Source organism: Callorhinchus milii, unplaced genomic scaffold (genome assembly GCF_018977255.1).
Source record: "Callorhinchus milii isolate IMCB2004 unplaced genomic scaffold, IMCB_Cmil_1.0 Scaffold5, whole genome shotgun sequence".
Lineage (NCBI taxonomy): Eukaryota > Metazoa > Chordata > Chondrichthyes > Chimaeriformes > Callorhinchidae > Callorhinchus > Callorhinchus milii.
The window spans coordinates 39,739,923-39,982,547 of record NW_024704746.1 but is presented as its reverse complement, the minus strand read 5'-3'; the positions used below and the strand labels follow the sequence as shown (position 1 = coordinate 39,982,547).

At 38.9% G+C, this 242,625-nt stretch overlaps 7 protein-coding genes across 16 annotated transcripts; 4 read left to right on the top strand and 3 right to left on the bottom strand.

The window, feature by feature from the left end:
* Positions 1–2,463: 2,463 nt before the first annotated feature.
* On the bottom strand, positions 2,464–31,998 carry tspan12 (tetraspanin 12). 5 transcript variants are annotated; one of them, XM_042335637.1, is made up of 9 exons: positions 31,813–31,998; positions 30,946–30,991; positions 30,396–30,532; positions 29,212–29,294; positions 26,550–26,685; positions 20,977–21,051; positions 15,706–15,813; positions 15,254–15,397; positions 2,464–4,337 (listed from the first exon to the last, which is right to left on the bottom strand). In XM_042335637.1, the coding sequence occupies exons 3-9, from the start codon at positions 30,459–30,461 to the stop codon at positions 4,032–4,034; spliced, it is 918 nt and encodes a 305-aa protein (XP_042191571.1). In that variant the 5' UTR covers positions 30,462–30,532; positions 30,946–30,991; positions 31,813–31,998; the 3' UTR covers positions 2,464–4,031. The 5 variants fall into 5 exon arrangements, with proteins under 5 accessions (XP_042191571.1, XP_042191570.1, XP_007903171.2 ...); XM_042335636.1 differs by having other exon boundaries at positions 30,951–30,991; XM_007904980.2 differs by lacking the exon at positions 31,813–31,998 and adding an exon at positions 31,529–31,602 and having other exon boundaries at positions 30,951–30,991.
* Positions 31,999–37,008: 5,010 nt separating this feature from the next.
* On the top strand, positions 37,009–48,875 carry ing3 (inhibitor of growth family, member 3). 2 transcript variants are annotated; one of them, XM_007904976.2, is made up of 12 exons: positions 37,009–37,215; positions 37,459–37,530; positions 38,835–38,935; positions 39,516–39,581; positions 39,875–39,971; positions 42,675–42,746; positions 43,707–43,823; positions 43,955–44,118; positions 45,058–45,245; positions 47,156–47,336; positions 48,052–48,090; positions 48,255–48,875. In XM_007904976.2, the coding sequence occupies exons 1-12, from the start codon at positions 37,188–37,190 to the stop codon at positions 48,369–48,371; spliced, it is 1,242 nt and encodes a 413-aa protein (XP_007903167.1). In that variant the 5' UTR covers positions 37,009–37,187; the 3' UTR covers positions 48,372–48,875. The 2 variants fall into 2 exon arrangements, with proteins under 2 accessions (XP_007903167.1, XP_007903168.1); XM_007904977.2 differs by lacking the exon at positions 37,459–37,530.
* An 8,859-nt stretch (positions 48,876–57,734) lies between these two features.
* On the top strand, positions 57,735–178,365 carry cped1 (cadherin-like and PC-esterase domain containing 1). Of its 2 annotated transcripts, XM_007904974.2 has the most exons (22): positions 57,735–58,010; positions 66,437–66,623; positions 74,598–74,707; positions 77,792–77,876; positions 81,528–81,684; positions 82,644–82,815; positions 85,731–85,873; positions 91,436–91,508; positions 93,623–93,790; positions 95,224–95,325; positions 96,291–96,460; positions 98,038–98,120; positions 98,664–98,693; positions 102,183–102,369; positions 106,354–106,522; positions 146,704–146,821; positions 154,218–154,354; positions 158,682–158,902; positions 159,811–159,912; positions 166,768–166,855; positions 176,277–176,423; positions 177,217–178,365. In XM_007904974.2, exons 1-22 carry the CDS (start codon positions 57,765–57,767, stop codon positions 177,442–177,444), a joined length of 3,123 nt encoding a protein of 1,040 aa, XP_007903165.1. In that variant the 5' UTR covers positions 57,735–57,764; the 3' UTR covers positions 177,445–178,365. The 2 variants fall into 2 exon arrangements, 1 of the variants encoding a protein (XP_007903165.1); XR_488707.2 differs by lacking the exons at positions 166,768–166,855; positions 176,277–176,423; positions 177,217–178,365 and adding exons at positions 162,224–162,393; positions 163,321–164,075.
* A 12,191-nt stretch (positions 178,366–190,556) lies between these two features.
* wnt16 (wingless-type MMTV integration site family, member 16) lies at positions 190,557–197,147 on the top strand. The gene is made up of 4 exons (XM_007904973.2): positions 190,557–190,671; positions 190,772–190,998; positions 193,493–193,782; positions 195,285–197,147. The coding sequence occupies exons 1-4, from the start codon at positions 190,577–190,579 to the stop codon at positions 195,747–195,749; spliced, it is 1,077 nt and encodes a 358-aa protein (XP_007903164.1). The 5' UTR covers positions 190,557–190,576; the 3' UTR covers positions 195,750–197,147.
* Positions 197,148–200,002: 2,855 nt separating this feature from the next.
* Positions 200,003–211,143, top strand: irak4 (interleukin-1 receptor-associated kinase 4). 4 transcript variants are annotated; one of them, XM_007904970.2, is made up of 12 exons: positions 200,003–200,071; positions 202,673–202,840; positions 204,116–204,261; positions 204,916–205,131; positions 205,897–206,057; positions 207,407–207,471; positions 207,573–207,687; positions 208,114–208,223; positions 208,753–208,936; positions 209,431–209,493; positions 210,182–210,337; positions 210,433–211,143. In XM_007904970.2, the coding sequence occupies exons 2-12, from the start codon at positions 202,680–202,682 to the stop codon at positions 210,469–210,471; spliced, it is 1,416 nt and encodes a 471-aa protein (XP_007903161.1). In that variant the 5' UTR covers positions 200,003–200,071; positions 202,673–202,679; the 3' UTR covers positions 210,472–211,143. The 4 variants fall into 4 exon arrangements, with proteins under 4 accessions (XP_007903161.1, XP_007903160.1, XP_007903163.1 ...); XM_007904969.2 differs by having other exon boundaries at positions 202,668–202,840; XM_007904972.2 differs by lacking the exon at positions 200,003–200,071 and adding an exon at positions 201,738–201,802.
* Positions 211,144–211,717: 574 nt separating this feature from the next.
* Positions 211,718–228,227, bottom strand: LOC103186121 (twinfilin-1-like). Its single transcript, XM_007904968.2, has 9 exons — positions 228,020–228,227; positions 220,144–220,221; positions 218,201–218,379; positions 217,356–217,451; positions 216,539–216,643; positions 216,105–216,230; positions 215,552–215,702; positions 215,008–215,129; positions 211,718–214,675 (listed from the first exon to the last, which is right to left on the bottom strand). Exons 1-9 carry the CDS (start codon positions 228,042–228,044, stop codon positions 214,505–214,507), a joined length of 1,053 nt encoding a protein of 350 aa, XP_007903159.1. The 5' UTR covers positions 228,045–228,227; the 3' UTR covers positions 211,718–214,504.
* A 4,048-nt stretch (positions 228,228–232,275) lies between these two features.
* On the bottom strand, positions 232,276–241,628 carry slc35e3 (solute carrier family 35 member E3). Its single transcript, XM_007904967.2, has 5 exons — positions 241,069–241,628; positions 237,531–237,641; positions 235,917–236,075; positions 234,071–234,153; positions 232,276–233,067 (listed from the first exon to the last, which is right to left on the bottom strand). Exons 1-5 carry the CDS (start codon positions 241,462–241,464, stop codon positions 232,881–232,883), a joined length of 936 nt encoding a protein of 311 aa, XP_007903158.2. The 5' UTR covers positions 241,465–241,628; the 3' UTR covers positions 232,276–232,880.
* Positions 241,629–242,625: the final 997 nt, after the last annotated feature.

Sequence of the window (242,625 nt, the reverse complement as noted above, 5' to 3'; positions counted from 1 at the left end):
CCCTTTGAAATCAAGAATAGCAAAAGGGAATATGTATTAATTGGAGATGGTTTAGCAGGGATAGATGAGTAAATAGATGTAGCTGTCCAAGTCCATAAATCATTCAAATCTAGTTTTAGTAAGTAATCTATAAGGCTAATATGATGATGGGTTTTATAGGAAGGGGTTTGCAATATAAAATCAAAGAATTGCTCCTCCAGTTACATAGGGAGCTAATCAAACCTCATTTGGATTATTATGTTCACTTTGATAATTCAATATTAGGAAGGATATATTAGATTTGGACAGCATCCAGCAGCTACTCATCAGATTAATATCTGAGATGAAGGGTTTTAGCTATGTTGAGAAGTTGGGTAAACTTGGGTTATATTCCTTAGAGCTGGGGAGGTTAAAGGGTGATTTCATTGAGATGTGTAAAGTAATGAAGTGCATTGACAAGCCTGAGCTCAGATGACTCATTTCGCTGGTAGAGGGGACCAAAATAAGGGCTGGGATGTTTAGAAGTGAGAAAACATTTCTTCATACAGATGTGAAAATATGGAATACACTCCTCCAGAAGGCTGTCAAGGTCAAATCAATTGGGATGTCCAAAAGGGAATAAAATAGATGCTTCAAAATTAAGGATATTAAATGGTATGGAAAAAAAGACTGGGAAATGGAATTCAAAAATCTGCCATAAAGCAGTAAACTGATGGAATAGGGTCAATGGTTTAAATAGCCACGTCCTGTTTTTACGGATGTTAATAAGAGTCATCTTAATAAGAGAACTTGATAAAGTATACACCTGGACTGAGCATTGGCACATTAAGTTCAATACAAATCAATGTAAGATACTGCAAACTGGAAGTAATAAAAGTAATAAGATCAGTGTACTTTTCAAACACTGCAGTACTAAGTACTTGCGGTAGAACCGGCATTTAATGAGTTTGAGTCGATTTGGAGTCACTGCAACCATCTTTCTCAGCAGGAGACTTTGACAGATAAACCATTGTAATCATTTAGTGTGAAAATCTGTTCAGTTGTCTCAGTGTGGCGCACAGCAAGCTTCACATTTCAGGAATCTCAGCTTATGTGCTCATTAAGAACACATTTATTCTTCACACTGACCATTTTTAACACTGTGAACCTGGCAATGGGGTTTTAATGCCCTATGACTGTTGATGTGTGGCTTTTCTACCTTGGATGTGCTTTCTTTCAAGTCTGACTCACAAATATGAAGTTTTCCAACTAATTGTAGAGTACTGCATGTTATTTTCTGGTAACCATTACACATGTTTTAATATCTGTTGAGCAATATTTTATGCTGTGAGCTGTCACACAAACCAAGATCTTTTGCCTATAAAATACAGTCACTACATTTTAAGGTGAAGAGTTTCAAGGCGTCCTCCCAACGTGAAAGATGTTTTATCCTGTACTATATCTCGTATCATTAATGAAATCATTGAGCTTGGAGTCCCAGAAATCCTTTTTGTTGTAATGATTAACAGGACACAAATTCTGATACATGTCCTATTTGGTGGGTTTTCAAGCTAGACCTTCACATGAGGAAGAGGAGAATAGAGGGGTATGGAAGGGAGTAAAGGAATGGGTGGAGACTCATATGGAGTATAAACACTAGCACAGACTGGTTGGGCTAAGTGACCTGTTTCCGTGCTGTACAATCTTTGTGAATCTTTATAAGCCAGAGGCGATTGGACAGTGTTTCCAAATCAATGTGCTGTTCAATGCTTTACATTTTTTGTTCTTTAATAGATTGTGTCATTGCAGATCAATTAATTATTTTAACAAGATAGTTGGAACACTGCTGTTGATACTTGTGCAGTTGTATAAATCAGCTTATTTTCTTCCATATTCAAGGTGGGGTTTTTTTTCTCCCTTCACATATTCTTCAAACGATCAGCTCCAATTCCTACGCCCGTGCTACTGCTGATCCTTGTTCAATCTTCTTCTCCACCTGTATGCTTGATCTTCTCTGACCCCACTCTTCTGCTTGACCCCTCTGCTCGACCCCTCCTTGCTGCACATCAATGCCCCTTTCTGTGCCAGAATCAGAGAATGATTCTACACCTCAAGTCGCTGGAGCTTCCTCCCTCTACCCCTCCATCTCATGCCTCTCTATTTGTCTTTACATCTTGCATAAAACCCTACCTCTTCAACCAATGCCCAGAGTCTTCACCCTCCCCTCCCCTGCCTCCTTTTCCCTAGTTCAGCATCCAACCCTGTCTTTCTGATGCTCTCTTGAGACATTATCCTTCATGAAGGGCACAACATAAATGCAACCTGTTGTTGTCACATGAAAGCCTCACAGTATGACTCGATTACTGAGGTTTCCTCTCTCCTTCTATGTGGAACACCTAGCCTCTAGGATCTAGCTGATATTAGGGAATCATGAGTGTAAAATGTGCCAATCACTCCGTCACATACACTATTCTGTTCAGAAATGAAAATCCAAAGATTTGAAGATTGGTTTGAATTACGTTTATTGAAACTGATATATTTTTATTTTGTTTGTAAGAGACATGTAATATACAGGACGTACAAACTACCAAGCATTAGTTCGTGCTCCGCCACTGTCAAGCGCTCTGGGACGCTACACTGCTTGAGGGGGCACTATATAAATGCAAGTTGTTGTAGCTCACATTGCCTCACACAGGCACATGTGAGCCAAATGTAACCAGGAAAATTCAAGAATGGAGATTACTTTAACATTCATAGTAGCTTTTTGAAAATGATGACTTTACTGTGAGTCTTAAGCTGCTTTCAATCCTTTGTGGCATAGTCAGAATTGTTTCAGACCATCCATGAAGTATTTGTAAACGAAAACTTTGGTTTCTTTGTATTTTTAAACTCTTCAAGAAGTTAAAATGATGACTTGAAAATAGTTTCTGGTATTTCCCCCTATGATTTATGAGCTGGTACTTCTGCTACTGTTTGTACCTGGAAGGACCAGCCTATTTCAATATATCTATCAAACAAGACAGTATTTCAATAATAGAGCTTTGCATAATCAGAAACAATTGTTAATAATAATCCCTACGTTTGATATAGTGCCTTTCATGTTGGGTGGACATCTCAAAGAACTTTTGATTCTGTGTTTTGTGGATGAACATGGCAGCCAATTTGTACAAAGCAATGTCCCATAATCACCCATGAAGTGAATAACCAATTTTATTGGAGGGGGAGTTGACTTGGACAAACTCCCTTCTCTTTTCAAACAATGTCATTTACATCCACCTGATGCAGTCAGGCCCTTGACATCTCATCCAATTGATGGCACTTCCAACAATGAAGCACACCCCCAGCACCACACTGGATTGTTAGCCTCGACTATGAGTCTCAAGACCTGACATGAGGCTTGAACCCATAAATGTGAGAGGCGAAAGTGCTACCAACTGAGCCAGGCTGATTAAACATTGTTTGAGCACGGTTCATAATGCAGTTCCTGAAAATCAGTCCTCTATAACCTTTCCTCTAAATTTGATCAATAAGGAGGTATTTTAAACCACAAGACGAATGGATCATGCATGCATTTCATCATTATTATTATCAAGCCATAAAGATTAGAAGATTCACTTCCAATTATCATGAATCAAAAACTAATTCCTGTAGAAATGCAAGATTTAATCAATTACATCAATACTTTTAAAGTAAAATGTAAATGTGCTAATTGTGTTAACTGCTTTGGTGGAACCTATGTATCTCTTGACTTGTTTTAAAACACAATCAGTCTTCCTCCTCCAGCGTGGATTAATTCAAAAACAAATCTCAATCTCATGGCTTGTTTTAGTACCTTTCATATTCTGTACCGTTAAAAGAATCTACAAATGTGATGAATACATTTACTTGCACAAAGTGAATCTTTCTTCACCACCGTCTCTTATCTCTTTACAGATGGTGGCCCGCAATTAGAAGATTTAACACATCCATTTCTCCTTGCAAATGTTACCACTGGCATTCGTTTAAAAGGGTAAACCATTAGGGGAAACTGTGTGCAATAATTTGAGAATCTAGCTGGCTCGATCAGCTTGCAGCTAGAGTTCTGCCATTTCAAAGTGCGAGTAGAAGCTGCTTGCTGGGCCCGTCTGCCTGAGTTCACAAACCCTTGAACCGTGCTTTAACAATTCCATTGAATGCCTTGAGTGGTGTTGAATGACGACTTTGTTTGGAGCCACCACTTGAGACCCTAGGTCTTTTTTGTCAAAGTATAGAGCCCAGAGTAAGGTAATGGTGAGAATCATGGCCAGCAGCTGTGTTACACCAATCGAAATCCCAAGAAACCTCAACACCTGCAATTGTTTTGTGCCACGCAGGAAACTGTACATTTTCTGACCACAACCCTGTTTTAAAAAAAAGCCAGACATTGCATTAATAATACAAAGAAAATGCTGACATATCCCTTCTACAGGCATATGAACACATGTCCGCACACACACATAGATACATACACACACACACACATGCATTCTATTTAATGTTCCGAGACATTATACTATGTGAAGAGTGCTATATACAGTAAATGTAAGTTGCTGTTGTTTGTTTGGTTTAATTGCACTGAGTTTTGAGAAATGCTCTTGTATAATGTTAAGGAACACTTTGAATCAAAATTATAACACAAGCAACCAACTCTTACCCACGGATATACTGCCCATGCTATAGCCTTCTCGTTTTCTATATCAGTTTTATCTATCAGTCTAAAAATACCATATTAAAGGTTAGTAATTCATTTTTAGGACAGAATATTGGAAATAACAATAATCATTGTTTTTGATATAATGCCTCAAAGCCCCTCATGAATTTTACTGTGAAGTGTAGTGACTGTGTAGAGTCAAATCTATTTTGAGCAAACGCTTAGGGGACTGGACCAAATTGTATTATTTAAGGGTGACTTCCGAGTAAGGCTTCGTTGACTGGGCACAATTTTTTTTTAAAATGTCTGTAAGCCTGCATGCAGATTCCTAGTGCATTTACCAAGGACGGAAGCTGTGGGTATCACATGGGCTGTTCAGCGCCATGTTGGTAAATGCGCTAGGAGTCCAGCGAGTCTATGAGCGAGCCTGCTGAAATTGGTAATGTATCACCACCATATACACTTAATTTCACTTAGAACTGGCTGCTGAAAAGGGTGTCAGTACACCAACAAGGCTAAACAAGTGTGGCTACTGGTTGTGTTAGACAGGTGTTTGCTGAATAGAGGTGATTTATACTGAAAAATCAGTCGGGACTGTTTTAGAAGGGTTGTTGGCAGCAGGTGGTTGCTGAATAGAGGTAGTTGCTTTAACAGGTTTGACCATATTTTGAAGACAAAGGTGGCAGCCAATGTATGCCCAAAGGTGTCACACAAACAGCTATGAAGTGAATGACCATTTTTATTTTGGGGATTGTTAGGCAGCACACCAGGAGAAAATGTTCTTTTTTCAAATAGTACCACGGGATGATCTTTAGCATTCACGTGAAGAATAAGATGGGAACTCGGTTTAATATCTCATCTGAAGGATGGCACCTCCGACAATCTACCACACCCACAGCACTGCAATGGAGTGTCAGTCTGAACTCTGTGAGTTCAAAGTCCCAATTGTACATTTAGTGGCACCGAACTGGAATCAACCCTGGCAGAATGGTTTCACTCATCTTCGTATTTAGCCTTTCATACACCACCACTATTATCTTAAGTGATTAATCCTTGGAATATCACCTTGCGAAAACCAATTTATTTTCTTTGACAGATTTCAAGTGCCAGAATTTGATGAAAAGTAAATTCATGGAGCACGAGTCAGAGTCTCTGCTGTGTTCGTGTCCACAGTAAACAGCATTAGCCTTCTGACTGCTGGTAATGATATCATTTGTTTCATCGGTGTTCAGTTCTGTGCATGCCGGCAAGATATCTTGAAGCTGCTTTCATTTATACAATGTCGTAAAAATTCTATCAAAATCTGACAAGATCACGCAAATGAGTCTTAAAATCAGGGATTCTTTTAAGTAATGTAATTCTAAGCTTTGAAAGAATCTAAGTGCACAGGAGGAGAAAAGGCCACTCAGCTCATTAAAGACTTTCTCGATACAAATCCCATGTGATTTACATCTCCCCATTACCTCCTGGGTCAAAGGTTCTGTATAACTATTCCCTAATCCCCACATTTCCTATTCAAGCTGTATTCCTTCCTTCAACGGATTACCTCCCTGTACTCAGAAACCATTGTGTTCTACTAAGTGTGAGATGTTAAACCGAGGTCCTGTCTGTCTGTACAAATGGATGTTAAAGATTCCATGGCAGTGTTCGAAAAGAGAAGGGAGTTTTTCCTAGTGTCCTGACCAAAAATACCCCCAGATAAAATTGGTCATTCATTTCATGGTTGTTTGTGGGACATTGCTGCGTGCAAATTGGGAGTCAGGTTCACCTTCAAAATACAGAGTCACTAACTACGCTTTACAATATATCCTGTGAAATGCTTTGAGTTGTCCTCCCAACTTGAAATGTTCTTAAGCAAATGTAAGGATTATTATTTGTTCATCTGAATCTCCCACGTCGTATTCATTTATTTCTATCTACCCTATAACCTCCGCCCAATATCCTCCAATTAACTCCATTATTCTGTTACTTTCTTGAAGGTTTTAATCAAAGCCACGCAAGTAAAATTTATAAGAACCTATTTTATTCCTGGGTGTATTTCAACAATAAAAAAATCCTCACATCTGCACAGCACTATTACTGTATCAATTGATTTCCCCCATCACAATCTGGTAACTTTGGAGATACGATATTAACTATTATAATTCAAGTATTAAAAACCATAGATACTTGCATTTTAAATTAACTGTTCTGTATCAGACCAATGTTTAAAAACCTTTAAAGAGGAAACTAGTTGTTATGACAACTAAAATGATACCTCGCTTTACACTGCTCCATTTACAATTTGAATTCTATTCTTCAGTGAAAATGTACCTCCGTGATAAATGTTAATGCATTGTACACAGAAGATACTGAACAAAGTTATACATTCTATCAATCCAGTGTGTGTTAACTCTCCTGGGATGGGAAATTTCACAATTTGTGCTCCAAGCACTGGCCAACAGTGGAGGAAAAGAAAAATCTCAGGAAAGGAAAGGTAAAAGCTTAATTCATGATTTCCTGGCAGAGGTTTTTTCTCTGCCAACTGTGAGATGCCTGAGCTGTTTCCTCTGGCACCATCATTCAGGGGAATTCTGCTTCTACCATTTCTTCAGTTTGAAGTGCTGGTCGATTTCTTCTTTTCAGTGAATAAAAAGTGTGACTGTCATAAGATCTGTTCACAATGATGCACGGTACACCACTAGCACAGTATTGGGAGGAATTGTAATGCGTACTTCTGCAAAAATCAATCAACTTCGGGCTGTCGAGTTGCAGCTCATCTAATCTCTTTACAACTCTGTACTTGTAGCTTTTAAGTCTTAGAGCTCCTTGATACAAGTCGTTCCTACAAGCTAAATTGGTATCTTTTGAAGGTGGGATGGTAGTTGATATACTAGTTGAAGCAAAACTGCCAATTTGAGCTGAGATAAAATAAGGGTAGAAATTAGGCGCCTTTCATCATTCTCAGCAACAAGCACATCCTCATCTTCAAAAGCCTCCACCACCTAGACCCACCTCCAGTACTACTGTGATATTTTGCGATGGTGCTCCTCCTCTCTACTAGCCTCCACTCCACCAACTTGGATTCCTTCACGCTTCCCCCATCCATTAGGCCCCACCATCAACAGGCAAGCTTTAGAGAATTTGCCCCCTCTCTCTGGAACTCTCTTCTGAAGTCCCTCCACCTCATCAGCTGCATGTTCAGCTAACTTCCTTCTTTCCTCCCAGCTTGGGCTCCCACTGAATTTTTTTTTGAGACATTCTCCTGTATGAAAGGTGTCTTACAAGTGCAAATGGTTGTTGCTGTTCACTAAAACGGAGTGGCATCCATAATAATGCTTGCATTTGATATAGCGTTTTTCACGTCTTCTAGACGTCTCAAAGTGCTTCTCAGAATATACTGTAAAGGGAATTGACTGTATAATTATGGGCAAAGCACAGCAGCTATTTGCACACAGCAGTGTCACACAAACAGTAATGGATTAAGTGACAAAAAAATGTTTTGAAGCATTATTATCCCTGGATAAACAAAAAAACAATTCACCATTTGACCAACAACAACTTGAACTTATATAGTGCCCTCCACACAGGGTAGCGTGTCAGAGAGCTTGAACAACGGGGTTCCTACTTCCTGCTAGGTAAACATAGGTGTGTGGAGTAAAGAAACTTGCTGAACATTTCGCCATGCGAGGCGAGTGCTCTAACTACTGAGCTACAGGACTCCACCTGGTACTCATGCTCACCAGATCATTCCTGTCTCTGTGACCTTGACAATAAAAGCCAATGAATTTAAGTCACTGGCTTGAATGAGCACAATTGAATTTTGTATTCTATCCAGTTTACTGTTCTGTCACCAATATTGCTGTTGTGAGCTAAACTAGGCAGTACATGTGTTGCTAGTTCACATTAGCACAACATCCTTGAGGTGAAATCTATTGCTATTGACCGTATGTTCTCTACTGGCCGTCAAGCTAACAAAGCTTCTGGCTTTGGCTTGTACCTCTGGATGTGTTAAAGTGCTAAGATTTGTATCTTGACATTTAGCATTTTTCTACTTTATTTTGACAATTACAATTTTTATCTGGGTATTCAGCCTTGTGTTTTATCAATTTGAAATGATTTGCAAATCGTTAAAGCCACAAATTGGATAATCGATAAGAAATGTAATCTTGCCTGTAATGCCCATTAAATGCATAAGCCTTAGATTTAAGGAAAAAAATTGTATTGCGTTTCTTGTGTCCTTGCTGCCTTTCATCATAGAAACAACAATGTATAGTAGTGAAATCCCCCAAATCAAATGACACTGAAACCCGAATGTGGGAACTATCTTGAGAAGATAGTTGGGCAGCAAATTGCTGTGTTAATCCTGCAGCTGCAAATCTCTATTTAGGCTATACTATAAAACTGTCATTAAAATTGTAAAACCACACTAATGTGGTCTAATGGAAGCTTCAAATGGAATTTTTTTAAATGTAATTAAAGAGACGGTCATGTAACCTTTTTTCTTTAAATATTGCTGGGTGATCAAATGGACTGTTATTGATGTGCAAACAACTCTTTAATAATATTAACTACACACCCACCCCCCCACCACCCTTCCCATCTCAGTTATACACTTGCACTTTTTTTTGCACTTACAGCATCTTTCACCTTTGATGGAGCGTTTCACTCACAAAATACAGTCAAACCATTTTACAGTATATCCTGTGAAGCACTTTGAGATGTCTAGATGACATGGTAAGACCCTATATCAAATGCAAGGATTATCATTATCACATTATGATATTATTATTGTCTGAAAGCGCTTTACAATACTTGACCAGGAGCCTGAGCTGGGAGGGAGATAAAAGATGGCTGAAGGCGCAGACTATGTGATGGCATTTGAAGGTGAGTGCAAAGATTTTAATGTTGATCCACAGAACATCGCTATTCTGTGCTGGCTCTGTGAGTTTGGAGTGAGCAATTAGGGAGATTGATACAGTCAGAACCTGAGGGGAGAGGTGCTGGTGGGAGCTGAGCAGTTTGTCGTACATATGCAGAAGTCTGCTCAGTCGCTAGTTAATGCAATGAGAAAAGTGTAACTCAAGGTTTATGCCCACATTCTTTTACTACTGTAGTTGATATCACTTTGGATTCATCGATATAAATAAGGCATAAACCTTGAGTACATGACTAACGCCATCTTCTGTTTCTGCAGAGGAATATCAACCTCTTTTTGTATTGAATGTTTCTTATTACAGAATGACATTTCTGAGAAAAACAAATATATTTTCCTTCACACTTAACCTTCTTTAGATAATCCGTAAGAATACGGGAGAAAAGAGAAAGGGAAAGTAATGGAAAGCAGTTCTATCTGAATCACAATCTGATTAAAATTGCAACACTTGGAGTTGAGGCAAAAGTGAATAAAAAAAACTGTGGTTAATATGTTCTGCAACATAAAATATCAATAAAAATAAGGGAGACAGCAAAGATAGTGGAACGCAGCATCTGATTAAAATTGGAACACTTTTATGGTTTGAGGACAGCAATGAATAAAATCCTGCTGTTAAAAATTAATGGACTGTTAGCATCAATTATTGTTCAGCAAGTAATACTTAAAGCACGAATACTTAGTTGTTTTTTAAGCTAAGCAGAGAGTAGCTGGAGTTCTTTTTTCTGAAATTAATATAAAAATGAAAATGTTTTTGGTTATGTACAAATCCTTCAAATGTTTGGAGTGAAGTGGGCTAAAAGATATAAAGCAGGTGTCTAGGAAACATAATGACTGTGGGCAGGTGTCAAATTACTTTTGCAATGAAGTGTGAAGCGGTTTGCCAGAATGCAGCACCTTATGAGTCCTTTTATGACACTGTAAAGAAACAAAATCCTCTTTGATCCAAAACTGATATTCTGAGGTTTGCAAATGCAAATCATTCTTTGCAAGGTCTAGGGCACAAAGTCATAGTATGGTGAGGTCACGGGCTAACATTTCATCACCAATTCTGGCTTATTATTTTCTGCAACTTTGTTAACAGACAGACAGTGCTGATCAGTCACTTTGCATGCACAGCCCTTCAAAGTCCAGGGCTATTTGTAGGTCTGCTTCTGCCTCAGCACTAACAATGCTGGCAGCTACCGGGAGTGAAGCAACAGTAGTGACAAGTAATAGTAGCACTCAATATCTCAAAGACAAACCAGACTGGGACTGTGTCCCTTGCACACTAGGGCTTGTGGCTTCCCAATTAATCTGTCTACAAATCATCTGAAAGGTGACCTTGTAAGTTTCAGGAACATACATGTGGAGGTGGGGGAGGTCTTCAGCAGTGAGGTAGAAAGCCCCTGATCTGTTAACCAGATGGAAGGTTGTTGTAGCTGACAAGGACATAAAGGTAACAGAATGAAACCAGACGAAGAATGGCCTTTTGTACAACTCGAGTGACAAGAAATATCCAAGCATCGTTAATCTAATTGCACTATAAATCTTCCAAACGCTTCACAATTTATGTCTTTTCAATGATGCAGAAACAAACACCTGCTTCCTATATTTTCAAATGAAAAATATTCACCTGATGAACAGAAAAGGCCTAAAAAGGAGGCATTTGATGTACAAAGTCTTCTCTTCCTCCTAATCTACTTTCACTAATTTCTTTGCACATAAAACATGCTTTTCCCACCCGAACCCCAGCTTGAGTCAGGCTCCGCCACCGTTAAGCGCTCCAATACACTACCATGAGTAAAGGCTCTATATAACCGCAACTTCTTGTTTCTATCTACTGTATTTGGAGATATCTTTTAACATGTTCAGCTTTGTGGATACCATTTGGGTTTTAGTACTTCACAAGAGGTCCAATATCTCCCCCAGTCTGCTTGCTAAAGAGGTAATTTCCCTTATAAATCCAATAGTTTTCTTTGGAGGATGTTTGTTGCTGGCAATTTGGGAGTGAAATAGCTGCTGTGCAATTGCACTGTAAAAACTGTTGTGATGTTCTCTCTTGAAACCCACATGGATTCTTCCTCTACCACCCTACTTGGCAGGTCATTCCATATCCCAACAACTCATCCCAACAACGCNAAAAAAATTCTAAGTTCTCCTTTCACTCTTGTGACTATCTTATAACTAAGTTCCAGTGGAAATAGCTTCTCCCTATTTACCCTGTTAGTAAACCTCATAATTTTGCACACCCCTATCGGGTCCCCTCTCAATCTTCTCTGCTGCAATCAGAATGGACCCACCTTCTTCAAGCTCTCAAAACTGTAACCCCTCTTCCTTGGGATCATTCTTCTAAATCTCCTCTGCATTCCCTCCATCTTAACATCTTTCCTGAGGTGTTTTAAATTATGCTTAAGTGAGCTGTGTCTGAGGAGCAAGATATCCTGAATAGCATAACACATGTGAGTTCCCCCCACCGCACCCTCCCCCCCCCATCAAAGTATCAAAATGCAAGGATTATTATTTATCTATCTTTTAAATCTTAGCAAATAAACACTATAAGAAAGATCTTTTATTATTAAGGACTTAAATTGATGATTGGAGTTTCAGATAATGAAGTTTTTGATTGAACATTATATATTTGAATACATCTTTTTATCCTACATGAGCTCCATTAGCCAAAAAACAAAAGGGATTGACTACCATTGATCCTATTTATGGACTGCCTGATTGTAAGAGGCATTTATAGCTTAGTAGAAATGAGAAGATCATGTGTAGTGGCCATTCACTAATACATATGTCAGTAATTACACAGATGAGTTCCCCCTGTAATAATTTAAATTGTGTTATCCCCAAAAGAGGGATTTAAAATTATATACCGATGACACACGGAGATTTACCACATATCTACATTTGTAATTACTGATATTTTACCGGGCTGTTATTTCCCAATCTATATATGAATGCAGTAATGCTATAAAATGTGCAAAGAAAAAAAACTCTCTATTGCTCTCTTGTGATTGATCATGTGCTTTTTAAATCTTGTGCTAACTATAATTCCCCTCCCACTTCCACCCAATGTATAAAAAATACATTAGTAAAGTGCCTAGTATGGATTGTCTTGGTGTGAATTCCTGACCCGAGTCGTCAGTAGGGTATGACAGGGCAATGACTGCTGGTGCTGTTTTTCTTTCGTCAACACTCAATCTACACAATGAGTTTTTTTTTAAAAAAGACTTTAATTTCCAGGTTGTATGTAATATCACCTCTGACTTCTAATTAAACTTACGATCCTCTTAACAGCTGCCTTGTTCGCGACAGTACGCAGACAGCCTTTTCATACTGTTTTTAACAATATTTAATCAGGCTGCAGCTGCTGACTCTATTCCTGACCTGAGAGCAAATGGTTTCAGACAACCGTACATTACTGTTTGTTTTTACTTTAAAGATTAGTTGCTTAAAATAACTGTTTGAATTCAGGAAACCTTTTCCCCTTCATTATTAATCTTGTGCGGAAGCAGCAATTGTGCTGAATGCTTCATTTTTTAATCTGAATGAATAGAGCACACAAATAATATACTTGCTCCCCATACCTGTCGTTTATATGATATTCTGCAAAATATCACCTACAAAATACAGTTGCTACACTTTATTGTAAATCCTGTGAAGTGTTTTGAGACATCCTCCCGACATGAAAGGCGCTATATCAATTGCAAGGATTATTATTAATATTATGATGGGTATTTCTGATTAGCAACTTTTTAAAATTTTATTTCCGCTGAGCATTTTTTTAAAAAATGCGAGGAGAGGAAAAAGAGCAGAGATAATAACTGTACGTGTGAAAATCCAGTCAACAAGCGCTAAATGGGTTCCCCCAAGGCCAGTGGGTGAAGCGTTGAACCACACGAGAAGACTAAAAGGTGTTGCTCTGATTTACGGTCTCTGCTGAGTTTAGCTGATCTCAGCCAGTTCACTACAATTGCTATGAAAGGGAAAACTCAGCCTGGGGTTTCTGCTTATAATCCCTGTCCAGTGCACCAGTTTGGACAGCTCATGAGAGCCAGATCAGTCGTCATCTACCTTTCAGTGCAAGAGTCTGCCAACACTAAGTGTCACGTGATGAATGATCGCTTGGGGCAAAATGAGAATGTAAGCCCTGTCAGAGAAAAGGTTGTTGGAAAGCACAGGTTTCAATATTGCAGCAACATGCTGCAGCACCCTTGGGAGAGGAGGATGGTAGAAAAGGATAGAAAAACAAGAAGCACAACTTCCAGCGCCCTTTTTGATCACCTGAGTATATGTCCGGCAAGCACACTCAGAGAGGAAGCTTTACATTACAGCAGAATTGGCTCCTGTCTGTCAATGTGGTGAAGCTAGCAGGTATTTGCAATTTGTACATGTGGATGGTGGGAGGAAGAGAGAGGGAGGTGTGGAGTCCATCATCAATATAAACCTCGCAGTCAGATTTCATAGGTAAAAAAGCAGGACTAGAAATGAGGCAGTATCTCATGGTGGGAGATGGGGAAGAATAAATTCCTATTCCAGTTAACGCAAATCACCGAAGATCCAAGTGAACATCAGCAATGCTGAAACATTACACTAGTTGATGTAACATTGTCAGTTACTATAGCACAAACTACAGCAATTAGTTACCTTTCAGCCACTCCCCCTGGGAGAGTAAGTCATAGCATTAGAAGTGAAAATTGACAATCAATTCATTACTTTTATTTGTATTGGCACTGATATTGACCCCAAAAGCAGACCAAGTCGACCTTAGTTGCACTCCTTTCTTTTCCGCCATCTCTTTGCTATGACAGCTACTCGCTTTGGATTCAAGTCCGTTCCAGGCTAATAGGATCAGAAACCACTGCTCCCGGTTGACTGCAGGTATATTGAGTGCAATGAGTTTCGCTAGTCCCCAAACAGTCTCAAGTCAACATGGCACAAACCTGTCCATAATTTTAACATTAATTCTATTTGAAATGTTCATAAGTAGGGCTAATGTAGGGAAAGAAAACTGCATTATGGTGCTGCTCTTCTGCGCTTGGTTTTGTAAAGTTGCTTTGATGTTTCACAGCTTCAGACTCACTTTTTCACAGTAGTAATCATGCAGGTACACAGAGGAACCATCAAGTGGCAGGTTAATAGTGTTAATAGTGTTGGCGACCTTCTGTGATTCTCCTCTGCCCCATCCGCTCCCACACCCCCACCCAACACCTCAATAATACTAATGATGGAAAAAAAATCACCTGCATGTTTTCAAAGCCACAAGGAGCCATGTTTTCCCTTGGTGTTATGTTGGTGAGAGACAGACAGACATACATACATGGAACTTTCAATTCTGGTTTGGATATTTTTAAACATAATGATGGATTTCTGCATTTTTCAGGCATCGTAACAGTACCCTTCACGTAGGAAAAAGTCTTAATGATTTACAGTGACAGAGCAGAGGAGAAGAGTTGACTAGCTAATTACAAAGTTCTCTCATCTTCTAAGAGGCAGGTTTTGAGTCACGACTTGAAAACAGCTGGAGAGGGCACGAGATGGAAGAGGAGGTACAGGGAGGAAGTTCCAGAGATTAAGGGAGTAGAATCTGAAAACCCAGCCACCACTGGTGGTGCAGATAGGGTAGGGGACATCAACAATAAGAACTAACATCTCGGCCCTCTGGGATGGGCAGCATTACTAGTTATTTCATACACATAAAAGAGAGAGAGGGAAAAAGGTTGCCTTACTTCTTGATAAAGGTCAGTCAGGTCACTATGCTGGGCTTGTCTGGAACATCCTGGGAATTCTCGAATGCAGCAAGAGTCAGGAGGCCACTCCATTTCTGTCATTTCTAACCAATCTGTGAAGTACACGACTCCGCAGCACTTGAACTGGATAAGAACAAGCAAAACCAAACAGGTGAGACAGACACTCAGGCAAACAGTAACATCCTAATGGCTGGAAGTGACGTAACATTGCTTCCAGTATTAGAATGCTTGAGATCGGGAAGATTGGGGAGATCCACAAGGTTGAGGAGAATTCTCCAGACAGGCCCAGAGCTCCACTTACAGTATTTTTTTAAAAAATGCTGTCATTGCTTAGTTCTCTTCGGTTGCTAAAGCAATGCTGGATAAGGGCAATTGATGGCATTAGTGACAGCAAAGTCTTGCACAAAAAGATTTTTCAGGGAATTACTTGCCTCTCGCTGAAAGAAATTCCAGGCATGGGTTAACCATTGGTACCTGCCCATACCATACTTAAGCATTTTGGTTTTCAATCCAAGCATGTCAGACCTTTCCAGGGAGACCTGGAAGAAAGAAAGAGGCTCTCAGTGACATCATTACAATTAAACTGTGCTGTTTAGGCCCAGTGTGACAAAGTGTAAAGTATCGACCACATGCCACATGCACATTCAATAACAAGAGCGTATTATCATCATCTATGCACCAGACTATATACACACACACACACAACCACTGTGTTCAAGCAATATTACAAGTGCTATACAAGGTTCTTGTACTGCACTGGATTTAAAAGTGGGTATCATATTACTTTAGCTCATTACAAAGTCTAAAATACAGCAATATACTATATAGATCCTAGGTTACAATTCAACTAATACTTAGCCTTTGTGGTCCTATTAAAAAAAAAATCAAATGACCAGCAAGTTATAAAAATATAAGCAAAAACACCAAAGTCAGCATACCTGCAAATCTTCATCAAATATTATTTGTATATTATCTTATATTTTTACCATTTGTGCTGAACTTTCAAATAATAATAATCCTTGCATTGGATATTGTGCTTATCAGATCGTCGAGACATCTCAGAGTGCTACAGGATATATTGTAAAGTGATGTGAGTGACAGTGTGTATTTTGTGGGCAAACACAATATCCCACAAACTGCCATGGAATGAGTGACCAATTTTGTTTAGGAGATTTTGGGCCAGGACACCGGAAAAAACTCCTTTTTCCAATAGTACCATGGGATCTTTGACATCCAACTAGATAAGCAGACAGGTCGTTTAATATCTCATCTGAAGGATGGCACTTCCGACAATGCAGTTCATCCCCAGCAGTGCTTTGGACTGTCTGCAAGTCCAACTCCCAACTTGTAGCCTGAACTGAGCCAAGCTGACACGCAATGTTATTAGAGGAAATGGTCAATAGAAATAATTGTTACCTGTTTTATGACCTTTTTCGGGACCATAAATTTAAGCCATGTGTTATAACAGGTCTGTGGAATAAAATAACCACAGCTCCCAGTTCTGAGTTATGAGGTTGCCATAAGCGGCACCTCCAGTTTCCGATGCAGACTGGCCAGATTCTTGACATTCTGAGCAGGGATCAGGCCAGACAGAATTGGGGTATAGATGACGATAAAGACATGCACTTCCCTGATCAGAGTGGGGAATAAATTCGGAGAAACAAAGAGAGGCCCAAGACTGTTTACAGTGCTATATGCCTCGGGAAATCGATTGTTTGAATTTTAATTTGTTTGGTGCAGCTCCAATGAAGAATTAGACCCAGTGCCAAAAAACAATTTGATGTTGAAGCATTTCCATGCTGCAAAAATCCACCCCAGTGATACATGGAGAGTGTTTGAAATGTAACCCTAAATTAGCACAGCAGTAAAAAGCATGACTGTTTGCAGATTGTCCCACTGTTAACGTTTAGCTCATTGGTAAGTATTCCTGCTCTACACCAGTTGACATCTGCAGCACGTATTCTCCTGGAATAACAGGATGAAAGTCAGTGTCTGAAGTTCACCCCTACCTGTTGCACAGATGAGATGAAATTCCTGTAGGCATTATGAAATAGCACCTTTGGCAATGTCAGACACTATTGATTGCCAAGAAAATACACAGCAGCTATACTTTACAGTATATCCTGTAAAGCGCTTTGAGACGTCATTCTGATGTGAAAGGCATTATTTTAAATGCATGCACTATTTATTATTGTAATTATAATGTGATCTGCCTGTTACAATTGTGCATCGAGCAAATGCCAGAGGTGCTACGTGTAACACCAACCAGAATTTCGGCCCAAAAAATCCTTGATTGCTGTTGTGCATATCTACAGAGTGTTCGCATTTCTTTTCATGTGATGATCAAACTATGAACCATTTCATTTTACAAAAACTTGTCTTGTCCCATTTTTATTTCCAAGCCGTGAATTTGACTTGCACAAGCATCACTTGAAAAAAAATCACTTTGAAGTTAAGCCGGAATGTTCAACAAAGTTTTCTTTTCACCAAAAGCATAGGTTAATGCCAAATATCAAGGGCTCCATTCTGAAATCCATCTGCATCCTTTATGTATTCAAGTTGCTCGGTCAAAATCATTTTCATTGATTAGACCCATTGCCAAACTCTCTAAACTGTCTGTCCCTTTTCTTGATCTAACTTTGCCGTTAGAAAAATGGACAAATCTCTTTAATAATGAGAAAATAATGGATTTGACATAAGTTTGATGACCATTACAAAAAGTCATTAGGTCAAGGAGTCAAAAACCAACATAAAATAACGGGAGTGCTTTGTTTTATTGATAGGCTTTGCCACTTAGTTTGTGGATTTGCAGCTGTGATTCCCTTTTCCTATGTGGGAGAGATAACAGATAGCAGTTATCTGACAGATTAGTCAACTCATTCTGGTGCATCTCACTGCAGCTCACAGTGACGACAACAAGATTGTGCCCTTCAGGCAGGGTAGCATCTCAGAGTCCTGAACAGTGGTGGAATTAGACTCTCCGAGCAAGGGAGAGGGGAAGGGACAAAGATCTAAGGAGAAAGTTGCCTGCCTACTTTCCTGACAACACAATGGTGCACAGAGAACTGAATAAAAAAAATAAAAGATACAGGAGAGAAAAAGGGAAGAAAAGCAGCAGAATAATTAACATTTTAGAGACACTGGAGAAACATATACCTGTGTCTCAGAGCAAAGCATGTTGGAGCCCAGTTATATGAAAAGTCTGTTGTCATTACAAATATGATAATACTGTTTCAATATTCCGCTCTTCTGCCATTGATCTCACAGTTCTTGAATTGAATGCCTGCAAACTAGTATCTTGCATGTATATTAAAATGAAAACCTTGTACAAAAAAAATCAATAAAAAGCTGCTGTGTCCTCTGAACATTTAGAAACATTCCACAGAGGTTATCAAAATAATTTGTTTGTCAGAGGTGAATGAAGCAATAGGTAACTGTGCTGACAAAAATATGGAGGCATTTAATCAAAAGCAAGAAAGCTCTTTACCAGCAACAAGACTTAAGGCAAGTACTCAGTATTAGGCAACAATTTAGCGATGAAAGACAACACTGTATAGCACATGAAAAAAGTTTGCTATTAGTTACTATATATTTCCAGTCTGTAGGCAGCAGAGGAAGTGAAGCAGTGTTTTGTGCCAGTGTGGCAGGATGTAGGTTTGTGAATATAACTCCAGACATGCTAACTTGGTGGTCACTTATTATTATTTTTATTATTATTATTATTTCATAGCTGTTTATGGGACATTGCTCTGCACATATTGGCTGATGCCTTTGCCTATTACATAGTCAATGCACCTCACAGTAAAATCCTGTGAAACGCTATGAAATGTCTCGGCAACACGAAAAGTGCTATAAAATGCAAATATTATAATTATTAATATTATTAATAATAATTAATAATCTCAAGGAGAACACACTGAACAAAAAGCATATTCCAATGGGAATGGAACAAAATAGAGGAGTAAGTGAGTTTATGGTAGTCTCTGACACCTTCGAAAAATAGTCTCTGAGCTCTTCTAAAACAGAAAGAAATTAATCAGCTCTAATTGGATAGAAGTATTAAAAAGTCAAATGGAATGTTTATATTGAAAGGGAATTGCAGAGATCGATCAGTTGCCATTTTCCCATGTGCACATTCAAAAAAAATTGGATGCATGGTTGAGGGAGAATAAAATTGAGGGATATAGGGAAAAGGCCAAAATATGTGACGAGGGATATGATGGACACTTGTGGAGTATAATCACCAGCCAGGGACGAATGACCTGTTTCTGAGCTATACTTTCTATCAATCTATAAAGACGCTATACAAGTCCAAGTTGTTCAATTAGACTATTTCTGCTAAAAGATCTTCCCTGATCTCTGGCCTACATCTGATGAAGATTCTGCGAGCTTCTTTCTTGTACTCATGATCACAAAACAATAAATAGCTTGTCATCCAATAGGTGATCCTCTCTCACCTCCGGCCGCCAATCTCTTTTTCTATTACACTTTCTTCTATTTTATTTATTTTCAGTACCCCATAATTCTGAAAGTTTAATGCATCCATCTGCATTTTAATGCGCTATTTATAGTTCCTTAAACTTTTATAATAACCTCTTTGACTGCCATCACTTTATGCAACAACGAAAACAACTTGCATTTATATTGTGCCCTTCATGCAAAAAAAAATTTGGTCACTCAATCCACGACTGTTTGTGAGACATTGATGTGTGCAATTGGTTGCCAAGTTTCGCCCAAAAGTACAATCAATTCACTTTACAGTATATTCTGTGAAGTGCTTTGAGACATCTCGAAGATGTGATAAGGCACTATATCAAATCTAAGGATTATTATTATCTCAGCGCACTATTGCAAGGGTGTCTTTGTAGAGATGCTGCAGGGTTTCTTTGCAATAATTGATTGTAATTTGGCTGTAAGGTGAGCAAACTTAACTTCTAAAAGCAACTGTACCTGCTATTAATTTAATATGCATCTCTAACCATTTGCAGTACTGAAACAATGGGTGTGAAATTCTTGTCACTAACACTAACTGTATAAAACAGCCACAAGAATGTAGCAACTTTGAAGGCAGTGTGAACACCCTTAAAGCTTCTTAAGGCGAAGGGAAATTTCATCCTCTGTTTCTGAACTGTTTACTTTTATCAATTAACAGCTCTCAAGGTGAGCATATGATGATATTACAGCAGAATGTGTTAGAAAAATCAACAAGTAATATTTCATTAAAAAATACTATATAATTATATTTTAAAAAAGCTAATTATTTTGTCAGCTATATCCTATGTAGTGTTTTGGGCATCTTTCCAATCTGAAAGGCGCAATCTAAAATGTGAGTAATATTATTATTATTATAATAACATTATAACTCTTCTACTGCATTCTTCAAAGGTTCAATTTAAAATTATAGATGGTTTTAGATGCTGACAACAGACCTGTTGGTCTTCTGCAGCTCTGCTAGTATTCTTCAAGCGCTCTGAGACACTACCCTGTGTGTGGAGGGCGCTATATAAGTGCAAGTTGTTGTTGTTGTTGTTATGCTGCATAACAAAACAATAATACGAGTGACAAAAACAAAATGTAAAAAAACTATTTGCTCTTTTATATCAATTTATTATGAGGCAAGGAATAACTGCCCTATTAAAAGTTTAGGATTTTATACAAATTTACATTTGCAATGTCAAGTACTGTAAATAATATGGACTCACCAAGTTATCCTGATCATAGCTCCAAACTCCACAGGCCAATTCCACACAGAAAATTACGAGCAGGATACCAAAATACTGCAAAACAACGCCAAACTATGTGAACATTTTTGCAGCAAATATAGCGGGATAATTACTTGCTAAATAATTCACATATCATTAAAATATTGAGTAATTACTTCCTTCCATATTAAACAAATTCCCAAATTTATTCATTAGACATTGCTATGGATCACTTTAACTTTACAGCCCATATCAATATCCAGTGAAATGAATCAAGGCTTCTTCTATATTATATTGTACTGCTCAGCTTAAAATGGCAACATTATTTTACCTCATTTGTCACTTAAACTTGTGTTATTTAGCAAGCTGTGAAAAGAAACACTCCTGCAGAAACAATCAAGGAAGGAGACTGTCAAAGTAAAACATAGCAAATGAGAACAGAGATTGCCAAAGTAAAACAAAAAACAGCAGAAAATACTTTAAAAACAGAATTACTGTAATTGAGGAGACAACAAACAAAATGAAGTTTGTTCAAATGCTGCAAAACAGACATGCATAGCTTAAAACTGCATTCCAACACAATTTTCCTTCAAAATCACAATTCATGTTATTTTGGGTTTCAATTACTAAAGCAGTTCAATTTCCCATGTTTTGCACTCAAACAGTCAACATTATAGATACAACTGGAGATAAATTCCACTTGGATGCTGATTTATTCTTCCTGCATAACATTTTAGAGCAGGGATGTCAAACTCATCTGGCCACAAGGGCAATTTAAGATAACACTGGTCATTTGGTGGTCCGCAATTTAAAGAAAGCTATACATAATACTGTACCTGAAAATCTCTATGATTGTGTGTACATTTGCTCAAATATATCAATGTGCATGAAACATTACCCTGCACAATTCCTAGTCATCAAAAAAATGCAGGCTAATGCTAAGCCTTAAAAGATAATGCTAAGCTTCAATATTTAACTTAAATTCTCTAATATGTTTTTAACATCATTGAAAAAAATACTGGCAAGCTGTGAAATGCCATTTAGTACCCCATCAATCCAATTTTAGAAACTAATGGGCGGACCGCCAAATATCACCCCATGTTTAGCCATATGTTTGACACTCCTGTTTTAGAGCATTCAGAATTTGGTAAACTCATCAATACAGCCTTAATTTTGAAGCCATGTTTCTGCAAGTATTAAAAAGAACAAATTTCCAAATTAAGACTGATTTGAAGAAGACAAAATAGTCTTGCAGGCTAAGACTGCAAGAAACCTTAGACCCTAGAATTTTACAATTAATCAACTGGAAGGGAATGGAAGTTAACTCAATTTCTTGGAATATAAACAAGGTAATTTAATTCATAAGATTAGTAACAGGATAATTTACTGTTCATCAATTGTGTTATATATCTAACATTAGGGTAACTGAAGCTGGATAAACTGGGTTCACCACAAGAGGTTATGACATGAAGTGGACTGATGTGATTCAAAACAGGATAATTCAAATATACATGAGTAGAAACATTGTGTAACATCTTGGAATGCAGCAGTAAATTGATTATTATGTAAAATGGTAAGTATTAGTCCGAAGCAAACATTGCTGATACTTATTGGACAGATTAATAGGACTGTCCAAGCCCTGGATAAAGTAAGCAAACCTGGAACAATGCTTTCAGATCTACCAAAGACCCAGGTTTAGCATTGTGAAGGGCAAAGTTAGGACAGATATCAAGAAATAATTCTTCACAAAGAAGGTCAGCAACAGATAAAACAGATTACCATGAAGGGTCATTGAGTCTGTGGCACTGGATCAATTTAGGGAACAGCAAACTGCTGACGATAGAGACAGTGTTCTGAAAGGGTGAGATCAAATAAGCTGAAAGGCCTTCTTCATACATTTCTTGTGATCCTTTGAGTTAAGAATGTTTCTGCTAAAGCATGAAATTGTGCAACATTTATTGGACATCCATGTGACTGCAATTTTAAAAATAACCAGATGCATTTATTTCTAACTTATTAATCCTCAAAGTGCCATAGATGAATTAACCGGTTGTGGCACAGTCGATAAATAAATTCAGCATTCCTCTTGTGCACTGATATTTCTAAAGTGTTAAAGATTGACCTAGTCACATTCCTGATGATCCACATAAGTCAAACTATAGCAATCAGTTAATGCCTTTTAATTGGTATATTTAAATAATATTGTCATTCTTATTGGCTGCATGCCCTTCCAAGCTGAATTCTCCTCGTGGTGATTGCTCCATTAAAATTTACCTTCAAACAATACTTCACAGGAACACAAGATTGATTCAGATGAAGAAGGCCCTTCAGCCTATTTGATCTCACTCTTTCAGGAAAAAACTCCATACCATCTTCCCATCACAGGACCACTTCCTAGTAGCCTATTCCAGTCATTAATTGAGTAAAGAAATACTTCCTGATATCTGTCCTGAAGTTACGCTTTGCAACTATAAATCTGTGCCCCCTTGTGTCCTACTGTTCTGGGTTTACTTTCTCAATCTCATTTAAAATGTTATACATCTCTATAAGTTCCCTCTGAGAGGTCTTGTTTCAAGACTGACGAGCTCTAGCTTGTCCAAATATTGCTCATAACTCAAACATTTAAAATATAAAAGCCTTAGTTTCAAGAAGTAAATATTTATGCAAAATAGGATCAGCTGCTCCGTTGATATTGCCATTTTATATCATAAAGAAATGCAGTATTTACATTAATATGGATAATTACATGCTAAGGTGAAGCAACAAATAATTCTGTTGGCTGTTTGAGCATTGAGAAGAGCTCCCTATTATTGAGGAGATGAACTATTTGCAATCCTTTCTCATCTTACAATGATAGAATATAGGCATGCTACTATGCGCACAAGAACATAAGAAATGCTAGACACAAAATGACCAAGGTCTAGATCTAGATCGCCTTCCAACTTCCTAGCCGTCACATGCAATTGTAGAAACTTAAATATTAATAACAGTGATAAATAGAACATGTGCATTCCCAGTCATCGATATGCCATGTGTCCTTTGCCACCATTGAGATAAGTCAATTCAGGATGAACAAGCACTGTATTTATTGTCCTCTAATACATTCACCACAGCATTGTTCCTATTCCTTTCATGTATATTGGCATGCAATCGTTTTGTGAGAAGCTCTATTTCATACAGGTCTGTGCCCTTTGAAGTGGCAGATGCTGTCAGGCTTTACACCGTGATTATATTTTCTAAGAACAAACCAGGTTTGTGCAACCAATCCTGCACTAACAAGACAATAGTTTTACTAGTTCAGTGAAACCGTGTGTTTGGTCCACGTTCAAAGTACAGTGACATTTGTAGGAATTTGGCAATGGTTATGTGCCCTTTTTTTTTAAATCTGCCTTGTTTGAAATATTAGTCTTGTTGAATTTGTAGATTTCCTTCCACCCATAATTATTGATCATCAAAAGGACTAAATGTGCTTTGAAATAAATTTTCTGTTTTGAACTGCAAATGTCTTCAGGTTTTGAAAGAAATTCCTTATCAATGAGAAACAGCACGACAAGGCATTACAGTATTTACCTGTTCTGTGTNAAAAAACAACTTGCATTTATATAGGCCCTTCACACTGGATGGAGTCTCAGAGCGCTCAGAGTGTGGAAGGAAATCTACAAATTCAACAATGCAAATTTAATAGAAATAAGACAATAGATGTCAATTCCTGTACTTTTCTTTCGATATAGCACAAAAAATTGAAATGAGAATGTATACATTGCTTCCCAGGAGTGCAGTATTACCTCAGTTATTGCTCTTTTATATTGTACATATGTGCTGGTGAATGTTGGCCAAAATCATGGTCATTCATTGAAATTGTATATTATAAATGCTGCATTAGATAACCCAAATGTAATCAAGTGGCCATAACATTTAAATCCTACATTCTCCTGCACTTACCATTTTGCACATCGTGGTCTATAATCGTTTGAAGTGCTTTAAGACGTTGCAATAACATAAGGCATTATATCAAATGCAATGATTATTATTTACAATGCATAAACCTATATGAATATATATATGTAAATATATATATATAAGTACAGGTGATTTGCTGGAGAACATGTTACAACATTGATTCCCTTTAGGCCCATTTGATCTCATACTACCAGAATACCCATCCTACCAACTTCCCATCACAGCATCAAATAATACATAATGGAATCTATTTTCACTGGAGGAAACCTTTAAAAAGTAACCACTCAAATAGCATATATTGATGTCTAAAATAATAAATAATAATCCTTGCATTTGATATAGCACCTTTTCACATTGTTGAGACATCTCAAAGTGCTTCACAAAATATACTGTAAAGTGTAGTGACTGTATATTTTGTGTGCGAAGGATTCCATTTAGGGAGGGAGTGAGTGTTATTTAAACAGGATTTAAATTAGCCAAATTTTGTTTGTTCTGTCTCTGTCTAATTCTTGTTTTCAAACAAATTCTCCCATAAGGAATAGTTTCTAGATTAGTGCAATGGCTTGGAGTTAATACTTATATGATAAGTGCTGAACACCATGCTGAACACAGAGACCAACATATTCCCTTACGTACAAAACAACCGCTCATTCGAACAAAATTACTTCACCTAATGGTCAAAGAACTGCTCCTGTATGGTATTTGTTTCTGAAAACTACCAAGACAATATGTTACAGTTTTCCTTCTTATTTCATTTATTACACACGTGGATTCTCAGGTCATACACACAAGAGTTTTAAATACAAAACCTTTCAGCCACTCTGCTGAATGAGGCAATAAGCTAAAGCAAAACATAATGATTTTCTACTCTGCATTTAGCAAACTTCACAATATCCCAGGAGTCCCATCAGGAAATAACATGGATCCCAGTGGTAAAACAGTATTGATGAATTCAAAGTGTTCAAATTTCTTTGATTTCTCCAAATATACAATTGTCCTGAAACATCAATGGGAAGAACAATCACAATTTAAGTGTTTGTGATTGTTTAGCACACGTGTACACTCTGTTCCACCTTCCATCCTCGCATTGTTCATTAGCCACAAAATCAATGCACTGCCTGACTTTATCTCCAACATTAGCCAAAGTAATCGCTGTAGTGACCTTGTGAATAAGGTTTGCTTTCAGATTAGTTTTTTTAATCTGAGTTTTTTTTTAAAAAAGTCCCTATTCGTATTTTTTTAATTCTCTAACCTTTGATAATACATTCATTAAAGACATTATCGACCGATTCATGTAGTCAGCAGTAGATCAGCAAAGTACCACTTAAATACCAATGAGTCAGGGTGTGTGTCACCTCTGTGGTGATATCATATGGCATTCTAGAACTGACTGGAACTTTGCATGATAAGTGTCATTATTAAATTATTAAAAATTGCTAACTACTGCCAATAATGAACTTCAATTTGAAAAACATACATTTATACCTATACTGTCATTGAAAAAACATTCTTTATTCAATACAATGTATGAGAAATATTGAATCTGAAGATAATTGTGTCTAGCATTCACCTAACCAGGTAACGGAGATATATTTTAAAGAAAGTATACATACCCAAGCAAGGAGCAGCGGATTGCCTTTCACTGTTCCACAGCAGCCTAACATCCCAACTATTATTAAAAAACAGCACACCGCAATCATTATAGGGTGGATCACTGGTAAATATGTCAGAATGAATGCCTCTTCAAGCCTGTAGAGGGACAGCAAATTCCTAAGTAATCCGCGTTAATGGTATCCAGAAGACAATGCATTCATAAATTTCAGTATTCATGGAAACCGTTTCTGGACTGATGCTTTTATACAGTTGCTCTGGTGGTTTCTGACTCTAATGAACAATTATGGAATAAGCTATAAAAGACTCTAATTAACAGACAAGGGTCCTTGTTAACAAAGGGTTTGTGATGGTGAAAGGTCCTCCTTGAAATGTTGGATTAAAGTTTTCAAAGTACGCCAACAGAGAAATGTGGAACTTCAAGCTTCAAGGCTCTTGCAGAACACAAACAATGAAATCCAGTTGACCAGAAGTGTTTCCTCTTGAAGCTTCTTTGAAAACTAATTTCATTTTAATTTAGGTAATTGTGGTAGTAATTAATTTATATATTTGACTTTAACTCTGGTCACACATTTCTAATATCAGCTGTACAGTGTCACCACAGGGAATGGGAGACAAATTGGAAGCAAGTCATCTTGGCTCACTGACTAGGGATTATTAACAGGAGTGGGATTAGCTAATTAACAAACATTTTCCCATATTCTGGGGTCCTGCATGTTAAAAGGAGAACTAAAAGAGTCTAAGATTAAACGTTTAAAAACAACAAATTACATTTGTATAGAATTTGTAAACATTTAAAAAACAGGAAAAAGATCATTTCTCATATTCCTGCCTTTTCAGATATTTATATGTAAGATGTGTATACACACATACATACATAGACACACACGTACACACAAACTGTGTGTTAACCTGATTCAGTTGGCAGCACTCTTGCATTGGTGTGGGAAGGTTGTGGGTAAAAGCCTCACATCGGGACTTGGAACTCCAATACAGAACCCGGATTGTACTATCAGAGGTGCTGTTTTTCAGATGAGACATTAAACCGAGGTATTGTTGGCCTGATCAGGTAGATCTTAAAAATTGTATGGCACTACTACAGGAAAAAAAGAGAATTTCTCCCGGTATCCTGGCCAACAAATCCCCAAGTAAAATTGGCCACTCACTTTGTTATAATAATAATAATAATCCTTGCATTTGATATAGCGCTTTTCACGTCGGGAGGACGTCCCAAAGCGCTTCACAGAACACACTGTAAAGTGAATTGACTGTATATTTGTGGGCGAACGCGGCAGCCAATTGCGCACAGCAATGTCCCACAAACAGTCGTAGATTGAAAATGACCAATTTATTATTGTTTTGGGTTTTGGAGGGATTATTATTAGGCTCTGTGTGGAGTAAGGAAACTTGCCCAAGGTTTCGCCCTCTGCCTGGAATTGAACTCAGGTCTCTCACTTGCAAAGCGAGTGCTCTAACCACTGAGCTACAGGACTCCACGTGTTACTGTTTGTTGGACATTACTGTGCAGTGGAAAGTTTGTAAGTGTTTGCAATGGCAAGCTGTGCAATTTTAGCTGGTCCAACGGTATGCAATACACATTCGGGGTACCTAAGCCTTGGCTCTTGCTAACTTGCATCTAAACTCTCTTGGATTGGGAAAAAAGTGTGCACTCCATACCAGATAAATAAAAAACAGAAATATGTGGAACTCTCAGGAATAAGGAGTTAAGCATAGTACCTGGTTTCCAATTGTGGATGCCTGATTAACACTTCACCCCCCAAAAAATCACTTGTTGCACTTAGAAATCGGAATACACTGTGCAATGCAAGAAGACCACAAGCAGAATTTACATAAAAATCAGGCCAAGCCAGGTACCAAGCTTTATCTTACATACGATTTGATGGTCGTTTTCTTGAAATGTCAATCATAGCATTTTGGATTCTCATTTTTGGGGGAACAAATGTTGGAATCAAGTTAAATTTGAGTGTAGTATGCAACCCTGAGACATTGAGTGTTGTAAGTTACCAGAGAGTCAAGGAGTTAGTGGTGACAAAGACCATTTTCAATCCTCACCTTAAAAAATATAAAGAATGAAGCATTTGCCTTATCTAAACGTGATAGTAATATAACTCTCTGGTACAAAAAACAATCTGATGCTCAACTGATGGTTAAAAAAAGCAATTCAACTAGAAAGAAGTAATTCCACTCGGGTCTCAATTTACTCTATTTTCTTAGCATTTCAGCGATTCAGAATTTGGCAGATTCTTAAACACAATCTTAATTTTGGAGCCCGTTTTTTGCAAATTTCCTTCAAGAACGACAAAAAAAAGGTTCAAAGTTATGATTCAATTCAACAATTTGCCAAATTCTGAATGTTCTGAAACGCTACGAAAATAAGGTAAGTCTAGACCCAGGTGGAATTTTTCCCATTACATCTGAAATCAAAGTATTCAAGGTGAAAACAAACTGTTCAAAGTTTGATTTTAATCACAGGTGAATAATGAATGGTGCTAGTCTCCGGTGAATTAAGTGAAAACTATTTTAAAGAATAGATGTGAAAGCAGGATTTAATTTTGTATGGACTTTATCACATTACAAATGTGCATTTATTCCGAATGTTTGACAGACTAGTGGAATTTTATCCCATAGTTAATTGATACATACCTGGTTTCTGTTGTTAATACTAGTACATTATTCAGGTAATCCCTCATCCATGCAGACACACCCAGAACACAGGCTGACATCAGCTGTAAAAAATGCATGGCTATTATTTACTGTTCCATATTCAAACATTCAAGGCTTCACAGCAATTTCCTTTATTTACAAATTGTCCCTCATCACAAACGTTCATTAGTTTTCAGCCACCACAACAACATCAACAACTTGGCTTTATATAGCTTCCACTGGTTGGAGAACTTTTACTTGCTGAAAGATAAATGCAAATACTAGTTAAGGTGTCAGCTTAGCTCACTCTGTACTCTTGCCTCTGGGGCATCAAGTTCTGGGTTCAAGCCCCACATCAAGACTTGCACTCATAAATCTCAGCTGACACTCCACTGGGGTCTTAGGGAAGCAAGGCATTGCCAGAAGTATTGCCTTTTGTTGAGATGTTTAGCTGAGGCCCATCTGCTTCTTTTGGAAAAAATAGACATCCCATGACACTCTCCCATTGTCCTGGCCAATTATCTTCCAAACTAATTGCTTTCCTTTAATTCCACACACAATTATGAATTCTACCTGCTTGGTAAAGATAAGTTTTAACTGATATCCATCCTTATTGAAAATAAAAATAAGAATATATTAGCAGGAAACATTATTTTGGGCGGTGAACGATCATATTTATTATGCATTTATAAAATATGTTTTTAAAGGGGAAAACTATCTCCTGGGTAGCTTGTTCCTGCAACTGGAGTTACATTACACCCTATCGTGCACTTTTGCGATTATTTTCTTTGCCTATTTCGAATTGCATTGGCATCCCATCGGGTTTCAACCGACGATGATATCAGCCTCCTTCAAAAAAAAATTAACCTTAAACAAATAACAACAGGGGCATTCTGTGTGAGGGCTCTGAATGGTTATCTTTCAACCACTTGCTGGAAGAATTGAGGCGGTGTGTCAGCAAAACCCAAAGTTCAAGTGGAAATCGATTAGTTCAACACACCGCCCAGAAAAGATTGTGAAAACACAGCAGAGTGGCAAATCAGGGCCACGAGTTAGTTGACCTGGTTTTGGAGAGAGGAACTTTATATGATCAACGTGGTCCGCAGAGGAACATATTGGTGACTGTAACATGCAATGTTTAGCAGCAAAATCGCATCTCGAGGTTTGTTGCAAACCCGACTCACCCAGAAGAGGAAATTCAGAGCATAGAGTGAGCAGCGGAGACACTTGACGGAGTCCTCTCTGGCCATTCTGAATCAAGATGAATAACGACTGACTCCATCCTTGGTGCTTCAGGGACAGAGCATTTTTTCACAACCACCTGCACACGAAAGAAAATAAGATTAAAATATCCCTTAAAACGAGAGCCACTTGGCTAGTATGGCATTCAGCATGTTGGGTGGCAAGCTAAAGGTGTGTGTATGTGTGTGTGTTGGATTTATTTGTTTGGTTATTTATTTACAAAACTCCCATCGTGTTGACTTTCTTGATAGCATTTCGATGAGCTTTTTTTCAAAAAAAAATATACTTTGAAACGAAATACCCCTTCTGTGTCAAGACTGGTGTGCACTAGAGGGTCTGCTTTTGCCCCGACCACACGATCTGTCATCCTACTTTGCCAAACTCTTTCTAAAATTGTCACCCAAGCAGATCTGGTGGTGTGGCATTTATATATATATATATATATATATGATATACATATGGCTTAGGTATATATATATGGCTTAAGCGCACCTTACCTGCCTGTCTGAGGTCCATTTCGATTTCAATTTTGTTTTCACTGTCAAATAGCAAAAAAAATAGTTAAAAGTATATATAAATATACACACACACACATATACACATATACACACACACACACAATCCTCAACCCATGCACTGAGACGTCTCCCCAATGCAAACTTGCGCCCTACCTCAGACCAGGTGTGTGTGTGTGTGTGTTCAGTCGCGAAGTACTTCCACGTTAATCCGAATTGTAAAGGTGGGAGAAGAAGAAGAAGAAGAAGAAGAAGAAGAAGAAGAAAAAGAAGAAGAAGAAAGCCCTGGGTGTGTTGGCACTTTTTCCCCCCTCAACTGCACTTAAATCTCAGCAGCGTGAAGTGGGCACAACACGGGGCAGCCCCGGTGCTGAATAATGAATAACCCGCGTGAGCGGTTCCTCCTCTCCGGCTTCGTTACTCATCCACCGGGGTCTCGGTGGCTCGTAAAACCCGACCGTCGATCCCCGCAGCAGCTCACACTGAAATGCTTCCTATGTGGAGGGGCTTTCTTTTTGTCGTTCTCTCTCTCTCTCCTCCCCCACTCCCCCACTCCACACCTTTTTGCTTTTGTTGCATTGGGTGACGACCCTCTACTTATGCATCAGTGAGTGAGTGAGTAAGTGAGTGAGTGACACGCAATTGATCACTCGCACAATTACTGGAGTCGCCTCATGAAGAGGAAGGGGCGGGTGCAGTGCAGTGCATTGCAATCCCACAGCCTCCGAAATTTATGTCCACAAACACCACCCCCCCCCACCTCTCCCCCTCCGCCACCCACCCACCCACACACACACACACAAAAAAAACACTTTGCAAAGCAAAGCAAACTTTTCCAACTCACTTTAGATTGGGGAGGAGAGGAGATGGGAAGAGAAGGAGGAGCGGCGTCACGGCCACTCCGGATGCTCCTGCGGTTTCCGATCCTTTGCACTTTCCTTTCGTCGGAGGAATAAGTGCCGGAGTCAGAGCCCAACCGTGGGAACCCCCCCATTCCCTCACACAGGCAGCAGCGCCCTCCCTCACCCCCGCCCCTGCCCTGCTCTGCCCCACCAGCAGGTTAACCAACCCTCCCTCCCCTCCCCCCGCGGGTCATGAACCCCACAATTCCCATCTGCCAATACAACAACAAAATATAATAGTAATAATAATAATAATAATAATAATCCTTGCATTTGAAACAGCGCTCTTCACGTCGGGAGGGACGTCCCAAAGCGCTTCACGGAACACACTGTAAAGCGAATTGACTGTATATTTGTGGGCGAACGCGGCAGCCAATTGCGCACAGCGGTGTCCCACAAACAGTCATGGATTGAAAATGACCAATTTTATTATTGTTTTTTGGTTTAGGAGGGATTATTATTAGGGCTCTGTGTGGAGTAAGGAAACTTGCCCAAGGTTTCGCCCTCTGCCTGGAATTGAACTCAGGTCTCTCGCTTGCAAAGCGAGTGCTCTAACCACTGAGCTACAGGACTCCAAATAATACTACTAATAATAATAATACGTTTTCCCAATCTGCCTGTTCAAGTGGACGTTAAATAATAATAATAATAATAATAATCCTTGCATTTGCAATAGTGCCTGATCGCTCCTTCGACTGTATAACGTAATATGACGATCCCATTTGGGCTACTCGGAAAAGAGAAGGGAGTTTCTCCCCCTTCCCGAACTCCTGATAGCAATCCCCCCCCACCCCCACCCACAGGTAAAACTGGTCATTTCATTCACTTCATGGCTGCTTGCAGGATACTGCTGTGCGCAAATTGGTTGATGCATCCGACTACAAAATACACGGACACTGCAGTTTATAGTAAATCCTGTGAAGTGCTTTGAGACGTCCTGCCGATGTGAAAGTAGCTGTATATTAAATAGAAGGATTATTATATTATTATTGATATAAGCAAAAATACAGAAGTCTGCAGCAAAACAATTCTCAATTCATTCACTGGTATGTATAAGGTCATATGTATTTTTATATTTTTTTGTATTTTTGTTTCCTTGTCTCTCCTATCTAAAGACTGTCCCGGATTTAGATCAAGTTTGCCATCCCCTGCTGTTCCATGTATTTTGGGGGAAAAGCAGGAGCACTGATACAATGTCAGATAGACCCAATATTCATAGGGTGTCATGTTGACTGAGTTGATAGCACTCGCGCCTCTGAGTTGGCCCCACGTTGGGACCTTGAGCTTACTCTGACTACAAAATGCATAAAAAGAACAATTTACAATGTATCCTGTAAATTGCTTTAGACATCTTCCTGATTTGAAAAGTGCTACATATAATGCAAGGATTATTTTATTTAGGGACAGCGGTGCTATGAGCCATAAAGTGTCAAGGTCTGCAATTCTGTGTAAATTGTATTAAATGTTATAAACGTAAAAACATGTTTAATTTCTGATTTCTCATTTTGACGGAAAGAAGAACCTCTGGCTAATAGATTAATTTATCAATCAGCAACTAAGAAACAGGCAGTTGTTACACAACTCAAGCAGTGAGGCAGCTGAAAGAGTCTATGGTGTGTGTTTGGATTGTTCTCACAAGATATAAACATAATGAATGGGGTCCAATCTGCTGTTTATTTTGCCCACAGCAACCAGTCGTTTCCTCAGTTACATAAAGCAATTAAATCATAAACCAGATACATGATCATACACTTATCAGATACAGAATTCAAAAGGTCTAAGTAACATTTCACACTACTGATAAGGCAATAGTTTAAAATTGATGATCTAAGATTAAAAAGGCAAACCCCGAATGACCTGGGAACAAAGGATTTTCTCCCAATGTCCTGACCAACAATCCCCCAAATAAAATTGTTCACTCATCCATGGTTGTTTGTGGGACTTTGCTGTACGTAACTGGCTGCACATTTCGGTCAATCCACTTTCCAGTATATGCAGTGAACCGCTTTGAGATGTCTCAACAATGTAATAAGGTGCTACATCAAATGTATGGATTACTTTTTATTATTATTTAGTTATGATCACAATTTATGGTAGCATGATAAACTTGTAGAAATCATAATGACAAACCCAATTTTGGGATGCAAGTTTTGTGCTAAGGTTATTTGGATCAGTGGAAATCTGCAAAAAAAATCTCATTTATTTTTGGTGGCGTCTGCAGAAATCTTGATGGGTTATTACTAAACCTTAAGGGGCAAATTTTTCACTACCTACATTTTCTGATCATTTTTTAACACATGTTCCCAATGCAAACAGTATACGGAAGTCATTAAAACAACCATGACTTACTAGGTTACACTTTTTCTTGTAGTGATCTGTACTACATTTCAGTATTATAATAATCATTGCACCGTCAACAGGTTGCAGGAGTATCTTGAGCAGAGTTTAGTGCATTGCCACAAGTAAAAGGGGGAAATTGAAGGATATGTTAGCCCAAGTTTCATTTACTTGCCAATTCAAGACGAGAACCCTTGGGCTGAAATAAGCAAAGGCTGGAAGAAAAAATCTTTGCACACAAAGCAATCTTTGAGAACTCTGAGATTGAATGCTCAAGATCGATAAGCCAGAAATAAATAGAATTATGTCATTTTGTAAACAGTGGTAGATATTGTATTTTGTGCATTGCTCTGTGCCTTTCAAAAGTTAGTTACCAAAAGAAATCTATTTTAACTGGCATCAATCAGTAGCTGCGAAATCAAAATGGCTGTTTACATTGATTTTAAGTAATGACAGAACATTATCTTGCCGGCAAATTAATAACTGTTAGGTGGTTAATTTAAATATAATAATAATTATCCTTGCATTTGATACAGTGCCTTATCACGTCTTCACAGGATATACTGAAAAAGTGAATTGACTGTATATTTTTGGGGCAAAACATGACAGCCAATTGCGCACACAAGGCAATGTGTATGTGAGCCAATGCAGGATGAACATCAAAGTCTGATATTAATGTAATTTATGTTTTAAGCCTATCTTTGTTTTATTTTATGGTAAATCCCGTGAAGCTCTTTGAGACATCCTTCTGATGTGAAATAATCTTTGTAAATGTTAGGATCAGTATTATTTCAACAGATTTGGAAGAAATGTTGAAAATACGTAGACGAGAATTCATTTTCATACTCATATCTGGAGATTCACTTTACAGTGCATTCTGTGAAGCACATTGAGATGTCCCGAAGACACAATAAAACTTGCTATATCAAATGTGAAGACTATTATTATTATTATTCAATAATATCCTGCTTTAAATTTGTTCGTACTCTTGGGAAGTCAACCAGCTTTATATTCCTGATAGAAGCTGGAGTGAAATAACATTATCTAGTTGTGAAATGAATTGTTTCTCACAGAATAAATAAAGAACTAGAGGTACAAACAATGTGGATGTTTGCTTTGTTCTAGCTTGCTCTTCCTACTTCATATTTGAATATTAAAAGCAGGGGAAATAGGGGAAGATCCCTTCTCATGAAGATCCCCTGTGCAGCGCCTTGGGACGTCCTCCTGACGTGAAAGGCGCTCTATAAATGGAATCTTGTTGTTGTTGTTGTTGTTGTTGAATCACAAGGGTGAATTTAGATTAGGGAGTCATACTGACCATGACATATTTCCTTGGCAAATATCAGCCTGGCTCAGTTGGTTGTACTCTCGCTTCTGAGTCAGAAGGTTATGGGTTCAAGTCCCATGTCTGGACTTTGAACTCACATAGGCTGGCGCTCCAATGCAGTGCTGGGGTGTGTTGAGTTGTTGAGTTAAATTGCAATGTAGTATTTAATAATCCTTGTTACACATTGACCCATGCTTTGTATTTAAGGTAGGTTAAATGGACATTTTAATCACTTCAATTGGCAACAATGCTTTACATTTTAGAAATATCCCAAACAACATACTGAGTTTGAGGCAGAGCGATAAATAATTAAATTGATTATTGCAAAATGCTTACAATATATTTCTAAGAGCATGTTTTCCCAAATCGCTTGTAAGCTTGTAATGCCCAAATGAAGCATAGCATTTTCTAAGTAGTTCCTGAAGACTTCTTTTGTCCTCTATTTCCCTCAAATTAGCATAAAATCTGTATTGATCTACTGGGAGTTCACCAGAGTAGGTACAATTACACCAAATTCTAAAGTATAAAAATAAGGGGCTCAAACTTCCTACTGGATCTTGACATGTTAAGACCCATTTTATCCTAAACTTTAAGTATATGCATAATTATGGAAGATGCTGACTTAAAACAAGTAATTCATTCACCTCGACTGCTCACGTTGGAAGTACGTCACAAAGCGCCTAAACAGGATTTACTTTTTAAAAAAGTGTAGTGACTGCGCATTGTGTCAACACATTTGGTTTTAAGAAAAATCACAAATCAAAATTGAAATTTAAGAAATTGTCCCACAACTGCTGCGCAATATTAAAATATTAAGCCCGAACGGTTGCAGGAGCTAAGACAAGGTGAAATTTTCAGCCCCAAAGGGGTGCAGGCTCTCTTGGAAGAGGGCAACATTTCTGGATGCCAAACAAGGCAGCAGGAAATTAATACATAATAATAATAATCTTTGCATTCGACATAACGCCTCATCAAGTCTGTGAGACGTCTCGAAGCACTTTACAGAAAATATCTGTGAAGTGGAGTGACTGCGGACTTTGCGGGTGCAACTTAATATTAGATGAAATATAACCATTTAGGTCATTAAAATCAAAATGGGACATGTTTCGTTACGAAAATGCACAGAAACCCACAGAACGCGCCAACAACGTTGCCTTTTCCGAACATTCCGAAAGCCATCGCGTGGGGCTGCGCGCGCCGGAGCTCCTGCGAGGCGTCGAAGACGAGAGCAGCCGTGGGGAACTGCATCTCCCGGGATGCCCGGCGATGGCAGAGAGCGGGTGGCTACAAGCAACTACACCTCCCGACAGACCCCGGGGGAGGGGGAGGGATCGCGATGGTTGGCAGTGAGAGAGTGTTGGGAGTGGGGGGGGGGGGGGGGGGGAGGGAAGAGAGACCTGTTGTCGTCATCATCAGCAGCGTCACAAAAGACGAGAGCGGGGTGGGGGAGCGCTGCCCAATCGGAAGAGGCGGTCGCCGTCACGTGGCGGCCGCGCGTTCCGGAGCCGGACGGTTGAAGAAAACAAATTTTTTTTAAAAAAAATACTCGATGTTCGAAACGAGCGGCGCTGGGCTCGGGACGCCATCTTGAAACCCTTCGCAAACAAGGCGCTTAAAGGAAGGAAAGCCGCCGCCGCTCGTCCGACCGCAAGCATGTTGTACTTGGAGGATTACTTGGAGAGTGAGTATCGAGAGCCGGGCAGATATTTGGCAAAATAAGGCGCCGTTTGTTTTTTTTCCTCTCCATATATATAAGGAAGAAAAGATGCGGCGGTTGGGGGGCGGGATTTAAATTTTTTTCTCTCTCTCTCTCTCTGCTCGTTTCCGCCATTGCCCGAATTTGACTGACGCTCGTCGTGTGTTTCCGCCTCTTGGGTAGTTTTTTTTTCTCTCTCTCATCTTTTCTCTCTTCTCGCCACACCAGTGATCGAGCAGCTTCCCATGGATCTCCGCGATAGGTTCACGGAAATGAGGGAGATGGACCTGCAAGTGCAGAGTAGGTGGTGGCGTCGTTGTTGTTGTTGTTGTTGTTTGACGTGCGCGCGCGCGCGCGCAGCACCGCCCGAGACTGCGCCGACAGCGGACGCTTTTTAATCATTTTATTAATTATGGTCATCATCATCATCTTATTGTGTTTTTTTTCCCCACCCCCCGTACTTTCTCTCTTTATTCCCGACCCCACTGCAAGTTATACACTCAGCCGCGAAATGCTCGGTCTTTCTTCGTTCGCTGTTAACTTTTATTTTTGGGCGGTTGTTGCCGTCAAAAAGAAACGTTTGACTCGCTGGATTTGCACTTTTTTTTGAAAAAAAACCCCCAAAAAATTTTATTTGCAGCCGTTCGGGGCTTTTTTTTTTGAAAAAAATAATATGTTTTGAGAGAGGAGAGAGGAGAGGGGTTTGTTCTTGTTGTGTGTGTGTGTGTGTGTGTGCGTTGTCCTGAATTGGTGTGGACACGTCCCGGCACCAAAAGCGTCTTAGCAACGGGTCATAGCAACAGGTCGATTGCACCCACCGAACACCGTGTTGGCTGCTGCTTTTTTTTTTCTTTTTAATCTTCTTTTCTCTCTCTTTGAGAAAGTACTCCGAATGGCTGCAAATAACATTTTGGGTGTTTTTTTTTAATAAAAAAAGTGCGATTGAGCGAGTCGAAAACGTTTCTCTTGAGGGCAGCAACAAAAAGAAAGTACGTTTCTCAAAAAGAGAAGGGAGTTTCTACCCTTGTCCCTGATCGACAGCCCAGATCAAACCGTTCAATCAATCACTTTATGTTTTCTGACATTGCTGCGCGCAACGTTAGCTGCTGTGTCCTCCTACAAATGCGGTGCCAGGAAGAAAGCCACGCGGTGGACCTGCTTGGATGACTTGACAATGTGGGAAGTCACAACAAAATGGATAGTTGCATTTAAAATATGTATAGTAATTCTAAATTCATTGGACTCCAATTGCAGTACTGTACTTAAATGGCAATTGCGCATCTCTGCATATTTTGGATTAAGACTGGGCATGGGTGTCTGTCCTGTGTCATCAGCATGATGGTGATGCAGTTTAAACTTTTCAATAAGTTTCAAAAAGCATATGCCTGTAGCTTTGATATTACATAGCAATTCAAACCTCAGTGAGCTAAATCCGCGTAACTCAATTACTTTGGTGTTCATAAGGTTTGACGTTAATTAGTCTAATCTGTCTGTTTCCAACATCAATGATAGATCTGTAAACAAATCAAACGAATGCAATATTTTTTGAACATGCAGTGCAACAAACATTTAAACATGTTTAAAAACGTTTTTTTCCCACACAGATGCAATGGACCAGTTAGAACAAAGGGTGAATGAGTTTTTTGTGAATGCAAAAAAGAATAAGCCAGAATGGAGAGATGAACAAATGGAAGCAATTAAAAAGGTGTTTTTATCATGGAACTAAGACCTTGTTGAAAGTTTAATTTATAAACTTGGATTTATTTAATTTTCCAAGATAATGTTGGAAAAACCTGTTTGTTTAATCTGAATAAAATTGTTAGTTTTGCATAGATACAAATTACTTCTGTATAACATTTACAATGTCAATCTAGCTTAATTGAAGGAATGTTAGACTGTTTCCAGCTATCCATATCTCAGAAATTATACATGAGGAGCAAAACAGATTTTCTCCTATATTTGTTTGTATTTATTTAAATTGTAGATAGTGGTTGAAAAATTGAATCTTTATTGCATTATTGAAGTTAAACAGTTGGGCAACATGAAACCTTAGATCATCTAAATGTTTACTTTTGGTAAATTGTGTTTAAGAATAACTTAACAATAAACAAAATAGCCATTGGAAAACTATTTGTTGGTAATTACAGACCAAGTAGTTTGTCTATACTATGTAACATTTCAAAGGAAAAGCAGTGATCTTGCCTTTACTTTGATTGTACTGTATGTTTGTTTATTTTGTTTCCATATTAAATCATTTCATAACTTTCATATAAATCTTTTTATAGGATTATTATAAAGCTTTGGAAGATGCGGATGAAAAAGTCCAGTTAGCCAACCAAATTTATGATTTGGTAAGTAGGTGTAAATGAAATAGAATTAAAGAAAGTAATTAAAATAAAAAAAAATTTTCATTCAGTTTTAATTTGAATTTGTCTTTGGTAAAAATTTTACATGATGATTTTTGGATTCTGTTCTCTCCTGTTTTTTTTTAAAAAATGCCTCTTCTCCTGAAAGTAGTTCCTCATGTTGTGGTGAAGTTCCACAGGTACACATCTAGAAACCAAGTGCATTTAATGTGATTTTCATTTTGTTTACCCTACTTTGCACTTGGGTTCTATACAGTGTTTTGTGCTTGCATTAACAGGTGGATAGACATTTACGAAAGTTGGACCAAGAGCTTGCCAAATTTAAAATGGAGCTTGAAGCAGATAATGCTGGAATTACAGAAATACTGGAAAGAAGTAAGTATATTCATTGAATTGCATAGAATATGCAGCACAGAAACAGGCGGCTCAGCCCAACTGGTTTATGCCGGTGTTTATGCTCCACATGAGCCTCCTCCTACCCTTCCTCAACTAAGCCCATCAGTGTAACCTTCTATTTCTTTCTCCCTCATGTACTTATCTAGCTTCCCCTTAAATGTATCTATGCTATTTGCCTCAACTACTTGTAGCAGGTTCCACATTCCCACCACTCTCTGGGTAAAGAAGTTTCTTCTGACTTCCCTATTTGATTTATTGATGACTATTTTATATTTATGACTATTTTATATTCATGTTTTGCACTTCTATTAATTTTAACAATACAAATTCACATGTAAAAGAGGCAAATTATTTTATACATTTTATATTGCTACTGAATTGCTGGGTTACGTAAATTAATTCTAGAAATAAATGGTTCAGTATTTTCTTTTGAACATTGCATGTAGGTCATGTCAGGGGTATGACCTGTAATATTCTACATTACCAGTAGTTGTCACTAAAAGCCAATGTTAAACTCAGCTATGTTTATATAACTATGGATGACAAAGTTAAGGTAATATTTCAATAGTGAAAGCTTCTTCAATGGAGCTTAGTTTTTAAAACTACTGCATGCAAAATTATATTTTTGCAACTTTATATTGAATAATATTTTTAAACTAAAATTGATTGCCATTTTATGGCTTGCATTTTGCACAGACTAATACTGTAGTCTGATTTTACTGGCTGATAAAACTCGTGACTACATTGGGGCCCGAAGTATTCATCCAAGTGATTGATTCAGGAGCATAGTTAACAAGAAACCTAAGTTCAACTACCTGTTTACCCTCCATTGTAGAAAATGACGTGGAAGCTAAAGTGAGAAATTATAGAATTTAAAAAATAATTAATTAGCATTTTGAATATGGAATAAATGAATAAATGAGTATACATTAGTATACAACAATGCTTGTCAATAATTATGGAAGTACAACAACAATAACAAATTACACTTGTATACACAAATTACACTTGTATACACTTGTATTACACTTGTATAGCGCCCTTCACGTCGGAAATTGCATAGAATATGCAGCACAGAAACAGGCGGGCTGGACAATCGGGTTTTGGACCATCTTAAGCTTTAGTTATAATCATGAGTAAAAAAGTTCATTCTGTTCCCTTTGAGGGCGACTTTTTTTTCATATATGTTTATTGTCAATTCTGTGCAAAGCAAGATCTTGTGACAGTGGAGTATTTTGCCTCAGTTGTGCAAAAATATAAATATTTCCTTTGTCTGTCAGTAGATTAAGAACAAGCATAGACTGTCATGTTCAGTGTTGCAGTTACAGTTAATTGGCTGGAGTGAGTCGCATACACCAAATTGTGATTTAGTTTCATGGGCCATGGTTACACTAGATATATACTGGGTACTTATTTTCTCTGAACCTAGCAATAGCTCTCCTTACATACGCATAGGTGTAGATCATGCATGTGCACTGCCAGAAAAACAAATTACAAAGGAAGGTTCAGCTCTTGTTTTCAGTGAGTGTGCTTATTAATAATCCAGGGACTTTAACGATAATTCAGATGAGAGGTTTCTTATGACAACCTGAAGGTTGTAAAGGTTTTAAATAACAGAAAAATTACAGAACCATATATTGGCTTCTATAAAAGATTTCTTGAATGATTCATCTGATTAGAGGCATAATTAGTTGTTTTTGTCCTATTTTCTCATTTGGGAGTTGTTGCAAAGAACAAATGTTGGTAATTTCGGAGCCATGGTTATAATCAAACTGTTAGGAGATGAGAAGAAAGAAGTAATAACTCATTAGAGAACGATTAGTAACCATACAAATAATGGTAATTTTCTAGCTTTTAATTTTATTAAAGACAATTTAACAACCTCAAATCACCTCTAATTATTCAAATGAGGGTTTATCTAGAAACTGCAAAGAATCAGAATTTACTATGGACCATTCATTATATTTAACTTAAGATGTAAAAATGTAAATGCATAATATGTTTAAGTAGTGTCTGTGAACAGTGAAAACGTTATCCACTGGACACTCCATTATAATTCTAGATTTTTGAGTGGGAATGAGTGTATCATGGACCAAGAAATTTACCTGAGAAAATGCAAGACAAAAATTAATCACTTACTGGATGTGGTAGTGCATGGTTTTCAAAAGATGTATCCAAGTGTTTTGCTTGTGAGAAGAAACAATCTATTGCTACTGCATCTATTCCTCTCATGAGTTAGTCTTTAATAATAATAATACTTGTTGCAACAAATTATACCTATTAAGATAACTTTAAAAAAAAACTACAAGTGGAGATAACATGTGACCCTTTAAAACTTGAATTATTGCCCCAGAAATACATTCTTAGTAATAATATTTTTATTTTTTTAATATATATTTCAATACAGAAAGTGTACTGTTTTGTTCCCTGTATCCTGCATTATTACTTGTCTTGCAAATATTACTTGTATTTCTCTAATAGTTAGCTATGATTTATCTCATTTTCCTCCTTTCTCATGCTCAGTCTTGAAAGTTATAGCTACTAAATGTTTTTGGATCAGAAAAAAAATAAGTTAGTTTTAAGTTAAGTCCAATTATCTGTTGTTGTAAATTGATTTATTCTTGGTTTGAAAACAGAGTATTTAAGACCTAATTTGACTGGTTGCCTGCTCCCTTCATTCAGGGTCTTTGGAGTTGGACAACCCACCTCAGCCAGTTAATAATCATCATGCTCACTCGCATACTCCATTAGAAAGTAAGTGCTTGGAAGTTTATTTTTCACCCTGTCGTGGTATACTTCATGTTGTGTTTTTTTTCTTTGTTGTGGTGGTATACTTCATGTTCAAGTGTGTGGTTAGAATAATAATAATAATCCTTACATTTGTTATAGCGCCTTATCACATCTTCGAGGTGCCTCAAAGCTCTGTTACTGTTTTGCTTAGACGCTCAAATCAAGTTTAATTATTAAGTTACTTTAGCTGAGAGTTCTGTACTGATACTGAGTACCAGAAATTGAAACTTATTGCATTACCTTGCAGTGACATTGTCATGTTAATAAGCACAAAGAAATATCAATTTAAAATTATCATATTTAAACATTCAAATTTGTTCATAGAACCAAGGCTAAATGGCACAAGTTCCTTGACTATAACTCATTTTGGTATTGCAATTACTTTTGAAGATTAAAGATAAATAAAATTGGTTGGATTTTTCTGACAAGCATATACAAGGAAAACTATTTAGTCAAAATACATAGTCAATCCACTTTACATTATCCTGTGAGCACTTTGAGATGTCTCAGCAACATGATAAGGTGCTATATCAAATGTAAGTATTATTTGGATGGCAGCAGTTTGCCCACAAAACACACAGTCACTGCAGTTTACAGTATATCCTGCAAAGCACGTCCCAACCTGAAAGGTATTTGCCAATTGTAAGAATTATTTATGAAAACTTTGTTGATATGGACTATTCTATGATTTTATATATATATATATAGATGAATTATGATACTGAATTTGATGCACTTCAATCTTCCTTGTTATTTATACACTGTCTATTGTATATTGTTCATGGATTAATTTGTTGTATGTTAATTTCAAGCATTCTTTGTTGCTTTATATTACATTCAATTTTATTCAGCCTAGTCGAGAGCTTTTTCATCAGCAATTGTTTCTTCTGCTACTATTCATTTGTTTTTGCAATCCTTTTACAGAACGGAAGTATAACCCATCCTCTCACCATGCCTCAGACCATGTACCTGAGAAGAAATTCAAATCAGAAGCTCTTTTATCTACACTTACATCAGATGCTTCAAAAGAAAATACACCCGGTATTCAGAATTCTGTCTTAAATAAGATTTGTTACAGTATTTGCTAAAGTGCAAACAAATTATGTTATGACGTATAATTAGGCAGATGATGAGATCTGTTAACACTTGCTCATTATCTTTTTCTCTTTCAGGGTGTCGTAACAACAATGTAACGTCTGCTTCGAACAATGTCTACAATGCAAATTCATCACAGCCACTCAGCTCATACAATCTGACCTCGTTATCTCCAGGAGCTGGACCGGGAGCTGTCGCTATAACAATGGCAGCAGCTCAGGCTGTTCAAGCAACTGCACAGGTAGTTTAAATGCTCAAAAACATTCAAAATGTGTTCCTATCCTGCACAAGTTGGAATATATTTTGTCAGATTTGAAAGTTAATATTTGTAACCTTGATTGTCGTGTGGCTCTTCAAGTAGTGAGACATAAAATGTTATTGGACTGTCCTTAACAATTCAGACCTTATCATTTGAGACTAGCATAACTTTCGGGCTTTGGTCCCTGTGAAATTATTATAAAAGCTGGCTCCTATATATTTGGGGTAAACGAGGGGTGTCAATCTATCAATGTGATACCGTGCATTACAGATTAGTAGGACGAGCTAAAGATTCTCCACTTCATGGTTTACTGGCTTCAATTGTGGAAGATTTGAGAAGTGTCCACGTTGGAAGATATGGGTACAATTATAAACGTTCCACTCAAGTGCAATGTTTTCCATCTCCTACCCCCTCCCAACAGTCCCCATTTGTGAGATTGTGAGTACACAAAACTACTTCTAACTGGCAAACTAGTGCCAAGTATAGTCAACCCAATCCTCACCTTTAGGTTTGATTTATTCCAACACCAAACTCACCTCCTACACAATCTGCAGACCATCCACAATTTTGTAGCCCATGTATCTATCCCACACCAGACTCTGTAAACCTATCATCCCATTCTCGCTCAACTCCACTGGCTCCCCTTCCCAGTGGAACAAATCCAAGATTCTAGACGTTACTTTCAAATGCCTGTATGGCCTTGACCCATACGTACCTTTATGATCCTACTATACTGTCTACTCCATGACTCTTGTATCTCAAATGCTTTGAATTGAGTCCCAGAGACTGATTTTTAGGTCTTTGGTATTTTCCAATAGCTTTATACTGCATGTACAAACAAGTTGCATGTAAAAGTTGTCTGAAATTCATCTTTTTACCAACTAATGGTTTTGTGCAAAATGTTTACCTTTTCTTCCAAAGATGAAGGAAGGGCGGAGAACATCTACTATAAAGGCCACTTACGAAGCATTCAAGAATAATGACTTCCAGCTTGCACGCGAATTCTCTATCTCTAGAGAATCGACAGGATATTCATCAACATTAGCCTCTACGCTGACACAGACGTTGTCAACATCAACCACAGATTCACGTAGTGGACGAAAAAACAAGTATGTTTTTTTTTCAATTAAATTGCTCTCTTACAAGGCTGTGTGCTTTATTCAATATTTTAAAATTGAGCATGGTAGAATTTTTTTTTTTGCAATTTGTCTTGTCGATGGTCATCAAGTTATGATGGTTTCTTGCCAAAACCTAGTGTGGCCTAATACAACATCCATTCTTAATTTTGTCTATTGCTATAGTAACATGTCTGTTCTTGTAGTACTACCCTGCTCTCTGTTTCAGAAGTCTGAAACGTATTAAAACAACAGCAGCTCAATAATTGGCTTGCTGTTACCTTGATGTGGCAGCTTTGTATATATCAGAAATTTGTTGTGGTGAGAATGGCAAGATGTGATTGTATTATATGTGATTACAGGAGTGGAGTCCTGTAGCTCAGTGGTTAGAGCACTCGCTTTGCAAGTGAGAGACCTGAGTTCAATTCCAGGCAGGGCGAAACCTTGGGCAAGTTTCCTTACTCCACACAGAGCCTAATAATAATCCCTCCAAAAAACCAAAAACAATAATTAAATTGGTCATTTTTCAATCTACGACTGTTTGTGGGACATTGCTGTGCGCAATTGGCTGCCGCGTTCGCCCACAAATATCCACAGTCAATTCACTTTACAGTGTGTTCTGTGAAGCGCTTTGGGACGTCCTCCCGACGTGAAAAGCGCTATATCAAATGCAAGGATTATTATTATTATTATTATTAGATGTGTATACATGGACTTCACTTTTCCAATTTGTCAATGAAGAAGAAAAGTAATCCTATTTTGATCTTCATTGGTGAAGGGTAATATGGCTACCTCTGGATTTACATATGCCTCTAATTATTTCTTAATCTAATTTCAGAAGGGATTACATAGAAATTCTGTATTGCAGTTAATAAATGTATTTGATCAAATACATATTTTGTCTGGCAATTTATACTTAGATTTCAAATGTATAGTATTTAAAAATCCTTTCAGATTCCAGGTTAAAGTGAGGTAGGGCAGATTATCCATAAAGACTTTTATGGATATAATAATAATAATAATCCTTGCATTTGATATAGCGCTTTTCACGTCTTCTAGACGTCCCAAAGCGCTTCACAGAATATGCTGTAACGTGAATTGACTGTGGGCGAACGCGGCAGCCAATTGCGCACAGCAATGTCCCACAAACAGTCGTAGATTGAAAATGACCAATTTATTATTTTGTTTTTTTGGAGGGATTATAATTAGGCGTGTGGAGTAAGGAAACTTGCCCAAGGTTTCGCCCTCTGCCTGGAATTGAACTTAGGTCTCTCACTTGCAAAACGAGTGCTCTAACCACTGAGCTACAGGACTCCACTGTGTCATGTGGAAGGCAAGACAGAAACTTCCATTTGGAGAGTAGTGGCACCAGTTCGTAAGTCACTATAGTTAGTTAGAATTTTCTCGGCTGTTCTGTTTATTAGAAGTAAATTATGTTAAGAAAATTACTTTGGGGATTGTGTATGCAAAACTTTGACTTAATTTGTTTTATTTAGAACATTTACTTTGACAAATGCATAACTTCCAAACTTTATGGGAGTTACATCCACCTAGTTAAGGTCACAACTGTACTTGACCACAGAAAGTTGAAGACTTCCCTCCTGGTACACTAGCAGTCACCATTAACAGCTTCATCTAGATCATGGATCATTAACACAATGTAGCACTCTGCAGTATAGTGATCCATGTGGCAGTATATTGAAGAGCTGCCAAAACTCAGCTAATGAAAATAGCAGATCAAATGTCAATCAAGGTTGAGATTTGAAACTGAAATCCTGTTAGGAAATGTAGTGCTATGTTACTGAAATTGTCTTACTGCAATGAAGTTTTCATTTATATTTCTAACCTTTAGGTAAAATTGTGTACAATGTCTATGATCTGTACTCTTTCTATATTTTTTGCAGAAGCAACAAGTCTTCAAATCATCAGTCTTCATCATCATCCTCATCATCATCTTCCTCTTCGTCATCGGCAGTAACACAAGAGATTCCTCAGCAGACCCCAGCTCTACCAGAGTCTGATTCTAACAGTCAAGTGGATTGGACGTATGACCCAAATGAACCTCGCTATTGTATCTGCAATCAGGTATGTTTGGGAATAACGAAACCAATGTGAAAAGATTCTGAATAATCAAATGTGTGTAACGAATGTTAAACGGTACATTTAATATTCTAGGTGTTTCATAGAATACAAATTCATGTTGTGGGTTAAAAGGCATTAGCTATAAACTCTCAGAAGGCGGGTAATATAATGGATTGATTTCTAATTTAAAACAGTTCAGCTTTTATTTTGGGATGTATGCATTGTAAAATGTTTGTAGAGATGGTTGCACAGTTTTAGTACGGGACAGAAATAAAAGTATGACATTTATAAATTTGGGGGACTGTGTGGCAAATATAAGACTTATAGAAATGACCAAAAAAATAAGACGGGCTGCCCTGTTGCAGTTATCATACTATTTTAATGGAATGCTGCACAAAACTATTTGTAAGTGAGTAGCTTATATTATGAAACAATTGTATTCTTTGGAAAAGCTTCATCTTCTATGTGATTTAAGGTAGGCATTCCAGCAGTAATTTACATATTTCTTTACAACTAGTGGATTTTGATTTGGAAACTGTTTAATTTAGTTGCTCACAGGATTTGTACTATTGGTGCTCATGGTGCAGGGGCTATTTTCAGGCTGTCACCCTTTTTAAAGTTGTTAACTTGAACTCTGCCACCAATTAAAAGGTATGGTGCTATTTTTCCATTTGTTTGAAAATACACTTAATTTATTTTATTTCCCCATTTCTTTTAGGTATCCTATGGTGAAATGGTCGGTTGTGATAATCAAGATGTAAGTATTCTAGATTTTCTTTGATGTTGCAAACAAATTTGAAGCATGCGAACAAGCTGGAAACAATGTGTGTGAAGCACAATGATACAAAGGATGATAATAGATAATGCACAAAATTTGTTGTGTTGTTCTGGGTGAAATGACCTGACAATTTTCTTCCACAGTGCCCCATTGAGTGGTTCCACTATGGGTGTGTTGGACTAACAGAAGCCCCGAAAGGAAAATGGTACTGCCCACAATGCACAGCAGCAATGAAGAGACGAGGGAGTCGCCACAAATGAAATGAGAAGCAGAGGACTTGATTTGACTGGTGCTTTATCAGAACTTCAAACTAGAATCTAAATATAACATTGAATGAGAGCAACAAACAACTGCAGTACCTGATATCTTTGCAGTATTCTTGTAGATGTTCCTAATTCAGAATGTAAAGCTTGTTGATACAGAAGTTCATTTAATCTTTTTTGTGTAAAACATCAGGTGGCTAACATTACTCCTTTAAACAATTGTAACGAGCNAAAAAAGTCCCAAACTATAGTCTGTTTTAAATATGTGTTACTTTTCCATTTAATTATTACTTCTGTGAAACGTTTCAGCTGGCTGAAGTAAAATGCAATATGGGCAATAAAATCTTGTAGAGCTGGTGTAAACTGGCACATGGTAGTGGTCTGATATATGAGTAAACATTACTATATCATATGAATGCCAGTTTGTGCCATTAGTGTTAAATGTTTATTTGTCTGTTCTGAACCTTTGGTACAGCACATTTGATATAAAGGATGTAAAAATAAAATGATCGGAATGTTTTTGATACTAAATTGGTTCAAAAATATTATGACTTGTATATGTGGAAATATTTTTTTCACTGTTGTATTAGATATTGCATTAGTGTTTAACCAGTAAAAACATAATGATCAGTGCAGTGTGTCCATTTATTTTTAATGCATAATGATGTTGGTAACATTATTTTCACTTACAATACATCCAATACTCTGAGTGTGAGTAGGTAAGCTGTGGAACACCGCCACATGTAGTTATTTGGAATATTCCTTGCATGATGTAACTGTTTGCATAAATGTCCTCCTGCATGTTGATGAACATAATTAAATAGTCCAGACAGATATCATTTTCTCAATAATCTTTTATATGAAGCTCATTTAACTAAAATATGAACAGGCAAATAAATAGACCACTTTGCAATGCCTCTGTATGATGGAAGATATTCAGCTAAACCTTTGTTTTTTTTTAGTAATAGAAGCCAACAATGATTGCCCAATATTGTTCTAAATAGCCTTGGTACTGGAATGTGATATACAGTGTATAGGATACTGGATAAGTGAAACTATCTTGACCTTTACCTTGTGATGAATGCTTTCTCAGTGTTTGCAACTTGATGGAAAACCATAATGAATGTTTTTTGCTGTCAATCTTGCCAATGAATGGAGAAAATATTTGTTTTATATTTGCACAAGTGTGCTTATCCACAATAATGCTATAATCACTGATAATAAACCAGATGTTTCCTTGCTATTGCTATGCAGTGCACACTTAAAAATTAAAAATAAAATTGATTTATTTTTGCAGTAGGTCAAAGTCCAATAATTTGTTTGCTAACAAGCTGCATTATTTTAACCATTAAGCCTTGAAAGAGTCAGCACGGTCTCACATTTATTTCATAATGTGTTCCTTGGCCAAAAGAATAGAAAAAGTATGTAAGTTCTTGCTGGGAAACTGAGGAACTTTCTTTGTAGGCAGTAGTCTGTCTAAAGGGCTCACTCATTATCAAGCGTTCAGTTACCAAACAAGAAACGGCAACCTCCGTTGTTCCTCCTAAACTCGAACTTAAGCCCCTAAAGTTTTTCACTCAATAATAATCCTTGCATTTGATATAGTACTTTTCGCATCTTCTAGATGTCTCAAAGCGCTACACAGAATAAACTAATGTGCATTGACTGTATGTGGGCAAAACGTGGCAGCCAATTGCGCACAGCAGTGTCCCACAAACAGTCGCAGATCGAAGTGACCAATTCTTTTTCTTGAGGGATTATTAGGTGTCTGGAGTATGGAAACTTGCCCAAGGTTTGGCCCTGCGGAGAATTGAACCCAGATCTCTCGCTTGGGAGGTGAGTTAAGTCATTTTCAATGATGTTCAGAAGCAACACATCAACTAGTGGTAACGCAGCCGGAGGGTTTGGCTTGTTTGCCTTCCATTCAATTCCTGCCCGGCTCGCGGCTTGTGCTTGCCAAGGTCCCGGTATCTGGTTGGGTTAGTTACAGGTGATGGTAGCCAACAAGGAGCCAGAAAAGCCAGTGACATTCAAGGGCAGCGTGTCTTTCCCTTTTGCAAGCTGCACGGCATGTCCTCTTGAGAGGTGCCAGGGTTTGACTGGTGGCTGGACCTGGGGCTCCACTCCAAACTGTTTCCAACCCGAATTCAGGGCGGCCCGACCTTCACGGACTTTGTTCGTTGTGCCATCTGACAACCACACAGATCCGAACCTAATAAAACACGATTGCGGCCCAAAACAGACGAACCACCAACAGCAGGTACACCCGGGGCAGAGGCTGTCAATGGGCATCTCTTGACATCTGATATACATGGGGGGTGGTGCTGAGCAGAACAGGAACCCAGGGATTGATTCCAATCTGATGGTGATCATTGGTGAACAGCTGCACAGACAGTAGACAAGAAGCTGCGTGTGACACAGGATGGTGCTTAGGTCGGAGCTGCTGTGGCCGGTAGCAGCAGCAGGCTGTCCAACATACTTCTCAGCAGTTCACTCAGCGCCAGGTTCACAGCGATCGCCTCCGATTACACCGCCCACCAAACCAGCCACCACCGAGCAGCACAGCACCAAGCAGATGATCACCACGGACAGCGGATGGAAGGTGACATAAACCTTGCCTAAATGACCCATGTTGTTCATCTTCCTTTAACAAGTGGGTCCCAGTTAGTGGTGGTCAGCTTCTGGCTGCTGCTGATGATGATGATAATAATACTAATAATAATCCTTGCATTTGATGGGAAGCCGTGGGGAATGGTGTTGAGGTGTGCAAATCTGTCCCAAATGATTTGCAAAATTAGGGGGTTGTTGGACCCGTTTGTATCGTTGCAGATGGAAGAACAATTCTGAGTGTATGTGAGGGAACAGGTGTGGCGAGCATTCACCTGGCTGGGAGCAGTCTCCGGGGTCTTTTCATTCCCAGCTGATGCTCAGCTCCTGATTAGCTCCTGACTGACTCCAATGGTCGCAGGACTGACCCAGGCTCCTGGGGTTAGGGTTTGTCAGGGGCAATTTTTCACTCAAACCCTGGTAGCTTTCCACATTCAGATCCTACAAACTCTGCTTCTCTCCCCCACCCACCCCCCCCCCAAAAAAAATAAAAACAAAGCTAGGCTTAATGTCTAGTACTTTTTTTCTGGTAATCTTTCTGCTTTGAATAATACACATTCATATATATACAATTCATATAATTACCCTTGGATTTTGTATAGCCCCTTTCACTTTGGAGGACGTCAAGGAGCCTCTCAGTATTTTACTTGTATAGTGACTGTATTTAAGTTGAGTATAGGCATAACAAGCAATTTGCTCCAGATTTACAACAGATTTTTTTTAAAAAAAAGTGTGTTGGGTTACTGTACTGCTATAAAATTTCAGTGCTGTGGTTGATACCACTCTCTGTGGAAACAGTTTAAGTTCCAACACTAAATATGTAGTAACCCAATATTAAAGGTTAACGTACTTAATATTTTCTCTAACCTGTCTTACCAAGCTACTAGTGTGAAATATTGATTAAAATGGTTCTTTAGCAAACTTTTTTGTTCTTAACCATTTGATATATGATAATAAAAATATTTTTGTTATTTTTCTGGGCAGCCAGATTTCTGACACATGCGGAAACCAATCACCATGCCGAAGAGTATTCAAATAAATTGATTTTCACAGATGTATGCCAGCTACACATGGAAATTTTCCTGTGCCTGGAATGGAATGTACACTCTCCCTGGAGGGACACAACCTGCTTATTAGTTGCAGGTTAGCTAATTCTGGAGCGTATTAGATACACAAGAGTCAAGACTTGGGGACTCCAGAATAAGTGTTGGTATACCGACGGAGTCTAATCAACCAAAACTGTACACACAGCTTACCATTGAGAGTAATGCCTTGCAAGCTTGCTGCTGCTTGTCCACATTGGACCAATTAGGGTTTTGGTTAACAGGAGCAAATACCAAAAATCGTATTTGATATCGTGCCTATAACATCAATCACTTCACAGGAAGCTAATTTCAAGTTGAAGCTGTGCATTTGTAGGCAAATGCAGCAGCTAATTGCACACTCAACAATGACTCACAAGTAGCCATGAAGCAAATGATGTGATAAGTGATATTAATCCTTGTATTTGATAGAGTGCCTTATCATGTCAAAAGGTCTCAAAGCACTTCACAGTGTTTTTTTTATATAGTGTAGTGATGTGTTTGCAGGTGAGTGATCAATTTATTAGAGGATTATTGGCCTAACATGCAAGGCACAGGGCACTGGTCATAAATCTCCTTTTCATTTTGAATAGTACCATGAGATTAATGTCCATCTGAACAGGCAAACATGATCTTAGTTTAACATCTCATTTGAAAGTATAGTACCTCTGACAATGTAGAGCTCTGCCTAGCACTGGACTGACTATGAGCTCAAGTCCTGCTTCTACCAAATAAGCCAGGCCAGTTCATGTTTGCCAGGTGCCTGGCAATATCTTATGCAGTTTAATGGGGATTGGCCACGCTTCCGTTTGCTAAAGTAGCCATTTTTCATAATTTAGTTTGAATGGTAAATGTTGGCAAGCAATCAATGTATCACCTGATGTGCACAGCTTCCAGTGGGAGTGACTGGACTGTAATCATGAAGCGAGGCTGATATCCCCCCCAACATCCCTTCCCCTGCCTATATCCTCTTTAGCCCAATGGCACCAAAGTCAATTGTAGAGCCCCTAATGCTGCTTCATTTATGTCAGCACAGATGAAGGAGGATTGAAACTGGGACCTTCCAGATTTTTATTACTCAGTTTGGCTTTAGGAAATGGCTTTGCAACCAGACTATTCAGGGGACTAACTCTGCTGCAAGATCACTAGCAGAAAGTTTATTTTTGATTTTCAATTTTACTTTCCACAATTGTGTAGCAGCTGAGCTGAGTATAGCATGAATGTATGTGAAACATTAAAAGTAATAGTGACATGTCAAGTTTTCAAGAAAAATGGATAACTGGAAGTGTTTACAAGACAGTAGTCTAGTTAAGTGGTTCAGATAACAAACTATGACACCAAAGATGAAGCGATTTATAAACTTCACTTTAAAGCCAAAATGAGATTACAGTTTTGAAATCACTCCAGGATTTATTTTTTTCCCACTGATCTCTATTTTAAAGCTTCTGGAATGGTTAGATTGAGTGTGTCATTTCTTTAAGGGTATAGCTGTGTCATGGAAGACATTAATTGTCCATCCCCATCAGAATATTGACTTGTAATGATGTCTGCAGAGAAAGATTTATGATTGTAGATTTAACAACCTGTGTAGTTGGAAGATGTAGAAACTGGTGAATTATATTCTCTGAGTATAGAGTCATCTTTTTGTTTCCTTGTGTTTTTAATTAACAGTAGAATCACAGAAATTTACAGAGCAGGGGAGATCATTTGGCCTATCCAATCTGCACTGCGTTTCTCAAGTTGTAAAAATAATAATAATAATAATTCTTGGATTCAACATAGCACCTTATCATGTCATTGAGATGTCTCAAAATGCTTCACAGAATGTACTGTAAAGTAAATTGACTGTATTTTGTGGGTGAAATGCGTCAACCAATTGCGGACAGCAGTGTCCCACAAACCGTCATGGATTGAGTGACCATATTATTATTATTTTTTGAATATCTGCCAATCTATTGACAACTGGGTTCCTATTTACTATTAGGTAAACAGAGGCAGGTGGAGTAAGGAAACTTGCCTAAGGTTCCACCTTGCCCTGGAATCAAACCTGGATCCTCTCGCTTGCGAGGAGAGTGCTCTAACCAATACGCCATAGGTCTCCAATCCCCTGAAAGTTGTACTTTCAATCCCACTACCCTGTCCTATTCCCATGTCCCTTCAAGCCTCATAGGTATGTTAAGGAAGAACATGCTACTTGGGTTTCCTCCTATATCATTTACCTGCCAATTGCTCTATCTGTGTCTTTCAGACTTAGAAGTTATGTATGTAAAGACATAAGTGAGAAAGAAGGGAATAGAGAGAGATAAATTATAAACTGGTTGTGTTGAATGTTTTATTTCAGGCCACAGAATTTTATGTTATTTACTACGTTAATTTTGCTGCTAAATATTCCTTAATCATTTCCAAGAAGGTACACCCTCTTATTTTATGTGAAGAGTGAGTTTGATGTCACCCTAACCAACCTCCTTTGGCAAAACACACTTAAGGGTGAAGGAGACGGAAGGAGAGATGATTATTTTCACCCTGATGATAATCTGGTCATATTCCAGGAAGAATTGCATATCCCAGTGATATTCAGATTATAGAATTGTTTTAGCATAGAAACAGGACATGCACTCCAACCCCAATCTGGGTTGTTCTTTTTTTCCCACATGTGGCACCTAGTCTCATTCCCACTCTCCTGTTCACTTTACCTTTTAATATTGTTCCCTTCCACGCATCTATCCAATTCCCTTTTAAAACAAGTTACGAGCTTTGCTTCATAGTCAATGGTTTATGGTAGAGAATTGCATTTAGAAAACAAAAAGGCCATACTTTATATTCAACCCTGCCAACTAGAATATTGGAACAAGATTCAAAAGGGAGAGAGCAAAGTCTTGATGAACAACAACAACATTACATTTGAATAGAGCCTTTAACGTCGGGAGAACGTCCCAAGGCACTGGATAGTCAGTGTTTCAGACCCGAGCTGGGGGTTGGGTTTGGGGAGGGTGAAGGGCAAGAGGTGAAGCAGGGTGATCAAAAGCACAGTCGAAAAGGAAGGTCTTAGGATGGGTCCTGAAGGAAGCAAGGGAAGGGGCGAGCTGGTGGGACTGTGGGATGGAGTTCCGGAGGGTGCAAGCAGAGTGGCAGAAGGCCCGCCCGCCAATGGTAGGGTGGGCGAGGTGGCGGGGGTGGGGGGGGGGGGGGCGTGAAATATGCCGGAGCCCACTGAGCGGAGGGAGTTCACAGAAGTAGAAGGGATCAAGGCCATGGAGGGCTTTGAAGGTGAGGACCAGGATCTTGAATCTTAAAAGAAAGTGCAGTCTTCTTTTTAGTGCATAACGTCCACAGATTATTACATAACTAGTTATGTAATCTGCCCTGCACTGTCTGCCAGGTCTGATGGTATAAATAGTTCTGACCTTGAGTTACTGAAAGAAGAATCCTGGAATGCTGTAGCTTATTCTAATGAAGACTTGAGGAAGACATCGAACTTTGTCACATGACTTAAGGTAATTATTTCTAGTGTGGAAGCTAAAATACTTCTAAACTCACATTTACCAAGACTGATTCATAAGTTAAGTGAAATATTATATTTTTGTTGTTGAAACCTATCTTTTAACTAAGCATTCCAAATGCAATGTGGTTTACAATTGCACATTCTCATTAACGTGTGGGAAGTGTCATTCGTATCCCTGGCATGTTGTTTTATGGTCGGATTCCTGTTATGATTATAAATGCTGAACTGCGTGGCCCTTTAAATGTGAGTGTATCACTGTCAGTGCAACTCTGCTTTCACTGCACCGAGACAGTGAACTTCCTGACTTGAACCGAGACAGCAGAGAAATCCCAGACCTGGACTTGAGGATGTTGATTTTTGTGAGTGACGTTCCAGTAAAGCAACTTAAAACATAATACATATAGTAAGTGCACTGCAAACTATTTCCAGCTTACCTAGTTGAGTGAACCTCGCGTCACGGGGAGAAGCAGTGTGTATTTTTATTTGGAGGTTAGAGGGGAAACCTTGGGCTGGAAAACTTTAGCAAGTGATGGTGGTGGGGGGGGGGGGGGGAGGCTGGTTGCATTATCCCAATCTGTCAAAGGACAGCAAGTTTCGCTGTGTGTGTGTGTGTGTTTAAACTCTTTGCATTCGTTCCTCAACGGTTTAAAGAGGTCGCCAGTGGCTGTCGCTGTCCCAATTTGGAAGGAAGAGTGGTTAAGCCACACAGTCAGGCGATCGCTCAGCTCCGATTGCTTTTAATCACTGAATCAGGAGTTGTGCACCACGTAGCCAAAAGAAACGCAGTGAGCCTCGCTCCCTGGGTGCACGACTGCTCCATGATGCAAACTAAATCTGTTCATTTCAAGAACTGAGGTCTAACTTCAATGAGAGGGGAGGGGTGTGTGGTGGGTGGGGGGGGGGGGGTTTGTCCAACAGAACAAAGTTTGCAATTTGTTGGGAGGGGGAGAAAGCATAAGCATCCTGAAAGAATTCAACTAAATCTGTTCATTTTAAGAACTGAAGTCTAACTTCAATGAGAGGGGAGGGGTGTGGGGGTGGGGGGGTTGTCCAACAGAACAAAGTTTGCAATTTGTTGGGGGGGGGGTGGGGGGTGTGGGGGGGAAAGCATAAGCATCCTCAAAGAATTCGGAATGTGTCAAGCCAAAAACCCACCGCTAGTTTTCCTTGATAAAAGTTACTGGGAAGATTTTAGTACATGTGTGACGAAAGTATATAAACCTATGGGGTGTGTGTGTGTGTGGGGGGGGGGGGGGGGTAGGGGGTGAGGGAGGGGATGGGTTTAGAAATGCATTGGAAAGAAGGTTAGTACTTGGCTGCCGATGCAAATTGAATTTGATCCTCATTTTTTTTTGCCCTTGAAAGTCCTGCCTCGCAGCTGATTTTGGATGGGGATGGGGTTGGGGGGGAAGGAGGGGGTGGGGGGGGGGGGGGGTCGGTTTAGGAGGAGCGATGGGCTTTGCTACATTTTGAAGGCTACACCCCCGTCCAGCATCACTGGCCAACTGAGCCAGTCCCTGTTGGGGAGAGAGAGAGAGAGAAAGAGGTGGGGGTGGGGGGCAGTGATGATAGTGATCTAACACTGAACTGGTGTTCCTCTCTCTCTCTCTCTCTTCTCTCTCCTCTCTCTCTCCTCTCCAGAGTTTATTCCAGGAGCATTGAGAGGCGAAGTGCGCTCAGAAAAGTTTCAGCAGCAACACACACAAAAAAACGCTGACATCTCTGTGTGTGTGTGTGTGTGTGTGTCTCTGTGTGTGTGTGTGTCTGTGTTTGTGTGTCTCTCTGTGTGTGTGTGTGTGTGTGTGTCTCTGTGTGTGTGTCTGTGTGTTTGTGTGTCTGTGTGTTTGTGTGTCTGTGTTTGTGTGTCTCTGTGTGTGTGTGTCTGTGTTTGTGTGTCTCTGTGTGTGTGTGTGTCTGTGTTTGTGTGTCTCTCTGTGTGTGTGTGTCTGTGTGTGTCTCTCTGTGTGTGTGTGTCTGTCTGTCTGTGTGTGTGTGTGTGTGGCGTCGGACAAATGGGATCCACATGGACAAGTTGCAGAGGCACCGGATGGAGAAGCGCTTAATGTCGCCTCTCATTCAGCTCCCGATCTAAACCTCCTGCGCCCTAATGAAGCGCCGCTGCTTTACCCCGAGGTAGGACAGCGGTGGGTGGGTGGGTGTTGGTGGTGGGGAGGGGTGGTGGGGGGGGGTTCAGGTGACATGTGTGTCCGCCAGGTGCTGGGCTGCCGCCGTCGCTTGAGGTGTCTTCGCCCTTCGGTGTGGGCGGTGGCGATCGCCGTGTGTTTGGTCTACGCGTTACTCGCAGCCCTGCGCCTCCCGGGGGGGAGAGCCGGAGCTTTCGGAGAGGACCGGGGACCCGGGAATGCATCCGAGCAACACCGTCCCGACGCGGCCGCACCGGTCGGCGGATCTGCCGGAGGAGACGTCCTCGGAGAGCTCACACAGGTGGGGGAGACCGCCGACACACTCTCAATCCCCCCTTTAAAGCTTCGGTCCGGACTCCTCTCGCACTCCTTCCTCTCTTGTAATGCAATGCAATGTAATGCAATGTAATTCAGTGTCATGCAATGCAATGCAATTCAGTGTAATGCAATGCAATTCAGTGTAATGCAATGTAATGCAATGCAATTCAGTGTAATGCAATGCAATGCTTTTTTTTGGAGGGTGGAGGGGAGGAAACAGTACAGGAAAAAAATGGGAACGGGAGGGGAGGTGATGTTTGCTGATGGAATCTGATGGCGTTTCGGTGCATCGGTAGACTTAACCGAGAGCTTTCTCTCCCCTCCCTCTCCCTCCCTCCCCCCTCCCTGGTCGGTGGGACCTTTGGCACATTTGCTCATCGGCGCAAGTTGTTGAGAGACGCAACGGCTTAGCGGTGGTGTCGGTGATGCGTTCGGCCGAGAGCTCGGCAACTGCAGCTGATTCGAGGGATGGGGTTTGATTTATTTCTGCACACGGAGTCAGACATACCCCCCCCCCTCAAGTGTTGTCGGCCCCGCAAGGGGACGGGTCCCTTCCACTCGGTTCGAGGGTTCGCGAACGAGAAGCATTTGCAACTTTCTAGAAAGGTACATCCAATCCGTTTGCAATTGGATTCGAGCTGCAAAACGAAAGGAGGCACAGACTCGGTTCTCCCCCCACGGAACTGTTTTAAGCAAAACGTTGAGCTTGTGGGGGGTGGGGGGGTGGGGGGGTGAGGAAGAGGATTCAATCGATGCAATGCCCAACTCATGTATTTAGGAAAGTCGTGTCACGATTGCAATAGGGACAGACCTACATGGCTGTGTGTGTGTGTGTGTGTGTGTGTACTCGGTGGGTTTGCTCGTTAAAAAGTGAAGTGCAACCCCATTGCAAATGAATTCGATTCGGAAAACGTCCACGTTTGCAATGCAAACGTAAAGACGAAAATAATACAGGACCGACTGACCACCATGTGGAATGCATTAAAAAAGAGAGAGAGAGAGAGAGCAGATTCACAGTCACTTCCGAGGAAAAGCCTAGTTTTTTTAAAAAAATGTGGATGATTTCAAGGTTTTAGTGAACGGGCACTTTTGTTTCATTTCCTTTTTGTGGAGACTGACATCTGATAGTGATGGTCTGGCCGAGGTGCAATGCAAAGTTCATCACAAGGAATCCGAGTTAGGCGAAAAGCAAACGTGTGCTGTCGATTTGAGAGCCTCCTGTTCGATTGCATACAATTAATCAGTACCACTGTCAAGCACTCCGGGGTGCTATATAAATGCAAGTTGTTGTTGTGGTTAATCTTTCAGGACAGGTCCCTTTGTCTTCTTTTCTGTTCCCTGTTTGGCTGTTTGCACATCCTTTATGTTGATATATGATTTGGTCGTTTTCGCTTTCAACTAAACAAAATGTAATTAGAAATTATTTGCGTTTCGTCTTGTAGCAAACATACGAATGAATTGCTCGGCAAAAGAAGACCAAGGGTTCATCCAGTTTGCCTTCCACCATCCTAGCAGTCGCATGCACATGTCATGTCCCAAACTATATACTGTATCCCGAGATATTATTTCTTAACAGAAATTTATCTAATTTGTTCTGGAAAGAATCAACGCTTTCTACTTCCATCGTCTCCCTCAGGAGCCTGTTCTATACGTTTACTACTCGCTCACCGAAGTAGTGGTTTCTCAGATTTGTTCTGAATTTACCCCCCTTCAATCACAGGCCGTGTCCTTTGGTTCTACTGTTCAGTACGAGATAAAACAACTTATCATGGTCTACATTATCCAGTGATTGGACAATGCTTAGAAAAAAAAGGAAATCCATATTTTGGAACATTAAAAAAAAGCACAAGTTATTCACTGGTGTTCAAAACAAAAACATCTTGCACTTATACAGTGCCCTTCATGAGGGGCAGCGTCTTGGAAGGCTTAAAACTCGAACATAGTTAAGGTTATTTATTGCACAAAGTCTGCCAAACATTGGTAAGCTCTTGCAATGTAACTGAAAGTTTGATAAACATTTTCCCTATAAAAGCAGAATAAATGTAAAGCAGCAAACCAATTGTAGTATTATTTGATGTGCTAAGGTTTTGAATTAAATATCACTCATAATTAGCATTTATTCTAATTCTGTACTGCATTGTAAATGAGTGCAGCATTTTTTGGCATAACCTTTCCTTCGAAAGCTTTATTATCTAATCAGCGGCCTGATAATTTTCATGGTCTTAGCATGAAGATTATTGTCGTATAATTTAAGGTTTAGCAGAATTTTTGAAAATTCTCAAATTCAAACTTGATTTGGAAGTTGGCTTTGTGAGAACTTAAGATTAAGATCATGAAGAATTTTGTGCCTCTGACATTTAAAGTATAATTTAAATACGTTGCTCCCTTTCCCAATATAGTAACATTATTACTCTACTTTAAACACACCAATGTAAATATTTATTATTATTTTACAATGAATTGTTAAATCAACATGAAGAGCACAATTTGTTCATTGGTTGGTTACATGTAATCACACTCGCTCTTCTTCACCCACTGTCTTTATTGATTAAAATTCCTTCAATAATAATAACAATAATAATAATAATAATGTGGTCACCCGATCCATGACTGTTTGTGGGATACTACTGTGTCCAATCCGATGCTGCTTTTTGGCTATAAAATACACAGTCACTACTCTTTACAGTTTATTCTGTGAAGTGCTTTGAGGCTCCTTGAAGATGTGATAAGGTGCTATATCAAATGCAAGGATTATTATTATAAATTATTGGCTGTATACAATTTAACAAGTAAAGTAATACATTTGCAACAACAAAAGGCCCACCAGCCAACAAATTGTCATCACCATACTCCTGAGAAAGAGAGATATGTCTCAGAACATGAGTCAGGAACTGAACCGATATAGGCAACAAAATTATAGAACTTAATTTATTTTCATTGAAGAAATTGGATTAAATGAGACATTACACTAGTCTAAGTGCTGAGAGGGATTTAGAAGCAGGCTATTTTATTTGAACTACTGTGGCAACAAAAATGTAGATATAAAATCAGATTGCCTCAAGCAGGACTTGTGCCTTAGCTATACTGTGGTTTTCTTGTAATTTCAAGTGAAAATAGCACTAAATGGATGCTTAGAAACAAAGAGTAAATGGAAGCAAGTTGCAGAGGAGAATTTTGCCAGGAAAGCAAATTGCATCACTACTATAAATGTAACAGAAATCGATTTTTGAGTTCTGCTTCAAAATAAGCACTTTAAAGTTCTCTGAATGTCTATAACCTTAAAATATTATCAAATAGTCCGTCGAGTAACCTACTCTTTATTAACATTAAAAAAAACTAAATGGCATTCAGTGCCGATCACCAGAACTCTGCCCATACACTCGGTTGTTTGCCTGTGTGCCGACCTCTTCTGAGCCTCTGGCGAAAGCAATTTTGCAGTGGGAAATATCAATGCTGTTTCCTGGTCCTAATCAATTTCCTGCTGGAAGCAATTTCAAATTACTTCCAGGAGTATAAGGGGGGTACGTAGTTTAGAAAAGGACTCGTTTCCCTATAGAGAGAACGAGAGAGCAGATGCACGAGGAACAGGGCCTCAGCAAAAATGATGGACTAGTTCATTATTTTTTTTTTAGAAAGCAGGATAAATGTTTTAAGCCTGGAATTGAAGGTTATGAGGACATGTTTAGATAGAGGAGATCACATACTGTACTGGACACAAAGGTTCCTAAACTGCTGGGCCATAAAACGGTACTATGGAAAGGTATTGGTCAAAATAAGGTTAAATTGTTACATAGATATTCTATATTTCACTTGCATTGCCTTTGGGTGGCAAGCTACTACCTTGCAGACTCTTTCCTCCATAGATTAAAAAAAGGCAATTAAAAAAAATCAGGTGAATTCCATGATTGGCCAAATTTTAAGCAGCCCATGACAGGAATGGATGTGACAGGTCAAATTAATTTTCTTCAGTTCGTGCTAACTCACATTCTGACTTTTTCATAAGCAACCAGAAACTAGAAAAGAACAGGAACATCTGTACTTGTGCTTAACACCAATGAGTTCAAGCGTTACATATAGTAACTTGTCCCCAATAACTCCTACTGAGCTTTCTGTGAAACTGGTATCACACAGCAAATGGATTCAATAAAAAAATCAAAGTGACTGTTAACGCTCAATATCCAAATCCATGAGCATCCTATCTCTCTCAGTGAGAACTAATCCTGAATGTTTCTAATAAATTCACAGTACACACTTACTGCTGAAAATAATTATAACACAGAGATCTTTATTGTTTTGCCGTTCAATAAATCGCTGAAAATGAAACAATGCACTATCTCTCAATAAAGGGACAATCTTTGTACATGGCATTGTATTCCACCTATACTTAATTGTTGATGACATCATGTCAGGATTATCGTGTGGAGAAAATACCATAATATTACAGAATTACCACCAAAGGTATAAAACCAGAAATGGGGGCAATCAGTAATTGGTCAAATATTTTGAGAATCATTGAAAAATGCTTCCAAACTTGAAGGAAAACTTTCTTGAAGAAATCCCTCCATGAAACTCCACACCAAGTTTTCAAATGGGAGGTCAAGTGGAATGAACATGAGGTCAGCATTTATCAAGAACAGATGCTGCTGACATTTTGATAAGAGAGGTTAGAAAAACTGCAGTTGTCAAAGTCTTCCACAAGGTACATCTGTCTTCTTTTCTGTAAAGCCATGTTTCAAAATGCTGTTTCTAATTGAGATTTTGAAAGTTTTTTTTATAGTCATTCACTTTTTAAATCAATTACTTGAAATACTAAACATGATGTTTTTTAATGTATGTAAATTTTCATTGTCATTCATATATATATACTTTCCCACAGTTAGTTATACCTAGTAATTAGTTGCAACACATCTTAAATGTGTACATTAATTCTGTTTTAGTTCATTGAAGTGCTTGGAATAATTTTTGCCTGATACCTAAATGAAAATTCTGTTTTTTAAAAAAAATTATCTTCCTTCACCATCATTGGGTTCAAATGCATTTTAAAGAATGTATGAGTAGCTTTCCTGGTGACTCTGAGTTTAACTGGCGATTAGTTCTGATGTATAGACCATACTTATACTATATTCAATCCCTGGAACCTGTTTCAATCTATGGCCTGTACTCACCTCAGGAGATGCTGCAATTGGCTTTCGCATTCCAGGTTTGGAAAGGGAAAATCCCCAACATTCTTGCTTGCGGTCACTAACGGTGACACCTACAAGAGACCTGCATACCATGACTATCAGATGAGGATAAAACTGGGGTTGATAGTGATATCCTGAACACAGCTCCCATCCTAACATTGGGTCAAACTCATACATAAAAGACTTGGAACAATGTGCTAGAGTATGATCAGTAAAGCAACCGTAATCCAGTAGGAGAGGAAAGAGAAGGAAGAAAATAGTTATGCGGAAGTGTTGCTCTGCTCATATACTCTTGACAAAGTTTATCAAACAGTCAGGCAATGCTGTCAAGTTAACGACTAACAACTGGAGATATAAACATTGATTGAATAAATCTGAGAGAAAATTGGGTCTTTATTTATTGAAGAAATTGAGAGGATGGGCTTGTAAATGTGTGTGTATGAGAGAGAATAGTGTGTGGCATTTGATTTACTTTGGAGCAAGCCAGATGGCCTGCAGTGGTCTTTTCCGGTCTTGTACATTCCTATGTAACTATGTAAGTAAAGACTGGAGAGAAAATTGTGTTACCATTTCTAGAGTAATCCAGAAGATGTTGTTTCTCTTATTCATTTCCCAAATCAAATGTTTACGTTTTGGGGGTCTTTCCTTTGATCCTTTTTAGTTATTTTTAGAACTACACAAAGAATCTTAAACTCCTCAGTTACTATTTTGATTTCAAGCAGCTGACCCAGTAAACTCTCAGTGTATGGCAACATGTACATAAAAACCCAGACCCTACATGGCAGAGTGAGGTAGTGCTCATGCACACACACACTCCTCATACACGAAGATTGTATGATTGATTTAAGTTGCATAAGGTCTCAATTTGATGCTAGTTGTTTCAGGTTTGTTGTATGAGTGCCCTTGCATTTCTGGCCTCTGCTATTACTAAATGTGACCTGTTGCCTCATTTTCTGTGATCCATTTTTTAAAAAAATAGGTGTGGTACTTTCTGACTGAACAGGGCAGTAGGAAATTACCATTTGGTAAATAAAGGAGTGTCAGCATTGGCGGAAAAAGAGTTTTATCCATAACTGTGTTGACAATTACTAAGAGGGTTAAAGGGCAAATTGGAACCAGGAAATGAGAGAATTCAGTTCATTCATTACACCAGAGAATTTTCATTTTTGAACCAGATTACATTCCCCCAAAGAAAACTAGTCCTTGTAATCACAGAATGAAACTTGCTACTTGAAAGGGGGTTTGGAAACTTGCTTACTCTTAATAAAGCAGAACTTGTTCCTCTGATCTTATTTAAAATCAAATATAGCTAAAATAAATGCCCAGTAAATGAACATTCATTCCCTTTTGAATTTTTGTTGTTGTGTTTAAATGCTTTATGTATTTACTTAGATTCTGTTGGACATTATATCATATTGAACAACTAAATAATTTTATTACTGTTATTGATAAGGCATAGATCTGCTACTGGGCTGCATAACGTGAATAGTTTGTTGGGTTTCATTTTATATCATCAATTACAATATACACATTGTTTACTTAAAATTTAAAAGCCAAGAGTACATTAGTGTCTTATAATGACCCTGGATATACAAAATGTGATACGTTATGAATATAACAGCATCTCTCTAGGTCTGTCATCATTTAGTTTCTAATATTTTATGTTAAATTATAGAATAGTTATTTGGGTGATTTGAGTGTTTCAGACAATGAAAGGCTGTTTGTTTTCCCTCCCTGCACTGAAACATTTTATGTTTAATTTTCCTAACTAACCTGCCTGAAGTTGAGCTGTTTAGCCTGCTGGGATTTTGCACACTGGGTGGTTAGTGTGTGAAGTTAGAATTTGTTAGTTTTGGAACATAAACTTCATACTTTGACATCATCTGTGAGGCACGTCTAAGGGTAATTTTGGGATTGTACAATCTTTTTCGTTCATGAGGCAGATCTTTGAACTTTTGAACCAAAGTTTTTTTTCCCACAAAAGGATTCTCACAATAAATTCTCAGTTCTACTTCAACAACTAGGCTTTCGGCACTGCAGAATCCAGAGGGAAAGGCACAATCATAATTTTAATCATAAAAAATTCATGCTTCTACAACAAAATATAGAAAATCTATTTTGTTTTGCCCACAAAATACACAGTCACTCCACTTTACAGAATATTCTGTGAAGCGCTTTGAGACGTCTCGACGACATGATAAAGCGCTATATCAAATACAAGTATTATTATTATATTGCCAAATTTCCTGCAGTCTGTTGAATTCCAGCAGGTTTACTGCTCCAAGCGCTTTCCCAAAATAATTTCAGTGGCAGTTACAGCAGCCCTGAGCAGGACCTGATCTGGTATTTCCTGTTTAGAGCTAAATTTGCAGCAGCAGTCACTGTTAATGAAACCATATATGTGGTGGGGAGTTAGTCTAGGGCTGGTTTCTGTAGCTGAATCACGAGGCTTTGTTCTTCCAATAGAATTTATGGATGAGCAAATTAATGCATGATGAAAGTTGATGCACTATTTAGTTTTAATTTACTGTTACTAGAGTTACTTTCAAAATGCTCCTAAACACACGCAAAATCTACAGCATCCAACCAGGATATTGGGCCCAACTAGTCCATGCTGTTGTCTATACTCCACATCAGCCTCCACCCAACCTAAACCCCCACCTCCTGAAGCCTCTTCGATACCCCACTTGATTCCTTTCTCTCTCACGTATACAAGTGATTTAATTTTATTCTCCCAAAATCAGGGTACATATTTGGAGATCAAACTTTTATTGAATTGTCTCATCTGCCAGGGAACCTTGTTGGTCTTTTATTAGTTATTAAAGTAATTGCGCTCAGAACTTCCAAGTGGTCATAATTGTATATTTTTATCGATACAAAAAAGATTCAGTCTATTCAAAGTTGATTGGAAAACCTGAGAGTTTTGAACAGACAGAGAGGAGCGAGCCCAGTGTGATTGGGATCTGTCGGATTTAAAGTGCTTTTAGTGTCAATTGCATGAATCCAGAAACAAACACTCCACCTGGTGATTTTGCCCCAGTAATTCACAGTTCATACTGCACTCTCTCCTGAGGAACAAACCCAAACATAGCTTTTTTGCCAAACATGGAGTAAAAAAAAGAGACATTAAAATGCTACACAAACACTGGGCTCTGTGTACATTTTCAGTTCATATTTATCTTGATGCAAAAAGAAATGCTTAACAATAATAATTTGTCGTTGGCAGGTTGAATCCATACTACGCAATGCCTTGGACAACCATAAAAAAACTGTGGTGCTTCGAGGATATCATTCCATTAGTGAATCTGATCTACGGCTGTACCAGCAGATATTTGCACAATATGGTTATGGGATTGTACTGTCTCCAGAATCTAATAGAGATTCAGGCTACAAGGAAGGATACAAAGATGAAGGTAAGAAAAAAAATATTTGTCGCAGCTGTTCTTTGTGTGATTTTATTAGTGGACGACGGTATCTGTTTTGAAATAGCTGACTTGTCTGAAGTGTACATTTGTTTTCTATTTTTATCTTACCTTCACGAAGGCCTTCTGTTATTTTTGATCCTTGAACTAGGAGGTCAGTTGAATAGGTTATGAACTGTGCTGCCCCACAGCTGCTAGGAGTAATACCACTTCATACTCGGTAAGCTCAGGGGCAGTGCGAGCAGTCTGCATTTATATCCTTCCCATCCTGATTCCATAAATCATCTCAACTGGAGTAGGTTGTCTGGACCTGCTGACCCAACTGATACATTCCTGGTTGTTTTACATTCTTCTTCTGCTGTCCTCGACCAGTGTTTCAGGACCTGTTCGATGTCCCGTTTAGTTTAAATACAGGCATGAGAGCTAACTGTAGGTTATAGAAGAGGGCAGATACTTTTAAACTGAAAAAGTTACTTTCTGTTTTTAACAAGACTCAAGGGAATCAAGGTCCAGGTGCTACAGGAGGCAAATTTATTGATGTTGATTAAATACTATTCTGTTCTACGTTTAGCAATTTGTCCCAGTGCAGTTGTAATGCAAATAACTTCAGAATTAAATTATAAATAATATTGTAATATATATATTATATATCTAACTATATATGCATTATAGATACTTATCGGAATAAATCACAGAACTAAACAAATGGGGCAGAAAAGCGATTTTATTAAGGTTGTAAACCTCAGAGGTTCAGTGCTCCAAGATGCTATTGTGCACGAAGGGCTCTATATAAATGCAAGTTGACATTGTTGTAAAGACAACAACAATGATTTTACATTCTTACACCGCCTTTCAGGTCAGGAGGACGTCTCAAAGCATTTTTGGAAGTATTGGCTGGGAGACAGTCAGGACACACTACCTCTAACCAAACCAAAGAGCGCAGTCTAATGACTGTTAGTGTCTGCACAACCCTCTACTCCTCACTCTCACTCATGATTCCCACCTCACTAACCTACATGGTCACGGCCCCTTCTCTGCAACAGCTTGAGCCTGCCTTGTGCTTAAACCTGTTGTAGCAGTGAGTTTTCCGCACGCAATAGTGAGACAGTCTAATATTTTAAGTTGCCTGTAAATGTGCTGCTACATTTCAGGATTTCATGTTTGTGAACCTTGTTTCCGTGACCCTCCAAACTAAAGATTTACATTGGCAGAACATAATTTTTTTTCCACACGAATATGTTTATCTTGCATTCTGTGTCCCAGTCATTCCAACTCCAAAAGAACACGTGTTTCCCTCAGCCCATTCAGGAAGTTTCTCAGAAATAAATATTTGCTGGCAGTGGGCCAGCTTCTATAGCCACAATGCTCACCCAAGATGAAGGCAGATACCGTTTGTTCTGCTTCAGAGTAACCACGTCATTCTTTGTTAAATGCCGCAGCCCAAGATATAAGGAAATTGAGGAAAAGAAACAGACATTCTGACTGCAGAGAGCTAGCATAATTAGAAGATTATAACTGTGATATTTTAGGTTATTTTGATCGCCTGCCACATGAGGTCAAGTGATGTTGGTAATAATCTCTCTGATTGTCTCGTCAATTAACTTGTTTGAAAAGTTAGAATTTCTTTTTAAACAAAAAAACTGGATCAAACTTAACCTCCATGTTGTCTATCCAGTAATGCACGTTTACATAATACAATACAAATTTACAGTTATACAGTCCCTTTCATGTTGGGAGGAAGTCCCAAGGCACTTAACAATCCTGGCTTGCCTGAGGTAGGAGCTGACAGTGATAGGGAGAGGAAAGATACCATTATGAAAGATAATGGGGGGTGTGGAGGGGGAGTCTGACCATTTTTATCAAAAAAAATGTTAATTGGAGACAAAAACGGGATGAGAGTATATTGTGCAAATTGATGTTGAGGTGTCCTGCTGATGGTGAAGTTACCCTCCCCGCCAATAAAATCATAAAAGCAAATTTTTACTTAATTTATGGGAAGTGTTAATTATTTACTGTTTGAAATGAGTATACAAATATACCTGAAAACAGAAATACATAGAATTTGCCAATATCCAAGTATTTCCTTCCCAGGTCCTTCTATACTTACTTTCTCTCTGAAATCAAGATTTCTTGTTTTACAGTTTCAGTTGTTGTAATTGTTCACATTCTTAAATCTGTTCCCCTTTGTTTTTCGGCTTTTTTTGTCTTCATGTAATTTGGAAGTTTGCCCTGCTCCGTTTTATGCTACAATTAGGAGAAATTACTTCAATCTAGATATCCAGTTGGACTGTGAGCTAATGGAAATTTATTTCAGAACATCTGCAATGCATGTGGGTCATGTTTGTTTTGAAACTCGTTTGGTGATTTATTGCTCACTGGATAAAAGAGTAAGATAGCAGTTCAGTTCTGGATTGTGAAGAAACATAAAACAACAGCATGACAATGAGGCCCAGTTGGTTATTTTTTGAATGCTATCTGATTGTCACAAATGGGCACAATTGGTCATGTATTACACAGATATGGTGAGGGGTACAACTCTATGGATTCCATGATAATAATGCAGGGGATATAGGTATAAGATGAGAATTTAATTGATCTTGTTCTGTGAGTCTGTGCAGACTCGATGGGCCAAATAATCTCCTTCTACGCTGTATATTTCTATGCATAGTTTTCTAACATGAGAAAACTGTCAAAACTGCATATCAGGCATGTTCTTAGCATCTGTGTAGCATTGTCAGATTAGTGCTAAATTATACACAGTTGTGTGTGATGGATTTGTTTACTAAGAATTAAACCAGAGGCCTGAAATTATACCCAATTGTTAACCCATATAAGACTATTTTACCTTACAATTTAAGATTGGGAAGAATTATGCAAACATATGCAAAGTTTTCGTACTGAAAAATCGGGGACTTTTCTTTTCAGGATAGGACTTGACAAACTTTAAGATTACTTTAAGATGATGCACGGATTCTAGCCAAGAGTCTGGGAAGGTAGTGTGCTCTTAATGAATGCCAGTGGTTGTCTGTGATCAGCCATCAGTGCATTTCTGCCTCTGACCTAATCTTGTGATCTTGTAAGGCCTTAGCTGGTTAAATTCCACCAGCACCCCAATGCACACTCTGGGATCCTCAAGTTTTGACTCTTGGCTTAACTTACGCCAAAAAAAAATTGGTCAGTCAATCTACGACTGTTTGTGGGACACTGCTGTGCGCAATTGGCTGCCACATTTCGCCCACAAAGTATACAATGAATTCACTTTACAGTATATTCTGTGAAGTGCTTTGAGACGTCTCGAAGACATGATAAGGCGCTATATCAAATGCAAGGATTATTATTATTTAATACTATCCAGAATTAGGTAAGCAGGTTGCTGCCCTCCAGGGAGAGAGTGCGAAATCAATTTCAGACACAGGAAAATTTCCACGTGTAATTGGCATACATACGCGGAACTCTCCATCTGGGTTTGATATTTGTAAGTGTGGTGATGGCATACTGCATATGTCAGGCACTGGGCCGACCAAAAAAAAGAGGACTGCAGTAGGATTTAAGGCTCTTGCTCTATTTTGTTCTGGTGTATTCTTCAACGATTATTCTCTAGTCTGATTGCTTACAGTCACAGTTGTGACGAGATCATACACCAGTGCATTCGGTCCACATGGTGGACTTCTAAACAATCTTTTTTTTCTCTCTCTCTCCTACCAACCCCTTTCTCCTTCCAAGTTCACTTTTTCTTCTTCTTGACCCTCACCTCGTGATCATTGACCCATTGCTAAATAAGTTACTCTGAGGTTAGTAGAATTAATGGAATTATTTTCCTTTCACTGTGTCCATTTCTTTAGGTCCATTACTGTTAAAATGTTATTTGTACACTATTAGTCTTAGAATCCTATAGCTCAGTGGTTAGAGCACTCTCCTCGCAAGCGAGAGACCTGGGTTCGATTCCCGGCAAGGTGAAATGTTAGGCAAGTTTCCTTACTCCACACGCCAATGTTTACCTAGCAGTAAGTAGGAACCTGGTTGTTAGTCAATTGGCGGATCACTTTTCTGGGGGTAATGATTCCTTCAGAAACATAATAATAATAAATTGGTCACTTCAATCCACAACTGTTTGTGGGACACTGCTGTGCGCAATTGGCTTTGCGTGTCGCCCACAAAATATCCAGTCAATTCACTTTACAGTATATTCTGTGAAGCGCTTTGAGGCGTCTTGAAGACGTGATAAGGCGCTATATCAGATACAAGGATTATTATTATACAATTCAATGTATAATTGAATACTCATACATTTGTCTCTTTGGAAATTTAGGTTAACAGAATATATTCAAAATGTAGGTGCCCTTTTGATTTATATTTTTATACTTTGTGTATCAATGTTTTTATACAAGTAGCGCTCAGTAATCTAAACTGGTAATGATTTGTGTCAGTTTGCTCATAACGTTTAATAGGTCGTGTCTACTGGAATTTCTTCAATGTAGTGAGTGACTGCTGCATGGCTAAGAGGAGCACGCTGTGGCAGTGAACGACTGACTTACATCTATTTTGTTGTAAAATATTTATTCAACATGTAGTTCAGAGTTTAAACCAAATAAGGACAGTGTCACTGAAATTTTTTTCCCCATGGAGGCAGCAGGATTAGTCATGAAGCCTGGAAGGCAATCACAAAATTATTTTTTTGCGATGCAAACCTTTGCTTTGCTTCTTGCCTGATACCCTCACGTGAACTCTATTTGAATATTTACATTTTCTTTACCTTAACTGGACTGTGCTCCATTTGAAACATACTTAGATAATTTTTTTTAATATAATTTTTGAGATCGCTCTGGTCATTTTTAGTAAAGAATTTCCTTTGAGCCTTAAATGGTCTCAGCAGAAACAGTGGTGTCTGGTTTTTGTTCCAGTTAAATCTGGCTGTTTCCCAAACTGGACCACTGCTCGTGCTGTTTGTAAAATGACAACCAGATGTTCTACCCTATACACTGATTGTCGTGTCTGTATATTCTAGGGCTTTAGGGTTTTATACATGCATCCTTAGTCAAAGCATTTGGCACTTTTTCATTGATTTAGCATGATTGATTGTGCAGTAAACTTTGTTAATGTCTGGTTGTTTAAAAAAAAGTTTATGGTGCAACTGTTTGAGCACTAAATGGTCATAAACTCTCAATTCCCGTATTATTAAACCTAGAAGCATTTAGTTTCCATACAAGTCTGTGCATACTGCTTTAAGGTCCCATTAGAAAAAACAATGATGCATTGGAGAATTTATAAGAAAATCTACTTCCACTTGTCAGATTACAGTTTATGCTTGAACAGCCAACAGGTCCTCTGAATATCTGCATTGTATGCAACATGTTATAAAACCAGCGCACAGTGTGCCAGCAAAAGCTTATCTTAAAGTGCAGTACTGTTAGTATAATGGTTAGTATAATAGTCATAATGGAAGAGTTAATTGGATGCATTTGTGTCTTCCCTTCATGCCCTCGCACCTCCCTACCTATCCGATTTGCTTACCCCCCCACCCCACTACCCCACCCGCTCGGCTGGCTCCGGCCTCTTGTTTGGTCCTCGTCCCCTCCACTCCACCATCACTGACCGTGCCTTCAGCCACTACACCCAAAACTCTAGAACTGTCTTCCTCAATCCCTCCATCTTGTCATCTCCCTCCCCACCTTCAAATCCTGCCTAAAGACCTTCCTTTTTGATCGTGCTTACGGTCACCTCCCCCCTCCCTCTCCTCCTGGCTCGGGGTCAGACTCCTCCATTGTCAAATGCTCTGAGACACTACACCCGGAAAAGGGCGCTATATAAATCAAAGTTGTTGTGTCACTTTTTTGGGCATCTAATCGTTACCTTACACAATGGTAAATAATTTGTGTCGTAGAGGCATTGCAGCCACCATCTCAATTGAATGTTGATGGTATGAAATAAGGCATCTTGCTTATTTCAGTAAAACTTGCAGATTGAATTAATTTTCTTCACAATTTATTGTTCTGTTACCTTTAAAGGTGCATACTGCGAATATAATTGACATAACACATCTCACTCACTCCTGCCTTGTCGATGGTAACTCAAGATGGGATTTGCTTCCACGAATTCTGGCTGCACTCCAGCATCTCATTCAAGTTGTTGTCATATCAGCCTGGACAATGAATATCAATGGGTTACTTGACAAAGAGGAGGACGCTCCTCTCTCTTCCCTCCCCAATCAAGTAAAGTTCATGAGAACAAATAAAGGATATAAAGGGTTGTTTAAAGATGAATTACTTGTAGGAGGAGAAATCCGAGAAGGAAAATGTATTGCTTAAGCAATTCTACTCTACTTTTAGTCAGTTTTATTGCACAATTCCATTTATTCTCACACATTTCCAATTTCTAATACCACTTACCCATTTCTAATGTTGCTTTTTTATGAGTTTGTTTTGTTGCCTTTTTATTCGAATTGTGCATAGCTGCAGACTTCACGTACTTTCCATTCCCTCTCCCGTTCCCCGCAAATAGATTTATTTGAATCGGCAATCAAATTCACATATCAAAATCAAATTCCGCAGAAAATTACAATATCTATCGCTGCAAACAGATGTCGTATTCTATAATAAAATAACTGACGCTTCTCAGAGAAAAAAGCAATTTCATACTGAGAGCTAAGCCTGCTATTTTCTATGGGTAGTTTTTGATTTACAAAGTAAAAGTGACATTGCAGGAATATTTTAACAAACTAGTAAGTATAAAATGTCACCTGCAAATAGAATAAAAAGGTGTGCAATGTGAAAATTGTGTGATATTTGTGTCTGAATACCGGTAACATGTGTCAGCCTGGCGCAGTGGTAGCTCTTGCCAACTTACAACAAATAATCTCTAGAATTAGATAAACTGGGTGAATCCACCCAGGGAGAGAATGTGAATTCCATTCCAAACACAAGGAAATTTCTATACTTGGGTGGCATAAATATGTGGATCTCAGTCTGATTTGAATACTCTTAAATATGATGATGGATTTCCGCATGCTAACTGACCAAAAAAAAATGAATAGCTTTGTCTATATCCAGATTCACAGTTAATAATAATAATAATAATAATCCTTGCATTTGATTTGTGCCTTTTACGTCTTTCAGACATCTCAAAGCGTTTCACAGAATATACTATAAAGTGGATTGACTGTATATTTTGTGGGCTTATCCTATCCAGTTCTCGGGTTATTTTTATTCCAGTTACATCCATTCAAATCTATATCCATTTCTACATTGAGGGTGAAATAGATATGGCTGCCAGCCTGCAAAACCAGATCTGTAGTTCTCTGATTCTCATTTCTGAATCTAAATCCGAACCAAGAAAATTCTGCAAATTGAGAAGTGTATTAGAAAAGATTCCTGTGGGTCACACAAACAAAATTATATTTTTGTTTTCTGGGATTTAAGTAGCTAGACATACTTTTGGTGACTCTGACCTTTATTTCCATTATGAAGCGTGTTAAATTTACCAGTTACAGTTCAACTCATCTGACATGGGAGAAACGGCCACCAACTGGTTTTGATTAAACAGAGGCCCATCAAGAGTTATTGTGGGTCATGCTTAAGCTCTTTTGTTTTACAATGCACTTTTACCATTTCTCCCTCTCTGGCTTTGAATAAGTCTCTACCAAAAGCAATTAGGCCATTGAGTGGTCCGATTACACAAGATGTCAGTTAGATTCTGTCAGTTTGGGAATGGTCGGTTGTCCTCCTCCATCCTTATGTTGCTTCCAATCCAGTGACCTTGCAAATAACTAATGAAATTCAAAAGACTTTAGTTGCTGGTGTTGGGTGATACACAGCCCTGGGCTTTGAACCTTTAACCTCTACATCTAGGATTGAGGCCTTCTACGTTACATTAACCAGATAAATGTTACCTTGACACTAAGAACACTTCAGTGCAATGCATATATTTAATTTTGAAGGATTAACATCAGTTCAATCTTCCTGTTTTTAGGAATGCGTACAGCTGAAGAGTGGGATATGCTGATTTGTTTCACGGCGAAGGAGGATAATAATGGGTGCCTTTCAAAGGAAGGATTTAATCAACTGCAGCTTCATCAGAAGGTAAGCAAAATCAGTCTAGTTGCAAAGCATCTAGTCTTGTTTAAAATATGCAACGTAACTGGAATAAAAGAACCTGAGAACTGGATAGGATATTGTTATATATATTTATGTGTCAAAGGCATGACTTGTGGAGTCCTGTAGTTTAGTGATTAGAGCACTCGCAAGTGAGAGGACCTGGGTTTGATTCTGGGGCAGGGCGAAACGTTGGGCACATTTCCTTCTTCCACACGCTTCTGTTTACCTAGCAGTAAGTAAGAACCTGGTTGGTTGTTAGTCGATTGGCAAATCACTTTTCCGGAGGTAATAATCCCTTCAAAAACAAATAATTTGGTCAATTAATCCACTGTTTGTGGGACACTGCTGTGTGCAATTGGCTGCTGTGCTTCGCCTACAAAACATACGGTATATTCTGCAAAGTGCTTTAAGACATCTAAAAGATGTGATGAGATGCTACATCAAATGCAAGGATTATTATTAGTTTATTTCAAAACGATGCATGCGAAGTGAGAAAGCAGCTGAGATCACCTCTGCTCTAGTACAGAAGTCTGGATGGAATGCTCAAACCTGCAGTTTTCCTTCATTGATAGAAACCGGTTGAAATCAGTACCTCTGTTTAAAAATAGGTGAGACTTCACAGGCTGCCCCTTTAGACGATACATTTTCAGTACCTACTCCAAACATGAAATGTGGATCTAAAGTTGTCATTCTTCATCATTTTTAACAGATGAATGTATCTTCTTTTACCCGCACACTTCGAGCTATCAATCTCAGTTGTTTTAAAATTAATTGTCTTCTCTGGCTTTTATATGCTGGCCATACTGTGTCATAAAATATAAATCTGTTCAGATCTAAGCCTAAGGTAGTCACGTTTTACAATGTGGTAGTTTCTCTGTCAAGCAACTTTCCTCAAAGCCTGAAGATTAATTCCCTTGAGTTCACAGAAAGGGTCCTGAGCTTGTGAAAGCAAGTCGATTTCACTCTTGGATGAATTTGTCATTTTAGTCATTATTGCACCACAGTGTGATTTTTTTTTTCTGTTGCCAGTGATTATTTCCCAACTCGATTCCCATTTTTAAACAAATGTTTTGTTGTTCAATAAGAAAGTTTAAAGATTGATATTAATTAAGCACAGATAACTTTTTATCAGCATAGTTGCCAAGACTCCTTGCACGAGATGAAGTGTTTAAATACAATGGAGTGGAATGCCATTATAGCCCTTTGGTATAGTGCTGCCTTGCTGATAGCACTGATGTTCTGTGGCCCAGCACTAACTGGAAACAAGGTACTCTAGACTTCTGATGCTGACAAGCTGACTTCCACACTTTTTTTAAAAAAAAGTCTGATATCTAAGTTGGCAGGTTGCTGTTACATCACTTCCTGAGAGTGAGGTGTCATTGAAGTCACTTACTGCGCACAAGAAACCCAGTGGCAGTTTGTGCCCAAAGGGCAAAGAAAGTGATGTTTAGAGCTTTGTGTATAATGCGGCCACAGAGCTATTGAATGTAACCAACCTCCACACTATATAACAATACTCCCCTGCACTTAGCCATATTGAGATGATAGCCCAAGTTCTATGTTGAAGAAAACATCTTTCAAAGCTATAAATTGTTGTTTGTCAAAGGTATTGTAGAAATTCAATCACTGTGCAGGTCTCATCCCTACAGAACGTATCTGCTGGTTAGGTTTGCGTAGTCAGGGAAAGAAGAGAGTGTCTCCTGTTGTCCTGGACAACAATTTCGCAACTAAAATGAATCACTTACGTCATGAGTGTTTGTGGGACATTGCTGTTCATTCTTCTAAAAATACACAGTGACTCCTCCTTGCAGTAAAATCCTGTGAAACACTTTGAGGCATTCAAGTGATGTGTTTCAGCACTATGTTAAATGCAAGGATTATTATTGTTTATGCTCACAATTTTCATTCTTTAAACTTTATATAATTAATTGATCCTCATCTAAAGGTTAAACATTGACTGTCCTGTAATTATCTTGATCTGGAATCGGGCTTGCGGTGTGTGGGGGGAGGGGGGTTGTGGAGTAAGCCAGTGATTAAGCCTTCAATCAGAATGTCATCACTTGAAACAATTATAATAGTATGTCAACGAGTGATATATAGATTGTAAATTGGTCTTGAGGTTCTGGAAGTGAGACCCTCATCATTCACATTTGATCTCTTTATGACTTAAAACACAAATTACCTGATTATGTCATCGAAACGACAACATCACTCCGAAACATCGCCAGACTACAGCACTACCTCACCCCTCATGCTGCTGAAACTCTGGTCCATGCCTTTATCACCTCAAGGCTGGACTATGGGAACTCTCTCCTCGCCGGCCTTCCCGGCACCTCCCTCCACAAGCTGCAGGTCATTCAGAACTCTGCAGCTCGTGTACTGTCCCGCACCAGGCTTCGCGACCACATCACTCCCACCCTCGCTCGCCTCCGCTGGCTTCCCATCCCCCAGAGGGTCGAATTCAAGATCCTCATCCTCACCTACAAGGCCATTCACGGCCCTGCTCCCTCCTACCTCTCTGACCTACTATCCCCCTATCTATCTGGCCGTACCCTCCGTTCCTCTGGCTCCGGTCTGCTCCACATCCCCCGCCCCAACCGCCCTACCATCGGTGGCCGGGCCTTCAGCCTCTCAGCCCCTAGGTTCTGGAACTCTATCCCCCAGTGCCTTCGCCTTGCTTCCTCCTTTTCCTCCTTCAAAGTCGGTCTCAAGACCTTTCTCTTTGACCGTGCCTTCATCTCCCCTCTCAACTCTCTAACCCCTCCTCGCCCCCTCCCTTCCCTCCCCTCACCCTGACGATTTCCCCCCTGCTCGGGTCCTGGCCCAACTGTCCAGCGCTTTGGGAAGTCCTCCCGACGTGAAAGGCCCTCTATAAATGGAATCTTGTTGTTATTTTACCTTCTTTTAAAGCGAAGTGTCTGGAATTTCAAACCACCCAAAGCAGCTCAGTGAAATATTTTACCTGAGATTTGAATGTTATGTCATTAAGTTTCGACTACAGGATTTTCATACAGGTTCTTGAGTTGGTTATAAATAACATTATCTCTTGGTTTGTTGATTTTTTTTTAGGTAAATAGAATACCAGCGTTAGAGCAGACATTATGCAGCAAAAACAGATTTTGTCACATCATGAATGTTGCTCAAAGATTACCAGGTAACAAGCGAGTAATTTTCTATTTTCTATCTTAATTTGCCTAACACAACAAACTCTTTTAATTGTGTTTCATGAAGTCTTCTGTGAAAGGAGATTATTCTTAATTATAATCGTAATAATAATAATCATTGCATTTGATATAGTGCTTTGTCAGTTAATGTAGCCAGAAAACAACTGTTTTCCACTCTTGACAGTTGTTTTTGGGCTGGCCAAAAAGATGTCTGCCCCCATCCACGCTCCAAATCTCCCACAACTGCTTGAGAAAACAAAATTGCACCTAGATGATGCATGTCCAGTGAGCAGGAAATTATGTTAGTGGTGACCTGATGACCCGGAGGTCGTCCATTTTACTTTCTTGCACACCGTCTGGCAATTTTGATTGAACCAGTATTGGATTTTTTTACCATTTTGGTCAGTGCAATACTGGTTCTATCAAGTGAATGTGTACATCGATACATATTCATACGTATACCAATACTTTACTGCACTTAACAGTAATCCTGTGAAGCACTTTGAGACCTTTTGACCATGTGATGGGTGATATAAAGAAGATTATTATTAATATATAATGCAATGATTATTATCAGAATTATAATGAGGTGCTGTATAGTGGGGTTCTACTGTGGTCTCGTGGGATCTTTCTCACATTCACATGAAAACACACAAACTTGTTTTGTTGTTTTCTTCATGAGTTTTACGTTTAATTGGAAGATATGTGAAAAATAAGTTCGGACTTTTCTGACAGTAAAACATCTCTGCAAAAACAAGAAAATCTACATAGAGTATTTTCCTGTGAGGGATTGACCTGTTAAGAATATGCCTGGGAAAGTGAACGTGGTTTGAAAACTGACAGTGCAAAAGCTGGAAGTCATTCCTGCAGCATATTGGCTGTGATGCATTTACTGCTCCAGTTTTAAATTCAGTTGGTAAAAAGCTTAAACGGATCTGTCATCTCATTGATTAATTGAGTAATTAAATGTTGAAAGGAGAATATTTTCAGCATTCAAATTGCTCTTGCCATTTCACTGATGTTTTAAATGTGCCCTGTTGTCTTAAATCTCTTGGCGAGGATGAATTTCCTGTATGGGAAAACTGAGGCTGAATAATGGTTGTTTTTGGGAAACTACTGAGTTTATCCGGATACTGAACAGAGGGCATAAGTGGAATCTATTTGACTTTAGTTATTTCTAGACAAGAGACCACCACAACCACTGTAATTGGCTGTAGGAACTGGTTGGATAATCTCAGTCAGAGGTTTAAATTGGTCATTTGCAATTTTGTTATCAATCATTTGAATGAAAATTAACCATTCACTTTCTTGACAAAAGTTTAAGTCGATCTACGAATGTAATGTGAAGTTTATATACCTGTATTTTGTAGTGATGTTGATAGTGTATCAATAAAACACATCATACGATGACGACTTATGGCCTCCACATTGTATATAACATGCATTTAAGTGATCTGAGACCTTATCAAATAGGAGTTTGCACTCAAGGGGCTAAGACAATCGCAATTTGCATTTATGTAGTTTCCTTCATGAAGGATAACATCTCAGAGAGCTTCACAGGGTCGGAATTAGAAGCTGAGCGAGGGAGGAGGGGCGTAGACTGTTGACACTGTTGGAAAGATAGGCGTTTAGTTCGAATTTAAACACAGATAGAAGGGGCAAGATGGAGGAGTAGAGGGAGAGAGTTTCAAAGAGTTGGGGTGGATTGCTGAAGGCTCGGCCTCTGATTTTAGGCATGAAGGATTCATAGTAGGTTTGTCGTCTTGAATGGACGAGCAGAAGAGTTGGCTAGGAAAGATTACAGAGATAGAGAGGTGTGAGGGCATGAAGGGATTTATAGGTGAAGTTGAGGACCTTGAAATTGATCCTTAGGGAGCCAGTGAAGCCTGGCGAGGACTGGGGTGCTGGGCATGCGGGATTTAATGAGGGTGAGATTGCATGAAGCAGAGTTTTGTCCGAACTTGAGAGGAAAGTTATGAAGAATGTTGTAGATTATGACAATTATTTGCAAGATTGAGTGGGAGCTACAATGAGATCTGTAATAAATTTGACCTCAGCAAATACAAAAGAACGTTTTAAAGTTTACTGCAGGGCAAAGATGGCTGAGGCTGACAACATTTCAGAGAGAATGGCTTGTGGGTTGGAAGATCGTTTCATATTGGTAAATGTGTGATATACGTGCACCTTTGTCTCAAACGCTGAAATTTGAAGTCATTTGACGAGAACCTTACACTGACATATCGAGGTTGTGTGAAGGTGGCAGGAGCTCAGATCCTCTGCTACTTAAATATACTTTATTCTAGCTCTTGTATTCTAAGAAAACATTTCTTTACAAAAGTTGAATTTTCAATCTGCATACTGCAATCTGAGTGACGCCCTGTGCTATATAAATACAAGTTGCTGTTTTTAAGCTCTCCAATACGCTACCCCGTGTGAAGGGCGCTATGTAAATGCAAGTTGTCATCACTGTTGTAACTATTTATTGCTTTTGACTGGATTTTCGTTCAATGTGAAAATGATCACCTGTGATATCACATGCTGTATTTTGTTCCCTAAATGTGTCTGTGTGTCTGCTTTCTTATATCTATTACAGCTAAATGGTAGTATTGCTACTCAGTGCTTCTCGCTTTAAATCATGTATTTTTCTTTTGTATATATTGCAGACCAGCTGCTTGTTTGCTGATATTTTCCCTGTGGAGGATCTTGTTATGGTTGAAGGAGGCCTTTGAAGTTGTATCTGTGCCGTTTTTTTTAAGCATAGAGTCTGGCCGGAATTAGAAAGTGAACCGAGGTTAGGGAAGCTCGTCAGCATTTTGCAAACACATCCTTTCACAGTCTCATACTTGGCAGTACAGAGAAGGTTCTAATCTAAGTCATTTATGTGTCAACTAGGCCCAGATGGTAGCGCTGTCACCCCAGGTCAGAAGGCTCTGGATTGAATACCCTTCCGCCCCCCACCCCTACTCCATCATTATGAATTGAGCTGGTAGACTCGGCTAATTTTCCTCTTTAATACTCGAGTAGCACTTTATCAGAGGTGCCGTCTTTCAGATGAGATGTTATAGCGCGATCTGTCTACTTGTTCTTGTGGATGTTAAAGATCCCATGACATCATTAGAAAAGTGTAGGGAGTTTCTCCTGATATCCTGGCCAACAATCCTCCAATTAAAACTCATCACTCACTTCATAAATGATCGTGGGATCTTGCTGGAGCAAATAGCTGTCTTACTTTCCTTACCATAATGTCACTCCACTTAACTGTAATTGCTGTGAAGCATCTTCTGACATGTCAAGGCACTATCTAGAAGTTCTTTCTTCTTTCCAATTGATGAGCATGTTATTATTTCCTTGCTTTCTGCCCCATCAAAACGACTGAAATATTTATATTTATTATTATAAAAAAAGGAGTATTCTGCAAAGAGCTTTGAGACGTCTCGAAGATGTGATAAGGCGCTATATCAAATGCAAGGATTATTATTTAATTCATGAATTTCTGTGCGTGGATCAGGTGAATTGTCACTTTGTACATCACATTCTTTCTAGAAATGTCAGGATATTTGTAATATTGTCGATGCTTCCAATAATGGAATGGTTTTTGAGAACAGTATCTAACAGCTGTACTTTCTGGCACTGTCTTGCAGTGCTTCAACCCTTGGTGATTTCACCTTTGTGCTTGGACTATTATGCTGATCTGGAGCCTGCCAACAACAGTGTCAAGGCTGGTAACACCCTGTCTCTGGAGGAAAGTGATTTATTTCTGAAGCTTCAAAACTGGAATGATGAGAGCGGAACAAAGCAGTAAGAGAAGCATTTCCAAAAACATAGTCAACTTTCAGTTGATTGAATATTAAAAAAATACTTTAAAATTTATCATTCGTTTGTACAGGACATTATTTAAGCTGCAATGAATTGAATGCTGTGCAGTTGTCAGTTTTAACACGTTGAGCTGACTGCTGTGAGTTGCACGAGTATCTCTGGATAATTTCTTGATGGGAGTTGGAACTTGGCATCTTGAATGCCCTAGAGTAATATTCTGACAACCCAATTGCAACTTGTAGCACCACACAGACTGCTCCAAGGGACACCCAGTGGAAATGTCTTAGTAGGGAATTAAATAGTTTTCCAGTTTTAAGATCAAGGACCCCTAGTTATACAAAGGCAAATGCAGAAGTTTTGAAGGTAATGTTTTAAATGAAAACAAACTACATTGGGGCTAATAAGAGGTCCCATTTGAGAAAGGTGCATGAGGAGAGTAGAGCCCATTACTGCATAAGTGGCCTGGGGTACTTACAACAACAGCAATAACAACAACTTGCACTTATATAGCGCCCTCCATGCAGGGCAGTGTGTCAGAGCACTTGATGCAGATGTGGCTTGCCAAAAGAGCAGAAATGCTCTGTTCCCATTAACTACTCTAACCTTGGTCAACACCAATGTTTGTGATAACATAATGCTGGCACAAGTACTTTTCCAACTGATTATCTAATCCGCCGGTCACCGTGCAGAATATCATGGAAGTTTGCAGGGCAAAAGGAGCCATTTGGCTCATCAAGTCTACTATCTGAGATATATTTTGGAATGGTTCTTTGTTGACTGAAGCAATGCTCAGGAATGTTGGTAATTTATGGCTTGTTGGTCTCATTTCCAATTACAACGTTTTAACTTTTGTTCTGCTAGTTTGTAATCATTTGAGTTAAAAGCAGCTTAATAAGCAGGACAGATCCAGTTACATAAATTAATCAGTTCTTCTTTTCCAGGTATGACACATATTCAGAAGACTCTGGGAAGCCACAGACTGTTCCAATAGACGGCCTTTCTACAATTGTTAAAGTATATGTTTTGGTGACATCATTATCTCCGCTACGGGCATTCATCCACTCAACAGGACTCGTCCAAAGTGAACTCAATAAGAAGTTCTTTGTTACTAAGGTACATTGTTTGACTGCAAAGAGTTGTGTGTATCTGCACTTCAGAGAATTTAACTATGCTAATGTTGAGGAGGAACAGGCTCCAGACATTATAAGGAATAAGGAGAAAAGAGGTAGAGGAATGGGTTAAGTACCTGTCGTGATCTAATAAAAATGCAGAGCAGACACAATGGCCAAATGGCTTTCTTTTGTTCTTCTGTCCAAATAGGTTGGCGACCGAGGTACATTCTCTTATGTGCTCCACAGTGTGAACTTTGCAATGCATTTTTATTGCCAATTGTTTTATGCAATTGCTTTCCTTTAAATTCAAGCACAGAATAATGAAGTGATTTGCACATCATTTGTGCATTCCTTTGGATAGAAAATTACACATTATTTTCAAGCCCCTTTGGGGCCAGATGGTGGGGGAGGGGGGATCAAACTATACAAACTGTCATTTGATTAGTTCTACTTATTAACAAAACAACAAAATTACATTTGTAAAGCACCTTTCACGTCGGGAGGACATCCCAAGGCGCTGGACAGACAGAGTTATGGACCCGAGCTGATGGGTCGGGGTGGGGGAGGGTGGAGGACAGGGGAGAAAGCAGGGAGACCGAAAGCACGGTCGAAGAGGAAGGTCTTGATGTGGGTCTTGAAGGCGGCGAGGGAGGGGGCGAGATGGAGGGACTGCAGGATGGCGTTCCAGAGGATGGGTGCAAGAAAGTTGGCTTTCATCCAGGACTTGATGTCTGACAGACATTCTGTCAACCCAGCAGTGGTCCTGGAGTCAAGAGTGGAGGCAGAAAGGTAGAGTTGGGTGTCATCCGAATACATGTGGAAGTTGACCCCATGTCTGCAGATGATGTCACTAAGAGGGAGAATATAGATGTTGAAGAGGAGGGGACCAAGGACAGAACCCTGAGGGACGCTGCATGAGACGGTCCGGGCTAGAGGAGATGCCGTATTAAACTGTGTTTCATCTAGTTATAGGATAGAAATTTAATGCTAAGCACTTCATTTTTGTTTAGTCAGGATTAGTATCTCCAGCAAAAGTTCTAATCCAATATTTTAGCTTCATTTAATAGAGAGGAAGGTATGATATCTGAATTAAAATCAGAAACCACAGCAGCTCAACCATCACCTGGAAGAGTGATAGGTTAATGGTTTGGTTTAGGCCATTTATTAAATCTGTAATGTTCAATCTCACCTTTCCTGAAGATTCTTCCTTCAATCCTTGCATTAAATCAACAAGCTGTTTCTTGAATGAGTTTTTTAACCCCGTAGCTGTGCTTGGCTAAACTGCAGTAACATTTGCTTGTACCATTATAATGACTGTGCTAAGTTATCACAAAATGATGACCTGCATTATTCTGCTGTTGGATGTAAGACTTTTGAGCAAACACAAATCTTTACACGGTTCCTTCGCTTCGCTTCCTCCCTTGCCTCCTTCAAGGTCGGTCTCAAGACCTTTCTCTTCGACCATGCCTTTGGTCTCCCTCCCACCTCTTTGCCTTTCCTCACCCCTACATCACCCCCCCCTCCCCCATGCTCGGGCCCCGACACTTGACTGTTCAGTGCTTTGGGACGTCCTCCCGACGTGAAAGGCGCTTTATAAATGTAATTTTGTTGTTGTAGTTGTGACATTTAGCACCTCAGGGAATGTATTTAATCCACCAATCCAATGGATGCAGGTTTGAAAGTCCTCTCATAACTATAGTTAATTTATTATCTATTTTTATCATTTCTTGTTCCTAGATGAAAATGCCGGAAAAAAATGCCCTTAGAAGTGTGAATTGTGTTGCCAAAGCCACTATTAATACTGCAATAAACTAATTAACATGAAATTTCTTATTGCATTCCTACTTAATATATAAAAATATCAGTCACTTTCAAGAATGAAAAACATCAAAGTAGAACACTAATATTTTTCTCTTTGCTTGTTCCCTCTTTTTGTGTCCTTTACTCTATTTACTTTATTCATTATCTATCTTGTGCCATCTAATTTTATTTTCATTTGCTGCTTTTCTAAGAAGCTCGGGTGTGATTTTTTTTACACAATATTTTCACAAGGTTTGCATGGCACACTGGAGCCTGCCTCTGTCTGTCTGTGGTAACCATTGACATCTGGGAAGGTTTAGGCAGGACTATCGAGAGCATGCTTGAGAAATCTGCGAGTTGACTGATGGCAAAATAATAATAATACTCCTTGCATTTGATGTGGCACCTTTCATGTCGGGAGGACATCTCAGAGCGCTTCACAGGATTTATGCAAAGTGTAGTGATCGTGTATTTTGTAGGCAAATGATTCTGCTCTGGTTGGCATAAATATGCATCAGCACACTATAAAATGTGAGTTACAAAATGTAATATATTTTCTGAAGATTCATCAGTTGTAAATAAATGAAAATCCTCCATTTCACGTTTTTTGTGATTTTGTTTTTGTGAATATGAAAATAAAGTTTATATCATTACTAGAGAAAAGAATACTTTTTGCTACTAGTAAAGAGAAGAGAGTTCCTCTCGGTGTCCTGGCTAATAATCCTGCAGATAAAATTGATTATTCACTTCATGGCTTTTTGCAGAACATTGCTCCATGCAAATTGGCTGCTGCATTTTCCTGCAAATACACAAGACAATCCTGTGAAACACTTTGAGATATCTCGACAGTATGATAAGGCGTTATATCAAATGCAAGGATTATTATTATGAAGGTCTGAATTTGAACAGGTTCCCAAGACTGAAGATTGTACTTTGGTGTCCTCCTGTGGTTGCCATGTGCATGGCATGCTACAAAAATGTACGTTATAAAATACAGGAGTAATATATTTGCTGAAGATTCATCAGTTGCAAATAAATTAGCAGAGTTGACATTGCACAAATGTGTGAATTCTCAATTTCTGGTTACTGCTTACTAAAGTACATAATCTTTGACAGCTTCTGGCATATTTTGAGAAATACTTTGGGATGGACGCCTCTGCACAAGCCTTTGAGAACATGAAGGAGCTAATTACACAACTTTTATTAATAACTGAAGCAAACATTGAATTATCCACTACAAGCCAAGGAATGTCACTAAGGTGAGGCATTTAACAGCTGATTAGAGCATCAATAATTGTACAATAATTTTTACGACCGAATTTAAAATTCATGCTATGCTGATTATTTATGTTTACAAAATCTGTGGGCCTTAAACTTTTGATAACCATTTTGTACTGAGGGAAAAACTATTTTATTTATATATTGAATAGTGTGCAAGTTATTGTTTCCTGCTGTGTAGTTATGTGCTCTCTTACCCCAAATTTATCAATACTACGAGTGTTACACTCGCAAACCTTTGTCGCTTCTAATGTATACATGTGGAGTTTGTAGAAGCACTGTTATTCTCTCTCTCCCTCTCTCACACACTATCTCTTTCACTCCCTCTTTCACACACACACATTCTCTCCTCACACACTCTCTTACTCCCTCTCTCCCTCTCTCTCTTCCCCTCTTTCTCTCAGTCAGCCGTGTGGCTCACTAACTGCAGCGGCAGGAGCTGGCAGTTGCTAAGGATGCGGTGGATAAGGAAACGCACTTGCCTTCCTGATGCAGTGCAGCAACAGCCGGCATTATTTCCACTTCCCGTGCTGTTTGCACCTGACCGCCTGCTCCTGCCGCTGCCATGAGAGAATGGTTTGCCTGGGAAGGAGGGAGGGAGAGAGCAGGCAGCCCACAAGTTGTAAATGGTCTAGGGCCGGATGAAATTATCTGCCGGGCTGGCTGCAGTCTGTGGGCCTCCCGTTGGACCTGGCTTAGACTATGTGATCAGTGCAGTCCCAACTGAAAGCTGATAAGTGGAACACTCTGGCTGCAAACAATTGTGTACAACAGAGCTCCCCCTTGTTTAAACCGAGAATGATGCAGAGGTGGCAGTATAACTCTTTGCTTCCAGCTTGCACAGTCTACCTCAGTTATTTGCCTAAAACCACTCCTCGCAGTTTAACTTGGCCATTAATTGTTACAGTATTGCTGAGATTCACATTAACACAGAAGAATCATGACCGACCTCAATGAGTCCAAGATAATTATGATTAAGTCCAGAATGATGAGTGATGTGTTCAACATTTTTGCTCCAGGAGGCACAAATTCCTCCCGAGCGACGAGAATTATTTCTATTTAATTGTCTTGCCTAATTACTGACACTTTGGTCTCCAGGGATAAAATGAACAAATATTGCAGTGTTAAACCCTACTTATCAAGTCTTATAATTTCCAAACTTCTTCACAGAATTTCCACAGTAACAGCTACTGAGAAGAGACTGACTGTCACCAGTAGTTATATAAGATCCATGTCTTATTTCTCATGACTGCAGTAACAGTCTAGTGGATTATTTATAAGATTGATGTTATAACGTGTCATTGAAATTACTGCCACTGTAACTTAAGTCATGGGTTACAATGTAAGTCTTTTTTTCTTTTTTTGGGAGCACATTTCTCGTACACATTTATACGAGAATTCCATCTAAGTTGCAAAACCGAAGTATGAACATCTCGATAAGAATTTCTTCTTTTCTTCTTGCTTCTATCTTTCCTCTCCCATCCTTGAAGGCTCAAGTAGGAGCTTGCTTTCACAGATACCTACAGCCCTCCAGTACTTTTCCCCAGTGGCATGTGTAAGTTCTAATAATAATAACAATAATCCTTGCATTTGGTAGGATTATCACATCGTCAAGATGTCTCAAAGCGCTTCAGAGGATATTATTGTAAAGTGATTGTACTGTGCATTTTGCGGGTGAAAAACTAAGCTGGGATACATTGAGTGTCAGCAGACTATTTGATCATGGGAGTATTGCTGCCTAGCTTGATCCTGTACTCGCCTGATGTTCACATGAAAATCACATAAGACCGTAAGACGTAGGAGCAGGAGTAGGCCATTCGACCCTCGAGCCTGCCTCGCCATTTAATAAGATCATGGCTGATCTTCTAACCTAATTCCATTTATCCGCCCTATCCCCATATCCACTAATCCCTCTATCCTTTAGAAATCTATCAACCTCTGTCTTGAATATGTTCAAGCACTGAGCATCCACAGGACTTCTGGGGTAGAGAATTCCACAAATTCACTATCCTTTGGTGTACAAGGACACCCAAATCCCTCTGAACACTAACACTATCTAGTCTCTCCCCTCTAGAAAATAATCAGTTTTTCTATTTTTATTACCTAGGTAAATAACTTCACACTTCCCCACGTTATACTCCATCTGCCACCTTCATGCCCCTCACCTAGCCTGTCAATTTCCCTTTGCATTCTTCGTGTGTCATCCTCACAGCTTACTCTCCCAGCTATCTTAGTATCGTCCACAAATTTAGATATGTTAAGTTCTATTTCCTCATCTAAATCATTGATGTAGACTGTAAATAATTGAGGCCCAAGCACTGATCATTGTGGCACTCCACTAGTCACATCCTGCCAAGCTGAGAAGGACCTGTTTATACCTACTCTCTGTTTTCTTCCTGTTAGCCACTCTCCAATAGCTTCTGGAAATCCAAATACAACACGTCTACTGGTTCCCCCCTATCTAACCTGCTAGTTACATCCTCAAAAAACTCTATAAGATTTGTTAAACATGATTTCCCTTTCGTGAAGCCATGTTGGCTCTGCCTAATTATGTTATGATTTTCTAAGTACCGCACGACGACGTCCCTAATTAAGGACTCTAGAATTTTCCCTACCACCGATGCCAAACTAACTGGTCTATAGTTCCCCATTTTTTGTCTCAATATCGGCGTTATGTTTGCAACCTTCCAATCACTGGAAACCATTCCAGAGTCCAGGGAATTTTGGAAGATCAAAAACAAAGCATCCACTATCTCTGCAGCCACCTCTTTTAAAACCCTAGGATGCAGGCCATCAGGTCCACGGGATTTATCAATTTTTAATCCTATCAATTTCTCTAGTACTATTACTTTACTGATGTTCATTTCTTTAAGTTCCTCACTAACATTAGCCTCCAGGTTCCCCTCTATTTTTGGTAAGTTTTCAGTGTCCTCGAACGTGAAGACAGAAGCAAAACATTTGTTTAATGACTGCCATTTCTTTATTCCCCATTATAATTTCTCCTGTCTCTGCCTGAAATGGACCCACATTCACTTTTGATAGTCTCTTTCTCTTTATGTACTTGTAAAAACTCTTACAATCTGTCTTTATGTTCCTAGCTAGTTTAGCCTCGTATTCCATGTTCTCCCTCTTAATCAGTTTCTTGGTATTCCTTTGCTGTTCTCTAAAGCCCTCCCACTCCCCAGGTTTACTGCTCTTTTTGACAGTATTATAGGCCTCTTCTTTCAATTTTATACTTTCCCTAACTTCTCTAGTTAGCCAAGGTTGAACCACGTTTCCCGTGGTATTTTTATTTTTCAAGGAATATGTGATCGCTGGAATTATGTATTGTATGTTTAAACGTTTGCCATTGCTGGTCTATCGTCAATTTTTAAATCTAATTTCCCAGTCTATTTTAGCCAAATCTTCTCTCATACCTGCAAAGTTGGCTTTATTTAGATTTAAGATCCTTGCTTCAGATTCAACTATATCACTCTCTAACTTAATGTTAAATTCCATCATGTTATGGTCACTCTCCTAGAGGAGCCTTAACTTCCAGATTGCTGATTAGCCCTATTTGATTACACAAAACAAGATCGAGGATAGCCTGTTCTCTGGTTGGTTCCTCAGCAACTGTTCTAGAAAACTATCTCTAATGCATTCTATAAACTCATCTTCTAATTTACTTTTGCCAATTTGGTTTTCCCAGTCTATATGAAGATTGAAATCACCCACTATTAGTGTATTCCTTTACCTACACGCTCCTCTAATTTCCTGATTAATACCCTGCCCAATACTGCCTTGCCCCACTATCTCTGCAACCTCCTAACTCCCTACCAACCCGCCCGTTCCCTCCGCTCAGCTGGCTCTGGCCTGCTCCATGTCCTCCGACCACAGCAACAACAAGATTGCATTTATAGAGCGCCTTTCACGTCAGGAGGACGTCCCAAGGCGCTGGACAGTTGGGTCGGGATCCGAGCAGGGGGGAAATGGTCAGGGTGAGGTAAGGGGAGGGAAGGGAGGGAGCGAGGAGGGGGTAGAGAGACGAGAGGGAAGCTGAAGGGACGGTTGAAGAAAACCCACCCTCCCCACCATTGGCGGGAGAGCCTTCAGCCACTCTGCCCCCAACCTCTGGAATTCCAACCCCCAGTCACTCCGCCTCACACCCTCCTTAGCCTCCGTCAAGTCCCGCCTCAAGACCCCCTCTTTGACCATGCCGTCGGCCACCCCCCCTCCCTCCTTTCTCTGCCCCTGACCCCAGCTCAGGTCTGAAATGCTGTACTCTGTCCAGCACCTTTGGACATCCTCCCGATGTGAAAGGTGCTATACAAATGTAATTTTATTGTTATTGTTGTTTTGGGGGTCTATAAACTACTCCCACTAGGTTTTCTGCCCCATGTTATTTCTTACCTCCACCCATATTGACTCTACATCCTGATTTTCTGATTTAAAATCCTTCCTCTCTACTGTTTTTATCTCATCTTTTATTAGCAGGGCTAAGACCACCCCCGCCACCTCATTTTCCACATTGCTTTTCTTTCCTGTACTTGAATATCCCAGAATGTTTAGCTCCCACCCTTGGTCTCCCTGTAACCACGTCTCAGTAGTAGCCATTGGATCGTACCCATCTATGTCTATTTGTGCACTTCATTTGTCTATCTTGTTACGAAAGCTTTGTGCATTTAGATATAGTGTATTTAGTTTTGACTTCTTACTACTTCCCCTACTTATTAATGCCCTATTTCCTTTGTTGAGGTTTTTGACCCTACTTGACACACTTGACATGATTTTCAGCAGGACTCACTGTGCAGTGATCAAGACCTGGAGCCCTTCTACAGGTCTTCTCGTCCTTTTTCCAGCACAGTCAACTGTAACACATCCTCATCCAAAGTTTCTTCAAGGTTGAAGTGATGAATTGCATCACAGGTGATTCCAGCTATGTGACTGTCACTCATTGGCTATGTTTATGAACGATCAAATGATTTAGGCAACTAGCAACTTGTAATTTGCTGTTATTTTTTGTGTCTTTTAATGTGTTTTTGTCCGGTGAATTGTCATTATTCCCAAATAAGATGTGCACAGAGTAAAGCTCTCTCTGGACCTCACTGTGCTAGTCTTACTGCACCACTCTGTGGACATCTCCGTTAAGAATGGGTCAGTACTTCCCAGATATATTGTATGTAGAACCATAAAAACTAGTTGAACGAGCTTCTTACTACTAGTTTTTATGTTCCTTGATTCCTTACCTTGATTTCATCAATCTCAGTTGGACTTGAAATATCTTTTCACAAACTCAGGTTCTTCAGCTATTTACAAATCATAATGGTTGTTCTGCAGACACAAACTTTGTTTCTATGGTTACTAAAAGCTTTTTCTTTGCGAGGTGTGTGCTGCACAAAACACTATTAACTAGCGTTTTAAACAACCAATGTTCTGAAGGAAATTTTCAGTACAGGAAAGGCTTGTGGTGCTCAGCTAGTCTTCTATAAGATTGATTTACTTCTATTGCTGGCCTGAACTCTTAAGCAGATCAAATCATGATTAATACATTCCATTTTTTTCAGATGTTGTTCATGTTTTCAGCTGTTGGCCTTTGACCTTAGCTTTGGCATGTCCATCCATCCTGTGGTTATTGAGGTAAACACATGCTTGTTACATTTTTTTCAAAAATAATAAATCAGCAATAATTGAAATGTATTGATCTTTCCCCCTTTGTAATCATGAAAAAATCTGCTGTTTTATGTTCTTGCGCACTTCAGCATGAAAAGCATTAGTACTTATATAAAAATGTGAGTCTGCAGGAATACCCAGTCCTGAACAGTGCTGTGCCGGTCATGGCCCCAGACTGCACTTTCTACAATGTTTTTACATTATTCTTTTTGTTGGCAATGGACTACTAGAGGTCCACAGTAATCCACTAGAGGTCAGTACAGTATAATTTTTTTTTACGCTGTCCTTACTGTTAAATATTCAACTATAGAAGTAACCGCATTTCCCCTTCTTTGTTGAAATAAAAAAAGCACTTCTAGGAAGAATCAGTAGCAGAACCCCTTCACTCAGAGCTCCTGTGGGGTGATATTTTGTTTTTAAGTCTCATAGTAGCCTAGACATGAAATGGCAGCTACCCTTAACTCTTAAGACTGTTTTGTTTTAAACTTTAAGATGGTTTAGAATTGGAGAATATTTCAAATTCAGATTGAGGAAATGTGCTTTCAAATTAAGACTGAACCAAAGAAATTCAGAGCCATCTTACATTTTCAGAAGATCACAGGATTGGTTTGGATGAAGAAGGCCCTTTGTCCCATTTTAACTCATGCTTCCAGAGCACCCACCCTACCTTGCTCCCATCCCGGCATCAAGCTGTTTTGTAGATCAATCCAGTGCTAGGCCTCAACCACCCTTTTTAGCAATGTGTTCTTGTCGTTAATTACCCTCTAGGTAAAGAAAAACGTCTCGGTATCTGTCCTGAAACTGACCTTTGCAACTGTAAACCTGAGTCCACTTGTTCCACTATCTTTGTGCATATTAAAATATTGTTCTGGGCTTACTTTGTTAATCCCATTTAAAACTTTATGCAGTTCTACAAGGTCACTTTAAGACAAATTCATCTTGAAGACGAGCGCTAGGTGGAATGTCAAGCCTATTTCAAGCCTGTTATTACCAGTAGTACCCGCTGCCAAGGTACAGTCTCCACAGTCTCCTCCCATTGAATGTGTTCTACCACCAACAATACTAGCCTGCATAATGACACTACACTCTGCATTAGCACAGTGCAGCCAGTCTCGATCACATTCACCTTGTGCCTCTGGAGGGCAAGGATACTGTACAAAATTGAAGGTCTGCTGCTGCTCTGTGGACCTGCTGTGTTTACGTTTCAGTTCCAGTTCCTTGTTGGTCCCAGCAACGATCACACGTACGTGCACACAAGAAGTCCAAGTGAGTGGACCTAAGTGGTCTGTGGAGGGATCCTTGTGAAGAGAGATGCTGAGGTTAAAAATGAACCCAGAAAACATATCTCCACACAAAATGTTCTTGAATAAGGAACACTAGCCTGACCTAGAAAATCATAAGAAAAAATGATCAATTGAGGTGGTTCAGGGGCACTTGGAAAGTAAAGATATTTGGGGAAATGGGAAAACAGCAGGGAAACGAGATTAGAAATATAAAGAATTGCCATGATCTAAAAGCCAACAAAGGAAATTTGAAGGTGGAGTGACCTAATGCTCTGTCCCTATGTAACCAACAACCTGCAGCAGGGAGAATGGTATGATTGTTGGTGTCTGTGCTTTTATACTGCTCTTTTTGCCTCAGTAAACACAGGCATCGGGATTTTATTTCCTCTCGGGAGTCTGGGGTTTCATAATCGTTGAAGCAACAATGATGCTTTTGAAAAACTTTTGGAATAATTAATGATTATTATTATTGATTATCATTAAACAAAAATCACTGAAATGCATTGTGCAACTGTATCAAAGCTTCGCCATGACCATGTCTAGGAGCCTTCCATAGGAGTATCACATTGTAAGTGAGTTTGGGATCAGTTTGCTTAAGTATTTAAACGGATTGATTATAGAGCTTACGATGCAGTACATCTCAAGAACCTGGTATTTTGTGAAGGAATAGTCTTTACATGAGTAAATGAGCAAGGAATTCAAGCAGGTTCACTTATACCGCTGCAGGTCTGTTGTGCTGTGAAAGTTTATTTTATAAAGATTAGTAAAATAAGAGTCACGATTAACATTTTTGCTCAGGTGCACCAGCAGCCTGTCTTTGAAGCAGATGACAGCATAGCTTTTGCAGATCGCATCACTAAGGAATTCATACTGGAAGATACCTTTCAGCTACTGTTATCTGGAACCACTGAAGTGAGTGAAGTCTATGAAGCTTTAGAAAATACTCATCGACCTGTAGGATTGAAGGTAGGAGTTTGGAACTGTGCTGAGTATCTAACTCTTACCATACTGTTTATTTTATCTGCCACAGCATCCTTTAGTTTTTTTTTCTAGAGGAGTAATTGGAAGAAATTCCACCTGGTGGGTCTAGATTTACTCTATTTAGATTGCATTTCAGAGTTTTGCCAAATCCATAAATACAGCCTTAATTTTGAAGCTAGTTTTCTTTAAGTTCTTTAATATTAAACTTATTCAAGGATACAAGTGAATTTCCACATTTTTTTAAATTCTGGATGATCCAAAATGCTACATAAGTAAATGAAATCGAGACCCAGGTGGAATTTGTGGAGTCCTGTAGCTCAGTGGTTAGAGCACTCTATTTGCAAGCGAGAGACCTGAGTTCAATTCCAGGCAGGGTGAAACCTTGGGCAAGTTTCCTTACTCCACACGTCTGATAATAATCCCTCCAAAACCAATAATCCCTCCAAAACCAAAAAAAATAATAAATTGTTCATTTTCAATCCACGACTGTTTGTGGGACATTGCTGTGCGCAACTGGCTGCCGCGTTCGCCCACAAATATACAGTCAATTCACTTTACAGTGTGTTCTGTGAAGCGCTTTGGGACGTCCTCCCGACGTGAAAAGCGCTATATCAAATGCAAGGATTATTATTATTTCTTCTAAATAATTGTAGCGAAAACTCCGGCAACTCATTCAAAACTCTGCCGCCCGCATTCTCACCAGCACTAAACTCCGCACCCCAATTACCCCAGTCCTTGCCAAACTCCACAGAGCGGATCGACTTCAAGATCCTCACTCTAGTGTTTAAATCCCTCCACGCCTTGGCACCTCCCTATCTCTCCAACCTCCTCTCTCCTCACAGCACTATCCGCTGCTTCCACTCTACTGCCTCCGGCCTCCTCCTTGCGCCTCGAATCCTCCTCTCCACCATCGGCGGCCGTGCCTTCAACCACTACACCCTGAAGCTATGGAACTCCCTCCCTCAATTCCTCTGCCTTGCCCCCCTCTTTCCCCATTTTAAGGTTGCACTTGAAGACCTTCCTCTTCAACTGTGGCTCTGGCTACCTTCCGCCACCCCCTGGCTCAGCATCGGGCTCCACCATTGTTAAGCGCTCTGGGACGCCGCCTGGCGTGGAGAGCGCTATATAAATGCAAGTTGTTGTTGTGAATAGTTTAATGTACTTGAAATGATTGCAGTAATACCTATATCAACTTTACAAGTGCGTTTTGCAGACTGTTCTAGCATTTATTTTCTGAGCACCATCTGCAGTTCACTCAAAGGTACTTAATTATTGATTTTTTCAGATTTAAAATTATTGAAATAACAAACACTGTGCCTTATTACTCATAGTAATTGTTGATGTTGGCATGGGGCATTGATTTATGCTAAGCTATCTTCTGTATTGCTACTTAGGTCTTGATATATTTTATGTAACAGATTCATCAGTGCCTCCAGCAATATCTTTGTCTGACTTCAAGAGACCTTGCTCGTATTACATCTTTTCACAAGGAAATCAAAAACCAAGGAAGATTTGAACTGGTGCGTACAACATATAGCCAAGGTCAATCTAAAATGATGTATTGGGCCAGTTGATCTTGTGTGTGCTTTTACTTCTTTTTTTTTAAAAAAGGAATTCAGTTTAAAAATTCCTATAAGTATAGAAATGCTCTTTCTGAATAGTTCTGAATAGCTATGTGATTCAATTTTTGATTCAATATTTTGAAGCCAAGCTCTTCCAGGTTGATCTTAGAATATTAGTTTTGTTCTCTCTTTTCAACTGCATTTTCATTCATTCATTCAGTCATGATCATTTGTATTTTTTAATTTAAAAATTAAATTTGCACAACTGGAAGAATGACAAGAAAAAAGTGCAGATGCTGGAAGTGCAAAACAATAACATGAACGCAGTCAATCAGTCCTTAGGATAAGACGATAAAAAGCTGCCCAGTTAAATGTTGGCCAATTACTTCATGGCTGTTTGTGGGGCAATGCTGTGGGCAAATTGGTGGATGCTACAAAAGACACAGTCCACTGAACACTTCATAGTAAATCCAGTGAAGCCCTTTGAAACGTCTTGATGATTGATATCACAAATGCAAGGATAAATACAACTGTGTTTGATAGAGGAAGATTGCTTAATGTTTTAGTTCTGATGGGCTAATAATGAAGGAAAGATTAATCTTTCTATTTCATCTGATGATCATCCACGAGTAATATTCTTGATGCCCATTTTCCCCTACAAATGCACAGTCACTCCACTTCATATTAAATCCTGTGGCACCTTGGGTCGTACTCCCGAAATGAAAGGCATTGTAACCAAATGCAAGGGTTATAATAACATTTGGGAATGGCAACAACAAAAATTGGAATAGAAAGGGATATGAAGTGGTAAAATTGACCCTTTCACTTTCCTGCAGTTTTTTTTAACTTCCCAATTGTCAAAGATAATGATTTTTTTTCCTAACAAATAAAATAATGTAAATATAAATGCCTTCATTCTGCAGCTTTATCCATCCAGTAATCCAGAGTACCAAAGACTGCTGCATTTCCTTTATCGCAGTTCTGATCCCACAGCCAAAGCAACATCTCTTCTGGAGATGCACTTGCTATTTTCAGAGCTCCACAAACAGTTCCAAGCACAGAATTTACAGAGAGAATTGGATTACACTGTGTGGTAAGTGAATTTAAAAAAATATATATTTGCTCTGACCACTCAACCTGCAATGAAAATATTTTGAAATGAAAACTATTGGCTTGAATGTTATTGTTCTGGTACCAATGCTAACAGGTTGCACAATAAATAAGCATTTGTCCTCAGCTCAGGAATAAATAAAGGAACTTTGTTCATAACAATGGATTGTCAGTGTTTTCCATAGCTGCCATATCCAGCATTAACAACAACAACTTGGATTTATATAGCGCCCTCCACGCCGGATGGAGTCTCAGAGCACTTTAGCTAACGTATGTCAAATCACTTTAATGTGATCTAATTTTAAAGATGCATAATAATTCATATCATTGAGTACATGTTTAGACAAATCAGATCAAAAGATAAGTCAGGACTACATCACTTGTATTCCTTTCAAACGTTTTGTTTAACAAAAAGGCAATACTGCTGTGGAAAGGGGGAAATGAAGGAAATAACTGGCTGGGCAGAAATATGCCTTGTTCATTCCCCAGCAACCCAGCAGGAATTTGTTTTTTTTATTGTTTGCCTGCATTGCCTTCAAAAGGTGACATTCAGGTCAAGAGAGTAGATATGTTATTGCTCTGAGAATACAGTAGCTGGCTGAAATGCTATTCATGTTTGAGAGCCTCAGCTATTTTTTTTTAGTCACTGTGTTCCTTTTCTCTTCGTCCATGATCATAGCCATGATCAGTCCTATGTGACTTTACTCCCTCACCGATCTCTTCTACAAGTCCCTTATAAGACAAAGTCCCATATGTGACGCAACTGCGGAAGTCGAATTGTAAGTGGCCTCCTTTGGCATAAGGTTCTTGCGAGGTTTTGGGTAATTAAGCTTTGCAAACCATTAAGTAATGATGCTGAACCTGGAAGAAATGGGATGCTTTCCAAGTCTGTGAAAGGAGGCAGACAAGCCAGAGGAGCAGAAAGAATCTCCAAAATGACTGAGTAACCAGCAGATTTTAATTTGTTGTGAGTGATTTATCACAGTTCCTGGGACAGCAGGGTCACAGTGGGTTTACAGACAAGGTGAACTCCTGCATGTGTGAGATGTAGCCCACAGACGACGCACATATTTCTTGTAACTCCACATCCATTCACCAATGGGAAAACTATACATGGGTAAATGTGCATCAAAATATGTATTGCAATGCCCTGAAATCCTTACAGAACATTGTACAAGATGGTTCCACCTCAGGAGCTTTATTTTATCATCATTCTCAGGTGGGTGTAATGGGTTCTTTCAGCTATTCTACCACAAGTCCCTCTGACTTGTCGCCTCGCTCCCTCCCCACCTCATCTGCCACATTTAAAGCCCATTTAAAGACTTTTCTTTTCAATTGCACTTTTGGTCACCTTTCCCCATCCTCGCACAACCCGCAATCTTCTCAGGCTCCTTCACCATGGCTCCCAATCAGCTCTACGAGGCGCTTTGAAACATCATTCCAAAGTGAAAGGTACTGTATAAATGTAAAATTGTTGCTTCTGTTCCTGTATTATTGTTGTATTTTTTAGTAAAAATAACAACAAACAGTTGATGTCAAACATGGCTATTTTTCTTTTAGGGATCCTTCTTTAGTAATTCCAGGTTCCATTCAAAAAGTACCTTCCAGCATATTTGAAAAGGTCAACACCAATAGCAAGCCAGGTAAGGCATGAACGTGTGTTCAATACGACTTTACTGCTGGAAAGTATTTTTTTTGTAAAATATGATCAATAAAGAAATAGAGGTTAAAAGATGATGAACCAACAACCTCATTGATTTATCTGAGAAAAAACAAAGGTAGCAATTTTTCAGACTTTGTTCCTTTTGTTGGGTTTCCTCGTTTGTTTTCATACCGTTATTGTCGATATTTCACATTAGTGAACATCCTTTCAAAAATAAATTTCCATCATGCAAAAATATTACTGAGCAGGATTACAAGAATACACAGTGCTATGAGATTATAGGAAACGTTTAGAAACTCGGGACATTCAATGTTTGTTGTGAAAAAAATATGAAGTTAAAATTTTGAAATCTTTCTTTCGGATGAAACTGATAGGATTTTTTTATTAGGAATTCTAGTTTTGAAATTGAATTGATGATTATTTAAAACTATTCTACTTGTAATGCCTTTCCAACTTCATGGAAACTGTAGAAAACTGAATATTGTATTTTATCAATTATTATAGATCTTTTATTCTGTTGCAGGTCAATATGGACGTTCATACTGTAGTACTGGTAAGATTGTTTTTGTCCTATTAACACATTTAGTTCAGTGAGTCAGGAACAACGTAAATTCATTATTTACAATACCTTTGATCATGTTGTACTACTGTACACATTATGTGATATTTATTTTCTATTGTCAGGAAATTGGGCAATGACAGTGAGCAGGAATATAGTGCTTTCAATTCAGGAAACTAGGTTAAAAAACACTTCAATCTGATGGGATAAAACTCCTGTTTGTGATGGCTGTAAGAGTCTTAAGTGTTGACGCAGTTCCTAATGGGACCACATCCACAGATGAAATCAGGCATAACTTTGCACTGAATTGTTAATTGCATTCATGGGACACTTATACTATAGGTGATGGTTTGATACAAGAGCAATAAGGAATGACAAATTGGCATACACAGAGCTCCACATTATATTCTCTCCTTGAATTACTCTGAAAGCTAGCTGGCAAACAACTGTTTATTTTTAGCACCGGAATCTAATTTACACTGAATGCTAATTGTAACTTCTGTTTATTAGTAGAAGAAGCTGTGCAAAATGCGGAAAAAGGCTGGAAATCCAACTGCCTTGATCTCTGGCCTTTTTTTTCCATGGCTTTTGAAATTTTTAATTAGCTGTTTTACAAATATTCTAAATTTTGACGTTTTTCAATGTTGCCGAACTGAAGTTGTCATTGGCACTTTAAATACCATTTGTGAATATGGCAAATTATATTCCATTGTCATTTCATCTGGTAATTGTACTGACTCTTCTATAGTGTTGAAGACCTTAGCATCCATGAACTTTTTAAACGTTATTTATTTTTCTAACTGTCCAGCGCCTTGGGACGTCCTCCCGACGTGAAAGGCTCTATACAAATGTAATTTGTTGTTGTTGTTACTTGGAGCACATTGGTGTTCAAAGAAAAATAAACTAAGATGCAGCTGCAACCCTATCATGAACTGGAACGTATAATAACAGATTATAACGTCATTACAAGACAATAATATCCTCTTGGCACTCAACCAATGGTTACTAACCACTTGTTTGTCTGGACTAGGATCTAATCTAATCTAACCTGAGTTCAATTCCAGGCAGGGCGAAACCTTGGGCAAGTTTCCTTACTCCACACGCCTAATAATAATCCCTCCAAAACAAAACAATAATAAATTGGTCATTTTCAATCTACGACTGTTTGTGGGACATTGCTGTGCGCAATTGGCTGCCGCGTTCGCCCACAAATATACAGTCAATTCACTTTACAGTGTGTTCTGTGAAGCTCTTTGGGACGTCCTCCCGACGTGAAAAGCGCTATATCAAATGCAAGGATTATTATTATTATAATTGTTAGATTATATCTTCCTTTTTAGTAATAAGTTGATCTTCACTAATAAATCAGCGAAAGGTCATGCCTCTGAGCAGTAACCCTACAACACATCACATCTTTCCTGCTTTTTTAAAAAAACACACACGCACACTGACCCCCATTCATGTAGCAATAGATTTTCTATGGGTAACATCAGTAATAAACCTCAATTACGCTGCTTTATGGTGAACACCCAGTGAGATCTTCAGGTTGACCTAAATCAGTCAAACATAACTGATTTTCCACTGATCCTTCCCAGTTGTTTTTGTAGTGAGATTATTGTTGCATTGTTTTGCTACCATTCTGAGGAAACATTGAAGCAGAATCCATAATGGGTATGCAAAAGGAATATATATTTGAAAAGGAAAAATCTAAAAGTGTATGGGACTAAACGATCAGGTCCTACAAAAATCCTTGCTTTTGATACAGCACCTTTCATATAAGGAGGACAAAGCACTTCATAATATTCACTGTAAAGTGTAGTGATTGTGTATTTTGTAAACAAACACAGCAACCAATTTGCTCACCGCAATCTCCCACAAACAGCCATGAAGTGAATTACCTTTTTGTTTCCTGAGAGATTGTTGGCCAGGACACAGATAATAACAACAATCATAATCCTTGCATTTGATATAGAACCTTATCATGTCTTCGAGACATCTCAAAGCGCTTCAAGAGAAACTCCCTGTCCTCTTACAGGAATGAACACCCTCCCTTCTATGCTGGAAATTCTATGATTGCATAATTCAAGGAGGAACTGAGGAATTGCTCACGTGTATCAATAATTTATCTTCTGTGCAACTGGTACTTTTGGTGCCTTTTGCACTTTTATGCCTGATGTGCACCTGAAATGAACTGGTGCTGCAGGTCACACACATACGCCCTCCTAACCATAGCCCTGATCTACATTGCTGCACACAAAACAACTCCAGCCTTTAATAGACTATTCCTTATGGTGTAGTTACAAAGTTATAAAAAAATAAGAGTGCTCAAAGAATAACTTTCTTTTTATCTGATACACTTAATGGGAACGTAGTTTCCCATTAGAATGCCTGCTTCTTAAGATTAACCTGGTCACTTACCCATCATGTACAGTACCTGATTATTGGCCATTCAGAAGATTTATTTGAAGAGTTTCTTCAAAAAACACTTTCATCTCAGGAACCATCTCTGAATTCAACCCAGACTGATGGGATGAAAGACAATGCTGACTGTTATAGATCCATGTGATATAAGTTATAAGTTAGGGCAGTCTGAACCCTCTCTGAATGTTCTCAACAGACATTGTCTTTCAGCTGAGAAAATGCCCTTTACTTCTATACTAAATTGGAACACTGTGCCGAGGACCTGGCGTGGGAAATGAAAACTGTCACAATCGCCTTGATGAGCACAGAATTTATCATAACCCTCTCCCCCATACTCAAAATACTCAATTATACTGTGGCTTCATCTAGTCCATTTAATTGACAGGGTGATCTATTCCACTTGCTGCTGTTTGCCTACAAATATATAGTTATGACACTTTACAGTAATTCCTGCAAAGCATTTTGAGATGTTTCAACGACGTGGTAAGCTCCTAAATCAATTGCAAGGATTATTTAAATTTATTTATAAGTGGTGTTGTGCACTTAGGCGCAGGAAGACAATGTCTCCACACTTAATGGCACGTGGAATATTGCTGCATAACACACATTTTCTTAGCTGCATAAGAAAATGCAGCTTTTTCACACAAGGTGGACTCAGCATCAGTTCCAAAATTGGCAAATGCAGAATTCTCCTTTACAAGGAGAACTTGTATTTTTTTTCGTTGGATGAGAAGACTCGCATTTCATTTGGCATGTCACATGCCTGCAGTCTATGTTTTGTAGTGTGTCCAATCAGCAGGAACTTCAAGGATAATGGAATAATTGAAATGCAATCCTAAAAGGTGGAGAGCATTGTTCAGGTCTTGGAATGAATAAACCAATGCAATCACTAAAGAGAATCAAGTATTTTTTGATCACTGCAAGGTTAAACCATTTTTTTCTTTCAAGTATGCCAGTGAAATTTCCTCGAAGCTAATTGCAGGTGACGAGCCACAAAACTGTACTTTTTACGTGAGTTTTAATTTTCTTTTTTATTTTAATGTTTCTTTCTGTTTTAAACAGCGAAGAATACCCTTGCCTACATTACTCGCATCTCCACTAGCCCACGGTTGAACTTGAATCCTGCCTTTATGCCAAAGATCAAAGTGTATTATTCTGAAGTGCCTTTTGATGTGGTGATAGTGAAGATCAGAGCAGATGCAGCCAATTGCCACTGCCAGGTGCACCTGGATGAGAGAAAAGGACCCAGGTAAAAGCACTAGTGATTATTAGCAGGAAGTGTTCAAGTGCAAAATAATCTGATCTTTCATAATTCTATTCAATGGAGATTATAAGATTAAATAATAGTTGCAATAATTTTATTGATCAGACCCCCTCTTTTTCTCTTTCTCTCCACCCCTCCATGTAAACACACACAGACATACACAAACATGCACACAGAGGTTTGACGAACTAAACTTAAACCAACTTTAAGATAATGCAGAAATTTAATTGCACAGCAAAATTTATTATTTTAACAAACCACATGAGGTTGTTTACATGAAAGTGTTAGATATCGAGAAGTTTAATATTAACAAATTTGGCAGCCAGTTTCAATGTTTTAAATAACATAAGATGTGTTTGTATAGACATAGTGAGGGACATTACTCACCGGTTTACTGAAAGAATTCAAAAAACTTCTTCTGAAGTTCACTTGACTAAAGCATCTCACATTCTTGGTTTAAGACTTCATGAATATACAAGAATGCAAACAGAAAGTTCACTTTGTGGTCACTAAATGGTCACTAAATTAGTTTTGTCAACACATTTGGTTGCCTACTTGTGTGGAATGCTACACTAAACATGTTTCTTAATGTAATGTTCAAATATCTGTTTCCCTCAGTTTGGAATTAATATTCATTGACTTCTTATATAATTTTTTTTATAAAGTGCATGGTTCTCTCAATTCCTGTAAAAAAAAGTTTTAAGCTTTTTAAAAAGATTTCTGTTCAGTACAATAATTTACAATCTGATAACCCCGTCTCTAAATTAGACGTATTTTGTATTAACAATGACTTGTTTCGCTGATGTGGAATTTGACAAACTGAAATGTCTGTGTACAGGTCAATGGAAATGGAGGGTTTTATATAACATCACTATTTTAATGCTTCAGCTGAGCTGGGTTAATATAGTTAATGTTTAAACATTGAAACAAATGACCAATCTAGAAGCGGATGTGTACAGCCGTAACTGTTGACTCCTTAGCTGCTGGTGTTGAGTGTGTTCATTTCACAAGGCAACAAGCAACTTGGGTTTTAACAGTGGTTTGGGGGCATCTATTTGCAAATATGCAAGGAACAAATAGTTGAATCTGGGCACGTTAGGGGTATTGGATATCTTATTTGGCTGTAGCGCAAGAAACCTTTCAAAAAGAGTAAAGTCCTACCCTGAGAGTGCTGTAGAGCAACTACCTTCATTGAAACCAGAGGCTACACTGTACAGAAGAGCCACATCACCCTGATGTTTCTTTCACTGTTCCTGAGGATATTTTGCATGCTTGTCTATTTTTAATAGAACTGTGTTTCTTAAAACTACGTGAATATTTATCTAAATTTAGTCGATGATGGGGCCAGATAACAAGGGAGTTATTATGGCCTTAATTAAAATCACATTTGGAGATATCAGATCCATGTGGTGAGCATTACTGCTGATTTGGGGAGACTTGGCAATGAAGCATTTCCAATGAGTCTGATATATTTTAAAGGATTTACTTTGCAAAAATGAATCCAAGATTGAATTTCAAAAACTGATATGGTCTGTAATAGCTTAGAGATTTCCAGAAATTACACTGCAATAAAATGTGTTGAATTGATTGCTGACATGTAATAATGCTGTGATATTCCTCATTGTACATGGAGTTTTTTTTATTAATGGTTACATCACATACTTTAATCTCAAAGTCTAGGCTGACACTCTAATGCAGAGTTGGGGTATGTTTCATTGTTGAGCATGCCATCCTTCATATGAAACTTTAAACTGCGGTCCCGTCTGCCTATTCAGGCGGAGGTTATAGATCCCATGGCACTATTCAATAAAAGAGAAGGGAGTTTCTCCTAGTATTCTAGCCAACAATCCTCCAGATAAAATTGGCCCTTTTATGTTATTGGTGGTTTGCGGAACATTGCTGTGCACAAAGTGATTGCCAAGTTCACCTATAAAAATACACAGTCGCTACACTTCACAGGAAGTTCTTTGACACGTTTTGATGATTTGATAAGGGATAATACAAAATGCAAGGATTAGTATTGTCAGACAGGTCTGTATTCAAGAAAGATCAGAATCAAAGAAATTTAAAGCGCAATAAGAAGGTTTTTCGTTCTATCAAATCTTCATTGGCTGTCAAAGCAGGCTGACAATTCAATCTCCTTCCGTCTCAAAGTCCCTAAGGAAGAAGCAAATGGGAAAAGGAACTGAGAAGAGAGGAAAACAACAAAAGGTTAAGCAATAGCAAGAGATCGAAGTAGGGAGGAACAGAATTGTGTGTGTGTGCTTAGAGGCAAAATAACTGAATATAGCCTGATCCTGAGCTTTGGCATTCAGTCTGACACTTGTGATAAATCTGAAAAATTAGTCAATATATAGTGGTTCCTGCCAACTTGCAACAATAGCAAGGAAAATGTAGCCCCTTTTTTGGCAAACCATTTAAAAAAAATGAAAAATAATAACTTGGAATTGTTTTGAAGAATGGAGCCAACAGACCCTTTAACTTTTCTGAGTGCAAGTATTTAGTGATAATAACACAAATCAAACACCGTAAATTGTATATAGAATTCAACATTAGTTTCCTGAGTTAACCTTAGTTGACTGAAAAATCTGAAATTTTAAACAACTAGCAACTGAATGAAACTGAAGAGATTGATGTCAAATGGAGAAAATCCACATGGTGCATCTTTCCATGGTGTTATATGAGTCTGTTTACTATCAATTGCCCTGTTTTGCACACAGCAAACCTGCAATTGATATTTGAGGTGCCATAAATTTGTTTTAGAATCTGTTTCACTTTATTGCCGGATATAAAAAAAACTCAAGAAAATCGTTTCAGAAACAGCAACGCATTTACGACTGGATAAGGGACAGCATAAGCTTGTTAAACAGATGCTATTACCATGACATCAGGTACCAAACAACCTTTGTGAAAATAATCTACACCACACATTATGCTACTTTTTTCCATTGATGGTCGACTGCATTTGCCTACAAATACACAGTCATTCCACTTCACAGTAAATCCTGTGAAATGTCCTCTGGAGAAAGGCACTATGCCAAGTGCTATTATTATTAATACTTAATTATTAAAACGCAATAATTATTATGTATTAATAATAATTATTAGTAATACTTAATTATTAATATGAGCAAGTATTATAATTACTTATTCACAAATATCAGTTTAAAAATGCTTGCGTTTGATGCAGCACCTTACCACATCGTTGAGATGTCTCAAAGTGTTTCATAGGATTTCACTATAAAGTACAGTAAATTCCTGATGACTCGACCCTAGCTTAATTTATCACTACAACTTAAGTAATCATGTTGTCAATATCCCTGCTGTATTTATTTATGTATTTATACATATGCCTAACTCGTCTTTCCAGATAACTCTTTACTGAGCCCTTTTCCCTTGGAGTGCCAGGTTTCAGCGCTCTGGGACCCTACACTGTGTGAAGGACGCTATATAAATGCAAGTTGTTGTTATCAGGAGTCTACTGTATAATGAGGGTCTATTTGCAGGCAGCCAACTTGTGGACAGCAATGTCCTATACACAGCCATGAAGTGAATGAGCAATTTTTATCTGGGGGCTTTTTGACCAGGACACTGGGAGAACCTTCCTTCTCTTTTTTGAATAATGCAATGGGATCTTTAACGTCCACCTGAACAGGCAGTCAGGACCTTGCTTTAATGTCTTATCTGAAGGATGGCGTCTCCAACAATGCAACACACCCCAGCATTGCATTGGAGGGGCAGCCTAGTTTTCAAAGTTAATCGAAAAATAAGAGTTTGACTGCAGATATTTTCATGCAGATCTATCAAATTCTGTGTAAATTCCAATCTGCAGCACCTCTACTGCATGAGGATTATTGGTGGAGTTGATAATGAATGAACCTCTAAATATTTTCAAGCCCAAATCATGAAGCTCTCATATGATATTTTTTTAAGAAAAAGCAAATTTTTACATCTTATTCCCCACCTTAGGATCGCTAACTATCCTCTTGGCTTGGGAAACAACAGAATCAATATTCTGGTAATTGATGAGTCTCGATCAGAACCTGTTGTTACAACGACTTACACCATCAACGTTTACCGCCACAGCCGGCCCAGTCTACCAGTGTTTGATGGGAGTGTGATATGCAGTTTTGTGCAGGTAACTATCTGACGTGTTCTTATTAAGGCAGTTCCTTTGTACCAACTAACAATGGGTAGAAGTCAATATTTGAACAGTATTCAGAAATTCTTCACAAAAGTTGTGAAATCACTGATTTTTTTTATAATATTTATTCTGCAACATTTTAGAGCTTCTAGAGTTTAGCAAATTGTTGAATACAGTTTTAACTTTGAAGTTGGGTTTCAAATAGCTCTTGAAAGAAAAACGGCTTCAAAATTAAGGCTGTATTTAAGAATTTGCTAATTCTGGGCCCTTTAAAATGTTACATAGATGAGTAAATTTAGATCCAAGTGAAATGTTCCCCTCTTGTGTTTAATTTATGAACGTTCTGAATGTGTCAAATCATAACCAGTAGGGGTATAGATTCCATCACTTGTCTTTGACTGCAAACATGCTTTCAATTTTCAATTGTAGGGATCCATAATCTGGAATTTTTTTGTAATTCTCCTATTATAACAGTTTTGTTTTACAAATAATCAGGTCTGTAATGAAAATGTTACTGTTTAGCAATTACAGTTTACTGTGTGACACTTTTTATATTTCCCTATATATTTTTTGGGGGCTCTAATTATTGTTGATTTTGGTCATTTTTTTTAAGGGATGATTTCAGGTCATAAATACAAGCACAAAAATGTCCTGCAATGTTTCCCTAGTATCCTGAGTAGACTTTGTCATGGTGATGTAAATTCGCTGGTAACTTCATTAGGGAATGCATATATTCCAGCACTCTATACAATTATAATGACCCTTCTATACAAAATTGATTATACTAAGCATTTAAAGCTTCAGTGATTTCATGTGGAAATATTTATGTTTGATTTGGGGAGGAGTACAGTTTTTTTTATTGATTTGTTAATTTAATAACTTTTGTGAACAAAACTTTGTGCAATGTCTGGGGAAGCAGCCTTGGGCTGGAAAAAGCATGTTACTTTTTTTAATATATATATATACATTCTTAGTCACTAATGGGTAGGCAGTGATGAAAGCTTCCCCTGATGGAGTGTCTCAGCACTTGAGATGTTATTTTGCTTGTCCCTGGATCTCAGCCACTCGTTCCCCATGGAGAAAACTACATAGACCGGCAGGATTGGTTAGTCCATGATCAACAGGTTCAGCACTTGTCCTCTCAGTAACCAAACACCTGTTTCAGTAGCAAAAGGATAAATACAGCGTGAATTGACAGAGGCTTCATTAGACACTTGACTAAGCACAACTGGCATCACGCACATGAGGAAAAGGTCAAAGACAGCAGTGTGGCCTTTTCTCACAGTTCGGAATCAGTTAAAGTTCTAATCCAGGGGCTTTCTTCCCAGCCTTCTTTTATGTTTAATCCCATTTGGGTATTCGGGTTTCAGTGCAAGATGATACCACGCTGAAGGTTACAAAGACAGAACTAAGGGATGCTGTTTCCCTTCTTCTAACAATTCTGGTTCATTTCAGTAATCCTGGACTAAGTTCAAGGCCAATCAGCTAAAAAGTGTGCAGTTCATAGCACCATAGCCTGTAAGAGTAACAAGTTATTCTTGCTCTGTTTTTTTCCATGTATAGGTTTGTTTCTTCCCGTCTTGAAATCCTTTGTAAACCAAATTAGCGATGAACACAGTAGAAGCTTGTTACCAAGAATTCTGCTAATGGGTAGTTAGTTTAAAGAGAATGTTTGTCAGGTACCAATTCATTCTGCACACAGTGTTTGACAAATAGGAATGTTTGAATAAAAGTAGCAAGGTTTTTTTTTAAAAACACAAGAATGTTCCCATTGACAGGCTTCAGATACGTCATGAATCCAAATGGGTAAAAAGAACGGAATGCTTAGAATTACTGAAAACGTGTTCTGCCATGTGACTCGAAAGCTAAATGAAGAATCTATTTAATTCATCCAATAGAACTGAAGCAGCATGAAAATAGATGTCTGATTGTCACAGTGACACAGCAGTTAGATTAATTCCTTTGTGTTTCTTGGATTGTTGTTTATTTACTTAACATGTCAAGTCAGTGTGAGGCAGTAATAAATAGGATGCTGGGCTATATTGCCAAACAAGTTGAGTTCAGATCCGCAAAAATTAGATCACGCTGCACCTGCAGTAGAACTGTTTCCAGCTTCATTTGCCAGGACGTTAGATGGGTGCATATGTCTAGACACTAGAGGCACTGCAAAAGAGCTCAGTGGTCAATGATCCCTAGTGTAACAGGAATGAGCAATCAGACACAATTAGATAAGGCAACTCCTATTTCCGAGATAGCCATACAAAGAATTTAATAAAAAATAATAATAATAAAAATTTGTTCACCCAATCCACGCCTGTTTGTGGGACACTGCTGTGCGCAATTGGCTGTCACGTTTTGCCCACAAAATATAGTCAGTTCACTTTACAGTATATTCTGTGAAGTGCTTTGAAAGGTCTTAAAGATGTGATAAGGCACTATATCAAATGCAAGTATTATTATTAAAGGTTTATATCAGATTTTAAATTGGATTGAGAAAGTAAACCAAGAACAACATTTTCAGATACGCCAAGGTGAAAGAGCGCAGAGTTGTGACAGGGAATGTTCAGGCACACATCCTAAAGTATTTTGTACAGAGGTTATTTAATGACCAAAAGGGTTGCTAGATTGGAGAGCCCAGGATTCTGGACTTGTTTAAGAAACAGCTTGATGCAATCATTGAAAGCTGGTAGATTAAGGTTCGGGAAGAATAGGATCAGATGTTCTGAAGGGCTTTCTTCACCTGAACCTCTTGTGCTCCTGTGTGATATAAAGCCACACAATACCACAAGTTAGTATCAGTGGGTGATCAAATATGTTTTTAAATTAGATGACTGTTTTGTTTTTGTCAGTGATGCACAGTTTGAGGTGCCTAGTTTGCAAAAATACTGGGCATTTACGACCTACAGTGTTTTACTTTCATCCTATAATAGTTGGTAGATATTTAACTACTGAAGGCTCCAGCAAATTGCTTTAATGTTAATGTACATGTGGTCAGCTGTTTTCGGCTGTTATCTCTGGGCTGAGGCTGTCGGAGCTGTCGGAGCGAGGCTCCCTCCGCTTTTATTGTATCGGTGGAATCCCAAGCACAGGCACCAGCAGGGAAACAGCTGTGCCTGCAACAAACGTGGATATGCACAGTTGTTTCCAATTCTTGACTTTGATTTTCTGGCCATTGATCTTTCCCGATCTCCAGGGATGATCTTCATTGTATTTTTGGGGGGTCAGCCGGGTGTCTGCCACATGCAGAAACCCATCACTATGCTTAAGCGTATCCAGACCAAACTGAGAATTCCATATATCCCGCACATAGAAATTCCAAAGATAGATTGTTGGAATGGAATTCGCACTCTTTCCCTGGAGGGACACATCCTACTTACCCAATTCCAGAAAGTATTAGGTGCAGGTTGGCAAGAGCCAAGGCTTGGGGACCCCAGTGTGTGCATTGGGGTGCTGATGGACACTAACTAACTAAATCTGCATCGCTTGCCATTGATATCACTGACTGGCAAGCTTCCCCACTGCTTGTCCAGCTAGGACCACCCTACCAGTTAGGCTTTGGCTTGCAGGGTTAATAGGAGCTGAGTGTGAGAATTCTCTGCCCCCAGTGACTGCTCTGCCTTTCTAGGTCCTGCCGATGAGCCAGGGTGGCTGTGCTGTCATCAGCAGTGCCCTGGAATACTGTGGACCAATCTGGATCAGGAAACGGACTACCGAGACTGCCACAGAGGGCTGGCCTGATTCTGGCATTTCTGTTGCCAAGCATGTCACCTTGGAGCCAGTTCAGCTCCAAGTGGACCCTGCCTACCTACCCCTCCCCCCCCCCACAATTTTCCAGAGCTCCCCTACAATCCAGTCTCCCCTACAATCCTCATCCAGGTTGGATTGTTTATCCTGTGGTCCCAAGTTCTATTGCCTCCAGTGGAGAGATGAAGACATGACAATCACCTGGGTGGGAGGGGGGAAAAAGTCAGAGTCCCCGAACAAGCGCAGTAAGCTCCAATACAAAAAAGTACTGTGGTTTGGTGGAAGAATTCTGATCAGCCAACAATACCAACTTGCATTAATGTAGCGCCCAGGGTAACACAGGGTAGAAGCCCAGCATGCTTGATAGCCGTGACTTTGTCAAGAAAAACTAGAACTTTTACTACAAATAACTGCACAAACACCATTGAATCACCATTGCTGGCGACAACAGTCTGCTAACTGCCCCTAACATCAGGCAATCCACAGCCTTCCGACGATGAGGTCAAAGTGCTATTCACTGAACCAAGCTGATATGAAATTGAAATGGTCATGGGGCTGACGATAAGCTGATAATGTTGGTGAAGGCTTTCATTACTGACCTGCTTGGTTACTTGCGTTGTTACACAGTATGTAAAAAAAAACAGTATTCCTTAACTTTTTTACTCACAATCAAGATGAGAGGCTAAGCGCAAGTACAATAAGAGCATAAGCAAGATGGAATGAGAAGAGATGAACTAGACAATCTAAGCTTATGGACTTCACTCCATATGCTTTCATCTTCCAAGGAGATTCTAAGTATATTTTCAGAGCTAGTTCTCCAATGGTAATTCCAATATTGCAAGTTAAATTGAGGTTAAATATCACAAGATCAATTAAACAAACTCTACAGTATTCAGCCAGTGCTACATTTCCACTTTTCAAACCTGGCTTCTCTTCCTTCACAGATAATATTTAATCAACAACCTACATATATATATAATATATCATTTATATATCATTCATATCCTGCCCTTCACATAATCTAACATGTCTCAGCAATTCACAGAGCTAGGGTCGGAGTAGAGGAGGCCAGTGAAGATCAACAGAAATTTTGTTGAAGACAAGGTGGAATAAAGACTGATGGGGGGGGGGGGAGAAGAATGGAGAAGGAGAGAGTTCCAGAGGTTAAGGGACCCCACAACCCTGCAACACAGAAACTAATGTGTCCCATAAAGTAGTCTGGACCTATTCTCATATCCTCATATTCTATTAAATGATACAACATGAACTGCGTTTATTGGGCGTTTGTTCCAACTAATCCATTACTCTTCGTGCCCCAAATAGCTGCCTTATGTCTAAATCATTTGAGTCTTTCATCATTTCTAATTTAAAATCCTAAACCCTGATATGCTGCTGAGGTTTAACGCAACAATAAATTAGATGAGTGGAGAAGAGTGGATTGGATGTTGAAGTGGACGTCATTAGCAAAACATACATCAGAACACTTTCATCCTTTTATTGTGTTCATCTGAATCCTTCAAATATAATGTTGCCTTGCATTTTCTCCAAGGTATCCATTATTCTCAAGAGAATTTATTGAAATTCCTGTTTGAACAGCGAGTATATTGTATATTCGTACCCATATAAAAATTGTAAGGGCCTTATGTGCACTTGATTGACAGAATGTTGCATGGGTATTAAATTATCTCTGACCAGCTCTGTTTTCCTATAAATATTTATGGTTTCTTACAATCTAAGATGATTCTCCCTTGACATTGTTAAGTAATTAATACCTTGCATTTGAAATGTGCACATTTTTCAAATCACAGTTCACCCCCACCCTAAATCCCATCGAAGACACATACTTTATTTCAAACAAATTCCAAGAAATATATATGAACCAAATTCTATATTATCAACAATAAAATGTTACTTTTGTGGATGATCCTAATTGATTAGAATCATCCACAAAATGATTAGAAATGGTCAGTTGGGCTGGTACATGCACCATTGGAAGTTTGAATCTAAAACACAGTTGCCTACATCCTTGCCTGCACAAAATGTCACATGTGCATCACCTCTGTCTTCACCAGGTTCCCCTGGCTCCCAGAAGATTGATTTCAGGATCTTCGTTCTCACCTACAAATCTCTTCATATCCTCGCACCTCCCTACCTCTGTGATCTTCTCTAGCCTTGCTCATCAGACACAAGCTCAGGTGGATGTTAAAGATCCCATGGCACTATTTGAAAAGAGAAGGGAGTTACTCCCAGTCTCCTAGCCACGAATCCCCAAATAAATTTGGTCATTTCACTTGGTTGGTTGTGGGATGCAGTATGCAAATTGGCTGCTGTGTTTGCCTAGAAATTCAATCGCAGTAAATACCTATAAAACGTTTTGAGATATCTTGAATACATGAAAGGGTGTTGAATCAAATGTTGTTGTTAGTTATTAACATCTCTTTCAGCACTAATGGGTTTAAAGCTAACAGTACAGACAACAAAGTTTAAGGCTTTTTTGCATACCTTCAATGATAACACAACTTTAGTCTCTAACTCCCTGAAGCCTTAAAAGTCAGGGTCTCCTGTAACAATGCTCTAGGTCATTTGCATGTTCCTGGATGTCATATGGAGGAATTCCCAGTACCAATATCTGAAATTCTAGGGGAATCAATGGATTAGACTGAAGTGGATTTCTCTGGCCGATTGAGCTCTTGGTGCTTTACACATTGAACATTCTTAGGACTTGGAGTAGCATGTGCTGCATTTTGTTAAAAGTTAAACATAGATATTGCATGTTGGTGGCCATTCACCACACTTTTCACAGTGATTTCCACTGCCAAATGTATGGTACAAATAGGATTCGGGCAGTACCACTTGCGCTGGAATCAGCCTGGGGAAAGTGGCTTCANGGGGGAGCAATCTGGTCAGAAAGGTGAGGAATACATTGGGCTTTTCCTCCAACCACCCTACCCCAAATTTCACCCACACAATATACATATTCTGTATGTATGTATATTCTGTGAAGCACTTTGAGACGTCTCGAAGACATGATAAGGCGCAACATCAAATCCAAGGATTATTATATATTATACGTTTCTGAGAAATTGCTTAGACAGCTCAAAATTTTTATTGAAAGATATTAAAGAGATGATCGCCTTTTTTTGTAAACCTGCCTGATTCAAGTGATGTGGAATGGAAATTGCTTCATACTGCTACTTCACACTCCAGAGATTGCTATAAAGCTGCTTTGCTCCGGGCATCATAATAATGTAGAGGATTAAGGAAGAAAGCAATCTCAAATTATGTCAACCAATGCGTTTGAAATAATTTAAAAACTTCACCCTCCAATTTTTCAAATCAAGATGAGTAAGTGATGACCCTGAAGGAGATATTGAAGGATAAATATTTCTTGAATGACATAGTCTTAATAACTCCAGTAATGTTATTTCTCTCAGCTGGAGTCCAGCAGAAACTACTACCGTGATATTTATAGTTCATACATGGATCAAGGGCTATTAAGGTGGAATTTTTGCTGCTAAATTTTGTTTGACATTCAGATGGACCATAAAAAAAGATACTGCTGGTGTTAACCAGCAGGTGCTAATGCAAATATCTGCCATAAGGAATTTATGAGTGAATGTGGCGCTGCGAGATTTGTCCCAGGCCTGGTACTACAAGAATACAATAAAGACATTTATAAGAGTGTTGCAATTTTGACAGTGGCAATCTATTTAATTTATTGTATTGAAGGTTAATTCAATTTTAACACTGGACAAAGATGTCAATGTTTGCAATGCAAAATTAGTAACTTACTCCGCCCGGGTGGTTAAGCTTAACCAGTTACCAAGTGATTTTGATGTTATATGAGTGTTTCTGAAACACTCAACATCAGCATGAATTGAAGCTAATACAATTACCTGGAATGCAGTTCTTTTCATAACTCATTAATCCTTGGGTCATCATCGATGGGATAACTCGTTTTGGCGATACCACATGCTTGGGCTGTTGTTGAATTATTTTGTTGGAATATTTGTATTAATTTAAAATAAAAGATTAAATAGAAGCATCGATCAGTCTAAAATGAAAGTAAGAGTATAGAAGAGAACAGAGAAGGAAAGAATGTTTGTTTTTTTCATTTAGAAAGCTATTTCGAAGATCTCAACAACATTTTTATTGTAATTTTGCATTTGGGGCAGATAATTGCAGTTCACTTATTCATGGGGTCTTATTAATGTCATAAATTCCACTGAGATTGCTACTGATTCCAATCATTTGACATTCAGATCAGTCAATCCATAAATCAGTCAATCTGTAAATCTAAGTCATTTTATGTAATGTGTGGAGTAGACAGAGAAAATGACAATAATCTGAATTTATAAGACATGGCTGTAAAGTGGAGTGAAATATGTTTGAGGCACTTATAGGATGCACCAAAATGTTGCGAGTGACCTAAGAAGGTTTTGAAAGCAGGGAGAGTGAAAGCAAAATATTTTTAAAAAAGAGTTCCTGAGTTCACAAGTGTGATGGTTGGAAGTTTGGTTGCCGATGGGATAGAGAATGAGAAATGAACAAGCCCATGAGTTTATTGGAATTGACTAATAGAGTATCAGAGTGCACGGGTTACACCTGCACCTGTTCACCTGCACAGGTTCACCTGCATCTGTTTGCATTTGTGGTGAGAAGGTTCATCTGCATCTGTTTGCTCTCTCTCTGTACCAAATTGGAGTCTCTGAAGTTTGGCAAATCATTGAATTCAGCTAGAACTTTGAACTTAAAAGAACTTAAAGAAAACAGACTTCAAAATCAAGGTTGGATTTTAGAATTTGTCACTTTAGGATGCTCTGAAATGTTACATGGAGTTAAATCTCGAGCCAATGTCTCCCCATGTGAGGGAGCTACTTAGACCTAAGCAACAATGGAGGAACCCCCATTTTAGTATAAGGAAGAGTTAATGTTGTATTGAAATTCTGGCCAGACATTTTCTGTATTTTACTTGACAAAATGTGAAGAAGCTCATCTGCTTAAGAAAGTAATAAACTTAGTGGCATTCTTTGGAAACCAGATTTTCTTTCTGGTCACATAAAGAATGTGCTTTATGAACCAGCAGTTAGGAATGTAGGAATAGAAGACTCATACAATTAAGAAGAATAAGTATTATGTGATCAGTCATTTGCTAATAGACTGGTTATAGTACAATTTGGGGTCAAATCAAACACATAAAGGCTCAAATTTACCATGTACTGAAACTTATATTTAATGCACTTATTGCAACTTCCAATTCGGGAAAGTAGATTTTCAGTTGCAATTTTCATAAAATGGTTATTTGGTAATTTTGAAACTCAACAAAGAAAGAGAAAAAAGCCAAGGCCAAAATACCAGCACGAGCAATAGAGATGTACAGTATTGAGTAATGCGATTTGTGCCCAGGTAAATCTGACAACTTGATGAACGAGCAACACAGTCCCAATTTAAGCCCCAATTCCAGAAAAGACCCCTGCCCCAATCTAATTTTCTCTCGACAATCCCTAATAACTTAGAAATTTACTTTGTGATCTTTGTTCCTGATATAAAACACTCTCGTTGCGCCTATTGTATTTCCAGTTTCAATGCTGTGTGAAGCATGTTTCTACCCAGGTTTGTGAGGCTACAGAGAATTTTTTTGTTGCTCCTGCATTCAGTATAATGTAGAACCATGTAGACTAGAGATTCAGACAAGGATGCCAAAATTCACTATAGTCATTTAGTCCTCTAGAAGATCAAGCATGACTGGAACATCACTACAAGAGTTGCTGGTGCTTAAGCCAGACCTCAATATTTGTGCCAAGAACACAAGCGCTGCTGGATCTGGAGCTTAACTCTTGGCATCGGTCCAAAGAGTACACACAGTCATCAACAGCTAGGATTCACACACCAGTTCTCCCTGTGGATTTCTCTCCCAGATAAATTTATGATCTAGACCTTTGTATGCCACACCTTAATGGAGTATGGACCATCATTTGCTTATGCAAAGTTTTGGTGCAATGATCAGGCTTTCAGAAATGGTTAAGACTTTGTCTAAACAAACACTTCAAAGTCTTCCTGTGCTCAAAATCAGAAGTGGGTCAAATTCATCAAATATCTGTTCTACTGTCGTTGCTTCCTGCTGCTATGTTATTTCTTGCATTTTTAACAAAAACACATTAGTTGATTGGAGATGCACTCTGAGAGGCTTCAGATCAACCTGATTGAGGTTGTTGCTACGACACCCTGTGGAAATGCCTAGGTTTGGCCAAGCTACTCAGAGGAACATAAATGCACAAAGTTGCTTTATTGCAGTTGTGTTGCGTACTATGGCAAAGAATCCCAATGCAATTATTTCATAGAAAATGAGCTGCTTTTCCGTAAATCTTAATGTAACTTCAATTTCAAGACTGAAGAATTTTTAAAAAGTTGCATGCTCTGAAATGTTAAGAAAATAATCTAAGTCTAGACCTAAGTGGAATTTCTGGACCCAGTTATTCATAGTGGTCTGGCTTGTCTGTAAATAAGAAGTATACATTTCCCTTGCTTCTAATCCAGCCACCTGGGAACTCATCTCCCTGAGATTACGCAAGTTGAATTTTTTTTATATAGTCACGTGGAAGAATTCATGTATGATAGTCGAACATTTCCTCCAACAAAGTATACAAGATGCCCTTACAATTTTTGATAACTACAGCACATAAGATCTTCTGAACTATCTGCTAAGTAATGGAAATGTCAGCATGCTTACTTCCTCATTAGTTCTGGGAGAGTCCTCACAGTCTGAAAAATAATTCTCTATAAATTTAGCGCAGTTTTGGAGGTTTGGTTACTTTTTGGCAAATGTGGGTCACCTTTAAGTGAGGTGAGTGAGAAAGGGGAGCAGGAATTTATCATTAGCCCAACGACTGCTTGCAGTAAAAGACTTATCACAAAACAGCACTTAAAAGTTGCCCAAGCAAATTACTGCCTCAGAATGGTTCAACTTATTGCTGGATATCAGAAACATAGCATTAGATGAAATGCAAATTGTTAGGTAATGTGAAGCTCTTTTGTTAAATTTGAGGCCCCTCATACGTTGGTGATGTTGGGAAAGGAGAATAAATCTATTTTGAAATTCAACCTCTGTTTACCAGTATAAATGAATTGAACTGTCTTGTTTTGTATTGCCACTGGAGTCAAATAAGATGCATTTCAGAGATAGGATTCACTTCAGAAATAGGTCTCACTTCAGGGTCAATACAGATGTGCTCCATTTGAAATTGGATTCACAACCTGAATATCAACTCTCAGATCTGATAGTCTAAGCCTCTGTGCACTGTTTCCTCTCTAGCAAAAGAAGGCTGGGGCAATCTGTCGTAGATTTTTTTTGCAAGACTCTCAATATGAATACAGAGTTGGAATGTTGTGATCCTGAAGTGTGAATGCACTAGGCTTTACTTGTTTTATATTTACTTGCAATAATATTGGCGTAACATTTTCGTCCATCGTTTATAATAAAAAAATTACTTTCAGATGCAAGAAAAATAGCTCTTTGCTCAAAAGATTAAATTGTAGTAAATACAATACAGAGGCAATCAGTCCAGATATACTGATGACCATACCTTTTTCTTCAGGTATATGCTATGTTTAAACTATCACAAAATATCTGCACACTTTTTAGAAACATTACTCAAATCTATGAAGACTGGTGTGTTTAGGTTAGGGCTTTGTACAGAAGTGGGAGTTTGACACATAACTTGCACACTGATAAGTCAAGCGCAGCTCAAAAAATGCTATGGTCATATTACTCATCAGATATAGAGCATGCATACATTGGAAAAAAAGGAGTGAAATGCTTGAATGGTATAACCGAGATTGTTTATATTAGCAACATTTCGGATATGCAGTCACTGTTTCTTTGTTACTTGCATAATTTTCAAATCCACCCAAACTATTCTGATATCTGGATTCATCTATAGCAGACATTCACTCTCGATTGTATCCTAGATGGCAAGTTACCACATTTGGCTTGGATGTTCAAGGTAGGATGTCTTGGCAAAGAATGAGAGAGAAGATTGCCAAAGTTTCTATCTTCGTTCATATTTCAGCTCCGGCTACTAGTTGGCTGAAGACCAGCAGAGGTAGAAGTAGAGACATCAATCTAGTTCTTTCAGGCTTTTAATGGAGCACTGTGCAAGTCATAGCAGCAGTGCTGATTATCCAAACCTCACAATATAACTGTATAATGTAAGGTGCATTTCACTTTCAAGCCTGGTTCAATGGTAGCGCTCTTGCCTCTGAATCAGAAGATTATGGGGTTTAAACCATACGTTGAGACTGAGAACTAATGTGGTCCAGGCTGTTACTTGAATACAATGTTGGGGAGTGCTGTACTTTTAGAGGTGAGATATTAAACTGGGGTCCTGTCTGATTGCCTGTCAGGTTAAAGATGCCATGTGGAGCATAAACATTGGCACAGACTTGTTGGACTAAAACAGATTTGATGCTTTGATTCCTTGTGCTTCTATGTAATTATATATATATTGTATGCATAATTCTTGAATAGCAGATGCATCTGTCTATTCATCTTTATAGCTGTTTGTCACAGCAAAATAACTGAAGAAGGGCTTCACAGATTTTCACCAAATATTTCAATAAACTAGCTGTAAAGGGGAGCAAGAGTAGGTAATTGGTGGTGTAGCTGCTTTGATTCATCTTAATATTATTGCGATAATAATAATCTTTGCATTTGATATAGCGCTTTTCACATCTTCTGGACATCTCAAAGCGCTTCACAGAATATACTGTAAAGTGAATTGACCGTATATTTGTGGACAAAACGCGGCAACCAATTGCACACAGCAGGGTCCCACAAACAGTCGTGGATTGGAAATGACCAATTTATTATTGTTTTTGTTTTGGAGGGATTATTATTAGGCGTATGGAGTAAGGAAACTTGCCCAAGGTTTCGCCCTGCCTGGAATTGAACTCAGGTCTCTCACTTGCAAAGCGAGTGCTCTAACCACTGAGCTTCACTGATAGAGAAGCTGATGAAACAGTGTTAAATGCCTGAACCGGAAAATACTCCAGAGTAGCGTAATAATAATCCTTGGATTTGATACAGCGCCTTATCGTGTCGTCAAAATGTCTTAAAGCTTTTCAGAGGATTTTACTGTGAAGTGCAATTACTATGTATTTGTAGGCGAACGCGGCAGCCAATTTACACTCAGCAATATCCCACAAACAGCCAAAAAGTGAATGACCAATTTTATCTGGAAGTTTGTTGGCTAGAATGCCAGGAGAAACTCCCTTTTTTTTTTGAATGATGTCATGGGATCTTTATCCATCAGCAGCAGTCAGGACCTCAGTTTAATGTCTCATCTGAACGACAGCGCTTTCAACAATTCAGCACTCCCAAGCACTGCAGTAGAGACCTAGAAACAATGAACTCAAAGGCCAACTTGGGGCTTGACCATACAAGCTTCCGAATCAGAAAGAAGAGTGCTATCAAATGAGCCGAGCTGACAGATAAGCACAAAAGCACTACATCAAATGCAAGGAATATTATTGTTATTGTTCTACAGTGTCAAGAATTTGCTAAGTTGTTGAATTCAGTGTTAATTTTGAAGCGGTTTTATATAGTTCTTAACTTGTAAAATGAATGGATTAAGAAATTCTGGATGCTATGAAATTTTAAGGAGGATAAAGATCCAGGTAGAATTTCTACCCGTAAATTGTTTGAAACTCAAAATATAGGACAGAGTAAAGTGATTTTTTGGACAGTCTGAAATCTATAAAATTGAACCTCAACTCGAGGTAAACGTTTGTTATTTTTTTTCATTTCTTTTACACTTTGATGTTCTGCTTCCAAAAGACTAGCTACTTTTTAAAAAATAATAAGTTTCTTTCATGTCCCTGGAGGTTTTGTTGTGGATTAATTCTGCGACCACTTTTATATTGTTAAACAAAAATCAAAGAGTGCAGATGAACGTCGTTTTTCCAATAATTTATAAATTAAATCCTACGATAATCATCCCTTTCCTCATCAATGATCATTTTTTAAAAGTTCACCACAGAGTGTAGCCTTCCTTTTAAATTGCAGACGATAGTAGAAGTAATTGAATGAAGAGTCCTGAACATACACAGAATAATAAAAACAATAATGCCTTTCGTGGAAGAAGAGTATTCTGTGTCATTTTCCCAAGAGGATGTACTATAGATGTGTAAGAAGATCCTCCCTTTCTCCTAGCCCCTAACTATTAACAGATTTAAAAATTGGCAGCAAGTGCTCAGTTGAATATCATCATCAACAACCATTGGACACATTATGTCACCGTGATGGGAAGAGAACTTTTGGTCTTTGAGATGTGTCTGCAGTTGCCTTTCATGTCTGTCAGGCCTCTGCACTGCACATTGTGGCAGCAGAAAGCCTCTGCAGCTGCTATTGCTGATCAGTCAGTACGTCCCAGCCCTTGGGGAGGCAGGCAACGGCAGATACTGAGACACACACAAACCTTGCTGATTGGGAGTGAAAGCTGGTAAAATTACTCTGCAGTCCTGTCTGCCCATCAGCCCCAAAAATGTAATTTAGATGATTATCAATCTGCCCATTAAACCTTGTGACCCGTCGCAAGCCGTTTGAAGTTTGCCTGCTTAGACTTGCTAATAGGAAGAATAGGAGGATTAACTTGGAGGTCATGAAATCAGAGAGCAGCACAGAAGCCGGCAGGGGGAAAAAAAAGAGTTTGTTAGCAGGATCAAACTTATAATAATATAGAAAGATAACTGATGTCATCAATGTTAAAAAGTCTGGTTGATTCCGCACTGACTTTTTGTCACTTTACAAGAAAAACTCCCTATAGAACAGAAGATGCCTTATTTTTGATGTGAGCTGTAACTTGAAGCATCTCTCAAAGGACTTCAGATTTACTTTTTGGGGGGATAGTGAACTGTAAGAATTGAAATAAGCCTTTGGTATCCTTCACACATGCGCGGACACAAAAACTTAAAGATGTTTCCCCCCACCCCCATCCCCGCTGACGTGATGTTGCAGCAGCTTCAAATTCTCAGATATTCTTTTAGCAACCTGTATGTAACCTTAACAGAGAAAAACACATCAATGGAGTACCTTCTGTAAGTTATTCCTTGCAAATTATTCCAAGATATTGGAGTTTCTTTAAAATACAGTGCTACATATTGTTGCCTTTATGAATGAAATATTGTTAGCAAGTCAAAGCACTAAGTTGTATAAACCATAATTAAGTGAAGCAAGAGTTCCTGCTGTCACATTGCACTGATAGGAAGCAACGGTCAGTCAGCATTGCATGTTAGAATGTTGTACTACTAGATGAAGGACATCAGTGAAATATCAAGTTTCAGACTTTCTTTAATCGTTGCCCTATTATTCAGTCCATAACTTCTCCTGTTGTAATATCTTTTTGTGTTTAAAAAGAATTGCCAATATTTTACTGCTAGACAATAGAATTCTTCAAATATGAGGTGAAACCAGAATTTATTTCTTTTCTATTGTTATGTAATACTCATAGTTTCTGTACATCTGTAAGATGTTAAGAGAAGGGAGACCCTGCCAACAATCCCGCAAATAAGATTGGTCAATCACTTCATGGCTGTTTGTGGGACATTGCCGTATGCAAAATAGCGTTCACCTACAAATGTAAGATCTACACATTTTACGGTGTATCCTGTGAAGCGCTTTGAGACATCCTCCTGACGTGAACTGCCCTCCACCAAATGCAAGGATTACTATTATATTTACATCTCCATAACTTTGGTAATAGAGCAATGTAACTCATTGCAATATTACCATTTGAACAGGATTGTAATATACTTCCCCTAAGGGCGGAATTAATTATGAAGAGAACATTGAAATCTGGTGCAAGTACACAAAGGGGGTATGCTCAATATTAATAATCCTTGCAATTTTGATATAGCACCTTACCGTGTCATTGAGACGTCTCGAATCTCTTTGCAGAATATATTATAAAGTGAATTGACTGTATATTTTGTGGGTGAAACGTGGCAGCCAGTTGTACACAAGAGTGTTCCGCAAACAGTCGTGGATTGAGTGACCTTTTTTGGGATGGATTATTACCCCTGGAAAGTGATTTGCCAATCGACAACCAGGTTCCTACTTCCTCCTATGTAAACAGAGGCATGTGGAATAAGGAAACTTGGAATCAAACCAGTGTCTTCTCACTTGCGAAGCGAGCATGCTAACCACTATGCAACAGGACAATGGGGTCGAAATTATGCACTAAACATTATTGATGTCAATTGAGATACCTGGTATATTTTGAAGTATGAAGGCAAATAACTGCACTTCAGTTTATATGGAAAATTCCTGTAAGGTAATGGCGCCATTTCCTTGTATGCAGCCCATGGAAAGATCCTGAGATATCTATGTTTTTCAAACGTTTTTCCTGCTCAGTGTCGAACTCCATGTTTGTGAAGCGCTCCGAGAGGTGCGATATAAATGCAAGTTGTTGTAATCAATTCATAGACAGTGGCGGACGTAATAGGGTGGCATTGGGGGACTGCAATGAATATATGTAAGGTGTAAATATAGCACTTTTTCAAAGATACTATAAAAGGAGAGACAACGCAGAGAGCGATTGGAAGAATGCTGGAGCGAAAAGTATGATTTAGTGCAGAGAGCAACGGGAAGTTGCTCAAAATTTTTTTGAAGGAGTTAGTAACCCCAGAAAATAGATCTGCCAATCAACGAACAACCAGGTTCCAATTTACTGCTAGGTAAACAGAGGCTTGTGGAATAAGAAAACTTGCCAATGTTTCGCCATGCTGCTTTTTATACCATAATGCAACATTGGAGAGGCACACAAAAATGACCTTGTCATTAGAGCTTCTTATAAATTGAGTGCTTTTAGATGGATCCTTTATTAGTGAAAGAGATTATATGTCAGAGAGCCAGTCCAGGTGACTTGCCATGACTATCAATTGGATCTCACAGCTCTAGGAGATGATTTATTTTGAAGGATTCTTTGAATCAAAATGTATTGCAGCTTTGTGGGTGGCTATCTAGTTATAAGGTTTCATCCTGTTGACAGGGGCTGGGGCTCATCATGTTGCTTTCAAGTAATATTTCTTTGCAGACAGAGCATGCCAAAATCAAGCACATCTATCTCGGAGACAATTGCACAATATTTAAGAGTCTCCCAGGGATGTTGAAGATGGAACATGTGGGAGATGTATTTCGGTTTGCTCTTGGTGATACGGCATTACCTTAGATCAGCCAGATTATACAAGTAAACCAAAGGTAAAATATTGCAGATGCTGGAAATCTGAAACAAAAACAGAAGTTGCTGGGAACACTCGGCAGGTCAGGCAGCATTTATGGAGAGAGGGAAGTGAGTTGGCGTTTCAGGTCAATGACCTTTGGTCAGACACTGGTATAGATTATATATCAGGGAACCTCCTTGCTTTGTGTGCTTTAAGTGCAATATAATTTGTGCAGCGTTTTAAATTCAAGATGAGCTTCACTGAAACAAACCTAACCTACAAAATGTTTTCTCTTTTTTTTAATGATAATGTCTTCTACAAAGTCTTTGGACTACGTACCATTTGAATCAAATTGCTCACATGTCTCAGATTACTACAGATTAATAGGAAACTATCAATCTAACATGAGTTCTGTTCTTATTTATTGCTCAAATTTCCTCAGTTAGAGCATCACAGGAAGCCCTCCATTTCCACAAACAATATCTTACTTTTTTAATTGTGAACTATATGAGAATTGTAATTTTACTATTTTTACACAACATGGCTTAAAAGGAGCAAAATAGTTTGAATTTCTTCAAACCATATCAGACGCTGTGGAAAGTGGTGTAACCTCCATCCATGTTTTAAATGTTTTTTTATATAAAGATCTGTTTTGAATCCTGCTGGTGTTGAAAGGATTTGTTGGTGTGTTTTTGAAATAAAACATGTGGTGCGATATGTGAAGGATCCAGATCCTAGACTCAACATGTGTCTCATGAGGTAGATTATTCTTAACCAAAAAAATGATTCTCCACATGTTAGGTCACTGGTTTGGGTACCTGCCCTGCCTTGTGCCACTGCTACTTTTACAAAGTTTGCTTGAAACACTATACAGCTGTTTTATCCCTACCTTGAAGATAGAAAGTACTGAAGTTACCCCCAGAATATTTCATTTGCATGTAGTTTTTTAAAAAGAATAACTACATGTAAATGAATTCACAGATTAAAACAACTGGATTCCTAATGCACTATTCAACAGAGAAAGAAAATTCTTCAAGTGTCCTAGACAAGAATCCTCTATGTAAATTGATCATTCACTTCATGGATATTTGTGGGACCTTGCTGTGTAACCAGGGCTTGACCAAAATATCCTGTAATGATGCATATCACAGTGTGTATAAATGCTGCTATTCATAATGTATGTTAACCTACCATTTTAAATTAACATAACTCTGTGTTGCTCCTATGTTGAGACCAACTCTTCTAGTCGAAGATATGTAAATATTTACTGGCCAGGTTAGATTAACTGCACTCTGGAGTTGTCCTTGCTTCTTCTGATTTTTGGCCATCACATACAGTAAGTGTAGAACATGGCATGTTGTATAACCATGGCAAATGTGTGCATGTACACGGCCAATGGTTAATTGCCTGCATTTTAGAGAAATGGAAACTCAACAAGGGCATATTATATGTTGCATTATGATGGGTTAGATTTAACAATGGCATTAATGTAGTTGGTTTTATTATCTTATTTACCTTCACAGCATTAATTCTAACCTTGTGTAATCCACAGCATGTAATATATCATACAGCCAAAACAGGAAATTACTCCAGACAACCAGAAAGCATACAGATTTGTGTGTAGCAGATGTGTAATCATCAAAAGATGCTAGGAAATCAGCAAAATAGAACCAAACAATCCACGACCCCCAAAAAGAGAACAGTACAGGAGGTTAATCTTTTTGGTGGCATTATTATTTGTTAGCACACAGCCCTGGGAACAATATGGACAAAACTAGGTGACAAACAAATCAACACTTCCAGTCCACATTAAAACAATCTATGAAAAGTTAAAACAACTACAGTAAGGAATCCTTTAGCTTTAATCCACATAAAGTTTACTTAAAAATGAGCCAGAAATAAAACCCCCAAACTCCACTTGGCAAAGCAGAACGAAATGTACTGAAATTAAGTTAGAATGCTGAAGAAAAGTATAGGATAATAGCAGCACTTTATGGTTTACTGAGAATAATATGTGAAAGACTGAAATGGAAAAGCTCACTCGGTGGTTTATATTTGGCAAAGCATTGCGTTCCATCATGTATCTGATTTATGCTGCAAACTTAGAGACCCAGCTCTTCAGTGAAATTATTACGTTGTATTTGGTGAGGTCAGCATCTATGTGGCATGACTGGTGTGAAGATCAAGGAAAAGTAGATAATGTAGGAGACAGCATTTTCATCAGATTTTTTAGTTTCAGACTAATCATTTTCAAACAGATCAGAAATTTAATGTTTCTAACCCAGAAAACATTGGCTTTGTTTACATTAGGAGCAGAGAAGATTTGCCATTATTTGAGTTGGCATTTATGCTTGCATACATGATGCATTGCAAGTGCTTGGCAATTTAAAGTAGTGGTTGAAAAAGTAACTGCAAATAAATTATTTTCAGTTCACATTGTGATAAACACCAAATAGCAGCAGTCTTTCTTCAATGCATCTGGAATTGGCGAATTGTACTCATGGAAAAAAACATAAGTCGTTCCTTGGGTAAAATTCAAGAAAATCCCTGAAATATGTTATCTGCTTTGCTCTGAAATTTTATTTGTAGATTGGGATTAAAAATACATTGGAAACACCATATTAAAAATCACACTAGGGAATTTATTCAGGTGTCAGTTTGGCTTGGTTGATGGCACTCACCACTTGGTCAAAAAACAAGCATTCAATCTATGCTTTAGGACATGAGTTCACCATTCAGTAATGGGGAAAAAGCTGCATTGTCAACGGTGCTTTCTTTTGGGTTGAAATATTAAACTGTGGTGCTATGTTAATCCAAGCACCTCCACCCAAAATTGTGAGAATGAAAATAAATTCTGTTCAAATGTCCAAAATGAACCCCAACCTCAGTCATCAACAGGAAGACCAGTTCTTCCTCCTCATCAGTAAGGAATTGATGCTTTGTAGCACTAATACAACCTGCTTCTGATGCTGACTAGCTTGCTCAATTACTGTGCTAAAATTGTCTGATTTCTAGCTCATCAGTATTGCACATGCACAGCAACTGCTGTTAGCGTCATATAATAATCCTTGTATTTGATAAAGCACCTTATCATGTATTTGAGACGTCTCAAAGCGCTTCACAGAATATATTTTAAAGTGAATTAAACGTATATTTTTGGGCGAAACGCGGCAGCCAATTGCGCACAGCAGTGTCCCACAAACAGTCATGGACTCGAGTCATTTATTATTTTTATTATGTTTTTGGAAGGAGTTATTATCCCCAGGAAAAATGATCTGCCGATCGACTAACAACTGGGTTCCTACTTACTGCCAGATAAACAGAGACGTGTGGAGTAAGGAAACTTGCCCAATGTTTCGCCCTCCCTGGGAATCAAACGAGGTCTCTCGCTTGCGATGCGAGTGCTCTAACCACTGAGCCACAGGACTCCAAGGAAGTAACATTGGCAGGAAGTGACATTGGCAGTGCTTTCCGGCCATAGCTTTGAGCTGTCCTCCCAGCGTGATAATGTACCAAATGTAAAGTTTATTTATTATAGCACGTGTGTGCAGCACGCATTGCCATGACATTCCTGAAGTTGTCCATTTTAAGTGCCTCATTAATAATACGGCTGCTGAAACACTGGACCTAGCCTACTACATTATAATGAGGTTTCCTTGTACTAAGATTATTTTTATTAAACTATAGAGGAAAGGTTCTCCAGCTGGATATGTTAAGTAAATCCCTGGTAAGCACCTCAGTGCCTGCAGCTGTTAAATAGCTTTCAGAATTTATTCTTATCGAATTGGCTGCCAGGCAGAGGTAATGTGGTAAAACATCTGTTTGAGAACATGCATGGGAATGTGCATTTGTACAATTTCTGCTTTGGTATCAGCTGTGCAGCATATATTTTCGATGCGGTGTTCATTCAAGACGTGCATCACTTAATCATTCTTTGAGGAACACATTTGATAACTTTGAAGTTGAAAAATCATAGGAAGAACTTGATTCCACATCGTCTACATTTAAACCAATTGTACGGTAGCAAAATCCAACCAAAGTTTTAAACAGTTAACCAAATGTCAAAGAGGGTTGATTTCTTTGGAGTTCATTGTGATAACAACAACTTGCATTTATATAGAGCCCTTCAAGCGGGGTAGCGCTCCGAGACGCTGTTCAGCATGAAACTCGCTATATAAATGCAAGTTGTTGTTGTTGTTGCTGTTACTTCCTGCAGAACTAAATTGGTGTTTGTTAACTGCTATATGTCTGAAACAATGAATAACATCTGAAATCCAGCAATTGTAGCATGTTAAGTGATCAAGTGCTTGTGGGAAACAAACTTCTATTCTTAAGGCCAAAAAGAATGGTACTTCTACAACATGACTAAACGATTCACGTAAACACTGACATTTCATAATACCACTTCGCTTTGAAATTAAATATTTAAACTGCCCTAACGAGACAAATTAATGACTATTATTCGTCTGAATCAAAAAGGTTTAAACATTAATGAAATTCTCGGTAATGGGCGAAAAGCTCTAATGGGATGTAAATTGAAAGACGGGAGATAAAACACAAGATGAAAAGGAATGATAGTGGAAAAGGAGGATTATCTGAAAGTTAAGGCACCAGTGCTGAACACTAAGCGATGTAATTACACTTCATGCCTAATCAAATGAGGTGTGCAGTCGTTTATAGACGCAGCACATCATCTGTGTAGGTAGNAAAAAAATTTTATTGTTAAAAATGTGATGGGTAACCATAAAATAAATGTGTATATTGGCAAAAGAAATAGATGTTTCACAGCCACAAAATGATTTGAGATGGTTTAGTTTTCTGTAACTGCTGCGCAACTGAATAATACTTGAATGCAAGACAGCTAATCCAATTTGAGACTGCACAGTAATTTTACCCTAAGATATAACCAGTAATGAAATGCAATTTAATGTAGGTTTTATCAAGGGATCCAAACTTATTTTCAGTTCTTTAAAATTGGTCATTCACTTTATGTGTGGGACATTGCTATGTGCAAAATTGGCTGCCGAATTCATCCACAAAACACCCAGTAACTCCACTTACCAGTAAATCATGTAAAGCGCTTCGGGACTTCCTCTCGATGTGAAAGGTACTATGTGAAATGTAAGGATTATTATTATTTTATTTCTTTATATAATGACACTTTAAAAATTGTGAAGTGAAGCAATACTTTGTGAGCCCTTCTAATTACACTTATGTTGAATAACCGTGTTGAATTAAGTAAGAAAAAGTAGAATTGAGAATCGGATAATTAATTTCTGCTAAATGCATTATTGCCTTTACAACCAATGATTTCCAGTGCATTTGTGACTCAGTTCCAATCTGCACGTACCTTCTTGAGTCTATGTATTGATCATTGCATTGAAATGAATTGTTTCAAGGACAAAATAGACCAAGGCTGAGAAATGACAAACTTGAGTTTTGCTTTGAAATTATGGCTTTGAACTATAAATTAATCGGTTCTGTGACCTTCTGATCTCTCTGGCTTTGTAAATAAACCATAAGGTGCCTTTATTGATTTCGCCATCTCAAGAATTCTGACTAGTTGTCATCAATAAAAAATAGGTGAAGAAACCACTCCTGTATTACGTAAAACATATGTTTCTGAAAGATACAACAAAAATAGAGTAAGTGAAATTTTAATTAAGAACTTTTGCTCCACAATTTATCATAGATTTTTAAATAATTAAAAGTTTGAAACTGTATTTTTTTGTTATTAGCTCCAACAGGTTTCCTCTCTCATTCTACCCAAAGTTCAAATATGCTAACATACGTAACATATATATTTCGCCCACAAAGTAAACAGTCACTACAGTTTGTAGTATATTCTGTGAAGCGCTTTGAGATGTCTTGAAGACGTGATAAGGCATTATATCAAATGCAAGGATTATTATTATATACAAACACTCCTTCCTTATTCCCATGCGTTGTTTCCTGTAAGCATTATTTTCCAAGACCTCAAAACTTGCAGAACACTTTGCCTCACTCAGTCCTTCCCCTCTTTGTTCCAGGCTTTTAAAAGCTGAGATTGGTATCACTGAAGCACTATTTCTTGACCTGTTTTGTTCAGCTACAGTGTTGAGCCTTGAAGTTACATTACACTATTGTTCTGAGCCTCTCACCTAGGTTCAGTATTTCTTTGAAAAGTCTGCCATCCCCAAATAAGTACTTTCATCAGGTATTCAGAGTTAAAGCTACAGAAATTGCGGTATTGGCAACCATCAGAAAGCAACAAATATTTACATTTTTGAAGTACTCCAGAAATTCTAGTTTGACATCCAAGATTTGACAAGATTTAACATGCACCTTAAGTAGCTTACTGGCAAGGGGGGAAATTCTCAACCTTTTGTTTGTATTGAAATGGCCCTGTTCTTGTGTATCAAGGTGCCGATTCAACCACAACTCCCTACAATAGATATGGGGGAGAGTGGGGTGGGGGAGGTGGGCAACCTCCACTACATGAACATAGCTGCTATTGAGGAATCTGGATGGTGGTGGTCCAAATATTTTAATGCTTAGACATGCATATCAATTCATAATGCAACTCAATGATAATGCATATCAATGTGCTGCAACAACAATTTCTAGGATCGCTCTATATCTGTTATCCCCCCCCAAACATTTGTTGTACTCAGGTGTGCGTGCCTGTGTATGTGTGAGTGTGTATGCATTTGAAGAAGATGATCATTTATATGACTTACTGCTAAAATATCATTCAGCTTGAGAGGATTACACTGTAGTAATATTTGAGATCAGCATCAATTGTAATACAGAGCCGATTAGCCACAATAAGTGGTACCAGCCCCGTATTGCAGTTATGCAAATAGTGCAGATATTTGAACTTCATGCAAGATATAAATTGGCTGCACGCTAACTTAAAAATTGTTCCTTCCCAAGTTATATTTCCATTGTACAACCATACTATGCTCTTCACTCTCTGCCACTTTTTCTAACTCTTTGCCAAGTTCACTCTCTCTTTCTCTCTCTTTCTCACCTTAACTCTACACTGTATAAGACTGTGTACTAGTTAGCTTACGAAATTTACCTTCACACTATTGGGAAAAATCTTGTTCTGCACATGGGCGAAGTTGCACACGATTGCTCACAAAGTTACTCAGACCATCTAGACTGCATCGTTGACAGCTATGCATGCATGCATAAATACAATTTTGCCTATGCACTTCAGAGGACCATGTGAATAAAAGGACATGTGGATAAGTGGCATGCCGATAAACTGTATGTTTTTGATTTGATATTGTGTTGCAGAAATGTTCTTTTCAGTGTAAATAAGTATGTAGTTGACATTTGGAAACGTTTGAAAGGCTAATGAATGTTAAGTACATTTCCTGTTCTAAGAAGTTATTTTGATGTTGTGCAAAGTTGTTTTGATGTTGGGCCCCTTTGGTCTAATCTGCCAAGTGACTCTTTGATGTTATTAGAGAAATCGTTAATAATCTGTTTGTGTGATAATTGCTTTTGGGCAGCAATTGTTCTGTAACTGAAAGTAGAACTCTTTAGTGTAAATTACATCTTTCACCTGTATTGATTCATAATAGTTAACTCCCATTATCTTGTCTGCAAATATGAGGGACCATGTGCCATTCAATGCAAAGTCTACATTCCTTCAGCTCATTTGGTAGCCCAGTCGGTTGTGGGTTCAAACCCTACGTCAGGACTTTGAATTCACATAGTCTAGACTCTTGGCAGTGCAGTGCTGAGGGTGTGCTACATTGTCAAAAATACTCCCTGTGCCTAGGCCAAAAAAGGCCTGAATATTCACTCATTCATTCACTCCATGGATGTTTATGGGAAATTGCTGTGTGCCACTTTGTGTGGTTAATTAACTGGCATGTCCATTTAGAAAAATACATAGTTATTACTCTTTGCAGTACATCCTGTGAAGTGCTTTGAGGCTCCTCCTGACGTGAGAGATGCTATATCAAATGTAACAATGATGATTTATGTCTAATTTACACTGCTGGAGGTGAAGCAATGTCACTTCCTGTAGCAATATAAAAATGCATCTGAAAATTGCACTTAATCACATGAAAATGTCTCATAACACTTCATACAATTGGTTAATTTGAAATATGGCGACTGCTTTTATAATAAAGAAGCACCAGCAGCTAGCCTGAACCTGGAGTGTCTCATCAGCATTGAAGCAATAAATAACCAATTCATTTTTGTTTGTAAATTTTGGATAAGGGAGGAATATTAAACAGGACCTTAGAAGTACTCCCTATTCTTCAGGTTAGTGCTATAGGATATTTACCATCTACCAGAACAGGTAGATGGGGCCTCGGTTTAATGTTTCATCTGAAGGACAGTTCTGCCATCAAGGCAGTGCTCCCTCAGGTCTGTATGGGAGTGTCATTTTTGATTATGAACTCAAGACCTGGTGTGGAGCTTGAACTCACAACCTTCTGACCCAGAGGCGAGAGTGCCACCAACTGAGCACAACTAACACAGTAAAGCGATTAGAAGTTGGGAATGCTGATTATATTTCTCGCCTAATCCCATTGGTCAGGGCTGAAGAGAGTTCAGCACACGTGCAACTGAACGCATGCATAGAGCTTCATTACTGGTGTATTTTTTAAAACATATATGATTAAACGGCCAGTGAGCCAATTGAGCACACCAGGTCCTTAAAGAACATGAAAAGTGAGTCCCTTAAAAGTTCCTGGGAGGTCCATTGAATGATTGCAAGGTCATTGGACCACCCAGGAACGTATATGGATCCACTTCTGGACAGAGTCTAAATCTATTTGAACACATGTACTGTATTTATACGACAAAGTTGCAAATCCCATATACTTCAAAACCAATGTGCTCCAGGTAGATCCACCATGATTTGCTTTCAGATCAAGCTGCTCTACTCTGATTTAGTATTGAAGTATTTTTTAATGGTATTCTTTTATGTTTTTTTTTAGTACTGCATGCATTCAAGTATTAAGTCATTATTAGACTTGTCAAAATGAATTGCTTCTTGTTTAATATGCTTCAAATTAATCTAATTGCAGCCTATCTGGAATATTTGTGTTTCATAAAGCATCTTAACTGGGCAAACATTTGTCAACCAATTATTAAATTAGCCACAAAAACCTAAATATTGCTGTAATTTTGGCTCTCTTTGACTTGGATTGCAAAGTGCTGACTGTGTAAATAATGCAACAAGTTTTTCTGCTACAATTGTCATACAATCATGTTTTTTTCTGATTCAAATATGAATAAGTCTTATTAAAATTGTATATGATCAGAAAGAGCAATCTTTTCAACTATAGGGTAGAAAACATTTTCTGAAAAGTTAAGAGATGCAAATTATCATAGTTCTCTGTCTAAAGGACATGTGATGCTGTGCTGTATTTTACAGTGGATATGCTTGGGATTTAGCTTTGCTTCCTTTGAAGTTTTTTTTGTTCCACAGCAGTTAAGGGTGTGAAGAAATGCCTGATTTTCTCAGCAAGGAGTTTCAATCTCTAGGGTTTTCCCTGGAACAACAACCCTTTAGAAGTAGTATACAGTTTGTGAATCCATGAAATCCCCTAATTATGGTTTGTTGGAAAGAAGCCTTCGGCATAGCCTGTTGGTATTCTAGGCTTAACATACCCTCTTTACAGCTCCCTAAACAAACTGCATAGATTGCATTCCTCTGTTCAGTCATCTCTTTTTCAGATTCATCTGTACTTAGACTACTCCCTGCTGACCACATGCAGTCCTTAACATCAGTATAAGTGAATTTATGAAACTTCATGCAATTACCCTTATTGACTGTGAGTGTAAGTAATATTGCCAAGTTATAAGTCAGTTGTGGCCAGAGATATCTGGTAAGCATAAAATGATTCCCCATTTGGCAGGAAAGAACATGACATATTTTCTAAAATCGTTGCAAGCCAGAAGCACTCTCTTTACCAGACATTTACAACAAAAGGACACAAAATAAACTGAAAGTGTCACAAAGAATTGAAATGTCCTTTTAACATAAAGAGGAATGCTAAGGAGAACTTCATTGGAAGCCAGGTGGAAACAATTTAATTAAACCAATAAAACTTAAGATTCACAAAAACTCATAACAACTTGTTTCATTAACTTCAAATGAACGATAGGACATAAGCACTGAGTAAAGATATATATTGACAACATTGTGTCTGGGCTTCACTCATTTCCACTTGGTTTGCATTAATAGAATATGTTCAATTTTATGGATTATATTATATGTATATATCTATAGGATTTAGTTGCCAAGCATCCTGCTGAGTGAGAATCTTGTTTCTAGTCCCTTAAGATACAATGTTTCCTGATTCAAGCATTCTAGGGTAGAGAAATGTGATGTGGCTATATTTTCCGTTTGAACAGACATTCCTATATATTGTAATTTTATGTGGTATTCCAATAGTGGGACACGATGATTACATTTTAACTAAGCTGGAAGGTAACAATTTTTGAGCATAGTTTGGTTTATGCCATGTTCATTGTGATGTGTTTCTTTCTTCAGAGACTGAACCCTTTTTTATTGGTAAAAGTCATGAATATCTTATGTTTGTGTTTCAATATGTTACGATATCTTGCAATTTTATTTCCTATTTTTTCTTCCACCTTCTCCTAAGTGCACTGCCCCGTGCTGAGGGTTGGATCCAGTGGTTCCAGCAGCCTTTCTCACTATTCCAAGTGTGAACCTAGGCAATGAGTGTCACTATTATGTCCTTTGGAGTGCGATTGTTTGAGGGGTGGGAAAGCAGGGTGTCAGAGGATTACTATAATCAAACCTTACTTGTCGACTAGACATGCATACCTTTTATCTGGGTTCACCTTATAGTTTTTACCATTACGGCATATGTTTGGTAAATTAATCCTGCAACCTTGCCTTATCCAGCATTCCAGCTGTTGATTATCCTCTGAGGAAAGAAATATGCCAAAGTATCACTTCTAAAATTGCCTTCAACAACCCTGAATCTGTGCTTTCTGGTTGCTGCCTTAATATTTTTGAAAGTCCTCTGGTTTGTCGTCTCCATGCCACTAAACATATATTGTGTTCCCTCTGAAATGCTTATTTCATTTCAAAGATGAAGAGCTCCAGCTTATCTAGTCACCACTCATGGCTCTTCATTGTACAGACTATCCTACTTGGGGGGAGGTAAGCAGGGTCTCCTTTGAGCTGAACTGGCTCCAAGGTGACATGCTTGGCAATGGAATGTCGGATTCGAGACAGCCCTCTGTGGTGATCTCAGTAGTCCGGTGCACTGCTGATGACAGCACAGCCGGCCTGGCTCATTGACAGGACCTGTAAGGGCAGACCAGTCATTGGGGGCGGGGAATCGTCCCATCCAGCTCCTGTTAACCCTGCAAGGCAAAGCCCTAATGGGTATGGTGGTCCTAGCTGGACAAGCAGCGGGAAAGTTTGCCGGACAGCAATATCAATGCCAAAGTATGCGGTTTTAACTGGTTACACTCCAGCAGTACCCCAATGCACACTCTGGGGTCCCCAAGCCTTGGCTTTTGCCAAGCTGTATCTAATCATTTCCGGAATTAGGTAAACAGGATACATCCCTCCAAGGGTAGAGTATGTATTCCATTCCAACAATCTATCTCTGGGATTTCCATGTGTAGATGGGATGTATGGAAATCTCAGTTTGGTTTGGATACTCTTAAGCATTGTGATGGATTTCTGCATGTGTGCGACCCCCGGCTTATCAAAAAAAACTCTAAAACTCTAAAGCAACTCCTTATGGCCTCTGGACCTGAGCACCAGAACTGTTTGTATGACTTCTGGGAATCTGAACTCAAACTAGTTTCCCCCCTTATCTTGGTATTATCTATAAATGTAGTTATTTACTGAGTGCAATCTAGGACATGTGTACATACTAGCAACTGGTGGGGATTACTTCTAGGACCTGAGCAGTGATGTTCATCACCCACTCAATGCAGCCCACCACATCCTCATTTTGACCCAGCTCCCCTCTGCTTCATTCCCTTTGGGCAAACAACATCTTATCCTTGATACTCAGCAACATCAATTTATAAAGTAGTCCTAGTTTGTCAAAGGCATTCTGGAAGTCTAGGTACATTAACTCTTAGATTTACAATTCCATTTTCTGAAAAAATCTATGAAGTAGATCAAACAAGATCGCACTGCTCCAACAAGATCCACCCCTTCCGAAGCTTGCTCTAATGGCACTCATCATGCTTGAAATAGTGGTGCCAGATTTCAAGGTATATCGTCAAGCTTCAAACCCCGTTGTTGTTCCGACATGTTTTCAAGCAAAGCAACAGGTTGATTTCAAGCTCGATTTGAAATGCGGCAATGAATTTGGATGGCACAGTGTTGAGGTTTGGGATTATCATGGTAAGAAAATATCAAGATCCACAATCCAATTATGTTCTAAGAGAACCTGTGTTACAATGCAGTGCATTATAATAGCCTCAACTCTCATAACACAAATTAATGTTTAATAACACAAAAAACACTTTAACCCTCAGTAATTTGCTTAAAGTTCAATTTTTTTTATATCAAAAGCCAAACTGTTTAAAACGTGAACGTTGAGAACAAAAGGAAAACAAGATCTGCTGAGCTGACAGCTGATATCCTCTTATTCAAAACCTGTTGGGTCCCTTATTAATGTTTGAAACATGAAGCGGGCATTATGAACATAAATACAGCTTTAGAGGTTTTGGTGATTAGTTCATAAATCATCAAAGCTGAAGAATTTATCCAAAATATGCACAACAAAATAATTAAACCCTTTGTTGATTGTATTGTAGACGTATGATGCTTGAGTACTTGGGTTTAACAAGAGTTGGTGGCTGCTGTGTGTGGTTTGCTGTGTACTAGCTTTAGTCTACTTTGCTGGCAGACTTTGTACAATCTGTTGCAGTCTTTAAGGCTAAATGCAGCCTGATTTAGTCCACGGTGCTGCCTGTGGTACAAAGACCATTTTTTGGCTTGTGTCAGCTGTGAAGTAAACCTTTAACCAAAGCCATTTTCAGGTAAATCCTGATTAAACATGGGAAACTACTGTAACTCTTGGTAATTTGCTTAAAATGCAATTTTATTATATTAAAGATAAAACTGTCCAAAATAGGAATGTTGAGTGTATAAGTAAAACAAGACCTGCCAATTGTATTGCGCGATTTCAGAGAATTGATTTAGAAAGGTCTTCCTTGCCTCTTACCTAAATATTATTGCACACAAATTCTCAAGGGAATAATTCTTTAACACATAATATGACCGACAGTAGGAGCCCACAGCAGACGCAACACGATCCTTTTGTGTTGTGAATGTGAGATTTGTTAGCTGATGATAAGGGAACCGCATTCAAGCAACCTGGGCTCAGAGGTGCAATTTGTTCAAATTAAGGAAGGATTATTTTCAAGACTGTAAGGGGAGATTTTAGTGGAAATAAAACATCTGAGGAAAGCGAAATCTCCATACTACTTTGTGGCCAAGGATTTTTGTAACTTGTAATCTTAATGATATTTAACAAAATCACTAAAATCTCAACTAAGAGGCGTAAGAGTAATCCACACAAATGAGATCATTGAGACCCTCAAATTGACCACCTGTGTGAGTTCCTTCTTTTTGACCTTTCAAGCCGTTCTTCTCACCATAAACTAAAGTTGACACATGTATTGCATCCAAAGGAAATGTCATTTATTGAAAATTTACTCAAGATGCAGTTGGTTGCAAGCGAGAGAACCTGGGTTCGATTTCCGTACCGGGTGAAACATTAGACAAGTTTCCTTCCTCCACAATTCTCTGTTTACCTACCAGTAAGTAGGAATCCAGTTGTTCGTCGTTTGGCGGATCGCTTTGCTGGGATAATAATCCCTTCAAATTTTTTTAAAATAATAATAATCTGGTCACTCAATCCACAACTATTTGTGGGACACTGCTGTGCACAATTTGCTGCCGTGTTTCACCCACAAAATATACAGTCAATTCACTTTACAGTATATTCTGTGAAGTGTCTTTGAGACATCTCAAAGACATGAAAGCCTCTATTGTGGATTATTATTTTTATTATATTATTAGGATCATTATTTTTGATTTAATTTCATTTTGTGTTCAGCTCCTTTGTTCTAGTTTTCAGTTGTAAATGAAAGTTAGTCCATATGCTTGTGTCATCTTGGTTGTTCTAAAATGATTTCTCTGTTTTCATGTAATCGTGTCTGGTGATGAGACTAGTGTTAGGAGAGCCTGTTTGTCAAAGCTGTGGAGAAAACACTGCGGAAAAATGTAGGACAAAGTTTCCAATTAATTCCCATTGATCTGAAGGGGCTTTTTGAGATTGCTTCTTTCTCAACTTCCATCATTCACTTTACAGTGTATTCTGTGAAGTGCTTTGAGACATCTCGAAGACGTGATGCTATATCAAATGCAAGGATTATTATTTATTATCATTTCTTACATTTTCTAATCCTCTCTACTTATAAAAAGATGGCTGCTGCTGGAAAAGGCATTGATTTAGGCACTGAACCTTTATTTAGCTACTATTGTAAGTGATGTTTCCAATGATTAGCATTACTGAAAGGATAATTATACAATATAATATAGGGCTTTTCGCATTGGGAGGATGTCTCAAAGCACTTCAATTAATTCTAGATCAAGCAGGCCATCTTTGAAACCATCCCTGTGGCAAAATAACCTGATTCGTGAGGGGTCAGATAATCTCTGATATATAAAAAACAATCACACCCACTTTGAAATTGCCTGATTGTAAAAAAATACAAAAATTCAATTGTGCTTTAATGTGTTTTTGTTGGACTTTCTCTCTTATCGTTTGCCCAGAGTGTTCTGTATCAATACAGAGCTGCACCTCCACAGCAAAGAGTTTCTCAAAACATTGCACAGTAAATCAAGGCAAAACCAACCCTTGGCTGGAATGAGTGGCCTTCATCTGGGACACAAGAACAGATATGGGACCGCTCACTAGCTCAGATAGTGTTAGAAAGTCATAGAAACTGAGAATGATGCGCAGTCCATCTTTCATTCAGGACTTTGTACAGGATTCCTGCATAGATCTATCTATTGCAAACATTTGAGGATTGTAATCAGCAACAGGTGGCTACAACATGTATTGCTGGTATTCGGCCCTGGTAAAACATCCAGGAGTTCGAAAACGTTGCCCATTAAAAAAGCTGATTCATAAACCGGAAAGTCACTTCAGTGATGGCTTGAACGAAAAATATTATATATTGTATCAAGATATTTCCAAATATAGTATTTGAGTGATGGATATGTTATAAACTGTGCTGGTCATTTGCACATAGACTATTGCAAATGAATGACATTTATTCAATGTGCAGAATTAATTCATTGTATTGCTCGTTTTGCAGAGGGTGATAATTACAGTTATGTAGAAAAGACGCTTCATTTCATAATATGACATATTATACACCAATTTACACATTTTGAGGAACAAGAGCTGGAAAATAGTCTTACTAAAAAAAACCTCAAATTATAGAGGAGAAACAGAAAATAAAAATATTTTTTGTGTCAGCAATTTTTTCAGTTTGTTTTTATTTACAGTTGTTTTTGTGGTATTAGTTATTATTACAATAAACGCTCTGAGACATTACCCCACGTGAAGGGTGCTGAACTATGCAAGTTGTTGTTACAATAATAATCCTTGCATTTGATATAGCACTTGATCACTTCTTTGAGATGTCTCAAAGCGCCTCTCAAAATACACTGTAAAGTGAATTAACTGTGTATTTTGTGGGCAAAACATGGCAGTCAATTGCGCACAGCAGTGCCCCACAAACAGTCATGGATTGAGTGACCAAATTATTATTATTTTTCAAGGAATTATTATCCCCGGAAAAGCGATCCGCCAATCAACTAACAACCAGGTTCCTACTTACTGCTAGGTAAACAGAGGTGTGTGGAATATGGAAATTTGTCTAAAGTTAGCCCCTGTCGGGAATCAAACCCAGGTCCTCTCGCTTGCGATACAAGTGCTCTAACTACTAAGCTACAGGACTCCAATAATATTGTTCAATAGTTTTATTACTGTACTGTTTTCACATTCTCACTCTCTCCTTCCTTCACGTCACAAGACTCTCCTTTTCGACTCTGCCTTCGACTACCCTCCCTACTTCTACCCTCCCTTATCCCAACACCCTCGCCCCCCACCACCAAGGTGAAAGGTGCTATACAAGTGTCATTTTGTATTGTATTCTTTCCCTAGGCAACTGTGTAACATGACTTTTGGCATTCTGCCATAGTGCCGTTTGTGTAAAGAGAAATAAAATATCCCACTCAAATGGATGTAGGTATCATCATTATCATTAAATCTAACAGCAATACTGTCAATTGGTAACATATGCGGCTGTAAATTACATTAATCTTGTAATCCAGCATTGAGATACTTTGTGTGAAGGTCATGTGTGCGTAGTTTGCTGGCAACTTTGTAAAAATTGATTCTACTTATGGTGACATCCATGGTCCAATAAAAGTATTCTATACATTCCTTGGGATGTGCTGTAAAATATTTGGCGTTTCCAGATATGTGCAGCTCTTTTGTTCTATCCAGCCCTGAAGAAGTTTACTGCTGTGTGCTGGATGTATAATATTTACGTGAATTGTACAGCACGGAAACAGGCCATTCGACCCCATTGGTCTTGCTCCATCAGACCCCGCTAGACATATGATGCTCCAGCTGCAGTACACTGTATCTGTATTGGGATCTCTGCTGGTTGATTACCTCAATTTAAGATTTTACAGGCTCAGGTTTTAAGGAAATAAATTCCTTGAATGTCAATTTTTTTCCAGGCAGAGGAAGGAGGGTGGGGTAGAAGATATTCAATTGTTATTCTATTTTTTTTAGATTTGTAATAATAACAGATTAACAATGAACCCATTTATGTTAATAAATTTAATTGTTTATTTATTTGTTTGTTTGTTTATTTATTGTGGGTTTATGTTAATTGCTTATTAACAATAAATTGTTTATTTATGTTAATTGTTTATGTGCATTGTTATGCTTTCAAAAGGAAGTGCTTGTTAAATGAAATTAGTTTGTTTAAGTTGTTACAGTGAGCTTGATATATCTGAAATTCTCAGGACCAGAGGTATTTTCGATATCTCATTGTTCATAATGTAAATGTAAAAGACCGAAAGAGGAACACAAAAAAAATCATTCTTTCCTGTTTATTTGATAATGAGCAATTTAAGCAAATCTCGTGGCTACTGATGGACAAACAACTGACATGTATTTGAGGAAAATTCAATTACAAGCCGGACTGAATTGCTCTTTGAGTCAGAAGGTTGTGGGTTTAAGCCCTACGTCAGAGCTTTGAACTCATAATAAAGTTATACATGCTGCGAATCCAATGGAGTCATGGGGGCGTGCAGTCATTGTTGAAGGTGCCTTCCTTCGAATGAGATGTTAAATCAAGGTCCCATCAGCCTGTTCAGGTGGGCAGTAAAGATCCCTTGGCAATATTTGAGAGGAAAAGGTAGTTGCTTCAAATGTCCTGACCAACAATTCCCCAAATAAAAATTGGTCATTCACTTCATGGCTGTTCGTGTCATTACTGAGTGCAAATTGGCTATGTTGTTTGCCTACACTATACACAGTCACTACAATTCATACTTCATGGCTGTGTGCGGGGCTGCTGTGTTTTTACCACAAAATACACAGTCAATCCAGAATATTCTGTGAAGCCCTTTGAGATGCTGTCCGGCTATATAAATCCAAGTTAGTGTTGTTGTTGAAAGGTCTCGACGGCATAAGGTAGAATGCAAGGATTATTAAATCCTGTGAAGCGCTATGAGACATCTTACAGACTTGAAAGGCTACATATTAAATGTAACAATGATTATTATTTTTATTTTTGTATAGCATGATTTTATATGATTCTTAATTTTACATTTTGTTTCTTAAAAGAGAAATGAAAAGGGATCTTCAGTTAATATTTTTATTAACATTTCTTATGGAAATGGAGTTAGCGTTGTGGTTAGGATAGGTTGGTATGCAGGGGGTACTACAGTTGTGTAATGCATAACCTCATGTTTCTCTACCTGAACCTTGAAGTTTGATTAAACATAATTGAGTTTATTGGGTTACCGCTTGTGTGATACCTCAGTGCTACCTCTATTTTTTGAGGCCACCGTTGTAGAAAATATTTCTGAGTGAAGTTGAAAATGAAAGATTGCATGCTTTGGTTTCAATTTTTTTACCTCCTGTGAACGTCTTTGTTGCATTCAAATGTAGTAGCACAAATTTGGTTATTCACTTCATAGCTGCTTGTGAGACATTGGCTGTTGCATTCGCCTACCAAATACACAGTGACTACACTTTACCGTAAATTCTGGGAAGCGCTTTGAGATATTCCCTCCACACCACACACACACACCCCCACCGCCCCACGGAGTGAAAGATGCTATATCAAATGTAAAACACAATATGTTCTGAGGACCTGAAAAAAAAATCAAGGTTTTCAGTGTTATCCTGCAACAGAAACATAAGCTTTAAAACAAGTACTGTAAGCTGTTGAGTAATTGACAACATGTTATCCTGTTATATTTATACATATATATTGTATGGATCCCTTTTCTGTGAAAGCCTTAGTATTCCAGATTAATTTGGGATAATTTTTCCAATGTTAACAAAAGAGTGTTTCATGCATTCTGCAATTATTTTATTTTGTGAGTTAAGACTTGTGCAAACTTATGAAATATACAATATAAAAAGTATGATTTCACTTCATGGCTGTTTGTGGGACATTGCTGTGCGCAAATAGGCTGCTGTTTGTCTACACATAACACAGTGACTACACTTAACAGTATATCGTGTGAAGTGCTTTGAGACGTCCCCCTAACGTGAAAGGTGCAATAGCAAATGTAAGGGTTATTGTTGTGTAGGAGAACGGCAATGATTAGGGCATCGTACTGTACACTGCTGGCAATAAAAGTGCAAAATGGAGATCACAAAGACACAGAGGCTACATTTCTCGGGGCCAGAATCGTTACTTTCTGTATATGTTTATTTAAAGATCGATAAATTCACCAACACCCAAATGAAGGTTCAGCCCATCGGCACTAATAGCAAAAAAGCTAATGTAGCAAAAGTCTATCAAACACCACAGGATTGCCAGGGAAAAAATAAATGATTGTATCATTCAGATGCATGGGCATCAAAGAAGATTCTAATTTGACCAGAGGACAAGATCACAAAGATCTTCAAAATGGTTCCCGAGGGCAAGAGGGAGTTCCAGATGTTTGCTCCTTTCTTGCATTCTCCCAGTACAAGTAAAACTAGTTTCAGATGCATTAGATGCAGTAGATCCTAAAATGGCAAGAAAGTACTTTGAATCTAATTTATGAGGAAAGTCTTATAATCTGTAATTGCATTTCAATTGCATGTACAAGTCTCTGCCCAAGAAGTGGCTACTGCTATCCTTCTCAAGTTCCAGGTCACTAATCTCATGAGTAATTGTTCGGTTAATTTCCTTCTCTCCATAAATGAGTAGTTATGTTCTTTCAGCTTTACCCCATTTATCGTAGTGACAATAACCAGGCTGCAGTTTCCCAGTGACTGTAACAAAATAAGTCAAATTCACTATTTATTACACAGAATTCTGAAGTTTGCAACAATATTTTGGGGAAGCAAATTTCTCCTTCTGATGGTACTTTCTCTGTTCCTGCTCATCCTACCCACGGTGGTTCTGTCTGTATGTCTGTTTTGCTTTTCACCACTCGTGGAAAGCAGTGTTAAACATCGGAAGGACTGCAGTGCCAGGTTAAAGAAACAAACATTTTTGTGTTCAATTTTAACTGTTTTTTAAAAAAAGTCGAGAGTTGACCAGTGGAAACAATAGTGCCCAAAGAGTGGGGGGGGGGGGGTAGAGAAGCGGAGCCGAGAGGCATGGAGGAGAGGTGAGAAGAGAAGAGCCGAGGGCTGAGCAATCAGGAGTAGAGCAGCATGAGCACAACATAGGATCGAAGAGAATTGTTACAATTTTAATATTTGTTATGTTTTAAATAATTGGCATCGGGCTATATCAGCAGTGAACATGTGGCATTCATAGCATTTATTCATCTTACCTGGAAATCAGATAACAGATGATGTAAGGATTTAAGTTTTAGAATTTGTGTTTTAAGTACGTAGACTCTGTTTTTAACTTTTTTTTAAAAAAAATGAACCACACAAATGTCAACACGAATTACAATGCAGGAAATTTATTTTAAAGTTGGTGTATTTGTGAACACTTGGGGTTTAAAATAAATATTAATGTACTGTAATTTGTGTTTTTTTTAAACTACTTAAAAACATAGTCTACAAACTGTACTTAAAATACAAACGTTAAATCTTAAAATCCTTACATTATCTGTTATCTCATTTCCAGGTAAGACAAGTAATGCTAGCAAAATGGTAATATTAGGTTTCCTACATGCAATCTCACATTTAACCGAAGAGCCAATCAGTTTAAAAGACAGAAAGGTTGAAACATTTTTAAAACATTTTTCTTTGCAAGGAACTGAGGAAATTAAAATGAATGCCACAAACTGAAATGGAGTCAGAAGCACATCATTTTTGTAAAAGCAATAAATCATTAAAAAGCAAACGTCTTTCCTTGGGAAATGGGCTGCACTTAAACAGGATCATTCTTCACCCCATAATTATTAAACATTAGATCGCTGGCAAAATGACTAGAATTTTCGTGATCTTTAAATCAAACAGGATCTTTGCCAATATAAATATTGATTGAAATGTATCAATTTTCTGACTTCTTTAACTGCTGAGACTCAAAGATGATATGAAACATGTAGCTGGCCAGACTTCAGTAGCAGGTTTGAATTTATCCCTGGCACAATGTCTCTTCTGTTTAGTGATATGTAGATAGGTCAGACAAATATAACAAGATGAATCACACTGTGAATCAATTGTGTCAGATTGCAATGTCCATTTGGGAGTCTGGAGGACGGAGCTTGATGCATTTATTTGAAGGAATTACTCAAAGCTAACACTAACATCAGAAAGTTCCTGCTTTGCAGCCCAACAATTTGCACTGGGCTTCACAAGGCAGCATGAAATTCCTGAATATTCTGCGATTGCTGTCAACAAAGTGCAACAAGACAACTTAACAGGGATTTTCTTGTTCATACTTGTGCACTGCATAGTCTATGTGTCCAACACCAAGTCACCCTCAGCCTCATATTAGTCTATTCAAGGATTAATAAGAAATAATAAGAAATGAGACTTAATGGGTCAGATGGCCTCCTGTACCAAAAAATATTATGTTTCCATCTTAAATAAAAACTTAATTTTTTAAAAAAAACCTAAACGGAACACTTTTCAGGACTTTGAGATTGTAATGCCTTCTGTGATCCTTCTAAAATAATACCCATTTGTAATAAATTCACAAAAGAAAAATGCAGATTCAGAAATGGACAAGAAAAATATTTTTATATGAGAATGCAAACTATACAACATGTTTTTTTGGTCATCTGAATGCATTCTGTTTTCACACCATATTAATCTCTTCTGATCAAAGAGGTTCCTAATGTACATAGATAAATATAAAAGAGGAACAGTTATTGCTGGGGGTCAGGATGGACACATTAACCATCCCACTAAGACTTACATTATTGGTTTTGTTAACAGCTTGTGGATTTGTCATGTCATCAACAGGTACTGAAATGCCATGACATCCCTGTTGCCTTTGCACAGAGATGAAACGTCTAGCTGTCTTCCATATGTTTGCAAACTATCATTCACACTGAAGATGAGAAGTGAACAAACAAATCAATGTGACCATCTTCCTCTTCACAGTGACTATTTCTATTCACTTCATTTTTGAAAGTAGGGTAAAAATAGGCTGTAGGCGTTTGCGTTGCGATGAAAAGGGAATATCTACAAAATCGATTATGGAATAACAGAGGCATAAGCACAGATATACACTGTTGAGTTTATTTTAAGATGATGTTATTGGATTTAATCATGAAATACATTTCTTCGGGGATTTTACTGTAAATCAGAACCGAGCCTTTTAAGGTTTATTCTAATTAAACAAGTCATGGCTTTCGAGAGTATAAATCATATTACTTCAAATTGCAGAGTTCAGACATGAGAGATTTCAACACTTACCAAACTTTGTCATTTTAAACAATGTTGTGATATCACCAAAAGTAAATCACCCAAAGTAATTGTTGGCCAGGACAGTGGGGAGAAACTTCTGTCTCTTTTCTCAAATACACAGCCACTGCACTTTACAATAACTCCTGTGAAGCGCTTTGAGACATCCTCCCAACATGAAAGGTGCTATATCAAATGTAAGGATTATTAATATTATTGTTTTATTTAAGAATTCAAACTTTTTAAGCTTTTGGACTGCATCAGTACACTTTTGTGAAGTACTTTGAGACATTTCAATGCGCTGAAGTTTTCTTCTTAAAAAAAATGCTGGTTCTTTCTCTGTAGCCTACCATCTTTATTTATATAGGGATATGAGGTGGAGTCCTGTAGCTCAATGGTTAGAGCACTCGCCTTGCAAGCGAGACACCTGGGTTCAATTCCAGGCAGGGTGAAACCTTGGGCAAGTTTCCTTACTCCACACGCCTAATAATAATCCCTCCAAAAACAAAAACAATAATAAATTGGTCATTTTCAACCATGACTGTGGGACACTGCTGTGCTCAATTGGCTGCCGCATTTCACCCACAAATATACAGTCAATTCACTTTACAGTATATTCTGTGAAGCGCTTTGAGACGTCTAAAAGATGTGAAAAGCGCTATATCAGATGCAAGGATTTTTATTATAGATCAGATATTCTGTAGTTCTGCCTTACTGCCTTTGGAGAGTGTGCCCCGTGAAAGAAATAGGTTTGTAGAACTAAATGATTTCTCAATCCGTGCTTTCTGTACATCTTTAATAGTACCCTGAAAAAGGCAGGTAAATGGAGCATTGTTTGCAGAATAGAACTGCATCTTTCTAGAAAAAGAAACGGTTCCTGTCCAAGATGAAGTGCACTGCTGATGTCCAGTGTTCTGTCCAGCAGCTCAACTGCACTAAGATGAAATCCATCCACTGAGAGTGGACACGTTAGACAGATATTCATGGTTCACATTAAAACTTGAACCCTCCAGTTGGGAGTGAACATTACTTCACATTGCTAGAACTATTGAGTCGATTACTTACATTTTTTTTGTATTGCATAAAAATGACATGCCAATCATTTTCTCCTCCATACAGGACTGTGGATTGATAATCCAGCCTGACGAGTCTTGTGGCCTGCAGCCAGTGTTGAGCAGTTACTTCTCAGCAGTTACTCAGACGCAGCTTCCAGTCTGTAAGACGGGGGATGCCAAAGGTTGGTGATCATCACTATGTGGTCGAGACTGTTTTCATAAAAATGGAGTCAGCAGGAAATCCCTGTAGAGTGTTGTAAAGCGCAGATAAAATGTATGATTATATATCATTTAAACTGTTCCCTCAGTGTCTTTCTTCTCTGCAGGAGTATGTATATCATACACAAAGAAGTTGACAGTAGACTCTGCCTTTATATCCTGTTAAAGGAAGATCCAAATGAAATAAGTATTAACAGACCCAAGTTGAAATGTATATAAAAGATGAAGGGAAGTTCTTGACAGCACTAAACACCAGATTGAAATTGCCAGAATTTGATTCCCATTTCAATGTTCGGTGAAAGAAGGGGCTTTATTTTCATTCCTTGGACTGGATTTGAACTCTGCTCTATGAAAGTACGGAACGACATTACAAGTATAGGGACACAATTTGCGTTGTTCCTTAATGCGTTCCTTGTGATTAATGGATTATCGAGTTAAGAAATATTGCAAGTTTGTTACTAATTCTTTAATTCATTCCACCCATAAGCCCTTACCTTCACTTACCTTACTGCTGCAGCTTCCAATTTCTCCGAGACAGCTGGCTGGCCACTTGCAAGTTTATAAGAAAAAGGAAACTGACTTTTATGGCAGTTTCCTGGTATAGATCCAGGAACATGGTTTTGAATCCATATTTTTACCTTGGGGAGATCCATGTTGAAAGATACCTCCAGGTAACAGTTGACTTGTTGCTTACTGTGTCCAAACAGAGTTAGGCAACAATCAACAAAATTAACAGGATGTGGCCCACATTGCCACATTAGTTTATTCAATTATATTCCCACAAGGCAATATAACTAGGTCTCTTCATTTCTGTGACAAGATGTTTCAGCAGAGTAGGACAAACCTGAGATCTTTAATCCAATAAATTAAACTTTTCAGACACACTCCAGCACAGGTTCACAGGTTTCAAGGGCAGGTTTAGGACAGTTGCCCATTGATATGAATTTGCAAAGGAATGTCTTAAATAATACTTTATTCATGACGTTTTGGGAAATTTACTTTCACTTTGCCATTTGGCTTTCCATTCTCAAATTGGGATCCCATCTCCTCAAAACAAATTGTCATTCCATCCTGGCCCACCCAAGTCAGGCAGCCACTCAGTAGACAGAACTTATGACAGACACACTAACATGTCTCAACTTTTTCCTATAAGGAACACAGCCAATGTACCAAGATTATTTCTGTTCAACCAAATCCTAAGAAAGTTTAAATTGAAGACTGCGACCAAATCCCATAAGAAGGAAAATCAAGGCTGAGAACTTGCTCTGTCATTAATAAAACGAAAAATATATATTCACGCATTTGCAAAATAATATTTTAAATTGACTGAGTCTTTCTTTATTTTTTTCAGTTGGCTCAGCATGATTGAGAGGGGGAAATTGTTTCCTATGTTTCAATTGGCAAATATGTTAATCAGCAAATTTGTTATGTTTAAGTGGAAATAAGTAGCCTTCTTTGTTTAATTGGCAATTGTGCTGATTTGGCCTCCAACTCTCGAAAGAAGCTGAAGATAAATGATACAGGGTGCATCCGTGCGGTGCAGTACAGTGGAAGGTCACACAATGTGCTCTTAAAGTGAAAGGCATGCTAATAACTTTCCTAGTGGGCTGTAGTGTATTCAAGTGATTGCACATGGTATGTGGAGGAGAGCTTCATATGAAAAATGAGAGCTGCTCCTATACCTTTGGATTTTGTCTATTGTGTAACCTTAATACATTTTAGTTAACTTTGATGTTGCCTGCACAAATCTCTTGAGACTCCTTAAAAATTACTTTAAATGTGCCATTACAACACAGTTTATGTTTGCTGTTGACAAACCAATTAGTGATTGATTATAACTTTTTTTATAATAAGAGATACTATACAATATTTATAATACAATTTTTACAATAAGAGATAATAATAGATTACAGCCGAGATACAAATGTATTGTTCTTTCTTTGTGCATCTATTTTGGCTTGCATAGGACGCCAAGAGGCAAACTCTTTATGGCACAAAAGAAGTCTGTGGCAGAAACACCATCTGTTCTAAATATACAGATTAGGTCAAAGTATGTTTTTATTCCAAAAATGGGTTTGCACCAGAAAATCTACCATCCATGGCTGTTCACCCTCCCAACGATCAGATCAATTGTAGAAAACACACTTTGAAATTCCACGATGGATTAAAACAGTATCATTAGTATATCGCAGAGGTACTTCTCCATTTGTCTGGACCATCCAAGGTGTAGATAACAAACAGAATTACTGCTTAATTCCTCCATTCTTTGCTTACTTTTTTCATAACTCCACTCAGTGTAATAAGAAGCAATTTCCTTAACCGTATTTCATTATTTGGTTTTTTTTCTCTTAAGTATTAAAGAAAGGCTTGATTTTTATTCAGTTATCAAAATTTACTATGCATGTTGCTACATTGAGTATAAATCCCCTTTGTTTTTCAATCAACATCTTGTTTTCCTCTCACTGCATTCCAAAATACTCACTACAAATTACAGATTTTAAAAGCAAATACATTAACTGTATGGAAAACCTGTTTCCAGGTCTTCAGCAATTCTAGGAATTGCCAGACAAAAAAAGACCAAGGTCCATCTTGTTTGCCTTCTACCATCCTGGTAGTCGTGTGCTACAATAATGGAGTTGTTGATAGCAATTAATTCTGCATGGATTAGTCTACAACAGAGTGGAAAGCTTTGGGAACCTTAGATCCAAAGTTGTCTGGTTCTTCCAAACATACTGCACTTACTATATGTCCTGTCTCAAATTACTCATATACTGTAACCTGTTTGGGAGCCACTCCGCTGCAGTGTGCTGGTAATGACAAACACTCTGATTAATAGCCCCCTCCCCCAACCCCTCTCAGTCCTCAGTCATAGGGGAAAACATAATAAAGTACACTTTCAGCCCCCCTCCCCCACCCCCCCTCAGTCCTCAGTCATAGGGGAAAGCATAATAAAGTACATAGATTGCTGAGCTGAGTTGCATTTCACAGGTGCCCTGATTTCAGTCGTGGTGGCTAGCACAGTAGCATGGAAAACTTTCGGTTTTAATTAGAACAAGGTAACACATTTGCAATTCACGGTTCAAACAAATCCTACAATAACAGCTCGAGTCTAGATTTTAGTCCCACAGCAATTGCCTGAAGGCAAGAGGGCTAATCACTGAATCACACTGGGAATTATGTCTGAAGAGTTCACAGTTTTCGGGACACCACCTCACACAGAGTGGTTCTTTGTTGTTTGAGATCAAAGAAGTGTTAGGTTGTTTTACTCTTTAAAATTTTTGATGATTTATGAATTGAATAGCCATTAAAACACTGAACGGGTAGTCTGGGTTAAGTATAGTTAACACGGCCTCGCTAATTATGTGAAGGATCTAAGCAGTTTATGTAGCTTAATATGTTATTATTCAAGCAAAAAAATGTCTGCTGCAAAATTCCCAAGGGTCAAAAATCTCACACACAAAAAAATAATGTTCCAACTTCAAAGACAAACCTTTTTAAAACTCTCTTTTGTGCTGTTTGTACCTATTCTAGTGTATAGAAGACAATAGTTTAGTGTAAAGATGAAGGTAGAAGGAAGAATCGTTCCTTACTATTTCTCAGAGAAGCAGAGGCTCATCATCCAAAGTCAATTAGTGAGCACAAGATCATGCAAGTAGCAATTCTATGTCTGTTGACTGAAAGATATAAACTCTGAGAACAAAAAAAGGGGAGAGGCAAACTAAAAATACTTTTGGTGTGTCTTAAAGCTCTTTAAAATAAAGTCTGCTGCTGTGTTAACAATACCAAAATGACTTTTTTTTTGGTTAGCCGGGTGTCTGACACACGTGGAAAGCTATCTTAATGCTTAAAAGTATCCAAACCTGACTGTGAATTCCACATGTATGCCACTTACACAAGGAAAATTCCCTGTAACTTCAATGGAATGCACACTCTCTTCTGGGAGGCATGTACCCTGCTTACCTAATTCAAAGTATTAGGCATAGGTTGGCAAGGCTTGGGCACCTCAGAGTGTGTGTTGGAGTACTGTTAGAATTTAAATCTAAATTCTAGAATTTAAAACAACATAGTTTGCCATTGAAAGCACTGTCTGCCAATCTTTCCACTACTTGTTCAGCTAGGACCATCCTACCAGTTAGGGGTTTGGCTTGCAAAAAATAAGGACTGAACTGTTCGGTAATTTATTTTGATATTGTAATAATAATCCTTGAATTTGACACAGCATCTTATGACCTAGTTAAAATGTCTCAAAGAGGTTCACCGAATTTACTATATTGTTGACTGTGTAGGTAAAAGGAGCAGCCAATTTGCACACAGCAATGTCCCACAAACAACCTTAAAGTGAATTGCCAATTTTATCTGGGGGATTGTTGGCCAAGGATAAATATCTCTTCTGAAGGACAGGATCTCTGACAATATAAGCCTCCAGCAGCATTGCACTTGAGTGTCAGCCTAGACTATGAGCTCAAAGTTCTGATTTGGGGCTTGAATCCACAATCTCCTGGTGAGAGTGCTGCATAGATTGAGCCAGAGTGTGTTGTGTAGAGATTACAGACTGAAGGAGCCCAAATTCTGCACTAAATGGACCCACTGTGTTATGAAAACAATATGAATAATTTGTGTGTGTGTCTTTTGTCTCTCTCATTCTCTCTCACTGACTGTCTCTATGCATTTTTATGTATATACCTGTCTTTCTATCTGTGTGTGTGTGTGTGCCTCTCTCTCTTTCTCTCTGTTTCTCTCTATAATCTTGTACTTGAACTGGATTGGATTTCATCACCTCAGGCTGTCAGTTCACAGTGCAGCTCCATAAAGTTGTGATCTGGATACCTTGCTCATACATACACATAACTATCAAATCCCCACTTTGGAGGCCAGCCTGATTTTTGCATCCAACCCCATTGCAGAAATCAAGCTGGACTTCATTGTTGGGAATGTGTTTCTGATGCACGTTTTGTCGCAAATCCTAGCATGAATCACTCTTTGGCAGTATCCTTCTTCACAATTTTAGGAAGTTAAAGCTTAAAGCCTGAAAAATAATCAGTTTAATGTGTGCACAATGTGTGCCCCATCTGTCCCTTACTTATTTCTCCACAAGAAGCATCTGTAACCAGGTTGCGTGTAGTGTCTACCAATATCAAATAGACTGCTTAGTCGCGATACTTGCTACCCTGCTGTCTTGACTTTATTTTCATTGAGTTGAATAGGAAAGTATAACAAGGTAACGATTTACAGTAGAGGTTTTGCAAGCTCACAGCAAATACCTTTTAAAGTGGAAGTGGTAAACTTCTTTGTATAAGAAAAAGTCAGCTACAAAAAAACCTTCACCTGTAGCTGCTGTCTTCAGCCATTGTTATTGAGTGGTCAAACAAGTCATTGTGGAGACCACAAAGATTTTTATTCTTACAAACTTAGTCCATCAAATGCAAGGATTATTATTATTATCATTTTTCTTGCAGACTGGTTGTGACAGCTGTATAGACTGTACTCGGCTGGGTTACAACTGTAAAAACTAGCGACCTTTCAGTGAGGATTTCACCTTTAGGCTGAATTTTGATCTTATGAAAGTCATTAGGTCATCACCAGAAGGCTGCAGTAACACTTCAAGTCAGTAAACATTTGAAAGCACAACGGATGTTGCAACGGCATTGTCAGCTGTTTACATTTATTGATGTTTTCCCATTGGCTCTGTGACAAAGTAACCTGCTGTTGAACAGTTGGAATGGAGCTGAGCCCCTTGAAATCTAACTGCATTGTCTTCAGCAGCCTGAACCATGTGGTCAGTGCTGTCATTTATAGCCAAAGATTGACAGGGAGCCACAATAGATTATTTATAGACTTTCAAGGTCCATCAGTTTCTTCCTATTCCACCTCCCCAGTCACATCAGGAAAACACATTATTCCTAGAAAACAAACATAGCTTATTTTACTACTTTCACGCATTCCTTTATGAAGCACAAAACCATCATACTGGGCCACTGTATCTCTTTCAGAGGAATAAGTCCACGTAAGGTCAGATTCACTGGATGAAGCAACAGCAATTCTGTTTAGTTACCAACAGAAAGGAAGAGTAGATTTGTGAGCCAGCATCTCTATTTTTTAAATATATCCTGACTTTTACTTATTGTCTTTGAGTTCTTCATATGAACATTAGTAGCATTCTACTGAATGCTCTCGAACGTTTTTCCTCGACTAATATTTGGCTTACAAGTCCATAGTTCATGGGAGGTTGGTTTGAAGAACAGCCTTCTGGTCCATTTGTTCTCATTCTTACAGATTACCAATCCTACCACAATACAGCATCAAGCTGTTTCTTAAATGAGTTCAGCAAGTTAAGCATAGATTCATGCCATACTGTTTTTTTTAAACAGTGGCCTAAAATGTTCTGCCCGCAAGCATGTGTATTTATGGAACGCTTGCACAGATGTTAGCCCTATTCCTGCCATGTTCTCTCTGATTTCCTCGAGTATTATGGAGATATATAAATTGGTCCCTATGTGCCCTGAATTATTGATTGACATCATAATAATAATCCTTGCATTGACATAGGACCTTATCACGACATTGAAATATTTTTAAAAAAGGCAAAGGATTTACTGTAGAGTGTAGTAACTGTGTATTTTGCATTTTGTTATGTAATTAAAGAAAGTGTTAAGTATTTAAAGAGAGAAAATTCAGGTACATTTTCCCTCTGATATGAATATAGAATAATTGTCTTTTGAAGTTTACTAACATAGATCTATGTGTGTGTGTGTTGGGGTGGGGGGTGCAGGAGAGTTGGAATAAATTAGCTGATCTGGAATACATTTCAGTAATTTGATCCTTGTTGTATTAGGGGTTTAAAAAAGAGAACTGAAACTAGAGAATGTACAGTGGTAGTGCTTTGAACACAATGGCACCTCCCCGTACTGAACACATTCGAGGAGTGTCAATAATCCAGGGAATGGTCAGAAAACATAGAAAGTTGCTTGGTAAATTTCAGGAAATTGGTTGAGTGTGTACTGTATTTATGGACCAATACCAGCCTACGTCAGGACTTTGAAGTCACAGTCTCAGCTAGCACTCTAATGCAGTGCTGGGGGGATTCTGCATTGTCAGAGGTACCGTCCTTTGGATGAGATGTTAAACCATGGTCCCATCTATTAGTTCAAATGGATGCTTCTCCTGGTGTCCTGGTCAGCAACCCAGATAGAATTGGTCATTCACTTCATTTTGTAGGACATTGCTGTGGGCAAATTAGCTGTTGTGAAATGAAACATTTCAATTGTGTTTCTGAAATGCTTCACTGATTATTCCAATGCTATCAACATATATTCCAAAATTGTTTGAATCTTGATTACTGAGTCTCTTCTGTTGTTTTAGGACAGTGGGTTGTCCCTTGTTTGAGCTGTTTTGACAACCAGACTTGTGACTGGCAGAAAGCAAGGTGGCAACCACACAACTGTCATCACCTAGCACTGACTAGGTCACAACTACAGCAGTGCATGAAAGGAAAAAGGGTAAGGATTTGGCTTCCTTGTAGCTTTAGCTGCTTGGCACTTGAGAGTTTATTACCCAATAGCGAATGATACTCAATAGTAATATACCGCAGGCTATACTGTCTGCCAACATATATTGTGTGCCAAAGCTACCAGCAACATTTTGTTGTACACAGTGAATATGAACTGAAACCTCCTAAAAGAAAATTATACGTTTAAAAGCTTAATGGCACATCTTGTTGCTATAATAACAGCCTCCACGGCATAATGGTAAGAGGTAGATTTGTATCTGTGTTTCTGATTGCAATCTGTTCAAGATCTCTGTCAAGATATTCACAGGAGGCAATGGCATTCAATGAAGACTACCTCACCACAGGAAGAAATGGAAAGTAGAATGTAAAATCTCCTGTTGTGTTATTCATACAGCAAGATTATTGTCAATTAAGAAAACGTTGCTGGACAAAAATGTCCCATTTTCTGAGCTAAAGAAGGCTAAATGGCTGAGCGCAGCTTATGAAGGGAGATAAATCAAGCTCAAAATTAGAAGCAAGGGTTTAATAAATACTCACACAGGAATGTATCAACCCAATATGATTGTTGGATTGATTTCAAGATCCTCTCACTCGTTTTCAAATCTCTTCTTGACCTTGCACCTCCCTACCTATTCAATCTGCTTACCCCTCATTCCACCACCCGCTGCCTCCAGCATCCTGTTTGTCCCTCATCTCCTCCGCTCTACCATCGATGGTTGCACTTTCAACCCCTATGCCCTGAAACTCTGGAGCTCTCTCCCTGAAACCTTCCACTTTGCCCCCTCCCTTCCCAATTCCAAATCCCACCTAAAGACCTTTTTGATTGTGCTTTCGGCTCACCTCCCCCCTCCCTCTCCCCCACGTTCGATGTCAGACTCTGGCACTGTCAAGTGCTCTAGGACACTACCCCATGTGAAGGACTCTATATAAATGCAAGTTGTTGCTTACAACTGAAATATTTTACGAATTATTCTTATTGCATTTTTTGTACCTAATCTATGTGGAGAAGGTTATACTATGACACAAATTCGCAAAAGTAGTTCAAAAGAAAAAAATAAAATCAACAATTAAGAAATTTAAGTGATTACAAAAGTAGAAACTTAACTCTTTAGATTTCTTAAGTCGCAGCACATTTTCAAATTTACAAAGCTAACCATGCTAAAGTGGGTTGTTATTTTATTTGCAGTGTAAGCAAGGGAGAAAGAAATAATAACGGGTAGGAAATATAACTGCAGAAAAAAGCAATAACTAAAATTCTACTCAAAGAATAACTGAAATGTAAAACCGAATATGAAACAATTTCATGGAAATCTGATGAGATGATATTCACTTAACCTCAGAAGAAACGTGGAGAGCGATTAAGTCAATTTAAGTTTATAAGAAAAAATATTATATTGGTTTGGCAACCACATAATAATTGGCATTCATAGTGCAGTGTTCTGCTGCTTTTACATTTAATACACTCTGTTAGTCATGTTTTCCTCTTTCATTGCTTTGACATGCGTTCTTAAGGGGCATATAAGATAGTAGTTCTACTTTATGCTGACTGAAGACCGCATGAGGACAATAGAATGCAGTTCCATTTGATTGTCACCTGGTAATGGACATAAAACTAATTTTGTGAATTGTTTGGTGATAATAATAATAATTTTTGCATTTGATGTACACACATATATATACACACACACACATACTCACATACACATATACACACGCACATTTGGCTGACATTGTTACCTTCAGGAAACATGCTACCTTAATTTGTTGCCAAAAGTGAAATGAACTTAACAGTTGATTAGTCTAAACGTTGCCTGTTCTTAGCTCATGCCACATAATAATGTTTGGCAGGAATTTATACCAATGCAATATAAACATCCGAGAGATTTTTTCCAATATGGAAAAATAAAAAAAATCTGCTGAAACGACCCCAAATAAATGCAAAATATAAAGTGCTAGGAAATGTTCCAGATCTCTTCTATTTTTTGAGGGTCAGCTGGTGTCTAACACATTTCAGAAACCCATCCCCATGCTTAAAAATATTCAAAGCAAACTACACAATTACAAGTGAGGTTTGGATGAAGAAAGCCTATTTGAACTCGTCCTTCCAGAATACCTATCCGACCATCTTCTCATGACAGCACCAAGCATTTCTTTTTAAAAATGGGTCCAGCAGTCTGGCCTCAACCATCTTCCATGTAATCTGTTGCAGCCATTAATTACCTTGATTATTAGGACAAGGAAACCTGGTTTTGATCATGAAATTGTTCTTTGTGAACCTAAATTTACATCCTCTTGTTCTGTTGTCTTGGTGCATTCAAAAGTAGTGTTCTGAGTTTTATTTTCTCAATCCCATTCGTCTGGAATGGATGTGCACTGTTTCCCCAGAGGGGCACGTCTTGCTTACCTAATCCGGAAAGTATGAGGCACAGAGTAGCAAGACTCATGATTTGGGCACCCCAGAGTTTGCATATGCTGGATCTTAACCCACTAAAATTGCATAGCTTTCCACTGCAAACACTATCTGGCAAGTTCTCCACTGCTTGTCTAACTCGGGTCATCTTACCCTCAAGGGCTTTGGCTTGAAAGATGAACAGGAGCCGAGTGGGTCGAATCCCTTTCCCAGTGACTGGTCTATCCATCCAAGTCCAATGCATGGTTTCTAAGGCGTCTGTTTATTCTGAACATTGGCTGTGGGGTTTCTTTTTTTACACACACACACAGCTTTATTAGGACAAGGAATGTCATACTTAAACCAGTGATTAAAGCACAACCACAGCAGCTTTCAAAAGAGAACTTTATATAAAATAGAAAAGGGTGTGTCTAAATGTATGGAGCTTACAAAGTACCCAACACAGCCATGATGGGCCGAATGGCCTTCTATGGTTACAATTCTATGAATTGTACCTGACAATCGAAGCCTAATGTAATTGGGCATTAATAATGAGTGTTTTAAATACAAAGTGGATTGTTTGGGAGGTACAATACAGTCCTGGCACAAACCTATCACTACATTTTTGAGTCTCCATCACTTTATAAACAGCTTGAAACAAGCATTTGGCTTTTCTCAAAAAATTAATCAATACGTTTTGAGAAAAAATAGTTTGAATGGAATTACTACCACTTGGGCATTCCATATTTGTTGTGAATATTGAGTATGATAATGCAGTGAAATGTTAATAATGCAGTGAATTCTTGGGTGTCGTGGCATTTTAATGCTTTGGTGTTCGAGATGTATTTCCCACAGAATAGTAAAACACAGCCTTATGCCACATGCTGAGTTAGCTCCCAGGGTTGTGAAGGCATCTCAACCTCTTGATGTTCTCAGTCAGTAACACAATCCAGGCTTTGTGTTATCCTATACCTAAAGGTTTGCAAGCCGAACTATACACTTGTGATACCAAAGCTTAGCAACACATGGGTTATTTGACCATTTGTTTTTTGTTAGCTAAATTGTTTTTCATTAAACAACTGAACCATAACCTCTTTAACCATAACCCGGTTTATTCAGTAAAGGATTTGCTTTCCAGATTGCAAATTTAATTATTAAGAAAACACATTGCAAATTCATATATCTTAGCTTGTTAAATGAATATTTTAAGCATGGATCAATAAATTCAGTTCGCTTTCGCAATTCATTTAATTCTGCTGCATAATAAGTGTTAGAAATGTTTGTAAAGTACTTGTTGAAGCTGTCATTTCATACACGATGTAAACATTCATACATCGTCAGGGTATAGAGGGATATTCAGCTTTCTGAGGTAAGATGATTGCATGGTTGTTAAAGCGTCAATAGGAATCTCAGCAATGTCATTTCTGAGGATACAAATAAAGATCCTGGTCCTCAGCTTCAACACCATTCCATGGCCTTGCTCACCCCTACCTCTGCGACCTCCTAACCCCTTACCAACCTGCCCACTCCCTCCACTCAGAGTGCTCCGGCCTGCTTCACATCCCCGCCTCGCCCGCCCCACCACTGGCGGGTGGGCCTTCAGCCACTCTGTACCCCCTTTGGAACTCCATCCCCCAGTCCCTCCGCCTCAACCCATCCCTTGTCTCCTTCAAGACCCATCTCAAGTCCCTCCTCTGCGACCGTGCTTTTGGTCACCCTCCTTTCCCCCCTGACCTCCATCCTCCCCAATCCCGACCCCCAGTTCGAGTCCGAAACACTGATTGTCCAGCATCTTAGGACATCCTCCCGACTTGAAAGGCTCTATACACTATAATTTTGTTGTTACTGTTGTTCTACATCCCCGTTGTTTCTGTGGTTTCCCAGTTTATGTATCGATTATTCTCACACCTTTTGTTTCCTCCAATAGGCTCTTTTTATTGGAGATTCAACCAATAGGGGAATGATGTATTACCTTATGGAGAAAGTCAATGAAACTCTTCTGGAATGGGACAAGGCCCATGACATGAAATTCTATTACAATCTAAATGGAGGAAAAACGTTTGCTAGCTATGTTTATTATCCCCAGTTCTGGCTCAGTTTAGATCGTAGACCTACATTTGAAAAAGCCTTGGAGCACCTTATAGACAGGTAACGTGTCTCATAAGTGAACTCTTTATTTTAAGATGAATTCAGTCTCTGTCAACATATCTTAAGGTTCTGAAAACGCTGGTTTTCTATTTGACTGTTTTACTGGTGCAAAACTAATGTTGCATTATGTTGCCATTTTGTTATCAAACATAGGCGTTGAGCCATCCAAATCACTCTCACCACCCTTTGTGTGAAGAAGATCCTCCTAAACTCAATTTTACATCTTTTACTAGTTATCTTATATTTGTGCCCCTTCTTTTTGGACTCACCAGCAAGTGGAAACAGTCTATTGGCATCCACCTTACCAAATCCTATTATAAATTGAAACACTTCTATCAGGATGAGTTAGAATAGGAGACAACATGATGAGCTTTAAATTTAACAGAGTGTGGATGCAGGGAGCTGGATGGGCACTTGAGACAGCAAAGTTGAAGTTTGGGTGAAAGCAGAAGGAACATGTGGAGAAGCTGTGATCGTAACATATAGAGAAACTTTGTTTGAGACTTGAATGGGGCAGTCAAATTCTGCAGTTGTTAGCTGAGCAGCTGATTTGATAGTCATAATTCTGCTCTTTTACCTGTTTTCCTTGCTCCTCTGATGGTAGAAATCCTTGCTGGAGTTCATTGATTTGTACTCAGCTTTAGGTTCTGCAGCTGATGCTATGGTCAAAGCATTGAACTTGAGAATATTCTTATTTGTATGGCTCCATGCTATACCATACAATGCATACACTGTGCCAGTGGTTACAGAGGTAATAAATACAAAGGCAGATGAGAATATCTGTCTGTATTTATTATATCTCAGTACCTAATGCTGAGAACCATCCCTAAAAAATAAATATTACATGCAATTTTAATGTACATTGTTAAGATTACTTTGCTGAAAGTATTGTTTTTTACGCGTTTCAGGTCACGTCCTTTGGAAAACAATTACCAAACAGTCCTGGTCATAGGAGGCGTTCAATGGTTAAATACACATCACTTGCCCATCATTCAAAACATTTTACAAAGGTAAGACAGAACATATAATTCATGAGCAACTAAGTTTGGAGCAAGCTACAGTTGATCATACAATTGGGAGGAAAAAATCACATTCCATGTGTTTTCATAATGCATTCTGTTTGTGTTCCATGTTTAAAATTAGTCATTTTCGTTTATATTTTGGTTCCAGTGCAGCTAGAGGCCATGCAAGTGTTTATTGGGATAGTGTGTGCAAATTATTTGGAATAATTTTGCTTTCAATATTATTTTTGAAGGGAACACAGTAACAGTAGCAAAAAAACAAAATGTCATTCATCTACATGAATATTGAAATCACTTTTATGGAAATATATCATTGTATATGGTGTGTGTAAAAAAAAGTGTTGCTCTAAATCCTGAAGCCTTTGTTCTATCAAAACCTATTCTGGTAATTATTACAGTGAGTTTTAATTTTCTCATTTATATGTTTGGGTGAAATTGTTTGCTTTTTGAATGAAGGTTACCGTTGGAATGGAACACTTTTCCACTTCTGGTATTAAGTATCAGAATCAAGTATTTTCAAATCTAACACAACAAAAGACAGGTTCATGGTGAAGATCTCTACTCCTTCACAATAACAACATGCCTTATCCTCACCTTCAGAAGAGCACCGCCTACTCCACTCATTTGATTGATCTTCTATTTTCCAAAGCCATACAATCTAGTGATGTGTCTGAGGAAGATCTTCCAATGCAGTTCACTAATTGGTGAAGAGTTGTAAGTAGGTTTTGTTCCCAAACGATAAGAAGTTTGGAATTTGTCAAACCAATTCATCACAGACAGTGATCGGTCTAGATTGAATTCAAGGTTGCAGAGGTGTAAGAATAGTTTTATATATCAACATAAATAAAGTTTTATATATTACATATCAAATGATAGGTGTCTGGAAATGGGTTACAAGGATGTACCACCAACTCAAGCAAAATCAGAAGTAATAGAGATGCTCATGATAATTGCCAACTTAACTGTGAGATGAATTCCAGCCTTTAGTTTATTTGAGGGTATTTATTGTTTGATGCAGCACACATCAAAACCTCTTATAATTCCTTAATCCAAACAGCTGCTGTTGGGTACAGTCATACAGAACTCAAACTGGCTTCTCGAGTGTTTTTTATGTAATTTACAAAATGCAGGCCAACAAAGAAAAACCCAAGTAAATTCTGGGAATAACATGTTATAATTATAATTATTATTATATTATTATATTTAAGAATAACATGTTCTCCATCGGGATTACAAATATAAAATTAAACAACAATAATTACAACAACAACTTGTATTTATATGGCACTTTCACACAGAGTTTCGGAGTGCTTGAAACAACTTTTCCCTTTATTTCAAAGCATTAATCTGTCTATCATTTAGAAACTGGTTACCCCGCAGTGCAATTCCAGAATGTTTTGTTTTTTTATCACATTTTTAGTAATCTTTTCACCTCGTGCAGAAGTTTGGTGAATAAGTGAACATCATCACATGTAGTGCATGTTTGCACTAAACTAACAATTAATTTACCGTACACAAATAAACCTTGCAGGATACTCCAACATTGCGTAAAATTGATTCCAACGTTATTCTATTCAATACAGGATCATTTTGTTCAGTAAACATCCTAAGAATGTTCACTAGTTTGCAAACAAGAAAAATTGAACTTTTTAAATGATCTTTTCCAGAAAAACAGGCCAAACTTTTCACATTTTTTCAGTTTGTACTAAAATGTTTGCTTGCTAAGCATTAAATGGAGTATCTATAAACAATTCGCTTGTGTCTTTTGACAAACTATACTTATAAATATGTGCTATATGCCTTTTTTCCCCTAAAAGTTTCTCTGTCTCGTGTGTACGTTTACTCAAGTACTTGTCTCTGTAATGAGCTCAATAGTGAGAAAGAAGTATGTGACAATTGGGTCCAAAACAGATGTTTTTCTTTTGTGTGCCTGTTTTCAGTTAGCTGTTTGTCTTTCTTTTATACAAGGACTGAAGTTTATTGCTGTTTTCACCATAGGGTTTCATTCCCCAAACTGAACTTTGTTGATTGCCTTTGAGATTTGTATTTGTGTACGTAAGGTGATTTCACTAAAAGGTCGAACTTATAACAGATAAAAAGATTTTGTGAACGATCATGCAACTTCATTGTAGGTTGTTTAATGCTCCCAGCTGCCAAAAGTATACCGAGAAGCAACAGTATTAATAAACCATTAATTTAATTCCCACATTACAAAAGGTCCCTTTTCTTACAGTGCCAAGTTGTAAGTTAAAGAACCATAAATTCTGGATGGTTTCAGAAGAATTTATTTTCATTTCAGCTGAGGTAGATTTACTCTTTGCACCTATATGAAGAATGTCTGGTAGCTTGGTCCAGGGTGGCAGGTGGTGGACCATAGACCTGAAACCACTCACATCCTGGAAGAGGAACTAGTGACATTGTTTAGAAGATGCAGGGGATGTGAAGCTTGAAGGAGGAGTAACATTAGCGGTACGTAACAATAACAATTCTTGCATTTGATATAGTGCCTTTTCACATTGTCAAATCTTCTCAAAGCACTTATAGTAAAACCATGACAGATGGTCATTGATTTCTTTAACCGTGGCAGCTAGTTTGCACACAGCGCAAGAAATCAATGACCAACAGCGCAATGCAATACCCAAAGGGAGGGTTGCTGTTCAGGACACTGGGAGAAACTCCTTTCTTTTTTTTATATAGGATCTTTAACATCCGCCTAAATAGGCAACTTAGTTTGACATTTCATCTGAAGGATGGCATCTTTGACAGTGCAGCACTGCCCCAGTTTTGCACTGGCTATGATTGGGGCCCAGAGTATGAGCTCAACAAGCTGACAGAGAGCTTGAAAGCACAATCTTCTATCTCAGAGGCAAGAGTGCTACCAACTCAGTTAGTCTGACACTTAAGGGAAAATCTTATCCTAACTTTAATGGTACCAATTACATTTTGTATGGTACATGGATGGTCAAGCTTCTTTTAAAATTCAATACAATTTACACTTGTATAGCTCTTTTCATGTCGGGAGCATGTCCCAAAGTGCTTTCTGCACCATTCCCAGAGAGCCCCCAAAATTTACTGATGTGAACAAGTTCAATACATGCCAAACACATGCATTTGCTGGTGGGGGGCCGGAGGACATTTCTGGCAATGGTGAAAATGTGTAAGCAAAGTTAAAGATTCTTGGTACAAAACTTCAGGGCCTAGTGTTGCTGAGTTTATTTTGCAATCTGAGCCACTTTACTGTAAAGCAACAGGTGATTATTTAACATGAGGATATGAGGCACTTGTACATGTAATGCCAATATGGCAATTGTGACACAGCAGAATAACCAAATGGAGATATGTGCACTCGTTTGCACTGGTGATGTTACGATAATGTACTGTCTGCTCTCTTCACAGGACAAAGAAAAGCCAGGGGATCACATACCAAATAGAAACATCACAAACCAAAGCATCAACCATTGCCACTTCTAGTTGCCATTCCGTTGCTTCTCCTACTCAATAATATAGGTCATTGTACTTTACAGTAGTTGGATGGATGTAGTACTTAGAGTTTTTGCTAGTTCTGGAACATTAGAAGTTGATGGAGAGCGGTATATGCAATGCAGTCTTAAACATAAAGAATAAGACCTGCTGTCTGAGTGGCCATTGAGTTCACAGCAACAACAATGGAACCTACAGTGAAGATCTCTGTTACGTAGTGCTTAAAGAGAGAAAGCACATGGCTTATAAATGCCTGGACTGCTGCTCTGTGGGTGTTACTAAGGCTCAAAGTTCCAATATATGATCTTGCTTGGAAAAGAGAAGCAACCGTAATTGGGAGACATTTCAAAAGCCTCACAGATGCATAATATTGAAGGTTCATAGGCATCTTCAGGATCCAGCTTCCTCCAGTATGGAAGATCACACTGCAACCAGTTGCTTCCCTCCCATCAAATAACTGAACAAAACAATCAGTACCTCCTTGTGGAGCACTGAGACCACAGACATTTGGTGATCATGCAGGTTCATCAGGATTAGTCACAGATACAGCTAGTGGAACTTCTGCCCTGGATACCTCATATTAGACTGTGCAGATGTCCACCAGCTGGGATTGCATTTGATAGGACATATTCACATTTCACATCTACCAAGAAGAAGCTGACAATAGACAAGGAGCAAATGTGGGAGCACACAATAATGAATGTATGCACTAGTAACTCAATAAAATGATTTATTTAAAATGTTAATGTGGCTTCCAGTGCATCATTCTTTAACTGTGTGAAACATAAATGCAAAAGGATTGCAAAAGGATTTAGATTAGTTATGCAACGGGCATACATATATCAAATGAAATGAAATGTAATACTGATAAATGTACAAGTGCTGCGCTCAGGTAGAAAAATGTGGGAAATAAGGAATGGAATGATATGAATGCAGGAAGACTGATTCACTGTTTCTATTGTTTGAAGTGAAGGGAAATTGCTTCCCGCAGCAATGTGACCTGGAGCAAGAACCCAGATTTGTTCTTTCTAATCCTAATTGCAAGGACTGGAACTGAGCACGTGCAGTACTCCAATATCAGTTGTTATTTTATAATTATATATTATTGGTAATGTGACCAACTCTTTAATAGCATCAAAAGTGGACCCTTAAAGGTTCTTAAAACATTCGTTGGAAAGTCCAAGATCTTTGAAGCGGGTTATTTCTGTTTGGAGTTTTAATGAACTGATGCCCATTTTGTTTATACTGCAGCAGTGGAATTGATATGATGTCGAAAATGAGTCCTCAAGGTGGAGTCAGCCCCAGGGTCCAGCATAGTTCACTTTCAGGTTGCACCCCTCCCATTTTTGCGGGATCTTTGCAACTCCTGACGAATCACAAATAAAACTGGGGATGAGATGTAATAATGAACACGTCACTTTCAGCGTCTAGACATTAAGATGAACTAATTAAAAAGGCTATAAAATTCATATATATATATATACACACACACACATATGGTCTCAGAAGAGCATAGTACTTTATAAGGTTAAGGAAGTTATTGCGGTTATTGCGAAGGCATTATAATGAATGGGTGGGGCCACATCTATTATACTGTGTTTACTTTGAGCAATATGTCACCAAAAAGTATACTTGTATTGAAAAAAAGGTTTAGAGAATAGCAACAAAAATGATTCTGGAACTTAGACAATGTTATGAGGAGAGACTCCCAGAGCTGTGTTTGATCTTATTGGAAGAAAGATTGTAAGGGACATGATCTAGGACTTTCAAATAATGAGAGGAATGGATAAGTTAGGTATAAGCAGGTTGTTTGACTAAGACTACAAGATCAGACCTATAGGGCATTTGTTTAAAAGTTAAAAGCCTCAAGAGAAAATCAAGATTAAAAAAAAATCCCTGCAGAGTGATGGATATGTGCAACAAATTCCCAAACATAAACCCTGTTTTTTTATTGATAACACTTACAATGGATACAGTATTGCTGAACTCTTTTTAAGAAAAAAAGGTGATAAAATCTGCTTGGAAAGGTATCGGAGGGATAGGTATGGACTGAGAAGAACAAATACTTCACGGGATACAAAGATTGATGTGTTACTGGGGTCAGGGGTTAGTGGTAGGAATGTATGTGTAGCAAAGGAGGCCAGGTTTGATTTGTGGCGATGTGAGCATTGAATATGGTGGAAGGTTTTTCTTGATTAACTTTGGGGTTTGAGTTGTCGCTGTGAGACAATTCCCCCCCAAAAATAGAGTGGACAGAATAAAGTCCTTGATGGGGTCAGCTTTGCATGGACTGTGCAAAGGAGTGGGCTTGATGACCCAATTGTCCTTTATTTGTTCAATAGGGACTTTGATTTTTAATACTGCTCCTGTAACATAACAGGGCGAGCTAAGAAGAAATACTGAAGACATTTCCAGAATTAAACCATCTGGAAATAAGGCAATTAAGGGGGGGGATTTCTAAATAAAGTATGTAAGATATTAATGGCACACAACAGGTAACCCCATTCTATGGGGATAATGCTCTGTGTGGCGTTACATTTAGCAAAGTTTGTTAATGTACTCTTACAATAGAAAAATCCATTATTACCGTAACTATGAACAGAAGAAGTGTGTTCCACTGTTTTATTAGATCATGGCAAATTTTATAATCCCTGCCTTTTATCCCTTAATCCCCTTCACTCCCATATATCTAGCTATCTATTTTAAATTGATTCATCCAAGTGCACTACATTTAGGAGCACATTACATCAATTACTTCAAAAAAAGTAGCACCAGAACACGTAATTGGAAATAAGTGAAAACAGCTCTTGGAAATTATGTCAGAAAAACATATTCAAAAACATTCAATAAATATTTGGCATATTTTACCAAGCAAGGTTATAGAAATAAAATAACATTTGGTTATTTAAACAATGGGGAGATGCCTTATGATTGGAAATTTATTGCATTAGAAATTTATTTGCTGTAGTGAATTGTCTTTTCTCATCACCAACTTTTTATCATTTTATCACCAAGCTGCCTTCAGGACACAAACAAAAGGCATGTGTTTCAATGATTAAAAGTCTTTGCTTTGAGAAAGTGTACTTAACTGTACAATGTTTTATCATTACCAAGACCAACTTCATTAAAGACTGATCTTATTGAGTCTTTTTAGGGCAATTAAGATCAACTGATCAAAGAGATCATTTGTATGGGAATCATTTTATCCCTCTGGGGGGTACAAGGCTTAGAGCAACATTTAAGCTCTCTAGGATAATCTAGTATGATATATGGTCTTTTGAGCAAGGCATAGTCAATTGAAATGTATGTAATGTACATTTTTTTGTAAATATTCTTAGTTTTGTCTCAATTTATATTTTGCAGAAACAATCTTTTGAATATTCATGTCATCATAAAATCTATTGGAATGGGCTTTCATCTGCCAGTGGATGGGATCCGGTCCTTAACTTTGGTAAGTGGATTTTTTTTTGTGTGCAGATAAATAGCACATAACACAGATTTTCCTTTTTGGGAATGTTCTCAATGGGCGTAGTAAAAGACTGGAGCATAAGCACTAATAGATTTACTTTCAGTCTCCAAGTCAAACTGTTCTCCCTATTGGAAATCAATATCATTTGTTTTAGAATTTGTTACAGTGGAATACTGTTTCAAAAAAATGCTCAAATATCTAATCTTGATTAAAGTACCAATGTAACTTGTAAGTGAAATATCTCAGCGATGGAAATTTGAGGAAATTTAGGAAATATTTTATTTTCAATTCAAGGTAATTCAAGTAAAACTTGTTGTATTTATCTTTGACTGAAATGCAACCAGCAAACAACCTTGAGAGCTAAAAATGTGCTGGAAACAATTACTGAAAACTCTCTTGTCATATGGATATGAAAATGCACAGACTGAAAAAAGCCACTTTATTGGCTGGTTGTGAATATGCAGTAATGAACTAGTGCCTGGCAATGGAAAGTCAAAGACTGAGACAATTAAGCTATTATCCTCAAAATGAAGATTTATGTATGAATTGCATTACAAAGTAAAATGTGCTCAGTATGTGTTCAGTTGTTCCACAAATACGGGTATGATATAGAGTATACTGTCTACAGTGTCATACCATAGAATATTCTACAAAACACTCCACCTTCGTATTTACTAGCATGGACAGTTTTATGGAATATAATTTTATAAGACTATTTTTAAAATTAAAATACATTGTACCAATGACTCGTTGCCATCTATTGAGATTGCAATTATATATTAACAGCCAATATGTACCAGTACTCATCAGTCAGTGCAGTAAGCTTTGTATCCATGTGACTGAGCGAGAGGTTTAATAATATTGCTTGAAACAGATATAGCGCCTTATAATGTCAAAATGTCTCAAAGCGCTTCACAGGGTTTTCTGTAAAGTGTAGTGACTGTATTTGTAGGTGAACAATTAAAGCGAAAGGAGTCATGTTGAATTATATGCAATAATAATACTTGCATTTGTACTTGTTCATCCCATAATGGTTATTGCTGTTTTACATTTTGACGTGAAGAAGAAACATTAATTGTGCACAAATGTCACCATGATAGATCTTCAGGGTATTGATTTCTGACCAGTATTAACTAAACTGGCAATAACTCATAACATCTTGAATTTGCATCGTTTTGCTGTATTGAAGCTGGCAGAGGAAACAAGAATCTTTTTCCGTCTAGGATGATAAGTACTTTGCTAGGTGAGGTATCCTCTTCAGAGGTTGGAAATATATATTTAAGGTAAGGGTCCGAAAAGTTTAAATGATTGAGTTAGTCATGAGAATCACACTCTCAAGGTCAACTTAACCTTGCATAGTTTCCATTAGCTCACTTTGTTTAAAATTATCAATCATTAAGAGGCCTCCAGAGTCATTCATATCCGTGGAATTTACATTAGTTTACATTTTGATGGTCTCTATAAATGAATCAGAAGAATTCAGAACAACTTATACAACCTGTTTTGGATCATAAAAATTCAAGAACCAAAGTGCAACTTTTAAAACTCTTTAAAAATACATGAAAATAAAGTCACAGATCATTTTTGCCCGAAGAATTGACTTAAACTGATCATTTTTTTTAAAGTATGACTTGGTAAAGTTTAGTCAGTCAGTTTCATCGTATGTGATCTTCTGCCTCCCCCAGACAGAAAAAAACATACAGCAGTAGACAAAATGCCTCCCCTAATAGTAGCCTGACAGGATAAAATAGTAGACGTGCATTAGGAGATAACATTTGGGGGGAGTGTATTATTGGCCATGACCTGAAAATACACATTTCATATAGTTGACAGAATCATTTAATTTCAGTGAATAATCCTCCTATCCTAGGTCAAGCTGTCATTGCTACAATTCTATAGAGCTATAATGCCAACAGCTTGAGCGACACCTGTTTAATGCTGAGTAAAACCATATGTATTTCAGTCATGCTTTGCAGAAAATGTCGTGCACCATTATAAATCCAAGATGTGACACCCACAGCTTGTCTCTCACTTCAAGACCTTTTCCATTTGTCTACCTCTACTATTGTTTACCTTTTATTCTTGTGACACAGGCTGTGCTGCTGCCCACCAAAAGTCATCCACAGACCATTTGTAACAATAAAAATACGAATGAGTCATCCACGCAGCCAGCGATGCCAAAAATAAGCAACGGTGATACAATTGTGGGGTCCTGTAGCTCAGTGGTTAGAGCATTCGCCTTGCAAGCGAGGGACCTGGGTTCAATTCCCGTCAGGCAAAACCTTGGGCAAGTTTCCTTACTCAACATGCCTGATAATAATATTTCAAGAAAAAAAACAATAATAAATTGGTCACGTCAATCCACGACTGTTTGTGGGACACTGCTGTGTGCAATTGGCTGCCGTGTTTCACCCACAAATATAGTCAATTCACTTTACAGTATATTCTGCAAAGCACTTTGAGACGTCTAGAAGATGTGAAAAGCTCTATATCAAATGTAAGGATTATTATTATTATATACATATATATATGATTGCAAGCCATCAATGCACCCTATAAAATGGGTGCATTGTTTCCAGATTACCCTTGCGCTACTCATGCCAGTTCTATGTTAAGTCAGTATAGTTTCCTGTTACATTAATATATACGAGCACATTGTAAACATTTAGGTTTCATAACATTGGCAAATTGCGTTCATAACTCACTGGTCCCGGTTACTACTTTTCAAAGGCGATTCAATTCATAAAGTATCCATTGAATAAGCGTATTGTCAAGGAACAGCTCAATTAGATGTTAATCCCATTCGGTGTGAACTGTAGAATTAAGAGGCGACAAGTTGTTCCTGACTCTGATGTTCGACTTGGACTGAAGGCAGAGCCAGAAAATAATTCCCCCCACATTTGAACTCTTGTCAAATGATTTTCTTTTAAACTTTGAAAGGTTTAAACAGCAAAACGATTCACCACCAACAACTTGCATTTACACTAAAACCTCTTCCAGCTGGATCAATGGAGTGGGCGGGTGGTGGGGGGGAGGGGGGTTGAGGGGCAGATCTGGTCCAGCGAGCCAGAATTTCTAGCTATGTGTAATTCTAATGCCGGTACCAGCATTTACTGGCTTTTTTTTGACACTGGCTTTTTCCATGTCAAAAATGCCTGTAAATGTCGGTCCTAGCATTGTAATTGTTTGAATCCCACAAGCAGAAGATAGCGAAAAAGGCATCTTCTAGCCCTGGGATTCAAACTAAGTCCAAGTTGATATCCCTGGCCATTGGCCACGGAAGGCTAGCAAGCACAGTGAGACAGGGGCGCACGCGAGGAAAGTGGGGTCGCTGGAGTCTACAAGTGAACAACCTACCGATATTTTTAAAATTATTCTATTTTGGGTTTGATCCAGCTAGGGATCCGGGTGGGGGGGTGGGGGGTTTACTGCATATTGCAGTTATACCGACATATGAATAATATTTATACCTCCAGTTCAAAATTGGGAATACATTCTTTCCTGATTTCATGCTTCAAGTTATCTAATTTAGACAGCTTGGCAATCCCATACTATCACAGAGGCTAACTATTCATTACAAGGTTGGACATATCCATACCATCAGATGTAACAATTGACCCATCTGATATCTAAATGAAGGAATGGAAGACATAAACTATGAATGACTTGGTATTGTGTACTACCCACTCACAGTGGAATCCTCCCCCTTAAGGAAACCTTTACATGGATATGGTTCCTCCCATCTTTTTCTACAGACTCCAAGGCGTCTGTGATGAATGGCATCTCACACCTATCTTTAATCACAAGATCACCAGTTAATTTATTTTGTTTTTAACCTTCTGAGAGTTACTGGTGCTTATATCCCATTAACACAGTGGGGGTCTGTCTGGTGTTTATCTGGGGTTTTTTGGGCACACAGATCAAAGAAGCTTCTGTAGCTGGCAGGTAGCAGTTTCCAGTGTTGGAATGACCTGTTCAGCACTACCTTTGCTGTGCCTCATTCCCCATGCTGAGTGATCTTATATCATAATTTTCAATTCGCCAAGTAACTTCCTGGTAGGGCTTAATAATAGGCCTAAATTCCTTAATTTGTGATGATCAGTAGATCTGTGATGCAGCATATCCCATTATACACTTTGCGATCAAACATGCCATGTCAATTATTAAATTCACCTGTCATCCTATTTGTTCTCTGTGTTTTATGTGAATGTGTCATTTTCAGTCTTTCAGGGGGCAAAGGTTTGCCATGAGGAGTCCTGTAGCTCAGTGGTTAGAGCACTCGCTTTGCAAGCGAGAGACCTGAGTTCAATTCCAGGCAGAGCGAAACCTTGGGCAAGTTTCCTTACTCCACACGCCTAATAATCCGCAGACATGGGGTTAACTTCCACATGTATGCGGATGACACCCAACTCTACCTTTCTTCCTCTACCCTCAACTCCACGACCACCGATGTCCTGACAGCCTGCCTGTCCGACATCGAGTCCTGGACGAGAGATAACTTTCTCCAGCTCAACGTGCTCAAAACTGAGGCCCTCCTGATTGGCTCACGTCAGCGCCTCCGCACCTCAGGCGCTGACAACATCAGCATCCAAGGCTGCACTCTCCACCTCTCAAAGCCAGTCAGGAACCTCGGGGTTCTGTTCGACCCTGAGCTGTCCTTTCTCCCTCATATCCGCACCACAACTGGCACCGCCTTCCATCACCTCCGGAATGTCGCCAGACTACGGCACTACCTCACCCCTCACGCTGCTGAAACTCTGGTCCACGCCTTTATCACCTCAAGGCTGGACTATGGGAACTCTCTCCTCGCCGGCCTTCCCGGCACCTCCCTCCACAAGCTGCAGGTCATTCAGAACTCTGCAGCTCGTGTACTGTCCCACACCAGGCTTCGGGACCACATCACTCCCACCCTCGCTCGCCTCCACTGGCTCCCCATCCCCCAGAGGATCGAATTCAAGATCCTCACCCTCACCTACAAGGCCATTCACAGCCTTGCTCCCTCCTACCTCTCCGACCTACTATCCCCTACCTACCTGCCCGTACCCTCCGTTCCTCTGGCTCCGGTCTGCTCCACATCCCCCGCCCCAACCGCCCTATCATCGGTGGCCGGGCCTTCAGCCTCTCAGCCCCGAGGCTCTGAAACTCTATCCCCCAGTGCCTTCGCCGCCTCCTCCCTTTCCTCCTTCAAGGCCGGTCTCAAGACCTTTCTCTTTGACCGTGCCTTCAGCTCCCCTCTCGACTCTCTACCCCCTCCTCGCTCCCTCCCTTCCCTCCCCTCACCCTGACCATTTCCCCCCCAATGCTCGGGTCCTGACCCAACTGTACAGCGCCTTGGGACGTCCTCCCGACGTGAAAGGCGCTCAATAAATGGAATCTTATTGTTGTTGTTGTTGTAATAATAATCCCTCTAAAAAACAAAACAATAATAAATTGGTCATTTTCAATCCATGACTGTTTGTGGGACATTGCTGTGCGCAATTGGCTGCCGCGTTCGACCACAAATATACAGTCAATTCACTTTACAATGTGTTCTATGAAGCACTTTGGGACGTCCTCCCAACGTGAAAAGCGCTATATCAAATGCAAGGATTATTATTATTATTAATATTAGAAAATGATGTTTCCTCGTGAATAACACACAAAGGTTCTGGTTGTATTTATTTTGAAATTCCGCACATGTCATTGTTTGACATAAACATTATTTTTTCACCTTATTTTAATTTGAGGTTAATGGGATTTTTCATACTATTGTTCCACTACATGCAATTATGCATCTGGTTTAATAAATGATTGATAGTTATGGGGGTTGGTTTTATTTAGTTGAAAAGGTAAGTACAGAGCCAAAGACAGGAAATGCATTAAAAAACAGTATATAAATCATAAAAACATTACATTAGCAATAAACCTGAAATTGTGCAATGTAGACCACCACTTTATACAATTCACAATTAAAGAATACAAAATTAATTTGCAACCAAACCTATGCACAACTGATGTGAAGTTCAACAATGAAAAGAACAGCAGCTACAGTGTTTCCTCTGTGAAAGTAAACTGCAAAACTCAATGATTAATATTTTGATTAATCATTGATTAATATTTTGGTGTTTTGTCTCGTTTGAATAGAATTCCTCCTGAAGCCGGGTCTGATAATTACTAAGTCCCAAACCCTGTTTGACATTCAGAATTATTCTCAATGCAAACTCTCATCTACTGATGTGATCAGCAACCTTATAGACAAGTTTCAACATTCTTCAGCAGTTACTAAATGTTCCAAGTAGCTCCATAAAAACAACAATTTTATTACACTAAACATTTCAACCTGACACAGATGTTAAATTGGACTTGAATAGCAGCCAAATCAGAGTATTAGCCAAGAAACATTTTGTTTTTGTATAAGTGCTGTTATAATTAGCACTGTATTGCTGTAGTGTAGGGTGTGGCACTAAATTATTGAAAAGGGCTCCTATTATAGACATTAATCAGCAGAATGATTGCCACCAGATTAGGCTTTATTACGTAAACCACTGATCTACACTTTATTAAGCATATTTAAGTTTACACTTCATCAAATCATCAAATTTTGCGATTGAAAAAGAAAAGTTGGCAAATGTTACTTTCACTGCTAATTACCTCAGTCCATTCTGTAAACTTTATATAAATGGTGTCAGACTGGCTTAGTTGGTAACACGAGTGTTGGAATGACCCATTCAGCACTACCCTTACTGTGCCTCCTTCCCCATGCTGATTAATCTTAGACCATAATTTTCAATTTGCTAAATATTAATCGCCTCTGGGTCAGAAGGATGTGGATTCAAGTCTCATATTTGGGCTTTGAGATGGATATTCTAGGCTGAAACTCCAATGCACTGCTGGTGTTACACTGCATTGCCAGAGGTGCTGTCCTACGGATAAGATGTTTAAATGAGCTGTCAGATGGATGTTAAGAAACCTTGGTAGCATTTGAAAACAAAAGGGAGTTTCTCCCCGTGTCCTGGTCAACACACTAGTGTATAAGTGAGGTGGCCATGCGCAAGAGGAGAAGCCATTGGAAGTTCTGTAGTGATGGCAGAAATGACAATTGGAACAGAAACCGTGCCACGGAAGTGAACATCTACAGCAACGACAACTTGCATTTATATAGTACCCTTCACGTCAGGTAGCGTGTAAAATATGAAAGAAGTAAATGTGATCATGTACGACCCAACCACTTCTGTACAGTCTCTAATAAGCAGAATGAATGCCACCAGCAAATAATCACCAGATTAGGCTTTATTACGTAAACCACTGATCTACACTTTATTAAGCATATTTAAGTTTACACGGACTTCTATTACATATTAACTCTTAGGTAGAATAATTCACCATATAATTAGAAGAAAAGTTAATTTTTAATATATGGTGTCATGTATGATTGTTTTCATTGAAGATTATTCATAATCCAATCTATCAAATGAAGAACAGTTTTTTTTAAATTTAGAAATATCTTCATGGCTTAATGGGTAAATGTAAATGTGCTGCATAATGTTTACTTAAATAGAAATGACTAGAAAGGTCACTAGTTCACTCCCTATTCTTCACTGATTTAGTTGGAGCAGTGGCGGGTGAAAGCACCTCAATTGGGCTTAGAGGAAATATAAACTTCCTCAACTTTCACAAGAAAATCTAAACTTCCAAAAGATCAAAATGATGAACATATTGTAACATCATTGACAAGAAAGTGGAGATAGATTTGAGATTCTTAAAACCAACTCATCTGTTCTAATGACATGTATTTTTGTGTGCCATCTGGTTATGTTATAAGCTATTAACTACTCTAGCTATGAAGCTTAAGTCTGACCAAATTAGGTCTAGAGTATCATTTCAAGAGATCAAACATTAACTACTTTCCTGCTTGGCACAAACATATGATAATCTCAAAATTGCAACTAGAGGTATGGCAGCAGGTGTGGTCAGCGGAAGCCTTTAGGTCCACTAATAGGATTTAAAGTCCAATTAACTAGATTGCCTTAACATGGGCAACACTTTCTAGCTACCTCTTAAGCCCTTTGAAGACCTGCTAAAATTCAGGACCTGCCAGAGTTTTAGGGGAGGCAACAAAACATTCAAAAACATTACACCTTCATTTCATATGTTACTTTTTTGTCATTGGTGCTTTGATTATATTCATCATGTTGATCTTTAGGAAGTCTATAATGTATTTCCTTGTGAAAGCCTGAGGCACACCTTTTAACTTGGTTCAGCAGTCAGACTAATGATCCATTCTGATGGCATTCAGACACATGATAACTTAAAGTGGACATTAAAAAGGGGCGATGTAATGTAACAAAAAAACCTCATATTTGATGTAGCACCTAAAACATCAAAGTGCTTTTAAAAAAATCTGTGAGGTGCATTTGTAGGTGAACACATCAGCCAATTTGCACACAGCAGCCAATTTGCACACAGCAGTGCCTCACAAACAGCCATGAAGAGAATGACCAATTTTATCCGGGGATTGTTTGCCAGGACATTGCAGAAAACTTCCTTCTCTTAGCATAGAGTTCCACGTTTAACATCTACCTGAAAAGGCAGACATTCACTTTAGCGTTTCATCAGAAGGACAACACCTCTGACATTGCAGCATTCCCCCAGCATTGCATTAGTGTGTCTGCCTGGACTATGAGCTTAAAGCTCCAAAGTGAGGTTTGAACCCACAATCTTCAAACTCAGATATGAGAGTGCTACCAAGTGAGACAGACTGACACCTAATGTATGACTGCTTTTAGGAACATATTGCAAATCGACTTACAGCTCATCAATTGTACGTTTTCAGAGTTTTGATTTGATAAACTGATTGACCCAAGAACACTTGAATTTGCTGAACCTACTGGTTGACTCATGAAGTGCGATGAATTGTCTATTAATAAGGCACCTTCCTGCCTTTTCAGTCCATATTACAATAAATGACAAAAAGTAACCCACCAAAGAGGGAAAAATAATTGAAAATAAACATAACATTTAAAGAGTCAAATTTCCTAACTTTTACAGATTTTACATTTGATATACCAACTTATTGCAAATGTCTCAAAGCATTTTACACAAGTTACTTTAAACTGTAGAGCTAAGTAAGTAAAGGCAAATGTGGCAGCTAATCTGCACCATGCTCCAGTAAAGTGATGGACCACAAGATGATTTTTTTTGGCAAAGCAGATGAGGGAGGATTATTGGCCAAGACACTGGAAGAACTAAAAATGTAAGCTTTTTTTGAGATCTATTCAATGTAAGCCTACAAAAACACCAACCTTTGAAATAAATACAGGCTTCATCACTTACCAGGCTATATTTCATAGTTGTCATATTTTGTGCATTATGCATGACCCTCTTTAAAGATATTACTTTTATAATTCACATTTTTGTGTTACAGAGTGAAGTTCAACGTTTATGGAAAGAAAATACAAAAATACTTTCTGAAGCATCAGAATATGGTTATGATGTCGTTGACACTTTTAGTATAACTATGGGACGTTATAAGGAATTTCTGCAGGGAAGATGTGCATGTCATTTTCATGAAGTAAGTAACCATTTACTCTCCTTAAGAGTTTTTTGATTATATTTGCAAACAAAATCTTACAGTGTCCCTCTGAAATAGTTTATTTGTTCTTTTTCCGTTTAACGGTTTAATTAGACTGTGTAAATAAAACTGATTTAGATGCATTTGAGCCTTATAGAGATCACAGTACTTTATAGTAAATATAAAATGCAGATCCTGCTATAAAATGATTCTCAAAACACATACATCTAATTATTGGCTACATAACAGTTATCATTATACAACTACACCATTACTGAGTCAAGTCCTTCAATCAACTTGCCTACCGTAGAGATTAGCAGCAGTTTTGTTAGTTTTAGGTCACTGAAACAGTGCACTGCTCTACCTCAGGGGAATAGCACCTTGGGTGTTCTTTTTAGCCGAATCTCAAAACAGCACTTAGGATTGTACATGATGGTAATTAGTGTACATGAATTGTGATTAATAGAGCAAAACCTGGAACAATGCATTTCTCTGTTACCCAGCACCCGGAAACATCTTAAACGGGCAGTAGGTGTGTGGATACTTGATTATAAGATTAAAAATTCACATCCACAATTGTCAATCTGACACTTAATCCAGCTGTCTGTCTCTCTGACACTTTGATATTTTCATCTAAATGTGTAGAGTTGTCGATGCCAGATTACCTTGTTACATGTCAGATAAGTTGTAACTAAAACAAATAAATACTATAGAAGCAGAATTTCTACTACAGTATTTAATTCATGCAGAAATGCAGAATGTGCAAATCATTTCAATTTCTGTTTATTTTTAGGTAAATAATTTTCATTTTTCCAAACCACCATTTCATAGAAAAATAAGGCATTCAAAGCACTTCCTTGCTGGAAAGGACCACTCAAGTCAAAGCAAGCACTCAGCACGACAAGATTTTTCATCTCTCTTTAAATCTCACTATCATGTCAAAGGTCCAGTAAACCAGGTTTACTCAGAAATCCTCCTCAGCAGGATTTGTATGAGCACATTCAATACTACCAGCACTTAGTTACAAAAACAAATGAAGGGTATATTTTTACAGTATTAAACTTGCTGTTTCCCTGGAGGTCAGGGACAAATACCACACTGCATGTATTCCATTCCTCTGTGGTTGGCTACAATTGCTACCACCAAAGTCATACGATATCTTTCAAACCTTCAGAAAATCAAGACTTGCTTCTGCAAATTTCATGTTTCAGAAGGGTAAAAGGAAAGAGGGAACGTCAATGTGACTCATTATCTGACCAGAAAAATATGTACATCCACTATGAACCTAAGAAAATATTGTATAGGGGTTTAAGAAATATTCAAAAGATTGGAAACTCCTCAATAAGTTACTTTTTTTTAATCTGTGCAATATTCATTCATTTTCTGCACTATTTTTCTAAATCATTGTGATGCTGGATTTCTGAACAGCTTTTATTGTCGTATATATTGTTAACATTTCCCAGACTCGGCTGGTGACACCAAGTCATATATACCTCACATTGCTTACATTTATACAGCCTTCTCCTAGGTCTATGAAAATAGGTTATGATACTACAGTATTTGTATTTTCAAATGCCATCATTTATTTTGCATACAGGGAATATTTTATATTTACAAAGTTCCGATATTTTTATACACGTGTTTTTAATGCTTTATATATATATTTAATATTTCTCCGAAACACTAGAAAATTGGCAGTGTTTTAGGTGACACTATGGCCCTAAGTATTTTATAATACATAGCCAAGTCTAGCTACTACAGTAGTTGACAACCAAGGATGTAGATTATATATAATTTGTGCATCTAGAATTGTAGGGAATTGTTCATTTACTTAGACTGTTTTTTAAAACTAATCTCTGTGCATTAATGGCTGCCAACATTGTAAAAATCCACTGTAAAATACAATAGTCTATTTAAATAAATATATTTTTAGTGAACAAAATCAAAGGTGTTTTTCATCAATTAAAGAAGAACTAAAATATAGAGGGAGTACATTTTGTTCAGCATACTGATGTTGATCTCTATAACTATCTGCCTTGGATCTTGGTACTCCCAAAGGAACGACTGCTGCTGGCTGTTTGCTGTGAATATTGAGCTGCGTTGTAATCTATGTGCAGTAACTTTGTGCTGATCTACTGCGATTGATTCTCATGCCCAGATATTCAAAAGTGCAGTTATAGAATCTTTAGTGTGGCTGTCCTTGGCTTCCTATCAGCTGCTGGAGTATACAGAATCATAGTTACCATGCATTACCTCAAGCAATGCGGAGATCTGACATGTATTGCTACTCAGATTAGCTCTGGCTATGAATGAATTGGACCTCTGCTCTTTGCCCTCACCATGTCCAGACTTTCTCAAACTACCCATTGCCTGCAATACATTGAGCTCATGTTCAGTGAGCACTTACTGAATTTCTGTCTCTTATATTATCATCCCTTTCCTCTCTGTGTATTCTGTCCTTAATCACTGGTTCATCATTGTGATGTTTTTGCTTTATCCATTATCAGTTGCCAAAAATCATTCACAGTAATTGTACAATACTTAGTACAATTAACCATCAATTGCCTGTGGACCTGTTGTTAAAGCAATGGAAAACAAAACCTGTAGTTTGGGATACTTTTCATATCAGATATTTCTAGTAATAGTTGTCGACCAATATAGCTGTTAATAATAATGGGCACATGCACTATGAAGACTCATGGGTTATTATTTCTATCATGTGAGCTGACATGAAAATAAAATCGCATCTTCATTGCATCATATAATTATATCATGCATTGAACATGAAATACCCAGTAGTTAGAGGCTACAAAATAACAAACTGAGCAAAATAACCCCTGTAGCATTTTATTGTAGTGAATTTCGCAATGTGGATTATTATGGGATACTTGTATTCCACATATCTACATTCCACGATGTTATAACCTTCTGAGAGAAGTCACTTTTTTTCTGGATTCATTTTTAACTCACTTAGCTTGAATTTTAAAATTGTGTATCCCTTTTTCCTGTTCACTTTTGTTAATAAAGTATATTGATTATGTTCAAACAATTGCTGCTGTGCAAATGTTTGAGTTAAACCCACAATGACTTTTGGCTCAGTTTTACTATTTTTTGCTACACCTTTCTAATAGAATTTCCATTTTAAAGACGAAGTGAAAACATGAAGATAAGTTAACCCCTGATGTATGATACTTTCCATCATTGTGATTTTCTGAACAGATAACTCAGCAAAACAGCTGAGGGAAAATTGGAGTCATGGGGGAGGGAGGGGAGGACAAAATGAGTTTCAGGATAGAGTGAATAACGGACAAAAAAAAAACAGCCAAATTAATCAGAAGAGGGTGAAAGTACAGTGAATAAATCAAATTAAGAGGATATTATTGAGCTGGCAGACTACAAGGGGTTCCCAAATGGCAGACATGATCCAGAGCTGAACCACAAATCATCTTGTCTTGACTGTGCATATTCCAGCCACCTGTTCACTGCAGGCATACCATCCGGATGTCGGTAAGATCGATGAATGATTTAAGTAGACCTCGTCTAAATAGAATTGGGAACGCCTGACATAGAATGTAAGCCCAAAACTGGAGTGGAAAGGTTTCAAATTAAAAAGCTCAATTCAAAAGATTTTGGGTTACAATGCTGTGGTTATATTAATACTTTGAAAGCAATTGCTGCATTGGCATTATCCTTTATAGTAAAAGTGGACACATATCTGCTTGGATACATGGCTTCATAATCTAAGTACAGCTGCAGACCATGTTGAACAAATATTGCATGGGGCACAAATACTGCTAGAGTAGTCTGGAGGGAGGGGAACAGGTAATATTATTGGCAATTGGCTGCTGCGTTTCACCCACATACACTGTCAATCCACTTTACAATACATTTTGTGAAGCGCTTTGAGATGTCTCTATGACGTGATAAGGTGCTATTTCAAATTCAAGGATTATTATTATTATGGATGGAAGGAGGCCAGAGATGAATAAGTAGAGATGTGGGAATAAATAAATATTCTGGAGGTTTTGCTCGATTGCTTTCAGGGATTGGTGTGTTCATATGGAGCCTTCTCTTGGTGGTGGGGTGGGGGGAGGGGGCGATTGAGTAAAGGCTGAGGTGATGTTCACAACAGAGTGGATTTATCTTGGTTAGTAAAAAGAACAAGAATGAGGGGGAACTATCTCTTCTCGTTCCGTTAATTTTATGTTTCACAGGAAAATGATGTTCACATCTGTCCACATCCTGCACAGCTGCAGTTCTTAAGCAATGATCTCAATCCCAATATTTTGTGTTACTGTCCAGCTGTAATCTGTGAAAGTTGGTCTGGAGTGTCTTGGCATGTCTTTCCTTTACCTGAAAAAGAACGTTCAACACCAAGTAACATATTCACGTACTGTCAGGTAAGTTTAAGAAGTGACACGTTAGTTTTTATCAGTGCAGTTCCCCATCCAAATCATGCCTGTCAACATTCATCTAAGGGGTTGGACCAGATGATACTGTATTTTTGGTTATGATGTCCCCTCTTCAATTAAGTTACAGTCATGAAACTCAAGCTTTGCATCTATTATTCTATGTTTTAATGTTAAGCTACTGTGGTGAAATTCCAACTTTTGCATCAGTCAATATTTCTGACTTTTATCTAAAAAGTGAAATTAAATATTTAATAATTAGCTGCCACATTGACTTGAACATAAATACCTTTTCACATCAGCAGGACAAGGTGGAGGCAGAGCTTACAAGATCCACACAAGGGGTGGAGATGAAAGCCTTTCCAGCCCATTTGATCTCACTCTTCCAGAAAACCAAACCTATTGTTTCCAATACAGCATCAAGATGTTTTTAAATGAGTCTAGTATCCATCCCTCAACCAACCTTCCGGATAACTCACTCCAGCTTACCCTCTGTGTAAAGAAATAATTCTTGGTGTCAAGCCTTAAATTGCCGTTCACAATCCCAAACATGTAATCTTTCATTCAGATTCCTTGTCTTATCGTAATTGTTCTGGGTACAGCAGCTCAGGGAAATTTCAAAGTAATACACTGTGTTTGCGCAACATGCAGTGGATGCAGGTCTGTTTCCTTCACTCTGCTAAAGCTTATGCCAGGCTCTACCCCACAGTAAAAACCCGAGACAACTAATTCAGTGCACAATTGATAAGGACCTCAGTGCAGATTACTGGTCAACAGCAACTGCAACCACAATAGTAACAAGTGAGTGACTGTATGGTTACAATAATGAGAAATCATTTAGAAATAAAGGAAAGTGTTCCAATGAGCAAAGCTGATAAATTATCCCTTTGTGGCTGCTGTAATTAAACCAGTCAACCCACAACTGAACGATTGCATAATTTGTATTTTATTTTAAAAGCTTGTTATTGGGTTTATGTTTTGTTTAAATATTAATTAACACATATTGTGTAAGCCTCTGAAACCAAACTAATTTTAGCAGCAGCGTTTCGTTGAAAAGGATAAAAGTGCTCCCAATGATTGTGTTGGTTTGGACGGCAGGTGTGTCAAGTCAACTTAGTTGAATCTTGAAACATTCCAACCTGAATCCAAGTTGATTATTTATGTGCACAATCACAATTTAACTGCTTTTTACAGGTACCCATTTGCGCCACGAACACCATTATATCGGATCGCACACGACCACAAACAGAAGAGGCTGCATATTCCATCAAGGATTCATCTTGCTAACTACTTATTACTCTACTTCCACAAGACAAATTAGCCACAATTATTTTTTTAAAAATTACTTAATTCAATGAAGATGCTTCCTCTAATCAGCGCACTAATTGTACAGATACTCTCTAATTGTGCTACACTACTTGTACAGATAAGGTGACAGATAGGTGTCATTATTTTTGGTGGGCCAGGTATCTGACATATGTGGAAACCCATCACCATGCTTAAGAGTATCCAAACCAAACTGAAAATGAAAACTAAACAACGAAAATCTTGTCAAGACAATGAATGACTTTGTATCTTGTTCTCTTAAGACTGGCTGTAACTGCTAGAGTTTGCTACCATCACAAAGTTCAGTGTACAGTCCAGTGTGCATCTTTATTTAGAAAACACACCTAGTAAATATAATATTTCAAAGGAGTACTCATTTCGTTTGATACATTGTTGAGAATACTGTCATTTGTATTGCCAGATAGCAGTTTAATATGTTACAAAAAATAATCCTTGCTTTTGATATAGCGCCTTTCATGTCAGAAGGATGTCTCAAAAGGCTTCACAGGATTTATTATAAAGTGCATAACTGTGCATTTTGCAGGCAAATGTGGCAGCTAAATTGCACACAGCAATGTTTCAAAAAAAAACAGCCATGAGGTGAATAATCAATTTTATCTGGAAGACTGTTGACCAAGAGGCCGGGAGAAACTCCCTTCTCGTTTCAAGTGGTGCTATGGGATCTTTAATGTGTGCCCTCCTACCCCTACCCTTCCTGCCCTCCATCCCTCCTGGTCCAAAACCCGCAGCTTGGGTTCAAATCTCTGACTGTCCAGCACCTTGGAACATCATCCTGATGTGAAAAGCACTTACAAATGTAATTTGTTGTTTGTCGAATAGACAGTTTAACATCACTGTTATGTTAGAGCATTCTTCATTTAAATCATATTTTTAACATTTGAATTTTATGTGGGTGGGAGGAACTGGTTTAACAACAAGATGCATATACAAACAGCTGGGATAAGGAGAGAAATCTCACAAAATAGGTTGTAAAATTCTTTGACTATTTTAAAGTGCAGTGTTGCACTATTTAGCTTGCATTAACAGTAAAGTTCTGAGGCTTCAAGTTCTATCTTGTCATAGCTTGTAAAACCACAGTGTTTTTTAATGTAAGATCTCGCACAATTGTGGAAAATTCCTAAATTTATTCTTCATTTGCAAATCATTTTTCTGCAGTTCTTAAGAAGAACTGGCTTCCAAATTAAGATTTTTCCACAGTTCTGTGCAATCATAAATGTAATGGTATTCCAAAACAGCCTTTTGAAGACTAAGTGGAATTTCAAGCCTACGTGTGTGTTAAATATAGCCTCCTATTACAACAAATCTTCTCACTTCACCATTGAGCACGTATTCCAAAACATCCATATATAGCAGAACCTTTTTTGTAAGTAATTCAACCTAGCCAATTCTTGACAAATTGCAACCGATTGAAAGCAGGACACAGGACTCAAAATCCCCCAATTACTGTATTGCAAATACTTTGTGCAAATCAAATAAATATTGATTTCATAATTATGATGGAAAGTGAACTGTTATTCACAATATTAGATTAATTTGTTGTTCGATGAAGAAATTCAGCAGGGCCACTCTATCTGGATTGTAGCCATGAATCGCTCACAGAAAGAACTGAATCGTGGAAAACCACTTTTCTCAAGAATTCTATGTTAGTGCACTGCATTTATATAACTGCCAAAGATAATTCAGAGCAATGCAAAACTGAAATGGTGCTGTCAGTGAAAACATTTGGAAGCAATAGATGAACATTTCTTTCCTGGCATGAGTTCTTTGAAGGCTAATTTAAGAGGCCTAAAATCCCCACGTAAGACTATTTTATTTTCAAATTCAAGATCAGGTGGAGTAGTAAAATTTTTATTTAATTCATGTTAATTACAACCAGGTTCTGCAGAAAACCATCTTCCAAATTAAGAACAAATTTAAGAATTTATCATAATATTGCCAGGACTAAATAATTTTACAAGTTAATACTAGTTGGAATTTCAGGCCTCTGATGGTGCCCAAAACCAAACAGTGGTTTCGTCTTTAATTTCTAATTTGCTTTCTGATAGAACAGATATAATCATTGTTTTAAAAAAAACATATTCAGACAATGTAGTTTAGGAGGAAACATTTGGTTTCTAGCAAGGTAAGAATCTAGACCTAAGATAAATTGAATACATGCAGATATTTACACTGATATTCTAACCACCATAATAAATAGTGTGTTAGTAATAAGTATATTCTGCAACTGTAAATATGTTGTCTTGATCAAAAAATGGTCATGCACTTCATAGCGGTTTGTGGGACACTGCTGTGTGGAACTTGATTGCCAAGCTTGCCTATAAATATGGTCACTACACTTCGCAGAAAAAATGTGCAGCGCTTTGAGATGGTCTCAATGAGATAAAATGTTATTTCAAATGCAATGATTATCATTATGTATATTATAAATTGAGACGGGGAGAGCAAAACTTCAGAATTTCAAAACTTGGAAGAAAATGTTGTACAATTTGTATTCCCCCTCTTTTCAGAATGAATCAGAGCATTGAGAGAAACTATGCACAATAAAAAAGCTTTTCTGCAACAAGAGAAATACTCATTAAATATTTACATCAAAATAGTGCACCAGGAGATGATTGTCATGATAAATACAAGTGGAGTCCTGTAGCTCAGTGGTTAGAGCACTCGCTTTGCAAGCGAGAGACCTGGGTTCAATTCCAGACAGGGCGAAACCTTGGGCAAGTTTCCTTACTCCACACGCCTAATAATAATCCCTCCAAAACCAAAAACAATAAGAAATTGGTCATTTTCAATCAACGACTGTTTGTGGGTCATTGCTGTGCGCAATTGGCTGCCGCGTTCGCCCACAAATATACAGTCAATTCACTTTACAGTGTGTTCTGTGAAGCGCTTTGGGACGTCCTCCCAACGTGAAAAGCGCTATATCAAATGCAAGGATTATTATTATTATTATTATAATAAGATTGTTACATTAGCATGGGACAAATAATTCAAGTGTAGGTTGTAAGAAGGATGACCAAACATATTTAGGATGGTGGTAATTTGAACCCTTTGTGAACACAGTTTACACAAAGTCTCAACAACTGATATTTGACTTGTCAAGTGTAGTATGTTTAATGCTTTCGTACATGCAATCCATTGAAGGTTGAGTTTCTTATCAGGGCACCAATATTTACAGATTTTTAAAAAAAATGTGGTTTCAGTGAACTTTGATTATGCTACAATTTTTTAAAATAAAAATACTGCAACTGAGCATGATTAATCTATTGCCCACATACCAAACACTGACTCGTGTGTAATAGACCTAGCAGATTTTACTTGCAGAAATGAAATCTGTTAAAGAAATACGATGCAAGCATAATTGATGAGTGGCTGTTCACATTTTTTTTTACCGTGAGCACCTCATAGAATATACTTTTCTACAATTTTCAGTCGAATTCCACTCATTGTTGTTAAGTATTAAATTGAATACATTGCTGTAATTGAAGGACAATAATTCAAATCATTTTGATTTATATTGTATAATGTTATATTGTATAAATGAATCACTGAGGTCTACAGGTATAAAGGATTGGAAAAGAGTTGGTAGTACAAAAGCTGTAAGTTCATAATGTATTCTTTGTGATACGTTTTTTCCTCAAGACAGCATAGTGTTATCAAACGATTTTTTAAAATGAAAATAAAAACATTTTGACACATTTATTTGCAACCAGTGACTATAACCTCAAGGCGTTTGCAGTGTATATTTTCATTGTAAATCGTTTTCGGTTTACCCGAAACAGCGTTTTCAAAGCCTTATAAACTAACGTTAAAACAAATTAACCCATTGTCGCCAAATGCTAATGTTAACTGATAGCTTTGGTACTCAAATGTTCAGCTAGATCTATTTCTTGGTGATTTTAAACAAAACGGGAAAGAAACATACTATATATGCTACCATAAAAAGAATTCATATCCACTCAGCAACGTAAGTGCCCAATTCCTTTTCTATTATAAATTAAATTAAATTCTATTATAAATTAAGACCAAATATTTGATCAAATGAATCAGGGGGTTTGCGAAGGTGCTTTCTCCATGGACAAAACTTGCTTTTAAATGACCATATCTATCGATGTGGATAAACTTCGCTGAGTTTCCAGATGCAGAGCCGATTGCATTTGCATCCCCGATGCTCGCCACAGTTCACTGAGTTAACCACTGACTTTGATAACTTTTTCATTCTCCTGGTCAGCAGTGGCTGGTGGTAAAGCATTTAATCCCAGTGCACATTTAGGGCGATAACGTTTAGTGTTATTGAGTGCAGGTCGATTTTGATCAAATAGCCAAATAATACGGAAACTATTATGCAGTGAGTTACCTCCATCGCATCTGTTTATTGGACCTGTTGATGACCATGCGTTACTGAATTACATTGGTCAACAGTTTTTTTTCCCCCCTTCTTTGAACCAAGGGGGCGATTTGGAAATCCATCACTAACTAAAAGTAGTACGTGGTCCACGTTTGCTTTGATGCGATCACGTTCGTTCTCGAATTCCCGAGATTTATTGGAATAAATTATTGAGCGCCTTGAGAGAATCCGTCTGAATGATTGCCCTCTTCTGAACACTTACTTACTCGTCCAAAAATAGGCTTAGTTTGGGGATCATTTCGGTTGCATTCCTCGATCTGCGCTCAATCCTAATTCGCGTGAGTTACAACGTTAGTAATGTTACATTGAGACGACGTCTGTGCGATGCTCCACGTTCCTGCCTTTCCCATTTGCAATTCACATGTAAACTTCCCTCTACGGGGCGACCTGCACATTAAATTGGGATTCTGATGGGAAAGGGAGTATAATGTGCAGAAAGAAGTATCAATGTACAGAAGGCACAGCCTTCCAGATGTCTGTACTGTGTCGTTGTCTTCGTTTGTTACAAAGGAGGAGATTTATTGGCAAATAAAGAAAACTAATACGCTGTCATTTTACATCTACTCACATATTAGTCAGATTGATTCATTTGCTTTAGGAATTCTCGTTTTTAGTGGGGGTGGTGGGGGGTGTGGGGGGATTAAATTGCGTTAAAATAACATGTTTTTAAGACATGCCGAAGCTGGATGGAAACGACAATAGATCCTGTCACGGACCACGATGAGCTCCAGAGAGAAAAAACATATTTGCAGATGTTCTCATGATGGTTTGCATATCAATTTGGAACAATATGAACGTTGAATGGCATTCGATAATCGTGGCATTTCTTCGAGGAGTTCAAAGGAGTAGATTTATTGGGTTCATTCGTGTAATTGACCTGATTGGAGTCAACATTGGTGCATTTTTTTTTGCTGCACTGGTCTGTGTGTCTGACCACTCGCCCTCATCAAACCACAGCCACGACTGCAGCCGCCAGAAGGCTCACAATTAACCCCAATAAACCTATTGCATTCGTTTAGACAAGACAGGCGTTTAGTTTCGACCACTCTCTCCTTCTCCACCACAAACGTGTCCACTATCTTTCTATTGAAAAAAATATTTCGTTGCTCTACAGTGCACGTCTGCGTGGAATCTGAATTCATAAATAAAACGTGTGCATAGCCATTCACCTCCACGAACTGAAAAGCTTTACGCAAAAGCCAACAGAGCAGAATAAATCGTTGTTGTTTCCAACCTCAGTTGCTGGTTTCAACTTTGCCAACAAAAAAAAGAGAGAGAGAGAGAAAGAGAGAGAAAGAGAGCAATGTATGGTGTGTGAAAATCCTCGACAGAAATTCGGAGTTTGAAAGTGAAGGTCGCGGATAAAGTCTTCTGTGTTAATGTAAACTCCTCTGTTGTTTGATAGCCCCCGGGTCACTCCGGCACAATGCTATGTGAGGAGGTAAGTGACTGTGCAATCAGTTTGGTGACTGATGTGCTCGAAGTTGTGCTGTTGGAAGATCTGGCAAGAAACTTTGCACAACATGGATCGGTTTTAACTCTCGTTGCTTTTTCGTAATAAAACTGCAAACGGCACTGTCCGGTGGGTGGGGGGTGAGGAGAAGGGCTTAGGTTAAAAGGATTATAAATATTGCAAAACAAACACAAGAGCAAAATTCTTGACATAAATATTCAGTTCAACGCCGCTTACCTAATGGAGGTGACCCAAACCACTGGAGCTTGGTTCAGTGTGTGCGATGGCCGCAGAGTGTGTATATGTACATATATCCATCAGTTTCAGGTGATGGCACAGTGTTTTGAGCACTGGGGAATAAAGTGGTCGACAAGTTGCGCTGCAGATACCAGAGCTGAAGAGCTGAAGGGGAGCTCAAAACCTCAGGTGTGATTCATTGGAGTATAATCCGTACAAATCCAAGTGTTAACACAGCAATTTAAATAATAAATAGACCGCCGACCTTTACGAAAAACTGCTTTGCTGTATTATCACCTGCATTTGTAGAGATCTGCGTGTAAATACAATCATTCATATGATTCGCTTGGCTTTTGGATCTCCACTGGTTTAAATACCCTGTGACTAGCATTTGGTAATCGCCCGTATTTTGCGAGTGTTTGTCCAACTGTTAGCACATCAATTTAAATAGTAGATGGTCAACCTGTATTAAAAACGGTCGTTGCCATATTAACACCTGCAGCTGTGGAAATCTGTGTGTAAAGACAGTTATGATTTGCTTGGCCTTGATAACTCCACTGGTTTACATACCCTATAACTAACACTTGGTGCGTTTATTTTATTGACTGAACCCACGAGAGTAGCACAAAAATCAGTATGCAAAGCATTCGTCGTTGATGTGGAATATTTTTGATTGAAGTAACATGCTTCAGAAACGAGTGGACTTTCCAAACATATTTCTTGTGAGAAGAGCGCAAATCAGAATGGTGTCAGATTTTTCCATCCACGTTAATTTGACGCACACTGTAACATGCACCATTTCTTGTCTGTTCGAAACGGGCTGTTTTAGTTGCACAGTGCGTCACTTGACCCGAATACAATTCTATTGATTGCATTTCAAGTCGATTTACATCGAGTTGCAAACGGGTGGAGTTCATATGAATCGTTTTATGTTAAGCGCGACTAACGTTTAAACTGAACATATATATCTGGTAATTCAAACCGTTAAATGCAACTGCTCTGTTGTTCACCTTTTCGGAAAATCCTGTTTACGCATTATAATCAGACAGCCATCGGTGTCCAAACACACCAATGCGATGCTCTAACTCTGTACTTGTCGGAATTCAATGGCATATACTCCTCAAAGCCCCGCTTCTGGGAGTCATTTCTATTTTTTTTTTAATCTCGAAATCGTGCGCGATTTCAAAAGAATGGAATGCAAAAACCAAACGTTTAAGTGCTCCCCTTAAGCATTTGGGGTCGACCCATGTTTGAGCGTTGCTGTTTGCAGGAGTTCCTGAACGGGATTCCTGCCGACGCACACCTTCACTTAAAACAGGATTCCGTCATAACTTCGAATGATCGATTTGGGGGAGAAAAAAAAATATTCTGATGGGACAAGTGTGACCAAGGGGGGGGGGGGGGGGGGGGGTGCGGAGTATCAAAGGGCACAGGAGCGTTCCCTTAACCAGAATCAGTCCGTTGCGTTGAAATGGGATTTGGAGCAAATTGGTCAATAGTGGCTACAAAGGTGTACTGTGAGTCGGTTCTGTTATGAACCCCCCACCCACACACACACACACACACACACCCCCCCACACACACACCCACACACATACACACACCCACACACACACACCACACACACCCACACACATACACACACCCACACCCACACACATACACACACCCACACACACACACACACCCACACACACACACACTACTTGGCCACAATGGGTTGTCCTCTGAGTCGAGGTGACACTGAGGGGGGAAACCAAGTCGAGTGGCCCTTGTTCAACACTGCCATGAAGTCGCGGGGTAACCGGCCAATCGCTCGAGTCTGGTGTTCTTGTCTATTTCATGTTAATTACATGTGTGTCCAATGACGAGCCGACTTGTGCTCGGGGAGGGAGGGGACTTGCAGGTTTGGGCAGACGGGGGCCAACGCAGCGTCGAGCCGATCTCTCTCGTCTATTCTCAGGGCATTTGCTCCAACGTTATCCCTCTCTGTGTGACTCTCACCTCTCCATCCCTGACCGATCTTTGCCTTCTCTCCAAAGCGCTTGGAGTCGGGAGGTTTTTCTCCTTTTTTTTGTGTGTGTGTGTGTGTGTGTTTGTGTGTGTGTTTTGCAAAACGTTCCCAGGATTACAACAGAGATGGTACTGGAGTTCTGTGTCCTTTCCTGAAGGATAATTTCTCCCCCCCCCCCGAAAAAACGAGTCGATTTTCTATTCCATTTCCTACCGTGACACCTTTGCTCGGGAGGAGGAGGAGAGGAGGAGGGAGGAAGGGAGGGGGGGAGTAATAAATGGTTCCATCATGGAGAAACCGGCTTCTTTTGGATTATCTCGCCTGTGTCTGTTATTTGCGGTAATTATAACAGTCTTTCCTTGCTGCTCCCAAGGAAATTGGATGTAAGTAAACGTTGATGGTGACGGAATTTGCTTCGTGTTGCGTTAACTGTTTGCACTGCTTGTTTTGCTAGTGATGCACTTTTCTCTACGATCCTCTCAGGTGGCTGGGAGTCGCAGCCTGTGGAGCCACTGAGAAAATGGACTGTGTAGATCTACCTCTTTCGAGCAAACAGAAAGAACTGTGCAAGAGAAAGCCCAGCCTCCTGCCGAGCATTAAAGAAGGAGCCCGCATTGGTATCTACGAGTGCCAGAGTCAGTTCAAACACGAGAGGTGGAACTGCTCTGTAACAGATGACTTCTCTGTCTTTGGTTACGAACTGACCAGCGGTAAGACAACAAGAGTAACAGCTCTCGCCTCGACAGACACCTCATTAACCCCCCCCCCCCCCACCACCACATTAAACCACGAAAGTAACGAGTGCGTAAAAGAAAATGCTTACAAACTATATATAATAATAATAATATAAAAGTGCGCGCAGAGATATACGATTCCACCTTCCCCAGGATTGTGACTTATTTTAAATCACTCCAGTTCTGGTGCGATCGTTTCAAGCGCAGACGTTGCATGTGTGTGTTTTTTTTTTGCTTTATATATATATATATATGCATTAAGTTTTTGATTCCACAATCTGCTGTGCAAATCCACTCAACGACTTTGATCGGCCGCGGCGTGGCCTCGAAAATGACCGAAATGAATGTCACGTTAAAAAAAAAAACCCCACGAATAAAGTAATTGTGTTCAGAGAACAGCTGCGAAGGGCTGTTGCACAGATCGTTGTGTTAGGCTGATCAGAATGGCCCCATATGGTTTCTGTTAACTTTCCCAACAAACGTTTTAAACCGCGATCTTGGAATCTTCTTGTTTTCTGGTGATCCCAAACTTTTCAGAACTCGAGAGGAATGTTTCAGTAAAAGCGCCTGAAATGGACAGAATACAAAAAAAAAGGGAATTTAAATTAGGATTTTACTCCGCCTGTGTGTGGGTGTGTGTGTGTGTGTGTGGGTGGGTGGTTGTGTGTTTTTTTTTGTTGGAGCGTTTTAACTCAAGACTCAGGACCAGGAGAAAAATATAACCTCTGCATATATATATATATATAAAAAAACTTTGCAACCCTTTACATCTGATTTACGGTGCAGTCAGTGAGAGTCGGTTTCATATGTTTTGCTGTGACTTTGTGCCGAGCGATCATTTTGCAATAGCACAACACAAGGTGGGCTTCCAGAATGCAAAAGAAAAGAGACTCAAAGCTGTTGCTTCAGATTCACGTTGTAGTACGTTGTGAAATGCAGAACATAATTGTTATTGAAAGGTACGTTTAAATAACTCTGAAGACCAGATACACCTCGAAACTTTTATCTCGCCTCTGTTATATTGCATTGTCGTTAGTTAATACGGTATTGTTAATACGGGTGTGTGTGTGTGGGGGGGGTCTTGTTGGGAGGGGAAGGTCGGTCCTCATCGTGATCCAGTGCGGAACCTCCAGCCCAGGGAATGGAACAGTGAAGCACTCACCAGGAAAGTTTCATTCCCATCACTGTGCAGGAGGATCGTGTGTGTGTGTGTGTATATATATATATTTATGTGTGTGAGTGAGACTGTGCATAGGAAGTAAAGCAGCTTTCAGTTAAACACACAGATGTGGAGACTACGAGTCCTGTTGTTTGGTGCCTGCAGCCCACCAAGACAACCCTGAAGCCAACCCACTAAAGTGTGTCGTTTATTAAATAGGATTTAGGTTAAAAAAAAACACTCTTGTGAGCCAACCACTCGCCCAAGCCGTTCAGTCAGTGAGAGGAGTGGAGTGAGGGGAGCGAGTGAGTGAGTGAGGAGGGGAATTGGAGGTGGTACCCTTTGCTCAGGTGTCATCACACGTTGCCAGACTCAAAAAGCTTCTACACTTTTGTTTTCCTGGCAGCAGGACCACGAGTGCGAGTGCGACGAGGAGCTAACAGGGTCCTCGTTGGGGTTGGAGGAGGAGAAGGAGGAGGAAATGTCCTTAGTTTTACCCCCCCCCCAAAAAAAAAACCATCCACTAACAGCAGGTTGCCATCTCTGTCTCTCCTTGTCTCTCTCTCCCTCTGTGCAAGAAGCGCTCCTGCCCCCAACGCCTAGAACCGCTCACTGCACAACAGCTCGTCCAGAGCCTCAGTGGGGACTGCAACCCAAAGGGTACACAAACCAGGCGAAACTGCACCCCCCCCCCCCCCCCCACCCACCAAAAAAAAAAGCGGGCATTATGTTTCTCTTAAGTTTTCTTTTCTTTTCTGCCTTGTTCAGTTAACCTAATAATGGGAATAATGCTACTCGATTCTGTTAATAATATTGTAAATCAATAATAACATTAATACTATTCGATTGCGTTGATAGTATTGTAAACCGTTACTATTGGCAATAATATTATTCCACTATATTAATAATATTGTAAATCCATCATTCTATTGATACTATTGTTGAATAGTATAATAATGTCGTTGAGGTAATAATGCAGGGTGACCAAAAAGCGATGCACTAAACTACCCTGTTATCTAAAACAAAATCAAAATTTCTTTAAGACTCATTAGACATCATAACGGTATCACAACCTTTCGTATAATAAGATAATATATGACCTGATGAGGCACCTTATCAAATAGGAATAATAATCCTTGCATTTGATACAGCGTCTTATCACGTCGACGAGAAGTCTCAAAGCGATTCACACAATAGATTGTATATTGACTGTATATTTTGTGGGTGAAACGCAACTATTATTAGTGCTGTCGATTCATTGCTGTTGGTTTAATGTGGTGCCGGGGGGGCTGGTACCCGCTCCTCATGCAGGTACGAAGGAGAGCGCCTTCATCCAGGCAGCGGGGGCCGCAGCGCTGGTTCATTCTCTGACCCGGGCTTGCAGTGCCGGGAACCTGACCGAGTGCTCGTGCGACACGCGACTGCAGGGCGGCGGCTCAGCCAGCGAGGGCTGGCACTGGGAAGGCTGCTCCGACAACATCCAGTATGGCACGGCCTTCAGCAGGAAATTCCTGGATGCGCACAACTGGAGCGAGGCTGCAAAGGAAAGGGACGCGGTGGGCGACACCATGAGCTTGCACAACAATGAGGCGGGCAGGCAGGTAAGTTGACCAGTCACCTTGAGTGGCAGATGAACGTGGCAACAACCATGACAACAACTTACATTTGTGAAGCACCTTTCACATCGGGAAGGCATTTCAAGGCCCTGGACATTCAGTGATTTGGACCCAAGCTGGGGGTTGGGATCAGTAGGGGTGGAGGTCAGGGAGGGTCGGAGTAGGAGGGTGAACAAAGGTGCGGTTGAAGAGGAGGGTCTTGATCTATCTCTAGAATTTCTATGTGTAGCTGGGATGCCTGGAATTCTCAGTTTGGTTTGGATATTCTAAAGCATGGTGACGAGTTTCCGCATGTGTCAGACACCCGCACGACTGACCCCCAAAAAATCGAGTGGCAAATCTCTCACCTCACCAGAGATCGGCTTTGCTGCTTTCAGATCCTCCTATCCAGAGAGAACGGTGTAGAAATGAAACAAAATTCATTTATCTAATGTGTTCTTTCCATTCCAACCAAGCCAGGGTGTTTCATTCATTCAAGAAAACAACTTTATTGTGTTTAAGGAGTCTCCCAATGAGCTTCAGGACAGTACTGTTAAGTGTACTGACTTGTTTTTTTCATGAATAAAGGATATTTTTTCAATTGCAAACCTACAATCATATTCTGTGCAGCAAAGTCCCACAAACAGTCTTGAGGTGACTGACCAATTTACCTGGTTTAGGAGAGAAACTCCTTTCTCTGATTGAAGAGTACCATAAAATTCTTAACATCCAATGGAACAGGCACAGAGGACCTGGGATAACATCCCCCCTGAGAAATGGCATCTGCAACAATACAGCGCCCCTTGTCTAGTCGGAGCTTATCTTCTAAAGTGGGGCTTGAACCCACAACCTCCGCAAACCAAATAAGACAAGGTGACACCTATTTAATCTTAGTAGTGAACAAATTCACACTTTGGTTGTCTGGGAATAATTTCACAGCCTAACACCATCTGCCTGTTACTTTTGTGAAGTCGGATATCGCAAAGAAGGTTTGCTCAGCACATTTTTTAAATAATCAAGGTGAAAGTTAGATCTGTGAAAATCTAGATCTTGGTGAATATGGTCCGCAAAGTCAGAAGTTACAATTGTTTATTTTACAAAGAGATAATTGCATAATTTCTGCTTTAACTTATTTAGCTTCTAACGGTTGCCTGATATTCACCCCCACCCACTTCACACTTTTCTACTTTTCTATCTTTCATTTCCTGGTTGAAAATTGACTGTTATCATTTCAGGTTTATAATTGTGTTAGAGGTTTCAATCTGTAATTGATGTGATCGGTGCTAACCTGGGCGTGAAATCCCTCTTTACAGTGAAGTAGGGAGAGAGGGGGCAAAGAGACAAGGGGGAATAGGGAAGAGAGAGAGGGAAATGGGGAGAGGGAGAGAAGAGGGGAGAGAAGGGACTTTGACGATGGATTGCAAATCCTGTTATAATTATCCTTAAAGCCCCTGCAGTTTGCTGCAAGAGACATTTGACCCCAGTATGCGTGTTTCTGGCTCCCGCAGGCAGTGGCTCGGCTGATGGCAGTGAACTGTCGCTGTCACGGAGTGTCCGGCTCCTGCGCTGTGAAAACCTGCTGGAAAACCACATCCCCCTTCGACAAAATCGGCAGCTTCCTGAAAGAGAAATACGAGAACAGCATCCAGATCCAGGACAGGTCGAAGAGAAAGGTTCGGCGGAAAGACAAAGTGCGGCGCAAGGTGCCGGTGGAGCGTGAGGACCTGGTGTACATTAAAAAGTCTCCCAACTACTGTGTGGAGGATCGGAGCGCAGGCATCGCCGGGACCCGGGGGAGGCAGTGCAACCGCACCTCGCACGCCGCCGATGGGTGTAACCTGCTGTGTTGTGGACGGGGCTACAACACCCATGTGGTCAGGCACGTGGAGCGCTGCGACTGCAAGTTTGTGTGGTGCTGCTATGTGCGGTGCAGGAAATGCGAGACTATGACCGACGTGCACACGTGCAAATAGCCAAGCCCAACAGACCCTGCACTGCAACGAGCCACGGTAGTGATCTTATCAGCGTTATTTAGTTAGAGGCTGCGCTGGGGCCAATTGGCGGCCTGCGGGCCTGATGCTGCCCGAGGGACGATGTCATCCGCCCTCCACCCTCCCTCCATCTCATCCGGTCCACCCACTCCCTCCGTAACCCGTATATGTTATGTTTCTGGAAGGGAGCCAGAAAAATATGTGGCCTGATGTGGCCTGAGGACATTTCTCAAATAGGGCATCAGGCCCTCAGCAGCCAAAAGGTTGGGCATCCCTGGCCTATAAGATGGAAAGGACTAAGCGCGAGCAAGCGCAAAGAAACAAAGACCAAACTGAAATCCAAAGTCCCGTTGTCTGTGTGAGACAACCTTACAAATATTATTATGACAGGGAATGCTTAAAAATTCAAATGAGTGCAGCAGAGGACTTCAAAGTTTGGTGCAATATTAAGTGCGCGGCCAACAGAAGGCTCCTGGGATCTGGAAGTATATGGTCAAATTGAACAGAACAAACATCCATCAATCCCAAAAGGGCAGGATCATTTAGCTCAAGATAAACCATAACCTGTAACTTTAAAGGAACGTGACTATTGGTGGTGGCTACAGAACACTGAATGTTAGAAGCATCTCAATCAACCTCAACAAACTGTTAAGACCAACAACAAGGAAACACACAGGATTTCTTTCAGATTTTAAAATATGTTGCAAATACTGTATTTCTATCAATTTGAGGAAAGTTGAGAACACTGAAATCATATAAACTGTATTAGAAGAAGCTCCAAAATGTGTTGCTAAAATTTCGAAATGAAATACTTTGCTGTTTGGAAACACGAGTGTAACCAATATCTTTTGGCTTTAAACCTTAAATATGTTTGTTCATAGGTTTAGCAGGAAAAAAACATTGCTTAAAAGCTGACCAAAGCCTATTTTGTTTGCAAGCTACAGCACTGGCCTTACCTTTGGAAGATAAAATCTTCCAAATTGCTGAGCATTCATTCACTGTTGAAGATGAAAGCACGATATTTACTCAGTGATGACACTGTATTTAAGTTGCTTGGCAACTTTGTATCAAAAATTATATTACTTTCAAAGTAAAATAGTGTGACTTTCTATGGCATGTTATAAACAAATGGAACTTATCTTTTGGAAAATATGTACAGAGAGTTTTAGTCTTGATGACATACATGACACACTAACAGTTGTTTATATCTGTAAATATTCTTTAACTTATGCAAAATATGTATAAAAGTATGTCAGTCATAATTGCATTGTAAAATTTGTAGAATTTGTGGCTAATCTTTGTTATGATTTTATTAGTGTGTTTTCAAACGGTTTAGATAATTAGGAAACATTAGTTATATTTTGTGCTTGCTCCTTTTATGTATAAAGAAATGCAATATTGTATTCAAAACTTACTACTTGTGTCTATTTTACCCTCTTTGAATGTGTTTCAAAACAATCTTTTTGTTTGTTTTAGAAATTACAAATGGATCTCAGTCCTAAATAGTTCAGCAGAAATTCAATTGCACAAATATAGTGCAAGTTTCCTTGGAGAAATAGTGCAAACAATCCCACAGTATTTTGTTTTCACACGACACCACAAGTTACTTTTAAACCAACAAAGGATTACATGTAACATTTTAGCAAAGCTACTCTTAAATCTGTACTGCTGGTGTGAGTGCTGCAGCAGTAATTTGTGAAAAATAACAGGTTGGTGGAAAATACCACAAGCCCATTTTTAAAAGAAGGAATTTTAGCTAAATTCTGACCTCAAGGTTAAAAGTCTCAACCTGTTTTATACTGCCTAATGTAAAGATGAACAATAGCTTTTCACACAAAAGTAATCCACTCGGTATTTTTTAAAAAGGCTTGATTACGTCAGCAAGAATGAATTATTGAACTGAGTTTTAGTGTATGTTCTATTCCTTGCACTTTCAATTTAAGGAAGACTGAAGTACAACCTTTAACATGTTCATACACTGCACCAAAACATAATTAATCTACAGCTAAACATTGATGTGTCATATATGATTGAATAATGGGTAAATCACTGGTTTCTAAAATAACTAGATCTGTTCTCAGTTTTAGTCGATCTCAGCTTGGCAGCAGTTCCAGTGGTATAATTGGCCTTATTACCCTCTGATGGAGAGTAGATAAACCTGACAAGGTTGCTGCTCCAGATTGCCCTCCACTGATTCCTGCAAAGTGTTTGTGTGTAGACATCAGTTGAGGATGTGGAACAGGTTATTTTTTCATCGTTATGTTAGGCTGTAATATCCTTCAGAGTTAAAAGAGCTGACCAACACTTACTGTGTAGGTTCCTACAGAAACAATGGCCACTTTAACAAGATATAGGAAGATGACACACAACCACAAACCTAGCCTAACAAGAGTCAGGACCTTCAGGAGATGAGGAGGGCAGAAATGGTGCAAAATCTGATCATCAACAAATCTGTCATTTGATTTTGTTAAACTCAATTCCAGCTCATATTTAGAATTAATGCCATGTTTTCTTCATAATTTCAACCTTTAACCACCCACTATAGATATATATCTCCTTATAATAATCTCTATGTTTCATATTGATATTTGAAATGGATCAAATGTAAGGATTATTAGATCCTTCTCAGCAAAAACTAAGAACCAGCTGTGTTGAATATCACTACCTGCACTGAAATGTATCCAAGGGCTTAAAATTCCACAATCCTCCTGGGAGAGGTGGGGTGGGAGAGGGGGAAAGGGGGTTCTCCTTGCAACTGACCTGGCTTCAAGGTGACATGCCTGGCAACAAAATGTTGGAATCGAGCCAGCCCTCTGTGGCAGTCTTGGTAGTCCGGTTCCTGAGACAGGCAGATGTGTAGTATTCCAAGGCACTGCTGATGCTGAAGATAGCACAGTCAACCTGGCTCATTGGCAAGACCTGGAAGGGCAGACCAGTCACTGGGGACAGGGAATCAGCTCTTGTTAACCTTCCAACCCAAAGCCCTAACGGGTAGGGTGGTCCTAGCTGGATAAGCAGCGGGAAAGCTTGCCAGATAGCAATATCAATGGCAAGGTATGTGGTTAGACTCCAGCGCAATGCACACTCTGAGGTCCCCAAAGCTTGGCTTTGACAACTTTGTTCCGGAATTAGGTAAACAGGATGTATCCCTTTAGGGAGAGAGTTTGTGTTCCATTTCAACAATCTATCTCTGGGATTCCCATGTGTAGGTGGGATGCATGGAAATCTAAGCTTGGTTTGGATACTCTTAAGCATGGTGATGGGTTTCCGCATGTGTCAGGCACCCGGCTGACGAAAAACAAAAAGAAGTTTGCAAGGCATCATACTATATTCAGGGTAGAAATAGTAATGGAACACTTTTTTTTTGCTAACTACCCAAAGTGCCCTGCAAATTGCCCTGCAGTTCCCACATCTAGCTTTGGCCATTACTTTACTCCCACTTGTTTGCCAAGTTCATGCTTACACATTGTTAATGCAGGTGCTAAGTGTTTCATCTGAGTTACTCTGGAAATCTTGCTGCAGGTTAACCGTTGATTGCAATTTTTTTTCATTCAGTGGTAGTTGAGGGTGGTGCGAGTGATAGGAATATTGATCGAAAAAGAGGAAGTATTGTTCGTAAGACGACGGTGATAAAAACATGAGCTCGGCTTTCGAATGGTATCTCTGGGAAAGTGGCGAAGGTAATTAATGACTGGAACACGTCGGCAGAAAACGTGGTGGAGGCCGGGATATTGGACTCATTCGAAGAACAGCTTGAAGCTAATAATGGAAGGACGATAGGGTGAGTATTGGGGAGGAGAGAGATCAAATGGGCCAAAGGGCTTTTCTTCGCTCTAATATTAATCTCACGATGTGTTGTGTTTCCTCAGTTCGCACGTCCTCAAAGCAAAGTTGCCGACGGTGACGATTTTGTTTTTAAAAAAAACTTTTTTTCAGTTGATTAATTAATTCGCGTTTTTTCACAGCCCATCGACTAACAGTGACGGCGGAGAGAAAACAATAACAACAACTTGGATTTATATATAGAGCCCCTCCACGCCGGACGGCGTCTCAAGAGCGCTTTACGGTCACGGATCCCAGCTGGAGGAGGAGGAGGAGGAGGAGGAAGGAGAAGGAGGGGAGGGAGAGAAAGAAAGAGGCAGGAAATGAATTGAAAGAAGATGGGCGTTTCTCTCTCTCTCACTCTCTCTCCCCGCACCACCCACCTACCGAGTGCGGGGGACCAATGTGCGGGGAGGGTGAGAGTTCAGGGGACTCGGATACTGCGGAAATAGCGTTGTTTCAGCAGCGGAGGAGAGCAGCTGGTGAGTGTGGGAGGGAGAGAGAGAGAGAGAGAGGGAGAGAGAGAGGGAGGGAGGGAGGGAGAGAGAGAGAGGGAGGGAGGGAGAGGGGAGGGGGGGATGATGATGATGTGCACGTATATATGAACGACTGAGAGTCAGCCCTTGGGAGGCGACCTGTGCCAGAACCTGGGTGTAAAAGTTGAGTGTAAAGTCTCTGCCATAAAGACTGTGTGTTGTTTGGATCATCTGTCACTTTCTCCTCTCCTCCTCTCCCCTCTCCCATCTCTCTCTCTCTCTGCTTTGCTCTGGGTTTCCTATTGACTCCAGGACCGGTCCCCCAGAACAGGGGTCACACTCCCGATTGCGAGTCTTGTTCAAATATTGCAATTCCACTCCCTCTCGCTCTCTCTCCTTCCTTTTCAAGAAGAAGGAAGTGTTCGCTTCCTCAACAGCTGCTCCGATCCGATGGCCAGAGTTTTTTTTTAAAACAAAAAAATAATTCTGACATGACATCAGATGCCACAATCTGCCAGGCCAGCTCCGCTCTCCAGGCTCTCGTCGTCTTCCTAGTTCTCTCAGCTGCTTCGGGACGCTTGGCTACTCCATCATTCCCAGCTCTCTCACTCCTCTCTGGTACGACTCTGTCGCTGGGTATTTTCATGGGTTCACTCCCACCTGCCCCAGGGTCTTCACCAGATCTCCTCCGAGACCTTCTCCACTTGCCCCTTCCACGGCCATGTGTAATGTCACCCCAACTCTCTACCTTTCTGCCTCCATCCATGACTCCAGGACCACTGCTGTTCTGACAGGCTGCCTGTCAGACATCAAGTCCTGGATGAGCCAACAACAACAACTCACATGTATATAGCGCCCTTCACTCTGGGTAGTGTCCCGAAGCCTTAGCTTTCTCTAACTCAACGTCGACAAAACTGAGACTGAAGTTTATGCTGTTTGGTTCCTGTCAGCACCTCCTCACCTCAGGTTGCTGGGTGTTCACTCCAACTCACAGAGCCTGTGCAGATATCCAGCGTTTCATGTGACCCTCAACTCTCCTTTAAGCCTTTCATCTGAGCTTTCAGCAGATAAGCTTTTTTCTGTGTCCACAACATTTCCTATCTCTGTCACTACCAATTGTCAACTCCAATACTATCATTGTGAAACAGAATTCACCAAGCATTGGATTGTTAACCCACTAATACAGATCATGAGCTGGATTAGACCGTTGGGAGACAGATTAGTTTTACCTTTTTGATGTATTGTTGCAATAGTAATCCAGGCCTTTGTGAGTTCCTGACTTCAAAGGCGCTATATAAATGTAAATTCTATTGTAGTGACACGATGCTGGTGAGCTAGCCCATTTGAGCTCAATTCCTCGACTACCAGCAAAAAATTTGAGATACAATGTCGACTTTTCCGGGACGACTTCAGGCCAGTGCCTCACAATTCCATCCTCGATATCTCTACTGATCCCTCTTAACACAAACTATTTACATCAATCAATGTGTGGGGACGAGAGAGGATTGGATTCATTTTTTTTTTAAAAATCAGGTTGATAACAATAGTAATCCTTACATTTGAAATAGTGCCTTCAAGACGTATCAAAGCACTTCACGGAATAAACTGTAAAGTGTAGTGACTGTATATTTTGTGGGTGAAACGTGGCAGCCAATTGCGCACAGAAATGTCTCACAAACAATCGTGGATTGGGTGACTATTCATGAAGGGATGGGGTAACTGCTCGAGATACTGCTGGTAGGTTGGTTAACTTACGTATGATATTAGGTACTATATAGGATGCTATTATTAGGGTGGGTGCTCTGGAAGGATGAGATACAATGGGCCGAAGGGCCTTCTTATCCGAACCTCTTGTGACAATGTGAACTGTACACAATTTGAGATGATTCTGCAATTCCATACTTAAAGCTGGCCGCTAGATGGTGTCCTTCAGTCATGCAAGGACTGAGGTGGGAAATACCTCTGTATTTTGCCTGTCAATTATGAGGAATGAAAGGGTTGCAATAGTCGTAAATAGCCAGATACATTAATGGTATTGTGAAACTATCAATTATATGCTGCATGTGAGAACATCCTGTTTGATTAAATTCCATGTAAAAAAATTAAATGTATCCTCTCAGACAATACAATATATTCAATCATGCTGCAAACCTGAAATTTTACAATATGCAGGGTAACTTTTTAAGGTAACTATGCTTTTTGACTGAGTTGTACAGTACTTATCCATATTATTATATTTATATTAACATTTATTATTTATTTTTATTGTTTATATATTGTTATTTGATATTTTGTTGTTTCTCTGCGGACTTCACTCGAATCATTGCAGGAGGTAACTAGAATAATTTCAGTGGGAGGAGAAGGGAAGGAAACTCTCTTACCAAGTGATATTTCTCTTAATATTAAGTGCAGTAACTTTTAAGTAGGTGGCCAAAAAACTCCCATTGTACAAGGCACAGCATCAAAGCTGCTACACCGAGACAAGAGGAATTTCATTGCTTTATTGAAGTGTTTTGATCTCTGTCTCAAAATGAGTGCTGCTCATGCCTGTCTCTAATTCTTGTGTGTTTCCTTTGCTGCCCAATCACCCTTTACCCCTAAGAATAGAAGAAAGATGAGTAAACCGGTCACTCCAACATCTTACATCCGCTGCTTGAACCACGGGCTCATTCGAAAACTGTCTGACCTGCTAGACCCACAGGATGCATGGAAGAAATTAGCAGTAGATATCCAAAAACCCACCGGAGAACCAAGATACACCCAGTTGCACATAAGGTAAGCAAAATTATTCAAAGTGCAGAATACCTCAACAAGAAAAAATTACACTTGCATAGCATCCTTCACATTGGAAAGATGTCCCAGGATGCTGGACAGTCAGGGGTTTTTTGGAAAGATGTCCCAGGATGCTGGACAGTCGGGTTTTTGGACCCAAGCTGGGAGTTGGGGTCAGGAGGGGTGGAGGGCAGGGGGTGGGGTGGGTGTGGAAGGGTGGCCAAAGGCATGGTCGAAGAGGAAGGTCTTTAAATGGGACTTGAAGGCGGCAAGAGAGGGGCTGAAGTGGAGGGATTGCAGTATATAGTTCCAGAGTGTGGGGACAGAGATGCTGAATTTTATTATAATAATCCTTGCATTTGATTTAGCGCCTTATCACGGCTTCAAGACATCTCAAAGTGCGTCACAGAATATTGTGTAAAGTGAATTGACTGTATATTTTGTGCGCGAAACGCAGAAGCCAATTGAGCAAAGCAGTGTCCCACAGACAGTCGTGGTGGAACTCGTGTGTTAGAGACTCTTGTGACAGTCGTGTGTTAGAGACCCTTGCACCAGTTATGGCTCTTACAAATTCAACTGAGGTTCACCTGTAACTCCTCCCCCCAGCCCCCCCCCCACAGACGCACACACAAAATTACGTTTAATCTGGTGTTAATTATAACACCAGATTAAACATAATATGGTGTTAATCAATTATAATTAATTGCTGGTGTTCTGGTCAACAATCTTCCAGATGTATTGGTCATTTACTTCCTGCCTGTTTGTGGGGCACTGCTAGGCACAAATCAGCTGGCGTATTCACTCACAAACACAGTTACTACACTTTACAGCAATTCCTTGTGAAGCACTTTGAGACACTCTGATTTTATAGGTACTATATCAATTCCAAAGATTATTATTAAGAATAACAGCCTCTTTCAGTCCAGTAACACAGAGTTCATTTATAGGCCCAATTGAAAGTTATACTCTTGAGATGTAAAACGGATTTTAGAAAATGAGTTCAAATTATCGCCAACAGAATCAGATTACCTCAGATCAACGATTAACGCTTACTGATTAATTATTTACTTAGAAAACGAATGATGTGGCATTCACTGTATTTGTTGGCCAAATAGATTAATAGCTAGGATGAATATATTCATTTTCTTATTTTTTTTTAAAGTCACTATCCAAACCATATATTAGGCCAGTTTCCTTCAGACATTGTGGTTCTGGATTCATAATGTATTTGTGCTAATTTATCTCTTGACAAGATGTTTGTGTGTTATTTACTTTAAGGAGATTTGAAGGTGTCATTCGAATGGGAAAGAGTCCTACTGAAGAACTCCTGTTCGATTGGGGAACAACCAATACCACAATCCGAGAACTTGTAGAAATACTGGTGCAAAATAATTTCTTAGCAGCAGCCAGCCTCTTGCTTCCAGGTAAGCACTTTGTTTCCCTATGTAGATATCCACCAGGTAAAGTTGATCATTCACTTCATTGACGTTTGTGGGCATTGCAAACTGGCTGCTGAGTTCGCCTACAAAATGCAGTCTCAACACTCTGCAGTAAATCATGTGAAGCACTTTGAGCTGGCCTCTTGCTGTTCAAACTATATGAAATGCAAGAATTATTATTATTATTGTTTATTGTAGTAGCATAACTAAAATGTGCGGAACGGAAATTTTTGAGTGTGTCACTGCTTTGGGACATTCAAGTGCCCTCAGATTCAGTGATCAGATCCTGGGTTATTTTCTGATTGATGCAACTACGCTTGTACTCTTGTCGAAGAGGAGGGCAATTTTCCACCTCAGATGTTTCTTTGGAATTATGTTAAATGCTCTGTAAATTTGGTTCATTGTTTGCTGAGAATCTCCATTGTGCTGCACGTCACTGACACCTAAACAATACAAACGATACAGCAACTGGCTGCCACTTTCGACACATTTTGTGTCACAAAAGTACTTTGTTTACTGTTGTTATAGACCGTTCAGCATGTCACATTTACTAGTTAGCATGATACGTTGTACTTGACCTGAAGTGTAGATCATATTCTTGTGGTTGTTTTCATGATGATTGTGGTATCTACATTGCAGATGCAGTGCCATCGCCCACACTTTCCTATTCATCATCTGAGACCATTGCCTTCCAAGAGACCATGCCTGTCCCTGTGAATGAATGCCAACCAATGTTGCTCGTCTCCAACAATCAGCTCACCCAACAATATCCAGAAAACTGCACAGTGAAAGAGACTGAATTACTGGTGAACAGTTCAAGTGAGAAAAATTCAGCTCCTGATTCTTTAAAAAACAGTAAGTAATCAAGTAAATACATTTCTTTAGCAATAGGTATTTTATTGTCTGATGTTTGAATTGTAGTTCTCAACTGGATAAGTAATGTGACAAAGATTGTAGACTTCAATTCGCTTACAACTGAAACTTAGTATTTGTACTAGGACACAAAATCCCAAGGGTAAGAATATTCTGTTCAAAATTGGATATGTAGAATGCCACACAGTCAAATATTATGTGATCAAAGACAAGGGAGCAAGGAGGAGGATGGTTTTGAAGGTATGCAATGTAATCTTGATCTTGTGGTAGACATCTCTACTGCACATTGTAAACCTTTGTAATTCAGTTCAGCCCATTAACGGAACTCATAATCACTGGTTAAATGATTATTATGTCTGAAATTCTGACATGACTAACTGGCTTAAACAGCGAGTGTCTAAGAGATTGTACTACAAAGATCAATGCTGTAAACTCTTTTGAAAAAGCTTAGTAACATGCATTTATTTGCTTGACTACATGATGAAGTGGTTTCAATTCTTCCATTTTATTAAACCGTCAATGCTGTCAGAGCATTAAAGTCAATGATGTGCAGGACTTGCTTGTAATCAAAGTGTGATATCAGTTTGTAAAAAGTCTGAGTGAAGAGAATACTGTGAGCAAATGATATTCACGGGAAATAATACAGGTTTTAAAAGGAATGATTGGATTAAAATGAAACTCCTTTGAAATGTGAAATGAAGTGCAGTATTGGATGCATTCAGTGGTATTTCAAAATCTTTATCTCAGGTCTCCAGAGTTTTGGATTCCAAGAGTTGAAGCAGAAGACTGGTAATTTTGACTGTCGCTCAGTGGCAGAAGGTGGCAGTAAGATTGGAGAGGGAGGCTTTGGAACAGTCTACAGGGGCTGCATAAACAACAGAATGGTGGCTGTGAAAAAACTAACAGCAGTGAGTGTGATTTTGTAGTAAATAATTTGGTAGCAGGAGCATTTTGTCAGTAATTGCATACTGACTTTATATTGATACTTATCTGCATATTGATAGAGTTTCTATCCGATAAGAGTTTGCATGTGATTGCTTTCTGCTCTTCTCCCCCACCTCCCCCCGATCCCCACTTTGACATTCGATCTTTAGTTTGGGAGCACGTCATTATACTGAAACGTGTGATAGAATGCTGAAATACTGTTGGGTAGTCAGCTGGGTGATAGAAGGCAGATCGCATCATCACAAGGAGACATTAAAAGTCAAGGGATGTATCTATCTGATTTGAAAGTGCGGGGAGTCGAGTATTTGAATAATCCCTTCACGCCCTAGCACCTCCCTATCTCTGATCTCTTTACTCCATTCCTCGCTTGCCTCATCCGCTTGGCTTATTCAGGTTTGCTGCGTGTCTCCCGCCCTCTACGTGCCACCATCGGTGGCCGAACTTTCCGATTCTACACCTGTAGCCTCCGGAAACCCCTCCCTCGAGCCCTCCATGCCGCTCCTTCTCTGTCTGTCATAAGGTTCAGTATTAAAACCTACTTCTTCGATTGTGCACACAGTCACTTGCCCCTCACTCTTTCAGCGTGGTTTTAGCAGCTCCATTACAAGAACATGATCCAAGACTTTATTGTACATGAGGATGCTGTATAAAAGCAAATTGTGTTAATTTCCCTCCTCTCCCATTCTGAACTTTTAGGATTTCTTGGCATCAAAACATAAATTAATTCCACATAACGTATCATTTATTTATGTGCTCATTTAAAATGTGAGTCTTCTGATTACTGATAACTCAAATTCATGTGGTATCAGTGCATCTTTCAGTAGATTCCCGTCACTGGGAGAGAACAGCTTGGAAGATAAAAAGTTAACTGATCACATCACATAGGACTTGCATCACTGTGTTGTGTTGTTTGCTGTCATTGCCTTCTGCATTTCTCAATCGTGCAGGACTGATGATAAGTGAGTGACATTTGTGGGATGCTGCTGTGCGCAATTGGCTGTCGCGTTTCGCCCATAAAATATACAGTCATTTCACTTTGCAGTGTATCCTCTGAAGCGCTTTGAGATGTCTCGAAGACATGATAAGGTGCTGTATCAAATGCAAGGATTATTATTGCTGTTTTACTTTCACATTTTATTAATCCAGTAATGTCTACTGCATATTTTTTGATATATTCAAACAATACATGTTGTTTTCACTCGCTCACCTATTCTGTTTGCATTCAGTATGTTATTACATTGTTGGAACAGCAAGATGTGAGACATTATCAAACTGAACATTTTCACTGCAATTTGCTGTTCTCTGTTTGCAGATGCCTAATGTCAGTATTGAAGAGCTGAAGCTTCAATTCAATCAAGAAATTAAGACTATGGCAAAGTATGTATGACTTTTACAAAGAGATTTAGTGGTTAGATTAATCAAATCCTCTAAATGCACAATTTAATCCAACAGTGGTCACAAAACCGTTAATCTTACAGATGTCATCATGAAAACCTGGTAGAATTGTTTGGTTTCTCCAATGATGGAGATCATCTCTGCCTGGTGTACCCCTACATGCCTAATGGGTCACTGCTGGATAAACTGGCCTGTCTGGTGAGTAGTGCAGTTTTCCAGTATCCTAACAAGCCAAAACACTCAAAATACAAATATCCTGTTTTTCAAAATATTATTTTAAATTTGCAAATTTAGCAAATGCATTGTAATACATTATCATGTATTGTAACGCTGACAATAAATGGCATTTGAAAACTTTCAGAAATAATTTACATTGATGATCGAGGACTTAAGCAGCTGCAGTGAATGAATAAAGGAATGCCTTTTTGGGAGAATCGGCAGAGATTCTGGGAGCGAGACAGCAGCTTACCATTTGGGGTAGATAGAGTTCAAGAGTTTGAGAAATTGCATGGCAAAGAATAACAAGTGGTACCATATCCTGAATCTAATTTTTTTTAAAAACTGAACATGTTTTCAAAGTGCTTATTCTCCAATTACACTCAATTCAAACGTGAACCATTTCAGGGTGATACTGCTCCACTTTCTTGGAGCATAAGATGCAGCATTGCTCTTGGCACATCCAAAGGCTTAAAGTATTTGCATGAAAATGGTCATATTCACCGGGATGTTAAAAGGTAAGTAAACTTAACATCCTTCTAGCTGTTTGTGAGTTGTGTAATGACGTCTAAAGAGATTGCTAGTTTGGAGGCAGCAGGTTAGGGTTGAAAAGTGGAACCCTCTCATATTCCTTCTTACTATACATACATTACTTGGATTTGCAAACTTGGTACCAAGTTATTATATTTGGAGATTATCCATAAAATAAGCTGAACCATGGAATCAGAGGTGGCAGCCAAGATATTACAAAGACAGTTTGTTAATAATAATAATCCTTATATTTGCTGAAGCACCATTCATGTTGGAAGGACGGCGCAAATTTCTTCACAAGATATACTGTAAAGTGTGTTTTGTGGGCCAACTCATTGGCAGGGTATATGCACAATCCATTAGTATGTCTAAATTGTTGTACTTTTAGTGCAGTATTACAAATTAAACTAATTACAAATGCGCACTTCAGAAAAGTAAATAAAACATGCACTTCTCAATAAATTAACCTTTCATTTTATGGAATAGGATTACTTAAAGACTACTTTTATTTTCTAGTGCAAATATCCTGTTGGATGGTATGTTTGTTCCTAAGCTTTCAGACTTTGGACTAGCTCGGGCTTCAGCACAATTGTCACAGACTATGTTAACTGAAAGAATAGTTGGTACGACAGCGTATATGGCTCCAGAGGCATTGCGTGGGGAGATTACACCGAAATCAGATGTTTTTAGCTTTGGAGTGGTATGTATTTGTTAGTTTTATGTGAGCAATGTAATTGCAATGCAAAATTATAGCATTTGCATTTGATATCTGGTTGAAATATCTCAAAACACTTCATTGTAGATTACCTTTGTGTGAGCAAACTAATCACACAAAGATTATCAGCATTGTTCCACAAATGGGAAGTAGATTGACATTCGATGCAATAATTTCACTGAACATTGTTGGTTGTTTTTTGGGGGCATTTTCGTAGGATTCTTTTGCCTTATTAACAAATGGTCATCGCCCTTTAATAAAACGGTCAAATAAGATAAAAATCAAACTTTCAGAATGCCAAGATGACAATTGTGGAACTGTCACGAACATGAGATCCTACATTTTGGATCCCTAAATTCTTGGGAATTTGTCACCCAGCTAGAAAATAAATGCTGTGCATTCAAATGAAATGAGTCAGTGTTCCAATTAATAAAGTGATTTATTTAAATAATTGTGCCTTTCTGCCTCTTCTATACCAGGTCTTGCTAGAATTAATAACAGGACTTAAACCAATGGAAGAAAATCGTGAACCACAACTGTTGGTAATGAAAGGTTTACACATTCTCATCTGTCCAGGCGTATGCACAGGACAACAAATAACTTGATAGCTTTTATTGCAGAAACATAGCAAAAAGAATGTGTGTGCTTATATAGTCATTAGGCCCCGCCAGGACTGTTCTTTTCCTCGTTTTGACTTCCTCTCTATCTGGGACCAGGGCCTCCTTGTTCTCCTGGATCTCTTTGCTGCGTTCGACACAGTCGACCACGCCATCCTCCTCCACCACCTCCTCCCTTATCCATCTTAGTGGGACTGCACTCGCATGATTGTGGAACACTCCCTCAATCCCTCCGCCTTGCCCCCTCTCTCCCCTTTTTCAAGTACCACCTGAAAATCCTCCTTTTCGACCAAACTTATGGTCACCTTCCCCCCACCCCGGCTCAGAGTCAGGCTTCGCCACTGTGAAGCGCTCTGAGACATTACCCTGCGTGGAGGGCACTATATAAGTGCAAGTTGTTGTTTCTTTCCCTGCTCTTATAATAAAGAAAACTATTTTGATAGACTAGTAAAGTTTACTTTAGTAAATAACCAGTGTAATTGTAATATTGTGCTGGGGTTTATAAACAGTTAGATTGATATCCTATTCCTGTCCGTCTGTTGAGCTTTGATGTAACATTTTAGCAACGTTAAATAAAAGCAAGTTTATAGATTTTTTTAATTGATTTTTAAAGCTTGAGATAAAAGAAGAAATTGAAGATGAAGAAAAGACAATAGAGGATTACGCTGATAAAAAGATGGACTGGGACTCTGTGTCAGTTCAGAAAACCTATTTAATTGCAAGTCAGTGTCTGAATGAAAAGAAGAATAAGAGGCCAGACATCAAAAAGGTTTGTGACATTATGCAGATTTGGTACCTAACATTTTTGTGTGTATGATTTCTGTCCATACAGTCATAGAAAATTCCTATTTTATTGACTTTCAGGTGAATGAATCATTGCAAGAGATATCTCTAATTTCATAAAAAAGAAGAAACTGGGATCCAAGATATTGAAACTCAGCACATTTTGTATATTTGCTACATTGACAGTATTTTTACTTAAGCTTGTTTTATAATAATAATCCTTGCATTTGATATAACGCCTTATGTCTTCGAGATATCCCAAAGCTTCACAGAATATACTGTGAATTCACTTATTTTACTTCACAGTATTTGTAGGGGAAATGCTTTTTGTATGTCTATCAAGCTTTGTATGTATTATGTATATAATATACTGCATACACAAACACACAATGTTACAACTTTCAGAGCATCAATAAACTGCAATCCCAAAACTCAGTTTAGAGTATGGATATGCAAAATTAGTTTAATTGTGTTCTGGAACTTAGTGCACATTGAATCAAACTAGGCTACTTGTTGTATTTGTAGTGTAACAAACAGAAAATAGGCAGCCATGACTTATTATACTAGAGGTCAGTGTTTCTGGAAATTTAATTTGAACCTGATCAATTTTCAGCCTTCTTATATGCAAAATATTGTAAACTGCACACAATATAATTTCTTCTCCAGTCATGCAATTATTTAAGAAAAATCCTGTAAATTAGAATCATATTCCACAGACCAATTAGTGCGATGCCATTAAGGTGTGTTTCCACTGTATTTTCGAAACACATGCCCACTCCTAACCATTACAAGTACAAAGCCTATTTAAAATACAAAATAAGGGTTTATTTAAGGGTTAACTTTAGTTAAGTTACTTTTTTTTATTTAAAAAAATAGATTTTCCTAAACTGCTTCTGCTATTAATTTTGATTGGCACAGAGAGACAGACACAATAGACAAATTATCTACCTCTAGAATAGTTGTAGTTATAAGCTGACTGGGTGGTAAGTGTGCATCTCTTGACCAGAATAATTGCAGTGTCCTGCTCCCACTGTCCAGAAACACTCCACATACTACACCTGTAGGTACTGAGGTACAAATGTTAATGAAAAACAGACCAGACATTTAATATTCAAAATATTTACTTCTACTGTACACAGAACTTATAGATGTTGGTTCGTAGATATGTAAATTCCTTACTCTAGAAAGAATTATGAAAATGTATACAAAACCTATTCAGAAATGGAGCATAAACACCAGTATTCACCAGTTGGGCCGAATGGCCTGTTTCTGTGCTGTATATTCTAAAGGATTTTGTTATACACAGAGCCCAGCTGTAATTCAGAATATATATTATGTAACAAGCCTCAAGAACATGCACGAGATATTAATCAGTGAAATCGGTTTATTGTATTACATTAAGAGGTAACAACATTTTCATCTTTCAGTGAAATAAAGTGTTATATTGCATGTCACAATTCTTGTTCATATTAAATCTAACCTAATCATTCTTGAAAGAATAGTTTGCCAAATATGCAATGCATCATTTTAAATGTGCACATTTTTATACAATTTAAAAGCCTGAAAACACAAATGTCCCAAGTAGTATTCCTCATCTGTTCTCTCTTTTTATTTAAAAAAAAGTTTTAACATTTCACTCCAATTTGCAGCAAACATACCTACATTCTAACTGAAAGTCTACCTTTAGCTTTATAAAGCTCATTAGTGTTTGTTATGCCGAATGTATCTCATTCCTATTTAAGTGGCCTTAGGGTAACATTGTAGAACTATAGAGCCATGAGCCAGCCACAAGTTGTTCATAAACGGTTTGGGTATAGCAGAAATCACATTATCTCACAATTCCTGATAACGATTTGCTTAGAGAGACATGCGCATGGCTATTTAAACACATGATATGTATGTGGTAAAAAATTCTTGTCAAGCTTTTCGAATATTCAATTGAAATAGTCATCTAAAATAATGTTTGAATAAGAACACAAGAACATGAAAAATTGAACAAAACGAGTATACTCAATTGATACACATTTTTGAATGACAATATGACATTTATATGTTAAAGACAATTCCTACGAACTGTTTTCCATGTATTTAAATGAATATAACTTGCACCTCATGATGTCTCTATTCCCTTTGTGTGTAAATGTGCATCAGTTAAATACTAGCAACATTTTCAACTGGTGCAGCTCACAATGTTGTTCATGAGTCACACATGTGGCTCAGTAGAAATCTAGGTTTGACAACACAGTGTTAATTACAACTTAATAATAGTAGCACAGCTTGTATTCCACAACCATTTGTATTAAATGAAAAGATCAGTAATTGTGCTTTAAATCTGAATAGGACAGGCAACTATCTGTTGACCTATCTGGACATTGCTTCAGAATTACAAATAAAACAAAATATTCAACCTATGTTTATATGGTGAACACGAGGGTTCCTGATTTGTACAAAATAGTAAGGACAGGTTATCTGCAAGATTTGATTCATGCAGTGATGAATCTTTTCCAATTAACTCAGGCGGAGTTTATACAACTTGTGAAAATATTTCTCCCTTTAATTTTTTTCTATTTCAAGCAAATGCTAGAAATAACTGCACCAGAAGAATATGCAGTGCCCCTTCACATAGTGAACAATGTAGACACCTACCTACATAAGAAGTCAGAGAAGGTTAGGACCATTTGATCTCTTGATCTTTCAGATTACCAATCTATACAATCTTCCCTGTTACAGCAAAATCTGTTTCTTGAGTTCAGTACCACTATATCCTAGTAACATTTGGGACTCAGCAGTTAAAACAACTGGAAGGTGAGACTTTGGTACAGATATTGCTGTGAAGTCTTGGCCTCACCAAAAAACCATCTTAAGACCCATCTCCTCAACCACATCCTCCTCATCCCCCAACCCCACCCCACCCCACCCCTCCCCCATTGTAAACAAGAATGGATTCTAGAATTGAAGGGCTATTCAAAGATATAGGGAGGACAGTTCTATCTGGAAACATAGTGTAACATATTGAGTATAACTCTTAAAAGATGTTTAGAAGCTTGATTCAAATGGTATAATTAAAATATAGAAGGTCTGCACGAGTTTGGACACAAGAGGAGCAAGTTATACCTGCACAGGCTCTGGCACATCCTAGAAAGGGGGAGGCTTGCAAGCCTTGGGCCCACTACAAGTGTACAAAATGGGAAATTAAAAAAAATGAGTGGGTGATGTGGGGGTGGGGTGGGGGGGTGAAGAAAATGAAATTTGCCTGAATAATTGTCATAAAAATGTTTTAAAAAACAGAATCCACAGAAATAGCAAACACAAGACTCAAATTCTGCCCCAGCTGAAATCAGCTAATTCGGCACATACCAGGAATCTGATCTGTAATCTCTGGTCTGTATAGCTTAATGTTACACCAGGCAGTGCCTTTACCTACTGGGCATTACACTGCGATTGTCTTCCGAAATCCCTCTCGTCTTCAAAACACCCTCCACCCCATCTCCCTCGCAACTCAGTCCTTGCAAAGTGCTTTGAGATGTTCTGCTTTGCAATGTTTATTTGATAATATATTTGTGGATCATATTTATATAAATCTGGTGAAATGATTGAGCAAGGCCCATCTAATTTGGTGCAATTAGTGTCAGTGCAGTCTAGTTTGGCAATTAGTGTCACATTTCTATCAGTAGAGATTTGTGCTAACAAATAGAAAGACTGAAGCTAGGCTCCGCCATTGTTAAGTGCTCTGAGACGCTATCCTGCATGGAGGACTCTATACCAAGTACGAGTTGTTGTTGACTACACAGATTACCAACCCAGAAACGTACCCTCACTTAATTGGTGACAGCGGATCTATTTCGTGGACACAAAGAAATACAGTAGTTTGTCAGTGCTCCAATTTAAAGAACAACTGCTTTAGACCATCAGCATATTATTACCAACATCAGGGAGAGTATGTTGCTGCTACCTTTTGTTTTCAGAACTCCTGAAACAAAACCAATCACTATAAAATTAATTTAAAAAAAGACAGAGAAATGAAAATAAACTCTGGGTCTGAGCCGGTAACATGGACATTTGAGCAGTCTTCCAGTATGTAAAATTAGTGTTAAATTTCAAACTTTTCTTAAATCAACTGATCAAGCAACATTGGAATTCTCCCATCATAATTTTAATCAGTATTGTCTGCAGGTTCTCTTTGCCCCCGTATTAGCCGTTTAGTTCCCCTCTTGCCTGCAGGGCCCTTTGGCTTTGCGAAGATTTGCCTGTGTGCATGCTGCTTCGGATGAACCTCTTCATACAAGAAGTCAGCGGTCAGATCGTTCCCATCATCGATTTCGATCTATGGATATCAAAACAAAGTACATTTATGACCAAGTGACATATCAAACTTTCAAGTGGAACAAAAGTCAACTATTCAGACACATATACACACACACACACACACGCACACACAGACAAACATCGGATTGATCACAATCATATTAAGCACTGCAACTTTAGTAAGTGGTGCAGAGAAATATAATGTTAAGTTTGATACTGATTCTGCAGAAGAAATTTGTATTGTATAAACAGTGTAACGTTTGATTGGTTGGGGTGGGGGGTGGGTAAAGGAATGAATGAAGAATAGGTATAATTGGTTTTCTTGACTACGAGGTTTTAGTAAAGATTTACCTTCTTAGATATTTCCAGAGATATTTGTTTTTTCACCATCTCAATCAAGGAATTCTTACAACTGGAATATAACATTCGTTCTCGAATGCTGCATGTGTAGCCAGGCATAGAGTAGATAAACACTGGAAGACAAAATATTTACATTCAAGGAAACCAATGTATTAAATGAGTCAGCACATTCAGAGTGGGTATCAAAACACAAATGTTTTGTGTAACTTCAGAAAAAGTCAAAAGTGACCTTTGTACAATGATCAAGGGTTTTGAGGAGTAGAACTCCATCTAGAACTATAAATCGGAACATTATGGTTCACTCTGACCATTATTCTCAGCCAAAGGTTAGGATTTAATGGTCCTGAAAAGAGAAAACTGCAAGGTGAGAAAAGAGAATTTATTATTTAAAACATAAAAACCCTCAAATACAAATCAGTTATTTAACTGCAGAAAAAGGCTTTTTTATAAAGACTCAACACAGGCATTGCAAAGCTTGATGTAATAGTCACACGATACACTTCCAATGCTGCAACATTGTCACAGAAATACCTACCGATAGACTCCAAGTAGTCTCCTTCATGAGAGTGCTTGTACAGGAAGAAATGATACCGAGCAGAATCCTTTGGTATTCGCTTTGGCAACTCTCCAATTTCTGTGTTGGTCCTGTCTGACAGCTTTATAGTTTCATTTTTAAAATCTATTTGCTGTAACCAGAGACAATATTGATTATGGTTTGAATCATTGTTTTTTTTTAATTTCTTCCAATGTTGAGTTTTGTATGTACACAAACCATATGTTTGGGAGGTAATTTTGTTATTTATTTGATAAGCAAAGTCTCAAAACTGGCCACGGATTGTTACAACACAACACATTTAATTTGTTATGGCACTTTATCACTTTGTCAAGACATCTCGAAGCGCTTCACAAGATATACTGCAAAATGGATTGACTGTGTATTTGCGGGTGATATAATCATCGAGTCTCACAGTTTCATTCATCATATTAATCTTCAGCAACGCACACCCTTCTCTTAAGAAAATTTCATTCACTTCTTAAAGAGAGCTACAAATGAAAACGCTACTAACTAATTTACCATTCATACTTACAAGTTGTACGTAGTTAAGCCTTTTGTCCCTAAGTTTTTCCAGAGCCTGCAAAGCGTCTTGGTGCAAAGGGAGCGATACACCATGCAGAGTTTGTTGTTTGGTCTCTGCTCTGAAATCAGTTTTCCCCTGCCAAAAAAACACACAACTTTAACAACCTCCGTTACAGCTTCACTATATGGGACCTTATGGATGCACACATCACATTGTTCAATGAATATACTGCTTCTATAATTAAAACATTGTAAACCACAAATGACTAAATAATCATACCCTGTACAACAAAACCCTTAAGAGTTTGATTGTTCAGCCAAGGTATCACACAAAGCAAGCAATTGTTAGGATATGTCTCGAGCACCAATACAGTTCAGAGTGGTGCAGCGAGCAGTGCACCTGTGATCTAGGTTACACACAGCTTGTGATCTCAATATTACTACCTCATTGATTCGGATTTGCCGTAGTTCCTCTTCAGTTTCACTTAAAGGGCCAGGAGCTGCTTGTGAAATCAGGTGCTTTCTGTATCCACTTAAGCAGACGTCCTCCTACAAATAGAAGTGTTGGTGCATTGAATACTTCAGGAAGATTCTCAGCATCTATTTTCTTCACCCCTCCACTTCCACCATTCCTCGAACCAGCTGTGACATGTTGCAATGTGAACTGACTGCCGAGTAGGAGGTATAGGAGTAGTCTGGGTTGAGTAACCCTATCACTATTTCCTACCTTACTACGGTTAAGCACATGGTCTCTGGTTGAAACCTCTCCCCTTCAGAGCACACAGTCAAGTTTCAACTATCACCATTTGAGGAATGAGGCAGATCAACACTATTCCTACATACGTTTCACCCCACCCCCCCACCATTTAACATGTCAAAGCATTTCTTTCAGCATCACAAAACCACAGCTAGCAGAATGGGCAAGTTGAACTGTGGACTCCAAGATTGAATGATATACACCAGACCCTTTTTAAACACTGTCTTACAGTTTGCAACCTTGAGGTATGATAGCTGGTTTACTATGCATACGTGCTCAGCCTACACCCTGACCAGATTGTTCATGAATAAAATGGCCAGTTTCCAGATCATCAGGTCGCTGCCAACATCACTTCCCATGGTCTTGGGCAAACTTCCCGTGTTATCTTATTAAACCTTACATTTAGCCTTGCACACTAGAGGTTTACAATGGTACGTGGAGGTAACTCATTCATGAAATAAAACAGCATAAGAAAGAATAGAAGATAATTTCCTAAATCTATACCTTTACTGTTCCAAATATCTCGTCTTTGATGCGACCACCACCAAATTCCTTCTTCAAACACGCTCTTGTTGCGGCATATAACATCTTTTGCCGAACCTGTATACCGTATTATATCATATAAAAAAAACACATTTATGATGGAAATAGGCTATTAAAGAATATCAGTTCAGTGATTTTTTTGCAATGAGTAAGGTGATATTCAAACTGTTTTTTATAGCAAATGTTTCTTTAAAAAAAATTCTTTAAAAAAATATATATTTATACAAACAAATAGTTTTATTCCCAAATAGGATTATCCCTAAATTTAGAATGCAAAATGAACATAATTTGTAAATTTCTATGATTCCATACTCTGAGCGAGAGTGCAGGCTTTAAGGGCCAAAGGCCTCCTTATGTGATGCAAGTTTCTACAATTCTATTTACAGGTAGATGTTTTTGCCCATTAAATATCCTGTTGGACAACATAATTTGTGACTTGATCAAGAACAAGATCAATTGATTAAAACTTTTAGCAGTGGTCAATAATAATAAGGATGAGAAGCTCTAGCTGGTTTTACCTTCCTAAACTAGATACACATAGACTATGTATTTAGTGCCAGCTGCTGTCTTCTACTAAATAATGTAACAACAGCACTGAGTATACATTTTAACTAATACCTGTATGTACCACCCAATTTACTATCCACTAAATTGACCTTAGCAATGTCTAACCAAGAATACTGCAAGTTTCCCAACATACTGTTATAAACACAAATGATTCCTGTAATTACTTAAGAAATCATTTTGATTTCAAATCCTTCCGAACACAACCATAATTTTCTTAGTCACAGCAAAAGTGTTCTTACTGGAGAGGGCTCCGGTGACCAGGCAATAAAGAGCCACTGGAATCCCTGGGAATTCATGGTGTCCAATCGATACAAGATATAGGAGGGTTGTTTATCCTCCAGAAGTGGAAGGATACATGAATCATACTCCTGGTCCCAACTGGTCACCGACTTTCTAGATGCACCCAAGATGAGCTTTTCTATAACAGGTACAAGACTGATCAGCAAGTGTGCTTGAAAATACACACTATAAAACAACAAAACTACTTTGTACTTTGTCCACCCTTTGAACTTTATCTACCCTGCTAAATGTACTGCACTTTAATTCTAACAAAACCAATCAAGGATACAAAGCCTAACCATTTGCTAAGTTTTAATCATTAATCGTTTAAATCCCATAATTGCTGTTCAAACACCGGAACGATTCTGATCATTCTTCTCAATGAGTTGAATTGAATACATTATAGAAACACCAATATACGACTGTTGTATAGCAATGACTTTAATCATATCCATGAAAAGCCAGTATCAATCAGCTGTTTAAGAGCTTGTCAAACATCTAATGAAGTTTTTAACCACATTACTATCCATTATATTCATTGATATACAGTAGTAACATTTGGTAGTAAACTTCTTGCATTAGATTCTAAACAATGGGATTTATAGTCTAACTCAGATTGAGAGGAATGAACGCTTCTCCCACTTTACTGGTTTGAAGCAAAATTAACTTGAGTCCAACTCAGTTTCTGATGGATACATTGTCTACAGCTGATAATCAAACTTCCATAATTTACCAGTGTCATAACATTCATCACAGTGAGCATAAAATTCACCAAACATGACCCAACAAACTCACTTTTATTATCTCACGTTTGCTGCAATTAAATGCAGACTGAAGTAGACTATTTAATCTCCTGCTGGATATTTTAAAGAAATACAGTCTAGCAGATCAAATAATCAGATACAATAATTTGAGCATTTAATCGGGGTGTGGGGGGGGGAAACAAAACATGCACTGTAAGTTTTTTTTCTAAAATTCCAAAGGAACAGATTATACTAGTAAATATGATAACTCAGCTTGCATTCCTAACCAGGTTGTGAATTTTTTTTTAGTGCTAATGCAAAGCCGAGTTAACAACAATTTGCATTTGTATACCGCTCTTTGCATAGGTACCATCTCGGCGTGTTTACATCATGCTTCCACTAAGTAACAGCAACACATCCAATCTGCAAGAGCAGGCAATGAGTATATTACATGCTGCAAGTTCCAATGTCATTGTTACAAGAATATGTTCACTCAAAGGCTACACTTCCACATAACAAACACAAACAATCTCTGATGNAAAAAATGTGCAAGCCATTGTAAATCATTAAAAGTAGTTAGATTGAAACGCATTAGAATAAACAAAGTCTTAAATAGAATCGACAATGTGGAAGACTAAACCATGCTCCTGGCCAACAACAACAACAAAATTATATTTGTATAGTGCCGTTCATGTCGAGAGCACGTCCCAAGGCGCTGTACAGTCAGTGTTTAGGCTTCACCCACATACAGTTGAAATTTACAGTGTTCTCAATGCAATCTTTACCATTCACCTGAACAGGCAGAAGGGATCCTGGTTTAATGGCTCATGTAAAGGACAGTACCTCTGACAATCCTATGTTACTCAGTCCTGCATTGGAGTGTAAGACTAGACTATGAGCTCAAAGTACTGACATTAGGCTTGAACCCTCAATATTCATACAGACAAGTGAGGAATCAATTGATTGCCACACTGATAAATATTATTGAAAACGTGGGGGGCAGAATTATCCAACTGTCAGTAAATTCGCTAACCTTGTTAATTATAATGAAATTTCCTCTTATATGAACTTCCATTCACAGCAAAATCGTATTGCTTATTATTTCTGCAACTTTGAAATGCTGAAATTGAACTTCCTGGATAAAAGAAAAATCAACATACCTTTTTCAATCACAATTTTCAGAATGCAGAATTCACCATTTCTGGCTCTGGCAAAAACACTCTTTAGCTCTTCTGAAGCTGCATAAATAAAAATCATTTGTTTTAGAATGCACTGCTCCTTTTAGTATCCTGCAATTTGTACTTACATTGGTTAAATAACATACTCATCTTTATATTTATGCAAGACATTAAAAATGTATACAAATTTCAGGTTTAATATTTTTTTACAAAAAATAAGGTGATGTGTTTGTCCAGGAGTTCTGCAAAACAGAGTGAAATCAGGAATTTTGATTTATGACAGTAGCTAACTGCAAAAAAGACTGAGATGTCACCATGAAAGTTCATTTGATATCCTTAACATTACGGCCCATAGTGTCAATGAAAGGGGCTGGAAACACAGCTTCCTGACTACTTGCTACTAATTTNAAAAACAAATTAGAGTCACAATCACTTCACTGTCGACTATCTCATCACAGACTGGACTGGCCATAACAGGATAGGACATCTTTTATATAAAAAAAATTGGAATTCAAGACACATAGTTTTGTAACTTCACCTTAAAAGATTTGCCTATAATCGCTTTGGTCAAATAAACATTGATACAAAGCCATATTACAAAGAAAAACGGGGGTGAGGGGGTGAAGAGGAGGAGAAGAGACTGACTTTTAAAGAAGGGAATTAAAATCATATAACTACAACAAAAACAACAAAATTACATTTGTATAGCGCCTTTCACGTCAGGAGGCCGTCCCAAGGCGTTAGACAGACAGAGTTTCGGACCCGAGCTGGAGACTGGGGTCGGAGAGGGTGGAGGGCAGGGGGGGTAAGCAGGGAGATCAAAAGCACAGTCAAAGAGGAGGGTCTTGAGATGGGTCTTGAAGGAGGCAAGGAAGGGAGCGAGGCGGAGGGATTGCGGGATGGAGTTCTAGAGGGTGGGGGCAGAGTGGCAGAAGGCCTGGCCACCAATAGTATATAAATGTGTACTGAAATACCAGAAAAAGATCTTAGGATAACCACAAATCTTTTAAAGACAACAATATTACAAAGAAAAGTAGCAATTTATTTTACTGCTCATATGGAAAAATCTCAACTGATTAAAAAGGCCATTTAAAACAGAAAGAAACCTTATTCTTACCAAGACATGTTTTATTTTCTAAACATAATTCAATTAACCTCACTATTAGTGTTTACTTTCAGAGATCAAAAACCAATATTCACAAACACCAGTTGTTAGAAGATGTACATTAGCTTTACTATTTCTCATTGTGTCACAACAGTGAATTTTTAAAATAATTTCCATCACAAAACGGCTTTGATATACCATTTAATTGTCCATAAATGTGGGATGTGCTCACCTTATCACAAAGCATATCTGCACCCCACCTTAGGAGATTGTATTTATTATATTCTGGTAGCCCAATGCAGGAGATGAGATTCTGCATTGGTCAATTAGATTAGACATTAATCTAAGGTTTGCACGTGACCTTTTCAGCAATGCAGCAAAGCTCCTCCTCCTGCAATGGAGCACACAGGCTTGGAGCGATTGCTGTAGCTGTTACACTCACAATCAGGCAAATTATTACACACTTCCAGAACCTGCATCCGGATCCAATCGAACACCTTCAATCTCATTTGGGTCACTATGGTGAAAGCATCTGTGCTATCGTTGGTCTGACGGAGTGCTCGGCACTAGACTGCTTGCTCACACCTGTAATTCATAAGGTTAAGTGGCTTTGCAACAGGAGAGGGAAGGGTATATTGAGGGACAGGTCAGCCCAGGCCATAAACACACTTCTTTGTGGGCAGTTACAGAGCAGTGTTGGTAGAGGTTCGAAACAGACTGTATAGTCAATCAAAATAATAATGGAAATAGATACTGAAAATTCAGAGCAGCCCAATGTGTATTTCAAAAAAAAACTTTTGCAGGTGTTGATTGATTTGCTATGGATTGTCAGCATTTCTGTTATTTCACCAGAACGGTGCTTTGGTACAGATAAATTAGCAGCAAAAAAACACCCAAGTAAACAGGGGATACATTTAAAATTAAGATCTCTTGTGCAAGTTTATCTTTCTATTGTTAGTGCAACTCAGTTTAAGTCCCCTGGTTTAAATAATTTGCATTGTACAATGCACAGCACAAATTTATTTTAAAATGTATCTATGGAATTTCACTATTACCCTTTCAGAAAATGTTCCTAACATTCACAGCTGTATTTCCCCCTTTCCCCCTTCTTTTTAATAGTAAAAGGTTAAAAAAGCAGAATCCATGTTTGGCAAAACCATTATGCTAATAAAATTCCAGCTAGATGTCAGCCTGGCTCAGTTAATAGCACTCTTTGACTCAGGGTCAGAAGGTTGTGAGTTCAAGCCAAGTTTCAACTTTAAACTCACAGTCCAGGCTGACAATCCAGTACTCTGTCGGAGATGTCGTATGCAATACCTTGTCGGAGGTGTTAAACCAAGGTCCTGCCTGCCTGTTCAGGTGGGTGTTAAGGATCCCATGGCACTATTTGAAAAGAGAACAACTTCATGGCTGTTTGTGGGACATGGATATGCATAAATTGGCTGCCAAGTGCACCTATAAAATACAGTCACTATTTTAAAATTGGTTGCAAATTCACTTGAAACAATTGTTTCATGGCTGTAACATGTTAAGTAGTCCATTAGTGCAGAGAACTTTGATTGAAACCAGCACAGATTATTAACATTTAAGTTGGCAACCTATTTTGGAGAAATCCAACTGGGCAAACATATGTGTGCTCCAAAGCCTTTTCGTGCAAGGGGCTGCTCTGATCTTGCAACAGGTTTAACCACACATTGCAAATATTATGCTTTTCATACCATTAATCCAACCCCTTGAAGTGCTGCCAGCTCTTACATTTACACTATCCTATTTAAAATGCCATTCTCAAAATAGCTGGATTCTGCATGTCAGCAACAGTGGAACACAAGTAATATGATCACTTACAGCAGCACTATGAGTTTAAAAAGAACCCTTTACATCAATTACAACAGATCTCTAGGCGTCAATATTGGGATTATTGGGGGTGGGCCGTGGTGGGGATGGGGGGCTACAAGACAATTGTAGGTTTGTGCAAAGCACATTTCTGGAATCACCAGGACTAATACATAAAATTCTGAAGTTCACACTAACCAGAGTGAGTGTAATACTGGAGAAAGTAAAGCTACCTGAACTATGAAAGGAGATCATAGAAGCTGGGGATGTTTGTTTTTGGAAAGTATTGAACTAAAGAGCAATTGTATTTTGAAAATAGGAACAGTCAGATGGATATAATTGCTGGTGACACTAACGTGCGATGATCCTCTTGCTATTAATCTTCCCAAAAGTAAAGTTTGCCAAACTCTGTCAGGAAGCCGGTGTGGAAAACATGCCCATATGCAAAGACAGAAAAAAAACTAACAATAACACCCATTGTATGTGCAGTCAAATGATAGGAATAGTCATTGGTATACTTAGTACAATGCAATTTGGTAATCTCTATTTCGTCTTAATAGGATGGTTAAAATAACTCACAGATTGTAACCAAAGAACACAATTTGAAGATGTATAAAATTATTATTTCTATAAAACTTAAAATAAATATAAGTAATGATACCTTCCTAATAGTAACTGACCCACACGTTGTACAGTAAAAAGAATATAATAAATAATAATACTTGCAATCGATATAGCACCTTATCAAATCGTCAAGATATCTTAAAACACTTCATAGTATATACTGTCAAGTGGATTGACTGCCTATTTTGTGGGTGAAACACAGCAGCCAGTTGTAACAGCAATGTCCCACATACAGCCATGGAGTACGAGGCCAGATTTATTTGGGGGATTTGTTGGCCAGGACACTGGGAGAAACTTCCTTCTCTTTTTGAGTAGTGCTATGGGATCTTTAAAGTCCACCTGAACAGATAGACAGGACTTTGGTTTAACGTCTCACCTGAGGGATGGCACCTTTGACAATGAATCCCCATCCCCAGTACAGCATTGGAGTGTCAACTCAGGCGATGCAATTCCATCTCCCGACGTGTGGCTTGAACCCACTACCTTCTGCTACCATTGAGCCAGACTGACTCACAGAATATATCAATCGGCTCTGTGTTGCCCCAATTGCCTCCACAGTGAGCTAACTCAAGAATCTGTTGATTCAGTACTGGATTTACTGTGCAATCAGAAAACGCATGGTGAGTTATTGTTTAGGAATCAAAGCCAATGAAGTCTACACAACAAAAGGCAACATGAAACAAAAGATTGATTGCAAAACAAATAAATGAATAGCATTCAATGAAATGAACACATTTTCATTCATTGTTTACCCAATTTAATCGCACTGCTTAAGATTGTTTGTAATTTAGCATAAACAACTCCATGAAATGAAACAAGCCCCGATGCATTGAAAGCAATAACAAACTAAAAACTCATTATTATTTAGTGTTAGAGGCATGTGAACCTATTTCATGACACTTCATTTGATAGGATTGTCAATAAATTCAAGAAAGTATTAAAAGATTTTAATTCAGGTGGAAAAGTTGATGGTCTTCAAATTATTGATAGCTTTCCTGTGTTTCTGAATGCCAGTCACCATCATCAAAAATAATCGACTTCATAAATCTATAAAATGTTATACAAAAACTCTACAAATATATACTGGCAACACAAACTGAAGTCGCTGGGAACATTCAGCAGGTCAGGCAGCATCTAGAGAGAAAAAGAAAGGAAAGTGAGCCAACGTTTCGGGTCCACGACCCTTTGTCATTTAAGTTGGCAACCTATTCGTCAGAAGGGTCGTGGACCCGAAACGATGACTCACTTTCCTTTCTCCATAGATGCTGCCTGATCTGCTGAGTGTTCCCAGCGACCTCTGTTTTTGTTTTCAGATTTCCAGCATCTGCAGTATTTTGCATTTTGAAATATATACTGGCATTGGTTTCCTGCACGCTCTCTCAACCATGCCATAATATAAGCTTATTTTGTAAACTAAGATGACACAGGTAAGAAACTGATGATGACATACTGAAGCTCCAATGCAATGCCCAAAACAGGACAAGGCCTATGCTCCAAGTGTACAGTTACCTACTTCACCATCACCACGGTGACATGCTTCAAATGGAGCACAAATACTTTGTGACAAGAACAGAAGGGAGGCGAGGGCAAAAAAAAATCAGAGGCAAAGTCAACATAAGCAGTTTTTACACTTTGCACCAGTAATCAGTTATACACTGGCATCCGTTTCCTGCAATGCTCTCTCAACCAACAATGAAGCATAATGACCTCAAAATGTAAAGGGGACACCATAATCATGGAATAAAAAAAATTAAATAAAGATCCTGGGCACACCACTGTTGGGAGGGGGGGGAAAGGAAAAGAAATCACAAAAGCAGCATTATTGCAACTTGAAAGAAATGCATAGGAAGCACTTTTTTTATACCAGCAGTTTTGCTCTGTTGGACACAAACAAGGACTAATTAGAATGTTAACCAACCTTTCCAGGAAGCATAATAATAATAATAATCCTTGCATTTGATATAGCGCTTTTCACGTTGGGAGGACGTCCCAAAGCGCTTCACAGAACACACTGTAAAGTGAATTGACTGTATATTTGTGGGCGAACGCGGCAGCCAATTGCGCACAGCAATGTCCCACAAACAGTCGTGGATTGAAAACGACCAATTTTTTTTATTGGAGGGATTATTATTAGGCGTGTGGAGTAAGGAAACTTGCCCAAGGTTCTGCCCTGCCTGGAATTGAATTCAGGTCTCTCGCTTACAAAGCGAGTGCTCTAACCACTGAGCTACAGGACTCCAGCATAATTCTTTACTAGGCTTTTGATGATGTTCCTAACATGTTCTCACAATTACGTTCCCACATATAGCAGTTGTGTTGAAACATGTCAAAACCGCTACTTAAATGCAATGGCAGTGCATTATAATGATGTGAAATAAGTATGACATCAACTGGGTGGGTTGGATGGGTGCAGTTATCGTATCATGATGCTACATCCATCTATTTTAATTTTCTTACAGGGATGGATAATTATTGTCTAACATTATAACTGAAAACTCTAGACGTGACTAGTTCAAAATTGTATTGTAACTAGTTCTGAGTTACCACTTTATATATTTATCGCGAACAATTAAAATACAGTCCCCCTCACAAAAATAAAACTAAATGTGTTTGACTACAACTATGTTTTATTCTTCCTTTTCAAAATGCACATGTTCCCTTTTTCTTCTAATTGTAACCATGGATGCAACTATTTACACAATTGTTTCATTTTAACAGTGCTAAAACGTGGAACAGTTTCTGTATTTAAATGGTTATAATGATGTGCTTGTGGGTTCATTGGAAACACATTGCCCCTTCATATTAAAAGAAACCTAAAATAAAGTACTTTTTTTCTTAAAACGTCGAATCCACGCTCAACTTTCAGCGGAGAAACATTTGGCATCATAATAAGAATAATAATAATAAAAATTAAAAATAACTTTACCACAATAAGAGTTTTTATTTTTTGGGGGGTTTTTTATTTTTTTTATTTTTTATATTTCCTTTGAGCACTTGGCTTTCAATAGCAGGACATTTATTTTTTTTTGCTCCTAACATTTTCACATGCTGCCCTCCTAAAAAGGTTTCAGTGTTTTGCTGTGTGTAAAGCTCATCGGATGGATTTCAAAGTGCTGTTTGTAATGGCCACGGTGTGTATTTCGAGGGGAAAACGTGTGGGTTCCCTGAGCATTTGGGTGGATGCGGATACAATGAAATGTTGCGCTGTTCGCTTGTGATGTTTCAGATCTGAAGGCACCGCACAGTCCATATCATTTCCACAACCATAAAACCACAGGCGTTGTCAGAGCTATCAATCGCTTTAAGAGTGTGCAAAGCCTTTTGTGCAAAAAAAAATGCACAAAAAATATATATATAAAAAAAGAATAAAACCCAGAGCAAAACCCAGCCCTTTTGTATCTATGGGACTTTGAACCGGATTAACGCAGCTTTTACAAGAGCTCTGATGAGAAGAAATAATGCAGATACACACATACGATTATTTTATATTTAAAACAAATTACCGACTGGTTGGTGTGTGTGTGTGTGTTTCTAATCGCCTTTGGGACACACCTCACAGCTTTGGAATGGCTCTGTGTGTGTGTGTGTGTGTGTGTCAGCATTGCGGGGCTGGAAGTTGTGTAGCTGACAGCAATCTCCCTCCCTCTCTGTCTCTCTCTGTCTTCCTCTGTCTGTCTGTCTGTCTCTCCCTGTCTGTCTGTCTCCCTCTCTCCCTGTCTGTGTCTCCCTCTCTCCCTGTCTGTCTCTCTCTCCCTGTCTGTCTCTCTCTCCCTGTCTGTCTGTCTCCCTCTCTCCCTGTCTGTCTGTCTCCCTCCCTCTCTCCCTGTGTCTGTCTCCCTCTCTCCCTGTCTGTCTCCCTGTCTCTCCCTGTCTGTCTCCCTGTCTCTCCCTGTCTGTCTCCCTGTCTCTCCCTGTCTGTCTCCCTCTCTCCCTGTCTGTCTCCCTCTCTCCCTGTCTGTCTGTCTCCCTCTCTCCCTGTCTGTCTGTCTCCCTCTCTCCCTGTCTGTCTGTCTCCCTCTCTCCCTGTCTGTCTGTCTCCCTCTCTCCCTGTGTCTGTCTCCTTCTCTCCCTCCCTCCGTCTGTCTCCCTCTCTCCCTCTCTGTCTGTGTCTCTCCCTGTGTCTGTCTCCCTCTCTGTCCCTCTCTCCCTCTCTCCCTGTCTGTCTCTCTCCCTGTGTCTGTCTCCCTCTCTCCCTGTCTGTCTGTCTGTCTCTCCCTCCCTGTCTGTCTGTGTCTGTCTGTCTGTCTGTGTGTGTCCCTCTCTGTGCGCGTTGCTGCCCCACAGCAGTCGCAGTACCTGGAATGCCGGTCTGGTGGGACATGGCCCTGTGTATCGCCGGTGTCAGTGGCCGCGGCTCCTGCGCTCTTCCCGTCTTATCCTCTCCGGCTCCAAGGTCTGGGCGTCTCTGTGGCCCGACTCCCTCTCCCCCTCTCTCTCTCTCTCTCTCCCACTGGGACTCACTCGCTCCCGACAAACGTAAAGCTGCACCTGGTAACTCCCCCCTCCCCCCGCACAGCCCCGCGTCACCTGACACTGCAGGAGGTGCGCTGTGGGCATTAGTGTGATCTGCTGTTTGGGTCAATCTCACTGACCCAACCGTCCCCATCGCATTGGCAGATCCCGGGAGACCTTCCGAGGCAGTCGGTCACTTGAGATGCAGTACCGTAATAATCATCATCATCATCATCATCATAATCCTTTGCATTTGATATGGCAGTTCACGTCCTTGAGACGTCTCAAACCCCTTCAGCAGAACAGACCGTAACACGAATTGACGGTGTTATTTTGCGGGCAAAGCGCAGGCGGCCAATTGCGCAAACAGTCATGGATTGAGTGGCCAAATTCTTTTTTTGGAAAGGAGTTATTACGCCCGGAAAAGCAATCTGTTAATCAACTAACAACAGGGTTCCTCCTTACTGCTAAGTAAACCGAGGCGTGTGAGTGAGGAAACTTGCCTAAGGTTTCACTCTGCCCGGGAATCGAGCCCAGATCCTCTCGTCTTGTAAGGTGGGTGCTCCAACTAATATGCCGCAGGACTCCACCTGGAGGGGCAGTGGAATTGAATTGATTTCCTTGCGGCGTGTGGACTCGATTGGACCGTATGGCCCTCCTTCTGCATTGTAGGTTTCTATATTTCTATGGGCAGGACAACAGAATGAATGATTCGTTGAACTATGTAGAGATTGCAATTTATACTCCAGACCAACTTCAGAAGTATTCATAATTGTTAGAACAATTATTCCACACATTATTAAAATAGTCATTCATATATTATACGGTGGATTTTATTTTACTTTCTAAGATAATTCCAGGAATATTGCAGGGTTTGCTGTCCTTTTAGTATGCGCCAGAATTTGGATATATCACAAACTGGATATTTTTGAGTCCAATTTTACTCAACTTGAAGCCACTTTTGTAACAAACTGAAGGGAAATTGAATTCTGAGCATTTCTAGGGTTGATCTGCTACATCTCAATATATACTTGCAGGCTATTGTTACATTACTGCCAATAAAGGTGTTGGCACAAAAACACTGGTGTAAATCTGATCTTGCTGTTTAATATGAGGAAGTTACTGCTCAAGTTTAATTAAAATGAAATGTCAAACATACTTGGGTTGCTCGTTTTCAAAGGGTATCTAGGCTGCCATAAGAGGGAGCCCCTTAAAAGGTTGGGTTAGCTTTGAATTAGAAATCTTCCATTATGTGATTCTCCGCAATGCTACTCCATAACTTGCTGTACTCAAACTGTAACTAAAAATGTTACTTACAGAGATACAATAGAAAATTGTATGCATTGTATATTGAAACTTAAAATTATTTTCACTGCTCGAGAGTTTAAAAATCAGATGAAGTCTTTTAAGTATTAAATTGAAGGGGTAAGTTAGCATATACAGTCAATACCACAGCACAAATCCCCTGCTTCCGGCACAAGAGGGGAATTTGAGAAACTAAACTAAACTAAAAGCAGTAAAATGTGATGCTTATGCATTGTCTGTATTGTTTTTAAAGATAGGTGGATGAACACAAGTGCTTGGTAAGGCAATGCAAAAGGTTCATCAGCAAGATTTTTCCCCCTAGAACAGGTAGATAGTCGTGTAGATTCTTCTGTGTATGCTTTAATAGCAGCTTCCAATCTGCATAATCAGCTTGGAGGTTAATGCCATCACTTGTGACAATCAAATGAAATATCCTTAACAGATGGTAAGCAGATTTACTTTCTTGAGTACTTCATTGTCACACGGACAGCTTGCAGGGTTTTTTTTTGCCTACTGCTAAACATGAACATGTGGGAAACAAACAGCAACTTGTAAGAATATGCAATACTTCTAGAACATTTAACAATAATATTAAAAGGGTTTGCATACATAGGGAACATTTGAAACAATGCAACATTCTGCTTTTAAATATTTTGGCTAGATTGTTTTTGCTTGCCCCAACTTTGGTCTCCAGTGAAACGCAGCTCTTGGTTTCAATGTATGCATCAAAAATCATGCTTTTCACAAACTACGTTGCATTGCCCTCTACCTGCTTAGTTGCCAATTTTCAGGATTCCTAGGATTTCTAAAAACTACTTGTGACAATTTAAAAAAAAAGATTTATCCATTGTTTTCTTCTCTGAAATTCTGTTCACAGCAAAGTGTGAGCAGTACTAATTTGATCATAAAATATAGCCAAATGCTGTATTCAAATCAATATCAAAGGCAAGCCTTGTCACAAATTGACCGAGTCACAAATTGAATGACGGTCCTGCTTCAATGAACCAATTCATATTGACAATGTGAATGACTCGTTTAGAAAGAGGGGTTCATTGTCAGAAAAGCACCTATATAGACGCACACCTCAAGGCAAGAGTGGGAGACAGAAATTTCAGACTAGGAAAAGCATCCTGTGACAAAGAAAATCTGTGACCGTCCCATTGTTATATTAAAAACAAAGTTATAATCACAGAGCAGTGAGTTTCTACACACTTCAAGTTTCCTTGATCCATGGGAGGTAATCACATTTCAATGCTGAAAACACCAAACACTGTACTTTGGAACCGAAATGCAATGAATAACTTTAACTTTCTTTCCATCAAAATGTCTTCAGTGTTGCTTTTTACTCCAAAGAGTACTACTATACATCAATATTTTCAATAAAACCAGTATCATGGTACTTCAGATCTGCTCAACTCAGTTCACAAGTTTGGTCAGGATAAAGGTCCCTCAGCCCATGCAACCCCTTAAACTTGAGGTTGAGGTTAAAAACTGAGGTTAAGGATCGCTTTAACATTCCTGTAGGAATTCAAATTAAACAGATTAAAAATAATGTGAAAACAAGAGGGTGTTTCTCTAAACATTACAGGCTAAAAAACACACAAGAAAACATTACACATTTTCATCTGATCTTATCACAACAACATGATACAGACAAGTTTTCTCAAAGTCCCTTTTCTATTTCAAACAAATTACGCTTCTTCCGAGGCTCTATCATATGTGCTGTTTTTAATATCCTCGATTTAGCAAAAAAAGAATACTATTAACACTGAAGAAGTTTTTTTTTAAAAAACGCTTTTGTAAACTCTCATAACTGTTAGGGAGCTGATGAAATAAAAATAAAATCACTTTCTTTATTATGTAAGCCTGGACAGGTACAAAACACAACAGCAAAAGTGAAACCACGAATTACACTTGTGAATTACATAGGAATTCGTACCAGTGCAGTAACTTATAAAATACACTCCTGTCAGTGTGTAGACCTGCCACTTACACGATCACTCATTTGTGGAGTCATTTCAAAACGATACTTTTTCCTCGTTTGGACTCCATTTTTTATTCCCTCTTCCCCATTCCTGAAGGCACTGTCTTTTTGCACGGTGCAGCTCAATGAATAATCTCTAGCGTTATTTTTCATATGCAAGTGTATGTAAGCTATTCGACCCCAGGGGCCAACATTCATACACTTCCAGTTTACAGCATGGGTTATTAGGTAACAAGCAGGAACAAGAAAGCTGGCTAATGTTTCACCCCCTTAGCCAAAAGACATCCGAGTCCTCCCATTGTTAGCACCCCACCTATTGACCAACTGAGGTCAGCTAACTCAACACAGACAAGGATTCAAACTTGCAATTTTGTGTTCTTATGGCTCAGTAAATCTACCCATTAAACCACAGAAGAAAATTATAAAATCCATATTTAGTGCAATCACATTAAAAAAAAGTGTTTGAACCATTCGAAGGGGAAAACAAAAGCACAACTCTTGATTGTTAACTTGTGTACGCATTGAAGTCGCACTTTTTAATATATCAAAAAATACAAAAGTACTTTACATAAAATTATGTTACTACATTTAACATTCAGACAGAAATGAACAATAATTATTATTTATCAAATAATAATTATTTTAAAAAGTATTCACAGCGGATAGTTCTTCAGTTTTTGGAATAAATTTTTGATGGTCCAATCAGAAGCTTTCACAGTAGTGTAGCAACTTAGTAGTTGTAAGGTACAAAGAAAAAAGACGGAGAATAAAGAGAAATTAAATAATAGTGAGGACAAGGAAGGACCAGCAATTTTTTTTTAAAAAAGCCTTTATTTATATTTTATGGTTCTTATAATATTAGGTAAACAAGTTATTCCTGATGTTTAATTAACTCCATTATTTTAATATTCATATGTTCTCAGTATCAATTCATGAGTTTAAAACATACAGAACACAAGTCAGCTCATAGAGCTAGGAGTCTCTGTAAACCTGCTAAAATCCATAGACCTTGCCTAGCAATATCTTTCAGATCTCTCCTCTTAGCTTTATAGAGAAAAAGGTATGACTCCTCTCAAATAATATTTGTGATCAGTTCAAAATATTTATTTTTGCCTAGAAAATGTAAATATTTTGACAGGCCTCATAGGATAATGCATTCAATATTTTAAAGATTAGGCAAATCATTTTCAGTTTTTATTTACAAAAAATAGGAAATATGGCACATGAAATTTGGCAATATAGAATATATAAATTTCAAATTACAAATAGCAAAATTTGTTTCTGTGGCTTGAAATCAATAGCAATTCTTTTCACATGATGAGAGATAACAGTTTCTCAAGTACTTGGAGAGAATGCTCATTAGCAGCACATTTTAAAAAATTATAAACACTGTCGCCTGTTACCAAGAAATATCTATCACGGCCTTTGTACCAACTTGGTCTTTCCGTCTTCTTGTTCCTGAAGTTTAAAATGGGTGTAAGTTAAAATTCCAAGCAATGTACACAGAATTCCTAGGCCTTGATTAATTGAAAGGGGATCTTTAAACAAAAAATACCCTCCGAGTAAAGTAATACAGAACTTGAAATGTCCGAACATATTGTACCTGGAATATCTGTCAAGGAAGAAAATAGTGATCTGGAGCAGAGTCTTATAATAATAATAAATAACAAAAATCCTTGTATTTGATTCACTCACTGGTAATCATTGTCAAGTGTAGTGATTATATTCGTAGACAACCCCAGCAGCCAATTGACCCACAGCATTGACCCGCATACAGCCACAGAGGGAATGATTAATTTATCTGGAGGATTGTTGGGCAGAAAACTTTTATAATCTCTCCTTGAATATTACCATGGGATTTTTAACATAAGGAAAATGGGGCCTTGGTTTAATGTATTATCTAGAGACCGACAACTTCCGACAGTGTAGCACTCCCCAGTACTGCACTGTGATATCAGCCTAGCCTAGGAGTTAGGAAGATAGGAACAGGAGTAGGCCATTCAGCCCCTTGAGCCCGTTCCACCATTCTAGAAAATCATGGTTGATCTGTACCTAAATTCCAGTTAACCGCCCCTGCTCTATATCCCTTGATGCCCTTAACCCCAAGTCTTGGCTCTTGTCAACTTATATCTAATACTCTCTAGAATTGGGTAAGCAGGGTGCATCATTCCACACACAAACAAACTTCCACATGTTGGTGGCATACATATGTGAAAATCTCAATCTGGTTTGGATATTCTTAAGTATAGTGATGGGTATTCATACGGGTCAGACATTTGACTGACCAAGGAAAAGGGAGGAATGGAAAAATTAGATAACCAATTGGTATTAGGAAACGTTGGTAAAAGTCTCGAGTACAAATCATTGGAATGTCCTCTAGGTGGCAGTTAGTGCATTTTCCAAACAGAATCAGAAGTGAAATGAAAGGGAAATAGGNAAAAAAAACTCACAAAAATTTACACACACACGCACACAGAGATTAGGTGATTAAGGCAAAGCAAATCGATATCTTGTAGTTTATATTCAACCACCCCCAAAATGCTTCCCTGATACTTCATTTCTTAAGACTAAAATGCAGCAACATATTACTAAACGTAAAAGGATACGTAACAGGCGATGTATTTCCAATAATCCAGTAAATTGATAAATTCACCAGAAAGGCAATTATTCCAGAAAACAGCACCATACCCTTTCAAAGACAAAAGTGCATTCAGGACTTTAACAAAGCATTTGAGATTAAATTAATTTTAATAAGTTATTACATCAGTTCATAATTGGAAATTGTAAACAACCCCAACAATATTAACTGGAATTATCTTTTCAGTTTAATTTATTCTTCATTATTAAAATAATTGAAGCAATGTGATTTTGTCTGCAAAATCAAAAGGAGGGCCACAGCTGGAGCCAAGAACAGATCAGTTTTGACTCCAACCTTTGAAATCACTTTGGAACAAATCACATTTACTGTTTAGCTTCAAATATATTTCCCTACAGACATATGACCTATCCTTTCACTGCAGCTGAAACTGTATGTTTGATATGTTGTTTGCAAAATCACAGTTCTTTCTCTCAACTTTCACTTTCATTTGAAAATGTACATAAACAAAGGCAAGTACCCAGGGCACTACTAATGACAGACCAGCCAACCTGGCGCATCGGTAGGCTTAGAGGGGCAGACTGGATATCAGGGATTCTTCCCACTTAGCTAGTGTTAACCCTGGGAAAAAAGTGAATAATTTTTCAGGGATTGAAGTGCTTTTTACAATACAATACCGAATTATATTTGTAAACCGCCCTTCACGTCGGGAGGACATCCCACAGTGTTGAACACAGGGATTAGACCCCGAGCAGAGGGATGGGGGTTGGGGGGAGGGGTTGTGTCAGGGGTTGTGTCAGGGAGGGGGAAGGGCAGAGTTGAGGGTTGAACAAGACGCCTAGGTTCCTGACTGGCTTGGTGGAGTATGCATCCTTGGATGCTGATGCTGTCAGTGCCTGAGGTGCGGAGGCGCTGTCATGAGCCAATCAGGAGAGCCACATGCTCTCTTGCTGATGTTCAACTGTAGAAAGTTGGCTCTCAGGACTTGATGTTTGACAGACAGTCTGTCAGGACATCAGTATTCCTGGGGTCAAGGGTGGAGGCAGAGAGATAGAGTTGGGTTTCATCCACGTGCATGTCGAAGTTGACCCCATGTCTGCGGATGATGTCACCAAGAGGGAGCATGTGCAGGTTGAAGAGGAGAGGACCGAGCCCTGAGGAACATTGCACGAGACGGCGTGGGGGCTGGAGAAGAAGCCATTTGTGGGGACAAAGTGGAGCTGGTGTGAGAGATAGGATCTGAACCATTCAAGGTGAGAGGATAGGCGGTGGATGAGGATAGAGTGGTCCACCGTGTCAAACAGGTCGAGGAGGATGAGGAAACAGAGGAAGCCCTGGTGACAGATGGACAGAATGTCATTTGTCACCTTGACTAGGGTTGTTTCTGTGCTATGGGTAGCACGGAAACCTGATTGGAGGGATTCGTAAAAGTGGCAGGAGAAGAAGGAGTGAAGCTGGGAAGCAACAACTCTTTTAGTGACCTTGGAAAGGAATGGTAGGTTGGAAATGGGATAGTAGTTAGTGAGCAGGGATGGGTCCAGGGAAAGTTTTTTTAGGACAGAGGTGATGACAGCTGTTCTTAGGTGGGTGGGAACGGTGCCAGATGACAGGGAGAGGTTGATGAGGTCTGAGAGTAAAGGGGCGAGGAGGTGGAGCTGGCAGGTAAGGAGAGGGGTAGGGTTGGGGTCGAGGGAGCACATGGTGGGCTTCATGCAGGTTATAGTGGTGGTGAGAGAGGAGGGGAGACAAGTTTGAAGTTGTGGAGGGAGGGATGGGTAGGAGCCATCCCTACAGGTGGAGGGAGAGATGGAGAAACTGTTTTTTTTCAAAGAGTTCAAAAGTTGGAAACACCTTACCAAAGCTGTTAAAGACCAGTTTCCTATTATTCCTCCATCTCCAACTACAGGCTCAAAGAAAGGCACAATGACCATGAGAATGCCAGAGGACATTGGGGCCTGGTAGTACAGGAGCTGCATAGAATTCACCTGCAGTTCATGTTGTTTAGCTCCTACCCACTGCAATTGAGAAAATGAGTGTTAAATTAGGATTATTAACTTACTGTTCATCTATTAACCAATATTTACCATTTTTACATTGAGAGGATGTTTATTACACCAAAATATCTACATTATAGAAACACAACATAATCTAAAATAAATGTTATTACAAAGTACCATATATATTTGGCAATTAAGATCGCTCCATTGAACCTCTTCCCATCTTCCTCCTAGCATTTCAATAAATGAAAATACAATTTTTATGGCAATTTAATATGCAAGAACACATGTGCTAAAATCTATACTTCAATTTTAATAGATTATGTATAATAATGTAATCATGTTAATATCATCTAATGACGAGCAAGTGTTTAGGTATTAAAGGGTATGGTGAAAGAGCAGGGGATGGGGATTAAAAGATCTGCTAAAACAGGCACCGTGGGCTGTGATCCTATGTTATGCTGGTTAACACACTTGTTTCACCCTTAGACTTCAGTCTGAATTTAAACTGGTATAATGAAAGTCCTATTTACCTACTAAACTGTGTGTGGTAAACTTTAAACTCAGTTGAGTTGGCAGAAGTGCAAAGCACCAGAACTGTTTAAGGCGCCAGCACAAATTGGGCAATCCCGCTCTGAGAGGCCACATGAACAGCTGGTGAAATGGAAATACACCTCAGTGCAGAGGAGTTCTCTTCTGAGCAAACATTGTGCAGAAAAGGAATTCAGACAGCTCTATCCCCTTCTCAGTATCTGAAACCAGTTGATGCTTTACTCCCTTCAATATATCTGAGTGACCACATCACCAAAGGGGCTTATTTCCACAAAAATATATTTTTAAAAAATTGGATCTTGTTACTAACACTGGTGTTCCTTACGGTTTGGCTTACAGAGTCTCAATCCATCAATCTACTCTTTGTGCATCTCGCTTTCAGCAGTTCAGCTACAAGATCTAAATCATTCATTTGGCATTCATACATACATGCAACTTTGTGTGTGCATTCTACACACTACGTGCACAATTGTCAATAATCTCTCTCTTTCATTCCCTTTCTCATTTGATTGATTTGGTTCCTGATCACTAGGATTTATGTAACTGTGTCAAATAAATGAATAGACAACTCCTCTCAGCAAATTACTATGCTGTGCACAACACCAAGCTAAGATGCATAGCACCACATTTGTCTCAGCTTAAATTCTGTCATTCACTCAACATTTTGCATTATTTGTATTCTTTGAGGATTGCAGAACATACTTCTAGTCAATAAACAGTTTTCTATTTTGCATTAATCAACTTTCCCTCACCCAAGAGTTTGTGTAAAACAATGTCAGCAATAATACTGAGTTTTTCTTCTGTCCATCTGAAAAGACATCAAGTCCATCAAAATAACTCTGATTTTACCAGTACGGTACTAATCACTGTCTTGCAAAGGCATCAGAAGAAAAAAAGTGAATGAGTGAATAAACTACTAACCACTTGATATAGGGAAGTGACCAAAACACCAAGTGTTGCAAACAATATTCCTAGAAAATTAAACTTCACATCATAGTAGGAGTTCAGAACTACACCCAACGTGATGGGTATCTGTAAAAAATAAATGAGACATGATTAAATGAAAGTCAGTTTTACTACACATGCTCCTTATAGCTGCTACAGACTATTGTAGTTTTAGACAACAATTAACCACCATTTAATCAACAATACATTGTATTATAACAAAGAAACCACATTGCCTTTTCCTCCCTCCTATGTGTTTCAAAAGTGGGACCAGTTAGACTCTCAGTACTGTTACCACAATTAGCTTTCCCTAGTTTTATCATACTTTATTCCTTCCCTATTCTCATTGTCCTATTTCTCCGGTAGCAAAGCATCATTCCAATTTCCTGCACCACCGGTGTGAGCTTTAATTCTGATATGCCATCCATTTTTACAACAATGAAAAACATACTTGGGGGAATTTGACCTCTCCCAACCATTGTTTTCTTTGCTTGTGCGAATTTTCACATCAGCTGTGCCTATGGGACAGGGGTTCAGTATCTTTCCATCACTGAGGTGTACATTTACATGCTTTAAATAGAAAGGGACAGTTGTTTATCCAGTTTATACGTTTTTTTGTAATTAATAAATCTCTGAAGCAAAATGTCTCAAGAACTTCACAGGCAATTTTTGCAAACTGTATATTTGTAAATAAAGGTGGCACCAAATTGAAACATATTCAAATAATTTGCATAATAATTATTTGGAAGATTGTTGTCAAGAGCATTGAAATAAACCTTCTTATTTTGAATAGAATCTTGGAATTTTTGACATCCACCTGAATCACAGACAGGACCTTGGAAAAAAATCAGTCCAGAAAACTCATTTTACTGGGCACAGGTATTTCTTATTTCCAGATATTTCAGACAATGAACTCAATGCCCATGATAAAGGTATTCTTTTTCTTTATGGGTTGTTGTTGTTGTTGTTCTGGGGTTTTTGGAAGAGGATAATGCAGTTTTGAACATTGCATATTTTAGGGACGATTAGGAAGTCACCTGCAAGTCCCTGAATGGTAGTCCAGTCAACTGATACTTCTTCGGAAGTCCCATACAATCATTTGTATGAGGTGGTTGGACTGTTCCAGAGCAAGGAAATTGCTGCCACCTCATCACTTTGGAGAGAGTACTACAAATGTCCCTGGAACATTCTGCTACACATTTTACATTAATGCCACAATCTCCGTGAGCACTGTGCTGGCTGGAACTTCCATTTTGAAACAAAATATTGCATAAGCTGCTCTAGTGGGATTTTTTTTCAAAAGCTCTTTCAGTATCACAGTATTCTAATCACCCATCCACTTTTTTTTAATTACACTGTGATTTCAACTTGCTACTGAAGTTAAAGTAATTGAAATAATTCATCCCATCTCTTAGCTATTTGTTATTGCTGAATCTACAATATTTGCAGCAAAAGATAGACTGCAAGAATATATTTTTAAGAGTGCGCGTATAGCACAGTAGTCTCTATTCATTCAGTGTTATTTACCTTCTTGTCTTAAAAGTACTAGTCATAAAAAAAATCTATGCGTGTATTCACTTTCAAACAAATATACCTTATTCATGAAAAAAAGCCAAAATGTATCTTGGAAAAAGCTGTACTGTACAGAACAGATCTACATATTCAAGGCCTTAGAATTTCTCCTGGGTTTGTCCTTTTCTCTGCTGAAAGCAGCAGTACAATTCTTCACAGTCCAAACCTCCAAAATAATCACTTCCTTTGTCCAGATCAGTCATAATTCAAAAGCATTTTCTAATGACAATAAATGCATATTTCAATTCAACCTTTATATTAGTGCACTATATAACAGCTGTAAAATAGAAGATGTTGAATAGTTATTAAAAATCGTCTCAAACACAAATACACAAGTCTTTCAATACTAAATAATGAAATTAATAAACATAATTAATAAATTAATTAAAAACTCTATTGCAATGAAAAATTCACCAATGACCTTCAACTATATTGCATTTCCAAATGATAATTATTATATCCCAAAGACTAACACTTAATGATTCTATGATTTATAAATCTCTCCACAAGATTAAATCCCTTCAATAATCACAGTACTGTGCCCATTAAAATGGTCCAGACATTTATTCTATTTACATTTACACCAGCTAATCCATTCAGCAAAAAAGTCAAGAGTACTGTTGTACAATTTGGGGATGGGGAAGGAAGAGTCACATGGAAAGTTCAAAAGGCATATAACAAAGTGAAATGCTATTCATTGAAAGAACTGGTGAGATCAAGAAATCCTACTGATTTCAGCGGCTCTTAAGGTGGTGCTTCAGGAGTAATTGCAGGTATATTGTATTGTTTGATCAGTGTAAATCAGGAGAGTCGCTCTGCACGGCTTGAGAGGGCCTTGAGTTATCAATTGGAATATACAAGGGGCCTGTCTAAAATGTTGACTCTTATCGGCTCCTGGAGCCTAGCCTCACACTGGGTGTCCATGGGTGTTGGTTCACCTCTGGAGCTCTGCCCAAATGGCCACATCTAATATGTGAGCCTTGGCATCGTCAGGCCACTCGACTGAAGAGGCCATCACAGCTCTACCGCACTGCCACATCATGTAATACCATTGGAAGACGCTGTAAAGAGACGAGGAACAGGAGCCCTGCTTTTACTCTCCCCAACCCTGGGAAGACCAGGGCCAATTTAGCCTCCTCTCGAAGCCCTGACTGAGTTTAGCCAACTCAAATTTGAACCAGTGAACTAATGGTCCGTCAGCTGCGTCTCTATCATGTACACCATTGGGGGCATATATACCATATATATTTTGAAAACTATTTTTATATTTTTGGGATCAGCTGGAGTTTATCCTCCACAAACTCTAGAATTCTGCAGCCTGCATCATCTTACTAAATAAGCTTCACGATCCCATGAATCCAACCTCACTCGGCTCCCTATACCCCAGCAGATCGAGTGGAAAATGCTTGTCTTTATATTCAAATGCCTCCACAACCTTCTTCTGCCGTATCTTTGCGACCTACTACAACCCTACTCCTTCAACCACTTCTTCTGTTCTGCCAAATGTGGACTGCATCATACCCCTTGCCCATTCCACCCCACTGGTAATTTACCAATAAATTTTCAGTCACTTTTCTCCCTACTCTCCAGCAATTGGCTGCCAATTTTCACCCATAAAATATACAGTCAACTCACTTTACAGTATATTCTGCGAAGCGCTTTGAATGTCTCGAATATCTGATAAGGCGCTGTATCAAAAGCAAGGATTATTATTTTATTATAAATCTCTGCCGATCCCTCAGCCTTTCAAAAATCTATCCAAAAACCAATTGCTTTGACTGCACCTTCAGGCAGTCCTCCTATCTATTCCCCTATCCATCCGCCTCCTTCGTTAAAGGAAAAGCTTTGAGACGTTCTGCTGCGTAGGCGCGAATCGTTAAGTGTTAAGGTGTCTGGCAGGCGTTACGACGGGATAGGGCGCTCCAGCAAACGCAAACATTACCAACGTCAACTTGATCTTGGTGGAGAAAGTCTTCTTGTAGTAGACACTCTGGATGACTATGATGACGGGGGTCGTCATGACCTTGGCCAGCTGGTAGGTGCCAATGGTGTTGTTCTGAAGGGACAGGTTGGTGAAAACCACAAAGCCGCAGAAGCTGAGAGCCAGCAGCAGGACCTTGGTGGGTCTGAGGCTCTTGGGGCAGAAGATGTCCAGCAGTTGGCAGGCGTACAGCCCCACCCAGGTCACCACGAAGTGCACCAGAGTCAGGGTCATGTTGGGGAAGCCGTGATGGACGTAGATCCACTTGTTGACGAAGACGATGCAGATGGACGAGAGGAGGTTGACCAGGAGCCCGGCCACCAGCCGCCGGCTGGCGCTCAGGTCGGGAGCCGCCATGACTTGCGACTCCAGGGGCTGCGGAGGGAGGGAGAGAGGGAGGGGGGGAGGGAGAGCGGGAGGGACTCCCAGGGTTCCGGTTGGCGCCGACTCTGCTTACGACTGTGGAGGCGCTCGGGCCTCGATCCGCGTTCAGGCCCCCGGGGGTTCAGCGACTCCCCCCCCCCCCCACACACACACACACACACAGAGTCCCAGCCCGCCCGAGCGCCGAGCCTTTTCCGAGGTCTCCCGAGCCCAGCCGAGCTTACCCGAGTCCTCCCGGAGCCCAGCCGAGCCTGCCCGAGTCCTCCCGGAGCCCAGCCGAGCTTACCCGAGTCCTCCCGGAGCCCAGCCGAGCCTGCCCGAGTCCTCCCGGAGCCCAGCCGAGCTTACCCGAGTCCTCCCCGAGCCCAGCCGAGTCCTCCCGAAGCGGCACGTGACCTGCACTCGACTGTGCCCTCCCTCCTCAGGATCAAAGCTCCTGCTGCTCAATTCATCCAAATCAGGGAATGTGTGGGTTGGGCTGCGTGGAATTCCTCAGTGTGGTTTGGATACTCTTATTAAACACGGCGATGGGGTTTCCGCAACGGTGTCAGGGACGCCCGCCCGCCCGCCCGGCTGACCGAAACAAAAATCAAACGGAGCAATGAGCGCTGACTGACAACTCCTCGCAAAAGTCCTCCGGTCGCCCATTTATCGGTCAGGCAAATAATTTCAAAAACCGGCCTTGGGAAGGTTGGGGTTCGTGACTTGTGAGGTTTGCTTCCCCGACACCTAAAATGTAATGAGAACAAGTATTTACGTAGACCCCTTCACACGGGATAAAGTCTCAAAGCACTTTACACGGAGAAGGATAAAGTCGTAGAAAGTACTTTACAGGGAGAAGGGAGTGACCAGTGTCACGGTCGAAAATGCAGGGTTTAAAATGAGATTTAAAGAGGAAGTGCGGTGGAAGCATAAAGGCAGGGAGTTGCTCTCATGGAAGCGGAGATACTGGAACACAGAACACAGAGCTCACTTGGGAACTTGGGCACGAGGCTCTCTATTGGAGATGCGATCCAGTCACTTGACTTGCTCAGGCGGTCATGGAGGCATGGTTCAGATCCACATTGTCCTTTGACAATTTGGGGCCCGGGAAAGTTTGGGGAGGGGGATGGAGGCTGTTGGGGCTTGTCAGCG

Excerpts from the sequence above, each read along its gene's own strand:
- tspan12 (XM_042335637.1), bottom strand. The coding sequence starts at position 30,461 with ATGGCCAGAGAGGACTCCGTCAAGTGTCTCCGCTGCTCACTCTATGCT. Across the intron at positions 29,295-30,395 it reads CTCTGAATTTCCTCTTCTGG|CTGATGTCAGCCTGTGTTCT; the intron begins GTGAGTCGGGTT and ends CATTTTTTACAG. Across the intron at positions 4,338-15,253 it reads TGACTGACCTTTATCAAGAA|GGTTGTGGTCAGAAAATGTA; the intron begins GTAAGGCAACCT and ends TTTTTAAAACAG.
- ing3 (XM_007904976.2), top strand. The coding sequence starts at position 37,188 with ATGTTGTACTTGGAGGATTACTTGGAGA. Across the intron at positions 43,824-43,954 it reads TTCAAAAGAAAATACACCCG|GGTGTCGTAACAACAATGTA; the intron begins GTATTCAGAATT and ends TTTCTCTTTCAG. Across the intron at positions 47,337-48,051 it reads GCTATTGTATCTGCAATCAG|GTATCCTATGGTGAAATGGT; the intron begins GTATGTTTGGGA and ends CATTTCTTTTAG.
- cped1 (XM_007904974.2), top strand. The coding sequence starts at position 57,765 with ATGTGTGTCCGCCAGGTGCTGGGCTGCCGCCGTCGCTTGAGGTGTCTT. Across the intron at positions 74,708-77,791 it reads AACTGCAGCTTCATCAGAAG|GTAAATAGAATACCAGCGTT; the intron begins GTAAGCAAAATC and ends ATTTTTTTTTAG. Across the intron at positions 146,822-154,217 it reads TAAGACGGGGGATGCCAAAG|GACAGTGGGTTGTCCCTTGT; the intron begins GTTGGTGATCAT and ends CTGTTGTTTTAG.
- wnt16 (XM_007904973.2), top strand. The coding sequence starts at position 190,577 with ATGGAGAAACCGGCTTCTTTTGGATTATCTCGCCTGTGTCTGTTATTT. Across the intron at positions 190,672-190,771 it reads TGCTCCCAAGGAAATTGGAT|GTGGCTGGGAGTCGCAGCCT; the intron begins GTAAGTAAACGT and ends CGATCCTCTCAG. Across the intron at positions 190,999-193,492 it reads TGGTTACGAACTGACCAGCG|GTACGAAGGAGAGCGCCTTC; the intron begins GTAAGACAACAA and ends CTCCTCATGCAG.
- irak4 (XM_007904970.2), top strand. The coding sequence starts at position 202,680 with ATGAGTAAACCGGTCACTCCAACATCTTACATCCGCTGCTTGAACCAC. Across the intron at positions 205,132-205,896 it reads TCCTGATTCTTTAAAAAACA|GTCTCCAGAGTTTTGGATTC; the intron begins GTAAGTAATCAA and ends TCTTTATCTCAG. Across the intron at positions 209,494-210,181 it reads ATCGTGAACCACAACTGTTG|CTTGAGATAAAAGAAGAAAT; the intron begins GTAATGAAAGGT and ends TGATTTTTAAAG.
- LOC103186121 (XM_007904968.2), bottom strand. The coding sequence starts at position 228,044 with ATGTCCCACCAGACCGGCATTCCAG. Across the intron at positions 220,222-228,019 it reads CCACCAGACCGGCATTCCAG|CTTCAGAAGAGCTAAAGAGT; the intron begins GTACTGCGACTG and ends TTATTTATGCAG. Across the intron at positions 217,452-218,200 it reads GGTCACCGGAGCCCTCTCCA|GTTCGGCAAAAGATGTTATA; the intron begins GTAAGAACACTT and ends TACGGTATACAG.
- slc35e3 (XM_007904967.2), bottom strand. The coding sequence starts at position 241,464 with ATGGCGGCTCCCGACCTGAGCGCCAGCCGGCGGCTGGTGGCCGGGCTC. Across the intron at positions 237,642-241,068 it reads CCAAGATCAAGTTGACGTTG|ATACCCATCACGTTGGGTGT; the intron begins GTAATGTTTGCG and ends TATTTTTTACAG. Across the intron at positions 236,076-237,530 it reads TCACTTCCCTATATCAAGTG|TGGGTAGGAGCTAAACAACA; the intron begins GTTAGTAGTTTA and ends TCTCAATTGCAG.